General features: G+C 34.9%; 27 protein-coding genes, 1 long non-coding RNA gene, 1 other non-coding gene and 2 pseudogenes across 48 annotated transcripts; 16 read left to right on the forward strand and 15 right to left on the reverse strand.

Moving 5' to 3' along the window:
• Positions 1 to 22,180: 22,180 nt before the first annotated feature.
• Positions 22,181 to 27,749, forward strand: LOC110631929 (uncharacterized). The gene is made up of 2 exons (XM_021779954.2): positions 22,181 to 22,361; positions 24,230 to 27,749. Exon 2 carries the CDS (start codon positions 24,403 to 24,405, stop codon positions 27,379 to 27,381), a length of 2,979 nt encoding a protein of 992 aa, XP_021635646.2. The 5' UTR covers positions 22,181 to 22,361; positions 24,230 to 24,402; the 3' UTR covers positions 27,382 to 27,749.
• A 2,848-nt stretch (positions 27,750 to 30,597) lies between these two features.
• On the forward strand, positions 30,598 to 36,485 carry LOC110631939 (uncharacterized). Of its 3 annotated transcripts, none has more exons than XM_058145013.1 (9): positions 30,598 to 30,933; positions 31,452 to 31,814; positions 32,093 to 32,149; positions 32,489 to 34,938; positions 35,020 to 35,289; positions 35,367 to 35,447; positions 35,751 to 35,862; positions 35,953 to 36,019; positions 36,160 to 36,485. In XM_058145013.1, exons 1-9 carry the CDS (start codon positions 30,813 to 30,815, stop codon positions 36,254 to 36,256), a joined length of 3,618 nt encoding a protein of 1,205 aa, XP_058000996.1. In that variant the 5' UTR covers positions 30,598 to 30,812; the 3' UTR covers positions 36,257 to 36,485. The 3 variants fall into 3 exon arrangements, with proteins under 3 accessions (XP_058000996.1, XP_058000997.1, XP_058000998.1); XM_058145014.1 differs by having other exon boundaries at positions 31,455 to 31,814; XM_058145015.1 differs by having other exon boundaries at positions 31,527 to 31,814.
• A 250-nt stretch (positions 36,486 to 36,735) lies between these two features.
• On the reverse strand, positions 36,736 to 42,604 carry LOC110631940 (uncharacterized). Of its 6 annotated transcripts, none has more exons than XR_002490605.2 (9): positions 42,274 to 42,604; positions 40,155 to 40,574; positions 39,773 to 39,893; positions 38,939 to 39,245; positions 38,644 to 38,716; positions 38,399 to 38,489; positions 38,236 to 38,315; positions 37,447 to 37,606; positions 36,851 to 36,998 (listed from the first exon to the last, which is right to left on the reverse strand). XR_002490605.2 is itself a non-coding variant. In XM_021779984.2 (8 exons), the coding sequence occupies exons 1-8, from the start codon at positions 42,322 to 42,324 to the stop codon at positions 36,864 to 36,866; spliced, it is 1,278 nt and encodes a 425-aa protein (XP_021635676.2). In that variant the 5' UTR covers positions 42,325 to 42,603; the 3' UTR covers positions 36,736 to 36,863. The 6 variants fall into 6 exon arrangements, 4 of the variants coding, with proteins under 4 accessions (XP_021635676.2, XP_058000999.1, XP_021635680.2 ...); XR_002490603.2 differs by having other exon boundaries at positions 37,447 to 37,564; positions 42,274 to 42,603; XM_021779984.2 differs by lacking the exon at positions 37,447 to 37,606 and having other exon boundaries at positions 36,736 to 36,998; positions 42,274 to 42,603.
• A 4,707-nt stretch (positions 42,605 to 47,311) lies between these two features.
• Positions 47,312 to 49,604, reverse strand: LOC110631946 (pentatricopeptide repeat-containing protein At2g36980, mitochondrial-like; annotated as a pseudogene).
• A 1,135-nt stretch (positions 49,605 to 50,739) lies between these two features.
• Positions 50,740 to 51,969, forward strand: LOC131179512 (uncharacterized). Its single transcript, XR_009148422.1, has 2 exons — positions 50,740 to 50,893; positions 51,764 to 51,969. It is a non-coding gene; the product is annotated as an uncharacterized LOC131179512 (long non-coding RNA).
• Positions 51,970 to 60,224: 8,255 nt separating this feature from the next.
• LOC110631951 (uncharacterized) lies at positions 60,225 to 70,080 on the forward strand. The gene is made up of 10 exons (XM_021780002.2): positions 60,225 to 60,770; positions 60,893 to 61,090; positions 61,179 to 61,344; positions 61,436 to 61,783; positions 65,563 to 65,754; positions 68,269 to 68,329; positions 68,583 to 68,820; positions 68,996 to 69,187; positions 69,390 to 69,555; positions 69,674 to 70,080. The coding sequence occupies exons 1-10, from the start codon at positions 60,399 to 60,401 to the stop codon at positions 70,078 to 70,080; spliced, it is 2,340 nt and encodes a 779-aa protein (XP_021635694.2). The 5' UTR covers positions 60,225 to 60,398.
• A 482-nt stretch (positions 70,081 to 70,562) lies between these two features.
• On the forward strand, positions 70,563 to 71,172 carry LOC110631924 (heavy metal-associated isoprenylated plant protein 19). Its single transcript, XM_021779946.2, has 3 exons — positions 70,563 to 70,595; positions 70,693 to 70,774; positions 70,865 to 71,172. Exons 1-3 carry the CDS (start codon positions 70,563 to 70,565, stop codon positions 71,170 to 71,172), a joined length of 423 nt encoding a protein of 140 aa, XP_021635638.2.
• Positions 71,173 to 73,994: 2,822 nt separating this feature from the next.
• Positions 73,995 to 78,475, reverse strand: LOC110631942 (probable 1-deoxy-D-xylulose-5-phosphate synthase, chloroplastic). The gene is made up of 10 exons (XM_021779992.2): positions 78,032 to 78,475; positions 77,605 to 77,739; positions 77,341 to 77,505; positions 77,003 to 77,153; positions 76,176 to 76,447; positions 75,816 to 76,089; positions 75,305 to 75,612; positions 74,892 to 75,173; positions 74,535 to 74,819; positions 73,995 to 74,327 (listed from the first exon to the last, which is right to left on the reverse strand). The coding sequence occupies exons 1-10, from the start codon at positions 78,458 to 78,460 to the stop codon at positions 74,175 to 74,177; spliced, it is 2,454 nt and encodes an 817-aa protein (XP_021635684.2). The 5' UTR covers positions 78,461 to 78,475; the 3' UTR covers positions 73,995 to 74,174.
• A 1,572-nt stretch (positions 78,476 to 80,047) lies between these two features.
• Positions 80,048 to 81,180, reverse strand: LOC110631936 (uncharacterized). Of its 3 annotated transcripts, none has more exons than XM_021779971.2 (3): positions 81,042 to 81,177; positions 80,872 to 80,931; positions 80,048 to 80,439 (listed from the first exon to the last, which is right to left on the reverse strand). In XM_021779971.2, the coding sequence occupies exon 3, from the start codon at positions 80,435 to 80,437 to the stop codon at positions 80,261 to 80,263; it is 177 nt and encodes a 58-aa protein (XP_021635663.1). In that variant the 5' UTR covers positions 80,438 to 80,439; positions 80,872 to 80,931; positions 81,042 to 81,177; the 3' UTR covers positions 80,048 to 80,260. The 3 variants fall into 3 exon arrangements, with proteins under 3 accessions (XP_021635663.1, XP_058001000.1, XP_021635664.1); XM_058145017.1 differs by having other exon boundaries at positions 80,872 to 80,912; positions 81,042 to 81,172; XM_021779972.2 differs by lacking the exon at positions 80,872 to 80,931 and having other exon boundaries at positions 81,042 to 81,180.
• Positions 81,181 to 81,534: 354 nt separating this feature from the next.
• Positions 81,535 to 85,157, forward strand: LOC110631935 (NADH dehydrogenase [ubiquinone] 1 alpha subcomplex subunit 8-B). Its single transcript, XM_021779970.2, has 2 exons — positions 81,535 to 81,722; positions 84,845 to 85,157. Exons 1-2 carry the CDS (start codon positions 81,535 to 81,537, stop codon positions 84,975 to 84,977), a joined length of 321 nt encoding a protein of 106 aa, XP_021635662.1. The 3' UTR covers positions 84,978 to 85,157.
• Positions 85,158 to 87,483: 2,326 nt separating this feature from the next.
• LOC110631931 (serine/arginine-rich SC35-like splicing factor SCL28) lies at positions 87,484 to 94,416 on the reverse strand. Its single transcript, XM_021779962.2, has 7 exons — positions 94,079 to 94,416; positions 93,691 to 93,768; positions 91,492 to 91,656; positions 91,231 to 91,295; positions 91,025 to 91,064; positions 89,493 to 89,717; positions 87,484 to 87,735 (listed from the first exon to the last, which is right to left on the reverse strand). The coding sequence occupies exons 1-7, from the start codon at positions 94,267 to 94,269 to the stop codon at positions 87,726 to 87,728; spliced, it is 774 nt and encodes a 257-aa protein (XP_021635654.2). The 5' UTR covers positions 94,270 to 94,416; the 3' UTR covers positions 87,484 to 87,725.
• Positions 94,417 to 95,762: 1,346 nt separating this feature from the next.
• Positions 95,763 to 105,154, forward strand: LOC110631930 (squamosa promoter-binding-like protein 7). Of its 3 annotated transcripts, none has more exons than XM_058145019.1 (10): positions 95,763 to 97,026; positions 97,126 to 97,298; positions 97,382 to 97,581; positions 97,724 to 97,809; positions 97,912 to 97,999; positions 98,454 to 98,571; positions 99,723 to 99,858; positions 100,141 to 100,297; positions 102,963 to 103,481; positions 104,558 to 105,154. In XM_058145019.1, the coding sequence occupies exons 1-10, from the start codon at positions 96,509 to 96,511 to the stop codon at positions 104,846 to 104,848; spliced, it is 2,286 nt and encodes a 761-aa protein (XP_058001002.1). In that variant the 5' UTR covers positions 95,763 to 96,508; the 3' UTR covers positions 104,849 to 105,154. The 3 variants fall into 3 exon arrangements, with proteins under 3 accessions (XP_058001002.1, XP_058001001.1, XP_021635653.2); XM_058145018.1 differs by having other exon boundaries at positions 95,768 to 97,026; positions 97,714 to 97,788; positions 97,892 to 97,999; XM_021779961.2 differs by having other exon boundaries at positions 95,769 to 97,026; positions 97,382 to 97,426; positions 97,724 to 97,788; positions 97,892 to 97,999.
• Positions 105,155 to 108,492: 3,338 nt separating this feature from the next.
• LOC110631925 (sugar transporter ERD6-like 16) lies at positions 108,493 to 112,360 on the forward strand. 2 transcript variants are annotated; one of them, XM_021779947.2, is made up of 18 exons: positions 108,493 to 108,965; positions 109,189 to 109,251; positions 109,363 to 109,452; positions 109,542 to 109,601; positions 109,710 to 109,775; positions 109,861 to 109,926; positions 110,033 to 110,108; positions 110,213 to 110,277; positions 110,432 to 110,524; positions 110,622 to 110,702; positions 110,796 to 110,880; positions 110,971 to 111,017; positions 111,114 to 111,176; positions 111,275 to 111,334; positions 111,416 to 111,469; positions 111,566 to 111,625; positions 111,734 to 111,848; positions 111,954 to 112,360. In XM_021779947.2, the coding sequence occupies exons 1-18, from the start codon at positions 108,765 to 108,767 to the stop codon at positions 112,067 to 112,069; spliced, it is 1,461 nt and encodes a 486-aa protein (XP_021635639.2). In that variant the 5' UTR covers positions 108,493 to 108,764; the 3' UTR covers positions 112,070 to 112,360. The 2 variants fall into 2 exon arrangements, with proteins under 2 accessions (XP_021635639.2, XP_021635640.2); XM_021779948.2 differs by having other exon boundaries at positions 108,828 to 108,965; positions 109,114 to 109,251.
• A 1,542-nt stretch (positions 112,361 to 113,902) lies between these two features.
• Positions 113,903 to 123,721, forward strand: LOC110631941 (LEC14B homolog). 2 transcript variants are annotated; one of them, XM_058145020.1, is made up of 10 exons: positions 113,903 to 114,276; positions 114,818 to 115,275; positions 115,422 to 115,541; positions 117,388 to 117,465; positions 118,489 to 118,674; positions 118,818 to 118,895; positions 119,198 to 119,382; positions 120,221 to 120,379; positions 122,539 to 122,599; positions 123,302 to 123,721. In XM_058145020.1, exons 2-10 carry the CDS (start codon positions 114,895 to 114,897, stop codon positions 123,473 to 123,475), a joined length of 1,422 nt encoding a protein of 473 aa, XP_058001003.1. In that variant the 5' UTR covers positions 113,903 to 114,276; positions 114,818 to 114,894; the 3' UTR covers positions 123,476 to 123,721. The 2 variants fall into 2 exon arrangements, with proteins under 2 accessions (XP_058001003.1, XP_021635683.2); XM_021779991.2 differs by lacking the exon at positions 113,903 to 114,276 and having other exon boundaries at positions 114,895 to 115,275; positions 119,198 to 119,373.
• Positions 123,722 to 124,528: 807 nt separating this feature from the next.
• LOC110631915 (uncharacterized) lies at positions 124,529 to 126,051 on the forward strand. The gene is made up of 3 exons (XM_021779937.2): positions 124,529 to 124,752; positions 124,841 to 124,954; positions 125,781 to 126,051. Exons 1-2 carry the CDS (start codon positions 124,605 to 124,607, stop codon positions 124,951 to 124,953), a joined length of 261 nt encoding a protein of 86 aa, XP_021635629.1. The 5' UTR covers positions 124,529 to 124,604; the 3' UTR covers position 124,954; positions 125,781 to 126,051.
• Positions 126,052 to 134,884: 8,833 nt separating this feature from the next.
• On the forward strand, positions 134,885 to 140,514 carry LOC131179122 (nucleoside hydrolase 3). 2 transcript variants are annotated; one of them, XM_058145022.1, is made up of 13 exons: positions 134,990 to 135,324; positions 135,557 to 135,789; positions 136,233 to 136,412; positions 136,550 to 136,660; positions 137,053 to 137,388; positions 137,503 to 137,679; positions 137,778 to 138,062; positions 138,217 to 138,339; positions 138,475 to 138,672; positions 138,800 to 139,053; positions 139,144 to 139,348; positions 139,491 to 139,796; positions 139,966 to 140,514. In XM_058145022.1, exons 2-13 carry the CDS (start codon positions 135,610 to 135,612, stop codon positions 140,254 to 140,256), a joined length of 2,646 nt encoding a protein of 881 aa, XP_058001005.1. In that variant the 5' UTR covers positions 134,990 to 135,324; positions 135,557 to 135,609; the 3' UTR covers positions 140,257 to 140,514. The 2 variants fall into 2 exon arrangements, with proteins under 2 accessions (XP_058001004.1, XP_058001005.1); XM_058145021.1 differs by having other exon boundaries at positions 134,885 to 135,789.
• Positions 140,515 to 145,897: 5,383 nt separating this feature from the next.
• On the reverse strand, positions 145,898 to 146,004 carry LOC131179654 (small nucleolar RNA R71). Its single transcript, XR_009148542.1, has one exon. It is a non-coding gene; the product is annotated as a small nucleolar RNA R71 (small nucleolar RNA).
• A 17,099-nt stretch (positions 146,005 to 163,103) lies between these two features.
• Positions 163,104 to 167,974, forward strand: LOC110631955 (nucleoside hydrolase 3). Its single transcript, XM_021780008.2, has 12 exons — positions 163,104 to 163,364; positions 163,809 to 163,988; positions 164,126 to 164,236; positions 164,655 to 164,990; positions 165,105 to 165,281; positions 165,380 to 165,664; positions 165,819 to 165,941; positions 166,051 to 166,248; positions 166,376 to 166,629; positions 166,720 to 166,924; positions 167,067 to 167,372; positions 167,541 to 167,974. Exons 1-12 carry the CDS (start codon positions 163,119 to 163,121, stop codon positions 167,829 to 167,831), a joined length of 2,712 nt encoding a protein of 903 aa, XP_021635700.2. The 5' UTR covers positions 163,104 to 163,118; the 3' UTR covers positions 167,832 to 167,974.
• A 1,819-nt stretch (positions 167,975 to 169,793) lies between these two features.
• Positions 169,794 to 171,810, reverse strand: LOC110631919 (histidine-containing phosphotransfer protein 1). Its single transcript, XM_021779941.2, has 6 exons — positions 171,321 to 171,810; positions 171,032 to 171,162; positions 170,812 to 170,880; positions 170,454 to 170,525; positions 170,167 to 170,239; positions 169,794 to 170,052 (listed from the first exon to the last, which is right to left on the reverse strand). Exons 1-6 carry the CDS (start codon positions 171,378 to 171,380, stop codon positions 169,972 to 169,974), a joined length of 486 nt encoding a protein of 161 aa, XP_021635633.2. The 5' UTR covers positions 171,381 to 171,810; the 3' UTR covers positions 169,794 to 169,971.
• Positions 171,811 to 195,138: 23,328 nt separating this feature from the next.
• LOC110664824 (probable prolyl 4-hydroxylase 4) lies at positions 195,139 to 200,548 on the reverse strand (annotated as a pseudogene).
• On the reverse strand, positions 200,366 to 203,611 carry LOC110664863 (receptor-like cytosolic serine/threonine-protein kinase RBK2; the record flags this gene model as incomplete). The annotated part of the gene is given in 10 exon segments (XM_058145023.1): positions 200,366 to 200,834; positions 200,942 to 201,091; positions 201,215 to 201,350; positions 201,434 to 201,536; positions 201,624 to 201,654; positions 201,656 to 201,783; positions 201,871 to 202,122; positions 202,322 to 202,768; positions 202,858 to 203,002; positions 203,501 to 203,611. Coding segments are annotated over 10 exon segments (1,716 nt in total), but the record flags the coding sequence as incomplete, so codon positions are not given.
• An 11,495-nt stretch (positions 203,612 to 215,106) lies between these two features.
• On the reverse strand, positions 215,107 to 218,917 carry LOC110664825 (uncharacterized protein At4g15545). Its single transcript, XM_021824681.2, has 9 exons — positions 218,515 to 218,917; positions 218,366 to 218,434; positions 218,026 to 218,082; positions 217,568 to 217,607; positions 216,943 to 217,038; positions 216,446 to 216,703; positions 215,840 to 215,882; positions 215,534 to 215,612; positions 215,107 to 215,422 (listed from the first exon to the last, which is right to left on the reverse strand). Exons 1-9 carry the CDS (start codon positions 218,791 to 218,793, stop codon positions 215,336 to 215,338), a joined length of 1,008 nt encoding a protein of 335 aa, XP_021680373.2. The 5' UTR covers positions 218,794 to 218,917; the 3' UTR covers positions 215,107 to 215,335.
• Positions 218,918 to 226,644: 7,727 nt separating this feature from the next.
• Positions 226,645 to 228,208, forward strand: LOC110664826 (uncharacterized). Its single transcript, XM_021824682.2, has one exon. The coding sequence runs from the start codon at positions 227,178 to 227,180 to the stop codon at positions 227,802 to 227,804; it is 627 nt and encodes a 208-aa protein (XP_021680374.2). The 5' UTR covers positions 226,645 to 227,177; the 3' UTR covers positions 227,805 to 228,208.
• Positions 228,209 to 230,963: 2,755 nt separating this feature from the next.
• LOC110664827 (protein DMP2-like) lies at positions 230,964 to 231,966 on the forward strand. The gene has a single exon (XM_021824683.2). It carries the CDS (start codon positions 231,160 to 231,162, stop codon positions 231,718 to 231,720), a length of 561 nt encoding a protein of 186 aa, XP_021680375.2. The 5' UTR covers positions 230,964 to 231,159; the 3' UTR covers positions 231,721 to 231,966.
• A 2,600-nt stretch (positions 231,967 to 234,566) lies between these two features.
• Positions 234,567 to 237,395, reverse strand: LOC110664829 (uncharacterized). Its single transcript, XM_021824688.2, has 4 exons — positions 236,961 to 237,395; positions 236,765 to 236,866; positions 236,292 to 236,418; positions 234,567 to 235,102 (listed from the first exon to the last, which is right to left on the reverse strand). The coding sequence occupies exons 1-4, from the start codon at positions 237,165 to 237,167 to the stop codon at positions 234,891 to 234,893; spliced, it is 648 nt and encodes a 215-aa protein (XP_021680380.2). The 5' UTR covers positions 237,168 to 237,395; the 3' UTR covers positions 234,567 to 234,890.
• A 399-nt stretch (positions 237,396 to 237,794) lies between these two features.
• On the reverse strand, positions 237,795 to 245,427 carry LOC110664828 (pyruvate, phosphate dikinase, chloroplastic). 3 transcript variants are annotated; one of them, XM_058145025.1, is made up of 21 exons: positions 245,253 to 245,427; positions 244,875 to 245,155; positions 243,846 to 243,902; positions 243,321 to 243,554; positions 243,054 to 243,191; positions 242,633 to 242,795; positions 242,302 to 242,537; positions 242,052 to 242,180; positions 241,682 to 241,861; positions 241,450 to 241,587; positions 241,153 to 241,299; positions 240,873 to 241,034; positions 240,651 to 240,777; positions 240,242 to 240,433; positions 239,792 to 239,969; positions 239,377 to 239,506; positions 239,095 to 239,223; positions 238,734 to 238,871; positions 238,515 to 238,592; positions 238,136 to 238,227; positions 237,795 to 238,045 (listed from the first exon to the last, which is right to left on the reverse strand). In XM_058145025.1, the coding sequence occupies exons 2-21, from the start codon at positions 245,121 to 245,123 to the stop codon at positions 238,003 to 238,005; spliced, it is 2,940 nt and encodes a 979-aa protein (XP_058001008.1). In that variant the 5' UTR covers positions 245,124 to 245,155; positions 245,253 to 245,427; the 3' UTR covers positions 237,795 to 238,002. The 3 variants fall into 3 exon arrangements, with proteins under 3 accessions (XP_058001008.1, XP_058001007.1, XP_021680376.1); XM_058145024.1 differs by having other exon boundaries at positions 241,135 to 241,299; positions 245,253 to 245,426; XM_021824684.2 differs by having other exon boundaries at positions 240,242 to 240,380; positions 240,688 to 240,777; positions 241,135 to 241,299; positions 245,253 to 245,424.
• A 1,922-nt stretch (positions 245,428 to 247,349) lies between these two features.
• Positions 247,350 to 252,039, reverse strand: LOC110664830 (putative E3 ubiquitin-protein ligase RF298). Its single transcript, XM_021824689.2, has 4 exons — positions 251,853 to 252,039; positions 251,533 to 251,576; positions 249,146 to 251,297; positions 247,350 to 248,027 (listed from the first exon to the last, which is right to left on the reverse strand). The coding sequence occupies exons 3-4, from the start codon at positions 251,288 to 251,290 to the stop codon at positions 247,482 to 247,484; spliced, it is 2,691 nt and encodes an 896-aa protein (XP_021680381.2). The 5' UTR covers positions 251,291 to 251,297; positions 251,533 to 251,576; positions 251,853 to 252,039; the 3' UTR covers positions 247,350 to 247,481.
• A 6,665-nt stretch (positions 252,040 to 258,704) lies between these two features.
• LOC110664869 (uncharacterized) lies at positions 258,705 to 259,601 on the forward strand. The gene is made up of 3 exons (XM_021824740.2): positions 258,705 to 258,916; positions 259,038 to 259,083; positions 259,330 to 259,601. The coding sequence occupies exons 1-3, from the start codon at positions 258,794 to 258,796 to the stop codon at positions 259,383 to 259,385; spliced, it is 225 nt and encodes a 74-aa protein (XP_021680432.2). The 5' UTR covers positions 258,705 to 258,793; the 3' UTR covers positions 259,386 to 259,601.
• A 1,551-nt stretch (positions 259,602 to 261,152) lies between these two features.
• LOC110664831 (peptide methionine sulfoxide reductase B5) lies at positions 261,153 to 262,996 on the reverse strand. The gene is made up of 3 exons (XM_021824691.2): positions 262,726 to 262,996; positions 261,595 to 261,751; positions 261,153 to 261,506 (listed from the first exon to the last, which is right to left on the reverse strand). Exons 1-3 carry the CDS (start codon positions 262,818 to 262,820, stop codon positions 261,357 to 261,359), a joined length of 402 nt encoding a protein of 133 aa, XP_021680383.2. The 5' UTR covers positions 262,821 to 262,996; the 3' UTR covers positions 261,153 to 261,356.
• A 516-nt stretch (positions 262,997 to 263,512) lies between these two features.
• On the forward strand, positions 263,513 to 275,181 carry LOC110664832 (SAC3 family protein B). Of its 3 annotated transcripts, none has more exons than XM_021824692.2 (16): positions 263,513 to 263,923; positions 264,504 to 264,599; positions 264,743 to 264,835; positions 265,171 to 265,404; positions 267,298 to 267,519; positions 267,924 to 268,154; positions 268,275 to 268,531; positions 268,811 to 268,911; positions 269,029 to 269,244; positions 270,769 to 270,996; positions 271,089 to 271,180; positions 271,266 to 271,359; positions 271,965 to 272,057; positions 272,140 to 272,912; positions 272,989 to 273,103; positions 273,301 to 275,181. In XM_021824692.2, exons 1-16 carry the CDS (start codon positions 263,775 to 263,777, stop codon positions 275,053 to 275,055), a joined length of 4,749 nt encoding a protein of 1,582 aa, XP_021680384.2. In that variant the 5' UTR covers positions 263,513 to 263,774; the 3' UTR covers positions 275,056 to 275,181. The 3 variants fall into 3 exon arrangements, with proteins under 3 accessions (XP_021680384.2, XP_021680385.2, XP_021680386.2); XM_021824693.2 differs by having other exon boundaries at positions 264,746 to 264,835; XM_021824694.2 differs by lacking the exon at positions 264,743 to 264,835.
• A 617-nt stretch (positions 275,182 to 275,798) lies between these two features.
• LOC110664833 (probable protein phosphatase 2C 35) lies at positions 275,799 to 279,701 on the reverse strand. 2 transcript variants are annotated; one of them, XM_058145026.1, is made up of 5 exons: positions 277,979 to 279,701; positions 277,280 to 277,411; positions 276,518 to 276,727; positions 276,425 to 276,439; positions 275,799 to 276,258 (listed from the first exon to the last, which is right to left on the reverse strand). In XM_058145026.1, exons 1-4 carry the CDS (start codon positions 278,888 to 278,890, stop codon positions 276,437 to 276,439), a joined length of 1,257 nt encoding a protein of 418 aa, XP_058001009.1. In that variant the 5' UTR covers positions 278,891 to 279,701; the 3' UTR covers positions 275,799 to 276,258; positions 276,425 to 276,436. The 2 variants fall into 2 exon arrangements, with proteins under 2 accessions (XP_058001009.1, XP_021680387.2); XM_021824695.2 differs by lacking the exon at positions 276,425 to 276,439 and having other exon boundaries at positions 277,979 to 279,700.
• Positions 279,702 to 282,320: the final 2,619 nt, after the last annotated feature.

Genomic DNA, 282,320 nt, shown 5'->3' on the forward strand with positions numbered 1-282,320 from the left:
TTTTGGATTTTGCTATGGCATACGACTTAATACAAGAAAATACTTACTTTATAAAAAGAGAGTCACATTTAGTGACTTTCAAAAGTGGGCAATATAGAAGCCAAATTGACTTCCTCTTAACCAGGAAGACAAATAGAGCTCTATGCAAGGATTGTAAGGTCATTTCGGGAGAGGTTTTAACAAGTCAATATCAGTTAGTGGTATTGGATGTCAAGTTTAGAAACAATTCAAGTGAGGTTAGAATAAATAGTGTAGCTCAAACAAAGTGGTGGGAGTTCAAAGAAGTAAAGTAAGAGAAGTTCAAAAATGAGCTTCTCGAGTCCAAAGCATGGAAGCTAGATATGGAGACCAATGATATGTGGATACAGATGGCACCAACGATTAGAGAAGTAGCTAGAAAAGTACTTGGAGAGTTTAGAGGACATGGACCACCCTCAAAAGAGTGACGGTGGTGGAATGAGGAAGTACAAAAGGAAGTGAAGAGAAAGAGAGAATGGTATAAGAAATTACCTAAGTGTGATAATAATGAGGCATATGAATGGTACAAGATAGCAAAGAAAGAAGCAAAAAATGCAGTTAGTCAAGCAAGAGCGCAGGCCTTTGAAAAGTTATATGAGAAACTTGAAACTAAAGAAGGGGAGAAAGATATTTATAGATTAGTAAGGAGGAGAGAAAAGAAATGTCAAGATCTCAATCAAGTTAGGTGCATTAAGGATAAAGAAAGAAAAATGTTAGTGAAAGATGAGGACATTAAAGAAAGATGAAGAAATTATTTTGATGATCTCTTTAATAATAGTCAAAATGGTAATAGCGTGAATATAAAATATAGAGCAATAGAAAAGAATGTGAATTATACTAGAAGGATTAGATATTTAGAAGTAAAGGAAACACTTAAAAGAATGAAAGTGGGTAAAGCCTGTGGACTCGATAGAATACCAATTGAAGTGTGGAAGTGTTTGGGAGATATGGGAGTGGCATGGTTAACTAAATTGTTTAATAAGATTCTAAATTCAAAGAGAATGCCTGATGAACGGAGGAGGAGTGTTTTAGTACCTATTTTTAAAAATAAGAAAGACACACTCAAATTATAAGAGAATTAAACTCATGAGCCATACTATGAAGTTGTGAGAGAGAGTTGTGTAACATCGACTACGTCATGATACTTCTATCTCTCCTAATCAATTTGGCTTCATGCCTGGTCGTTCAATTATGGAAGTGATCTTTCTCATCAGAAGCTTGATAGAGAAATATAGAGATGCGAGGAAAGATTTACTCATGATTTTTATTGATTTGGAGAAGGCTTATGATAGTGTTCCAAGAGATGTCTTATGGAGAGTGTTAGAAAAAAATGGGGTATCTATTAGGTACATACAAGTATTAAAAGACATGTATAAAGGAGTAACTACTATTGTGTGCACAGTGGGATGGGACACGAGATTTTCCTATCTCAGTTGGATTACACTAAGGTTCAGCTATAAGCCCTTACCTTTTCACATTAGTTTTAGATGAATTAACGAAACATATACAAGAGAGTATCCCTTGGTGCATGATGTTTGTGGATGATATAGTTCTGATAGGTGAGACGCAAGAAGGAGTTAATAGAAAGCTAGAGCTTTGGAGAAGTACTCTAGAGTTAAAGAGCTTTAAGTTAAATAGAACGATGACAGAATATATGCATTGCAAGTTTAATGAAGGCCGAACTGGTGATGAGAAATGAATTAGTTTGGATAGAGTTAGTTTAAATGGAGTGATACTGTCCCAAAATAATCACTTTAAATATCTCGGCTCAGTCCTTTAAGTAGATGGGGCGTGTGAGGAGTATGTTAGTCATAGGATTAAAACCGAATGGTTGAAGTGGAGACGTGCCACAGGAGTTTTATGTGATTGCAAGATTCTTAATAAGTTGAAAGGAAAATTTTACCGTACAGCTATACGATCGACTATATTATATGGTAGTGAGTGTTGGGCACTGAATAAGTCGTATGTGTCTAAGATAAGAGTTAAGGAGATGAGAATGTTAAGGTGGATGAGTGGCCATACTAGACTAGATAAAGTCCATAATGAGAGTATTAAAGAAAACGTAGGAGTGGTACAAATTGAGGATAAGTTGAGAGAATAAAAATTGAGGTGATTTGATCATGTGAAGCGTAAACATACAGAGACTCCAGTTAGATAAATAGAGCATATTAGGGTAGAAGATAGAAAGAAAAGAAGGAGTAGATTTAAACTGACTTGGAGGAGACCTAGAAGTATTTAACCCAAAATCGTTTAGAGTGAAGAAATAGAATCCATATAACCGATCCTAAATTTTTGGGATAAATATTGAGTTGAGTTGAGTTAAATATTATGCAATGTTTTGTGGAAATGAAATATAATTATTCACTCCTTGTTGGTTTGGGAATTCTTTTCCAGCATCTCGAGGCAGCTTGGTCTACAGTTTGGGAACAGTCTGCGATGCAAAAATGTCACTGCAATATTTGTCCTGGGAAGCGATCAATCATTAGGCTTGAGTTAACGACTTATCGTTTTTTTATTGCTTCTTGTATCCCACCTTGTCCACAACTGCAAACACAGACTAGTCATTAGGCGTCAAATGAAGGAGAAAGACGCACATGTGACGTGGCTTTTATATATGGTGAGAGAGAAAGAGATTAATAAAAAAATTTGAATCATCAATTAATAAAAAATCAAATTTCTTAAAAAAATTTTGAAAATATTTGTAGGCAAAGCTACCTCTAGCCCCTATCTCTCAGTTGCCATTATTGGACTGGACTCTCCTCGTCGTCCTGCGAATGCCAGTACTCGCCACGCTCCTTGATGGCCAGTGGGTTGCGAGAATCGAGGCTTTGAAGCTTCAATCACCACCTTTGTTGATCCCCTTTTCTGGCCGCTCCCTCGCGACACTGCCAACACTGGTTGACTCCGCGAGTTACGGTGACCTCCTTATGCACATGAACACAATCGACGAAACTGCAATCATCCATCTCCGTTAATAGTGATTGGATTCTGGTTCCAAAGTATGAAGGCAACACAAATCTCTTCTGCATATGATTAACGAGAAGCAAGGAATCAGATTCTAATATGAAAACTCGGAACCCAGCGTCTCGTGCACGCTGAATACCATGACAAGCAGCCTTTACTTCCACATCTTCAGGCGGAAGAGAAAGATCAAGGCAAAAAGCAGCAGACATGAGAATCTTCTCTGGTTACGTAGCACCATTCTTTATCCACAACAAACTCCTTCAACAATTGTTGCATCCACATTCATTTTCAATGCATCAGTAGCAGGCGCTTTCCATCTAACGGTATGCTGATATTCCTGTAAGAGTGAGCTGAATTTCTTGAATTCCAGCAAGCCCATGCCAGCATACAGAATTGATGAAATTGTTCTCTATTTATCCTTGCCAACTTTAAACTACTAAATAAGATGAAAATGGATGCGGTATAACTGAACTAAAAGGAGAGACCTGCCACATAGCCAAAGCACAAGGACATTCATAAAGAGCATGTGTGATAGTCTCTTCATGAATGTTGCAGCTGGCGCACAATGAGCTGATATCCACGCCTATTCTACGCAACTCAGAAGCAACTGGAAGTTGATTGTTGCAAGCCCTATGGAAAAAATGACGCACTTTTGGAGGAAGGCACAAGTTCCACAAATATTTTCACATAGAGTTGTGCATCACCTAATGAATTAGCTGAAGTAGAATTTGTGCTCTAGCTCCATGGCTAAATAATAGGCACTCTTAACACTAAAGAGACCGGTTTTATTAAAATGCCATATCAAAATATCTCTTTCTCTAGCTGGACAAAGGGGAATGGTACAAATTTGAGAAGCTTCAAAGGGTAAGAATATCGTGTTTATTAAAGAACTATCCCACCGAAATTGGCCCTCCTCCAAAAGCATATCAACAGTTGCATTTTCATCCAGAATTGTTGGGGAGACCATACCTGAAATCCATTTTGAGCTGGGAGCCAAGCATCTTTCCAAATGCGAATATCTCTACCATTACCAACTGGCCATCTTGACACTTTCTCCACTAAACATCAGGCATGCGTCAAACTCCTCCATGTGTAACTTGGTTGAAATCCACAATCCGCTTCTAAGAAAACTTTTCGAGGATGATACTTAGCTTTTAAAATTTAAGCTAAAATGGAAGAAGTATCTGTTGAAAGGCGCCAACACTGTCTTCAGAGCATGGCTAAATTAAAAGCATGCATATCACGGAAACCCAGACCACAATGAGATCTGGATTGGCATAAATGCTTCCATCTTGAAAGACTCAAGCTTATCACAGATATCTTGAGGAATCAGGCAACAACTCACGAAATATACAGGGATTGATTGAGCAACTGCTTTGAAATTCATTTAAAATAAATTTTAACTAGAATTTGTCAGAATTTATTTCAAATGAATTTCATTATTGAGTATGACACAATTCAATTAAAATTCATATTTGGTATAATTTCATATAATTCTGGTATAATTTCAGAATTGAAATTCATTTGTCCTAGTTTCCTAAACTATTCTAAGGCTAAAAATTAAAATATTACAATTTTCTACAAAATTTAAAAAATTATATCACTTTATTACTTTTCTAGCATTAAAGTTACTTTTCTAACTAAAATTAATGTTTGTTGTTCACTGTACTTTGTTACTTTTTTGGTATTGAATTCCTTAATCTAGTATGAAGTTTATCATTTATTAATTATATTAATGATATTAATGTACCATTTATTCTATAAGACATGTATTTTATTTCTTTTTGAGATGTATTTGTATCTTATTATAACTTACGCAGACACATTATTAATATTAAATAGAATTAATATATGGCTAAATAAAAGATAAAGCAATGAGATGAAATTTTCGATAAGGGCATTTTAGTCTATAAACTATTATTATGTAAATTTTATGAAATTTATTTCAAATTCAATCAAATTTGATAGGAATTGATTTTAGTTATAACCAATTTTTAGAATTTTTTTTTTCAATCAAATATACGAAACATGGGATTTAATTAAATTTTACAAAATTTTGCATTTTAAAATTCAACCAAACAAGGTGTAAAGGATTAGTCAATGAAATCGTTGGATTCCTCTACACCAATGTGGCCATTTTTTTTCTCTATTGATTGGATTGAGAAGTTTTCGTAGTTTCGGGTCACTTACAAAAGATTGGTGTTTCTATGGGACAGGAGAGAGAGGCATCAGTTTTTTTTTTTTTTAATAACGAATAATTTTTTTAATTTTTATTAATTTAACAAATTGGATAAAATTATAATTAATTTTAAAAATTAGGGAAATTATCAAAATTTTAAAAAAAATTTACATAAAATTTTAGTTTTTTTAAGTGTTATTAAGCATTGACGCAATTCATAGAATTTTCATGTGAATGTGAACTTGCAAAATAAAAAACAAATGAGTTAAAAATCTATTAGATATCTTTTAAATTAGAGTTGATATGAGAAAATAGATAATAAAATTAATCAAGTATGGTGATTTGATTTCTTCCTGGAGACCATGAATAGAGATTGATTATAAAAAATCAATTATGTAATTATTAGTTAGCATAATCATATTTAAAAGAAAAAAAGCTAACATAATTATTGGGATACATTTATATTTATAGTACATAATTATAAATATTGTTATCTTTGACCATCTCACCAACAGAGAGATTATTATCTTTGATTAAGATTTTTTCTTTTTAAATGGTGAGTCTTACAATGGCTAAACTGACCAAACAAACCTCGTGGCAGAATGAACCCTGGCTAAATGTGGTCGAAGTAACCATGCCCGAATGAACAATGTGGCAAATAAACTATGTGGCCAAACCATGCTGAACCACTGAACTATGTGTTCAAACCATTAAACCATGTGACCGAACTATTAATAAAATTAAGTCCATAAGTTAATCGAAAATTGGAGTTATTGGGTATATATATATATATATATATATATATATATATATATATATATATATATATATATATATATATATATAATTTTTTTGGGACCTAATTCATATCATTAACCGAAGGAGCAAATAGCTATGTACCAAATATTGAAAGCCATTGAAAAGATATATATTGAAAAGACATAAAATCTATTTAAGAACTCTAAGAGACTATAAATCTGTTTGCATTAGCTTGATCCTTGGGTAATTCAATTCAAGATCCACTATTTGCATGTAATTTGGTAACCAAACTCATCTTTAGAGTTTAAACGAACCAAGTTGTTGGAAAGTTATTCGAGATTGAACTCGATAAAAGTTCAGCTCATTTAGAAAATGAATTGAGTTTGAGCTCAATTTTTAAAGTCATTTAATAAATAAGCCAAACTCAAATTTTATAGTATTCGACTGGTTAAAACTCGTGAGACAGCTCATTTACAGGCTCACGAGCCTGGTCATGAACATGCTAATTTATAAAAATATTTATGCTGGTTATTGTATTTCATTATATTATAAATATTTATTATTTTGTTTATAAATGTTCTAAAATGTCGCTATTGAAATTCTGGGCCAGACTGACACTAAGACTTGGGTCATCATAAGACCTCCAAAGCCCGTAGTATACCTAACTATTTCTAACCCAACTCTAAGGACCATAATTATAGTTCAATTTCAAGAAAATAAACAAACAGTGTCCAGTCATAAATTACACTATCCAACAGAGAGTTTTTAACTTACCCGACCTGTAGGCACAATATATCCAAATCATGGGAGCTCAGCTCATCCTCACAATCCTCAAACAAATAAATATAATCCAATAGGAGCTCAGCTCCCCCATACAATTACAATCACATAATAAATTTTACAACACCCAGCTGAATTAGTTGTTGCAATCCCAGAAAAATTTAATACATTACTAATACATGTGGGGTTCTATAATATAAAACAAGGAAATAAAAATACAATGAAACAGCTTTTAGTAACCTTGCGAAAAAGAAAACAGGTTAATCTCAAAGAGCCCTCGTCACCTGGGGAAAAATAGTTGAATAAAAGTGAGCGTTCGACTCATAGAGTGAGATGTTGATTTTAAATATAATTTCTATAACTATCTAGGCCTAATGCATTATTATATATGAAATGCAATATGCACACACATATTTTCAAACAAGTCAAACAATAATTGCACAAAAGATAATTTGGAGTACTCACACACCCGTGTGTCACATCAATTATATATATATAGGAGCTGATCCCCTATACAGCTCTCTTAATTTCAATTTTTACCAGTGAGATAAACTCAAGCCAAATTTTCACTTAATAATCCAAATGTGGGGGTCAGCGAGATTAATTCAAAGTTTTACTTACCCTGACTTATCCACAAAAGATTGGATCCTAGTGAGTCAACCTTCAGCCGTGACTACTCGTCCTACCCATATCCATAAACACACCACACGCACGCCAACACGCACATAGCTCCAAATTACCTTAAGGCGACATCCACAACAACTTAAGGCGACATCCACAACAATATCATCAATTAAATATGCCATACAAGGCATGCCTAATATTTATATATACATATATTTATAAGTGAATGCATGGGTATGTCTTGAATATATAATAATATTAAAATTATAAATAAAATTAATATTTACTCATAGATCAACTAGTAATTACTGTGGTGGCTAGGCAGAGGAAAAATGTTGACTCTGATTGCCTAAACAATTATGTTGATGAATTTATCAGCACTCACACAGAACAAGAATTCAAAAGAGTCAAAAGACACCCTAATTGATACCGAAAATTTGGTAGAATTTTCCTTGTACTTAAGACCTACCCAACCTGTAAAGTAGCTCAAACAATAATTCTATAACCAAAAGCCTCAAGCCCACATCTTAACAACATCACACTGCCTTTCTTGGGCCCACCAAATCAGATAAAACTCAAGCAATCAGATACTTTAGCTATAGTGCTTAAAACTGACATTCAGCAAAAACCATTCAAACTAACTCTAAAAATTCTATAAACATGCTCCGCAGTCCTTAACAATGCTATTGTACTATTGCAAAAAGAATTATAATTTTCTAACTACCCATGAATATTTTATGAATTTTTATTCTAAACCCGATATTAGGTAAATAAGGCAATTTAGAGTTCGGGTTTACCTATACCAATTCTAATATCTGAAATGTGTCCAGGGCTTCTTAAAATGGTGGAAAGGACTGTAATATTGATCCACTTTTGAAATGGATCCTGTAGCTCACCTATCTAGCCCAGAAATGCAATACCGGTCGTTAATTGAATTTCTGTGAAATGAGAACACCTACACGAAGTTCACAATACTAGGAGTTAGAATATAATTTTTATTTATTTAAACAGGTTAGAATATAATTTTTATTTATTTAAACAGGTTAGAATATAATTTTTATTTATTTAAACAGACTCAATGAAGGCCTGAAAAAATACTACAAAGTTTGTGGGACCCACCGAAATTTCGATATCAAAAAAATTTGAAATTTACTTCGTTGCGAAGCTCTTGCCGAGTGAAGCTTGCTGGTGGTCTCAGAATTCCTGTAGGGTTTTCGATTTGGGAGAAATCTAGCCAAAAAATCGAAATATACTAAAACTTCTAGGGCTCGATTCGCACAAACCGCTCAATGAAAATGAGTGTTCTAGATGTCTATAGAAAGCTCTCGAGGAGTACAGTAAAATGAACACAAGATTCAGTCTGATTGATGGTCGGATTGGCCGGAATAGGACCTGGAAGCTCAAACGGTGAGTGCTCAAAGGGGGGACTTTTGGGGCATTTTTCGGTCACTAGGGAAGGCGGTCGGCGATGGGGAAGTAGGCTGGAGGAGCGTTGGTGTGTGGGGAAGGGCTAGGGGTGGTCGGCTGGCTGTGGTGGAGGGAGGAGAGAGAGAAAAAGAAGATGGGCTGATTCAATTCGATCGGTCTAATTCGGTCCGGTTTGATTATATCAGTTCGATTTAAGATACCAGAAATTTAATTTTTACTCTGTCATGAAACCCAAAACGAGGCCTGAAAATTTTTAAAAAATTATAGAAAATTTATAGAGTCCAAATATAGTTTTAAACTTGCCATGTGGTCTTTAAATTAATTTTTAAAAGCAATAAAATTAATTATCTCGAAAAATCAAAACATAATTTTGAAAATCTAGAAAATTTCAATTTAATTTTCATAATATTTAATATAATAAAATATTATAATTTAGGCATAAAATAATTATTTAAAAATTCAGGGTATTATATTATTCTCCCCTTACAGAAAATTCATCCTCAAATTTTACACAAGGTATAGTAATAAATCAAGATTACATATTAAACAGATAAGGGTACTTGCTACACATAGCCCACTCTGACTTTCAAGTGCATCTTCCACTGATTGGCTCCTCCACAGAACTTTAACCATAGAGATCTACTTTGACTAGAATTGTCTCATCTGATGGTCCACTATGGCAACTAATTGCTCTTTGAAGGTCAAGTCCTCATTTAGCTCTATTGTATCTGGTTGTAGCACATAAGAAGGATCAGGAACATACTTCCTAAGCGTGGAAATATGAAATATTGGGTGGACATGAGAAAGGTTTGATAGCAACTTCAATCAGTGGGCAACTACTTCCACTTTGTCCGTTATCTCAAACAGTCATATGTAACGGGGTGCCAACTTGCCTTTCTTCCCAAATCTCATAATTCTTTTCATAGGAGAGACCTTGAAAAATACATAATCACCACTACAAATTCTACATCCTTCTGCCTAAAATCTGCATAACTCTTCTGCCTACTGAAAAGCTGTCTTCAAACATTCCCTGATTAAAGGAATCATATCTGAAGTATACTGCACCAAATCTACATCATGTATTCTTACCTCTCTAACTTCTGTCAAACATAGAGGGGACCTACACTTCCTACCATATAGTGCCTCATAAGGGGCCATTCTAGTACTAGAATGATAGCTGTTATTATAGGCAAACTCAACTAATGGCAACTGATCATCCCATTAACCTCCAAAATCTAGGACACACATATAAAGCATGTCTTCCAATCTCCGAATTATTCTTTCAGATTGCCCATATGTCTGAGGGTGAAAGGCTATACTAAAGTTCAACTGTATGCCAAGGGCCTCTTTAAGTTTTCTCCAAAATTGAAAACTAAACTGGGGCCTTTTATCAAATATTATGGAAGTAAAAACTCCATATAATCTTACTATCTTACAAAGGTACACCCTTGCATATTGGGCAAAAGAATAAATGGTCCGTACTGGTAAGAAGTGAGCTAACTTTGTCAGACGTGTCACACCCTACCCCTCTGTAAGGCATAACATGATCCTGTAGTATACCTAATAAATTACCAACTTTGTCTACTGATAACCCATTAAATACACTACAAGGGATTTTAAAACTTTTCTTACTTCTTTTTACAGTAGTGAGCACTATTTACAGGTGTTAAAAATTTTTTTGAACTTAAGTGAAAGAGCTAATACATTTGAATTATTAGAAATTTCTATAAAAATTTTGGCAGAGTGCCCTCAGTATTTTGAATAAAATAGTTCTTTAAAAAACCTCTAAAAAGCACTTCAAATATATTTCTCAATCTCAATTCTACAATAACTTTTCAATATTTCCAAAGGCTGAAATAAAAGAAATATAGTACAAATTTTACAAGTCAAAATAACTCATAATTTATTTTACGAGTTCAATGTACAATTTTAATTTACAACTGCTCAAAACCAAGAACAATATATACATACAGTGAACATACATTACAGTATAAAATGCAAAATATGGTATATTCAATATACCCGATGATCTCTCAGTGTTGCCCTAGCAGCCTAGTCTGCTGCCCTGTCCGTTTGTCTACCTGCGATAGCAATGAAAAGCTATCGCTGAGACAATGTCTCAGTGGTGCACAACATTAACCAAATACAGCTTTAAATCACAAATCATAAGTCATATAAATAGTGGATACTTAAACCATAGTTAAATTCAAGACAATGAATGTCATAAAGAATTTGAACTCCATTCCACAATATCACAATAAATCTCAATAGTCAAAACATGGTTAAATTCAAAAGACAGTGAATGTCAATAAGAATTTAAACTCCATTTTACAAATTATCAAAGTTCATAATAACACAATTTAGTCAAATAATTTAAGAACACAGTGTTGCCAATTCATACACAACTTAAGCCATGACACAAATTTCTGATCAATGCCACATTGTACACCACGTCAAAGCAATCTACAACCCCACTAATCGAAATCAATGAGGGAGGTGGCTAGCTAGCTAATGAGTACTCATCCGATCTACAACCTCAACTGGTAAACCAGAAAGGGAGAAAAATAAACGATCTCAACCCCATAAATGGAGGAAGAATAATGTGATACTGTCATGCTAAGTGTGAACACAAAATCAATTCCAAACATTTTATTCAAATGATTCATGAAAAATCCAATAAATTTTTAAAGTCATAATTTCATTCACAAGATGGCAACACAATTCATAATTAACTTCAAATTTTCATAAATCACACTAAATCAATTTTTCAATGATAAAAGGCTCAAATAAGGTTTATTGTGCACAAACCTCTGATAACTATCTCCTGGCCTTGACTCAGTGTTTCCTTCCCTTTTCCTGAGTCTTTGCTAACTGAGAAACACAAATTTAAAGTGTTTCAGTACTCATTTAAACTGTCTCTAACAATAATGTTAGATAATTAATTCACTAAATTCTATTATTTGCTTAGTCAACCTAATATGTCGACCTTCAATGCATTCTAGGTAAATTAGGTTTTAATGTTACTAATATGTCACATTTGTAGCCTTTTAGGGTTGGCACATGTTACCCAATTCATTTCCATGTATATTGCGTTTTATTGCAATTTGCTGGATTTCGGGATACTAGTTTGACCTAGCTGGACGACCTAGTTTCCTCGGTTTTCGGGTTTCGATCAAAACTATAAACTTGTAGATCTATGTCTTATTGCACGCGGGACAAAATTTTAGATCATTCTGAGTTTACTAGATCAAGTTATGGTCATTTTACTATTGCTGGTCAAAATGCATGAAAATTGGTCACTTTAGGTCATTTTAGGTTCAGCCAGTTTTTGGACCTGAACTTGTGCAAGCTTTTTGACTTTCTTATGGTTATTTCTGGGCTTTGGTGTCTTCATAAGACTTGTATATATATGTCTTAACTATTCATGGTTAAAATTTCAGGTCAATTGGACTTGTTTTGAGTGAGTTTTGGCCAAAATACTAACTACTGTCCAAATGGTCAATTTTCAGGCCTTAATTGCACTAATCCAGATTTGGTCATTTTTCAAGTTACCTTATAAGCAGAATTTTAGTAAGCTTCCTTCATGAAAGTTGGCACTTTTTGTGCCTAGTTTCACTTCCAATTAGTCTCATACCAATTGGAGCTACACACTTAAGGTTCTAGGCCCATAACATAAACTGCCCTATTACATTTTATTCATTACTCATCAAAGGACACTTTTAACACTTACCAAATGATACATTCATGCCAATTCTGGTTTGTACCATAACCTAAATACATTTCACAACATATTGTTGGTCATTTTGGCAGCTTACAATCACACTCAATATGCACCATATAGTACAGAATTTTTCAAGCTCAAATTACAACAATTCAATCACCTAACCTAGCTCATTTACATGTCCAACTTCACACCATCATACATATACACAAGCTGCCATAACACGCACCACAATTCAACATTAATATTCCATAAACCAAATATGAAATAACATTTTTATGGTTCACCATTTAAGCTGCCGATTCATATATCACACTCCATTAATGTCCAAGCTTCCAAATTCAAGTATATATTCACAATATACTTAGTACACATCACCCATTTTATTCCTACACATATAAACACATAATCAACCCTTTAATCTACCATTTACAAGCAAGAATAAACTGTCCTTAAGGAGTTTCCATGGCTGCCAAAAATACACCTCTCCCTTTAAACATCAAACCTCAAAAATCTCTCCATAATTCAAGTACCCATAACATTCTTACTAACTTTAATGAAGCCATAACCCAAAAACACAAACTTACCACTTTGGAAACTCTTTAAAATCTCTCCAAAAATTGGTCTTCTTGTTGCCTATCTACTGCCCAAGGTGTATGGACAATCTTTAATGAAGGAAAGTGCCAAGAAAGGAGCTTGAATCTCACATGCATGGAGCTCCAAGGTGGACGGCAATGGTGGTTTCCCTTGAGAGCATTTTGGCTGGTTCTTTGGCAAGGTGAGGAATGAAATCTGTCCAAATGGTGAGTTAGTAGTCCACTTTTATGGGTGAGTGGAGCACTAAGCTTAATTTAATATTAGTTTAACCTTAACTTCCCTTATTCCCACATTTAACTCCCCATTTTTGCTATTTACATTAGGTACCACTAATTTAATTTTTCATAACATTTTTCAAGTGTAATATCATGTATTTTTAATGGACATTTAGGTCAAAAGATAACTCGACGTGTCAAATAACCACAATGCCCCTGTTCGGGTTGCATTCCTGATTTTTTGGTAATACCGGGTTTTGTCCGTTTTTCGATTTCTCACTTTTCTTTGTACTAATTAATTAATTTTTCTTTGATAATTCTAATGGTATTTATACTTCAATAGACATTTATTTAAGTCCTAAAAATATTGTCCAAGATTTTCCGAGGTCCAGGGTTAGTCAACGGTCCACGCCGCGACTTCTCGGTGCAGTTACCCATCGCTAGGGTTCTCGGCTTGTTTAACTTGGTTATATTTATTTGCTATTATTTTTCCTTTGTTTTTCTTGTATTTTCTTCTCTTGTATTTCATTATTTTATGTCTCCTCACTCATATCTAAGTGTAGTTCTAGGCATCCTAACTGTTCGGACAACACTGATCACAGGAACAGTAGAACGCACTACCGAACATAGAGGTGTTACAAGACGATTCACAATCACCCATATAGAGTCATACCCATGTATAGTACAAGGTAACACAGTTACAAAGTTCATGGTGATCATTTCCCACTTCCACTCTGGGATGGGAATCTCCTACAACTTCCCTAATGGCCTCTGATATTCAAATTTTACTTTCTAACAAGTTAATCACTTAGATACAAAATCTGCTATGTCTTTCTTTATGCTATTCCACCAGTATCTGTGTTTCACATCATGGTACATCTTTGTGGAGCCTGGGTGAACACTGTAGGGTATATAGTGTGCCTCTTTTATAATCTCATTTTTGAAGTTGTCACATCTGGCACACATACCCTGGAGCCTTGCACAAGTATAGTACAAGGTAACACAGTTACAAAGTCCATGGTGATCATTTCCCACTTCCACTCTGGGATGGGAATCTCCTGCAACTTCCCTGATGGCCTATGACAATTAAATTTTATTTTCTAACAAGTTAAGCACTTAGATACAAAATTTGCTATATCTTTCTTTTTGCCATTCCACCAGTATCTGTGTTTCACATCATGGTACATCTTTGCGAAGCCTGGGTGAACATTGTAGGGTGTATAGTATGCCTCCTGTATAATCTCATTTTTGAAGTTGTCACATCTGGCACACATACGCTTGAGCCTTGCACAAGGGTACCATCTACATCAAACCCACATTCACAATCTTCCCCCTACTGTACTCCTTTCACAATCCGCATTAATTGAGGGTCTCTGTGTTAGGAAACCCTAATCTTGTACCACAGATCCGACCTTACTCTAAAATATGCCAAAAGTGCACCCGAATCTCTTATGTCCAAAATCAAACCTTGATCCATCAACTCATGCAACTCTTGAATCAACGATCTCTTCTCCGCTGATATATGTGCTAAGCTGCTAAAAGATTTCCTGTTCAAGGCATCTGCCACCACATTTGCTTTACTTGGGTGGTACTGGAGGATACAGTCATAATCCTTCAGGAGCTCTATCCATCTCCTCTACCTGAAATTTAAATCTCTCTGTTGGAAGATGTACTTTAAGCTCTTATGGTCGTTGTATATCTCATACACTTCACTATATAAATAGTGCCTCCAAATCTTTAGCGTAAAACTATAACTGCCATCTCCAGATGAGTGGGATAGTTCTGATTGCACCTCTTTAACTGTCTTGAAGCATAAGCCATTACTTTACCATGCTGCATCAAAACACACCCATACCCAACTTTGGAAGCATCAAAGTACACTATATATCCTTCTTCACTCACCGGCAAAGTCAACACAGGGACTGTAGTTAAACATTCCTTAAACTTCTGAAAGCTCTCCTCACACTATTTTGACCAGAAGAATGAGATATTTTTTTGAGTCAACTGTGTTAGAGGAGCTGCTATTCTAAAGAAATTATGCACAAAATGCTTATATTAGCTTGCTAGGCTTAGAAAACTCCATACCATAATGACTGTGGTAGGTCTAAACCAATCAGATACTGCTTTAATTTTCTTAGAATCTACCTGAATACACTCACTAGAGACCACGTATCCCAAGAATGAAATACTTTCCAGTCAGAACTCATATTTTGAAAACTTAGCATATAGTTGATGCTCCCTTGAGCTCTGCAGCACCATTTTTAGATGCCAAGCATGTTCTTCCTCAGTTCGGGAATACACTAAAATGTCATTTACGAACACAATGATAAAGCAATCTAGGAATGGCCTAAACACCATGATCATTAAATTCGTAAAGGCCGCTAGTGCATTAGTGAGTCTAAAAGACATCACCAGGAACTCATAAAGACCATATCTTATCCTGAATGTTGTTTTTAGTACATCCTCAATTCTGATCCTCAAATGGTAATAGCTCGACCATAGGTCTATTTTTGAAAAGTATCTGGCCCCTTATAGCTGATCAAACTGGTCATCAATCCGAGGAAGTAGATATTTATTCTTAACTGTCACTTTATTCAGCTATCTGTAATCAATACATAGCTTCAAAGATCCATCATTCTTCCTCACAAATAGAATGGGAGCACCCCAAGGCAAGGTATTTGGCCTAATGAATCCCTTGTCCAAAAGCTCTTGTAGTTGCTCCTTCAGTTTCTTTAGCTTTATTGATGCCATCCTGTAGGGTGGCATAGAAATGGCATTCATACCCAACATAATATCTATGCAAAACTCTATCTCCCTATTTAGCGGCAATCTTGGAAACTCATTAGGAAATACATTTATAAATTCCTTGACAATAGGTACCTTCTCCATATCAATACCTTTAACAGATGTATCCCTCACTAGTGCCAAACAACCGTAACATCCACACCTTAACATCTTTCTAGCGCTAATGGCTGACACTAAGTTGTACGAAGTCACACTTCTGTCACCATCAAAACTGAATTCTTCTATCCTAGGAATATGAAAGTACACCTTTTTATTTCTGCAATCTAAGGTGGCATAATGAGTTGACAGCGAATCCATACCCAAGATTACATCAAAATCCATCACCCGTAAGGGAATCAAATTTACCAGGAGGATTTTTCCATCAACTACCAATGGACTACTCGAAAAAACCATATCTACATTTATATCGTCACCAAGAGGGGTAGCTACAGACAGGGGATACTCTAAAGTAGTAGGATTTCTACCTAATCTCGAAGCAAACACAGGGGAAATAAACAAGTGCATAGCACCTGGGTCTATTAAAATAAGAGCCTCAAAAGAAGAAACTAAAAGAATACCTACTACCATAGTGTTTGAAGCCTAGGCATCCTAACGTGTCAGGGTGAAAACCCAAGCTTGGCCTCTGCCATGGGACACAAACCCCAGAAATTGGCTTCTACCACCAGATTCACCTCCAAAACTGCGTCCTTCCTGACCACGGCCCTACTGGCCATTAAACTGGTTGCCTACCATACTGAAAGTACCAGGGTGTAACTAGCGGGGTACATTAGTAACAAAACCTTGAGACCCTATTTGATGCTCACTAAACATGGGACATTCTCTGGCAAAGTGACCCGGCTGGCTGCATCTTAAATATCCACCTGAGCTCATCAAACAGGACCCTAAATGTACTCTCCCACATTGTGTACAAAGTTCAAAAGAAGACCCTGAATTAGATCCAAAACTGCTATAGCCCGAACTCTGTCCAATGCTATAACCATATCTCGATCTGAACCCTCTGGATCTATGTTTGAGGCCACCTTTCTTGTTTCCTCTGGTTCTGCCACTGTGGTGACTTTGGTTACCACCACCCATGGCATTCATATAGGGTATACTTGATGACCCTTCAGCTTTATTCTTTTTTTACTCTACCTCTATCATCTCCCATGTAACTAATTTCTATCTATCGGGCCCTATCTACTACCATATCAAATGGCTGGTCCGACAACATAACCAAATTCGTATATCTCCTGTCTAGTCCCTTCAAAAATCTCTTCACCTTCATATTTTCAGTGGCCACGGTGGTTGAGGCATACCTTCTCAATTCCAGAAACTCAAAAGCATATTCATCCACTGATCTCCCATTCCGTTTTAGAGCTTCAAAAGCCCACTGCTTCTAATCCTTGAAGCTTTTTGGTACAAACCTATTTGTAAACAGCTCTACAAATTGTGCCCATGATAGTCCCTCAATCCAAGAGAGCACATAATCAGTTATCTATTGCCTTGGCACTGGTCCTAAAACATGCTATATACACTATATTAATCTTCTGTCTGTTAGTTGTAGCTCCACTTCTGCTTGTTTGTAAGAGTCTAAAAATAGATAGACATCCTCTGTTGTATCATAAATTCTAGGCACCAGCTGCTTATATGATTCAGCTCTCTAAACTGGGCGTTGTTGCTTTGGAGGGTGAACTATATACTAGGCCATTATGTCAATAGTCCTCTGCAGATCTACTAGGATGGCTGCTAGCGGATCCCTATGACCTTGGAACATAAATGACTGTTCTTGAGGTTGTGGCTGCTCTTCCACCTGAAAAGCCCTAGGTCTCCTACCACGCCTTCTTAGGGTGAGTGCCTCATCTTGTGTCGATATCTCATCCTGTACTTTTGGCTCTGGTGCTGTGGCAACTCTCCTACCTCTACGCATTCTTCTTGAAATTCAGCAATATTAGTCCATAAAACAAAAACAATATACTAATCACAATTGCATATCACAAACACACAGGTAAGCAAGGTAAAAACTAGATGCAAGGATAACCAAATCAAGGACAATTATGTACCCTATACTCCACATGTGACCTCCTAACAAGACTTTTTTTAAAACCCTAAACATACACTTTCCCATGAATTTGGAGCCTAAGCTTTGATACCAACTTTGTCATGATCAAAATTCTAGGCTAGACCCGCACTAGGACTTTGGTCAGCATAAGGCTCCCAAAGCTCATAGTAAGCCTAACTATTCCTAGCCCAACTATAAGGCCCATAATTATAGTTCAATTTTGAAAAAATAAACAGATAGAGTCCAGCTATAAATTGGACTATTCAACAAAGAATTTTTAGCTCACCCGACCTGTAGGCACAATATATCTAAATATGGGGAGCTCAACTCACCCTCACAATCCTCAAACAAATAAATATAATCTAATGGGAGCTCAGCTCCCCCATACAATCACAATCACATTATAAAGTTTACAACACCCACCTGAATAAGTTGTTGCAATCTCAAAAAAGTTTAATACACTACTGCTACTTGCAGAGTTCTAGAATATAAAACAAGGAAATAAAAACATAATGAAACTGCTTCTGGTAAACCTATGAGAAAGAAAGCAGGTTAATCTTAAAGAGCCCTCCTATTACTTAGGGAAAAATAATTGAACAGGAGTGAGCATTTGATTCATAGAGTAAAATATTGATTTTAAATATAATTTCAATAACTATCTAGGCCTAATGCATTCCTATGTTTGAAATGCAATACACACACATATATTTCCAAACAAGTCAAACAATAATTGCACAAAAGATAATTTGGAGCACTCACACACCCGTGTCACATCAATCACATCACACACACATACACACACACACACACACACATATATATATGGGAGCTGATCCCCTATACAGCTCTCTTAATTCCAACTTCTGCTAGTGAGATCAACTAGAGTCGGACTTTCTCTTAATAATCCAAGTGAGATCAACTCAAAGCCGTACTCATCTCGACTTATCTACAAAAGGATTGGGTTCCAAAAAGCTCCAGTACCCATATCCATAAACACACCACATGCATGCCGACACACACATACAGCTCCAAATCGCCTTAATGCGACATCCATAACAATATCATCAAGAAAATATGCAATACAAGTTGTACCTAATATTTAGCTATATACATATATTTATAAATAAATGCATGGGCATGCCTTGAATATATAGTAATATTAAAATTATAAATAAAATCAAAATCTACCCTCAGATTAACTAGAAATTATTATGGCAGCTGAGCAGAGAAAGAAGATTGACTCTGAATACCTAAATAATTATGTTAATGAATTTATCAGCATTCACACAAAATAAGAATTTAAAAAGTCAAAAAACACCTTAATTTATGCCGAAAATCCGATAAAATTTTCCCTATACCTAAGACCTAGCTAACCTGCAAAGTAGCTCAAACAATACTTCTATAACTAAAGGCCTCAAGCCCACATCTCAACAATATTACATAGCCCCTCATGGGCCCACCAAAATCAGACAAAACTCAAGCAATAAGATACTTCAGCTATAATACTTAAAACTACTATTCTACAAAAACCATCCAAACTAACTATGAAAATTCTATAAACATGCTCCATAGTTCTCAATAATGCTATTGTGCTATTGTAAAGGAATTATAATTTTCTATCTACCCATAAATATTTTATGAGTTTTTATTCTAAATCTGACATTAGGTAAATAAGGTAATTTAGAGTTCAAGTTTACCTATGCCAATTCTGACATATGAAAGGTGTCTGGGGTGTCTAAAAATGGTGGAAAGGATTGTAATACTGACCCACTTCTGAAGTGGGTTTGGCAGCTAGCCTGTCTAGCCTGAAAATGTAATATCGGTTGCTGATAGAATTTCCATGAAACAAGAATACTTACGCGAAGTACACAGCACCAGGAGTTAGAATATAATTTTTATTTAATTAAATAGACACAATAAAGACCCAAAAAAACACTACAAAGTTTGTGGGACCATCAAAATTTCAGTATTAAAAAATTTTAAAATTTACATCATTGCGAAGCTCTCACCGAGTAGAACATGCCGGTGGTCTCGAAATTCCCGTGGGTTCTCTAGTTTGTGATAAATCTAGCCCAAAAGTCGAAATGGACTAAAACTTCATAGGCTCAATTCATACAAACTGCTCGATGAAAATGAGTGTTCTAGGTATCTATTGAAAGATCTCAAGGAGTAGAGCAAAATGGACATAAGACCCAGTCCAGTTGATGGCCGGATTGGCTGGAATAGGACCTGGAAGTTCAAACGGCGCATACGCAAATGGAGGAATTTTGGGACATTTTTCGGTCATTGGGAAAGGCGAATAGCGGCAAGGAAGCAGGCTGGAGGAGCGCCGGTGTGTGGGGAAGGGCTCGGGGTGGTCGACCGACGGTGGGGGAGGGAGGAGAGAGAGAAAAGAGAAGAAGAATGGGAGAAGGAAGGTGACGCGTGGGAGGGGAGGGAGAAAAAGAAGATGAGCTGATTCGATTCAATCGGTCCAATTCAATCCGATTTGATTTAGTCAATTCGATTCAAGATACCCAAAATTTAATTTTTACTTTGCCCTATAACTCAAAATGAGGCCTAATAATTTTAAAAAAATTACAAAAAATTCAAAACAATTTTTGGAGTCCAAATGTAGTTTTAAACTTGCCACATGGTTTAAATTAATTTTTAAAAATCGATAAATTTAATTGTCTCGAAAAATCGAAACACGATTTTAAAAATTCAGAAAATTTCAATTTAATTTTTAAAATATTTAATACAATAAAATATTATAATTTATACATAAAATAATTATTTAAAAATTCAGGGTATTACATAAAAATAATATATTATTTAAAATTATGATATATAAATATATAACATATATTTATTACATATAGTTATTTGTAATCTTAAATTTAAAACTTTAAGTTTAAAACTCAAAATGAACTGAGCCACTTGCGATCGAGCTGCTCAAGGCTCAGTTCAATAAAAAAAAAAAAATTCAACTTGATTTTGCTTGTTTTCTAATTAAGTTAAACGTAAGCTTATGAATATTCGGCAAAAATTTAACTTGAGCTTTATAAAATTTTAATGAATCAAGTCATTCTCTTCAAAATTCAGTTCGATTCGATTTATTTACCTTTATAAAGAAAATAATATTTGGAAGATCTTTTCGAGAATCAGGCGCCATGAGACAAGGATCTAAATGCTTGTTTCTAATCTCTTTTTGTAAGTGCAAAAATCTCCATGAAAAGGGCACAAGATCCATTAAAATAAAGAATATATATTGTTTAGTTCTTGGCCATATGCTTTTTGTTTACCCTAAAAATAAAAAATTGTGCATTAAATTAAGAGGATGAAGGTGATGTAATAAATTAGTTAGTGAATAAAAATAAGAAAAATAGTGTAGTTTATCATGAGTGGGTAGGAAGTTAAATAGTAAAATAAAATAAAATGTAATGTGAAATACTAATGAATTGGTATCAGTGATAAGGAACTCTATCCTTTAAGCAAGATCGAGTGTTCGATCACTGTAAATAAAGAAAATCTCCTCTGAGAGCGTTTTACCCTATAATAGATATCTCCATCACGAGCAAAATTAAGTTTAATCAAGCAAATTAAGAAATACCTGCAATTTATTACCAAAAAAAAAAAGTGTGCAATAACTGTTATAAACATGAAAATGTGAGAAAGTGGAAATCTATGATTTTTTTAAGAGACCTGCAATTTTAATTTTAACTTTTTTGAATTTAAACGGATCATTTCAATTCATGGTAACCTCTATACATGAGAGATGCAATGGATTAATTCAATTTTGAATCAAATTGAAAAATTAAAAAATAATTTTTTAAGAAATTCAAATCAATTTGATATATAAAAAATAATTAAAATAAATTAAAAAATAATAAAATAGGTTGGGTTTAGTTTTTTGATTAAAATTGAAATTTGCTCAACCCTACTAGTGATGCTTCACTGTAATTTTGCAAAATTTAAAGGCCCTGTTTATGAAAATTAAAAATGATATAGGGATATATTAGCAAATTTTGAAATTAGTATCCTGAAAGAGCCCCTCGAGTTTAGAATAATTACAATGTATTTTGCATCAAACTCGAAAGAGTGGAGAGGCAAATAGAGAAATTTGCTCAAAACGTAGATAGTTATTGCTTCAAATCCGTAAACCCTCATTCATTCTGCGCCTAGTTGCTTTTTCGGCACCTTTCTCTCATTCGTCGTGTGTTTTTTTCCTTTTCTCTTATGATCTCAAAGCAGGTAAGCTTTATTTTCTTTTGATTTTTGCTTAAATTTGCCTTATAATTTGTTTGGGTGCTGTTCTTATTTTTTTTTGGCCCCCAATTTTCATTATTTGAATCGATGGACCAACCTGGTTTAAACTGGACTTGATGTGATGGCTGCATTTTACTGGGTTTGCTCCTTTTGCATGTACTGTAATTTTTTGATTTTGGTTGTTGAGTTCTAAAATTTCATGTTTGAGTTGGGTTTTGCCCTATTTGTATGCAATTATGGCTTTGGGTCATAACTAATTGCAATGAGGGTTCTGTTGGTTATGCTGAAGTTGTGTATAATTAGGGTTTTGGGTCTCAATTTTTTTTTTACTTTATCCCATATCTTTTAAGGTTCTGATTGAAATAGAAAATTCTTATAGAGAGTTGAACTAGAAGTTAGCTTGGTATTTCTTTGAAGGCTTAATAGTGTAGGGCATTGGGTTTCTCACATAGAATTAATAGCATTCTTCTGTTGTTACCTCTACACTTGACGCGTTTATTTAATGTAATGATGAGTTTTTTTTTTCATTGTAATATGCTATTTTTTATTTACTGATGTTGTTTAATTAGATTGCTGCTTTTTGCAGTTAAATTTGGTCAGGCAAAAGGCATACTCATTGATGATTTCTAATATTTTCCTTTCTTTTTTTTTTTTTTGGTTTTTGTGAATGACTTGAGTTTGTGAATCATCATAATTTATTCTTGATTTGATGTTTGCTTTCTGTAGCTACATAGTTGTGTAATTGGCTTAATGATGTAGGAAATCCTAGAAATATTAGGACTATTTATTTCAGGAAAAAAAATAGGAATTAGTTTATTTTATTTAGTAGTTTTATTTGATTTGTAATTCCTAGTTAGGGTTGGAATTCTGGTTTCTAAATCCTAATATAATTAGGGTTACAAAACTCTATAAATAAGTATAGGTTTTCTATTATTTGGTAGATTTGATATTATTTAATGCTGCCGTGGATCTCTGGGTCATTGTACGCTTAAGACTAGGTCTCGGATTGTCTAAAACCAAGAACTAAGTGAGGCCTGCAGCCTTTTGGCAGCCACTTTGATGCTCAAACTAGTGAAGGTGGAGAAATGGCAATGAAAGAATATTCTTGAGAATGTATAAAAATGTACCTGAGTAGGCGCTAGGAGCCTATCTATATGGCAGTAGGAGACATTCTGGCATGATTCCCGAGAATCTGTTAACCAACCCTGAGCTTTCCTCTGGCTGTACATTATGGAATTGTATATTGTTGGGAATCATGTTGATAGTGCAATTCCATAATGTACAGCCAAAGGAAAGCTAATGGAATCCCAAGAATCACGCCAAAATGTCTCATATACTCAGGTATGTTTTTACACATTCCTAAGAATACTGTTTCATTGTCATTTCTCCCAAATACCTTCACTGACTTGATCGTTGGATTGGCTACCAAATGGTCGCTGGCCTCACTTTGTTCTTGGTTTCAGGCAACCCGAGACCCAATTTTAAGCATCCAGTGACCCAGAGATCCATGGCAGCATCATATTGACAATTAAATAAAATTTATTTGATTTTTTTTCTCTCTAATCCTTTTCTTTTCCTGTTCTGCATCACTTGGGCATTGCTGGATTTGTTTTATTTCCATAGTTTATTATTCGTTAATAAGGTTAGATGCATAAGGTTAACATTTTCACAATGTATTGTATTTAGTTTTGGATCACTCGTGCTAGTATTACAGTCTAAGCAAGGTCCACCACATATGTAAATGTAATACAAAGTGATCAAAAGCATATTTGTCATTTTAGCTCCTGCGTACTTTTCTTCTTTTCCTAGTCAATGGAAAGCTCTTATTTATGTTGATTTGTACTAATGTGCAGGGCCTATGTGGATGTGAAAGTTGATAAGTGGAGAATTCTGGCATTCTGTGGAGGCTTAGAATTTTAACTTGGCAGCTTTATATATTGAAGACAGTACCATGCTTTGAAATAGCTTCTTGATTTCTTGCACTTGAAGCAATTTGGAGCCAGTTTCTTTGGGGATTTGTTTAGTTATGGATTGCAATAAAGAAGAGGCAATCAGAGCCAAAGGGATTGCTGAAATTAAGATGCAAAGCAAGGATTTTGATGCTGCCCGTAAAATTGCACTCAAAGCCCAACAGCTTTACAAAGATTTGGATAATATTTTCCATATGCTAATGGTTTGTGATGTGCATTGCGCTGCTGATAAGAAGTTGTTTGGGAATGAGATGGACTGGTATGGCATCCTTCAGATTGAGCAGACAGCTGATGAGGCAACAATCAAGAAGCAATACAAGAAGTTTGCTCTCTTACTTCATCCTGACAAAAATAAGTTCCCTGGTGCAGAGGCTGCTTTCAAGTTGATTGGTGAAGCCCAAAGGGTGCTTTTAGACAAAGGAAAAAGGTCCTTGTATGACATTAAACGAAAAGCTTCCGTAAGTAAACCGGCACCAACATACAGGCCCCAGCAGAGGACAACCTACAGCGCAAATATTGCAACGCAAAACAATTATAGAAGCAACTTTATGGGCTTCAATTCCCAAGAGCAGCAGATGCAGCAGCCAGCAGCTCAACAGGGGTCATCCAATGGCCGCAAAACTTTCTGGACAGCTTGTCCATTTTGTAATGTGAAGTACCAGTATTATGTGGAAGTTATGAACAAGTCTCTTATTTGTCAACATTGTACTAAGCCCTTTATTGCATATGAGAGGAGTGTGCTTGGAGCTCCTACAGCAACTAACTTGAATCAGTCTGCATTTACTGAAAAGAAAGATATGCCAAATCAAAAGAAAGATACGCCAAATCAGGCTTTTAGCAAAGTGGAACTTACTCATCAGGGCAATTCAAGCTCTGGTCAATCTAGAACAGAGTTCTTTCAGAAGAAAGGTTTCAGTTCTGAGTTAGGTTCACAAAAGGTAAATGGCAAGAAACAGAGGAAAAAAGGTTCTGAATCAAGTGAAAGTTTTGACAATGATAGTAGCATTGATACTGAAGAAGATGCGGTAGTTGATGAAGATGGTGATTTTAAGACAGCAGTGAATTCGGGGTGTCATGGAGAGCACCTGAGGAGATCTGATCGACATAAGCGGAAGGTTTCTTATAAGGAAAATTTGAGTGAAGATGAAGATTTTGTGACCCCATCAAAGAAGCCCAAGGGAAGTGAATCATCCTGTGCCAGTGAAGAAGGGTGCAGAAATGGATTGAAGGACAATTTTTTTAAAACGAATAAGCATTCTGGTGAATCTGGTCTAACTTCTGGTGTGAAAGATCAGAATGAGAAACAGAAAGAAGGTCCAGAGAGCTTTCCAAATGAAACTAAGGAAACCAAGAATGTCAAGGGAAAAGAAAAGGCAGAAGAAAGTGGCTGTAAGAAGAGTTCTGAGGCTCATGTTGACTTTGCATCACATTCAAGCACCGAATACACAACAGACCCAGAGCTGTATGAGTATCCTGATCCAGATTTCAATGATTTTAATGAAGTTCGGAATGAAAAGTGTTTTTCGATAGGGCAGATCTGGGCTGTTTATGATACCTTGGATGCCATGCCTAGGTTTTACGTTCGAATTAGGAAAGTTTTGTCTCCTGGGTTCAAACTGCGGATAAGCTGGTTGGAGCCAGACCCAGGTGATGAGGATGAAATTCGATGGGTCAGTGAGGACTTGCCAGCTGCTTGTGGTAAGTTTAGAGGTGGAGGCTCCGAAATTACTGAAGATCGACTTATGTTTTCCCATATGATTAACTGGGAACAATGCCGCCAAAGGGACACTTACAAGATATTTCCAAGAAAAGGGGAAATTTGGGCTGTCTTCAAGAACTGGGATATTAAATGGAAATTTAATGCAGACCCTAGCCAGAAGTTTGAATATGAATTTGTTGAAATATTGTCAGAGTATACGGAGGATGGCGGTGCATGCGTTGCGTATTTAGGCAAGTTGAAGGCCTTTACGAGTCTTTTCTGTCGTACTAGTAAAGAAGGGAATGACACATTTCAAATTCCACCAGGTGAACTATTCCGCTTTTCCCACATGATTCCATCATTTAAATTGACGGGTGAGGAAGGACAAGGTGTGCCAAAGGGATCTTTTGAACTTGATCCAGCTTCTTTGCCTAAAAATATTGAAGAGATTGTCGTCCCTGAATATATGGTAGTTGACGCTGGTAATAGTCATCCCAGGGATCCGTGTTCAAAATCTTCACATAAATTGAAACCTGGAGTGGAGTCTGAATCAAGCACTAAGCACGGGGCTGGTCTGAAGGGTGCTTATCTAGAACCTGAACTTGCCAATGTCTGTGATACTCCTCCAGCTTCAACCCCAGAATGTATGGAAGTTCCAGAAGCAGAATTCTTCAACTTTGAAGCTGAGAAATCCATTGAAAAGTTTCAGGTTGGTCAGATCTGGTCATTGTACAGTGATGAGGATTGCTTGCCAAAGTACTATGGTCAGATCACAAAAGTTGCTTCTGACCAAGGTTTCAGATTGTGGCTTAGGTGGCTTGAACCTTGTGCATTGCGAAATGATGTGATCCAATGGCATGATAAGGATATGATCATTTGTTGTGGAAGATTTAGGACTAACATGCGTAAATCACAATCTTATACATCTGCTGAATCCTTCTCTCACAAAGTAAGTGCAGAACCTGCCGGCAAGAAAAATGAATATACCATTTTGCCTAGAAAAGGTCAGATTTGGGCATTGTATAAGAACTGGTCTGCTGAAATTGAAGCTTGTGAATTGAGAAAATGTGAATATGAGATAGTGGAAGTCCTCGAGGAAAAAGACTTGGGGATCAGAGTTTCATTTTTAGAGCAAGTTGATGGTTTTAACTCGATTTTCAAGGCTCAGTTAAAGGAAGCATCATCTGTTACAATGGAGGTTCTCCATGGTGAGCTGCTTAAATTCTCCCATCAGATTCCTGCCTTTCGACTAACAGAAGAGAGGGGTGGCAGCCTAAGAGGCTTCTGGGAACTTGACCCTTCAGCGCTGCCTGGTCATTATTTTGCTAGGAAGTAACATGACAAGCTTTTATTCTAATGCTATCTATTTGCTGTTGGACTTTATAGTATCACCAGCATGGTCATGTTTTGTGAATGCTGTTTTAGAAATAGATTTTGCCTAGATACATACTGTGTTCTGGAGTTGCCTCTGAGCATTTCTTTTGGTGTCTGGAGAGATCTGTACTGGCTCAAACTCTTTTGATCCCTTCAATTTTGGCATGAAGCTTTGGTTGGTTAAGCCACAAATCAGTGATGGGAATGGCAAATTAGCCAAAGCATGGAAGTTAGATTTCTTCACTTTGTTGCTGCGGTGGACAGTCCTATTTCACTTCACATTTTCCTGTAAACTCTCACATTCCAAGTTATCATATTAGCTTTTCTTTAGTTGGATGTAGAGATGAAATGCTAGCAGCTCATTTACTATTGTTTCATTTAAAAAATAATTCTATTTTGGAAGAATTTTGGTGGGCGAAGTTTAGCTCTATCATTTGCAAAATTGCAAATGCATTGGAAATTAGCTCTTATGAAGTTCCTTGTATTCTCTTGTAATTCTTCTTTTGCTTAGTAAATCTTCAAAGAGCAATGTCCTAGTTAGTCTGAGGGCAAAAGATTAAACTAATTTAGGACATGGTTGCATAAATTCTCCTTCGAAGGGAGAGATCCTGGTATGTATGTGAAGTGAAGAAACTGTAGTCTCTGATCCAACGGTTGATATCTACATATTCTAAAGATGTCAGCGAATATTAGGGCTCTGCACGATTTCTAAGATTTGAACTGGACTGAAAAATCAAACAGAACTGAATTGATGTTGAATTTATTTTATTGTTTAGTTTGATTTTAGTTTCTCATCAAGAACTGAAGTAGAATCGAATTAGTATCGAATTTAAATCAAACTGAATCAGAACTAAATTAAAAAATTAATTTTATATATATGTATTTTTTTATATATTTTAGATATATTAAATAGTTTCAATAAAATTGTATATATTATACGTAATTAAAATTGTTGTATATATAATTTAATTTACTATTAATTATAAGTGTATATATGTAACTTAATATTAATTTTTATTATTTTTAATTATAAATATATTAAATATCATTAATTATCTTATTAAATCACCTTTTAATATATAATTGAAAAATATGTATGAGATAGTAAAATATATTTATTAATATATATATTATGAAGCGATTTAATTTATATATGAAGTAACTTTATAGTAATTAATTATTTTATTAAATAAACTTTTAATAATGTAGTATATTTGCTTGTTAAAAATTATATAATTGAAAATTATATATATGATAGTAGAATATATTTATTAAAATATATGTTATGAAGTGATTTAATTAATGTATATATTGTTTTACAGGATTGAATTATAACCCATTGAAAATATTAGTGATACGATACGAAAAAAATATTTTGCAAGGTATATAACAAAATTTTAACTTTAAAGAGTTGAATGGAAATATAATAAAGAATTACTTTAGCGTAGCAACACAAGCTCCATGGGTTGAAAGGATTTAGGCAGAATATTGGTATTGAGGTATCCCTACTCAGTGCCAACAATTCACTCCCAGCACCTGTCAAGGATTCAAATAAATGATCTCTACTCTGATACCAATTATATGACTGAGTACTTATTATTGTGCCAAACGTTTAAACTTTTAGAAGAGGCACAACTCTAATACTTTATAACGTAATAGTCCAAGCACCATGAGTTGAAAGAATTTGAGTACGATACTGACTCATTGAGATATTTCACTCAGTGTCAATGTTATGGATATTTAGTTATTATCTTATATTTTTATGTGATAATTGTTAGTTTGATTTTAATATTTCTTTTGAATAAGTTATTATATTTATGTTATTCTATTAATATTTTATTTTGATATTGTTATCTTTATTTGAATATTAATACTATTATTTTTATTGATATTTTGATGTTAAAAATATATAATTAGATTTTTTTTAAAAAGATAATAATACTGTAATTTTAAGTGTAGGAATCGAAAATTAAACTGAATTGAAATCAAAATTTAAAAGTGAAAATAGAACCAAAATTAGAATCGAACCTAAATTTAAACACTTAAAATCGAACTGAAATCAGAATTAAAATTTAATTTCTCTTTTAATTTCAAAAAATAAAAAAAACTTAAGTTATATTCTGATTCTGATTCTTATAAAAAATCGAATTGAAACCACAACTACACAGCTCCAGCAATAAAAGTGATTATCCAATTTAATTATAGTTTTTAATTATGAAGAGCAACGAAGAAAATAAATTGAGCCGTATACATTAAAATATGTGTAAGAAAAAAGAGAAATTATATATATATATATATATATTTAATTATATCGTATATTAATTAAATTTTATATTTTCTAACTTTTTTAATTGTACTATCTGATGTAGTTTGATGTAGCATTTAAAGTAGTGTAATATGACATGATGAAGGCAATTGAAAAAGGTTATTTGCTGATGACAAAATATAATTATTAAAATTCTTAATTATATTTTACCGTGGCGACATGTAACGTTGCGTAATGTGATGTTTAATGGGTACGAGGTGACATTTAACGTGATAGGTCTATTAAGTCACCAAGGGACCTGTTGATAGCATAATATATTTAGTAAGAGTCGCAAAGTATAGGATTTAAATGGTAAATATAAAGTTTAATTAATTTAAAAAATTAATATTTTAATTAATATAAAATATAATTAAAAATTTGAAAGTAAATTTTTTTTTTTCCTAAAAAAATATTTTTATGGTGTTTTGCGTTAAAACTTTATACAACTTTATTTTGAGCACTTTATGAAACTTTATTATAAAGTCATTGTTTCTATAGTTTTAGATTGTTTGCAATTATTTTTATTAAAAATACTCAATTTAATAATATTTATTTATTTATTAAAAATATTATTAAATATGATTAATTATTTAATAATAATATTTAAATTGATCGGTTAATAATATAAAAAATTAAAAAGTTCTTATAGTTCGGTTTTAATTTTTTTTTTAATTATATATATATATTTAAAAAGAACGGTTTTTTTTTTCGAAAACTTTTTATTCCAAGTGAAAGGAATTTTTTTAAAATAAAATTAAAGAGTAAAAATTTTTATCACGAATTAAAATTAAAGAATAAAAGTAAAATAATTTTTAAAATTGAGGACTGCTAATAAAAATTTTCCTTATAAAAACCTCTCGGTGAAATCCGTACACCTAACAGTACAGTACAGTACAGTACAGTTTCCCTCCAAAAATCTCCCTATTTTCGCCACTCTCTTAACCCTAACCAACTGTCTCGCTCTTTTGTCAGTTGCTATTTCTGTTCCTTTCACTTCAATTCCGCTCAAGTCTCTGTCTAAAGTTCGCTAATTTTCCAGAGTTTTAATAGCTTGGATTTTGATTTCGTTCTGCCGATGAATTGAGACCATGGGTTCTCTCGCAGACGATGATGCCTATACTAAACCAATGCAAGATAACCTAAATCCCAATTTCTCATATACCGATACTCAGCCCTTTGATTCTCAGATTTTTCCCTCTTCCTTGCCTGGTAAACGACTTTTACTTATTTGATATGTGTTGTACACCTTAAAGCTTTGTTTTTTAGTCGTCATTTTTTGTTTGATTTTGAGATCAGTTTGATTGAGAAGCTAACCGAGTTTATATTTTCTACTTTAGGCATTTTATTTTGTTAATGAAAAATGGTAAAGCATTAATTGAATTGATATAGAGGAGAATACAGTATTTTGATATGATAGCGTGACAATTGTTCCTAATTGGGGAGGATTTGAAGTGTGCGGGTGATTATGTTTTAGTCCTCGCATTGCTCGTATGTTTCTGGATGTCTAGGATGAGCATGTGTTCATTTAATCCTTCCTTTTGAATTGCTAATGTAAATAAGTATATAAAAGTTGACTGTGTATTTGCATTGTTGTTTCTCCTGATTCCTTTTATGTGGTTTTATTGCTGTAGTCTATGCTTGAAAACTTTCATAATTGTGATATGGTTCAGCATCTTCAGTTATGCTTATATCTAATGGAATTTTGGTGTTTTCTTTAAAATTATAAGTAGATGAAAAAGGTGGCAATGCTAACAAGGTACAATTGGTGCAAAATACTGTACCTTTTGATGACTCTGTTCCAGTTGAAGATGCATTCGAGACCCAAATAGTTGATCTTGGAGGTGAAACGCAAGTAATGGATGATCCTGTTTGCCTTGAACACGTGGACACTCAATTGATAGATGATTTTAGCAGTGATGGTGAAGGAACAGATAAAACTGAAGTTTTGGATGATGGTGGTGGGTTCTCTGATGATGAATCTCAAAGAAGAGGCAAGCGTGAATCATTGGATGGGGAGAGGAGTTGGCATACTTCTTTTGAACACAGTGAGGACAGATTGGTGGAGCAACCCAATGAAAACTGTAGTTCCAGTGAGTTGTTATTCTGAACCTTTTGTGATAAATGAAATTCAGTATAAGATTCTGGGAATGATATTTATGATTAGATTTGTCATCAGTTTGAAAGATGGATTATTTTGTAGAATGAAATGCCAATTCTTTAATTAGTTGGTTTTGTATTTCTAATATTTTGCATCGTAATACTTGTGAAATAGTAAGAATTGAACTGAAATGTTTACTTTCAACCTCTGCACGTAATGAACTTTATCAGTCTTGGAAACTAAAATTGTGATATCATCTGTGCATTTCAGGACTTGATGTTTCTCCTGAAACCCCAACCGGTCAAGTCAGCCAAGAACCAATGCCTGGTTTGTGTTCTTTCTTCTTGTTTCTTGTTATTTATCATGCCTTTTCTGATGCGCAACTCCAAGGATCATTTATATTGCATGGAGGAATGCCTAAGATATCCGTTTTTCTCTCTCTGAACTTAACTTTTGAAGTGGGGCAAATTTAAATGCTGCGTGCGAGAACCTTAGGTTCAAATGACTGATATTGACAGTGTGCAATTTATCTTTGTCAATAAAATAAATAATAAGGAAGTTTGGAATTTGTATTTGGTCTTATGCAATTTATATTTCATTTCTGCTAATAACTACCATCTTGATATGGGACTATTTCATTCTGAATTTTTTTTTCCTACCCCTCAGGTTCTATTGCAAGATTTACTTCAGTCCGTGCAGCGTCTTTGCGAGCATCTGGTCTAGCAGCTCGCAGACTTGCTTTGGAGGGAACCAACAGTGAGTCTCATTCTCCCCAGGCTAATAATGGGCATTCAGAAGAACATGCTATGAAAAATAATGGGTCAAATGGAGAAGCTTGGAAGGAAGTTGATCAGGTGTGTGATACAGGAACAGGAAGATACAACAATGAAGTGAAGGGATTGATAAATGTGCATGACTATAAGATTGGCCGTTCTGCAGTGAGAAAACTCTTTGATGAGGATTTCTTTGTTGAAAATGAAGAACTTGCTTCCAATAATGATAATACTGCAGGTGTAAAAGAAATGCATCAGTTGCCCACTTGTGATGATGGTCTGGCTGGGTTGAGCTATATCGACTCCCAAGAACCTGGAGAATCATCACAAGCCAATGCATTTGCCTGTGTGCAAAGGTTGATTGAAGAGAACAAGGCCTTGTTCAATGAATTTGACCTGGGAAAGAATAGTAAGGGAAAACCAAATTTTGTTTCAACCGCAAAAGGGCCACAAAGTTTGGCCAAGAAAACCAATGATAGAGGCATCAATGAGAAAACTGGAATTTTTGACTGGGATGATTTACAAGAAGATGAGGGAGGGGGAGATATATTCTGTAGAAGGAAGGAAGAATTTTTTGGTAGTACAAATCTTGGGAAAAGATCTTTTATAAAAACCCAAAAGGCCAAAGGAAAACAACTAGGTGGATGCAGAGAAAATAAAAGAAAATTGGATGTCCACAATGAAATAGTTGTTCACTCTGATTCTAAAATAGTGCTGCATAATACAAAACTGAATAAGAAGACAACACCAGAAGCTGAAATGAATATTAGAAAGAATCTAGTTAGCAAGTTTGATGAACAGTCTAATATAGCAACTTCAGTAGGGCAATTGGAAGCTGGTCTTGCCAGGAATAATATGCCAGAAGGGCTTGATGTAGGTTTGGACACTCAAATGGCTGCTGAAGCCATGGAAGCCTTGTTGTGTGGGGATGGAATTGCTAACTCTGATGCTAATAATGTGCCAGGAAATTCAGACTCTCAAAAAGGATCTCCAGGAAGAAAAGTTAAGAAGAGTTCACTTTCAAAGCAATGCTATTTTGGTAAAGACTATGATATTGAGGTTGCCCCAGTACAATCTAAGAAAACAAAGAGGATTGGTGCTAAATCAAAAAAACGACCTCCAAGTTCACCACAGAAGCATTCTGCGATTGTCAGAAATGATTCTGATATGGATCTATTAAAGAGTAGGAGGAAGAGGGCTAAATCTGATGTTGAAGTCTCAGTGACCAATAGGATAAAAAGGGCAGCCAAAATGCCATCTAAAATGGCAGAAGGAACTATTGAAAGCAGCCTACATGATGCACGTGATGGACATCATGGAATTGCTTTAACTGGAAGTGGCTCAGTTAAGAAACAGAACTTACCAGAGGAATTTGCTAATTTGACACCCATTGCTCATCGAACTAGGAATTCCTTGGTTGCCACTCAATTGAAAAGAGCTGAGAATGTGTCTAGTGGTTGTGGAGAAGAAGCAAACTGTACAATTGAGATTAGTGCCCTCAGACGAAATGAAGCTGGTGACAGTGTTGATGCTGAAGGGAAATCTTCAGAAGTGTTTTTGGCACAATCTGGGGAGCTTGAAAATTTCAAGTCGAAATTGGCAGCTACAAGTAATGGCATCAGTTTCCCAAGAAGAAGAAGATCTTGTCGACAAAAATCAGGTCAGCTTAATGGACTGGTCAACTTAGATGCTCAGTCCAAGGCATCTAATCAGCCAGGTATTGTTGGAAAGTCTGCAAATATGCATAAAAGGCCACATAGCGATGCTAAAACCACCAGTCTTGCTGATTTAAACACAAAGAGAAAAACTCAATCCTCCATTTCTGTTTGCCCAGACCCATCTTCCTTGTACCAAAATTTCAAAGGAGAACCATCACCGAGAAGTGTAGATAAATCAGGTTCAGGCAATGCTGTTCTCAGTTCTATTTTCATTGAGAATGGGAAGAATAATTCTGTTGATCAAATGGGAGTAAAGGAAAAATTACCTGACAGAAAGAATAATGCACATTCATCACCATCTACTGGACATGAAGTAAAAGTACTTTCAAATCATTTACCAAAGGAGGTAACTGAACCATCTAATTCAATGTGTACGTCCCCAGCTAACTGTATGACCCCTGTGAATACTGCATCACCTGTCTGTATCAGTAGTGAATATGTTAAGCAATCATGCAAGAAGAGGCTCTCTAGATCAAGCCTCATGAGAGAAGTTAGTACCTTGTGTGCTACAGCACGAGAACCTATTTCTGCACCAAAAGATTCAAGGAAGAGAAGAGATTTGGCTAATGTTAGAGTGTTGCTAAGCCACCACTTGGATGAGGATATAATTAAGCAGCAGAGAAAGGTAGTCCTCTGGTTTTCATGAGCTTGTTTGCATAATATTTTATGCTGTTTTAACTAGATATTGGCTGTTCTTATTTCACAGATTGTGGACCGGCTTAAAGTTTCCATAGCATCCTCTATTACAGATGCAACACACTTTATTACTGATAAGTTTGTGCGTACAAGGAATATGTTGGAAGCCATTGCTTCTGGCAAGCCAGTGGTAACACATTTATGGCTTGAGAATGTGGGACGGGCTAATTATTATATTGATGAGCAAAAATACATACTCAGGGACATGAAAAAGGAAAAAGAGCTTGGTTTTAACATGCCAGTTTCATTGGCACATGCACGTCAACGTCCACTTCTGCAGGCAAGTATTTTTTTTTTTCTAATAATGTTGGTTTATCTTATTGCAGTGGCTGAACTAGTTAATAAACATTTCTGCAGGGTCGAAGAGTTTTGATCACTCCCAGCATAAAGCCAAGTAAAGAAATTGTTTCAGGCTTGGTTAAAGCAGTTTGTGGTCAGGTATGTACTGTGATCTGTATAATCTGATTTGAATTCTACAATTGGTAATTGGATTAGTTTCTATTGCATTGTTTTTAATGATGGCCCTCAATAGTTTCATAAAAGATCTGGATTAATATTCTTGCCTGGGATCTCTGTCACTCATCCATGGATGCACCATCTATATCTGCCTCATTTTCTCAATTTTTCCTGTTGTACATTGATCTGCTGGTTGTTTGAAGTTTGGTCACTCCATTTGGCCTTTTACATGCTCTTAAATTTTATGCTGTGTGTCAAGTAATATCTGGTGGTAATGCTTTTCAGGCGGTGGAGAGAGTTGGCAGATCTACTCTTAAGGATGATGTTGTCCTAGAAGATCTGTTGGTTTTATCCTGTGAAGAGGATTATGAAGTTTGTGTACCTTTCCTCGAAAAAGGTTTGGAATATTTACTCTCCTTTATGTCTTGAGATAATTCGTTAAATATAAACTCATGATAATTTTGCATCCCACACTTCATACTTCCAGGGGCAGCTATTTACAGTTCAGAGCTGCTACTAAATGGGATTGTTACTCAGAAGCTGGAATATGAAAGGTAAGCCCCATTTTTATTACTCTCATGATGAGTACTGGAATTGAATGTTTTCCTTTGCTATTAGGACTGTCTTGTATCAGCACATCCATGCATCTCTAATTCTGATGTTTATAATTTGTCTAACTATTCCTTGATGACAGGCATCAGCTCTTTGTAGATCACGTGAAGAGAACTCGTTCTACAATATGGATGAAAAAAGGAGGTGATAGTTTCATTCCTGTCACAAAGCATAAATAGCGCTTTTTTTTTTCCTTGGTAGGAAGGGGGGGTTTTCTTTCTTTTCCTCCCATTTTTTCCTCCATCCACTTGCATTTTGGTGTTGTGTTATATTATGTATATAAAGTGGTCTGTTTTCTTGTATATATAAGTTTCAAGCTGCATAACGTAACACTTGAAATGGAGAGTTTCTTTCTCTTTTCCCATCTCTGTTTTAATGTAATTTAATATCATCCCAAAATTACTAAAATGCTCATGCTCTCTCTCTCTCTCTCTCTCTCTCATGACCACCCTTAAATATAAATTAAGGTTGTTTGAGTTCTAATACAAGTTCAGGTGCAGTCTAAGACATCTTACAGAAGTTAATTTTATTGTTCAGGAGTTGAATGCCCTACCGGCATGTTATAATAAACAATAAAAAAACTAAAATAAAACCTTTCCACTTCTCTGAATTAGATTAAGTTGGACAATGAGAGATTAAGAGATAAACTAAACCAAAGTAAAGATAAATGTGGAATTTCTTCCTCTGATAACACATGGGCCATACATATTTTAATGGCATCATTACATTGTTTCTTTCCAAGTTAATACATAAGATGTACGCCATAACTCCACCTGCAAATGAACATCATACTGGACTAGGGTTCTGGGCAACCCGAACTCGCCAAGCATAATATTGAATATACAATGAGTTGAGGGTCATAGATATACCAAAACCCAAAACTGATGAAACCAATATAGCATAAATGGCCCTCAGATGAATCTGCAGCAAAGTTTCACGAGACTTTAATCAATGACATGAGTTAATGGACATCTAAAGTTCTGAACTCGAGCACATTCCATCTATAACGAATTTAGATTACTTTTCCTGCTTTCAGTGAAATCAAAAAGTTCAGATGTATCCTAAAATAAAAGCTAATATCCTTTACTAATCTAAAGAGCAAGAGAACAGAGATACACTGTCAAATTCGAAACTCTAGCACGCCAAGAAGAATAGTCAGGTGTAAGGAATAATTCCCACTTCCAACAATGTGTAAATAGCCAAATAAAGAAATTGGAAACAGTGAAGCAAATGAAAATAGCCTGAATGTCATACAACTTAAAAATTTACCAAGATTTACTATTGATGTTAGAAAAATTGCACGCTGTTTTCATGAGGAATTGAGCAGTTGGCTGTCTCATTAATGTAGCTGCAATTGGCAATCACTTACTGATTTTGGTCCTCTGATATGGGTGATGGTTTTCCTCAATAGCTTTGCGTTCTGGCATTTCTTATCAACCTCTTGGCTAAGTTGGAATGGGCTTCATCATGTTCTCTTGTCTAATTAACTTTTGATAAGAGCAAATTTTGAGAAGGTTCACAAACCTGACCTTGAGATGCATTTGTATTGGAAGTAATAGAAATTAAAGATTCTAAAAAGAAGAAAACTGTATAAAGATTGACTGCGGGAATGAATCAGAATACAAGAAAAACAAGTTTTCATGTTGTGCTAAGGAAACGTCACTAGCAAAACTTGCCCTTATAGTTCTTGAAAGGTCTAGTTGCATGGCTGCAGATGGATAGAGTGGAACTAAGATGGTATAGAAATCCCAAGTTTCGATGGTACTGGAATATGGCAGCAGAGCTAGTTAGATAACCTATTTAAAAAGCTTAATTCAAAAATGATCCTTAAAGAGCACCTATGGTATTTAAATTGTTTCTGACCCAAATCCTGCAGCTTAAAATACTGAAACTATACGATATCCTAATTACCAGTTTCTCCTTTACCCTCCAACACCAACCATGTACTGAACAATAAGTAATGAAAACCATTGCATCTTCATGGACAAGAAATGACCGTCCTTCTGGATTAACGTTACCACATAAATCCACAAGCCAACACTGCATTGATTCCTCTATTGAAAACAGAACACAGCTACTTCAGAGGGGGATTTTCTTTGTTTTTGTTGTTTTTGTTGTTGGAGAGGAAGAAAGAGTAAAAGCCAGATATGTTACTTACCATACTATAAAATAAGTGGACAAAAACGGCTATGAGTGCAAATTCAAGAGCAGCATATGTCCATATGTACTCTCTGATTGCTGCAAGTCATGCAAGCATACCATAAGACAGAATTCAGTCCAAAAAAGGATACTTTCTGTAGATTTTGAGGGTTAGGTAATACCTAAAATGACGGCGAAGATAGATGCCAAAAGGCCTAAAGTAAATGCAAATGGTGCAGCAATTGTGACCGCTTGAGTCTTCATGTCATGAATCTACAAAATTTTGAAAACAGAGTTAACATTGCACCATTAATACTTCGACAAATGCATTTGAAATCTTAGTTACAGAATGAGATAAGTTACAAGTTTAGCTTTCAGAAAAGATATGTAAGTTAATTTTATGCTTTCTAGCTTCTAGACAACATACCAATAATTGCTCCAGAAAGAAGAAATAGCATATGGTGCTAATTAAGACAAGCACTACAAAGTCCTGCCATGCACTGCAAACGACATCAATAAAACAAAAGATCAAATTAGCAGACAGGAAAAAATACACTTTACAAGCAACAGAATGTCACATGAAATTAACAAGAAATATTCAGCTGAGTTGATGTAAAAAACATAATGAATAAGAATTAAGAAAATAGATTTGGTCGTTCAAATAACTGAATCCAGATGGCATGTTCAACAGTCAGAACATGATTAACCTCATATTGTACTACCTTATAGATTGTGACCTCAAATGGTTACTCTGTTCCTGTCTGTTGTTGCTTTGAGCTGAGGTCGTCACTCGAAGCAAAGTTACAGGTAAGTTCTTAACTTCTTGCCCACATACATCACAGCTCTTATTTCCTTTTGTGCTAAACCACCTAACTGCACATTCTTCATGTACAAGTTGAAGAGCACCTTTGCAACTGCACTCCATCTTGAGTGTATTTCCTTCTTCACATACGTCAAGACAGATCCTACATACAGCTTCCTCTTCAGGAATTTCTTCATCATCAACTTCTACAGGAACAGAAATTTGATCTGTTTTTCCAAGAAGAAAAGTTACATAGGCATGTGGTTTAGTATGCCAGTGCGAAAGTGGCATATATACAGAACTTCATTATACTGTTTCTGTCATTTTCTTTGAAGATCACAGTATTATTGATTGGTCTGCAATTATCTTAATGGCATGCATGAAAAATAGATAAAGTACCTGGTGATAAATTTTTTTCCATCACATCAAGAAAAACTTGTGAGTTTAATCAATTTCCAGAGCCATAAATACTTGGTTAAATGGCTTCAAATTTTAAAAAGTAGGCTGCCAATAAATCATCACCGTGACAAATTAAAGTTGACAATGCACATAAAACTTTTTTTGTGATTCCTCTAGGAAGCAGGCTATCATCCTATGCAAACATCGAAAAAACTAAAACCATCTATAATTTCTAAAGTATGCTAACTTCACCCAATTCCATGTGGATGGTGATTTAAAGAATCCACTTATTCAACAAGTAGAATGAACAATAGAAATAAAGAACTTAAGTAATGGAAGACGTGCTACTTTATACCATTGCTTGGATTTGTCACGTCATTCTCATTGCGAGCAGCAAAAGATGAAGACCGCACAATTACAATATTCTGCCCAGGCACTGAGAGGGACCTAGAAACAACTCCCTGAGCTGCTCCTTTCTGAATAAGGATTACCATAATTATTTTAGATTTTTTTTTTTGTTCTATAAATATTATATGCCATAACCTTGATAATAATAATAATAGTAAGGCATCGAACATTGCTTGAAATAGAAATATAATATGCCAATGTTAAACAACAATTAACTTCTTCCAAATTCAATAATAATTCAGGAAGAGCTCTCTGAGAAAATCAAAATGAATTGAAATTTACACAAAAAAGTCTTTAACAGGCAGCAGAAAAGCAACAATGTAGCTTACACTTGTTTTATGAGATTCACCATGCATTCTTGCAGAAATGGGGGTGGAAACTGAAGGTGACAAGTTTGATGCAGGTTTAACAGGAAGAGATGTGCATCTTTTCCAAGCAGACCTGAGACTGGCCATAACAGGACTATCTGGAGCTGTAGTAGGATCTGAATTGATGAGAAAGCTCCGCTCAGTCTCACCATCAGGTACAACTACAACACCTTTTTTCTTGAAGCTTAAACCACGCAATAAACCTCCAGATGATGAACTGCCTTTACTTGAATTTTGGGAGTGGATTAAACCTTTTCCACTCCTACTAGTGCCAAAACCTATAGGTCTAGGGGGTATCTGAACTGAAAGATCCAAGCGCCTTCCTCCTGGTTCTGGAGTTGAAACTTCTTCGTTGGAGGGTTCCATGTGTTTTAGAACACCCTGCAAGTAACAAGCATTAACCATCAGTCATTTTGGTCAATGAGCTTCCACAAGACTATGCCATGCCAAAATAGAATATATGACCAATGTGACCAAGAGGTATGCCTATCCTGAATCATGCAACCTGGATTGCAAACATCTCATTCTAGTGCTGGGTATTGAGGAAAAATGCTTCATATATGGCCGGACAATTCTACTCCCACAAGGTGCCTTAACTCCTTTGGAGTTAGGCCCAATTTATTTTATCAATATGGTATTAGAGCCAACTCTAATCTTGATGTTAGGCCACCAACAAAATTCCAATCCTACAAACATCACTCTCCAGAGGCTGGGCGTGAGGAGGTCCAATTGTCGAGGTTATGTTAAATTCCACAAAGCCGAGTTAAATCCCACATCAGCTGGGTATAGAGGAAAAATGCTTCATATATATGACTTAGCAATCTTCCTTTCCCAAGGTATCTTTTGGGTGAAGTTAGATCTGGTTCATTTTATCAATAATCTGCAAATGAGACCAAAGGTTTGAAATTTTGTTGCCATTAACCTAAAAAGAAACATCATCTTTCTTAGGAGGGGGGAAATAATTTCTTAAACAAGTTTTATTCTTTTAATCTTAATCAAAGTGTTCTAACTAAAGGTTGGCCTAGTTGGCAAGCATGTGTACTCTACAAATTATTTACTACCAATGTTTTTGCTCGCAAATTCCAAAGGGCCTGCCTGTGTTTGACGTTCAATAAGATCATTCCTAATCATGATCATTTCAAGCCAAGCTGCTACACTTCCATGGAAAAAGAAAAGGATGGCGTTAAAAACTACTGTCTAAATTTAGAAATGCAAAATATAGACCATAAATCTGGCAGTATATTATAACGTAGAAAATATGTACATTCAGTGGGTTTCCTTTATGATTCCAAGGGCAAAATCACCATTTTACTCCCTAGCCCTACCATCAGTAGGATGCTAAGAAGCCAAAAGTAAATCTTTCTCCAATGATTTCCTTTGAGAACGCGTTGCAAGTGCTACATAGTACATGCCGGTTGCCAGATACATAATCTACAAAGTCAGATAGAATATTTTATGCGTCTCATTGATATTTAGTCGCCAACAACCAATCTAATTTCAGTTTCCGCTACCATAACAGAAGTAAATAATTCATTTATGCAGGTCCTGAGAAACCTCAGTGGATAAAGACCTGAGTTCCCAATCACTTGGCTCTAGCCGCAACATAATTCTTCAATATATATATATATATATATATATATATAGTAATTGGATACGTAAACGCAAACTCCTAGCACCCGCCACCAAGAGAATAATAAAAAATATTAAATGAATTATCAATAGCGTTATTTTATATATAGCAGTCTGAATAACAAGAAATCAGCTAAAATTGGAAGAACAGAGGATTAAATCATGAAATCACAAAAAGAATGGCTTATTAATTGTCAACAATCTGAGATGATCAGCCACCACAAGAAAAGAAAGCGAAAAAAAAAGAAGCTAGATTTCCACAAACTCATAAATTATACAGGACTGAGAAAAGATGCTATATGTCTTTTGAACTACTAGATAAAGTTGGAAGCTTTAACCTAAAGCAGGTGAATCTCACTTACACAGAAAAAGCAAGCCAATCTATGAAATGCACAAGTACCAAATAAACATGCAGATGCAGAAAAAGAGATGGAGGGCCTTAAGTACTAACCTGTGAAGGAATCTCTGCAACTCCATTGTTGGCTGCTTGAGTTGCTTGCATAATTGGTGGCAAATCAAAAAGGAATTATTGGAAAATTTCAAGAGACCAAAAAGAAAATATATACAACGAAGAAGAAAAGAAAAGGGTAAATAAACAGAAACCCAGAAAAGATAGAGAAACGATAGAAGCAATAAATAGAAGATAATTGAAAGTTGGAGTTTTGGTAATTATGGGCCTTAAGGCATGAGAGCATTTGGTGTGGTGGCCAAGACAGGTCCGCTTGGAATATGACAACTTGCTTTTCTGGGTTCCTTCGTGTCCACTGGACGACTTGGGCATTTGCTTATGTTGGCCGCATTCACCCTTTCTTTCTAATTATTATTCCTTTTTCACACCATCACACCTCTTTTCATTTTTATTTTTTTAAAAAGTGTTTGCCAACAATACCCCATTAACTCAAAATTATAATTATTTTTTTTCATTTTTTAAAATATAAAAACTCAAAAATTAATTGTCATGACACAAAAGTTTAAAAAAAAAAATTACCCATTATGTTCTATTTTTTCAATTTGGACAAAATTTAGGTTTTATCAAGAAATTAAAATGAAAAAAAAATACAATGTAAGATTGGGAATCAAAATGTAGGTTTTATCTCCATATTAAAATTTTCTAATAAGAGCATAATTATTTTTTTTAAGAAACGCATAATTAATTATTAGAAAAGATAAAAAAATTTGTAATTAGCATCAAATGTCAAAATGATTATATTTTTTTTTCTTACTTGCATCGGCATAAAAGGGTCGCAATAGGCTTATTTTCTTACGGTATGTTGCAATATTTAAACCATTTTTTTTAGTTAAAAAGCTAATACTTTTAAATTAGTTTCAAAGTCAAATTATCATTAATTAATTTAGGGTAAATTAGATAGACATTGTCTCAATTTAAGGGTATGGAATTGATATAGTATGATGATTCAGATGATAAAGGATCCGAATTAGATCTAAACTTTACTAAGCAAGTAGGGTGTTAAGATGAGATACAAAATGTTCGGATGAGACACGAGGTATTCGGTTAGGACATGATATGTTTGAATAAGACATAAGGTGTTCGATCGAGACATAATATATTTTGACAAGATACGAGGTATTGATCAAGACACAATGTGTTTGGATTGGAGACAAGAAGTTCAGATAAAATACAGGGTACTTAGACAAGGTAGGATTTTCGGATATAATTTAAAAGTCAAATGCATGTCAATAGGATATGCCATGTTTCCGCCGAGAATGTAACTGCACTATAGGTGGAGTTTTTGTAATACACGAAAGAAAATAATTGAATAGGAGCTGACAAAATCTCCGATGAGGGCAGAAAAGTCACCTTACTCTGCCCTATAAATATGGCGCATAGCATTAGCTAAGGTACGCAATTTAATTCCCTTATTATTCTTTAGTATTTGCTCATTCTTTTGGCATTTACTAACTTGAGCGTTGAAGTGACCCTGCTTAGGTCACTAACGCATTGTTGGAACCATTCATTGACCTAAGAACCTTAAACTACATCAGTAATAATAAGTATTTAAATTTTAATTTGTAATACAAAATCTCTTATATTCAATAGTCAAATTTTAAGTTATTTTTATTGACACATACTTGTTATATTAAGAATTATATTTTTTTCTAATTAATTTAATATTTATCGAAAAAAATTTAATTTTGTTCTTCATCTATCTATAACCTAGACGATTCAAATTGCACAATAACCTATAATTTGTTTACACAAAACTATCAATATATGAAAATATAATTTTTTAATTTAATAAATATCATGTCAGCATAAATAACTTTTTTTAACAACCTTGGTGTAACACCCCAAAAATTTTTAAATTTATTATTTTATGAGTAATATTGATATTTTAATTTTATTTAAATTTTAAGAAATTATTTGAGATTTTTCGGATTTTAAAAATCGGGTTCGATTTTCCGAAAATATAAACTTTGATGATTTTTAAAAATTAATTTAAAGACCACGTGTCAAAAGTAAAAATATATTTGGAGTCTACGAATTTTTCTGAGTTTTCTGGAATTTTTTCGGAATTTTTGGACCTCGTTTTCGGTTCCAAGGCAGAGTAAAAATTTAAAATTTTGTATTCTGAATTGAACCGGCCGAATCGAACCGGACCGGATCGGACCGGTCAAATCGGACTGGCCTTTCTTCTTCCTTTTTCTTCCTCTCCCGCGCGCGTTTTTCCTCCTCTCTTCCTGTCTCGTTTTCTCTCTCCTCCCTCCTCCCCTTGCCGCGCTGCACCGCCGCCTCCCCAGCTACCCCAGCTCGCTGGCGCCGCCCCACCCTTCCCCACAACCGGCGACGCTCCAGGCGGCCAGAAAACGCGCGTGAACGCCCCCTTGAGCGCGCGTGACTCTTCGTCTTCCTGGCCAAAATCCGGTCGATCCGGCCACCAATTGGACCGGGTCTTATGTCTAAATCCATCTACTTGTCGAGAGCTTTCTATAGACACCAAGAACGCCGAGATCCATCGAGCGGTTTGTCCAATTTTTGCCCGGGAAGTTTTAGCCCATTTTGACTTTTGGGCTAAATTTCTCGCAAACCGTGAACCCCACGAGAAAACCGAGAGTACCAGAGCGCTCCACTCGTCGAGAGCTTCGCGGCGATATAAATTTTAAATTTTTTCGACACCGTTTTTCGGTGAGTCCCACAAAACTTCGCAGTGTTTTTCTGAGCATTTAATGAGCTTAGAAAATTCCGTAAAATTTATGTACTAACTCCCGTGTTGTGGGCTTCGTGTAGGTATCTTCAATTCGCGAAAATTCGACAATTGTCCAGGTCTGTGAATTTCTGGCCAGACAGATCGGCTACCGGAAAAAGTCTCCGAATTGAATCGAGGTTTTGGCTACCCCACCATTGTCAAACGTCCCGAGTGCGTTCCCGGAGTCAGAATCGGCAAAGGTAAACCCGAACCTTGCTTTTTCGTAATTTTCTAGTGCTTAAATAGGATTAAAAATCCATAAAATACTCGTGGTAGCTAAGAAAATTATGATTCTTTTTGCAATACACTAGTAATATTGCTAAGGATTGCGGGGCAAAATTTTAGAATTTTTAGAGCTTATTTGGGCAGTTTTTGCAAAAATGATCAATCATAAGGACTAAATTGAAATTTTACATGTTGTGATGGATGATTGATTTGATGGGCCCAGGAGGGGCTGTGTGAAGTGATTGAGTTGTGGATATATGAATTGTGAATATAGAAGTGTGTTTTGAGCCATTTTGCAGATTGGATAGGTCCTAGGTGTAGGGGAGACTCTGCCGGATTTTCGGCACGACTTAGGACGTATTTGGTCTTTTCTTGATTTGTATTGAGTCAATTGTATTAAATAATTGTAATGTAATTGTCAGGTGAGCCGGGACAGCCTTCTTCCTCCGTCCAGCCACCACAGTGATTGCTGTCAAGTTTGTGAGTAAAATATTAATTTTAATTGTAATTTCGATATTATTATATGTTCAAGCATGCCCATGCATCACTTATATGCATATATTTATGTAGTTAAACTCTAGGCACGATTTATGTTGCATTCATAACTGTTAAAGTACCATGGATGTTGTTGTGGTAATTTGGAGGAGTGTGCGTGCGTTGGCGTGCGTGTGATATGGTGTGGACTATGGATAGGACGGGTAGTCATAGCTTTAGATCTTCGCTGGGGCCCTATCCTTTGGGGGTAGTCACGGCTTGAGTTCTTCGCTGGGACCCCGATTTGGTTTATTAAGCGAAAGTCCGACTTGAGTTCTTCGCTGGCACCAGGTTGGATTTAAGAGAGCTGTATAGGGGATCAGCTCCCATATATTATAATTGATATTACTGGGTGTGTGAGTGCTCCAAATTACCTTTTTGCTGTTATGATGTGAAAATATTGTTGATGTTGCATTTCACTCCACAGGTTGCATTAGTTTTAGATGGTTATAGAGATTATGGTTAAAATTGATATTTTACTCTCTGAGTAGAACACTCACTCCTGTTCAATATTTTTTTAGGTCACAGGAGGACATTTTTGAGGTTAACCTGCTTTTCTCCCTCGCAGGTCATTTATTAATGTCTGTATAAACTTGTTAACTCTAGAATTTCCGCATGTGTTAGAAGTATTTATTGAATTGGGTCCACAATATAAATTTTTACTTTGTACCTGTAAACTTATTATTGTATGCATATTTGATGGACTGGATGAGGGAGCTGAGCTCTCATTTATTTTTATGATGATTTGTGTATGTGGAGGGTGAGCTGAGCTCCCCAATTGATATATATTGTGTTTATAGGTCGGGTGAGTCAAAAACTCCCCGTTGAAATGTCCATTTTATGGCCGGACTCTGTCCGGTTGATTTCTTGAAATTGGGCCCAAATGGGCCTTAGAGTTGGGTTAAGGAATAGTTAGGCTTACTATGGGCCTCGGGAGCTTTAGACTAGCCCAGGTCCTAGTGCCGGTCCGGCCCATAGGTTGGGTCGTGATACTTGGCAATTGCATAATAACCCATAATTTATTTACACAAAACTACCAATCCAAGGAAAATATAATTTTTAAATTTAATAGATGTTATGATAGTATAAATAACATGAAAACTAATTAATAAGAGGGCTTTATATTACTTAAATTAAGATTATAGAGTTTTATGTTATAAATTAAAGTTTAAATATCTTCTTATTATATATTTCTGAATTGAAATACCCTCTGTATAATTTACCCAATTAATTAATGTGAAGTTTAGTTAGTCAATAAACATATATATTTTTTAATACCCAGTCTTAAATTATGCAAAAATATTTTTTTAGGAAAAATACTAATTTAGTAAAATCACATGGAATAAAACTTTCAACTCAATCAATAATAATTAAAACATTTTAATAAATTTTATTTAAATTTAACAATTTGAATTTTTAAATAAATGATGAGTGATAAAAGAAAATAATAATTGAGTGTTGCAACATCCAGATCAAAAGAATACTCAATTAAAAAATTGACAATCCTTGCTGGGTTGATGAGATCAAACTTGACTTGTATTAATAAAATTGACTTAACCTAACTCTGCATTGTCTAGGGTAGGGTTGGCCATGGAGACCAATATCAAAATTAGATTGACTCTAATATCATGTTAACAAAATAATTCTCAAAAATTATCTTATGACAAAAGAATTGTCCAAATTATATATGAAGCATTTGCGCTTAACACTCTTAACAACGTGAAATTCACCTCTGTAATAACTGAAGATCTGACTTGGAACTCAGTCAATTCCTACCATCACTAAAGCATGGACTCCTCATTTCAAACTCCAGGAAGTATAATATCTTACATGACTCTTCCATGTGCGATTGTAAATGGTTCCTGCTGCAAATGATGTCACCTTATTTCTCACTTCAATCCAACCGCAACCAGGCATTTTTTTTTTCAACCCCTCATCTACCATTGCCTTTCTAACCATCACTGCTTCTTTCCATTGCACCCCCGCATAGCACAAATTTGATTGCAGCACATAGCTTAGCTCTTTATAAGGCTCTAAAACCTTCAAAGCCTCCCCAAAACAAGTTCCAATTTCTACTTCACTATGTGCAAAACATGCTCCCAGCAAATCCTCACATGAGTTGGATTCAATATGGCTTGTTTTTGAATGCTTATTAGCCAACTCTTTTGCTTCTCCAATAGCCACCTCGTCCAAGCATAACCAAAACGCATGCCCCATGGTGAGCCTCATAGGTAAAGCCCATGAAGGGACCTCATTGATTAGAAAAGCACATTACCTTCTTCTACAAGCCTTGAGTAACTACAGGTTACTAACATGCCAATGACGGTCATTTTATCTGGTTTTGTTTGTCCCAGATGCCTTCATATATTCATATAACTGTAAAACTTGGCTAGCCTTTTTATGCCACCCAAATGCAAACAACATAGCATTAAAAGAGACTAAATCTTTTTCACAAATATCAGCAAACGCGAGAATTGACCCATCTAAATCTCTGCAATTAGTATACATGTTAACAAAGCCATTGCCAATATATGCATGAATACCTAGTACTGCCAAATTAGAACACGCATGAAGGACAGCTGCAAACATAAAATCATATGGAAGCAAGTGATTCCCACCTTGCCAGCAAGGAAGCTAAGAACTTCTTCTCCGCAACCATCTTTTGCATACCCAGTAATCATAGATGTCCATGAAACGTTGTTATTTTCCGGCACACATACAACGAAAAAAAAACAAGAGCAACGCTTCTTGGATGTTCCCTACTTTCATATGAGCATCAACAATAGCATTCTGAGACACCTGTGTTAGCATTCAATGGCATCATTCAGGGAAACAAATTTAGCACAAAAGCTCAGAATTTCTTTGCCTCCACTGTGGATTTACAATCACTCTTAATAATGACACTATGCAACACATACTCGCATAAAAACTCTGATGATTCAGTGCAAGCACTTGTAACTTGTAAGGGCACTGAAAAGTCCACTGATCAGGCTCACACAAACTTTGTCTCATATCCAAACATATTTCATTTTCACCATATCGGCCAAGGGCAACAATCGTTGTATTCCAAGCAATATTCACCTTTCTAGGCATTAAATTAAACATCTCAATTGCCGCGTTAAAATTGACCAGAATTTTTATACGCAAACAAAAGCGAACACCATGCTACTTCATTAGCATCATCCATTTCTTTTAAAACATCATCAGCACTAAAAGCATTCAAACACTTCCCATAATTATCTATAAAGGAGTTATTGACTGCCAATGAAGATTGGTAACCTGAAACGGTAACTAGAGCATGCATTTTTGTTCCGTTTAAAATGGACCCTGAACCTGCGTATGCACTTACAGTTGCAGTGGAGGTGAAGTGGTCAGTTTGTTGTTGCTGGTTCTCATTTGAAAGAAAAGAGACTGTGTGTGTGTGTGTGTGTGTGTGAGAGAGAGAGAGAGAGAGAGAGAGATGAAGACCCAGTTGAGAATAGCTAGTAAGCATTAAATTCTAAGCAACCGTATCTCTGCAAGGCATTTCATCGAACAGTTTGCGACCGTCTACGACAAACCTGATCTTGACTGAGCAGTAATCTACTAATCTTGAAGTTGATTTGAAACAAATAAGAGTTCATCTCATCCAATTTGAAGCCTCTGGGAATCCTTCATAAGCTGATGATATTGAAAAAATTTGCTAAATTCCTTCATAATTTACTCAGATCGATGAAGTACTTGCGACTTTCGAACCTTGTCAGCCCTTGTGATTCACCAATCCCCTTGGTTCCTGCTAAGCAATTGATACATTGTTCTTTCAAAACGACACGCCGTTAGGATGTCACCCCAAAAATGCATAGGTGTATTATCCGAGGCTGATATGTTGAAAACCCAGGCCCAAATTATTGGGCCTATTAAAATTAGTATGGGCCAGTATGGCCCAAAACCTGTTTCCTGGTCAGTCTCTCCGAATCCGAGATTTCAGAGTGTCGAAGGCGGAGATTGAGCACCATAGCAGAGAGCACAAAGAACAGAAGGAGACGAAGAGTTGCATATGCTCATATAATGAAGTTTCTGGATTGGTATGTGAAAATAGCGATCGGTTCTGCTTTAACTGGAGCTTCCATGGAGCTGTTCATGATCAAGACCGGATTCTGTGTGAGAACCTTCCTCTTCATACGTTTCTTTGCTAATTTTAACCCTTTTTTTTTTCTTTTATCACTTGTTATTTAATTTCTTTGTTTTTGCTGAAATGCTCGAATCGTTTACATCATCTTATTAATTGATCTTTGAGGTTACGTTTGGAATTGCAGTGTTTGATTATCTTCAAAATTTTTGGAATTGAACAATATGTACTCAAGGAAATTGACTTTTCTACACATAAAAGAAAATCTGACGGGAGATTCATTGAATGGATATGGGTTTCTCTTCTAACATGTAGCAGTGTTTTTTTTTTTTTTATTAGTACTATTTTTACAATGCTATTTTATGTTAATGTATTGAATTATCGCTTTGTGATGATTGTATCTCACTGAATGCTCCTTCCTAGTTTGAAATCATGAAAGTTAAATGGTTTGAGTTGTATTAAAAGTTAGATGTCATGCTTTTAAACTGTGAAAGTAAGCATCTTTGACACTATAAACCACTATTCGTGCACTTCAATCTAGAGTGGTTCATTTGTTGAAGTCTGCAACAAAGACAAGGTTGCTTGTGCATGTGCTTTATTGTATCGGCTGATTGATTCGTGTGTTGTATAAGGCTCAATGTTTTGATAAAAAGCTTCTTTTTTTTTTCTCCAGCTATTTTCAGTTGCTTCTGTCTGATTGCCATTGGATGCTTGTTCCTTTTCTTTGATGTTATGTTGTGGAATTGTTCCATGTTACATTATATTAAGAGCAATAAAGCACCTAACTCATTCTATCAATTGATATAAATTTTAATTTACTTGTTATGGTTTTATGCAGATGATAAAGTGACTGTTCTGGAGTCTGAGAAGCAGGCTTGGGAGAGCTCCCCTGAAGCTCTGGCAATCAAAGAAGCACTGAATCCATGGAGAAACCATGACGCAAAAGCAAGAAAAAACTCCTAATTTCTAGCCTTGGGATGAAAATTTTCTTCTGCAAGGTTTGTTTCTTGATGGTTTAATTATATCTTGGGATTTGAAGTTTGTCTCGCATTGAAATACAATTTTGCAATTAGTTTGGCTATTGAATTTTTGTTTTTTCTTGTGTTGTTGATTTCTACTTATTTGTAAGCCAAATTGTCCCATTCATAGCCCTTAATCTTTTTTGGCAATTATGCAATTTGTTTCATGTATTGTAATATTTTATCCTGGTCACAGAACATCAGTAAGTAGTTGTGGGAGAGGGGGACAAAACACTATTGATGTGAGTTTTTTACTTTGTGATGTACTTGCTCTTTTTGGAATATTTAGGCTAGACATGATATATCAAAACTTCGAATGTGTTATACAGGCTAAACTTTTTCTCCCCTCTTGACTCTTTGAATTACTATCTAATACAAAAACAAATAACAAATATGATACATCTAATTAAGCTCGAACTCATATGAGAACAAGCTTCCGAACCATTAGATTAATAATTGTATTGAGATTTATACAAAATTAATTAAAGTATTCATATAAAGTACACAAATTTATATGCAAATATTTAATTTAATGATTAATGAGCTCTTTCTCATATGAGTTCGAGCTCTCTATAGGTGCATCCTAACAAAAAATGTAAACTGCAAGTCAATATATCTGTATTTCTTTTGCATGTGTGTGTAAGGTACTTCTGGTTTGAAGGCTTTCAGATTATGTCCATTGATGCTTTTATTACTGTCATGATGATTTCTTCCCCTAGATTGTAATGGATTATACCTAGGATTAGATAAGTTTGTGTTAATACAGCAAACTGAGGCTGTTGATTAGTGTTCGCATTTACTGTTGTTTCTTCTAAGTCCATGCATGCCTCTAACAAGCCTCTGAAACAGGGAAGATGTTGCTGTGTAGGTAGCTAGCTGGAGTCGTGGAGCCATATATGTTTGAATGTAACTATTTCAATGTTTAACAATCTCTTTCTTTGATCATTTTTGAGCTTCTAAAACATAATTAGTGCTGTAAAAAATAAGGTTCATGACATGTATTTGACAACATTAGCATAATGATGATATGAAGCTTAGTGGCGGTTCACACTTGATATGAAGCATAGTGATTAGAGCTTGTGTCACTAGTAAACATCATTTTACCTTTAGAATGAGTGATGTTATAGCACGCATTGGTAGAACTTACAACCTAGGCTAACCAAGCTTATGAAATATGACGAACCATTTCATTGAAAGAAGATAGTTTAGGAAATGGTAACTTCAGAATTATTTAACACTTCTATCTCAGATTGCGCTGCCACCAAGAAAGTGGCACATCTTTGTTAGGGTTCAACCCTAATTCAGCCTCTGAATGCAAGATTGAAAATAGATATAGAGAATAGAAGTAGATGAGAAGAGAATTTAGACTTAGATGAGAAAAGAAAAGAGTAGTATCAGAGAGAAAAAAGTCTATTATTGATTTATTAATGGAATGAATGAATACATATGAGGATCTTTCCTTTTATACAACAGTTACACAACTATAGCAGTTACACAACTAGTTGTGACCAATTAACAAATTCAGTTCTTCCTTCTAACTTCCTCAATAACATTGTCCTCCAAAACATTCTCTACTTGATTATTCTGCCTAACATTATTATTTCTCTTCTTCCTTCTATAATATGTAACAAAACCAACCCCCCCCCCCCACCCCAAGACAATCTTCTTGTCCCCAAGAAGATTTGAAGTTAGGAAATTGGCTCCGGATAAAAGACTGATCCTCCCATGTAGCTTCCTTCTCCGGCAAATGAAGCCATTTAATGAGGCCTTGAAGGACCTGCTGCTGTTGCCTAGTTACAGCTCTTGTCTTCAACACCCTCTCAGGAGCTACCAGTACCACAATTGTGTCATCTTGAAAAGTGGGAAGATCTTGGACTACAACAGTACCTTCACCTACTTTTCTCTTTAAGAGTGACACGTGAAAAACAGGATGAATGGATGCTGTGGGAGGTAACTTTAATTTATAAGCAACAGAACCCACTTTAGCCTCCACCTGGAATGGACCATAGAACCTGGTTGCTAGCTTGAAATTCTTTTTTAGAGCCACTGATGTTTGTCTGTAGGGCTATAACTTAAGGTAAACCCAGTCCCCCACTTCAAAAGTCCTTTCAGACCTCTTTTTATCTGCATACTGTTTCATCCTATTCTGAGCCATTAGTAGATTCTCCCTAATTAGCTGAGACATGTGCAGCCTATCCTTCAAAAAGTCAACAACAGCACCAACAACAGTATTATCCAAAGGCAAAAATGTTAAGAGAGGTGGTTTGTAACCATAGAGAGCCTCAAATGGAGTCATTTTCAAGGAAGAATGATGGCTAGTATTATACCACCACTCTGCCAATGGTAACCACTTGGCTCAAGAATGTGGTTGTTGATAACAAATACACCTCAAGTACCCTTCCAGACTTTGGTTTAGCCTTTTAGACTGACCATTTGATTGGGGATGGTATGCTAAAGTATAAGCCAATTTGGTCCTCAACAACTTAAATAGTTCTTTCCAGAAAGAATTAGTAAAAATCTTATCTCTATCAGAGATAATAGTAATAGGATAGCCATGTAATTTGAAGACCAAATCCAAGAATAATTTGGCAACATCAGAAGCTAAAAAGGGATGCTGAAGTGGAAAAAAGTGAGCATACTTAGTAAATTTGCAAATGACCACAAGAATGGTGTCTTTGCCTTTGGACTTTGGCAACTGCTCCACAAAGTCCATAGTGATGTGCTACAAAGCATGATGAGGAACAGGCAAGGGCTGTAATAGCCCAGGGGTGGCACAAGTCTCAACCTTACACCTGGGACAAACATAACAACTTCTGACCCACTCCACTACTGCCTTAAGCATCCCAGACCAAAAGGAATGCCTGCTAAGTCTCACTGAAGTAGCATTAATTCTTGAGTGTCCTCGTAAGTGTGAGTTGTGATAGAGAGCCAATAAGTGCTCCCTCAAATGCCCTGTTCTGCCCGCATAAATTCTGTCTTTGTAAAACAATAGTCCATCTTTCAAAGAGTACCCAAGATGTGCATTTCCATCAATAGAGAGGTGAGAAATTAAGTCAGTAGCTTGCTTATCAGTAGCATAGCTATGAATTAATTGTGACATCCAAGTAAGCTGCAGAGAGGAAGAATGCAAGGCCAGTAAAGTAGCTTCCAAAGTGCAGGTCTCCTAGACAAGGCATCTGCCACCTTATTATCCACCCCTCTTTTGTATAGGATTCTGTATTGCAGACCTAGCAATTTAGAAACCCCTTTAAGTTGCAAGTTAGTATGCAGCCTCTGCTCTAACAAGTGTTTGATACTTTCATGATCAGTCTTTATGAAAAAGGGTCCCTGTTCCAAGTAATGTCTCCATTTTGGTACAGCAAATGTTATAGCTAATAATTCCCTTTCATAAACTGATAAAGACTTTGTCCTAGGACCAAATGCCTTAGAAATAAAGGCAAGTGGATTCCCATCCTGCTGCAGCACAACTCGTATACCCATGCCACTAGCATCAGTCTCCACTATGAAAGGTTTTATAAAATTTAGCAAGGCTAACATAGGAGCTTGGGACATAGCAGCCCTAAGTTGCTCAAAGGCCTGTTGTGCTTTCTCATCCCACTGAAATGCATCTTTTTTGAGTAAATCAGTAAGGGGCTTGCTAATTATTCCATAATGAGGAACAAATTTCTTATAGTAGCCAGCTAATTCCAAGAAACTCCTGAGTTCTTTTACTGATTTGGGAGTAGGCCAAGATACCATGGCTTGTATCTTATTAGGATCAGTTGCTACACCTTTGCCAAAAATAATGTGTCCCAAATAATCAATCTCATGCTTCCCAAAAGAATACTTGCTAAGCTTAGCATATAGCTTCTATTGTTGCAGGACTTTAAACACTTCTTCCAGGTGCTGCAAATGCTCTTTCCATGAAGAACTATATATCAAAATATCATCAAAGAATACAAAAACAAACTTCCTCAAAAAAGGTTGAAAAATGTGGTTCATAAGAGCTTGAAATGTAGCTGGAACATTTGTCAACCCAAAAGGCATGACAGTAAACTCATAGTGCCCATGATGTGTTCTAAAGGCTGTCTTATGAACATCTGAGGGATTCATTTTGATTTGATGGTATCCAGCTTTCAAATCAATCTTAGAAAAGATTGAAGCACCATGAAGCTCATCTAGAAGATCATCTATAATAGGAATTGGAAATTTATCTTTAATGGTGAGATCATTCAATCTTCTGTAATCAACACAAAACCTCCATGAGCCATCTTTTTTCTTGACAAGCAACACTGGAGAAGCATAAGGGCTATTACTCGGCTGTATGACTCCACTCCCTAACATTTCTTTCACCAATTTTTCTATTTCAGTCTTTTGGAAGTGTGAATACCTATATGGCTTGATATTAATAGGCTGAGCAGATGGCAGTAAAGGAATTGAGTGATTATGGCTTCTAAAAGGTGGCAACACTTTAGGATCCTCAAACATACAATAGAATTTGTCCAATAATAGTTGCAAATCCATAGGATAAGTAGTAGAGGATGAATTAATTGCCATGGCAGCACTTTCAGTAATAGGCCCCTGCAGTGGAGAAATCTGTAGATAGAATAATGGGGTTTGAAAGTCTCCTCCCTTCTTATGAACTAGCTTACCACAGCTCATACAATTCAAAAGTGTTTGCTGTGGAGTAGCATTTGTGATTCCTTGCAATGTAATCATTGTACTAGCCCTGTGGAAACTGACTGAGGAACTCTCAAAGTCAAATAAAATTAGATTAAAAGTTTTCAGCCAATCAACTCCAAGTATCATATCAAAGCTCCCCATATCCAGCAACCTGAAGTCAAAACAGAAAGAATAATGATGAATTTTCCAGTTAAAATTAGGACTGATACAAGTGCTGGAAATTCTTCTGCCATCACCATCAGCATCGCAAAAGCAGTCACATCTACCACAGGCACCTTCAAATCCCTTGCTACTTTAACATCTAAGAAGCTATGAGTGCTGCCAGAGTCAATTAAAATCAATAACTCCCTGTTCTTATGCTTCCCTAACACCCTTATAGTTTTTATCCCCTATCTACCCTCAATAGCATGTACAGAAAGGGTTATCTCCTTTGCAACTCCACTTCCATCCCCTTCCATAACATCATGCCACACTTCTTCCCCATCTTCCATTTCCTACCCTTGCATTTGAAATGCAGATTCCTCATATTCACAACATTGAATAGCCATCACAGATTTCTGTTGCTTACATTGATGACCAGAAAAGTACTTATCCCCACATTTAAAGCAGGGCCTTGGTTGTCTAATATTGTTGGAATTAGGTGCAGTATTAGTATTTAGTTTAGTAGCAGTTTGGTTGACAGAAGCTTGACTGGTTGCAAGTATTGGTTTTTGGGTGGAGATGGGCTATTTCAGGTTATTATTTTGATCAGAATTGGGTGGTTTGGGTGCATAAGGAAAATTTTGATGAGTTGGGGCAGATTTGTAAGGAAAAGATGATGATGATGGAACAAAGGAAGTTTTGGTACTGTTCTGGTGAAAGAATTAGGTTTCTTACTACAATTAAGTAGTTGTTCTTGAAATTTGGCAATTTCAAAAGCATGGGCAAGGCTAGTAGGTCTTATCATTCTCACCGTGGGCCTAATGTCATCTCTCAATCTTCCAATGAAACCAAAAAGGAAATAGGCTTCTCCCAAACTAGGCATCACCCTTTCCAACCTTATTCTAATATCCTCAAACTTATCCAAGTATTCTTCAATAGATCTCTCGTCTCATCTTCATAAATTCTTCCACAATATCCTCTAGCCCATCCTCTCCAAATCTTCCACACAATTCCCTTTCAAAATCATCCCAAGCATAAGATCCATCCCCCTTAATCCAATTGTGATACCAGGCATCAGCCCTATCTATTAAAAACAGGCTAGCAATTCCTACCATTTGATCTTTAGGTACTCCATACACCTCAAGTATTTGATACATTTTCTAATCCAAGCCCTAGGTTCCTTCCCATCAAATGTCACTAATTTGACTTTAGGCAAGAACTTTGACACACCTTCATTGTTTGCTGTAAATCTAGCACTATTGTCTTCTTTCTATAGCTGATTCCCATTCTCGTTTGGTTTGGGCAGAATTCCCTTCCCTCCAAGATCTTATCTACATTTTGCTTAATTTCTCCCCTCAATTCTTCCTTATCCTTCTTCGATACCTCCTGCATAACCCTAATCTGTTCCTCCAATTCAGCTGTTTTAGCTGAATTAATTGAATATTGAGTAACTACTCCAAATTTGGTCATCATGCGACTGCCATAATCACAATTGCAGATCTGATCCCTTCATAACCTTGCTCTGATACCAAATTGTTAGGGTTCAACCCTAATTCAACCTCTGAATGCAAGATTGAAAACAGATCTAGAGAATAGAAGTAGATGAGAAGAGAATTTAGACTTAGATGAGAAAAGAAAAGAGTAGAATCAGAGAGAGAAAAGTCTGTTATTAATTTATTAATGGAATGAATGAATACAGATGAGGATCTTTCCTTTTATACAACAGTTACACAACTAACTGTGACTAATTAACAAATTCAATTCTTCCTTCTAACTTCCTCAACAACATTTCCCTCCAAAACATTCTCTACTTGATTATTCTGCCTAACATTATTATTTCTCTTCTTCCTTCTATAATATGTAACAATCTTTCATGATTGGTTAGTACTTTAGGGTATCCGATCATTCGATTTCAATAGAATGAATTCAAGAGTTTGTAATCAATTTAAGTTTAATAGTAATATTTGCAAAAGAGTCTAATTTTATGTAAATAATTAATTAAATTATATATATATATTATTAATTAAAATATATAAAATAAAATGAATTCAAATATTATTTGAATAATAATAATTAAATTTATAACGTGTATAAACAATTTAAAATGAATTATAATTACTTCAAACTGAATTGATATTGAAATTACTAATCGAGTCCAAGTTTGAATATGGAGATTTTTCGGATGTTTTGCTAATTGTTATCCTTATGTGCCTTTTTTTTATTAGAAATTTATAAAAGAGGAAATTATTAAAAAAAAATACTTTTATTTTTTTTAATTGTATCATATACTAATTAAATTACTCATTAAATTCTATGTTTTTCAACTTTTCTTATAAGGTTTGTCAATTACCTAGAAGACTTGGTGTGATGGAGAGATTTTTAATTTGGCGGAATTAAAATATAGCGATTAAATCATTAATTTTTAAATTTTTAAAATTGAGACAAAAATGTATTTAGCATAATACTGAAAAAAAGTAATTTGTCTACTTGTTAATTGTGAGATTTGCACGTAAGACTCAACTTATAACTGCACCCTGTTCACCATAAATGCATCAACAGACGGGGGCAAGCAAATATGCAATTAATCAAGTTAGCAATTTCTAATTAAAAATTGAAATGCAAAATTCATAAATGGCTAGCCTTCTAATAAATCATAACATATCTTTCTCTGAACGTGATTAGCGGGATGTGGGTTTAGTAGGATTAAGAATTAATTAATAAATCTAATTTAGTGTATATATATGCCTATGCCTATGCCTATACAAAATAATTAATTAATTGATCAATTAATTGTATATCAAGCATAGAATACGTGTCAATTAAGTTGATGGTAAATATATAATTTCATAATTTGCACAAATCCTGGCCTATATAAGAATAACTCACCTTTTTTTATTTAATTTTAATTAAGATTCAAATTTAAAATTTTATATTTTTAAAGATAATTCTATAATATATAAAATTGATATTTATTTATTTATTTATTTTAGTATGATAGTTTTTAACCATAAATAGCAGTCACGCGGCTTCATGAATATGTATAGCATAATATTATCTGGCGGAGTCTTTTAATATGGAGATTGGTTCAACAACTCCGTGCAATTTTCTTTTCCTTTAATTACATTATTATAAATTTTTTAAAGGTAGCACTCCAATGTAGTTAATTAAAAACCATATGTTGAAAGTCAAACAATTAAGAATCCCAGAAATAGCTTGCTTCTACTTCTTGATTTTTGCCTAAATTAATCATAATGGTCGTTAGTGTGAACCACAGATATTCATATTGTACTACCTCAGCACTTGCCCTAGATTTTTAAAAAAGAGGAGATCAATTATAAGGCTTTTAATATTTTTTTTAATATTTCAAAAATAATTTAACTGAGAAATATGAGAATTAGTTTTTTTAGAACCTTGAAATCTCTTGAATTTAAATTTTAATCAAAATTAATTATAAAAAAATAGTTAAACAATATAAGAATTCATCATTTGAATTCACAAGCTCTTATATATTGAGTTTGTTAAGCAATATTAGCTTTTTTAATAGCAGTTATTTTATTAATTATTGGCTGTTAAATATTAATTGTGGATTAAAAAAAATATTCAGCTAAAATAAATGTTAGATTAGCTGTTAAATGTAAAAATAATAACTTTTTAATCCTTAGTTAAATCACTAAGCACTCATGGCTAACGTTTCATTATCCGTTCTTTCAATATCTAAACACTAATATAAACACTTATTTCATTGAATAATATAAATAAGAGTAAACATTACCTTAAAAGTTATTATCGAACATGATCATTATACAGTAAGATCTTGAGTTTAGACCTATTCTATGTAAATTCATATTTAATTATTTATACAATTCAATTAGATGACACTTACATTAACTAATTAAGTATGATATTTAATCATGTATTCAGATATTAACTAAGAGAGTTAATTAATTAAGAAGATGAAATTTTGACTAGTCTCAAATGATCCAACTCCCATGGTAATTAAGAATCCCTAGCAACGTCAATGAAGCCGGCGGATGCAACTAATCTTATTGCTTCTGACGATTTAAAAAAAAAAAAAGAACAATTTCGATTTGTTTAATTTCCTTTAAAAGAATTTTGTTAGGAATGACTGGCTCCAGCTGTTGATACCAACATTTGCTATTCTAAGTGATTTTCTTAATTTGTTCTAGGCATTCTGTAAACATGATAATAATGGAGCAACTAAAATTAAATGGACTGAACCCATAACTACACTTAGATAGAATGAACTTATAACTTGAATAGCTAGATTATTGGAGCAATATAAAATAATGTATGAGGTCATTAAGGAAATTCTTGTTTAAACTCGGTATATTATAAATTTAAGATACAAAATATATAATGAATCTCATATGTTTGCATGAGCATATGTTAAATAAGTGTCATTCATATGTATTTATTAATGAAATTAATTCATGCAATTTAATAAAAGCTAGATAAATGGAGTGATTACTAGTAGTAATACAAAATAAAATTTATTTTCTTTTAATATAAAAATAATTAAATTTAAAATGAATAAATGTAGAAACTTGAAATCGGGATGTCAATGCTCTTTGCTCATTTAAAAGTAATGGAAAATCAATCATACCCTTGATCTGCTATGTACTTAATTTTTTAAACGATACTGTTCACCAAACCCTAACTAATGCGCACGGTTTACAGGGAAAGACGACCAGGTATAATAAGAAATACAAGTCAAATAAAATCTCTTAACATCAAGCAAGGACTAGCACTATATAAATTGCTGGTACTTACGTTTGCTTTGCAGAAGTGCAGCACAAAGAGATATACTGAGAGAAAGATGATGAAAAGTCGCTTAATTTTCTTGTTGATCTCTATTGCATTAGCTTATGAAGTAGGAGTTTGCCATGGAGGGGAATTGAGGAAAGACTTTTACAAGGATACTTGTCCCCAGGCTGAGGACATTGTGAGGAGCATCATTTGGCAGAATGTCGCAAACAATGCGACATTGCCTGCCAAGTTTCTAAGGATGCATTTCCACGACTGCTTTGTTAGGGTAAATTTTTTCTCCATCATTTATATATTTCTTTTGAATATACTAGAGTTGATTACGACTTGAAGTGCTGAGATACTGTATTAGCTAAACATGCATTTCATTATTTTTTGATATTCTGGCAGGGTTGTGATGCCTCTATATTGCTGGATTCCACGCCAAACAACACAGCAGAAAAGGCAGCAATTCCAAACCTATCTCTTGGAGTTTTAGGATTTGATGTGATAGATGAGGTGAAAGCCCAGCTAGAGAAGACATGTCCTGGAGTGGTTTCTTGTGCAGATATTGTTGCTCTAGCTGCTAGAGATTCTGTTTCCTTCCAAGTAAGTGGGATTATTTAATTGCAGGAATTAGTATTATTAATTGGTTTTATAGGCCTCTTTTTTTTTTTGCTTACTGTGGTCATTGCAGTTCAAATTCCCAATTTGGGAAGTGCTTACTGGCAGAAGAGATGGATTAATTTCTCGAGCGTCAGAGGCTCTCTCTAACATCCCTTCACCTTTCTTCAACTTCACCCTTCTCAAACAATCTTTTGCCAACAAAAGCCTTACAGTTCATGATCTTGTCGTTTTATCAGGTAAATATTCAATTTTTTTTTTTTATAATTTGTATTTGTTCAGAACAGTTTTATTGTACTTCAATTATATATTAAATATATGTTTGGTAAGGTGGACACACCATTGGGGTAGGACACTGCAACTTGTTCAGCAACAGGTTATACAACTTCACGGGAAAAGGTGATGAAGACCCTTCTCTGAACTCAACCTATGCTTCTTTCTTGAAAACCCAATGCAGAAGCCTTGCAGATAACACAACAACAGTTCCAATGGACCCCTTGACCCCCTTATCTTTTGACAACAATTACTTCAAAATCCTCTTGCTTAACGAAGGCCTTTTCCAATCTGATGCTGCGCTTCTCACCGACAAGGATTCTAGCAATATCGTCGATGAATTGCTCGACCCTGACAATTTCTTCAATGAATTTGCTCAATCCATTATGAGGATGGGATCCATTGGAGTGCTCACTGGCAGTGCTGGAGAGATCCGGAAGAATTGTAGGGTGGTGAATTCTTGAGGGCTGTTATTTGTGAAGGAAGCATCATTTCATATTTTATTTGGCTTCTTTCTTTTAATAAGTTGGGTTTGGGTTTGTGGAAATTAATTTTTATTTTCTCGTTTACTATGTCAAAATGATCATTGCTTTTGCAAACCATCACAAATAATTTGTTTAATGTTATTGTTCTTGTTTTAAGAGTTAAATTAAGTCATTTCATTGGATCAAATGATAAAATATTTCATTATTAGAATTAAGTTATTAATCGATTAGCACTTCCTCTCTTTATCTCATTTCAATAATTTTTTAAAGATTTTTATACAAAAATTAATAAAATAATTAAAGAAATAACACTTTTATAAAAAAAAAATCCAATAATTGATTAAAATATTTTTATAATATCATTGAAATATAAGAAAAGATAATGTATTAAAATAATAATAAATAAGAATAAAATTTTAAAAAATTAATATTTACTTAATTTTTAAAATAATAAATAAGATAATTTTTCTAAATTATCTCTTATAGTGAATTATTACCAAAAAGAAATAGTACCATAATTAATGACTAGTTATGGAGAGCATGTTTCATCAAGTATACAGTCAACGCCAGCAATGGTTAATGTCTGTCCTCAGCAATTGAAAAGTCAATGCTATCAGTAATTAATTAGTAATTAAATGTCTATTATAATGAAAAAGATTAGGACTAGTGAGTTTAATTTAATGGTTTTAGAGCCGTGCTGGGTATAAAGTCTTAAATTTAAATTTTAAATAGAAATTAATTATATTCAAAAAATAAATAAAAAATTTTAATTAAAATCAATTATATATATAAAAAAAAATCTTTAGCAGTATTTATTTTTTATAAATAATAAAAAAATTTATTAATAATTTTTCAGTCCATATTTATTTTGAGTTACACATATAATAAGCTAAGTTTTTTGGCTCGCTTTGCTCAGTCAATGCTGAAAATGGGAGAAATTACAGGATATGAAAGGGAGATTGGGCCACGTTGTTAATTGATGTGTACAGCATTAATTAGAAGCCTAATTATAAAAAAAATTTTAATAATTAAAGGAAGATATTTCTTACGCAGTAATTATGTCACACCTTATCCTTCTGTAATACATAACATGATCCCGTAGAATACCTAATGAACTACCAAACTTTACCTATCGATAATTCATTAAGTACACTACAAGAGATTTTAAAACTATTTTCTTGCATTTTGGAAGTGGTGAGCATTTTGATTAGAATTAAAATCATTTATTCAAAACTTATAAACTAGTAAGAATTTTTGTCCATTTTAATTTTACCACAAATTTTATAAAAATTTTAACAGAGTTCTGTCTGTATTTTGAGAAAGCAGTTCTTCAAATACATGTGAAAAACAATTTCAATAATTTTACACAACTTCCAACCACCAAATAATTTCAAGTCAACTCAAAATTTTGAAAACAAACCATTTCAAATAATTCCATCAACATTGTATGCACAAATTAAATTTACATATATAAAATCAAAAAAATAATATTATTACAATTTATTATACAACTGCTCACTTTATATTGATACTTATGACATTACAGTATTTACATCAAAACAATTACAAGGGTATAAAACAATACTCGTACAAAAGGGATCAAGAAGTTCTTGTCAATCCCGCAGCTCACTCTGCTGCTTTCTCCTTGCTCTTATGTGCGACAGTAAATTAAACTATCGCTGAGTATAAAAATACTCAGTGGTGCACAATAAAAATTTAAAATACAATACATAAATCATTCGTTGACAAAACACAATTTAAATATTTCTCAAATTATCAAAACTCATAATAACACAATTTAGTCAAATAATTTAAGAAACACAGTGTTGCCAATTCATACACAACTTAAGCCATGACACAAAATTTCCGATCAATACCGTGTTGTACACCACGACAAAGTAATCTACAACCCCGCTAATCAAAATCAATGAGGGAGGTGGCTAGCTAGCTAATGAGTACTCATCCGATCTACAACCTCAACTGGTAAACCAGAGAGGGAGGAAAGATAACCGATCTCACCCCATAAATGGAGGAGGAATAATAAGATACTGTCATGTCATGTTAAGTATGAATCAAAATCAATTTCAAATATTTTATTCAAACGATTCGTGAGAAATCCAATAAGTTTCCAAAGTCATAATTTCATTCACAATATGGCAACACAATTCATAATTAACTTCAAATTTTCATAAATCACACTAAATCAATTTTTCAATGACAAAAGGCTCAAATAAGGTTTATTGTGCACAAACCTGACGTGGGTCGCCTCTAGGCCTTGAATCAGTCTCTCCGAACTTCCAAGTCTTTTTCAGCTGAAACACACAGTTTCACAGTGTTTCAGTACCATAACTTAGCATAAATCCAAAAATAAATTTAACTTCACTTTTACCTAGCTGTAATGTGCTAAACTCGACGTTCTTGAAATTTTTGTGTTTTGGGTTACTATTCACTACACTATTCAAATCAAATTATTGACTTTCTAAGGCTTAATAGGTATGGAAATTCCAACTTTTATATATATATATATATATATATATATATATATATATATATAATTAGCAAGGACTAGCACTATATAAATTGCTAGTACTTACGTTTGCTTTGCAGAAGTGCAGCACAAAGAGATATACTGAGAGAAAGATGATGAAAAGTCGCTTAATTTTCTTGTTGATCTCTATTGCATTAGCTTATGAAGTAGGAGTTTGCCATGGAGGGGAATTGAGGAAAGACTTTTACAAGGATACTTGTCCCCAGGCTGAGGACATTGTGAGGAGCATCATTTGGCAGAATGTCGCAAACAATGCGACATTGCCTGCCAAGTTTCTAAGGATGCATTTCCACGACTGCTTTGTTAGGGTAAATTTTTTCTCCATCATTTATATATATCTTTTGAATATACTATAGTTGATTACGACTTGAAGTGCTGAGATACTGTATTAGCTAAACATGCATTTCATTATTTTTTGATATTCTGGCAGGGTTGTGATGCCTCTATATTGCTGGATTCCACACCAAACAACACAGCAGAAAAGGCAGCAATTCCAAACCTATCTCGTGAAAGCCCAGCTAGAGAAGACATGTCCTGGAGTGGTTTCTTGTGCAGATATTGTTGCTCTAGCTGCTAGAGATTCTGTTTCCTTCCAAGTAAGTGGGATTATTTAATTGCAGGAATTAGTATTATTAATTGGTTTTATAGGCCTTTTTTTTTTTGCTTACTGTGGTCATTGCAGTTTAAATTCCCAATTTGGGAAGTGCTTAGTGGCAGAAGAGATGGATTAATTTCTCAAGCGTCAGAGGCTCTCTCTAACATCCCTTCACCTTTCTTCAACTTCACCCTTCTCAAACAATCTTTTGCCAACAAAAGCCTTACAGTTCATGATCTTGTCGTTTTATCAGGTAAATATTCAATTTTTTTTTTTATAATTTGTATTTGTTCAGAACAGTTTTATTGTACTTCAATTATATATTAAATATATGTTTGGTAAGGTGGACACACCATTGGGGTAGGACACTGCAACTTCTTCAGCAACAGGTTATACAACTTCATGGGAAAAGGTGATGAAGACCCTTCTCTGAACTCAACCTGTGCTTCTTTCTTGAAAACCCAATGCAGAAGCCTTGCAGATAACACAACAACAGTTCCAATGGACCCCTTGACCCCCTTATCTTTTGACAACAATTACTTCAAAATCCTCGTGCTTAACGAAGGCCTTTTCCAATCTGATGCTGCGCTTCTAACCGACAAGGATTCTAGCAATATCGTCGATGAATTGCTCGACCCTGACAATTTCTTCAATGAATTTGCTCAATCCATTATGAGGATGGGATCCATTGGAGTGCTCACTGGCAGTGCTGGAGAGATCCGGAAGAATTGTAGGGTGGTGAATTCTTGAGGGCTGTTATTTGTGAAGGAAGCATCATTTCATATTTTATTTGGCTTCTTTCTTTTAATAAGTTGGGTTTGGGTTTGTGGAAATTAATTTTTATTTTCTCGTTTACTATGTCAAAATGATCATTGCTTTTGCAAACCATCACAAATAATTTGTTTAATGTTATTGTTCTTGTTTTAAGAGTTAAATTAAGTCATTTCATTGGATCAAATGATAAAATATTTCATTATTAGAATTAAGTTATTAATCGATTGGCACTTCCTCTCTTTATCTCATTTCAATAATTTTTTTAAGATTTTTATACAAAAATTAATAAAATAATTAAAGAAATAACACTTTTATAAAAAAAATCTAATAATTAATTAAAATATTTTTATAATATCATTGAAATATAAGAAAAGATAATGTATTAAAATAATAATAAATAAGAATAAAATTAAAAAAAATTAATATTTACTTAATTTTTAAAATAATAAATAAGATAGTTTTTCTAAATTATCTCTTATAATGAATTATTACCAAAAAGAAATAGTACCATAATTAATGACTAGTTATGGAGAGCATGTTTCATCAAGTATACAGTCAACGCCAGCAATGGTTAATGTCTGTCCTCATCAATTGAAAAGTCAATGCTATCAGTAATTAATTAGTAATTAAATGTCTATTATAATGAAAAAGATTAGGACTAGTGAGTTTAATTTAATGGTTTTAGAGCCGTGTTGGGGTATAAAGTCTTAAATTTAAATTTTAAATAAAAATTAATTATATTCAAAAAATAAATAAAAAATTTTAATTAAAATCAATTATAAAAAAAAATCTCTAGCAGTATTTATTTTTTATAAATAATAAAAAAACTTATTAATAATTTTTCAGTCCATACTTATTTTAAGTTACGCTAAGTTTTTTGACTCGCTCAATGCTGAAAATGGGTTCCATTGGAGAAATTACAGGATATGAAAGGGAGATTGGGCCACGTTGTTAATTGATGTGTACATCATTAATTAGAAGCCTAATTATAAAAAATATTTTAATAATTAAAGGAAGATATTTCTTGCGCATTACTTAGCAAGCAATAGTTAATGTATGAGGAAATTAATTATATTTAATGTAATATTTAAAAAATTTATGTAATTTAAATAACAAGAGGATCTTGCTAATTTATAATAAAACATCAATGTTAGTGGATCTAATCCTTTTTTTAGATTTATTTAGCGATGATGTTTAGGAATTAGATAAGAAATATAGTTTAAAAGAAATCAAAGGAAAATAAATTAGGCTTTATTTATTTAAAGGAAAAATTATTTTTCTTATTTTTCAATGTTTGGGGTGTTGAAGAAATTTAGTCAAGGAAAAATAAGTTATCGGTTAAAGAAAAATAACCTCAAAATAAAGGAAAGTGACATTCCATTTTTAACACTTGAAGTCATTTTTCTAATTTCACTTTCTCAACTTTCACGATACTTTGACTTGATAGTTTTTGTGAATAATGACATAAAATATTAAGCATATAAAAAATATTTTTCATAAAAAATATTTTTCACTTATAAATTAGTTTTTACAAAACAAACGGAACCTAAATATTAAGAAATTTTGAGAAACACCATGTACAAAAACCAAACGCATAAAGCCTATTTAAGTTTGTCTTCTTAGAGATAAAATTAATATCATCGGAACTATAAGGTTTTAAATTTAGTGATTTTTTGACAAAATATTGGAACATCTTAATTTTAAATTAGTGATAATATTTTAGTACAAAATAAAGTAGGTTTATGTTTGATCACATTTTAAATTTAATGAATTTAATGAATATTCGTGTGAAAAATGTAAGAAATACAAAATTATTTTTGAATTTTTTTTTACAAAATAACTAAAAATAATTAAAAATATATATGTTTTTTTTATAAAAATAACTAAAAATATGTTTTTTAAACCATATTTCAACCTCGATATTAAACACACTTAAAAGCTAGGATATGAAGGGAGGAAAACAATTATATCCATGCAATGCAATAAGAGAAATCAAATCCTTATTCAAACAAATTCAAAGTCAAATAGATAATGTAACCCAAAAAAAAAAAAGGTCAAATAGACAAATTGCATATTTGATCTAACCAAAATTAATTACCTTGAAGTGAAGGTACCGCGTGCCAACCTTGTTAGAGTTGAGATGCTTATTATAAAACCTACCAATTATATAATTACTATTACTTTAAAGTCTTTGGCCCCTCCAAAAAAAATCAAATTACTAACTCAAATTTGAGGTCTACAATTAATTAAAGTTTTGTTGACCCAATCCCATATTCCAAATGGCACTATAGTAATCAAATCAAAGAAAAGTTCTAGGAAGCCTGCCCTGTTACTTGGATATCAAGTGACTATTTGATACTAATATTGAAGAATGTTATATGATTAATTAATTATAAGCAAGTTATGTGATTAATTAGTAAAACACTCTATCATACGGTGTAATGCACTTTCTTTTGAAAATGAACTATACTTCTTGATGGCGTTTTAGCTAATACTGTCCATGTTATACTGGATAAGCACCCGCATATAGCTTCATGCTTAATCCTTCGGTGGTTATAATGATTAATTAACAACTAGCCGGTGTTTGACGAAACCCACAAGCTGAAATCGATTTTATGGACAAGTTTAGGGGATTTTTCTATTCTTTTATTTTCGAACAAGTCTTGGAATTACTTCCCAATAAAACGGAACCCTTGTGGGGTTCCTTAGATCATATATAGCTTTGTCTTTCTTGTTCATTCTCATTCCAGTGCAAAACTGCGAGTATTTCCATTTCTTCTGTTTGACTTGTTCTTGAACTAGAAAAATGATGGGCAGAGATGCCATATTGATCATACTATCACTTCTTGTTTTTGGAGCTGTTACGGTTTGTAGTGCTGATGGGTTGAGAGCAACGAGTGGGTTGAGGCAGAATTTCTACCGCACAAGTTGCCCACAAGCTGAGCTGCTTGCGAGCAGAATCACAAGAAATAGGGCTCAAAGTAACTCAGCTTTGAGTGCTAAGCTCTTAAGGATGCACTTTCATGACTGTTTTGTTAGGGTATGCCTTATTATCTCCTCATGCATGAAACTAGTTATATGTTAATCCAAAAAATAGAAAAAAAAAATTCAAGCATATATTCTTTTCATGCCTTTATTGTTTTTATTTTTTAGCTGGTTAATCCTGCATTTTGAAACAGACACTCCATTAATTATTAACTTTTTTTTCGTATTAGGGATGTGATGCATCAATACTGTTAGATTCTGTTGGAGATACTCAAGCTGAGAAAGATACAATTCCAAATCAATCTTTGTCCGGTTACGATGTCATTGATGAAATTAAGACAGAACTAGAGAAAGTTTGCCCTGGAGTAGTTTCATGTGCAGACATTCTTGCCTTGGCTGCTCGTGATGCTGTTTCCTTTCAGGTAAGACTCTAGCTAGCCAAAAATATTTTCAAGAATTAGAACTGATCTGCTGAAATTTTTCATATTATTAGTTAATAAGCAACTGCACCCATTTAATGTTTTTCTCTTGATACAAGTCTCTGCATGCATTTAATAAAAATATTTACTCTTGATACAAGTCTCTGCATGCATTTAATAAAAATATTTACTCATTGATTGGCAGTTTAATAGGCCCTTGTGGGTAGTCCTAACAGGAAGAAGAGATGGCAATGTTTCTCTTGCATCTGATATTGATGCAAACATTCCCTCTCCCTTCTCAGACTTCAACACTCTCTTGCAACTATTTTCCAACAAGGGTCTTGATGTTCATGATCTTGTAGTTCTATCAGGTATAAACTCGAAACCTCCCTAATTCTTGCAAGATAGAGAGAATAAATACTATAATTATCTAAAAATTGAAATTTTGAGTTTCAATAATTACATTTAATTAAATTTACATTGGTGCAGGAGGACACACAATAGGAGTTGCTCACTGTGCAACATTCTCAAAAAGGCTCTACAATTTCAATGGCACTGATGGAAGTGATCCTTCCCTAGATCCAAAATATGCAGAATTCTTGAAAACCCAATGCCCTAATCCATTTGATCCAGCAACTACTGTGGAGATGGATCCTCAAAGCTCACTAAAATTTGATACCAGTTACTTCAATATCCTTCTCCAAAACAAAGGCCTTTTCCAATCTGATGCTGCACTGCTCCAAAATGAACAATCTGCCAGGATAGTAAGACAGCTGACTATACCCAATGCCTTTTTCGCCAAGTTTGCTATTGCAATGAAGAAAATGGGAGCCATTGAAGTGCTCACTGGAGATGCTGGACAGATTAGGAAGAATTGCCATGTGGTAAATCCTTAAGGATAACAAAAAAAAATTAATTACATTTAATTGTAATATAAAAAATATTAATAATAAATAATTGTTATGAATTGTATATTATAAGTAATAATTATTTACTATTTATTTATTATTTATTTCTGGTATTATCTTATATAAAAAAAGTAATAAATTTTTAGGTTATAATTAGGGTCTAGGGCTCTTAATTAAGCTGAAAGAGATTTACCCTTAAATTATGGAGCTTGATGTTCAATAAAATTGTCAGACAGTTATTTTGTTAACTGAAATTATATCTCCCTCCCTCAATTATATACCTACCTTAGCCAAGTAATCCTATTTTTCTGAATTAAAAACTAATGGTTCTGTAATTCTCAAAAAAAAAAAAAAAAAATCCCGTCTTCAAATGATCTTAATTAGTGTCCAGAATTTCTGCAAAAACCCTAATTCATTAAAGCCATTTTGTGCTGCTCTCTCTTCTTCTTCTTCTCTTTCTTTATTTTTCAATGGCAAATGAAGAGAAAAATGACCAACGCGAAGTAAGGTTTTCTCCATTTTATAATTAAAAATCTTCGCATTTGGCATTTTCTTTTTCTTTAATTTGTTCTTTAGCTGCACTAATTAATTAATTAATAGGTAAAAATGGTGGAATTCAAAGTCTCCATGTATTGTAATGCATGTGAAAGAACCGTAGCCAAAACAATTTCAAAGTTCAAAGGTAATTAATTAACTAATTCAATATAAACCATGATTAATTCATTATGGAATACATATTATCAATTTACTTTATTAATTGTGGATCTTCAAGGGGTGGAGACATTTGCAACAGATATGAACAAACACAAAGTAGTGGTAACAGGCTGTATGGATCCACAAAAACTTTTGGAGAAACTAAAGAAGAAAACAAGGAAGAAAGTAGAAATTATAGAGAAGGAAAAGGAAGAAGCAGAAGAAGAAAAAAAAGAAGAGAAGGCTCCAAAAGAAAATCTATCAGATAATCAAGAAAATGAAGAACCAAAAGGAGTTGAAGGGCCACCATATTTCTTGGATTATTGTAAAGAGGAAGTGTTCATGACGTTTAGTGATGAAAATCCAAATGCATGTTCTGTCATGTAAAGAGAGATTTTTTTTTTAATATATATATACATTATTTTTTCTATACATTAATTAATTAATTATATTGGATTATTTGATTTTGAATTGTTTAATTTTCTTTTTCTCCATACACTTAGTATTTTGACGGATTAAGTTGATTAATAATAATGAGCTAGAAATTAAACTCAATAGATTAGTTTAATGGATAAGAATAGAAGCTCTTTTTCATTTTTACTCGAAAAAATTTTACATATATTAATGTGTGAGTGTGCTTTAACAATCATTTGAAAGAAATTTAATTGTAAGCTAAAATGAAAATATTATAAATTATAAAAATTAAAAAAATTAAATTTAAAGAAATAAATATATATTATTTTCCTGAAATACTACTCAATTACTTTTTTTTTCCTAGTAAGTGCATTTAATTTATATCATATCCGTTCCTCTATATTCATCCCTGTAGTCTTGTTCAAACAAAGCAAAATTTCCTAGCTTTTTTTCTTTAAATTAATTATTGTCAGAATTATATGTTCCACATTAAAAATTAGAAAAATCAAAGGTTGAATATAAGTGAATGTGTCACAATATTAATTTAGCTAATTATTTTTATGTATAAAATAATTTAATCACTTATATAAACTCAAATTAAAATAAATTAATATGTAATTTTATGAGCGCTCTTTCCAACCTTTTTCATTTTTCTTTTATCACCACTTCACCTTCTCTTTTTCTCTTGCTATTTTGAAGGGGAAGGGGTCAAATTGAATCTTCTGTGCTCACTCTTAAAGAATTTCAACTTTATTGCACTTAAATTGGAACGAAAGTATATATATATATATATATATATATATATATATATATATATATATATATATATATATATATATATATATATATATTTTTTTTTTTTTTTTTTTTCTAAATAAGTTCACCTAAAGGTGACAAATAAGACTCTATTAATTTTTTTTTTCATTTGTTAATTTTACTATTATTTTATTATTATCCTTATTTAGTATATAACCTTTTAGTTTCTTAATATTTTTTTATTTATTTTTATTATTGATAATAATTAATATTTATGCGTTAAATAAAATTTATTAGTCTTAATATTAGTACTAATTAATATGTTACTTTTTAATTTTTAATATTTAATGTAAAAATTTAAATAAAATTAATATATATCTATATTTATTAAATATATTTGGAAAAAATACATTTTATCATTAATAATAATAATAATAATAAATATGTATATTTTTATATTAATTATAATTAATATGTATTTATTGAATAAAATTTATTAATTTTATTATTGCCAATAATTAATATGTGATTTAAGATAAAAAAATTAAATAAAAATTATATATATATATATATATATATATAAATTTAATGCTTTTTATTTTTATTTGTTTTAGCTATATTAACAATTAATATGTATATATTAAATAAAATTTATTGGTCTCACTAAATCTGTGGCATATTATTATCACTAATCACTTATTAATGCAACTTTTTGATTTCTTCCTAATTATTATCATAACATCTATAATAAGGCTAGAACATAAAACTAAGTTATGATTGGAAGATAAATAGACTAATGACAGGTAAAATAAAAGATAATTAATAAATATAATAATAGCATATAAAAAGTCATAATCATAAGTATATATATATTCATGAATGAGCACCATCTAAAATTACTATTAGAAATATAATTCTATTAAATTTTAAAAACAGAAAAAAAACAAGTTAAATTTAAAATCATTATGAATATTATCTTGAAAGTTATAGTATATATATATATATGATAAATAAGAGTTTCTATAAATATTTATACGATAGGTTCTTAAAGTTTATAATACTTTTTCTAAATTTAAATATTATATATTTTTATTTTTTTATTAATAATTTTAAAATATGAAATATATCCACGCAACACGTTTAGTTACAATTAATAGTAAGAGATTTACTATTGATTGTCCTTGTCCATATCCATCCTTGGCTGTGACTAGTGACTTGTGAAAGGGAAAGAAGCAACACAAATTGGCTCTCATCTGGACTTCATATTTTGAGGAAAAGGATATGAACCCATCTCCAAAGACCTAACCAATTGACATCTTTGCACAATAAAACCCAATATCATTGGATTTCAAAGTAGACTTGCTTTGTTTTGGATATATAATATCAAAGCAGATCCTTACGATTGGAAATATCCTTTAGGGTTGGCACTAAGACATTAGCCCACATAGGGCCAGAAAGATACATTTTTGGACCACCGCCCTACCTTTATTTATGTGGATAGAAAGATTCATATGGAAAGATAAACAAAACTTGCATTTGCATAAATCTACAGCTAAAGTTGATATGACTTCTCCCTGTATGAGCAATAAGCACTACCTTTTTAGCACCAAGAAACACTGTTTGGCCTCAGACTAGACCTTCTATATTGTCTTTTTCCATGATGAAGCCAAACATATTATAGTGGCAATTTGGAGCAATCCAACAACTTTGCATGATAAGCAGATACCCTCCACTTAATACCTAACATAGCTATTAAGCAATAAGCATCTTACAAATGCAAATTGCCACTCCTATCAGAGTTACAACAGCATAATTTAAGTTCTGAGAATGGTAATAAAGTTTCTTTTTTCTTTTTGAAGTATGTAGTAAAGGAAATTTGACCTTTTGAGTGTTATTCTTTCCCCAACTGAATTTGTTTAACTGGAGAAATGTGAATGGAATACAAGTGTGGAGAGCATACCCACCTTTGTTGATACTTATATTATATTAAAAGCTCCAAGAAACTTTTGGGTTAGCAACCAAATGCCAATGCTTCAGGATTAAACCAAAAAAAAAAAGTTGAAACTTTTATTAATTCTATCCAAAGTTGGTGCTGTTACATGATTCTGTAGTGATTCTAAAATTACATTTCATACACAAATGGATGATGACATAATAAATCTTGCAAGTATTCTATTTTACATTGTTGAAAGTGCAAAACCGTTATGTTTCCACTTTCTCTATGATGACATTATCTGCAGAGCTTCTCTTTTATTTCCAAGTATGTTGAGTACTGTTGCTGCAACGTGAGATGGCGTTAGACCAGCCTCTATCAACTGGACAGACGGGGATCCATGGTCAATATACCTATCTGGAAGAACGAGTGGCCGCCACTGCCATTGTTTTTTTTTTAATCAGAAAGTATGAAGACATATTAAGTGTTTTTGCAAATTGAAAACAAATAAATATAGAGAAAATCATCATAAGAAAATATTAACTCTGCATATTCCTAAGAAGAATGGTTACTGTTGAACTTGAAAAAAATCATGATAATAACCAATTGCTTAAGTGGTAAATGGAAAATTCATTTAGATCAGTACCTTCAGTTTGCCATCAAGAAGACCATCAAGGGCCAGAAAATGTGCAACATGAGATCCAAAGCCCCCAATTGATCCTTCTTCAACCGTTATCAAAACTTCATGTGATTTTGCTAGGCTTCGAATGAGGGTGTGATCCAAAGGTTTACAGAATCTAGCATCTGCTACTGTTATAAGCAAGCCATGGGGTTCCACTAAAGAGGCAGCAGCCAAACAGCTCTGAACTGCTGTCCCATAACCCAAGAGTGCCACTCTTTCCCCTTCAATCAATATCCTGCCTTTTCCAACCTATGAGAAATACATTAAAGTTAAATTGTTAATTGGTTTTGCAATTTCTTTGCTAAAGCGGTTGGACCTTACCTCAAGAGGAATGCCTTTGTTTCCTGGTGGCAGCTGAACACCAACACCGTTACCTCTTGGATATCGGAAGCAGCTAGGACGATCATCTATGGCGGCAGCGGTGGCAACCATGTGAAAAAGTTCTGCCTCATCAGAAGGAGCCATCACAACCATGTTAGGGAGACATGCCATAAAAGTGACATCAAAAGCTCCACAATGTGTGGGACCATCTGCTCCAACCAGTCCAGCTCTGTCCATTGCAAATCTTACTGGCAGCTTCTGCAAATCCACATCATGGACTACCTGTGGTATTCATGCAGAAAATGCTATTAATAGAACTTAAGTAGATGGTTAACCAAATATGCTAATTTAATACCAATCCAACTAAGAAGAGTATTGAAGCAAATGAACAAAAAGAATGTGTCCTGGCTTGCCTGGTCATAAGCCCTCTGCATGAAAGATGAGTAGATTGCACAAAATGGTTTAAGGCCTTCACAGGCTAATCCTGCAGCAAATGTAACTGCATGCTGTTCCGCTATTCCAACATCAAAGCATCTTGTTGGGAAACGGCGAAGGAAGAGATTTAAGCCTGTTCCACCTCCCATTGCAGCATGAATTGCAACAATATCCTTGTCCACTTCTGCTTCTGCAATCAAAGCCTCTGCAAAGTATGTAGTGTAAGACTGTGTAATAGCACTGCCCTTGAATTGTTTTCCAGTTGCAGGATCAAACTTGGTAACTCCTGAAAAATAAAAACCAAGCAGTTACTTCTTTCTAATAATGCAAGTTTAGATGCAATTAAATAGATCCATGAAAGAATTTTCTATACCAAGGCACTAGTGGTTAGTCAATATTAGTTTTTCTTAATAAACATAATCACAGAATAGCCACTCTAAATTTTGCTTGCATTTTTGTCCCTAAACAAAATTTGTCAATTCCAGTTACCATGGTACTTGTCTGCAGCTTTCTCAGCATATGGATACCCCCGACCTTTCTCAGTGACAACATGTATCAAGACTGGACCAGTTGTTTTAGTACCCTTCACCTCTTTGAGAATAGCTATAAGATCATCTATGTTGTGGCCATCAACAGGACCAATATAATATAATCCAAGCTCTTCGAAGAGGGTTGATCCAGAACCACTGATCATCCCACGAGCATATTCATCAACCTTTGCTGCCAGTTCATGCATGGGTCCACCAATCCGCTTTGTGACACCCTGCAATAATTTCAGTTACAACAAGAACAGTTTCCAGATTTAAGTAGTTTATCAAGTGGCACCCTCTCTCTCCCTTGTATATTTACCTTAGCAACCTCTCTTAGTTCCCTGAGAGGCCTGTTTGATTGCAACCTACTAAGAGCACTGCTCAAAGCTCCTACTGGTGGAATGGGTCCATCAAGAGTAGCAGTTGGTAAAGAAACTTGTTTGTTGTCATTGAGAATAACAATCATATCAGAGTCCAGGTACCCTGCATTGTTCATAGCTTCATAAGCTTGTCCTGCTGTCATGGCACCATCACCTATAACAGCAACTACGTTGTTTTTTCTTCCTTTCAAATCTCTCCCCACTGCCATCCCTGTCCACCAAAAGCACCAAAAATTTATACCCTAAAAGACATATCAGACCTATAAAGGGAAAGAAAAGTTCTCGACCACTCAACTACTAGCCAAATAGCATGCAAGGATGATCCTTTCATTTCAGTTGAAAAAAAAATTATAATAATTTATGGTTATCAATTACAATAAGTTTAAATCCAGACCCCTACCATAGGTAGCTGTCCTAGTCTGCCAACATAGGAAGTCAACACAAGCAAACCAATGAGAAATTCAGAAGGCAGTATCCAACAGATCAGGAAATCTAATAAATTTAGCTCTGTTTTAAGGTCTTTTTGAGTACTACCATCACAAAAACAATCCGTACAAAGAATTCTCAAAATATGTAGTTTTCTACAACTGACCAACTACTTTGGTTAGTTCAAGTGTAGGGGCATTCCAAAGCCACCACTGGAGAATGCAATGCAAAAGTTTGGCTAGGAAAAGCTATGAGCTCTGATAATAGCCCAATAGTGATCTATTTATAGAGGTGAACATAGTTAGAATTTCATAACGTTTGAAAAGGAGAAAAGTAATACCCAAGCCTGCAGAAATAGTGGTAGAGCTATGGCCAGTCCCAAAGCAATCATATTCACTCTCCGACCGCTTCGTGAAACCAGAAAGTCCATTTGTCTGTCTGATTGTGTGCATCTTGTCTCTTCTCCCAGTCAGGATTTTGTGTGGGTAGGACTGCATACCAACAGTGGAAGAATCAAATTCTGAACAATTTATCATAACAATATGACAAAAGAATATTTTCATTTCAGTAATCCAGACAAATTTCCGTTCATTTCATTTCAGTAGTCTAAAAAAATTTCCATTCATTATCTATGGCAAAAAAGGAGAGGTTAAACCAAATAAGATTTAGAGCAGAAACCTGATGACCAACGTCCCACAGAATCTTGTCTTGAGGAGCATTGAAAACATAGTGAAGAGCCACAGTGAGCTCAACAACACCAAGACTTGATCCTAAGTGACCCCCAGTTCCAGAAACATTGAAGATAACATCTGACCGCAGCTCATCTGCCAGTTGTTTTAGTTCCTGTATTGAAAATTACCATAAAGATTCATATATATATATATTCTATATGATGATACTAAGTCTTTTTCTTTGTTCATGAACATGGTCTTTGTTATATACCTTGATTGATAGATTTTTCATATGAATTGGATAGTTTATGGTGTCCAAGAGAGGTGTTGGTGGTCTCTGTGAGTGATATTCTTCTCTCTCTGACAGCGATGCACAAACCCGTTCTGGCCTTCTCTTGCTCTTTGCCTAGACAGAACAAAACAGCCGTTTCTTTCAATGTTTTTTTTTTTTTTTTTTTCCTTTTTCTTTTGGCTTGAAATGACTGAAATTCCATACAAAAAGCAAGGGGAAAAAAACAAAGAAGAAGAAAAATATAAAAAGAATTAAAATAAAATCTTGAAGGGCACTTTCTCACCCATTAAACATGATTAAAAGAGTCGAAAATTTGACAAAATGGGCAACAGCCAGCAGTCTTTAACTCAATTCTGCAACATGGGTATTATTCCATACACGTAAAAAGCATTTAAACATAACAAACCTGATTAAGTCTGTGTAGAGATTGGGCCAACGGATTTTTTCTCGATAAGAAATGAGAAGAAACATAGCTGTACTTTTGAAGATCTGAGATTGTGTTCCTGTTTACATGGGCAGGAAATGAACATGCAGAGAGAGCCATTGCAAATAGAGAACCAACGGGAGCAAGCAAGCAATAAATGAGCTTAAAAACAATTCCAACTCGTGAATAGAGAAAAAAAGAGGAGGAAGAGGAAGAAGAAGAAGAACCCAGAAACAAAAACACAGTGGAGATTGTGAATATGGATCCAAATGCTCCACTACTGAGGTGATGATACAATAATAAAATGAGCTTGTGGCTAACAATGAAGATGCAGGGAGGGTTGTAGGAGCGGGACCAAGCACCAAGATTGAACTTTTTAATTATGGCTCCCATACTTATAGTCTTAGCCATGTCAAGAAGGAGGATACAGTGTTTCAGGACAGGGTCAGAGGGGCTGGTTTACTTCCATTGGACCACGTCATCAGAAATCACAAATGGATAGATAGATAGATAAGTAATAAAAACATATCTTACATACCAACGGACATTGTTGGGGTCAATTATTCAATTAATGGGCTTTTAAATAAGTTCCGCCTTGGTGCTCATTTTTGTTTTCGGTTGGGTAATGGGTAGTTTGGCAAATGTCATTGTGCTTCATTTTTCCTATTTATGGTTTAGTATATCTTCAAGAATGAAGAGAATAGCTGGGTTCTTCCTAATAGTAGTTAGTTTGCATCTTGTCATCTTCATTGGCTAGTCATTAATTAGTGTAAGAAGACTGTTGACAGTTAGCAAGTATAAGAGGGATAGGCAAAATTATATATACAATAGTTATACTTAGTGTGATTTTTTTTTAATGACTTATTTATTAAATTTATATTAACTTGTCATTTCATGCAACTTTGATGATATATTAGAGAGAAATAATGAATATCCCCAATAAGTGAATTACTAATTTGTATTGGTAGTTATTTCTTTTTATTTTCATTTGGTTAATAGCGGTAAGAATGATATCTATATAGAAAATTTTGGAGTTAGATTCATCCATTAATAAGAGAAAATAGTTTTCTAATTCAAAAAATTTTTAAAAATCATATTTCATGATAAAAAAATAAATTAGTATAAAATAATTGAAAAACTTATTTTGCATTCAAAATTTTTAATAAATATTATTCATTTATTTTATAATAATAATATATATTTTTATCATTATAAAAAATATTTTTTAAATAATTATTTAATTTTAATTATGAAAAAGTTATATAATTTTAATTATAACAAAGTCTATCATTATTCATTTAGAAACTGTAGGAAAACACAACTTTATTATAAAGAAAAACAATAAAAAAAAAGAAAAACAATAAAAAAAAGAAAAAATAAGTTGAAGCTGTTTTTAATTTTTTTTTAAAAAAATTGATACATGTAAACAAAACTGTTTTTTAATTAAAAAAAAATTTAAGCAAAGTATTTAAATTTATTGTCACCATAATTGGAGTGCAGTGGCCCTTGTGGCTCTGAAAGTGAGGAAAATAGAAATCGCAACGTACATTTATTTTAAGTACATAATTGCTCAACTAGTGATCATATGTCCTTTCTAGCGTGTAAAATGCGGCTCACAGCTCAGTCTTGAAAATTATCACATTACCCATCAACCAGAAATTATCTATCATGATGCAGAAATCGAAAACTACTACATAAGGACAAACAGCATGAAAAATGCATCATTTTAGAGACTAAACAAGCATTCAAAGAACTTTCACACCATTCTTGATGGTGTTCCAATATATAAAAACTTAAACCTTTTTTTCCTCATTTGGGGGTCAGCCCTTTCAAAGGGAATAGAGCAGGAATTTGAACAAGAGCACCAGAAAGCTGGATACATGGATCCATAACTGTAACACATGGGATCCTCCAAGTGATAAAATGCAAATATACATGCTCATTATCAAATGCACAATAAAATCCCATTCACAAGAATCATTCAATGAGTATAACAAGTGAAACAAAGGTGAATTTGTAAACTAGATTAGGCCATCTATTGAGACACGCATGACTCAAAAACTAGGAGGGGGATGAGGGGAAGACAAATAACACAAACACATGAACAAATACTTATTCAGCTCTACTTAATTTGAAACTTGTCCACAGCAGCAGTATATTGAGCCAAAATAAAGTAGATAACAACGATGATCCATCACATATGCTTTCCCCTTATTTCATTTTTGCCTCTGTGAACAGAACATGGCGATTCACCCGAGGATCATACTTCCGAAACTCAAGTTTCTCAGTAATTTTCTTAGAACTCTTTCTTTTAACATAGAAGAATCCAGTCCCAGCAGCTGAAACAAGCCGGATGAACATGAACGTCTTCTTCTTCTTGTCACCCATTCCTAATTGCATACACAAGATAAAGCCACCAAGACAGTGTAAACACGTGCTTTAAAGAAAGAACATATATTTTTCGTATTACAATTAGAAACAATAGATATCACTGATAAGTGTATGCGTAAGTGTGCATCTGGAATCCAAATCCATCGTAGACAATATATAACATGCTTCTCATCTCTAACCTAAAATTTGCCTACCGGGCACAGACGGTCTTGAATCTAGATATGATATCAAAATAGTTAAGACAATAAATTTGAGGGATTAGACAGAATCTCAATTCCAAACACCATATAAAAGACGTCCACAAAAAATGAATCTCAATTGGTCATTTTATCGAGCATCTATTGAGCAAGTCTCAGAGGCGACCCAGAATCAATTTCGCACGTCAAAACTCCTCGCTCCATATTGGCATAATTATCACAACAAATGGGTACCTAGAAATAAAGAATTGCTACTCCTGCGAGTCAGCAACAATCTGAAAATAAAACCCAATGCTGTGTTGGCAGCGAGAGAAAAACTTTAACCAGTGGAAACAAAAACAGAGAATTCGAGAAAATTTCCATCAATGAATCAATTCAAAAAGAAAAGTTGAATTTGAACTCACTAGCCAATCTTCTTACAACGAGTGAACAAAAGGGCACCCGATAAACCAAGGAAATGCAAGAGATAGAACAGCTCAGCAACAAAAACCCAAAACCCTAGAAGAAGCGGAGCGAGTAAAGTGGCAATCTTTTCTATCCTATAAAATGACACAAATGTCCTCGTTCACTGAGATGTTTTCCTTCGAGTAGGTGTCATGTTATCCTATCCTCCACCTAACGGCGCACATTAGCATTACCCAGTCTTTCTCACTGATTTCTCAGCACCTAAACGATCTCGTTTCCTTTCCCTTCTCTATCACTCGCAAAGCTGTTTCTCTGTTTCTCAGTAGCAACGAGGAGGTACAATTATTCTAGAAAAAGGGAAAAAAGAAAAAGTTTTGGTCAATTTGTTTTTCAACCCTTCACTTTTCTGTTTGATTAGTGAGAAAATGAGGAAATGTTGAGAAAACAACTAAATTTTTTTTTTCTTCTTAGTATTTATAGAATCGATTAGAGATGGCGAGTGCGGTGGACGCTACGGGGAATCCGATCCCCACATCTGCGGTGTTGACGGCATCATCAAAGCACATATCGGCGAGATGCTTACAGGAGAATGTGGCGTTCCTCAAGTGCAAGAAGAAGGATCCGAACCCGGAGAAATGCCTCGATAAGGGCCAGGAAGTCACTCGCTGCGTCCTTGGCCTGTAAGCAATCTTATGTTTTTGTGCTTTTTTTTTCACTTTTTTTTTTTATTTTAGATTATGCAGCTGATTTTGGATTATTAGTTGTTGCATATTTTAATAATGTCATGTCTAAAGTAAATTTCAGTATTTCGACTATTGAACCATTACTTTTTCACTGTTTTATAGATTTTGTTTGTGTATTTCTGTTTGGTTGGGCTGAAGAATTGTTGGACTGAAAGTTCAAATGAAAATCCTTTTTTGTTAGATTGTGAAGGATTTCCTTTTCTTCATGTTTTGGGTTCTATTCAGATGATGAAACTGTGGTGGGATTGGTACCATCAAGTAAAAACCAGTTCTTTGATTCATCCATGTGAGATATTTTCTGCTTTCGGGTTCATCTTATTTTCTTTTCTTGGTTTTCATTTTCCAATTTTCCAATGCTGACTTCAATGTCTTATCCATGATTCTGAGTTTGATTTATATATCGGAAAAGAGATATCAGCTTTTCAAGGTTGCTTTTTCTTGCAGTGAGGTCACATAATGATCATTTAATTTAGCATTTGGCTAGCTGATTGTTGTTTCTGGAGCTAAAGTTGTTGCCATAGTTATTAAGGCGCGCATGAGGCTCCAGGCTCACTAGGCTCCAGTCCTAGCGCCTCTACAGGAGAAAGGCGGACAACATTAATCAGGCCCTCGCCTTACGAGCCTAGGCATGCGCCTTGTTACAGGCGCAAGGCTAGAAATATGCACCTTTTTTATTTCTACATTCGGCGAGTGCTTCCATTGACAAAAAGTAACATCACCCAACTCGAAATTTGTTGACATAGAAGTTTTCAAAATTAGCATCGTTTGTGATAACTAGTCACCAAAATCTCATCAAACTAACATATTCAAGATTACAAACCTCTCATATTTTCATTATAAACACTACCACTCATTATCTTTTTCAAAAAAAAAAGTTAATACTCCTTTAGTTCTTAAATGTGAGAGAAATGATGGAGATATTGATTTCGAAGATGAATATTAAGAGGATGAAGATGTGGAAAAAGATGAAGAAGATATAGTTACTTTATAATTTCTTAACTTTAGTTATGAAAGATTAAAAGACTATTAAAGTTTTAATAATTTAGTACTTGAATGCTTATTGGTTATTATTATTTTTAGTTTTATCTTATTTGAAGTTTGATGGAATATCCATATTTATTTTACTTTTATTTTTTTTTTTTGCTCCTCATCTCGCTCAGGCGTGCGCTTTCGCCTTGCGCCTTGCGCATAGGCTCCAGGACCCCTTAGCGCCTTAGTGTGCCTTGAGCCTTTAATAACTATGGTTGTTGCTATTTAATTGTTTCTTATAAAATAGGGTTTATTTTTTGTTGTTTTTTTTTTTGTATGTCAATATTCACACATAATAATATCTATTGATACATTGAATTGCATGTCTGAATTGCTGTAGGGCAAACACATTGTTATTAAATTCTAAATTTGACTTATAGAATCCATGAGTATCAACCAGTTGGTAACTTAAAGATTCCCAGTTTTGCAAAATTATACTCGACCCTCATTAGGATCATCAAATCGTTAAACTTGCACTTTCCATTTTTACTTGAAACAGTTTTGAGTACAATGAATGCCTTTTCTTCTTAAGTCGTGTATATAAGTCTTTGCCTTGCAGTCTCTGGGAAAAATGCTGGCATGATGAATTTGACAGCCATTAAGTTCATCACATATATTAGTTCCAACAAGTAGTAGGACTAAACAACATGCTCTCATAATCTAGGCTATTACAGGACTGCAATTGGATAATATATTATGTAATGGTAAGGTTCATCTGCCACCTCACATTCACATCCTTGAACCGCGATTGCTATTTCACCAGAGGGCTAAGGGCTACTCTAAGTGCTATCAGTTTTTAGTGTATGGATTAATAAGCTTTTTGGGTTGCTGATATTGGGATCCTCTATGAGTAAAGCTTCAAAATAGTGATTTGTCATCCTCTTTAAGGATTTAGAAACCTTAACATTCTGGTAATTGAATAAAAACTTAAAGTAAGCTTTATAAAATTTATGTTTGATAAGTTATAACAACTAGAGTTTTAAGTTGTAGCTTTTTAAAGTCCATGTATCATAAGTTATAAGGACTAGGGTTTTGAGTTGTAGCTTTTTAAAGTCCATGCATGACACTGTTTTAAGCAATATATCCGACTAAAAATTCTTATATTTGGAGGCAGCTTTAACCAGTCCACTGCATTTTTCCTTCTTAAATTACTTCCGAGCATCAACTAGTATGTTAAAGTACTTGCAATTGTATTTTCTCGCCCATCTCCACGGCATCTTTTCTTCATAAATTACTTCCAAGTATCAACTAATTAGTTGCAGTACTTGCAATTGTATTTTCTCCCCTATCTCCACTGCATTTTTTCTTCGTAAATTACTTCCAAGCATCAACAAATAAGTACAAGTACGTGCAATTTTATTTTCTCCCCTATCTCTTATAAAAGAAGCGGGAAATTCTCTCATTCCTAGTTTTTTTCCTCCTTGTTTAGTAGATTATTAATCTTGAATGCCTCAGCAATTTATCTTGGCCAATCTGCAGCAAAGCAGATGCTACATACAGGATGCTTCTTTGTGTATGTGTTGTTGAACGATATTTCTGCAGCATACTAGATACCACCCTCCTCCCCAACCGCACCCCCCTCCCCTCCCTCCCTCCCTCCCCCACTCTCCCCACCCCCCCATCCCCTCCCTGCCCCCCGCCCTGCCCAATCCGTGTCATTCAGTTGCTCTATATGAAGTTTTTGAGCAATTCATACTGCAAACTCTCCATTTTCTGATTGTGTTTTACGTTTCCTTCTTAGTCGACTATTAAATTTACATGATTTGTGGTTGTATTATGTGCCAACTCCAACCAGTTGAAGATTGAAATTCGATTGCATTAGGTCGAACTAAGTTACAATTCTTATTGCATATGCTAATAAACAATTTATCTACTAACCCAAAAAAAAAAATCTATATAATATTCTATCAGATTAAGCTCGCACAGGAACTCCAAGAACTTGTTTCATCACACAAGGTCACAACCACGCATGACATGCACAAAAGAATAATTGGTTGCATATCTGAATTCTTCAATGTTTGGCACTGCAGGCTGAAAGATCTTCACCAGAGGTGCACAAAGGAGATGGATGCGTATGTTGGTTGCATGTATTATCATACAAATGAATTTGATTTGTGTCGCAAAGAGCAGCAAGCATTTGAGAAAGCATGCCCTTTGGAATGATTGGCAAACTGAACTTATTATAATGCCTTGGTTACAATAATTAGGACAGTTTGCAATGAGCAAATACTGTTGTTGTTTCTGGTTTCCTGACACAAATCATCGTCATTTTGTATGGTTCAAAATGTTCTTTAGGAATTGCTTCAAATAAAAAAAGATGGGACCTTGCCTCCTTTTTAAGCATTGAAGTTGTTGATCATTATTTGCTTTTACAGTAAACAGATGGTTTGAATTTTGGTTTCAAATAGGTTTTACTTTAATATGTTCATTCAGCAGCTAGTTCATAGATTTTTTTTTTCTTAATAAAGAGCTAAGGACCAACGCTAAACTTCCAAGGCCAGAGAATAGCAGAATGATTCCATCACAGCTACCAAATTGCTGTCTTTTGCAGGATAAATGAAGTTCATTTGAGCGAATATTATTGGAGTTGCAATTGGGGGCGGAACTGCTTTGTGTTTTGGGGGGCTTTAGCCTCTCAAAAATTTTTAAGATTAAAATTTCATTCATAAATTTTAATTTTTTTCTTAAAAAAAAATTACTGTGCCTCTAAAATTTTTAAAATTTAAATTTTACTTATAAATTTTAACATATATTTTTAAAAAATATATTATTTTCTCCATCAATATTTTTATTTTTATTTTGATCTTTACATTTTATCAAAATTTTAGTAATATTTTCATAATATTTTTATCAAAAATTTAGTAATATTTTATATTTTTATCAAAATTTTACTTTTTTTTTTATTATTATTATTTACTAATGAGTGAATTTCTAGTTCCGTCTGAGAGCTGATGATATAAGGATTAAAATTGTTACATGTGAAACGGCACTTTGGGCTTAACTTCAGTTGGGCAATGGCTAGCTGATTCGCTTCTGGGATGGTACTCGGCCTTCAGAGGCTGCAGTAATTTACTTCTATACAGCATAGCCTATTCATCTATCTATATTTATTTATATATATATTTGTAAATTGATAAAAAAAAAAAATACTCCTTAACTTTTTTATTACTTTTAATATTACAAATTTTACTACCAATAATTCTATCCTTAGTGAATAATATATAAACACTACCTATTTAAGAATTGTAATAAATATATTCAACCCAAACCAAATATCTTGATGGTTAAGTTCAATTTATTAATATTTACTTCAAATTAAAACTTAAAATAAGCTCAAGTTGTGTACTCAAGCTATTAATTTTTCATACATACGGCATCCATGTATGCGATGCAGCAGACGAATTGGACATTCTAGAAAAACCTTTATCTACACCATCAACGCATGATTCTCTGCAGTCATCCCTCCTCCTCAAGTTCGCCCTACTCGAGAGATTATTGGTTTGGCTTAACGCACTTTGAGGAATTCTCTGCAGTCATCCCTCCTGCTACCAACTCCTTGAGTGTTAACCACCTAGAGGCTCCTTGGTCAGCCCCCGCTATTGGTCTGGTCAATCTAAATTTCGACGCTGCAACTAATGCCTCCCAAGGTTCAGGCAGCGCTAGTTAGGGACCACTTGGAACAACATCCTGGTTGCTCTTGCAGAAAGTTCCCTGTTATTTGAGAACCGCTTACTCATGAAATTAGCTTTTCTAGAGGCCTGCCTAATTGCAAAATCCAAAGGTCTGTCAAATATTATTGTGGAGAGAGACTCTCAAACGCTCGTTACAGTTCTTCAAGGGAATCCAGCATAGGGATAAGCAATCGGTTCAAATCGAATCGAACCGAATTAAATTATAAAAATCGAACAGTCAATTTTAAAAATCGAATCGAACCGAAATTGATGAAAAATCAAATCAAACCAAACCGCTTTATTTCAATTCGATTCGATTTAAACCGATCGGTTTGATTTTTAATTACTTTTTTAATTTAGACTTAATTTTCAAGTTATTTGATCTAATTTTGACTTTGATTTGAACCTAATAATCATTAATCAATGAAATTAAACAATTAATATATATATAATTAAATATAATTCATAAATTTTTCATAAAAATAAATTAATTCAAAAATCAATTCGATTAGATTTAACTATATAAATCACTATTCGATTCGATTCAATCAATTTTTTTCTCTTCAAAATCGAACCGAACCGAACTGAAATAATCAAAATTTTTATAAATTAAAACCGAACCGAACCGAACCGATTAAACCGAATTAACTCGATTCAATTCGATTTTTCAGTTTGAATCGAATTCTGCTCAGCCCTAATCCAGCACCTCTAGAAATTCAATCAATCGTAAATGATATTTCTTATCTCGTCCTCCAGCTTCAACCATGTTCAGTTCTCCTTTGTTAGAAGATGTTCTAATAAGGCAGCCCATTCTCTAGCCTCCAACGCCTTCGAAGACTCTTCTAGCTTGTTTAATCCCTGGGGACAAGTCTTATTTGTAACTTCTACTATGGCTTCTTAGGCTTTCAATTCATTCTACCTTTAAAAAAAAACGCATGATACTCAACATCCAACTGGCAAGTAAAACTTGATAAAAATGAAAAATAAAAATAAAAAACTGGCAAGCACAAAGCAATTGAACCATAGATATTGCAAATTCCCGCATCACCAATCCAACGACAGAGTCAGCAACACAGAAGCAGCTAAGATCATGACATATGACTGATAAAGAGAGACAACAAAACAAAATAGGGCAATCCACGAGTGAGGTCCAAATCGACAATACATCTAGCTCAATTTTACATTTTCTGATGCAAACCCCAAGAGCAGCGCAAGATAGCCACATCACTTGCAACAGCCATCAGCGAGAACTGCAATTAAAAATTTCAAAAACATGATCACCATTTACACGATAAAATGATCACAAAGAATGGATAAGGTTCATCAGCATACATTCCACTTACAGCACCATTTAAGATTAACCAAGGCAAAAATACACACTAATCCAATAACCCTTTCTTCAGTATGGTTTTCCTATATGATAGTTTTGGGAGGCAGTAAGCAGAACTCCTTATCCTCCCATAGCAAACATTTCAAATTGTGAACATATTCCCCTTGTTTGAAATGTAGAATTTTACTAGAATTCAATTCAATTAATTTCTTTTTGGTTAATTCTCATGTTTGGAGAAATATAGAGATGTGAAGAAAGATCTACACATGGTTTTTATTGATTTGGAGAAGGCTTATGATAGTGTTCCAAGAGAGGTCTTATGGAATGTGTTAGAACAAAAGAGGGTATCTATTAGGTACATACAAGTATTGAAAGATATGTATGAAGGAGCAACTACTATTGTGCGCACAGTGGGAGGGGACACAAGAGATTTTCCAATCTCAATTGGATTACACCAAGGATTAGCCATAAGCCCTTACCTTTTTACATTAGTTTTAGATGAACTGACGAAACATATACAAGAGAGTATTCCTTGGTGCATGATGTTTGCGGATGATATTGTTCTGATAGATGAGACACGAGAAGGAGTCAATAGAAAGCTAAAAATTTGGAGAAGTACTTTAGAGTCAAAGGGTTTTAAGTTAAGTAGAACGAACACATAATACATGCATTGCAGGTTTAGTGAAGACCAAACTGGTGATAGGGAAGGAGTTAGTTTGAATGGAGTGATAATGCACCAAAGTAATCACTTTAAATATCTAGGCTCAGTCCTTCAAGTAGATGGAGGATGTGAGGAGGATGTTAGTCATAGGATTAAAGCCGGATGGTTAAAGTGGAGACGTGCCACGGGAGTTTTATGTGATCGTAAGATTCCCAATAAATTGAAAGGAAAATTTTATCGTACAGCCATACGACCGGCTATGTTATATGGTAGTGAGTGTTGGGCACTGAAAGAGTCGTATGCATCTAAGATAAGAGTTGCAGAGATGAAAATGTTAAGGTGTATGAGTGGTCATACTAGACTAGATAAAGTCCGTAACGAGAGTATTAGAGAAAAGGTAGGAGTTGTGCCAATTGAAGATAAGTTGAGAGAAGGGAGATTGAGGTAGTTTAGTCATGTAAAGCGTAGACATACGGAGGCTCCAGTTAGACAAGTAGACCACATTAGGTTAGAGGATAGAAAGAAAAAAGGGGTAGACCTAAATTGACTTGGAGGAAAGTAGTACAACATGACCTAGAAGCATTACACATTTCTGAGGATTTAACCCAAAATCGTTCAGAGTGGAGAAAGCGAATCCATATAGCCGATCCCAAATTTTTGGGATAAAGGCTTAGTTGAGTTGAGTTGAGTTGAGTTGAGTTTAATTCTCATGTTTGGAATGAAAAAATTCAAATTCTTTTTTAACTTAAAAAATTGTTCATTTTAAACAAATAGAAATCAACCATGACTTTGAGAGAATTCTATTGAATTCCTTTCTTGCAAATGATTTATTCCAAAGGAAGCCATTCAAATAAGAACTTTGAGAATTAAGGATTCAGACTAAACAGTATGTCGAAGGATATTCCGATATTGGAACCATTAACTCCAAAACATGCTGCCATAAGAAGCATAATCACCCCACATTAGCTAGACACTGCATCTCACAACCACAACAGAGATTAAATGAGATACTTTACCCATTCGACCGCAAAGGTGACCTCGATTGACTGCGACTATTACCCCTTGGACTCCTTGACCTGGCAGATGCATAGTCTCCTTCATCACGAGGGCTCCGAACATTCTGCCTTGGGCTTGAAAACCTCTGGTTCAACCTATAGTCCATCTCATCTCGTGGAGAACGAGAATGTGAAATTGACCTGGATCTCCCTGGAGAGAGATTATAGTTCCTTGCACCAAGATCCCTGCATCAGTTTAGCATAAAAGACAGATGCAAAAGAGACAAATAAAAAATCTAATCAACAATAAACCTAGCTGAATGTAACACAAAAACAAGAAGCATCGTCTATTCCACCATAAACTGAAACCTTTCTCTATTTGCGACAACCATAAAAACAACATTTTCATCACAAACTCATCATTTGATGACAGATAAATGGTGTATTCATAAAGAATTTAAATTTTCTAATTACATCTTCAGTAAGTTAAAAAAATAATACTTACATCTTCAGCGAAAATCTAATTAATCAAAATATGACCTTTACCTGCACCTTTTTCATGGTTTCTGAACAAAATTATGATACTTGAATCCAAACACTTTTGAGAGTTGGGCTCTACAAGGTATACTGGTTGATCAGCATCTGATAACTTCAAAGCTCTCTTTGCCCCAACTTTATAAAATCTCAAATTATCATTTTCTTGGGCAATGCCATCATATCTCTACCAGTAAAACTTTGAATAGCTTTCCTTCTTTGAGGATGATTTCTTTCTTTGCCCAACTATAAGCTTTATATTCTTTAACTGGATAGTATATGCAAAACAAGATATCAAACTTAAAAAACTTCCTTACTAAAAAGTTATTGAAGAGAATAAATAAAGTACCCCTGTGATCCAATTATCTCTCAGACCAAGTTTAGCTAATTAGCAAACCTCACAAACCAAAAGTCAAAGAATAGGAAAGCCACCGCAAAATGTAGATGATAGCTGGTGAAGGTGACATTATGGGTAACACTTAAGAAGAGTCTTTCAGTGAAAAATAGTCATGTGGTCCATCACTTTGACTTTTGACTTTTGTCGTTAATCTTTATTAACCCAAAAGTCGTTAAAGTCTCCCATTTCACTTTACTATCTGCATCAACAAAGCCACCAGCAGATAACATTCATATTCATGGGAAGACATACCATACATTCTGCGCCACACACAAAGTTCAAATCATCAAAGCAAAGCAGGTCATCAAGGCAAAAACACCAGGTATTACTTTAACCTTTTTATTGCAGTGCATTAGAGCTGTGGGATTTTCTCAATTTTTTGCACAAATGAAAACCAACCACAACTCAGAGGTTGCATTTCATGTGAGTTACTAGATAATATGGGATAAGACCAGACCAAGACAGATAGTGCCCTATCTTGTGTTTGGTGCAAGAAGACAACAAATTAACGATAAAGCTATAACATTTAGAAGGAATAACATGGAAAGATAGGAAATGTCAATAATAAGCACTAACAGAAGTGCAAAGAATGTAAAGACTCTTCTAGCATATAAAATCAAACCTTGAGTCATGCCTTGCTGGAGAAGGTGAATGTGAGTAAGCTGCCAACCAAGAAACAACGTTTCACTATTCAGCAAAAATTTTAAAGATAAAAGTTCTCGCTTCCATATTATTGCATGCAACTTTAGATAAAAGTAGAAAAACATAAAAATTTGAATATCTTATCAGAAACTTCAGTTAAATGACAAAGTGAAAATTTGAACTGACAATGATGCCGGCGTCTTGGAGACCTTGGTGGTGTTCTCCCTCTATAGCTACCTCCATATCGACCACTGAATATAAACACAGAAATATTTAGCTAGAGAATGGACAAGAGAGTTCAGCCAATTGCTGAGGTAAAAGTTCAATAGAGAATGCAAGAGAGAAGTCAGGCAATTGCCAAAGTAAAAGTTTAATTAGAATCAGAAAGAGGATAGAAAATAGAAACATGGTGAAGAATCAAGGAGGCAAAGAGAACAATTGTAACACCTAATACGGGCACTTGTACGCATTTCTTGAGGAGTTTTCCTGTTCTCCTCAGCAAAAACAATTCTTATCTCACGTCCACCAATAATTTTATGATTCATACGTTGCTTTGCTTCTGCTGCATCTTCAGCATAACGGTACTTCACAAATCCAAAGCCCCGTGGCTCCCTACCAGTTCAGATTACAACAACAAAAGATTATAACACAAAAAGTATTAAAGGCATTCAAAACCAGATAGGAAAACACAAAGCAGGAGAGATCAGCAACATAAAGAATTTTTGCATTGGCTAAAAGAAAATGTTCAATCCACTTATAAATGTTAGCCAGGGTTCATAACAAAACTTGTGGCATTAACAGAATATGAAATCTAGCTTGCAGTTCACTTCTTATATATCCAGTTTTAGGGGGCACATATAAGAAATGCATCACTAGAAACAACTAAAAAGAAAGAGTGAGTGCAAACAGATTGGACCAATAGCTGTCAAGATAGATCCATAGCTTAAGCAATTTGAAGGAGTGAATCAGTGCAAGATGAACCTTCAAATTGTAATTATCCAATAGAAATCAGTTTTCCAAATACAGCTTCAAAAGGTTTCCCATCGAAACATACAATGAAGATGCATGAGTATGTGAAAACACTTCATATATTTTTCAAATTTCACATGGTATACTTCCACTGCTCTTTGCATTTGCAGTCAATAAAGTGAACACTTAATGTGCCTACAAGAGGATCAAGAATTTTCATCAATTTTAAAACCTTTCATTTTCATCACAACCATATAAGGTGGAAAGAATATGAGAAAACAACTAATACCCATATAAATTTAACAACTAATTAATAAAACAAGAAAAGAAAGTAAAACTAATCAAACCAACAACTAATTAACAAGATTAACAAGTAAAAAGTAAATTAATTACCAACAAATTAACAATGCCTATATAAATTAAACAATTAATTAACAAAAAAAAAAGTAAAATAATCAAATTAACAATAAATTAATAATTCCTATATAAAATAAACAACTAATTAACAAGACAAAAGCAAAATTAATTAAATTAACAAGAATAACAATTAAAATGTAAACTAATTACAAACAAATTAACAATACTCATATTAATTAAACAATTAATTAACAAGAACAAAAATAAAATAATCAAATTAACAATTAATTAACAATTCCTATATAAAATAAATAACTAATTAACAAGACAAAAAGCAAAACTAATAAATTAACAAGAATAACAATTAAAAAGTAAACTAATTACAAATAAATTAACAATACTCATATTAATTAATTAATAAGAACATAAAGTAAAATTATCAAATTAACAAAAAAATAATATTTACTATATAAAAAAAACAACTAATGAGAACTAATGTCTAATTAACAAGATAAAAAGCAAAACTAATCAAATTAACAATAATAATAGGTAAATGATAAATTCATTACCATTAAATTAACAATACCCATATTAAATAATCAACCAATCAATAAGTAAAATAATTGATTTATTTTTCTGCTTCGGTTGAAAAAGGCGACACCTCTCGCCTACCTGGTGCCTCGCCTCGCCAGCCAGAGGCGTCGACTCTAGTAATGCCAAGAAAGGCGACCCAGTCGAGGCGGCAGAGGGGCGCCTCGCGGCTCCTCGCCTCGCCTGGGCGCCTCTCACACCTTTAATAACACTACTTAGCACTATGCTTCTAAATTTCAATTCTTATCGATCTAGTTTGATTGTGACAAATTAATTGACTTATCACAAGGATCATTATGCGTCTACCTTTAAAGATTGGATTCATTGTGACATTCTAAACTTATTAAAAAATATCTCTCCTACTTATCATTTTATCTTTCTTGTTTTGTTCTTAATTTGCATCAAAACTCCAAATGCTTTTTTACTTTGTTGCAAGTTAAATCAAAAAATACCAAAAGAGTTACCACCTGACTATATTCAATTCTTGTGTTTTGAGTGTTCTCACTTATTTTTACTTATTTCCTATTTATTTAATATTAGTTTTCTCCTTTCTTTTTCTTAATTCAAATTTCTTGTTTATTTAATTCAATTGAGTTATTACTTTCCTCGCCAAGGTACATCAACACCGGAACAAAATTAGATGGAGTACATAAACGGGAACCAATATCAACATGTACTGAAAAAAAAAAAAATTAGAACAAACAGATTCATATGAACAAACAAGCATACCCAGTGTAGTAATTCTTTGGTAGATATACATCCTTCACAGGTCCATATTTCTCAAAAGGAACCCTAAGGTCTTCAGGCCTGCACAACATAATCAGCAAGTCTTACAGTCCAAGAAAACTAAACACAAGTGTGCACAAAAAATTCAACTCTTAGCTAGCAAATTTGTAAAATAATCAATTAAACTTTATTTCTCCTTTTCTATCAGCATGAAACTAATTAAGAAGGATTAGGTATATCAACCAAAAGCCAGTAAATTCCCCTTCCTTTATAAATAAAAATAAAAATAAAAATAAATAAAAAATCAGCAGATATACAAATTCAAGAACAAACTTAAACACATGCACTTATGTCCATAAGGATGAATACATTAAGAGAGAGGGGAGGGGACCTGGCGTCAAGAGGTAGATTGCGAACAAGCAAGCCAGATGGAGCAGGGGAGCGGCGTTCGCGGTAAGAACGGCTGTCGCGGTAGCGATCACGGGGATCTTCATCTTCATAGTAGTGCTTCCGGCCACGTGGTGGGGTTCTGCTGCTACGACGGGGACTGTAGCTCCTACTTCGGCTCCTGTACCTCGGCATTGTAACAGAATTCAGAAAAACCCTAACCTAGAGAGGGTTTCTTAGTAGGTTTCGATAATTAGAGAGAGAGAGAGAGAAAATAAGAAAGAGTGTACCATGAGCGAGGTAAATATCGGAATTACTTGTTAGTCCTTGTTTGGATGATTATGGGCTTTTGACTATTGATTGAAGTCTACGGCCCAAAAGAAAATGATCCAACCTTAGTCTAAAAATATCCTATCCCGTGGCAATAGAGAAATTATTAGTGTAACCAATGCATATGCACCGACTACAATCATATAAATTTTATTTTTTATATTATAAAAATAATTTATTTTTTATGAAAAAAATATTATTTTTTAATATTTTTAATTCATCTAATAATTATTCTGTGGCTATGGGTGTTCCTAATTTTTTTTCTTAAAAAAAATAATTTAATTCAAAATTCACTGGATAATAATCGACTGCGGAAACATTGTTAATTTAATTTAATTTTAATTAAGTTTAATAATTGGATTTCAAAAAAAATTATTTAAAACATTGATTTTTGCTTAAAATATAGTTGAATTGAGCAGATGAGTTAAAATTTAGTAATAAAATTTATTATTATTTTTTTTTATTAGACTATGTAAAAAATAAAATAATTATACTACTATTTTATTATGGTATTTATGTTTTGAATATAATATTAATTAAATAATAAAGTTAACTCACGAAACTAAGTTATTTTGCAATTAATAAAAACAAGCGAAGTGTTGAATGGAATGAACCTGGACCATTTATCCGACCCGGTTCGTCCCCACTCGGCCCCCTGCATTTTCTTTGGCCAACCCGTTTCTTTTCTTCTCATTTTCCATCCAACACTTTTCCCACCTCTCTGGCCAAGACCCAGCGGCTGCTGAAGCTTCCCACCATCTCTACGAGCACTGGCGACGGGAATGAGAAGAACAACGGTGAGTTTAGGCGGCGGCAGTGAGACAATGACTGCTTCACACAGAGAGAGAGAAACACCGCAACTTCTAGCGTGATTCCAGCGGTTATCGATGTCGAACGGACGTGATTTCGATGGCGATGGATCCCTCTTGACGCTAGCTCCATTTCCCGATCAACCTCATCTCGAATGCATGGCCGAAGGAGAAAGTTTAGTACAAATTATATTTAACGCGTACTATATGGTTATTTGGCTTTATTATAAGTAGAATTATTTTATAACAGAAAATAAAATAGTTTAATAAAATTTTACGGTTTATATTATGAGATTTTTGTAAATTATTATTTTTTTAATAATAGTTAATTAGAAAAAATTTATCAAATTAATAAAAAATATAAAATTTCATTACATAAAAATATATGTATAATATTTTTTAAAAATTATAGGAATGGGTTTAAGATATTATCTATTATTAAATATTTAAAATAAAATATATAATTTTTTAAAAATACATAAATTAAATCATAGAATTTCACCAAATTTAAGAAAATTTATAATTCGGTTCTTTTAGAGTTATTATAACTTAGTAATCATGTTAACTTTCAAACACAGTTTTATTTTTTAAATCTGTTCGGACCGCGAACAGGCGGTGGCCACTCGCAGCAGTCATACGCAACAGAGAACACAACGGAGAACGGGTACCTCTACTGAATGCAACTTTTCCAAAGACCGAAAGGCCGACACCATATGTCGTCATTACTTTGCTTCAGTTCTTCTTGACAAGGATGCTTCATCTGTCCTCCCCCACTCGCCACCGCTACACGCAACCTCCACCAACTGTCCGTTATTCCACGCCGCCCCCACCGTTGAAGCATCAATCGGATCAGCGTTAAGATTACTCCATTAACTGTCCACCGAAAAAAAAAAGATTATTCCACTTACTAATATTATAAACAAATCATTTTCAGTCCTAAACTTAATTAAATAAAATTAAATTATTTGGATAAAATTAAATTATTTTTTTATTAATACGAAGTTGCTTTAAGATTTTCCATACAACAGGTCAAGTCCTCAGTTTGATTATAGCTATATTTGGCAGCGGCCCGTCTCAAGAAAGCGCGTGGAATTGCTATTCTAAGGACAACAATCGAGTAATATTCCATGTCGCCACAATAACCTCATTTTGTTTTCCTCCGACGACGACTCCCTAGCCCTCCAAGCCAAACTGAACTTTACCCATCGCTTAACAACCGGGCCAATTTCTATCTGTTACTTCTCCTAAACGCCACCTTACCTATCCTAAAATATCTAGGGATTTTCTCCGCCGTTATGGGACCTTCTCCTCCACCTTCACCCGGAGCTCTTCGGCCTAAGTTTCACGATATGGAAATTCACCCGCCTGTGTCGGAAGACCCTTCGTCTTCAGCTCTCTGGGACTGGGGAGATCTGTTGGACTTCACGGTGGACGATCAATTCCCAATATCGTTCGATTCCGTCGGTACTTCAACTACTATTGAAGTCAATCAAATTGAGACAGCTCCAGTTCCGGATCGCGTCAGGAAGCGCGACCCGAGGTTGACCTGCTCCAATTTTCTTGCGGGAAGGGTCCCCTGCGCGTGCCCAGAGCTTGACGAGAAGTTAGAAGAGGAGGCTGTACCTGGGAAGAAGCGGGTCAGAACGACCCGGTCCAGCGTGGGTGTTGCTAGGTGTCAAGTGCCTGAGTGCGAGGCAGATATTGGCGAGCTTAAAGGATATCATAAGAGGCACAGGGTTTGTTTACGCTGCGCTAATGCTAGTGCTGTTGTACTTGATGGGGAGAACAAGAGATACTGTCAGCAGTGTGGGAAGTTAGTTCTTACCCAAATTTTCTTCAAGGTTCGTTGAATTTTGTTTCTGAATTAAATGGGTTGTGTTTTGTTCATTTGGGCCCTCTGTTATTTGGGTAGGTTTCACTTGCTGTCAGATTTTGACGAAGGCAAACGGAGTTGTAGAAGAAAATTAGAGCGTCACAACAATAGACGGCGAAGAAAGTCCCATGATTCTAAAGGAGCTGTTGATAAGGAACCTCAAGGGGATTTACTTAGAGAAGATACTGCTTGTGATGGTGAAGCTGGAAAAGGTTTTATGAGTTTAAACTAAATAAATTTGTTTTGATAAATATGCTTTTTGGCTGGTGGCCTTAGGTGATCTTCTATGATGTAGATTGTCAGATAGTTGAGAAAGAAGCATTAATTGAATCTGAAGATGGTAATGTTTCTAGCCTTCACTCTGGTCCCAATTCCCAAAATCTCAATAGCGATAGTGGTTTATCTGTTGGAACCCCAAAGGTTGGAGTGAAAGACGATTCCAAATTTTCGCATTCTCCTTTCAATTGTGACAATAAGAGTTTTTACTCGTCTGTGGTGGGTCTCCATTGATTCACTCCGTTCTCTACATCTTGCATTGCTCGTTTGTATTTTTGCTTAGTTCTGTAGGTTTGTTGCAAATATAAGAACCAGCACCACATCTAAAATTGACATGAAGTTTTGTTGTAGTGCCCAACAGGCCGGATATCGTTCAAGCTTTATGATTGGAATCCTGCAGAATTCCCTAGAAGGCTTCGACACCAAGTATTTTAAAGAATTTTTGCAGTTTAGTATTTGAAGGGTAATTAATTTTTGGATGGTCAAGGATGTTATGAATTGGTTGATATATGGTTAATTGTATTTACAGATTTTTGAATGGTTGGCCAGTATGCCAGTTGAATTGGAGGGATATATTCGCCCTGGTTGTACAATCTTGACTGCATTTCTTTCAATGCCAACGGTTATGTGGGCAAAGGTAATAATTTGACTAGATTCCTTTTATGTTATATCTTCTATGATTAAAAAAATTCATTGCCGTTTATTAACTTTGCATCTGTCTCATGATACTTCTGCACCTGAGATTTTGCAATGTTCATTTCATTTGTGGATCCTACTCTGAAAATACTACATTACTTAGTGAATCAACTTATCGTAGACTTCACTACTTAGTGAATCAACAAAACTACTACTACAGCTAGTCCTTATTATTTGATTTTCTGCACATACACAAGTGTAAAAACAAATGTATTTTAAATACACAAATGCAAAGACAACTGTAGATGTCAGATTTGTATCATGAATTAATCTGTTATTCAAAAATAGTAGGTTGTCACAAGTCTTATTCCTGTTGCCAATTTCTATTTAGTACTTTTATCAATTCTTAGCAGAATCTACATAATTTAACTTCAATCTTTTGTCACATCAAGTAGTTATTGGAAGACCCTGTATCATACGTGCACGATTTTGTTATCACTCCTGGAAAAATGCTGTCCAAGAGGAGCCCAATGCTAGTTTATCTGAACAACATGATCTTCCATGTTATGAAAGGTAAGATATCATTGGATGTTTAACATCATCTTTTTCTATCTCACAGTGCTATCTATCTTTAATTCAAGTAGCTCGTTAACTACTGATTGTTGTCATTCTAATTCTCTGAACTGAGTAGCTTTCCTTTGGCACTGTCTTTACATATTGCTGTTATGGGAATTCTGCTTTTTGAAGGATTACTTCATGCAACCTTGTATATGAAGTGGGGAACTAAAGAGATTTACAGAATTATTTTTTGGAAGGGTTTTGGAATTATGTTTACCATGAGCATCTTCATTTTCCTGTGTTATTTGATGTGTATGGCATCAGTTTTAGTAATTGTGATGCTTGTACTGTTCTTTTTTCCCTGTCCTCTTCTTCCTCATTCCTTTTTCTTTAGTTTTACTAATGGCTTTAAGCTGGCAGAATTCGACAAGAGTAAAGCCATACATGTCTTTTGTGGTCATTTAGATACTATTAAAATAGTGTTTTATGTGCTTCTGTTTTTATGGTCCATAGGAGGTTCACTGGATCTGGGTCATGTTACAAAATGAAGGTAGCTTTCCCTCATTTCAAAACCATTACATCTTCCCCCATTTCCATTTGAATGAGTGTTGAACCTAATTTTTCCAATTAGGAACTCCCTAGCTCAAACTGTGGATTGTCTCCTTGGAGGCATTGACAATGACATCCTATATTAAAGAAAACTACTGAAATCAATCGTATCCCAATTATATCAACAGTGAAAAGGTCTTACTGCAATCATCTTATCTTGTCTGAGTGTATAGTTGACTTTCTAACTTTGATTGTTTCTGATCTGCTTTGTTTTGTGTTGTTGATCTCAATTGGTTTGTATGTATTTCCTTTGAATTTATGGATGTTCATACATTTTCTAAGCATTTTGATTTAAGGTTGAACTTGTTTCTTTTCATTTATTTTGTTTTTGATTAGCACATAAACTTACTTGGACAATGGCTCAATCAAGTCCATTGAAATTTATGCATGTGTATTTCAAATTGCACCGTAAGTGGGAAATTTAATTCTTAGGTATGCTAGGTCAAGTTACTGGTAAGATGGTTAACCTGAAGACCTCCTAATTGATTTAGCTCAATAATCTTTTTAATTATTTGGTCAATCTTTTTCTTTAATGTTTTAATTTTTCATGGAAATAGATGGAAATTCAGTGATGAAAGTAAACTTGGAAGGGCAAGCCCCAAGGCTTCACTATGTTCATCCTACATGCTTTGAGGCTGGGAAGCCCATAGAGTTTGTTGCTTGTGGAAGTAATCTTTTGCAACCCAAATTTAGGTAAGGAATAATGCCTTCAAACTTACTAAGCCCAAATCATATTCTATGCCTGTTTTATTTGACTTTTTTTTTTAGCTTTGTATTAGTATCTTGTTTGCTTATAGTGTTTGTCGTTGGCAGTTCCTTATGTTTTTCCACCCTTCAATTTTTCTAGAAAATGTATAGATTTTGCTTGGTTGAATTTCAGTTCAAGGGAAAATGTCATTAATAAGTAGGGAGTTTCTAGCGCATTATATGCAACACATAAAACATGAAGTATAATAAAGACCTTTGTGATGGCAGGCTTCTGGTGTCGTTTGCTGGGAAATATCTTGCATATGATTATTGTGTTGCGTTACCACATGGTCCTACTGAAGGATGTTCTGGCCTTGACCATCAGCTGTGCAAGATATTTATTCCTAATGTTGAGCCAAATGTATTTGGTCCTGCATTTATTGAGGTACGAGTCTTGAGCTTCCCTTTTGATGTTTCGTTTTCGGTACTGTCATTGTTGCACAATGAGTGCATTTGGCAATGACTGCAGTTTTGCAGGACCTTTTGATCTACATGTCTCTTTAGATAGTTTTTATGTGCAGTGAAATATTGTTTAATGAAAAAAGAAAATCTGATTCTCTAGGGTGTTGTTAGTGCAGATGTTTTTTTATTTTAACTTCTCGTGAGATGTAAAATTATATCTTGTCAGTGGCGAAGCCACGCCTAGCAGAATTCCCCCCTCCTTTTCCTTTTCTTTTTTTTTTCTTAAAAAAAAAAAAAGAATACTTATGAAAATGTTAAATTTGAAATTTTCTCCCCTTAAAATTTAATATTTGACCCCACTAAATTTTGACTTAAATAAAAAGACAAATATTTTAGTTTTTGCCATTTTTGTAATATAAAAAAACAACTTAAAAGTTATATTTTCGTTTGTATTTTGGAATCACAACTCATAGAAAAGAGAAACAAAGTTAGAAAATTTTGAACAAAGTCAAATAAAAACAAAGTGAAGGATAAAAAATTAAATTCAATTGTGGGATCTGAGAATAAGATGAGTAATTTTGTATTTAGTTTTCTCTCAAACTTCTCAAATAAAAATTTTTTTTGTAGTTTTATGTATTTTTGTAAGTACCCAAATCTATTTTATAAATTTGTTTTCTATACACTCAATTTTAATTTTTGTTGTAAATATAATAAAATATAAAAAATATTAATCATTTGTATCATAATTTTAAAGTTTTATTAATTTTAATGATTAGATAATTTATTGTAATGGTTATTGGTCTTTGAAATTGCTAAAAGCCATATTATTAAATCATGTTATTGTGATATATATATATATATATATATATATAAGGGAGATTGAGGTGGTTTGGTCATGTGAAGGGTAGACATACGGAGGCTCCAGTTAGATAAGTAGAGCACATTAGGTTAGGGGATAAAAAGAAAAGAAGGGGTAGACCTAAACTGACTTGGAGGAGAGTAGTACAAACATGACCTAGAAGTATTACACATTTCCGAGGATTTAACCCAAAATCGTTTAGAATGGAGAAAGAAAATCCATATGGCCGACTCAAAATTCTTGGAATAAAGGCTTAGTTGAGTTGAATTGTATATATATATATATATATATATATATATATATATATATATATATTCAAATTTTACTTTTATAATAATTGGGTATATATGCATTGCAAGTTCAGTAAATGCCAAACTGGTGATAGGGAATGAATTAGTTTGGATGGAGTGATACTGTCCCAATGTAATCACTTTAAATATCTCGGCTCAGTCCTTCAAGTAGATGGGGGATGTGAGGAGGATGTTAATTATAGGATTAAAGTCGGATGGTTGAAGTGGAGGCATGCCACGGGAGTTTTATGTGATCGCAAGATTCCCAATAAGTTGAAAGAAAAATTTTACTGTACAGCTATACAACCGGTCATGTTATATGATGGTGAATGTTGGGCACTGAAGGAGCCTTATGCGTCTAAGATAAGAGTTGTAGAGATGAGACTGTTAAGGTGGATGAGTGACCATGCTAGACTAGATAAAATCCATAATGAGAGTATTAGAGAAAAGGTAGGAGTAGTGCCAATTGAGGATAAGTTGAGAGAAGGAAGATTGAGGCGGTTTGGTCATGTGAAACGTAGACATACAGAGACTCCAGTTAGGCAAATAGAGCACAGGTTAGAGGATAGAAAGAAAAAAAAGGGGTAGATCTAAATTGACTTGGAAGAGAATAGTACAACATGACCTAAAAGTATTACGCATTTCTGATGACTTAACCCAAAATCGTTTAGAGTGGAGAAAGTGAATCCATATAGCCGATCCCAAATTTTTGGGACAAAGGCTTAGTTGAGTTGAGTTGAGTATAATAATTGGGTATATCAATTATTATATTTAGTTCTTCAAATTATCAAAAATCATGATATTATAATTCTTACATGTTAGTATTTTTTTTTTAGTTAGATTTTCTTTTATTATGCTAACAAGAAACACTAGTTATAATTTCATTTTATCACTCTTAATATCATTTTTGGAGTGGATAAAACTTATTTTTAGTTTGACAGTCTAATAATTTCATAAATATATTGTTGTCTCAAACCTTTGAGTTTAACAATTAAACAATTTAACAAAAGAAATTGGTTTTTACTATTTAAGATATTTTAGAGAAGTAAGAATAAATGAATTTTAACTATGAAATTATAGCAAACGTAAGTTATCTAGAATTGAAATGAATTTTATATTTTAGTAATGAATTATTGATTTCAATTGCACTGATGCCACAAAGTGAATCAAATATCCATTTCTTATTGAGCCAAATTAGAAAAAAAAAAAAAAAAAAACATTCAGTCTAATTTTGGTTTCGAAATTTAAACCGAGCAGACCCTTATACAAATTTTTTTCCATGAAAGTTTACCCCTCTTAACGTCAAATGCTGGCTTCACTCCTGTTCTAGTTAGATATGTTTTGGCTGTTGCTGATAACATTAGTCTATATTCTGAATCTGTGGAAACTGGAACCTGTAATTAGATGCTGCTAATTTTGTACAAGCAAAAGAATTATAGTTATCCATGTAAGTTTTGACACGCTAGAAATGATTTATCACCTGTAAATGTGTTTTGCAGATTGAAAACGAGAGTGGCTTATCAAACTTCATTCCTGTGCTTATTGGGAATGAAGAAATTTGTTCTGAAATGGAAATAATTCAGCATAGGTTAGATTCATCTCAACTGTCGAGTGGTTCACAGTGTGAGGTTTCTGCACGTAGACAGATGGCTTTTTCAGAATTAGTTGTGGATATAGCATGGTTACTAAAGAAGCCTTCAACAGAAAGTTTACAACAAATTATGAGCTCTTCACAGATTCAAAGACTCAATTCCTTATTGAATTTTTTGCTACACCATGAATCAACTGCCATTTTGGCTAAAATTTTGCAGAATCTGAAAATCATAGTGGATGAAATGGAGAAAACAAGGGTAATGTATGGCATTAGTGATTTTGAGATGAGCCTATTACAGAAATATATGGATGGTGCCAGTGATATTCTTCATCAAAAGGTTAAGCAAAGTGATAATGTGGATGAAAGGGATTTTAGAAGATGTTCTGAAACTGACATGCCATCAGTTGCTCCATTCACCAATGAGGTGAGTGTTTGTACATCCGGGTTATTTTCTTGTCTATAGCTGTTGCTTTGAGAAAAGCTTACCAATTGCTCGTGAATTTGATCCTTTTTTTTTTCAATTTGCTTACTGAATTGTTGATTGTGAGGTGGTTGATGCTGATATCTTTTTGAAATAAAATGGAAACATTATCTAACAAAGCAAGGGTCAAAAGGAACTCTGGTTAAAGTACAAAAAATATCTTGTGGTTTAATGCTTTTTCAAGTGGAGGTGTGGGTTTTTTTTTCTTTTCCTTGGGGTGAGAAGTCAGTGTCTTGCTTCATTGGCAATTCGCAACCAAATGCATTAACATTGTTAAAATTGCTGAGGTGGCAGGGGGAATTGATAAAAAAATATACGTTTTTTATTTTTATGAAAAATTGTTAATTTTTTTTTCAAAACATCTAAATAATCAAATATGACTTCTCAAGAAATTAAAATATTTTTTTATTATTTTGCCTTTGCCTCATTAGCAATTTTAATAGCGATAGTGCATTTGGCTGCTAGTTGTTTAATGGAACAAAACACAAGCTTCTGACTTGTCACGAAGCAAACCCATATTTAAAAAAGTGGTAAATCACATGGGGTTTTTTCTTTTTTTGGTACTTTACTCTGATTTTTAAGCTTCCAGCCTTTAAGACATTGCTTTAAAGTTCAGCCCCTGAACATTTATCAGTGATTTTGTGATTTCTTTGGGTGGTGAATTTTTCTTATTATTTCTTTGGAATTTGGAATTAGGTTCAGTTTTTTGAGATCTAGAAGTTGTTTCACATGGCTTGGCTTCTTTTTATAAAGGTTTTCCTTTTCATTCTCCTTTTTTCCCCTATTCTTCTTCTACCTAAATTAGCAATCCTGCTGCTTTTTATTCCTGTCAAAATAAAAATCCTATTTTGGATCAGTCAAAAATTTTCTCAAGTAGTATTTGTGCTTAGGAGATTTTTATTTGGTAGTCTGCTTTCAAATTATCTGAAAATTTGTCTCCTTTCCATATTATTTCAACAGCTGGTACTTTTATTCTTCATTCCCTTGAGGGTTCATAGAAAATCATTGTTCTTTTTCAGGACTTGGAGAAAAACTCAAATGAGAAGTTGAGAGTGATGGCAAACTCATCTGCTAGTGACAGGACTCCACTTTTGAGTAAAGAGGTTGTTGTGAATGTGAACCTTGGCAAGGAAAGGCCAAACAGGTCATGTAGTCTCGTTTTTTCTAACAGAGTCATGAAGTTTCGCCCTGCAGTATTTTTAATCGCCACATTTGCTGTTTGTTTGGGAGTCTGTGCCATCCTCCTCCACCCTAACCAGGTTAACAAATTTGCAGTGTCTATCCGCAGATGTTTGACAGACAGACTTTAGATGCTAAAATGAGCCTTTGCATCCAAAATGTCTCCTGTGGATAGCTTGCTATGTACATTCTTTTTGTATTAGATCGAGCTGAGCTGCCTCAAGCTTTAGCAGAGGGGGCTACATTTCTGACAGACCCTAAGCATCAAGAAAACTGATGGCATTTCCAAGTGACAGAAAAAGAGGTTATTTGTTTAGTTTCAAAATTCTTTATAAGTTATGTTTGTGCCTTGCTTCAAATCCTTCTGACCTTAAGCTCATGTATTATCTGTTTTGTTGTTGTGTGATAATGGGGAATAATTAGGAAGGGTTTTGTTATTTGCCACTTTTAATTAAGGTCTAATCACATTGAAATAAACACAGTTTTTTCAAAAATTGGAACAGTATGGACAATATTTATAGTTCAAACTGCACCATTTCTTTGGGTAAGGGTTGTTTTAATTTCATGCCTTTTACGTAAATCGATATTAGGTCCTGAGGTTCATTTGTGAAAGCTATTATGCGCCAGTTTGCCTTTTAAGATTTACGGGTTAAAAAAAAAAAAAAGTGCTTTTCAAAAAAATATCATTTTAAATGTTATTTTAAAAAAATTAGTTTATTATTTAAATTTAATTTTAAATTAATTTTTACTATTTTTAATTAATATATTTAAAAAATATTTTTTTTAATTGGCAATGCTAAACAATCTTATGTCCCTGTATTTTTCAAGAGAAGATAAATGAAATAAATTTAAGAACAATAGGATGTGGATATCTGTGTTTGTTTGGGAGAAGCGTCGTCTCTGCACCGTATCTGAACAATAATATTTTAAATTTAATTAAATTAGTTTATAATTACATGATTCATAAATATTAAAATAAAAAGATGATTTCTCAATTTTTTTAATTTATAAATTAAAAAAATTATTATAAATAAATAACAACTTATTCTTAAAGTTTATAATTAATTTATAAATTAGAATAAATATACTATTAATAAGTAAATAAAATAAATTATTTATTTAATAGTTATAAATTAAATTTAATATATATTAATTATAAAAATTTTAAAATAATTAAATAAATTTTAAAAATTACCTTAGCGTCGAACAAGCCTTACACTGCAGGGATCACTGCTGATTCCATGTGCATGACGCAATTCCTATATTATCAAACAGTTAAGCTTAGTAAATGCAAGTTGTTGAAAAATCAAGAGTCTCAGATTTTGACGCCTTTCATCGCTTTCCATCCACATCTCTTTTCCTATATCTCCCATTAATGTTACTGTAGATAAGTCTCAAGACTTCTTTCCAAAATTTTAAAAATTATAATAAAAATACCATTAATTTAACAATTAACATAAAACTTCAAGAACTTCAAAATTTTTTACAATAAATTTCTTTTAATTCTAAATAATCGATTTATAAGTAACATGATAATATAGATAATATAGAGTGACAGTCATATAAATAATTATTGATATTTTTTAAAGATAAAATCACTATAATTAATTATTATATATCTAATATTTTATTATCTCATACCATTAAAATTCTTTCATTATTGATTTATAAATAAAATTATAGTCGATTTTATCATTGTCACATAATTACCTACTTGACTCCACTTTAAATTGTATAAATCAACTATTAAAAATTAAAAATATTTTACTTTATATTATATTTTTAAACTTGGAGATAATTTCATTATGACTCTTAAATTCAAGGATAATTATTGAATTTATCATGAATTTTTCACTCTAATTAATAAATTTTAATTTAAAAATATTTGAGTATTTTTCAAAATTTTGAGGTTTTAAATTTAAAATCAATTATATATATATATATATATATATATATATATATATATATATATATATATATATATATATATATATATATCTTCTCAATCTTCTCACTTGCGTACAACTTGTGGAATAGTTTCCAAAATTGATCAATGAATAATTATAATAAAGAAAATGACACCATGAAAACATTAACAAGACAAGTAATTGCCTGCATACAACTTGTGGAATAGTTTCCAAAAGTGATCAATTTTTGAAATACTAAATCGTTAAATTAATTTAAATTCTAAAAAAAATAAAGAAAAACTTTATAAAATATATAATCAAATAGATTTTGTTTATATTTCGTGTAAGTACTTTCATGGGCGATATCTATCATTTTCAAAATAATATTACGATCTCAATTATTTTTGTGGAGATAAATAAAAATAAAAGAAAATATCAAGCATTTGAGGTATTGAATTATTAATTATATATTAAATAATTAAGAGTACATCACTTATCTTATAGATCCATATTCAGAGTTCTTCTGAGCTATATTAGGGCCACCCTCATCAAATGTAGATATATGGGTGCGTTGGTTCTGACGCAGATTGATATGAGATATGTCCCAGTCAACATTGTACCAGATGTTACATTACATTTCTACACTGGCAAGAAGCCAATTTGTGCAGGGAAGGGAAAGGTGTGGGGGAGAATAATTAACTATAATATGCTACAAAACATTGGTGGCTGAGTCAGGTACAACTCTCATAATATCTTTCTGATGGGAGATTTTTCATTTTGTGGTTTTAAGTTGTTTGGATGGATTTTCTTCTTCTTTCAAATGAAGCTAATATAAGAAAGTGCAGGAAAATAGAAACAAACTTGACCCTAGTGATCATGATGGCTGATTTATTACTTATTGGGTTTGAGTAATCACTTTAGGAATTTCAAATTTTCATGAAGTATTAAAATTTTTATTATTTAACTGACAATTTTAATTTTTAAAAAATATTAAAGTTCTCATTTTCTTAACCATTTAGAAAGTAACTATCCATATAAAATCATTGATTTATAATATATTTTTTTTAATTTATAATAATGTTTTCATTAATAAATTAATTTCATTACAATTACTAATTTAAATTATAAAATGTCGAATTTTAACCTTTTTAAATTTGAATAAATATAAAGAAAAAATTTACCAGTTTAGAAATTTCTGCGGAAATATTTGATATATTTTTTTAAAAGTTGGTCAAAATTTTTTTTATTTATGATGCTAAACAAGATATGATAGCATAAACTTCTAATTTAAAATGGGAAATATTCATATTTATTTTCATTATAATTTTTTGTTAAAATGCTAAAATTTATGATCAAGTCAAAACAATGTCGTTTTATAATTCATCTTTGGCCACTGCAGAATCCCACCGGTTAGAAATATCTTCCCTTGTTTATCAAAAATTTTATTAAAATATTTATAAATTTTAAATATTAATACGAATTTAATATTTAATAGAGTCTAATGACAAAAAAATTCATTTAAAATTAAAATTTAATTATTGTTATTGTTATTTTTTTAGGCATTAATATGAAGTTGCCATTGATATTTCTGTAACCCGATACAGTTTTCCTCAACACATGCTCACGTGGATACAGTTTGTCAACTGTCGCCACCAAAACTTCAACTCTTTCTGGGCTTCAACTGGCTGCATGGTAAATCACCCATCTCATCATTCATTAATTGAAGATGATTTCGATGTGATTGAATTAAAATTTATTTTTAAAAATAATATAATATTAATTTAATGATATCTGCATAATTAACATAAAATTTTAATGTTATAACTAAAGTCAAATGAGTAAAAAAATTATTGAGATGCAAAATCAATAATTAATCTTAAATTATTACTGGCATCAGCAGAAATTTTTGGTTTGTATATGAACAATGAGCTGATAGGGCCTCACATGGATTTTTCAATCTTGCAGCAGTCTTTTATTAGTGGTTATGGTATCTCCCAATCATGGAGATTTAAGATAGAATTCAATAAAAATCTTACTCTTGCATGCATATAAATATACCCCACCCTGCAACCTTCTTTTCTCACACAATCAAAAAGTCCTTATTTGCAACTTTCTTTTCTTTCATTGTTTAGCTCAATTTATGGCAACTGAACAGAACAAAGATGTTGAACAAGGCGAAATTAATAGCCTTGAAGACCTGGAAAGGTCATTGATCCAAGAAGAGAAGATTGTTGCTTATAAAACTCATGATGGGACTACTGATCATGAGACTGGATCCATTGCAATGGTTCTGCTTAGCACATTTGTTGTTGTCTGTGGTTCTTTTGCATTTGGTTCTTGTGTAAGTTCTTTAAGCTTATTTTCTGTTCCTAGTATCAGCTTTTTTCCTTTTTTTAAGTCACCTTGGAGGATGGAAAGAAGCTGGAGTTTATGTTCATGGTTTACTAAGTGGCTTTCTTCTTTTTTGTTTCGTTTTTTTCCCCATTTAGGAACAGAATACAAAACACAATACAGATATGTCAAAAAAGGGTTTGGTTTTTTAGCTCAAGTTATTGTTTTGGCAGGTGGGCTACTCAGCACCCACTCAATCTGCAATCATGGAGGATCTTAATCTCACAACAGCCCAGGTTAGCCTATTTTCTCTCTCTCTCTTTTTTATTTCTGTTTTTTCTTTGCCAATATAAGCATCACATTATCTAAATTGCAACTAGTTAATTGAATTTCTGTTCATTTTGCAGTACTCCTTGTTTGGTTCTATATTAACAATTGGTGGAATGGTTGGTGCTGTTACAAGTGGCCGGATTGCAGACTACATTGGTAGAAAAGGGGTATGTAAATAAATTAATTTCCAAGTTCAGGCCATTTAAGAATTGGTTAATCTCCAATTTACTAAACATGATTTGTTTTATATAAACAGGCAATGAGAATTTCAGCTGGATTCTGCATTACAGGATGGCTTGCTGTGTTTTTCTCTGGAGTATGTACAGTTTTTGCCTTCTGGTTCCTTGAAAAATTCATTATTCTTTGAACCTCAAGTTATACCTAACTATTGCTACTTTGTTTCTTGGTAATGGGTTTGCTTCAGGGATATTTGTCGCTTGACATGGGAAGATTTTTCACAGGTTATGGCATTGGAGTTTTCTCGTTTGTGGTAATTACCTGATAAGCATTGCCCTTATTAGCTTTAAATATTTTTCTGCCTTGTAAATTCTAATGTCCATGTGAAAATAAAACAGGTCCCTATATTTATAGCAGAAATATCCCCTAAGAATCTTCGCGGAGGGCTTACCACATTGAATCAGGTAGGAGATCATGAAACTCTATGCATAAAAATTCTCCACACTGATTGACGTTCAATACTTACTAAACTTTTTGATCCCTTCGGTTGTATGCCTTTCTAATTTGCAGCTCTTGATCGTTACTGGTTCATCCATTGCTTTCTTGCTAGGAAGTGTAATAACATGGAGAGCACTGGCTCTGACTGGTAAAAATTCTAATTAATTCTGTTATAATATAATACTATTTCTCTATTGTTGGTAAGTTTTATTGAACTTGCAATTAGCACTGATGGTTGATTTTAATTTGAAGGCCTTATTCCCTGCATTTTCCTGCTTGTTGGTCTGTTCTTCGTTCCGGAATCCCCTAGATGGCTGGTAAGAATATAAATAAGCACTGAGGTTCTTTTAGTTTCTTTGGCTCCAACTAGCAGAGACTCGGACTCAAGACGTTAAAGTCTTGGAGAAGACTCTAGCGCTACTGAGCTAAACAACTTTTGTTTTGGAAAATGAGACTAATTTAGTTGTTCAGGCAAAAGTTGGCAAAGAAAAAGAATTCCAAGAGACACTGCAGAAACTTCGTGGCAAAGATACTGATGTTACACGCGAAGCAGCTGAAATCCAAGTAGTTTTCTTGAACTAACTTAAAAAGAATCTAATCAAAATTCAAATATAACTCATGCATCTTTGGGACTAAATATTTCTGTTCTTTTTCTTGACAGGCTTATATTCAAACTCTTCAGTCTCTTCCTAAAGCTAGAACTTTCGATTTATTTCAAAGACAATACACTCGTTGTGTACTTGTAAGTATAAATCGCTTATATGTTGAGAAATTCAATGTTAGTTTATATTGTGGTTATCTTTCATGTTTTCTGATTTCTTGCAATCTTGTTCAGATTGGAATTGCAATCATGGTATTCCAGCAATTTGTAGGAATTAATGGAATTGGATTTTATGCTAGTCAAATCTTTGTATCAGCTGGTAATTAAACCAATTATTATGTTTAATATCAGTTGTTATTAGTTCTTTGACTTTCCCTTTGATTCTTAAATTCTTTAATGAAAACTGCAGGATTTTCTTCTGGTACGATTGGAACCATAGCTTATGCTTGTGTTCAGGTATTTGACATTGGCTACTGTCCCAATAAATTCATTGATTATTTTTTTTCTCTGTTGAAACCTGAAAGCTGATCCATCTGAAATGAATCAATTCAGATTCCAATAACAATAGTGGGAGCACTGTTAATGGACAAATCAGGAAGAAAAGTACTGATAATGGTACATTTTTCCTCAACAACTTCTTAGTTTTTGAAGATTATATTTTGACAGCTAGGTTTGCATATGTTTATCACTAATGTGCTTTTGCTTATGTGAAGGTTTCTGCAGCTGGGACATTCCTAGGCTGCTTCCTCGCTGGAGTTTCTTTCTTTCTCAAGGTAAGTCGACGAATCGGTATTCTATGAATTGTGTAGTCTGTCATGTATTTTCTGCTCTTCAATTTATTGATTTTGGTTCAGGCACATGGTTTGTTGCTCAGATGGGTACCGACAATGGTTCTTGCAGGAGTGCTGGTAAATTTACCTACAATGTAACTGCAATTTCATTTAATTACTCAGATAACTCCAGAAATTAATATAAGTGATCTTTTTTTTCCCACTTGAAATTAGATATTTATATCATCATTCTCAATTGGAATGGGAGCAGTTCCATGGTTGATCATGTCTGAGGTAACTATATGTGTTTACTTGTTTGTGCTACGATTCTAGTACAGTTGATAATGCAGCCAGCATTGAAAAGTTTGTGTGCCATCTAAAACTTCTGTGGTATCTTGGCAGATCTTTCCAATAAATATAAAGGGAGTTGGTGGGAGCTTGGTGGTGCTGGTGAACTGGTTAGGTGCCTGGCTAGTTTCTTACACTTTCAACTTTCTCATGAGCTGGAGTTCTTCAGGTAAATGAAACTTCTTTATCTATGCAAGGCACAGAAAGTGTATTTTATCAGCTTGAAATGTTATACCCAACTGAGTTTTTTTTTGGAATGTTTGATTGTTCTTAGGTACATTTTTTCTGTACTCTGGAGTCTCATTGACAGCTATTCTATTCGTGGCCAAGTTTGTGCCAGAAACCAAAGGAAAAACACTAGAAGAAATTCAAGAATCTATCAATTCATAGAAATGGAGAAAGATCCAGTCTATTGGTAATTAGATTGGAAATTCTTTTGAAGGCCTTAAAAATTTTGATGATGCATAGCAGCAAAAGGTCCAGTCTCAAACCCAGCAAGAAGTTGCAGTTGCAGTTGCACACTCTGCATATTGCAACAAGACCATCAAAATTTTCCTTTTTCATGTTAGAAAGAGGCCATAGGGCCAGGGTCTGAAATTTTAACCTGTAACTACCGTATATAGTTGCCTGTGCTTGTGCTTTGCATTTGAGAAATAATGGAAGTAGCCTGACTTCACAACATAGGTCCTTCCTCAAAAAGAAAAAGATAGAGGAAGAAGGGACAAAAAAATTTAATCTGCAGTGTCCTAGCTTGAATGTTAGATAGCAGAGAGATAAAAAATTTTCATAAATTTAAAATACAAAGGGAAGAAGTAGATAGAAAATAAAATATATAGAATTGTATATATTTAAATAAATATATATTATTCCATGGTAGCACTCGGCATATATGCATATGAAATAAAAATAATTATTTAAATTACAATTAGATGTATTTGTTAGCAAATAAATGTGTCTATTATAAATAGACATATCTATTACATGCAAATAGTTATAAAAGATGTCATGATTTTTTATTATCTATAAAAATGGATTATTTGTTCAAATTCATATAATACATTTATTATTCTTCTTCTCTTCTAATATTTTTAAATTCTATTCGTACAAAAAATTCTTAAAAATAATTTTTATAAGTTACTATCTTGCAGCAATCTAGTGAAAGTAATTAATACCTTAAATATAATGATTTATCACGCCTCAAAATCTAGTCTATCCTACTGTCATAACAACCCACAAGGATAACTATTGTATTGTTAAAATAATAAGAGTCATACAATTATAAATAAAAATATAATTTCTTAAATTTAACATAAAATATAAATAAAAATTTATATATAAATTATTCTCATTAAAGAAAATTTTGACATAAAAGATAAAGGCTAAAACTATAATTTAATATATATTTAATGTTTTTTTAAGGGAAACTATCTATTTAAAGTTAAAATTTTATTATATGACCAATACAGTAATTTCAAAAAAAAAAAAAAGAATACAATAATGAACTTTTCTTACGCATCATAATAATTTAATTTGACAAATGCTTATAAATTTTTCTCTTTCAATAAATAAAGAATAATTTTTTTTTTCACAATAAAAAATAATTCTCAATAGACAAACCATTAACATAAAATATAATTCATAATATTTATATTTTAATCTTATATCAAATTAAATTAAAAAAAATTAATTTAATTTAATTTTTTTTAAAAATATCATTGTATTCTATTTGATTAAGTTTAAAGGAAAATTTTCAATAAAATTGAATCAAACCGAGCTGAAATTTTAAAATTACTACGGTCACTTCCCCTCTCTCCTTGATAAATATGATGCTTAGTGGTCACCAATATCCCTCAAAGTCCCAAACCCTTCATTGCATTTTTCAATTATTCTCCATTGAAAATCAAAAACTCTTAGCTCTATTCTTCTTCAATCTCTGCTCAGCCCCAAAACTTCTTTCCTCATTGAGACTTTTTTTTTCACATTTTCACTTAATTTAGAAAAAAATATTTAGAGAGAATCAAAAGAACTTAAAAAATTAAATTTATAAAAATATATATTTATGAATGGTGCAACACTAAAGGGTAAGTTTTATTATTATTTTAATTATATATTTAATTAATATTTTATATAAATTTTATAATAAAGTATGTAATTTAAAATTATACTTATTTCCTTTAAAATTAAAATTTTTTAAATAAAAAAAATTAAAATTTTAATTTTAAATATGAAATTTTTAAAAGAAAAAATAAATTCCAAATCAGGGGATATAGAGCCGCAATCTCTTCGGTTTCACCAATAAGGAAATTTTTCCGTGCGGTGTATCAAATTCGTCCGACAAGGCACCCTGACCAAGTGCGGAGAAATTTTCTGTTTCTGACTACCAGACTCAATGGAACGCGCGTGATTCAACGCCACCTACTCACCTCACTGCTCCGTATATAAAGCACGTGTCCCTCCCTCTTCCAATGGAACAGAGCACCGGCTTCCAACTCTGCACGATCTTTAGCCCAAGAAATCATCCATACTAAGACAAATCCCTCACGAAAACTACAAATCATAGCTTCGAGCACAATCACTCTCACTAATTCTGCTCAAAGGTGAGCTTTGATTTTGCCTTTTTCGTTTACATTTTTTATTGGTTTCCTAGAAAATGAAACTCGGATTCTTGTTTTTGGTTTATTATCCTTTTGTTTACATGCTAGTGGAAATTTTCAACGAAATCGTGCTCAATCTAGGATTGTTTACGAATTCAATATCTGAGCTTTTGCTCTCGTTCCCTGGTGTTTAATCATAGTGCTATATCAATATATTTAACTGTTTCTGGTTGTTGTATTGTTGGAATTACCTGTGTAAGCAAGGAATAGTCAGGTATTTGGATTAAAACAAGGCAAGCATGAGTTTTAGTGTTTTTGTTGAGGTAGAATCGTGCATTTCTTCTAGTAGCTTGATAGTTTCGTTGACTTTGGGGTTTTATTCATGACTATTGGGACGATATGTGCACTTCTCACACGTCCGCTTGTGTGTGATTTTGAGTTATTTTATCAATGATCTTGGCTTAAAAGTCATGGTGTTCATTATGCAATGCAGGATTGACCAGGTTTATTTTGATTTGTTGTTGTGGTGGGGGAGGTTCTGTAGGTTTTATACTCGCCCATGTATGCCTGTGGTTCTAAATTGAAAGTTTGTGTCCACTGGAACTCAATTAAGGGATAAACATGAGTGGTGTACACAAGAATACTAGCATCTGTGATGATGAGAGTGCTCACTATAGATCATTTGCAAGGCAAGGACCAAATGGGAATTCTGATTTTCTTGATCACGAAATTGCTCAGCTCACAAAACTAAGATCAGCACCCAGTGAATTTTTAAGTAAGAATGTACCTGGCAAGTTCAGGCTACCAGTCTCAACTGTGAAAATGTTGGTTGGTCGAGAGTGTAATTATTCTGGGAGGGGAAGATTCTCAACTGCAGATGGTTGTCATGTTTTAAGCCAATATTTGCCTGTCAATGGTCCTTGTAGGGTGGACCGGATGAAAAGCCGTGCTTATGTTTCTCAGTTTTCTGATGATGGTACTCTTTTCATTGCAGGATTTCAGGTATGTTTCTATAACTTTGTATAGAGCTGATACATTGATAAGATAATTGGAAAGCTTTATTTCTCATCCAAGTTCTGGGATACTTAAAATATGAAGTTTGTTTGTTACATTTTTTCAAGTGTTTTTATTTGTTTCATTTGATACAGGGAAGCCACATTAGGATATATAATGTGGATAAGGACTGGAAAGTTCAGAAAGACATTTTAGCCAAAAGTTTGAGATGGACAATTACTGATACTTGTCTTTCACCGGATCAGCGCCATCTTGTAAGTCTGTGGTAATTGTTAGACAAAGAGGCATGTTAGATATACGATCAAGATGGGAAATCAGAATCATTACCTGATGCATTAATGCAGGTTCTTTGATTTTAATCAAGAGCTGCTTTTTATTTGGTGGACCACTTCTGTTACAACTTAGAACTTCTTAGCAAATTAAATATCAGTCAGAAATTTCTTCAGTATCTATCTGTTTGTTTCCTGGTTCATTGTGTTGTAATTTTTCATTTTTAGGAAATGCTCATGTTATTGGATCATCTTTTTACCCAATTATTTGTTCATTGACCTTTTCTTGCACTGTACATGCATGTGTAGTTGTGTACACATCTGTGCCTGCATGCATTTGCACATTTTGTTACTTGCATGCCCATTTACATGCATGTGCACATGACTAGTGCTTTAGACAATTATTTATTTGTTGCCTCCCTTTCCACCTCCTTATTGTGGTGTTTTGCATGTATGTTGGGGGTAGGGAGAGGGGGAAGGCTAGGGTGCTCTTTTGTAATAGTGTTTTCTTCTTTGCTTGAAAAGCCTGGAAGAAGGGATCTATTGGCCACATTGGCAGATGCAGTAGCAAAAATGAGGGGTTAATTTACCTCTCTTTCTTGTTAAATTACTCTTATGTATATATGTACTCATCTACATTGACTCCTCATAAATTTAATTGTTAAATCCTCTTTTTTAATAACAAATGTATTTCTACAAATGGGAGTCAATTGACACTCTTTTTATTAAAAAAGAAAAGAGGGTGTTTAGCTTGGCTACTTACTTTTAACTTTTTGACTTAAAAAATATTTTTTAATTTATAAGTTAATTTTTTAAAAATAAGTAGTCAATTGTTTGGTAAAATTATTTAAATTTAAATTTAAATAGTTTAGGTATTTGGTTAAAAATGTTTAAAAAGAACTTAATTTGTCAAAATTTATGAAAAAGATATATCATTTAGTGTTGCAATTGTTAAAATGAGGATAGTATTGATATTTTAAAAAAATTATTAGGATAATATAGTCATTTACTTGGTCAATGAGTAGTTTTAAATTAGTAGATAAGTCATGAGTGAGGTACATTTACTTATGACTTCTGATTTATTTTAAGTAGTTTTTTTAACTTATAAGTCTAATCAAACACTAGTTTACTTATGACCTTCTACTTATTAGTAGGTTTGACTGACTTGTAAGCCAAACTAAACACCCTCAAATCTTGATTACAAAAATGCTTTTTATATGTTGACTCTAAATTTTTTTTTTCTGGCCTTCTTTTTAAGTGATAGATACATTTTTGTAAATGAGAAGTCATTTGGCACTCTCTTTATTAAAAAAAAAAAAATAACCACAGAAAAATTTTTTATATGTTGACCCCATAAATTTTTTTGGTCTTTTCTAAATTCGCCATGGCCATCTTAAGTCTTTTAATTTTTTGGTCCTCTATGATAAGGAAATATACGTGATCTCATACAGCAGCTTAGATCATCACTAGAACTTGGCTCTATTCTGGCACCCTGAATATAATTAATTTTCCACGGCATGTCTTTATTCTCTCCTCTAATCGCATTTGCTGCTCTTTTTGGTATAGATAGCAATATTACCAATTCTTGGATACTTCAAATATTCAATAATAAAAGTTGCAAATCTGACATGGCATATTCTTTTGAGCCTTATAGATTCCATTTTATTTGTAGGTTACATTTTCTGTAACTGATTTTTTTTTTTCCTATGCTTGTCATTGTTGGATAACCGAGTTTCATCATAAATTGATAACTTTGAAATATTTAATTCCCTTATGTCAAGCCAATGCATTTCAGTGTTGATATGATTTTAGTTGAATGTAAATGGTGCAGGTGTATGCTAGCATGTCACCAGTTGTCCATATTGTAAATATTGGATCTTCTGCAACAGAGTCACTTGCCAACGTAACGGTATGTGCTGCAAGTTGTCCATGCTTACAGTGATCCTTTTCTGCATGCATTATTCTGTGCCAAATGAAGGCTAAACTTTTTGCTAGTTTTAAAATTCCATTCATTTAATGGATTGCCTTTATCCAATATCTTTGAATTATAGATTCTATTGGTTCTATAGACAGTCATATGTGGAAATTTTCTTTTCATTTTGTTGCCCATGATATGTACATGAAGATCTAATTTGGTTATAGGATGCATTTGCTAGGTAAACTTCACTCAATAGATCTTCATTTGTGATCCATGATATGTACATTAGAATCTAGTTTGGGTTATAGGATGCCATTGTTTGGTAAATTTCACTCGGTGCATCTTCTAATGAAGCAGTTGATTAGATGATATTTGCCGCCGTAAATCTCTTTCTTCTGGAGGAGTGCCTATGTTACTGTGATTATTGAAGTCAGGTTACCATAAATGGTTCTGAAGTCATCTCTGCAGGTGACCAACAGTACTCTATATTGCACTGTTGTGTGCTCAACTTAGTTACCTTGGTATTTTCATCCATGACTTGATAAGATATCCTCACTTGTAGACAACAATTTTCTCTTTCGTGAGAACTTTACCAATTATGATTTGGTTCTAGCACCTGTTTATTTTTCCATTTTTGCTGTCCAGATCTCCTGTGGGAATGATTTGGAAGATCCCAAAAAAAAAAAAAAGTGGTATTTTCTAGCAACAACTGGCAGTCGATCAATGAGGATTGATCCTTAATCTTATTCAAATCCAATATAGTACCTATGGGTACATAAAAAATGTATTGACTCAACTCTTTTTAATGAATAGATCTGGTTGCAACTTCAAATATGAAATTCAAAGGGATCAAATAGGAAATGATACTATGAATCATATAACTATAATGGAATATATGATCAACCAATATTTATTGAATTTCAAAAAAGACAGAAGAAATCGTTCAGTTCTCTTTCTCAAATGCATAATATTATTAAGAATCTGGCTATTGGGTACTGAAGCCTTTACATGCAGGAAATTCATGATGGTTTGGATTTTTCTTGGAATGAAGAAGATGATGATGATGAGTATGAGTTTGGGATCTTCTCTGTGAAATTTTCAACAGATGGGCGAGAACTTGTAGCTGGAAGTAGTGATAATGCAATATATGTTTATGATCTTGAGGCAAATAAGAATAGCCTCCGAATCCATGCCCATCAGGTATTTCTGATTGATAATTACCAGGAACATTTTTATGTGTCAAAGGATGCCTTAATCTTAATATTTGTGGCTAGCTTTTGAGCAGGGTTTAGAATGTTTAGAGTTTAGACACATTGTAATCTGATTTTTGTTTTTTCTTGCAGTCTGATGTTAACACAGTATGTTTTGCGGATGAAACTGGCCATATCATATATTCTGGAAGTGATGATAACATCTGTAAGGTAAAATATTGATCTTTATGTTATATTTTTCTCGAGTATGAGCCAAGGTTGTTTCCAATTCATTCCCTTTGCAACAGAAGCGTTTGTGTAGGCTGAACAAACATTTTGCAAGGCACTTAGAGTATCCGGGAAACCAATTTATTCTACTGTTCAAGTGACATAATGCTGTTGAAAAAATAAACAGTTTTCAACAAATAATCATGCTTTTTTCAGGCTGCTGATGTTCAATGTGAAGCTAGCTCGGCCATCTGCATATGAACTTGTTTGATTGAGGGATTTTTACTTGGTTTGTAACTCTGCAGGTGTGGGATAGGCGCTGCTTTACCGGCAGAGGAAAAGCGGCAGGGATCTTGATTGGACATCTAAAAGGCATTACGTTCTTAGACAGTCGTGGTGATGGGCGTTATTTAATTTCAAATGGAAAAGATCAAACTACCAAACTATGGGATATACGAAAGATGTCCTCTAATGCCACATGGTGCAAAATGTTATTTCCTACCTTTCTGATCTTATCCAACACATGCACACTCATTTCCAGATCTTTGTGCTTGACTTTTAATACTTGTAATTCTTTCCTAAGAATATATTCATATGGTTTGTGTATGATCCATGCTTTTTAGGACGCAATCATTCTTTCGTTAGTATATACTCATATGGTTTGTGTTTGAGCCATTCTTGTTAGTAGGCAGTCATCTAAAATGCTTGCAGGTTGTGAAATATACATAATTAATATTATCTGCTGATGGATGAGGCTTGGCTGGAGCCAAGTTGAGGTCCAAAAAGGTTGATTTTAATAATTTTAGAGTTGCATGTCTGTTTCAGTTTATGGTATTTGAAAGAAGTTGCATTTCTGTCTTGGCTTATGCCGCCTACTGAAAGTCTTGGAAGATACTAAACGTTGTTTTTGGGGTTGCACAAATGTTAAAGGTTTTTTGTTTTTCTAATTTTTTTTTCCTTGGCAATATGAGATAAAGATCTTTCCAGGAGTTTATAATCATGGATAAAGACAATAGGCTTGAGTAAGAAAATTGTGGCTTGACTTTCTGTGGTGGGCTAACATTATGAAATAACTGTAAAGAGGGTCAGAAAGGAAGGAAAGTCGAGGGCTTGAGGGGTTTCTAGTTATTGTAGTCCATACAGAAACTTCTTTTACTGAAGTGTTAGATGAACATTACCAGAATGGAACTTTTAAAAGGACAGACTGGGAGATAAGGAATTGTAGTTATCATATGATCTTGTTTGTTGTACTTGAATCAGTTATGCTTTACTTAAGTCAAGCATGTGTTTTCAATTTATGTTGCTAATTAACATTTCTCTTTAACCAGCGCTCCAATTCTAGGAGATACTGGCTGGGACTACAGATGGATGGAGTACACACCCCATGCAAGAACCTTGAAACATCCTCATGATCAGTCATTGGCCACATACAGAGGTCATTCAGTCTTGCGCACTCTGATTCGCTGTTACTTCTCTCCAGAATATAGGTACTCATCAATCAAATATCACATCATGGATAATTGAACTTGCTAAATCACCTCTGTGCAGGTCCCTGTGTAAATCTTCAACCTCTAAATGCATATTTTGTGAATCTTGGGTTTTTCCTAAATTTTTGAAGTTAGGCTTAATACTCCACTCAACTCAACTAAACATTTATCCCAAGAATTTGGGATCGGCTATATGGATTCTCTTTCTCTATTCTAAATGATTTTAGATTAAATCCTCGAAAATGTGTAATACTTATAGGTCATGTTGTACTACTCTCCTCCAAGTCAGTTTAGGTCTACCCCTTCTTTTCTTTCTATCCTCAAACCTAATGTGCTCTACTTGTCTAACTGGAGTTTCCGTATGTCTACGCTTCACATGACCAAACCACCTCAATCTTCATTGTCTCAACTTATCCTCAATTGGCACTACTCCTACCTTTTCCCTAAGACTTTCATTACGAACTTTATCTAATCTAGTGTAACCACTCATCCACCTTAACATTCTCATCTCTGCAACTCTTATCTTAGATGCATACGACTCTTTCAGTGTCCAGTACTCACTACCATATAACATGGCCGATCGTATGGCTGTACGGTAAAATTTTTCCTTTCAACTTATTGAGAATTTTGCTATCACATAAAACTCCCGTGGTACTTTTTCACTTCAACCATTTGACTTTAATCCTATGACTAACATCCTCCTCACATCCCTTATCTACTTGAAGGATTGAGTCGAGATATTTAAAGTGATTACTTTGGGGCAGTACCACTCTATCAAAGCTAACTCATTCCCTATCACCAGTTCAGCCTTCACTGAACTTGCAATGCATATATTCTGTCTTCGTTCTACTTAACTTAAAACCCTTTGACTCTAGAGTACTTCTCCAAAGCTCTAGCTTGACTTCTTATCGCGTCTCATCTATCAGAACTATATCATTTGCAAACATCATGCACCAAGGGATACTCTCTTGTATATGTTTCGTCAATTCATCTAAAACTAATATAAAAAGGTAAAGGCTTACAGCTGAACCTTGGTGTAATCTAATTGAGATAAGAGATTCCCTTGTGTCTCCTCCCACTGTGCGCACAATAGTAGTTGCTTCTTCATAAATATCTTTCAACACTTGTATGTACCTAATAGATACTCTCTTTTGTTCTAACACTCTCCATAAGACATCTCTTGGAACACTATCATAAACCTTCTCCAAATCGATAAAAACCATGTGTAGATCCTTTTTCACATCTCTATATTTCTCCATCAAGATTCTAATGAGAAAAATCGCTTCTATGGTTGAACGACCGGGCATGAAGCTAAATTGATTGGGAGAGATAGAAGTGTCATGACGTAGTCGATGTTCTACAAGTCTCTCCCACAACTTCATAGTATGGCTCATGAGTTTAATTCCTCTATAGTTTGAGCAACTCTGTATGTCTCCCTTATTTTTAAAAATAGATACTAAAATACTCCTCCTCCATTCCTCTAGCATTTTCTTTGAGTTTAGAATCTTATTAAACAATTTAGTTAACCATACCACTCCTATATCTCCCAAGCACTTTCAGACTTCAATTGGTATTTTATCGGGTCCACAGGATTTACCTACTTTCATTCTCTTAAGTGCCTCCTTTTCTTCTAAAGATCTAATCCTTCTAGTATAATTTACATTCTTTTCTATTGCTTTGTAATCTATATTCACGCTATTACCACTTTGACTATTGTTAAAGAGATCATCAAAATAATTTCTCCATCTTTCTTTAATGTCCTCATCTTTTACCAACACTTTTCCTTCTTTATCCTTAATGCACCTAACTTGATTGAGATCTTGACATTTTTTTTCTCTCCTCCTTGCTAATCTATAAGCCAAGCCACTCATGAAGACAAGTATCAAACCAAACAATTTAGAAAAAGTAGCACCTTCTAATCATACTGCATAACACTGTTAAAGATTTTTGTTGTTGACAATTTAGATATTGTGGTTATGCTACTGTAAATTTAGCTGGGCCAAAACCTGAATTAACTTGTCATCAAATTTGGGTTGTGTCTGATCATTTGACTGGTCTTAGGGCAATTTCTTTTTTGCAAGATGTTATTTTGTTTTGGTGGCATTGACAATTGTAAAGAATTTTGGTTCATTACTAATTTGGTGATTCGCTTGTTGCAGCACTGGTCAAAAGTACATTTACAGTGGATCTAGCGATTGTTCTGTTTATATTTATGATCTGGTACGTGCTGATTTAGTACTTCCATCAGAATTAAGATTATGTTGCTCAAGCTTCGTTTCTTTTGCAGAAATTAGCTTGTTTGTGCATTGTCTGAGAAAACTGATCTATTTTCTAGTTTCTACTGTAAAATCAATTAGAAATTGTTTTTTGACGTTTGAAATATGTTGTTAAAAATTAATTTTCCTTCAATAAATGAGACTGAAAATGTTAGGACCTGCAAGGACTTCATATCTTTCCTTTTATATTTTTAAAGCAAATGTTTGTGACCTAAATCTGGAGACATGTTAAATTTAACCAAGGAATCAGCTCTTTGCTAATGACTAATCTGGAGTGAGACACTCTGAATTTCACCAAGGAATCTGCTCTTTGCTAATGACTAATCTGGGTAGCAATCATTCTGCTTGTTTCATATGCAAATTTTCTTGTCAAATTAGTTTGGTCCTGCAGTTTCTGCTTCTATGCAGAAACTCCAGCACAAACAATACATTCTTATTGAACAAGCTGCTCTCTCCGTGCTTTTTGAGTTTTGAGATGAGCACTGTTTTTATTTTGGGAGTCTCTGCATAGAAGCACAAACAAACATGGGCAAAAAAAGCCTATGGTAGTTTCCCCAACTTAAGAGTTGTCCGCATAGTAGTGATGGAACTCGATGAGAGATTTCATCTTTTTAATTTGTTGGTAAACTGGATTCTTTTAATATAGGTGAGTGGGGCTCAAGTTGCAAGACTTGATTATCATGAAGGTGCTGTAAGAGACTGTAGTTGGCATCCTGTCTACCCTATGATGGTTAGCTCTTCCTGGGATGGTGTCATTGCCAAATGGGAACCAGTTCCACCAAGACGGAGGTCAAGTAGGAGGCGGGCTTATGGCATATAGTTGTACAAATGCAATTTTTGGCCTTCTTTTTGGAAGCTACGTTTAGTGAAAGCCCGAAGCTTTGTTGATGCATTTCCATAATAGGCATATAGAAAATTTTTGTACATGGAACTGTCATGTATAGCTATACTTTGCTGTCACTTCTTCGGAAATATGAGCAGTTAGTATAGCATTGGTAAAAACTACAGGTTCCTTTTTGTGTTTGACATTGATACGGCAATATGTAAAAACTTTCATTTTATCTCATTATTGCCATTATATATATATATATATATATATATATATATATATATATATATATATATATCATGCAAATAGAGTAATTTATATAAGCTTCAGAAGAATTCAGTCAATTATTCTTTATTTTTTAAAAAAAAATTAAGTCAAAAAATTAAAAAATATTAAATTAATAAAAAAAATAAATCAATTCGCTTGAATTCCTAATGTTTGGCCGCAAACCGAAAAGATTTTATCTATTGAATTTAATCAATATCAAATAGGAATCAAAATTAAAATTGTTGAATAGATTTCTGCTTAATTTTAGTTTGAAAATTTTTCTCTGGTATTTTGATCACAGTAATAAAACAATTTTAACAGAAAATAAATTCATTAAAATATATAAAATATTACCTCTTTTTTATATGATTGGGTAATTTTATTTTTATAAAAATATATTAATAATTAATTAAATTATTTTTTATATCAATTAATTATTTTAGTATAAATATTTATTTTATTTAATAAATATAAAAAATAAAAATAATTAATATTTGTTCATTTTTTAAATATGATAAATTAATTAAAAGAAATGAAGGATTATATGATTATAATTACCCTTATTACATGGATATTTAAAACATCTTTTATTACATGGACAACATCTCCCAAATTTCTTATCAGGTATTTTTTATGATTATTTTAAATTATTTTAATTTTTTTTATAATTATTAATAAAATAATATATAAAAACCCTTTAATCCCAATCATTCTACTGAAATTGAAAAAAAGAAAAGAAAAAAAAAAAGAGAACTGTAAACGTGGCAGGACGCATTGCATAAGAACAAGATAGTCGTAGTCTTCATTCCTCACATCGGTTCTCGTCCCAAAATCCACACGCTAAGAAGTAAGAATGGCATCTCCAGCAACGAGGATCACATTTCGACTAGTGGTGGCGGTTCTCGTCATTATGATCCTCTTCTACGTTGGTCGTCCTCTCTATTGGAAAATCTCCGCCACCATTCAAGAGATCCGCGAGAATAAACGCACCGTCCAACAAGGTTCTCTCTCTTCTCTACCTACGTACATACGCCTTTGCATCTTCATTTTTCTGAATCTATATCTGTTTGTTGGCGTGTTCTCGCACAGGCATTTCACAGATTGTTTACGAAGCGCAGAAATCGGTCGGTTGGTTCCACGACGAGTCCGATTCTGGAGTTCGTGAAGATCGGAAAGCGATAAATCGGAGGCTACTCTTTTAAGGTTCTTACTATTAATTAGTTGAAGCTTTTTTTTGTTAAAGAAAATTTTTATTTACTTTTAGTGTTTGCTATTCATATAGGATGATTACAGGAGAAATCTATGTGTAGATCTGGTTCTGGTGCTTGTTTGTAGTAATAATTAGAGTATTTTATTGTTCTGGTATTGAAATTTCTTAGTTTAAGAATTTCTATGTTCTGTTTCATTGTTGATTTTTGGTGAAATTGAATGAATTATGGTACAGTCGCTTATACTTATAGCACTGCACTCGTTTTCTGTAAAATTTTCTTTTTTTCTTTTTTTTAGAAGAATTTTGGTTCTTGATTAGATTAAGTCCTATGAGGGATTGGTCATCAAAATTGTAGGTGCTAATGACAAATTGTATGGTGCTACATATAACGTTTTAGCATAGAAACATACTAAATCACTGAAAGGGCGCTGCAATTAATTCTTTACCAAATTTATTTTTCTGTCAAGCCAACTTGCCTTTAAGTTGGTAAATGGTACCAACAAGGGCAGAGAGAGTTGGCTTTAGCTTTCGTTTGAGCATCATACATGACTTTGATTGTTGGTGGATGGAAATCAGATCTAAAACCTGTTTGCTTAGAAGACTTTGATATTTAGTTGTTTTTTTTTTTTTTTTTGTGGCAACCATGAGGTTATTGCATAACTTCATCCTTTTGGTGTTTGAACTTAGAATTTTGTCACCAATGTTGTTGTCTTAACCTTTCCTTTACGCTTTGCTATGTTTTACTATCTTGATGATATTGAGTTGTTCATCATATTAACGGATTCTATATTCTGTTTGGTGTTCTATGAATTTCTGCAGATTAGATGTTATTTGGAATTTCTGAGCCATGGTATATAAGCCAACCATTTTCTAGGAAGAAATTTCTTCGCTGTTACAAAAGATCTACACTCGGTAGCCAAAGATTAGTCATGATCATAGTTCCATATTCTTATGGGTTCTGAACTGATTAAGTTATCCCAGAAAAAATGCCAGGGTGATGGGGTGGTATCATGAGATAGTTAAGACTTGCACACGTTGGTTTTCTTTTACTAATCATGTTGCTGATTAGTGCAATTGCTGTTATTTTCTATTGCCCTTTACACCAAAGTGGATTATGGAATCCGGAGTGTGTTGTGCTTGTTGAGGTTCATCAGGTAGCTGTTAAATAAAAGCTAACCAATATTTTGAATTGTAGTTAGTAAAAATCACTTTCAAATATTTCAAGTAGATTGGCATATTGCATGCCATGGTTTTTTCTTAAGAAAATGAGCTGGGTATAACTTACTATCAAAAGTTAGCTCAAGAGGAGAAGGTGTCAAAGGCTTTATAAGAGACACATCATCCTTTTACAAATCAATGTGGGATATTAACATTTTTGCTATTTGGTTCAAGTTTTCAGCAGGTAGAATCATGGAGTAGTTACTTCAGAAATGTCCTCTTCTCTTTTCTGTTATATCCTTGAAGAAGCAGGATATTTTGCCTCCAAAGCCACTGGTTTAAAGAACATGGGAAGTGATGGATAATCCAATTAATCAAAGCCTAGTAATACTTCTGTAGTTAGATATAGTGGATTTACGAGGTTTAATTTAGGATAAATTACTATCTAGTCTATGAGTTCTGCTAATATTAACAAATCATTCATCTATTCTGAAAACCTAATTAGTTCATATATTCTTCCCTCCGTTCTAAAGTGTATCTTTTTCTATTAACCAAGGTGGTCAAAGGTGTAAAATACCATAAATGCTCTCTATTAAAAAATATAATTACAAAATTACCTAAAACCTCAACCCCATGGCCCCACGCAGTTTGTCACGGAGGCGAAAAAAATTAGACTTCTACAGGAGACTGTTTGTGGGGTTACAGGTTTCATGCTTCTCTACCCACCGCTGTTGCTCCTTTCTTAGCCTCTGTAGACCCACTCAAATCTCCCTTGCTTGCTTCGGTTGCAGCCCACCTCGGATCGCCGCTCCATCGTCATCATCCCCTATCTATTGCTCTATTGTGGCCCCCCATTTTGGCTCATCTACCTCGCCAGTGCTATGTAGTTTGCTTTGCATTTAGGTTCTCTACTTTCACGGCATTTTCTGATTAATTGCTCTATTGTGGCCCTCCTTATTGCTCTATTGTGGCGCGTCTCCTCTGTAGTGCTCGGGTATTGCCTTTGCATTCAAGTTTTCTACCTTCACAGCATTCTCGATTTAATGAGAAACAATTAAGACAATGAGAGCAACTCTCAAGCTTGACTGTTGAGGGGAACATGGTACTAGTTGGGGGAGGGGGGGTGTAGAATGGTATTTTCCTTTGACTTTAATTATAAAATATTGAATTTTTGGTTGGTGTGTGTTTATTAAGGGAATCAAATTAAAAATGTAAAATTCAAGAACTAATAGTAATTTACACTTAAATCTAAGGTACATAAACACCAGTTCTTCGGAGATGTAGAAGTCCGATTTAGCAAGATATTGCTCACTCCGAGCATGGATAAATTGATTTTGCAAACAACTTGACGGAAGACGACTAGGCAAACATTGCAAAAACAAATATTTCAATTTCCATTAAAATTGAAAGGGCTTAAAAATTTCTTCCTCAAATTTAATTTATTTAGGCATTGTTTTAAGAAGGCCAAGTAACTTATCCACAATAGCTTTGGGAATTTTCAGACTCTCTGAATGGTTGGCCGTGCACAGGTTTGGGGGCCAATTCCTTTTTTTTTTTTTTTTAATTATCAGATTTAGCATGTTCATACAAGTGTTACACTTGGTTAATAAATAATTATCATGTCTTTCAGTTATTATATATTCATCTATATTTATTTCCTATATATTAGCCTGGAGTTAGTGTGATATTTCAAGTTTTAGGCAAGAATTTTCCTTTTTATCATCCCTATCAAGGCGTTCAATAGTGTCGTTGCAGCAATTGATCCTTGACAATGTATCCAATCCCTTTATAAATTCAGTTAGTAGTGGCCCAACCCAATCCAGGTTAGAGAGCCATTTTCTTTAAACGGCCGAATAATATCTACTTGCCGCATGTCCAAGCGAACTTTAGTCGGACTATCCTCTAAAGCGCCTTCTTTTGGTATGCATGGTAATAATTTTACAACTGTTTATGCGTAAAATTCTTACTTCTATATTAAGAAAATAATTGTATAGCTTTATTTTTCTAAAATATATATTAATAATTGATTAAATTATTTTTTATTTTATTTAATTATTTTTTATATAAATATTTATTTTATTTAATAAAAATAAAAGGTAAAATTAAAAAAAAAAATAGTTAATTCTCTTTGATTTTTTTAAATATGATAAATAATTTTTTCTAAAAAATAAATAAAAATAAATGAAATGAGTAAATATGAGTAAATGCATTATATTTCAAGTATATGCAAGTGTACGGCAATTATTTATTAATTAAGTGCACCTATATCGCTCATTGGCATTCTCAAAGTCCTGAAACTTGCATGGTAGCTCAAAATTTTTTCCCCTTAAAAAATGTTTAATCTAGAATGCAGTGCACAATTATAAGCCTCAAATTATATGGGAATCCTACTTCCCACTAACCAAGGCAACTAACTAGTTTAATTTACAAAACTTGCGCAAGTTGATCACGTATAAAATCCTCCTCTACAATACATGCGTGGTCAAATATGTGGATGTCATGCTCAAATTTCAATCTTTTGGCCCTTGTTTTTGCCTGAGTCTAATCAATTCATTTCAGACTTCAATTGCTTGACGTTGGCTAGTCAACTAAGGCATGCTTTGAACTTGGATTTTTTTTTTTTTCCTACAGCGCCTTCGACGTTACTGTTGAGAAAGATACTAATTTAAATAAGCTAGTTCTAAGGTATTAAAAAGGTCTAAAAAAAAAAAAGTGTAACTATTATAAACTTGATTTTATATGGGAATAAATGATATAATTATTAAATTAAATATTTATATTTAAATTTATATATTTATTATATAAATTTTAATTAATTTTATATAAATTTATATTTAAATATTTAATTAATAATTATAAAATTTATTTAATATCATATTAAGTTTATATTAGATGCATCCATAAAAAATAATTTAAAATTAAATAATATATCTTAATCATAAAAAAAAAACTTCAAAACCACCATAATTTTTTGAAAATCATTTTTTCAACATTTAAAATAATATTTTAGAAAGAATAGCAGTTTAATCTTCCAATCACAATCCAAATACAAGCTATATGAATTTGGTTTTGGTAATGCCATTTTGAGGCTTGACTTTTCGAGTTTGGTATGGATCACAATCCCAAAAATTCTACGAAGTCTTATCATACACACGTTCTTCTTACGCTTATTTCCACACTATTGCTATTATTTTAGTTTACATTGTTACGCCTTTTATTTTTTTAGTAAGAGAAGATTCTTACATTTATTTCCACGCTATTGTTATTGCTTTGGTTTACACTATAGCGTCTTTTATTTATTTATTTATTTATTTTTTAAATAAGAGGATTAAGGGAGTGAAATTTAAATTTGATTCTGCCACCTACTCCTTTGGGAAGGCTTTAGAAATTAGACTTCAACAACTAATATAATCTCCTCCTCATACGGGTAAATATTATTGTCACAACCCGATCTCATGAGCTGGACCGGCATTAAGACTTAGGCCAGTATAAAGCTCCCGAGACCCATAGTAAGCCTTATTGTTCCTAAATCCATACCCAAAGCCCAAAAACTTAGGGCCAACATGTAAATAAAATTAAATAAAATAAAATATTTTTATTCGGGTCAATTCAACCCGATAAACATAAAAAAAAACTTACAAATTGTTTAAATATCATACAAATTTTTATTTATTAACCTCAGGAATTTAAATTAACACGATTCCTAACAATGTCCATATTACTGTTAACACATGCAGAGTTTTAGATTTCAAATTTAGAAAAAAAATAATAAAATAATTAAATAACTGACGTTAAACCTGCAAGGAAGAAAATATATTGCTCTATAAAAGAACTCTTCCTGGAACCTGAAAAAATAGGTGAATAGAAGTGAGCGTTCGACTCATGGAGTAAAATACCGATTTTAACTACAATTTCTATAGCTATCTAAAGCTAATGCATCATAAAGAGTGGAATGCAACATCATCATAATTTTCATACAAAATCACATCATAATAGCAAAAGGCAACTTGGAGCACTCACACACCTAATAATGTTCAAAGAGTATATATACGGGAGCTGATCCCCTATACAACTCTCTTTATCTAACCTCTGCTAGCAAGTGTCTCTCAAGCCGGACTTTCGCTTGATAAACCAAATGCAGGGGCCAGCGAGATCATCTTAAGCCGTGCCTACCCTGACTTATTCATAAAGAACCGAGTCCCAGCGAGTGCCTCTCAAGCCGCGTTTACCCATCCTATCCATATCCAATACCAAAAACCACACGTACGGCAACACACGCATACTGCTCCAAATTATCATAAATAACATCTATGGCACTTCATCAATTAAGAATACAATATAAAATGTGCCTAGTGTTTAACTACATTGATACATATTTATAAGTGATGCATGGGCATGCCTGAACATATAATAATATTGAATTATAATTAAAATTAATATTTTACTCACAGTACAACAGAAACGACTGTAGAGGTTGGGTGAAGGAATATGGTTGACCATAATCACCTACATAATTTTTATTATGAATTTAGTAGTGCTAATTCAAATAAAAATAAATTTAAAGAGGCAAATACATCTTAATTTATGCCAAAAATTTAGCAGAGTTTTCCCTATACCTAGAACCTATCTAACCTGCAAAAAGATTAAAATAATACTTTTAAATTTCAATTTCCACCATCACATCTCATCACGTCATATGGCCCCTCCTGAGCCCTCCAAAACAGTCAATACTTGCAATCTTGCAAATTACATTTTAATCCCTAAAATTAACCATTTTTGCAAAAACTACTAAAATGAGCTCCAAAAATTCTAAAATTTTGTCATGTAGTCCTTAACAATATTACAGGGCTATTGCAAAAGGAATCGTAATTTTTTGATCATCCATGAATATTTTATAAATTTTATTCTAACCTGGTATAAGGCAAAAATTAAGCAATATAGAGTTTGGGTTTACCTATGCCAAATCTGATACCTGAAACGCGTTCAAAATGTTTAAAAATGCTTGGATTGACTATAATATTGACTACATTCTGAGACGGGCCGTCGGATAGTCAGATCTGACTGAAAATGCAATCTCGGCGCCGATGAGCTATCCTCGATCCGATTGCACCTAAATTAAGTCAAAATTTTGTTAATACTTATCATAAAATTAATTTTAAATTTTGAGAATTGAAAAAGTTTAAAAATCTCACTAAGCAATTTGGACCGTCCGATTATCATCTTTTTCAAACAGTGTCCAATCGGAGCGGGACCAATCCTCTCTTAAAGATTTCGCTGTCCTGAGTCCATTGATGGTCTCGGATTTTTGATCCGACGGTCGGATCGCCGGAAAAATGACCGGAAAGTCTACTGCCTCAACTTTCTCTCTCCTCTTTCTTTCTCTTCCAAACTCTCCTTTAACCTCTATGGAACAGAACACCGCCGGCCGGGATGTTAAGCCTGTAGTCCCAGGAGTCGAGCGCCACCCTTTCCTCGTGGAACGGTTGCCTAAACTGGCCGAAAATGGCCTTAGAAGTCCTCGCCATCGCTCTCTCTCTCTCTCTCTTCAATTCTTGTCGTCACCGCCTTCATCTGTCGCTGTTTCCTGTCCACTGGTGGTCACCCGGTCAAGCTGAAGCCACTGGGGTGGTCACCGGCAGGGGATCTCTCGCAGGCAAGAAGAAAAACTAGAGGGAGGAGGAGAGAGAGTTGGGGAGAAAGGAGAGTGAGGGGAGGGGGGGGGGGTTGTGCACTACGTTTTGGGTCTCTCTTTTTTTTTTAACTTTTAATTTTATTGAAATCCCTAAACTTTTCTTGTTTGTTCACATAGGTCCCTAATCTTTCTTTAATACTTTTAAATTGATAATAATAACAATGTTAATAATAATTAAATTAATGATCACTAAATCAATTGTTAATAATATAACATAATATTTTATTAAACATTTAATATGGACATTTAAAATTAATCATATAAATAATAATAATAATAATAATAATAATAATAATAATAATGATAAAAATAATAATACATGTAAAAATAATACCCACTTAACAAAAATTATCATTGTAAAAATATTAATTTAAATTCATAAATAAAATATTAATAAATTATTAGCTCAATAAAAAAAGATAACAAAAAAATATATATTTATTAAAAAAAATTGGGTTGTTACAATTGTAGTCAAAATAAAAATAATGATGAGGTACAATAAGTGAACTTGACAAGGCATGCTTGATTGAAGCTTTAATTTAGGGCAGGTAGGATACATTGGTGGGGTGCCTCGCTAATTAGCGAAGAGCTTGAATTATGTCCTTGCTCCACATACCCGTTAGCCATTATAAGCCTCTACTCGTAAAATACCCATTTGATTTGATTCCATGTTATTCTCTAGCTAGGTGTTAGCCTAACCACAAGTGAATTAAATAATGGTGTTGTTTGAGTAATCATTGTTCCATCTTTTAGATGTTATATATGTGTTTCCTCTTTCAACCTCCACTAAATGGAAAAAGCATTTGTATTCCTTTGATTTAATATACTAATTAAGCCCATGATTGATATTGCTGAGGACCAAATACCAACTTAATCCAATATTTGACCATAAATCAATATTAATAAAAAAAAAACCCATCAATTTCTAACTATTAATTAACGTTCATGGATCATGTAGTATCATTTTCAATTATTAATTAACTCAAAATCATTTATATTTAAAAAATAATAATTTTTAAAATAGAATAATTTAACGTGGAACTGAATAGATGAAGTCACAGTTGTAATGATAGAGTTTGAATGAAAAATTGACACGTATTTTGACTGTTATTTGCATGACGTGTCAAAAAGCATACCGAAATAAACGAGATTTGACCGAAATAAGCAAGTTGTATTAGTGGTAGAAAGGAAAGCGCCTTTTAGGCCACAACAAAGCAAAGATATAATATATAAAAATAAAAATAAAATCTTTTTAATCGGCCTTTTTTGCTTTATTTGCCTTTGAAATGATCCCTCTTTAAACATTCTACTTATCCAATACACCTCCACCTTAATTATATAAAAATTAACTAAAAATCAAAGCTATTAATTGTATATAATCATTCAAATTAAATTTATTTGTCACATCACCTGATTTAAAATTTTTAATTTATTTTTCAAATAAATTATTTAATTAATTATTAATCCTTATCAAAATATTTCAATAAATAATTATAATTTCAGAGCCATAATTAATAATTAGGGAAATTTCATAATGCAAATTATCCTTATCTTTGGAACAAATGCAAGTCTCGCAAAGCAGTCAAAAGATGCCGGGATTCCAACGGCCAAAACTGAAAAAAATTAAAAAAAGAAGCACAATCCACGTGGGAAACACATTACAAAACGACAGACGTTTGAAAAGCACAGAGTAATTATTTATTTATTGTTTCAAGTGAAATTAATAATAAAAAAAATAATATAATACTATAAAGTAAAGAAGAAAAAAAAGAAAAGAAAAGAGAGAGAAAGAAGCGATTAAGTTAGGTGGCCAATCACTGTCTTACAATCTTACAGTGGGATCCACAAACAAAGAAACCTTTCTTTTTTCAAATCGAAATTTAATACGTGTCATGCCATGACACGTGGTAATGTTTGACTCTTTAAAGCCCACTTTTCCTCCGATTTGGATCTTCTTAAAAGTGGTTTATTACCCACTTGCCCTTTTGTCGGTCTACTCCTTTATTCCTTACATTTTGCCAATTTTACATAGATGATAAATGAATTAAATAAATAGAATGTAGTTAAAAAAATAATTTATAATCTATTAATAAATACGCACAAGAATTTTACAAGCGATTGGATTAAAACCCAGATGAAGGCAGCAGTGGCTAGGTGGATTAGGATATAGACATGGTGAACAAATAAATTTGTCCTTTTATCTTTTGGGTGTGTTATCTTTGGTCTGGTATTTCCGGATCAAGAAGATCTCTAAGTGGGTTCCACTGCTACTGTGGGATTTGTTTTGTCCAATCACAAGATCACAAATTTTTGAATTGGAGCTGCGCAGATACATGTTCCCATAAAGTGTAAAAATGGTCAAGTCCAATCTTTTAATCCAACATGTCCACATGCCAACCCCTTGCAGCACATTACCCACCAGTCAGCACCAGGAAATTGCTCACATCAAAAACAATATTAACTTGTTGGGCGCTTGTTATAAGCTGGAACTTATATTAAATGTATCATAAATTATTTATAATTATTTAATTAAAGTTTTTTAAATGCATTGATTAGTATACTCTATTTTATAATTAATGAAAGATTAAAGTATCATAGGAGAAATATTTTTTTAAAGAAAATAAGATTTTTGAAGATTTTAAAATCTCTGAAATTCGCACTTTTTCAAATATTAAATTGATATATTGAAAAATTTTACTACCTTATCTTATATTACCTTATAAAATCTTTCCTTGCTCCATCAATTTAAAATTTTTAAAATAAAAAAAAAGAGAAATTTAGTAATATAAAGTAAGAAAAAGAACCTAATAATATAAAGAAAAAGTCTATTTTTATTACTAAATTCAGTGTACGTGTGTTTCACTTGTTCGAAAGAAAAAAAAGTAAAAGAAAAAGTGATCTTTTAAAAATATGGCATTGTTGTTTCTGATGATGGACTAACCTACAGTTTTTTTTTTTTTTTTTTTAATAAGTTGATGAGGTCCTCTCTTCCATTAGCTTTCCCACAATTGTTTTTTCTCAATAAAACCATGGTGGAAACAATGATTTCTATTGATCTCAGTTAACATAATCGGTACACTTCAAATTAATTTTAGATCAAATTTTAATTTTATTATTGTTAATTCAATGATTAGGGGAACAATTATTCTCTTCTATTGATCAATTCTTTTTCAATTTAAACGCAAGTCATTCATACCTGAAATCCGCACTTACAGCATATCCGCTTATTTGCTTGAATTTGCAGCCATTGATTTGTGGAAAACTCAGATTCTACATTACATTTCTGCCCAATCCTGATTTGGAAATTAATAACAAAAAAGAGCAAAGTAGGAATAGAATCAATTACCAGTAGCCTCAGATGGTGTACCAAGAGTAATATAACTAAAAATTGACCAGGCCAGCCCCATGAAAATTCATCACTTTTTCAAATTAAATCATTTTTCTTGTTATAAGATAATAATACCCTTATCTTCTTCTTGGGATTTCGTATTCCAAGAATCTATTCCAGTACTGGTAATGAACATATAATTGCTTCTCCTTTGTCTCTTCTCTTTGATTGCTGCCATGCCATATTTATTGTAATCCTTCACATGTGAACCATTTTATATCTTAAATATTTTCAACTCCAGCTACCTAGTCTTAGTCTTCTCTTGTATCCTTCTGAGCTGTTTCTTATTTCCCTTCCTTTTACTCTATGCTTTTTTTGCTCTTCTTTTTTTCTTCAAGACTCATATGGATGAAACAGTTTGCAGGTTTGCAGCGAATATATTCTTGAAGTTTGTGATTGGAATACAGAAAATGTTATTGCAGAGGACTTTCTGGGTGGTTTTTGTATTGATCACTGGACTTGCTGCTGCTAATTTGCATACTGTGGAGGGTAGGCCACATCGGATTCTCCTGGATACAGATGTAGATACCGATGATTTCTTTGCTCTTTTGTACATCTTGAAGCTTAACAGATCAGAATTTGACTTGGAGGTGAGAGTCTTTACGTTCTGATGATTTTACAATTTTACAGATCAGATTCTCTTCAGCTTTTGCTCATTTAATGAAACATGTGTAGGAATTTTACAATTTTGAATCATGATTGAATTGTTGCAATGGTTAAATTACTCCTGAAATCATCATTCAAAATTTGGTTGCAGCAAGTTGTTGCTTGTACTACTATTAGCTTTTACTTTGTGAGGATTAACTCCGATAGTTTTATCTAATCGAATCAGCTCATCGTTCTGTCAAAAGTGTTATGTGCTTATCGGATATGCAGAATGTTAAAATGCACCTTTCAAGTCCTTTTTTCCCTCCTCTTTTATGGATTTCAGCTACTTAACTTATCCTAGTTTGAAAGAAAATCTATCTGTACAAAGGCAGCTTTCTGGCATTACCAGAAAGATTTAGTGACTCTAGTTATCATCCTGGCACAGGCAATTACTATCAATGCAAATGCATGGACTGATGCAGGGCATGCTGTGAACCAAATCTACGACATTCTTTACATGATGGACCGCGACGATATACCGGTTGGAGTGGGAGGTGAGGGTGGAATACTAGAAGATGGTACTATACTTCCAAATGTTGGTGGATATCTTCCTATAATTGAACAGGTGAATTCAAGCTAGCACCCTTTTTCAATCTAAGAAGAAGAAGAAGAAGAAAGTTGCATGCTTGATTAGTAAATGTCACATTATTCTCAATTTCTTGTACACTGGTTAAGTTATTTATATCTATGGATATTAAATAGGGAAATTCAACAGCAGGAGGTTGTAGATACAGACAAGCTATTCCTTTAGGTCTTGGAGGAAGGCTAGATATTGATACCAATTATGGCCTAAGGAAAGCTTTCCTACCACAGGTATGCAATTGGATTCTTTTATTTTTTTTTTAAGTTCGTAGTCCATATCAGAATTTCCCGTGGAACTAAGCTCCAACAGCTAAAATCAATTCAAGTTCTAGATTTTAAGAGATGTCCTTTTAAGTACCCAAATCAGTCTGGCTTAAACAAAGGTTTGCTTCAACGACGCTAGACAGATTCGGATACTCATCTTTTCCCCCCTATAAATAGCTGAATCTCTTATTGAACTGATTTGAATATTCATTGTTTTTTCCCCCGAAAATAGTTGAATCTCTCATTCAATTGATTCGGATATTCATCATGTCCTTTACTTCATGTTATAATATTCATCATGTACTTTACTTCATGTTATAATATTTGTAAGGAGCTCATAGATTCTGTTCATAAACCAGGGTAGAAGGAAATATTCTCCTCTTCGACAACCTACTGCCCAGCAAGTGCTGATGGACAAAATATCTGCAGGCCCTATTACTGTGTTCATAATAGGAGCTCATACAAATTTTGCCATTTTCCTTATGAACAATCCACAACTAAAGAAGAATGTTAAGCATATATATATAATGGGAGGTGGTGTGAGGTCTCGAAACCCAACTGGTTGTTGCGCAAAAAATTCCAGTTCATCTTGCCAGCCAAGACAGTGCGGTGACCGCGGAAATCTGTTCACAGACTACACTAGCAATCCTTATGCTGAGTTTAATATCTTTGGAGATCCTTTTGCTGCATACCAGGCAAGCAACACATAGAAACTGTTTAGGAAACTATGATCCTTGGCAAGTTTTTCCAATTATGAACACTAAAGATTGCCTGCAAAAGGCAGTGACACACTGATGCTTTTATTTCAGGTGATCCATTCTGGAATACCAGTCACCCTGGTGCCCCTGGATGCAACAAATACAATTCCTATAAATGAAGATTTCTTTGAGACATTTGAGAACAGCCAGCATACATACGAGGCACAATATTGCTTCCAGTCCTTGAAAATGGCTCGTGACACTTGGTTTGATGACCAATTTTATACGGTATTTTCTTTAAGATGTTTCTTTATTCAATGTCTTATGCAAGTTCCATTCTCAAAAACATTTCCTATGAGGCCAATAATGTAGTGAACTTCTTGCAGAGCTATTTCATGTGGGATTCATTTACATCTGGTGTAGCAGTTTCTATCATGAGTAATTTGCATAACCAAAATGGAGAAAATGAGTTTGCTGAAATGGAATATATGAACATAACCGTAGTTACTTCAAATGAACCTTATGGGATATATGATGGTTCAAATCCATTCTTCGATGGCCGTAAAGTTCCAGTGTTTAATCTAAAGAAAGGTGGAGTTCACAGTGGTCATGTTCAGACAGGCCTCCGAGATCCATTCTGCGTTGTGCAGAATGGGAAGGGAAGATGCCAGGTAACTATATAAAACATACACCTCTAAATGCTTGATTTCTTGTTCAGCTTGTTAAGGTAATTAAAGTAATTTATAGCATGAAGAGTTACCTGATGTTTTCCCTTCTTCAAATTTTTCATAATCTTGGACCTTTTGTTTCACTTACTGGGGACAGGATGGCTATACAAAGGAGGTAACAGGTTCGCAGGGGGTACGCGTTCTCGTTGCTACGAGAGCAAAACGCAACCCAGACACTAGTAGTAAACTTGACAGAGCATATTTCAAGAGTTTCTTGGATGTAAGTTCATTTAATTACTAATTTTAATTACCAATTTTAATTACTAATTTTTCTTCTAAAATTCTTGTTGTTTATTGCTTTCAATTATCGGATGCTTGATATGCAGAGAAATCGCTTCTTTTTTTTTTGGTGAAGGTTCTAAATCACCCTCAAAAAACTGGGAGGTTCAATTTTACAACACAATTTCCTTTTTACAAAGAAGTTCATTACAAACCAGATTTTAGAAGCAAGAAACTGGGAAAACCAGTTGTCTTCGACATGGATATGAGTGCTGGAGATTTTCTTGCTCTATTCTACCTTCTTAAATTACCTGTAGAAGTGATCAACCTCAAGGCAAGTGATGTTTCTCATTTTCTATCTAAAATTAGATGCATGGTAAACTTGGAAACTAAGCTATTCTGCTTCATTCACAAGGCAAAACATTAAATTGAATTTGCCACCTGTTGCTGTTTTCCTCCAGGCTATTATTGTGAGTCCAACCGGCTGGGCGAATGCTGCAACTATCGATGTAGTTTATGATTTACTGCATATGATGGGTCGTGATGATATTCCAGTTGGTCTTGGAGATGTATTTGCAATCAACCAATCTGATTCAATTTTCTCTGCTGTTGGAGACTGCAAGTATGTTAAGGCCATCCCACATGGAAGTGGTGGATTTTTGGATTCAGACACCCTATATGGGCTTGCTCGAAATCTGCCACGAAGCCCCAGAAGGTACAATTTTGTTGGTGGTGGATATTGTTCGTGATATTCTGTTTGCTGCTTGAATAGTGTAGTACTCAAAATTTGTTTTTTATTGTCAAGGTATACTGCAGAAAACTCTGCAAAATTTGGAGCTCCTCGCGACACAGATCACCCTGAACTTAGACAGCCTCTAGCACTCGAAATTTGGGATTCCGTAGTGCAAAAATTGGAACCAGGATCTAAGATTAGCATATTAACCAATGGACCATTGACTAATTTAGCAAAGATTATCCTGTCAAGGAAAAATTCAAGCTCTGTGATTCAGGTCAGTGGACTTGTCAGTTCAGGAACAAAACATTCTGTTAAGACTTCCTGGTGAAGATATCATCTGCAAATTGTGCACACATAGCTACATTGCAGTGAAGTTTAGATATAACACATTAAAGTGGTTTCAATTTTCATTGCAGGATGTGTCTGTTGTTGGAGGACACATTAGCCATAGCAATTTGGACGAGGGAAATGTCTTGACAATCCATTCTAATGAATATACAGAAATGAACATTTATCTTGACCCCTTGGCAGCAAAGATAGTTTTTGAGTCATCCCTGGACATTACACTCATTCCACTCGACGCCCAACGCAAAACAAGTTCATTCTCCAAGATCCTACAAAAGCTGCGAAAGACGAACAGGACCCCTGAGGCATTGTTTGCCCTCCGTTTGCTGTCAAGGCTTTACCGGTTGCAACAAACTCACCACAGATACCATCACATGGTAAAAAAAAAAATCTGATAACTAGCCTGATGTTCTTTCAGTACTATACCATGAAATAGTATAATTCCAAAAGAAAAATCTCAACTGCTTTATCATTAATTACTATCTTGGTTCTTGGCTTTCCTGCTTGCTGTTTTTGCTGATATTACTGAACGATGTTATTCTGCAGGATACATTCTTGGGGGAAATTCTTGGTGCAGTGGTCTTGGCTGGGGATCCTTTGCTGAATCCTATCTTGCAAATCAAGCCCATTAAGGTCCTAGCTGAAGGTGTTGAATCCAAAGATGGACAAATTGTGGTGGATGAAAAACAAGGAAAATTGGTGAAAATATTGGAAAGTGTAGACCCTGTAGTATATTATGATGTTTTTACAATGCAATTGGGAGTTAAGAACCAATCCGCTGTCGTAGGAAGCTTCGAGGAGCAAAGGAGAATGTGGAGTTCACAACCAAATTCTTGAAATCATAGTAATGGATTGGACTAATTATTCTTATAGCAGAAAGTTACTCGATTTCCTGGTAAGATACAGAAGTTTCATTCTTATCACTAGAAAAAGAAATAGCTTAGGAAACATGAAGACATACCATTGAAAAGTTACTTCTTTGATTCTCTTGTTGGAATTAAATTGTCTGCAATCCCACAGTTCAAGTTAGAAATGTACGACCTGTAAACACTACAAAAATATGAAGATGTTCATGACTGGCTTTGATTTTTATTATCACTAAGTCACTAAACTTTATGATTATTTCATTAAAGTCATTCAACTTCAATTTGAGCATCATTAAAGTTATTATGACCGGAGACTTATGCCAGTCCCAAACTAGCAAGATGGTTCAAAATCAAGCTTGCCAAACTCTCAACATGATTAATAAAAGCAAAAATGATGACATCTTCAGAAATGTGGGTCAGCACCAGGAAATTGCTCACATCAAAAACAATATTAACTTGTTGGGTGCGTGTTATAAGCTGGAACTTATATTAAATGTATCATAAAATTTTTTATAATTATTTAATTAAAGTTTTTTAAATGCATTGATTAGTATACTCTATTTTATAATTAATGAAAGACTAAAGTATCATCCTTATTTGAGAGAAAAGCTTTTTTAAATAAAATAAGATTTTTGAAGATTTTAAAATCTCTCATATCATCACTTTTTTAAATACTAAATTAGTGAATTGAAAAATTTTACTACCTTATCTTATATTACCTTATAAAACCTTCTCTTACTCCATTCAAACAAATTGTTAAATTGAGATTTTTCTCATGCTGTCATATCTATAGAGTGTAGTGTATGTTCACACTACACTAGACCTACATGGGTAATATTTAACTGAATTTAACAACACTCATTCAATTTAAAATTTTAAAATAAAAAAAAAGGAAATTTAGTAATATAAAGTAAGAAAAAGCACCTAATAATATAAAGAAAAAGTCTATTCCTGTTACTAAATTTAGTGTGCGTGTGTTTTATCTGTTCGAAAGAAAAAAAAAAGTAAAAAAAAAAAGGTGATCTTTTAAAAATATGGCAATGTTGTTTCTGATGAGGGACTAACCCACAGTTTTTTTTTTTTTTTTCTAATAAGTTGATGAGATTCTCTCTTCCATTAGCTTTCCCACAATTGTTTTTTCTCAATAAAACCATGGTGGAAACAATGATTTCTATTGATCTCAGTTAACATAATTGGTACACTTCAAATTAATTTTTGATCAATTTTTAATTTTATTATTGTTAATTCAATGATTAGGAGAACAATTATTCTCTTCTATTGATCAATTCTTTTTCAATTTAAACGCATGTCACGACCCAACCAATGGGCCGGACCGACACTAGGACCTGGGCCAACCTAAAGCCCCCGAGGCCCGTAGTAAGCCTAACTATTCATTAATTCAACTCTAAAGCCCATTTGGGCCCAATTTCAAGAAATCAACCGGACAGAGTCCGACCATAAAGTGAACCTTTCAACGGGGAGTTTTTGAATCACCCGACCTGTAAACAAAATAAATCATCAATTGGGGAGCTCAGCTTACCCTCCACATACTCACATCAACATAAAGATAAATGGGAGCTCAGCTCTCTCATCCAGTCCATCAAACATGCATATAATAATTTTACAGGTCCACATAACAATTTATATTACAAACCCGAATCATTTAAATACTTCTAACACATGCGGAAATTCTAGGAGTAAATAAAATTACACAATTATTGATAAACAACCTGCGAAGGAGAAAAGCAGGTTAACCACAATAAAATCCTCCTGTAGCCTGAAAAAAATTATTGAATAGGAGTGAGCGTTCGACTCAGAGAGTAAAATATCAATTTTAACCATAATCTCTATAACTATCTAAAACTAATGCACCATGTAGAGTGAAATGCAACATCAGCAATAACTTCACATCATAACAGCAAAAAGGTAATTTGGAGCACTCACACACCCAGTAATACCAATCATAATATATGGGAGCTGATCCCCTATACAGCTCTCTTAAATCCAACCTGGTGCCAGCGAAGAACTCAAGCTGGACTTTCGCTCAATATACCAAATCGGGGCTCCCAGCGAAGAACTCAAGCCGTGACTACCCCGAAGGATCGGGTCTCAGTGAAGATCTCAAGCCGTGACTACCCGTCCTATCCATAGTCCACACCACATCACACGCACGCCAACGCACGCACACTGCTTCAAATTACCACAACAACATTCATGGCACTTTCACAGTTATTAATGCAACATAAATCGTGCCTAGAGTTTATCTACATAGATATATGCATATAAGTGATGCATGGGCATGCTTGAACATATAATAATATCGAAATTACAATTAAAATTAATATTTTACTCACAGACTTGATAACGGTCACTCTGGCAGCTGGGCGGAGGAAGAAGGCTGTCCCTGCTTACCTGACAATTACATTACAATTATTTAATACAATTGACTCAATACAAATCATGAAAAGACCAAATACGTCCTAAGCTGTGCCTAAAATCCGGCAGAGTCTTCCCTATACCTAGGACCTACCCAACCTATAAAAGGACTCAAAACACACTTCTATATTCACAATCCATATATCTACAACTCAATCACATCACACAGCCCCTCCTGGGCCCATCAAATCAGTCACCCATCACAATATGTAAAATTTTAATTTAGTCCTTATAATTGATCATTTTTGTAAAAACTGCCCAAATAAGCTCTAAAAATTCTAAAACTTTACCCTACCGTCCTTAGCAATATTACTAGGCTATTGCAAAAAGAATCATAATTTTCTGAGCTACCACGAATATTTTATGAATTTTTTTAATCCTATTTAAGAACTAGAAAATTACGAAAAAATTAGGTTCGGGTTTACCTTTGCCGATTCCGACTTCGGGGACGCGCTCGGGACGTCTGACAATGGGGGGGGGGGGTAGCCAAAACCTCGATCCAATTCGGAGACTTTTTCGAATGGCAGTTCGGCCAAAATTCACTGCACTGACAATCGCCGAATTTCCGCGAATTGAGGATACCTATACGAAGCCCACAATACGGGGGTTTGTATAAAATTTTTACGAAATTTTCTAAGCTCATTTAATGCTCGGAAAAACACTGTGAAGTTCCGTGGGACCCACCGAAAAACAGTGTCGGAAAATTTTGAACTTTATATCCCCGCGAAGCTCTCGACGAGTGGAGCGCTCTGGTACTCTCGGTTTCCTCGTGGGGCTTACGGTTTGTGAGAAATCTAGCCCAAAAGTCAAAATGGGCTAAAACTTCCTGGGCAAAAATTGGATAAACCGCTGATGCATGCATTTTATATCATCATTTAGGAGTAATTTTTGCACATAATTTACCCTTATTCATAGCTATTATTTTAGATATTAATATATATTTAGTCAATTTTACAATTTTCACATCTCTTAGTTTAATTTTTGGAATTTATTTGTTTTGTAGGTTAAATCTGGAGAAATTTGATGTATTTTGATCAGAGTAGCCATTTGAAGGAGATTAAAATCGAATTGCAAAAATTTTTAAGTTGAGAAAAAAAAAAAAAAAATTGGCCGAAAGCGACCCAACCCGCGACACAACTTACTTATGTCGTTTTCTTGGAAAATAATTGACGTGGCATTTCCGTTACTCTACTTTTACCTCACTTTCTCTAGATCCTTCCCCCTTTTACCCATTCTAGAACAATCCCTTAGCCTATATAAAGACCCATTTTATCACTTTCTTGGGATATAGAGAGCATAGAGAGCAAGGGAGGCATTTTTAGAAAGATAGAAAGAGAGCAAGGGAGGCATTTTTAGAAAGATAGAAAGAGGGAAAGGGAGGAGCATCTTCTGCATCTTCTTCCAGCAGCAGCAAGGATCAAGTTTACGCACTTTTCTGCAGAGATCCTGCTGCAAATTTCTTGGGTTTTTCTACCCTTTTAGCTTACATTTCCATTATTTCTTCATTTCTTCATTTGGGTTTGTCTTTAAACAATGATTTGTGAGTAGTTGATTGAGATTCTAGAGATGGGTTTGTAAATATTGATTTGTTTTGTGGTTTTGAACTGATTTAGCCATTTAAATGAAGATTGTTATATTTTGATTTATTGCTTGTGTGCTTATTTCCTTGCTTGATGAATGGGCCCTCATTAAGTTAAGTTTTAATCCTTAATAGATGGACTGAAAAGTGAATATTGGGGATGGATAATCTTGCAATAAACTTTATTTTCTTGGTGTTAGAAATAAGCTAAGAAGATTAAGGGGAACTTTCCAAAAATCAATTAGAGCATTAATTGGGTTTTGTTAGATTTGAAATACCGTGAAAATGTGGTTTGATTTAATGAAAACCAATTTTGAGATGCTTGAAAAAGGTTTCAAAAATTTAAGAATTGATTTCCCTCAAAATTGCAATTCTCATGTGTTTGGCTAAATTAGGGAAAAACCACATGCAAACAATATTGAAAATCCAATCTCTAGAATCAATTTATTTTTCATTGAAATTAGATATAAATCCTCCAAACCTCATAAATAGCAATTTAAATTTAAATCCAATTTAAATCCAATTTCTATAATCACTTTATTTTTATTTAGATTTAATTTAGATTTAATTTCTCTCAATTTCATAAATAGATATTTCAAATTAATTTTTGGGTAATCTAGTTTAATTAATTTTAGTTAATTGATTGATCTAGTTTTAATTCCTCAAATACCAATTTTAATTCCAAATTTCATTTTACATCTTTAATTTTTGTCTTAATTTTAATTTTTAGATTTTATTTTTAATATCTTTTAATTTTTGTCATTCTAATTTGCTTATACTTTTATTTCCAATTTAAGCACAATTCCCTGTGGGATCGATATCAATTTTTAAAACTATACTCATGACCGTGCACTTGCGGACACCGTATCAAGTTTTTGGCGCCGTTGCCGGGGAATTGTTTGTTTTTAAGTTGGATTTTAATTGTTTTAAGCTAATTAGAATTTTTATTTTCTTTTATTTTCACTATTGTTCCTTGTGTTTTTCAGGTACTTTTCTTGTTTATGAGACGATCGAAAAGCACAAGTGATCTCAATTGTTGTTCAACCGAGAATTGAAAAATTCACGAGCCAACAAAAAGGAGTACAAGAGAAGAAAAGAAGCAGAAAAAGAAGAACAACAAATATTTGAGCAAGAGGAGACAATAGAAAATATGGACAAACAAAATAGAGCTATTGGAGGAAACAATGGAGCAAATGAGCAAAACGCCCAAAAATCTGTGGATAATCAAAATGATCCTCAAAGAAGATCCAAGATAGACTATGCTTTTCCTAGATGTACTGATGTGAGAGATAATGCACCTATTATTGGAGCTAATCAATTTGAATTAAAATCGGTCTTATTCAAATGGTTCAGAATTCACAATTTGGAGGTAGCCCACTTGAAAATCCTCATTCTCATTTGAAGAAATTTTTGATGATATGTGGTACACAAAGACAACCCGAGTTTCGATGAAGTTATTCGGCTCACATTATTTCCATTTTCTCTTCGGGATTCAGCATTGGAGTGGTATGACTCACTCCCACAAGCTATTATAGCTACTTGGGAGCAGCTATCTCAAGCTTTTCTATCTCAATTTTTCCCACCTGGGAAAACTACTCATTTGAGGAATTTGATGGTAGCTTTTAAACCAAGAGATGATGAAACTTTGTATGAATCTTGGATGAGATTTAAGGAGCTTGAAAGGCAATGTCCTCATCATGAAATACCCAAATGGATGATTGTTGAATTTCTACACTGAGTTACTCCACCATAAGAAACACAATTGATTCACAAGCAGGAGGAGATTTCATGAGAATGACAAGTGAAGAATGCTATGATCTATTAGAGAAGATTGCTCATAATACCCATTTATGGGGAAATCCTAGAGCACTTGAGCCAAAGAAAGCTGGGATATATGAACTTGACTCAGTTAACTACATGAATGCAAAATTTGATCAGTTGACTCAGCTTCTTAGTGATTTTTGCACAAAGGCAACAACCTCAACTCCTACAACTATGCAACAAGTTGCCTTCACAAATGGAACTCAAAGTTGTGGAGTTGATTACTCTTCTTATGGTGATGATTATTTGCAAGAGCAAGCTGCTTATGCAGGAGGTTATCAACAAAAACCTATGGGAAATTCTTATTCTAATATGAACAACTCAACATGGAGACCACAAGCAACTTTTGCTCAACAAGGCCAAAGCTCAAATTATGCTCATAACCAGCAGTTTATGCAGCAGAACAAGCCTCAATTTCAGCCTCAATTTCAGCCCACAAGGCAACCACCACCTGGATATCAAGCAAGAGCACAACAATCCCTTCCACCTCATGAACCAAAGCCAACCTTGGAGAGCATGATGGAGAAATTTTTTGCTGAACAAAGCAAGATGAATAACAAATTGGAGGAAGAAATGCAACACATGAGACAAACCATGGATCAATTACAAGTCCACAACCGCATGTTGGAGACTCAATTGGCGCAACAAGCAAGCTCATCAGGAAGCAATTCCTATGGGAAACTACCTAGCCAACCACAAAACCCTCATGAACAATGTAAGTTGGTGACCTTGAGAAGTGGTAAAAAAGTTGGTCAAGAGAGTGAAAACAAGAGAGAAGAAAAAGAGAGCACAAAAGAAGAAAACTCAGTTGAGAGCAAGAAAAATGAAAAAGAAGAAGAAAGCAAAAGTGAGCAAGATGAGGGAGAGAAACCATACATCCCACCTGAACCTTACAAGCCCACCCTTCCCTACCCTCAAAGATTCATTAAGCACAAGCTAGACAAACAATTTGGCAAATTCCTTGAAGTGCTAAAGAAGTTGTATATCAATGTGCCATTCACTGAGGCACTATCTCAAATGCCAAGTTATGCCAAATTTTTAAAGGAGATTCTTTCCAACAAGAGAAGGCTAGAAGATTATGACACCATCAACTTGGGAGAGCAATGCAGTGCTATAATTCAGAAGAAGTTACCTCCCAAACTCAAAGATCCGGGTGTGTTTTCCATTCCTTGTCATATTGGTGATAATTGTGTGGCAAATGCCTTATGTGACCTTGGAGCTAGTGTCAGCCTAATGCCACTTTCAATATATGAGAAGTTGAATATGGGAGAGTTGAAGCCCACAAACATGTATCTTTCGACTGCTCAATTAAATATCCGGAAGGCATTCTTGAAAATGTGCCTATCAAGGTTGGGAAATTCTACATTCGGTGGACTTTGTCATTTTAGATATGGAAGAAGACACAAAAGTTCCTATCTTATTGGGAAGACCCTTTTTGGCAACAGCTGGTGCATTAATTGATGTGAAGGGTGAGCAATTGACACTTAGAGTGGGAGATGATCAAATGATATTCAACATCAATCCAGCCATGAAAAGGAAACATGAAGAAGTTGAGTCTTGTTTGCGTAGACATTATTGATGAGATTGTTCAAGAGCATTTCAGAAAAAGCTATCCACAAGACCCACTTGAAAATTGCTTAGTCCATGGTGGGAGCATTGATGATGATAATCACAACATGGCTACTTTTGCACAACACTTAGACAGCTCTCCACCACATCCTGACGCCACAATTTTTCAACTTGAAGGAGTGCAAAATTTGGAGATCAAACCACCATCATTAAAGGTAGAGGATGCTCCAAAGGTAGATCTTAAACCTCTTCCTTCCAACCTCAGGTATGCTTTTCTTGGACCCAATGAAACATATCCTGTTATAATTAATGCATCTTTGACTAATATTGAGAATGACAAATTGTTGAGAGTATTGAGAGAATATAGAAGAGTTTTGGGTTATGCAATTGATGATATAAAAGGAATAAGTCCAACAGTCTGTATGCATAGGATTTTCCTTGAGCCAAATAGTAAACCTTCCATTGAACATCAAAGAAGATTAAATCCTACAATGAAGGATGTTGTGAAAAAGGAAATCCTAAAATTACTAGCTGCTGGAATTATTTACCCTATTTCTGACAGTGAGTGGGTTAGTCCTGTGCATGTTGTACCAAAAAAAGGTGGGGTGAGTTGTTAAAAATGAAAATAATGAATTGATACCCACTAGAATCATACAGGTTGGAGAATGTGCATAGACTATAGGAAGTTGAACAATGCCACAAGAAAAGACCATTTTCCCCTTCCTTTTATGGATCAAATGTTAGAGAGATTAGCCAAGCATTCATTCTTTTGTTACTTAGATGGATATTCTGGTTTCTTTCAAATTCCAATCCATCCTGATGACCAAGAAAAAACTACCTTTACATGTCCCTATGGCACTTTTGCATATCGAAGGATGCCATTCGGATTGTGTAATGCACCTGGCACATTTCAAAGGTGCATGATGGCTATTTTTTCTGATTTTATTGAAGAAATTATGGAGGTCTTCATGGATGACTTTTCAGTATATGGAACTAATTTTGATTCATGCTTGACTAATTTGTCTAAGATTTTGCAGAGATGTGCTGATAATGATCTGGTGTTGAATTGGGAGAAATGCCACTTTATGGTCCAAGAGGGGATCGTTCTAGGGCATTTAATCTCAAATAGGGGAATTGAAGTGGATAGAGCTAAAATAGAAATTATTGAAAAAATGCCACCTCCAACCACTGTCAAAGGAGTGCGGAGTTTCCTTGGACATGCTGGGTTTTACCGGCGATTTATTCAGGATTTTTCTAAACTTGCTAAACCCTTAACAAATCTTTTGAATCATGATGTTAAATTTGATTTTAATCAAGATTGTATGGTTGCTTTTTGCAGGTTAAAGACGGCCTTAACAACAGCTCCTATTATGCAACCCCCGGATTGGACTTTGCCATTCGAAATTATGTGTGATGCAAGCGAGTTTGCTGTTGGAGCTGTCCTTGGCCAGCGAAAAGATAGAAAACCTTATGCCATTTACTATGCAAGCCGAACCCTTGATGAAGCTCAAGTCAATTACGCCACAACTGAAAAGGAGTTCCTTGCGGTAGTATTTGCACTCAATAAGTTTCGTTCTTTTTTTGTCAACTCAAATGTAATTGTTTTCACTGATATTGCAGAAATAAGGTATTTTATGAGCAAGAAAGAAGCTTAATATTGGTTGATTAGATTGATTTTATTACTTCAAGAATTTGATTTGGAAATAAAAGATAAAAAGGGTGTTGAGAATGTGGTGGTGATCACCTTTCTAGGATAAAACGAAAATAAAGATGATGAAATTGTGCCAATTGATGAGTTTTTCATGAATGAGCATTGTATGTGTTGAATTCTGCACTTCCATGGTTTGTCTTGATATTGTGAATTTCTTGTCTTGTGGTGTCTTGCCACCTGATTTATCTTGGCAGCAAAAGAAAAGATTCTTGCATGATGTTAAATTTTATTCTTGGGAAGAACCTCTTTTGTTTAGGAGATGCAATGATGGAATAATTAGGAGATGTATACCAGAGGAAGAAATGCATGATGTTATTTACCATTGTCATTCCTCTGAATATGGTGGTCATTTTAGTGTCTCAAAAGCTGTTGAAAAGTCTTGACATCAGGTTTCTATTGGCTTAAAATGTTTAAACATGTGAGAGACTTTGTAAGTGTGTGATAGGTGTCAAAGGGTAGGCAACATTTCCAAAAGAGATGAGATGCCCCAATACCATATTAGAAGTTGAATTATTTGATGTGTGGGAATTGATTTCATGGGGCCATTTCCATCTTCTTATGGGAATAAATATATCTTGGTAGGGGTGGACTATGTATCTAAATGGGTAGAAGCTATTGCTACACCTACCAATGATGCAAAAGTTGTGGTGAAATTTCAAAAAATTTGTTTTGACTGTTTGGTGCCCCACGTGCCATAATCAGTGATGGTGGTAGCCATTTTTGCAACCACCAATTTGAAAATTGATGAGAAAATATGGGGTAAAGCATAGGATTGCCACACCATATCACCCTCAAACAAATGGCCAAGTAGAAATCACAAATAGAGAAATCAAGCAAATCTTGGAGAAAACTCACAATAAGTCCAGAAAAGATTGGTCCCTTAAATTAGATGACACTCTTTGGGCATATAGAACAGCATTTAAAACCCCCATAGGAACTACACCTTATAGGTTAGTTTTTGGGAAATCATGCCATTTGCCCGTAGAGTTAGAACATAAAGCTTATTGGGCCATTAGAGCAATCAATTTTGATTTGTAAGTCTTTGGACATAAAAGACTTTTGCAACTTGATGAATTAGAAGAATTGAGACTTGATGCTTATGAAAATGCTAGGATCTATAAAGAAAGAACTAAAAAATGGCATGATAAGCATATCAAGAAAAAGGACTTAAAAGAAGGAGATTTGGTTCTCTTATTCAATTCAAGGTTAAAATTTTTTCCAGGAAAATTAAAATCAAGGTGGTCAGGTCCATTCAAAATTGTGAAAGTTTTACCTCATGGTGCTGTGGAAATTTTTGGTGAAAAATCTGGTAATTTCAAGGTAAATGGACAAAGGTTGAGGCATTATTTAGTCAGGAGCCAATTGAGAAAATAGCAACTTGCTATCTTTCTCATTCTCCATGAAATTTTGAGTAAGTATGGTCAAGCTAAAGACCTAAACTTAGCATTTTTGTGCATAACTCCCAATTTTTCTTTCATTTGTTTTAAGTTTTTTTTATATACTCCTTATTCAGAATTTAACATTGTTCTAATTTCCTTGTGCAGATGGGATGCAATGCATTGCAAGCAAATGAGCAATAAAAATTTTATTTAGCTTTAAATTTTAGCTTTCTATGCACATATAGCCAAATTATCCCATTCCTTGCACATTTTTAACATTGAGGACAATGTTCATTCTGAGTATGGGGGAGAGGGTAAATTTTTTGCAAAAATTATTTTTCCTTGCAAAAATTATTTTTCTTTTTCATTTGCATATAGCGACACACTCATTACTTCATACTTGTACATATTCACGTATATACACTGCATATAGCTTCATATACTTAGTTATGCATACTTAGTTGCATATAGGTTGACTAGACATTTACACTCATGCATTTCATTCACTCATTTAAAATTTTTGAATTTTTAAACCAGTCTTTGAACTCCATAAGCCACTTATTCAAGCAATCCAACTTGCCTTTAGATGGTTAGTGGAATGAAAGTTCCAGCTGGGTACAAAGTCTTAAGCATTATTCTTTCTCTTACTTAATAGCTGAAAATTAATATATCAATCTAGGTATGCAGATTCTGATTAGTTATTTTGAGTTTTGAGTGTCTGGATAAGCCTTTAAGGAAGAAAATGGTCATTGTCGTCTCACCATTCCTAGAACAAGCATCTTAGATCTTTCAAAGCGAAATTTTTAACTTGCATCTGATAAGAATATGATTTAGGCATTCCTTCATATTTTAAACCTCACATTTAGCCTTAACCTACCCCAATTTCATTTTAACCCTTGCAAACCCCCTTGAACCTTAAATCCCTAATTTCTTTGGAACCCAAATCATTTACCGAGCCATTAAACCTAAACACTACCACCTATCTATGAGAATAGTATTTTAGCAATTAAGTGCATAAAAAAATGATAATGATTTAAAAAAAAAAAAAAAAAAAAAAAAAAAAAAGGCTCAGAGGATTGAAACATCTTGAAAAGTGCTAGAGTAATTGTGAAAAGTTGAAAAGGTCACCAAAATATCCCAAAGGTAATTTTCGGTGTGACATGAAATAGGGACCAATACAAAATCAAAATAAAATAAAATAAGCATAAAAAAATAGTCCTTTTGTATAAACATTGTGATAGCACTTGAGCTTCATTGAGAATTTCTTTCCTCTTGATAAAAAAAAAAAAAAATAAATAAATAAAAAATAAAAAATAAAAAATAAAAAAAAATAAAAATAAAAATGGATGCACTTTGAGTTTCATATTATTCTCATATTTTGTTTACCTTATTCCCTTTCTTTGTTAACCACAATTCTACCTTATTAGACCCCATTACAACCCTTAAAAAGACCTAATGATTCTTTGAAAAATGCTTGTTACATTAGTAGAGTTAGATCTTTTATGCTTGCATATGGGTTTGGCAATATAACCTTCCATACATTACTCACCATCTATTTGAGACACATTGGCTATCTATTTCATTTAGGTTTGTTTTGGCACAATTGACTCTTGTAGTTGGTTGGTATTTGTTTGGGTTGATTGGTTAATTCTTAGCTATTCTGTAAAAGTTGAGAGTGCTTGCTTCATTCTTTGTGCTTTTGCTGGTGGGAATTTGGAATGTTGGTGGCTAGAGGTAAGTTGGTAGTTTGGATTAGTGAATTTTTGAGTTTTCAAAGACTGATTCTATTCCCTTCCAAATGAGTTTTAATGAAATTTTGCTTGAGGACAAGCAAGAGTTTGAGTATGGGGGAATTTGATGCATGCATTTTATATCATCATTTAGGAGTAATTTTTGCACATAATTTACCCTTATTCATAGCTATTATTTTAGATATTAATATATATTTAGTCAATTTTCACATCTCTTAGTTTAATTTTTGGAATTTATTTGTTTTGTAGGTTAAATCTGGAGAAATTTGATGTATTTTGATCAGAGTAGCCATTTGAAGGAGATTAAAATCGAATTGCAAAAATTTTGAAGTTGAAAAAAAAAAAAAAAAAAAAAAAAAAAAAATGGCCGAGAGCGACACAACCCGCGACACAACAGACTCGGCTTATGTCGCTTTCTTGGAAAATAATTGACGTGGCATTTCCGTTACTCGACTTTTACCTCACTTTCTCTAGATCCTTCCCCCTTTTACCCATTCTAGAACAATCCCTTAGCCTATATAAAGACCCATTTTATCACTTTCTTGGGATATAGAGAGCATAGAGAGCAAGGGAGGCATTTTTAGAAAGATAGAAAGAGAGCAAGGGAGGCATTTTTAGAAAGATAGAAAGAGGGAAAGGGAGGAGCATCTTCTGCATCTTCTTCCAAAGAAGGATCAAGTTTCTGCACTTTTCGCAGAGATCTGCTGCAAATTTGCTAGGTTTTTCTACCCCTTTAGCTTACATTTCCATTATTTCTTCATTTCTTCATTTGGGTTTGTCTTTAAACAATGATTTGTGAGTAGTTGATTGAGATTCTAGAGATGGGTTTGTAAATATTGATTTGTTTTGTGGTTTTGAACCGATTTAGCCATTTAAATGAAGATTGTTATATTTTGATTTATTGCTTGTGTGCTTATTTCCTTGCTTGATGAATGGGCCTCATTAAGTTAAGTTTTAATCCTTAATAGATGGACTGAAAAGTGAATATTGGGGATGGATAATCTTGCAATAAACTTTATTTTCTTGGTGTTAGAAATAAGCTAAGAAGATTAAGGGGAACTTTCCAAAAATCAATTAGAGCATTAATTGGGTTTTTGTTAGATTTGAAATACCGTGAAAACAGGGTTTGATTTAATGAAAACCAATTTTGAGATGCTTGAAAAGGTTTCAAAATTTAAGAATTGATTTCCCTCAAAATTGCAATTCTCATGTGTTTGGCTAAATTAGGGAAAAACCACATGCAAACAATATTGAAAATCCAATCTCTAGAATCAATTTATTTTTCATTGAAATTAGATATAAATCCTCCAAACCTCATAAATAGCAATTTAAATTTAAATCCAATTTAAATCCAATTTCTATAATCACTTTATTTTTATTTAGATTTAATTTAGATTTAATTTCTCTCAATTTCATAAATAGATATTTCAAATTAATTTTTGGGTAATCTAGTTTAATTAATTTTAGTTAATTGATTGATCTAGTTTTAATTCCTCAAATACCAATTTTAATTCCAAATTTCATTTTACATCTTTAATTTTTGTCTTAATTTTAATTTTTAGATTTTATTTTTAATATCTTTTAATTTTTGTCATTCTAATTTGCTTATACTTTTATTTCCAATTTAAGCACAATTCCCTGTGGGATCGATATCAATTTTTAAAACTATACTACTGTGACCCGTGCACTTGCGGACACCGTATCAACCGCTCGATGGATTTCGGTGTTCTTGGTGTCTATGGAAAGCTCTCGACGAGTAGATGAGTTTAGACACAAGACCCGATCCGATTGGTGGCCGGATCGACCGAATTTTGGCCGGGAAGACGAACGGTCTCGCGCGCGCGTCGCTCCACTTCGGGAACCGTTTTCCGGCGTTCCAGGCGGCGGCCGGTGGACTGGGATGGCTGGGGGTGGGCGCCGGCGAGCTGGGGTGGCAGGGGAGGCAGCGGCGCGGCAAGGAGAGGAGGGAGGAGAGAGAAAAAGGGAGAGAAGGGGAGAGGGGTCGGGACGCGCGGGGAGGAAGAAGGAAGAAAAAGAAAAGGCCGGTCCGATTCGACCGGTCCGATCCAGTCCGGTTCGATTCGGCCGGTTCAATTTAGGATACAAAATTTTGAATTTTTACTCTGCCTTGGGATAGAAAACGAGGTTCAAAAATTCCAAAAAAAATTCCAGAAAACTCAGAAAAATTCGTAGACTCCAAATATATTTTTAGTTTTGCCACGTGGTCTTTAAATTAATTTTTAAAAATCATCAAAGTTTATATTTTCAGAAAATCGAACCCGATTTTTAAAATCCGAAAAATCTCAAATAATTTCTTAAAATTTAAATAAAATTAAAATATCAATAATACTCATAAAATAATAAAATTTAGAATTTTTGGGTGTTACATTCTTCCCCCCTTATAGAAAATTTGTCATCGAATTTTACACAAGGCAGAATAAAGTACATGATTACACATTGAATAGATAAGGGTACTTGCTACGCATGTCCCGTTCTGACTCCCAGGTGCACTCTTCCACTGACTGGCTCCTCCACAAAAACTTAACCATAGGGATCTGTTTTGATCTCAGCTGTCTCATTTGGTAGTCCACTATGGCTACAGGTTGCTCCTCAAATGTCAAATTCTCTTTTAGCTCTATTACATCCGGTTGTAGTACATGAGAAGGGTCTGAAATGTATTTCCTGAGCATGGAGATGTGAAACACAGGATGAACGTGAGAAAGGTTGGGTGGTAGCTCCAACCGGTAGGCAACTGCTCCAACTCTATCAATAATCTCAAAAGGTCCAATATGCCGAGGTGCCAACTTGCCCTTCTTTCCAAATCTCATGACTCCCTTCATTGGAGAAACCTTCAGGAATACATAGTCGCCTACTGCAAACTCCACATCCCTCCGTCTGGGGTCTGCATAACTCTTACGCCATCGAAAGTCAAGTTTCAATCGTTCCCTGATTAAAGGAACTATCTCTGAAGTGTATTGCATTAAGTCTACATCATGCACCTTCGCTTCTCCCATTTCCGTCCAACACAGAGGAGACCTACACTTTCTTCCATATAGTGCCTCATAGGGTGCAATCCCTATGCTAGAGTGATAACTGTTGTTGTAGGCAAACTCCACCAAAGCTAGCTGATCATCCCATTGACCTCCAAAATCCAAAACACTCATGCGAAGCATGTCTTCCAGTGTTTGGATTGTCCTTTTCGACTGTCCATCTGTCTGAGGGTGGAAAGCCGCATCAAGTTCAATCAGGTGCCAAGTGCCTCCTGCAACTTTCTCCAAAACTGAGAAGTGAACTGGGGCCCTCTGTCAGATATTATGGAAGCCGAAATTCCATGCAATCTGACTATTTCTCGAATGTAAAGTCGAGCATACTGTGCCACATAGTATGTAGTCTTCACAGGCAAGAAGTGAGCTGATTTAGTTAGGCGGTCTACAATTACCCATATCGAATCATATCCTCGCGTGGTACGAGGCAACCCAGTCACAAAATCCATAGTAATCATTTCCCACTTCCATTCTGGGATAGGGAGCTCTTGCAGCTTCCCTGACGGTCTCTGGTGTTCAAACTTCACCTTCTGACAAGTTAAGCACTTGGACACAAAGTCTGCTATGTCTCTCTTCATGCCATTCCACCAATAGCTATCTTTCATATCATGGTACATCTTGGTGGAGCCTAGGTGGACATTGTACAGTGTATAGTGTGCCTCTCGCATGATTTCATTTCTGAGATTGTCCACATTGGGCACACATATCCTGGAACCTTGCATAAGGGTGCCATCATTGGCGAATCCAAACTCACCACCTTCACCTTGCTGTACTCTTTCTATGATCTTCATCAATTGTTAGTCTCTGTGATGGGAAACTCTAACTCTGTCTCGCAAGTCTAGCCTCACTGAAAAGTGTGCCAACAATACCCCCTCATCCGAAAGATCTAGGATTAAACCTTGATCCATCAACTCATGTACTTCCTGAATCAACGGTCTCTTCTCTGCTGAAATGTACGCCAAACTGCTAGAAGATTTTCTGCTTAAAGCATCTGCTACTACATTGGCCTTCCCAGGGTGGTACTGGATGGTGCAATCATAGTCTTTCAGAAGCTCCATCCATCTCCTCTGTCTCAAGTTTAAATCCCTCTATTAGAAGATGTACTTCAAACTCTTATGGTCGGTGTATATCTCGCATCACCATACAGGTAGTGTCTTCAGATTTTTAGTGCAAAGACTATAGCTGCCATTTCTAAATCATGGGTGGGATAGTTCTGCTCATGCCTCTTCAGCTGCCTTGAAGCATAAGCCACTACTTTTCCATTCTGCATCAAAACACACCCTAGGCCAACTCTGGAGGCGTCACAGTACACGGTGTATCCTTCACCGCTCATAGGTAGTGTTAACACAGGGGCAGTGGTTAGACACTCCTTAAGCTTCTGGAAACTCTCCTCACAGTCATCTGTCCAAATGAATGGAACATTCTTCCGGGTTAACTTAGTTAGGGGAGCCACCATCCTGGAAAAATCTTGCACAAAACGCCTATAGTAGCCAGCTAAACCCAGAAAACTTCGCACCTCAGTGACTGTTGTAGGCCTAAGCCAATCGATTCTGACTTCAATTTTCTTGGGATCCACTTGAATGCCGTCACTAGAAACCACGTGTCCCAAGAACGAGATGCTTTCTAGCCAAAATTCACATTTTGAAAATTTGGCATACAGCTGGTGCTCCCTCAAAGTCTGCAACACCATCCTCAAGTGTCACACGTGTTCTTCCTCGGTCCGAGAGTATACCAAAATGTCATCTATGAATACGATGACAAAACGGTGCAAAAATGGCTTGAACACCCTGTTCATCAAGTCCATAAAGGCTGCTGGTGCATTAGTGAGTCTAAAAGACATCACCAAGAACTCATAATGACCATATCTTGTCCTGAAAGCTATTTTGGACACATCCTCATTCCTGATTCTCAACTGATGGTAGCCTGATCGCAGGTCTATCTTGGAAAAGAATCTAGCCCCTTGGAGCTGATCAAACAGATCATCGATCCAAGGAAGTGGATACTTGTTCTTTACAGTCACCTTATTCAGCTGTCTATAGTCAATACACAACCTCAATGACCCATCCTTCTTTCTCACAAATAGAACAGGAGCACCCCAGGGTGAAGTGCTCGGACGTATAAAACCCTTGTTCAAAAGCTCCTGTAGTTGCTCCTTTAGCTCTTTCAATTCTGCTGGCGCTATCCTGTAAGGTGGCATTGATATGGGGTTTGTACCCGGAACAATATCAATGTAGAACTCTATTTCCCTTCCTGGTGGCAACCCTGGAAGCTCCTCTGGGAAGACATCTATAAATTCTCTGACAACAGAAACATTTTCCATTCTGACACCTTCTACAGATGTATCTCTCATCAATGCCAAATATCCTTGGCATTCACGCCTCAACATTTTTCTAGCATTAATTGCCGACACCAAATTATATGGAGCCACGCTCCTATCACCATCAAAGCTAAACTCTTCTACACCAGGTATATGGAAATACACCTTTTTGTTCCTGCAGTCTAAAGTGGCATAATGAGTTGCCAACAATCCATTCCCAAAATCACATCGAAATCCATTACTGGTAGAGGAACCAAGTCTGCTGGGAGGATCTTTCCATCCACTACTACTGGGATATCCGGAAAAACCATGTCTACATCTATGTTGTCACTAAGTGGGGTAGCTACAGACAAAGGGCATTCTAAAGTTGCAGGGTTTCTACCCAATCTCATGGCAAACACAGGGGAGACAAATGAGTGCGTAGCACCCGAATCTATCAAAACACGATCCTCATAGGAACAGACCAGAAGAATACCTGCCACAACTGCATTTGAAGCCTGAGCATCCTGATGGGTCAGGGTGAAAACCCAAGCTTAACCCCTACCCTGAGTGGCAAAACCTTGATACTGACTTCTACCTCCTGATCTGCCTCCAAATCCACGTCCCCCTTGACCTCGGCCCACATCGAATCGATCGCCGCCATGCCGAAGCACCAGGATACAACTGACGAGGAACATTTGCAACAGAACCCTGTGACCCCATCTGTGACTCACTGAACACGGGGCATTCCCTTGCAAAGTGACCTAGTTGGACACACCTGAAGCATACTTATGAACCCATCATACAAGGTCCTGAATGTCCTCTTCCACACTGTGTACAAGGTACCAAGGAGGATCTGAACTGCACTGTAACTATCAGACTCGAACGTGACCACCGCCGATCCGCACTCGGTCTGAACCCTCAAGGTTTGTGTCTAAAACCACTCTTCTTGTTCCTACTTTTTCCTCTGTAATTACTTTGGCCACCACTGTCTGGAGCACCCATATGGGGAACACCTAAAGAACCCTCTGCCCTGTTTTTCTTTGCTCTTCCGCTGTCATCCACAGCATAACTAATCTCTATCTGTCTGGCTTGATCAACTATCACATCAAAAGACTGATCAGACATCATGGCCAGGTTTGCATACCTCCTATCAAGCCCCTTTAGGAACCTCTTCACCTTCATAGTTTCTGTAGATACTGCTGTAGGGGCATACCTGCTCAATTCCAGAAATTCTGTAGCATACTCATCTACAGACCTGCCATTCTGTCTTAAGGCCTCAAGGCCCACTGCTTTTGATCCCTGAAGCTTTTTGGCACAAACCGATTGATGAACAGTTCCACAAACTGAGCTCACGACAAACCCTCCATCCGAGGTAATATGTAATCATTCATCCATTGTCTAGGCATAGGCCCCATGACATGCTGCATACACTCTATAAGTCTTCTATCAGTCAATTGCAATTCTGTTCCTGCCTGTCTGCAGGAATCCAAAAACCGATATGCATCATCTGACACATCATAAGTTCCAGGCACCAACTTCTTGAAATTAATTATCTGTTTGTAAGGTTCCCCTCTTGGTGCGGTGGACTGCTGCTGCTATGGAGGGTGGACCATATACTGTGCCATCATATCGATGGTTCTCTGCAACCCAGCTAGAGGCTAGAGTAGCTGCCATTGGGTCCATGGGACCCTGTGCCATAAAAGACTGATCCTGAACTGACGGCAGCTGCTCTTCTACTTGAGCAACTCTAGGCCTCTTACCCCGCCTCCTTGGGGCAGGCGCCTCATCTCATCGACACCTCATCCCGTGGCCGACACCTCGTCAGCACATCCGGTTCAGTGCGTGCAGCTCTCCTGCTTCTACGCATTTTCCTGAAATTCAGCAGCATTAGCCCACAAAATTCAAAACTACACATTACACAGCTCTATAAACTCATATTTATACACAATAAATGAAGCAGAAATTAGAAGCAAAGATGACAATGCAAGACGAATGTGGACCCTATTTTCGGCATGTGACTCCTAGTAGACTCTTCCCAACACTTTAGATGAACATTCCCTAAGAATCTGGAGCGTAAGCTCTGATACCACATTTGTCACGACCCAACCTATGGGCCGGACCAGCACGAGGACCTAGGCCAGCCTAAAGCCCCTGAGGCCCGTAGTAAGCCTAACTATTCATTAATTCAACTCTAAGGCCCATTTGGGCCCAATTTCAAGAAATCAACCGGACAGAGTCTGGCTATAAAGTGAACCTTTCAACGGGGAGTTTTTGACTCACCCGACCTGTAAACAAAATATATCATCAATTGGGGAGCTCAGCTCACCCTCCACATACTCACATCAACATAAAGATAAATGGGAGCTCAGCTCCCTCATCCAGCCCATCAAACATGAATATAATAATTTTACAGGTCCACATAACAATTTATATTACAGACCCGAATCATTTAAATACTTCTAACACATGCGAAAATTCTAGGAGTAAATAAAATTACACAATTATTGATAAACAACCTGCGAAGGAGAAAAGCAGGTTAACCACAATAAAATCCTCCTGTAGCTTGAAAAAAATTATTGAACAGGAGTGAGCGTTCGACTCAGAGAGTAAAATATCAATTTTAACCATAATCTCTATAACTATCTAAAACTAATGCACCCTGTAGAGTGAAATGCAACATCAGCAATAACTTCACATCATAACAGCAAAAAGGTAATTTGGAGCACTCACACACCCAGTAATATCAATCATAATATACGGGAGCTGATCCCCTATACAGCTCTCTTAAATCCAACCTGGTGCCAGCGAAGAACTCAAGCCGGACTTTCGCTTAATATACCAAATCGGGGCTCCCAGTGAAGAACTCAAGCCATGACTACCCCGAAGGATCAGGTCCCAGCGAAGATCTCAAGCCGTGACTACCCGTCCTATCCATAGTCCACACCACATCACAAGCACGCCAACGCACGCACACTGCTCCAAATTACCACAACAACATCCATGGCACTTTTACAGTTATTAATGCAACATAAATCGTGCCTAGAGTTTATCTACATAGATATATGCATATAAGTGATATATGGGCATGCTTGAACATATAATAATATCGAAATTACAATTAAAATTAATATTTTACTCACAGACTTGACAATGGTCACTGTGGCGGCTGGGCGAAGGAAGAAGGCTGTCCTGGCTCACATGACAATTACATTACAATTATTTAATACAATTGACTCAATACAAATCATGAAAAGACCAAATACGTCCTAAGCCGTGCCGAAAATCCGGCAGAGTCTCCCCTATACCTAGGACCTACCCAACCTGCAAAAGGACTCAAAAGACACTTCTATATTCACAATCCATATATCTACAACTCAATCACATCACACAGCCGCTCCTGGGCCCATCAAATCAGTCACCCATCACAATATGTAAAATTTCAATTTAGTCTTTATAATTAATCATTTTTGCAAAAACTGCTCAAATAAGCTCTAAAAATTCTAAAACTTTGCCCCGCGGTCCTTAGCAATATTACTAGGCTATTGCAAAAAGAATCATAATTTTCTGAGCTACCACGAATATTTTATGAATTTTTTTAATCCTATTTAAGCACTAGAAAATTACGAAAAAATTAGGTTCGGGTTTACCTTTGCTGATTCCGACTTAGGGAACGCGCTCGGGACGTCTGACAATGGGGGGGGGGGGGTAGCCAAAACCTCGATCCAATTCGGAGACTTTTCCGGTAGTGGGTCTGTCTGGCCAAAAATTCACAGACCCGGACAACTATCGAATTTTCGTGAATTGAGGATACCTACACGAAGCCCACAATACGGGGGTTAGTATAAAATTTTTACGGAATTTTCTAAGCTCATTTAATGCTCAGAAAAATACTGCGAAATTCCGTGGGACCCATCGAAAAACGGTGTCGGAAAATTTTGAACTTTATATCCCCGCGAAGCTCTCGACGAGTGGAGCGCTCTGGTACTCTTGGTTTCCTCGTGGGGTTTACGGTTTGTAAACTTCCCGAGCAAAAATTGGACAAACCGCTCGATGGATTTCGGTGTTCTTAGTGTCTATGGAAAGCTCTCGACGAGTAGATGAGTTTAGACACAAGACCCGATCCGATTGGTGGCCAGATCAGCCGGCTTTTGGCCGGGAAGACGAACGGTCGCGCGCGTGCGTCGCTCCACTTCGGCCGCCGTTTTCCGGCGTTCCAGGCGGCGGCCGGTGGACTGAGACGGCTGGGGTGGCAGGGGAGGCGGCGGCGCGGCAAGGGGAGGAGGGAGGAGAGAGAAAAAGGGAGAGAAGGGGAGAGGGGTTGGGACGCGCGGGGAGGAAGAAGGAAGAAAAAGAAAAGGCCGGTCCGATTCGAACGGTCCGATCCGGTCCGGTTCGATTTGGCCGGTTCGATTTAGGATACAAAATTTTAAATTTTTACTCTGCTTTGGGACAAAAAAAGAGGTTCAAAAATTCCGAAAAAAATTTCAGAAAACTCAGAAAAATTCGTAGACTCCAAATATATTTTTAGTTTACCACATGGTCTTTAAATTAATTTTTAAAAATCATCAAAGTTTATATTTTCGGAAAATCGAACCCGATTTTTAAAATCCGAAAAATCTCAAATAATTTCTTAAAATTTAAATAAAATTAAAATATCAATAATACTTATAAAATAATAAAATTTAGAATTTTGGAGTGTTACAACGCAAGTCATTCATACCTGAAATCCGCACTTACAGCATATCCGCTTATTTGCTTGATTTTGCAGCCATTGATTTGTGGAAAACTCAGATTCTACATTACATTTCTGCCCAATCCTGATTTGGAAATTAATAACAAAAAAGAGCAAACTAGGAATAGAATCAATTACCAGTAGCCTCAGATGGTATGCCAAGAGTAATACAACTAAAAATTGACCAGGCCAGCCCCATGAACATTCATCACCTTTTCAAATTAAATCATTTTTCTTGTTATAAGATAATGATACCCTTTTCTTCTTCTTGGGATTTCGTATTCCAATAATCTATTCCAGTACTGGTAATGAACATATAATTGCTTCTCCTTTGTCTCTTCTCTTTGATTGCTGCCATGCCATATTTATTGTAATCCTTCACATGTGAACCATTTTATATCTTAAATATTTTCAACTCCAGCTACCTAGTCTTAGTCTTCTCTTGTATCCTTCTGAGCAGTTTCTTATTACTCTATGCTTTTTTTGCTCTTCTTTTTTTCTTCAAGACTCATATGGATGAAACAGTTTGCAGGTTTGCAGTGAATATATTCTTGAAGTTTGTGATTGGAATACAGAAAATGTTATTGCAGAGGACTTTCTGGGTGGTTTTTGTATTGATCACTGGACTTGCTGCTGCTAATTTGCATACTGTGGAGGGTAGGCCACATCGGATTCTTCTGGATACAGATGTAGATACCGATGATTTCTTTGCTCTTTTGTACATCTTGAAGCTTAACAGATCAGAATTTGACTTGGAGGTGAGAGTCTTTACGTTCTGATGATTTTACAATTTTACAGATCAGATTCTCTTCAGCTTTTGCTCATTTAATGAAACATGTGTAGGAATTTTACAATTTTGAATCATGATTGAATTGTTGCAATGGTTAAATTACTCCTGAAATCATCATTTAAAATTTGGTTGCAGCAACTTGTTGCTTGTACTACTATTAGCTTTTACTCTGTGAGGATTAACTCAGATAGTTTTATCTAATCGAATCAGCTCATCGTTCTGTCAAAAGTGTTATGTGCTTATTGGATATGCAGAATGTTAAAATGCACCTTTCAAGTCCTTTTTTCCCTCCTCTTTTATGGATTTCAGCTACTTAACTTATCCTAGTTTGAAAGAAAATCTATCTGTACAAAGGCAGCTTTTCTGGCATTACCAGAAAGATTTAGTGACTCTAGTTATCATCCTGGCACAGGCAATTACTATCAATGCAAATGCATGGACTGATGCAGGGCATGCTGTGAACCAAATCTATGACATTCTTTACATGATGGACCGCGACGATATACCGGTTGGAGTGGGAGGTGAGGGTGGAATACTAGAAGATGGTACTATACTTCCAAATGTTGGTGGATATCTTCCTATAATTGAACAGGTGAATTCAAGCTAGCACCCTTTTTCAATCTAAGAAGAAGAAGAAGAAGAAAGTTGCATGCTTGATTAGTAAATGTCACATTATTCTCAATTTCTTGTACACTGGTTAAGTTATTTATATCTATGGATATTAAATAGGGAAATTCAACAGCAGGAGGCTGTAGATACAGACAAGCTATTCCTTTAGGTCTTGGAGGAAGGCTAGATATTGATACCAATTATGGAGTAAGGAAAGCTTTCCTACCACAGGTATGCAATTGGATTTTTTTTTTTTTTAAGTTCGTAGTCCATATCAGAATTTCCCGTGGAACTAAGCTCCAACAGCTAAAATCAATTCAAGTTCTAGATTTTAAGAGATGTCCTTTTAAGTACCCAAATCAGTCTGGCTTAAACAAAAGTTTGCTTCAACGACGCTAGACAGATTCGGATACTTATCTTTTTCCCCCTATAAATAGCTGAATCTCTTATTGAACTGATTTGAATATTCATTGTTTTTCCCCCGAAAATAGTTGAATCTCTCATTCAATTGATTCGGATATTCATCATGTCCTTTACTTCATGTTATAATATTCATCATGTCCTTTACTTCATGTTATAATATTCATCATGTCCTTTACTTCATGTTATAATATTTGTAAGGAGCTCACAGATTCTGTTCATAAACCAGGGTAGAAGGAAATATTCTCCTCTTCGACAACCTACTGCCCAGCAAGTGCTGATGGACAAAATATCTGCAGGTCCTATTACTGTGTTCATAATAGGAGCTCATACAAATTTTGCCATTTTCCTTATGAACAATCCACACCTAAAGAAGAATGTTAAGCATATATATATAATGGGAGGTGGTGTGAGGTGTCGAAACCCAACGGGTTGTTGCGCAAAAAATTCCAGTTCATCTTGCCAGCCAAGACAGTGCTGTGACCTCGGAAATCTGTTCACAGACTACACTAGCAATCCTTATGCTGAGTTTAATATCTTTGGAGATCCTTTTGCTGCATACCAGGCAAGCAACACATAGAAACTGTTTAGGAAACTATGATCCTCGGCAAGTTTTTCCAATTATGAACACTAAAGATTGCCTGCAAAAGGCAGTGACACACTAATGCTTTTATTTCAGGTGATCCATTCTGGAATACCAGTCACCCTGGTGCCCCTGGATGCAACAAATACAATTCCTATAAATGAAGATTTCTTTGAGACATTTGAGAACAGCCAGCATACATACGAGGCACAATATTGCTTCCAGTCCTTGAAAATGGCTCGTGACACTTGGCTTGATGACCAATTTTATACGGTATTTTCTTTAAGATGTTTCTTTATTCAACGTCTTATGCAAGTTCCATTCTCAAAAACATTTCCTATGAGGCCAATAATGTAGTGAACTTCTTGCAGAGCTATTTCATGTGGGATTCATTTACATCTGGTGTAGCAGTTTCTATCATGCGTAATTTGCATAACCAAAATGGAGAAAATGAGTTTGCTGAAATGGAATATATGAACATAACCGTAGTTACTTCAAATGAACCTTATGGGATATATGATGGTTCAAATCCATTCTTTGATGGCCGTAAAGTTCCAGTGTTTAATCTAAAGAAAGGTGGAGTTCACAGTGGTCATGTTCAGACAGACCTCCGAGATCCATTCTGCGTTGTGCAGAATGGGAAGGGAAGATGCCAGGTAACTATATAAAACATACACCTCTAAATGCTTGATATCTCGTTCAGCTTGTTAAGGTAATTAAAGTAATTTATAGCATGAAGAGTTGCCTGATGTTTTCCCTTCTTCAAATTTTTCATAATCTTGGACCTTTTTTTTCACTTACTGGGGACAGGATGGCTATACAAAGGAGGTAACAGGTTCGCAGGGGGTACGTGTTCTCGTTGCTACGAGAGCAAAACGCAACCCAGACACTAGTAGTAAACTTGACAGAGCATATTTCAAGAGTTTCTTGGATGTAAGTTCATTTAATTACTAATTTTTCTTCTAAAATTCTTGTTGTTTATTGCTTTCAATTATTGGATGCTTGATATGCAGAGAAATCGCTTTTTTTTTTTTTGGTGAAGGTTCTAAATCACCCTCAAAAAACTGGGAGGTTCAATTTTACAACACAATTTCCTTTTTACAAAGAAGTTCATTACAAACCAGATTTTAGAAGCAAGAAACTGGGAAAACCAGTTGTCTTCGACATGGATATGAGTGCTGGAGATTTTCTTGCTCTATTCTACCTTCTTAAATTACCTGTAGAAGTGATCAACCTCAAGGCAAGTGATGTTTCTCATTTTCTATCTAAAATTAGATGCATGTTAAACTTGGAAACTAAGCTATTCTGCTTCATTCACAAGGCAAAACATTAAATTGAATTTGCCACCTGTTGCTGTTTTCCTCCAGGCTATTATTGTGAGTCCAACCGGCTGGGCGAATGCTGCAACTATCGATGTAGTTTATGATTTACTGCATATGATGGGTCGTGATGATATTCCAGTTGGTCTTGGAGATGTATTTGCATTCAACCAATCTGAACCAATTTTCTCTGCTGCTGGAGACTGCAAGTATGTTAAGGCCATCCCACATGGAAGTGGTGGATTTTTGGATTCAGACACCCTATATGGGCTTGCGCGAAATCTGCCACGAAGCCCCAGAAGGTACAATTTTGTTGGTGGTGGATATTGTTCGTGATATTCTGTTTTCTGCTTGAATAGTGTAGTACTCAAAATTTGTTTTTTATTGTCAAGGTATACTGCAGAAAACTCTGCAAAATTTGGAGCTCCTCGCGACACAGATCACCCTGAACTTAGACAGCCTCTAGCACTCGAAATTTGGGAGTCCGTAGTGCAAAAATTGGAACCAGGATCTAAGATTAGCATATTAACCAATGGACCATTGACTAATTTAGCAAAGATTATCCTGTCAAGGAAAAATTCAAGCTCTGTGATTCAGGTCAGTGGACTTGTCAGTTCAGGAACAAAACATTCTGTTAAGACTGCCTGGTGAAGATATCATCTGCAAATTGTGCACACATAGCTACGTTGCAGTGAAGTTTAGATATAACACATTAAAGTGGTTTCAATTTTCATTGCAGGATGTGTCTGTTGTTGGAGGACACATTAGCCATGGCAATTTGGACAAGGGAAATGTCTTGACAATCCATTCTAATGAATATACAGAAATGAACATTTATCTTGACCCCTTGGCAGCAAAGATAGTTTTTGAGTCATCCCTGGACATTACACTCATTCCACTCGACGCCCAACGCAAAACAAGTTCATTCTCCAAGATCCTACAAAAGCTGCGAAAGACGAACAGGACCCCTGAGGCATTGTTTGCCCTCCGTTTGCTGTCAAGGCTTTACCGGTTGCAACAAACTCACCACAGATACCATCACATGGTAAAAAAAAAATCTGATAACTAGCCTGATGTTCTTTCAGTACTATACCATGAAATAGTATAATTCCAAAAGAAAAATCTCAACTGCTTTATCATTAATTACTATCTTGGTTCTTGGCTTTCCTGCTTGCTGTTTTTGCTGATATTACTGAACGATGTTATTCTGCAGGATACATTCTTGGGGGAAATTCTTGGTGCAGTGGTCTTGGCCGGGGATCCTTTGCTGAATCCTATCTTGCAAATCAAGCCCATTAAGGTCCTAGCTGAAGGTGTTGAATCCAAAGATGGACAAATTGTGGTGGATGAAAAACAAGGAAAATTGGTGAAAATATTGGAAAGTGTAGACCCTGTAGTATATTATGATGTTTTTGCAATGCAATTGGGAGTTAAGAACCAATCCGCTGTCGTAGGAAGCTTCGAGGAGCAGAGGAGAATGTGGAGTTCACAACCAAATTCTTGAAATCATAGTAATGGATTGGACTAATTATTCTTATAGCAGAAAGTTGCTCGATTTCCTGGTAAGATACAAAAGTTTCATTCTTATCACTAGAAAAAGAAATAGCTTAGGAAACATGAAGACATACCATTGAAAAGTTACTTCTTTGATTCTCTTGTCGGAATAAAATTGTCTGCAATCCCATAGTTCAAGTTAGAAATGTTCGACCTGTAAACACTAGAAAAATATGAAGATGTTCATGCATGGCTTTGATTTTTATTATCACTAAGTCACCAAACTTTATGGTTATTTCATTAAAGTCATTCAACTTCAATTTGAGTATCATTAAAGTTATTGTGACCGGAGACTTATGCCAGTCCCGAACTAGCAAGATGGTTCAAAATCAAGCTTGCCAAACTCTCAACATGATTAATAAAAGTAAAAATGATGACATCCTTTGAAGGAGACTATTCAATATTTGATTTGTACTCATTCAAGCAGGCCATCTCAATAAAGCAAAGGTTAAAAACATGGAACTGTAGATTTCTAAATCAAACATCATTGTTAATTTGCTAAAGTTTTCTCAGTCAAAGATGCTTCTTAAGATTTGTTTAGATTGACCTTATCACTAATTAACACTTAATAGACTTTTCTTTTACTCATAATCTTCTCACTTTGTGTATTTCTACATGGATTTACATTATTGTTGGTTGAGCTGTCAAGAAAACCTCACTCCCTCTTCCCAACAAGAGGTGGCCGGTTCGAAATCAATCCCATTTACAATCAAAATCGAATCTAAATTAATCAAAATTAAATTGATTAAAATTAAGTTTGATTCAAATTAGAGCTGATCTATTTGATTTTGGGTTAAAACCCATTTTTTCCCTTTTAAAGAAACTTGACCATTCAATTTGATTAAAACCCGAGCGACAATTCAATTTTATACTGATTTTGATCCGAAACTAAAACCAAACTGTGGCCGGGTCAGCTGCCAAACACAATTGGCATTCATTTTGAAACGACTAAAAACATTAGGCTTAAAGTTCAATTAAGCCCATTTTAAATTTTTCATTCAATTTAATTCAAAAGTAAAAAATTTTTTAGATTAAATTTCTTGATTTAATATAAAAAATTTCTTAATTTCTTTTATTTTTGGAAAAAAAATTAAGAAGTTTAAATTAAAATTTTTATACTAAATTGGACAAAAGATTAAAAAATGAATTTAATTAAACTTACCTAAGAAGGCTAAATTGAATATTTTGCCAAAAAAATATTTGGTGATTTGGTACTGGTAATTGACTTATCATAATGTTGGAAATTTATAATGAGAAGCAATAGCAAAGAAAGATATGGAGAATCTCACATCACCACTTCCACGTCTGTGCAGCAGCAGACAAAAACAGACAGCCTCAACAGATTCCTACTGACCTTGGGAATCAAATCTTTGTCATTGATTTGAGTATTCCAGGACCCTACATTTATAAAAAGCATTGGCTGCTTGAGCGTCTTCTTCTTCTTTTTCTGATTTTTGTGTCCATAGACAACTGCTATAACTGTGGCCTGTGGGATGCACCCTCATATGCATATAAAGTTGGTTAGACTTCCCAAGACAAGGAACAGTAATAGGGAGATCAATTCCCCACTTCCCATTATACCCACCAAATTAATCATCACATCCATGATTACAAAAAAGATGGTGATCAAGAATTCAAATTTGCAGATGAAGCTGATTACAAGGAACTCAAAATTTAGCTGAATTTAAGAATTGTGGCATTCCAACTAACAGGATCCTAGGAATGCATCAGGTGAATGCATGTCAAAATTAACTCATGAACCACATCAATGGTGCAGATTGAATCAGCAAAGTTAAAAATCCACTTCCATATTCTACTATCAGCTGACAGAATATTTCTCCACTAAAGTCATATTTATAGATAATATAAAGAATAAAAGATTAGAAAACAAGTAATAAATATAAGAGAAGCATAAACAGGAAAGGTTCTCTTGAAGATCATAATGAGAAGTGGCAATAGATGAGAATCTTTATCTTCACATAACTCATACAAAGCACAAACCCCATTAATTAAACAGAACCTTACGGTGAAAGACAAGTGAGACACAAAACCAAAAAAAAAAAAAAAAAAGAGTTTCTCTACAGTGATCCTCACAATTTCACTTTATAACCTTGAAAACTCAATTCTTCAATTGGAATTGACCCACCAGCTGCCACAATTTGTTGCTCCAGCTGCAATAAACCATATTCAACATTTTAAGAAACAAAAATGAATATAGACTTGACGAGTAGATTTCTTTAGACAAAATAACTTGTAGTTTAAACAAAGCATCATTCTCTACTCACCCTGATTAGAGTTTCAAGCTTGTTTTTCACAAGACAATACTCTTGCCTTACTTGTTGCAGGCATTTCAAGCACCTGAAATTCATGCATCCAACAACTTGGTAATTAATATATGTAATAATGCAAAGATTTCATGGCCCAAAATTCATATCCTCAGACACAAAAGAGAGACTTAAAAAAAAAAAAAGACACAATAAGAGAGAAAAAAATATATATACATGTTGGAAGGAGGGGGATTTTAAAAAAAGAAACTAGGTGAAGGTGAATGAGGGAGAGTAGAATAGCTTACGCTTCAGAGTTCTGCTCCTCACAGAAGTTGCGGAAAGCAATGCAGGCATTTTTAACCCTCTGTGCACCTATGCTGTTCAACAGAAAGAAGCCCAGTTTCTTTTCTCATCAAACAAGAAATGAGCTAAACAGGAAACATGTAACTCTATATCTTACTTTCTACTCTGGGTCCGATCTGAAATGTATACATTTTTTTTTTTTTTTTTGAGATTCACTGGACTTTCTTGGTCATAAAATGTGGCTCAAGACTTCAATCTCGGACACAAGATGGATAAAAGTTCAAACAGTGCTAAAAGTGTAGTGTAGGTAGAAGCCAATGGCTCAACAAGACAGCAAAGAAAGTGCAAAGCAACATATACCTGGAGCTGCTACCCTTCAACTGGTGCACATGGGCATCAACCCTTTTGAAGTCTACAATTTGCTGATCTCTACAAAAGAAGTCAAGAAAAACCCAAAGAAAAAACCAGCAGTCAGCTAGAATTAACCATCACAAACAGTGAAGCCTAAATAAAACAAAGCAGTCTCGGATGAGAAAGTTCGGACGGGGAGGGGGAATTGGAAGGAGGGAAAAATCCTTACAAAGCTCTAGTGAGATCATTAAGAAGCCTCTCAGAATCTTCAAAGAAGAGAGACACCACTTCAACAACAAAATCTGGGTTGCTCTCATCTTGCAGTAGCTGAAGCTGTGTAAACTGACCGTCCAGAAAACCCTTCATCCACCCGAAGAAGGGGGAAAAAAAAGAACAAAAAAAGGATACCCAACACGAATTAAACAAAAGAACCAAAAAGAAGGGGAAAAAACACACAAGAGATCAAGTACAAGAAGAAATATAAGAACAAAAACTGATTTACATTTCCAGTGCTTTACCTCCCTAAACAAGGACTTTGTATATTCAACCCATGTTCTCTGCATCTGACCCACCTCCATGCCTTGCCCCGATTGCTCTCTCTCTCTCTCTCTCTCTCTCTCTCTCTCTCTGCGTAACACACACAGATTGGTTCTTGAAGCTGTGACTCAAGAAAGCTTGGTGGCTTAAATTTGCAGATCTTGGGAAATTATTGCAAAATCAAAGTGGAAATAAAAGCGCTAGAAGCACCTTGAGAAAGGGAATTGATGAATTTAATGGCAAAAGCCAAAAAAGATCCGAAATTTCGCTTGCTTTTGGAGTATGTCTGGTACCCCAGTACAGCATACAGCATTAATGGACTCTATCCATCTTTTTTTCTTCACCCTTTCCTCTGGATTTGTGCTGTTTTTCTTTTCTTGAAAGCTTTACTTTTTAGCTCACAGAATCACAGACCCCCCACCATTTCCTCCTCTTCATACATCATTTTAAGCGCCTGAAAGAGCCCATATTCCATCATCTTGTAATATTCCCTTTTTTTCAAAAAAAATATATATTTTTTTATTATTATTTTCCTCTTTTCTCGTTTCAATGTGCTCATGAAACTATTGGTCGGCTTCTGATTGAAAGCTACACATGGGTTTGGCGTAGAAGTGACTTCAGGCCATCAAGCTTTTTTCGCTTTCAAAAGATTTGGAAAGATTGTTATTTATCCTCTTACAAATTATAAACACTTGATTATTAATCATACCCAGAAACATTTTATTCCTCGATCTGCATTTCTATTTTATTTTATTCATAATTTCATCTAATTGATAAATCCTATTTTTTTATTATTTATTATAAATCATTTCCAATTAAAATGGTGAGGTGAGCTATGAATTGAACGGCACACACCATGGGGCTGATGAACTTAAGCAAATTAGTTAGGACTAGTGGATCCATAGAAAAATTGCCACGTGTGTTCCTAGCACCAACGTGTAAATACGATTGTTGGCTTTATATATCCACCGTCCAAAATCTTTTTTTTTTTTACAACATGGATTAATTTTATATATATATATATATATATATATATTTAAAATAAGGTATTAGGTCCTTTTATTAATTAATTTTATCATGTCCTGCGCCTCCCAAGCGATAAAAAAGGAATATTGCGGTTTGCCTTTCCACTACCACCATAAACCCCAAGAGAATCCTTATCATTATGATTATGTTTTTTTCTATTAGGGCAAATGAGGGTATTATTCTCTCTTTTCATCATTCGAATGTATCCTGAAAAGATTGCATTTGGGAGTGGAGAAGATATTCTTTTTCAATGACACGATGAGCATCTTCAAACTCGCAATGGGGAAGATCTAATCTCAGTCTGAATTACTTATTTTTTTTATTTATTGACATGATGCGAATCTAAATGTGTGGCTCTCCTCTTATCGCCTATATTTTCATTTTTTGTACATAAAATAATGAAGGTCGCCAAAGGCAATCTCCTTTTCCTCAACCAGCTACTAGTGCCTGACAAAATACCACCGTCCATCTCTCTCTCTCTCTCTCTCCTCGCTCCTTGTGGTGCATGATTCAATACACGAACTCATGCAAGGACACCCTTCAAATTGTAAGCATAAAAAGACTAGCTTTCCTTTTTTTTTTTTTTTTTTTTTTTCTGAAACTCCTTCCTGAATATGAAGATGGACATGAACAGGTAAGAGGAAACACTTAAGGTTCTGTGTTTATTATCATATGATGCCTATGTTCTGCGTTCTCTTCCAATTAGCAAATGAACAACAATTGAAAATTATAACCCAGGACGTGGGATTAAGTATTACAACACCCGGGTGTGCTAGAACTGGGCTTCTACAGAATATCATAAAAAATATGCACATACAAGTATGGTATTTCTATCATGATTTGCAGTCTGAGAAGCCTGTTAGATTAGTTCTTTGCATTTGGTTCGGCTAAGATGAGGGATTATTGTGACTTAAAAACCATTAAAAAGGATTTATTACAACTGGGTTAAAATGCAAGATACAAAATACATAATTCAGAAGTGTTTGAGAGATTCTCATTTTTTTTTTAAATATAATTTAATAAATACAATCTCCGATTGATGTAGCCCAACCGCAAGTATATGGATCGTACAAGTAATATAGAAAAGATATCGTTTTCACGAGTAGTTATATTAGTGATTAAATTTTTGATATAAAAATTAACTAATTTAAACTATTTTTTAAAATTAAAGCATTATATTGATATGTATTGAAGGAAGTATGAAATTTATATATGCAAAATTAATAATCTAATTAATAATATAAAGATTCAACAAAATTTGCTGTAAATTAAAATAAGCAAATTGAAATATGGCAAGCAATTAAATTTGATTAAAAATTAACAGTGATAAAAGAGGCGATTCCGGAGTTTGAGAGTTCATATTCAAGCTATTTTGAGATTTTTAAATTGATTATCTAATCTTATAGAAATTATGGATTTTAAGGAGATTAATTCTTAAATACTTTGAATACTCTTTCGAGTGAGACAAAGAGTGTCTTAATCAATCTAATCCTACTTTCGTAAAGTTAAAATTAATAAAGACCCATTAGATTCCTTAACTAATCTTTAAATCCTCTTAATCTTTAGTCTATTTCTAGATCTAAGTTAATTAAGTCCAATTGCTTGATTATCTATCACAAGGTTTTCTACTTTCGGTGCTTCAACCATGGATTAAAAAATAATACTTAATGGGATCCTACACTAAGCATGTCATTGAGCATACAAGAAATGGATAAAACTTCATTAAATCACAAAATATGGATTATCCAATCAAAATTCACAAAATATCTCAAATATTATATCCCAATTCCAGAATCTATTGAAAAACTACTCACTATTCATAATAATGACAAGAAATTTTGAGTAAATATAGAAATAAAACTTGAAACTATGCTAAGAACTAAGAAACCCAATATAAGAAAGGTAGAAAATGGTGAAGAAAAGAAGAAGAAGTAAAATCTGATCTAGAAAAGGGAAGTGGCGCCCCCTTGCTCTGTTTTCTGACGTTTTCTCTGCCTCTCTCCACTTTCTTCTTCTTTTTTCTCCCTTTCTGAAATGAGATAAGGATTTATTTATATCTTTTTGACAAGTAGCCCTAAATGGTGTGTTTGAGGTGAAGTTCACATAAGGGAATCTTCTGTTAGCTCATTATGAAGAGTTGCACAGGTTGTGCAAGTTTTTTATGCAGATTCCATGCAAAATTGATGGTTCCAGGTGCTTCCCATGATGTTGCATAAGTTATGCAAGTTGGTTGTGCAGTTTTTTCAAGCTTTGGAGTCTTCTATGAAACTGCATAAGTAGACTGTATAAGTTATGCAAGGCCTTGTGCAGTTTTTGGCATGTTTAGGGCTCTCTGCATGAAGCTGCATAAGCAAAGAATGGATCTGCATAAGTTATGCAATAGCTTATGCAGATTTTGGCTATTTTGATTGTCTCTTCCGTGAAACTACATAAGCAAAGTGTGAGACTGCATAAGTTATACAGTTTTTTGTGAAGCTGCATAAGCAATGAGTAAGTATGCATAAGTCATGCAGTAACTTATGCAGGTTTCAGCAGGTTTTGAAAATTGCTTCTTCTTCCTATTTAGAACTGTACAACTTATGCGGCAAGTTATGCACATTTTGGCCACTTTGCATTCTTTAACTTTTAAGCTTTGTTTTTGACATCTTTAGCTATAAGAATCACTCTTCTCTGACATAATTTCATTTTAGTCCCTCAAAAACACTATTTTACCTACAAAATAAAGTAAAAATTATAATTTAATTCAAAAATTGACAATCTTGAAAAACTATCTAAATAACTAATAAAATTAGTTAAAAGTTACTAACAAATAAATAAAATGACTATGAAATTAAACTTAAATAACTATGCAAAATGCATGTATTAAATAACCCCAAACTCAAATTGTTGTTTGTCCTCAAGAAAACTTTAAAATATAATACAATTTTTTAGGGGTGTCTTGTCCAAAGAGCTATGAAAATCACCTATTAAAGTAACTTAACATACCTTTAGCCATACCAACAATCCATATACCCATCATTCAATATGCAAAGAATCTATTGCTTATTCAAGCTTTCACCGCTTAGCCATCAAGTTAATTATCATCCAAAATTCTCAAACCAACTAATCAAAAGAGAAAGTTATGCTCAAAAAGAATTCTAGATCAATCAATAGCCAAAGTGTCTCTATATAGAATGATAGAATTTAATGAATGAATTTTCAATCCCATAGGCAAACTCCCTACTCCTATCTCCACTAATGTAGCAAGTATTATCAAGAGATCAAATGTCTTTTTAGGGATGTAATGGGGCTATGGGGTTCAACATGAGGCTAAGAAGAAAAAGGGTAAAAAGGATTCATAGTATGATAATATTTTCAATCTTGAAAACATAAGGTACACCTCTTATTACCTTTTTTTTTCATCTCTTTTTTTCTTTTTCTCTTTTTTTTATAATTTTTCTTTTTCTTTCTTTTTTTTTCTCTTTCCTTTTTTTATATAAAAAGAGGAGAGAAATACACAATGAGAATTTTTAATTGCTAGCATATTTTACAAAATACATAAAATGGAGAGACACTTTGATACTTTAAGTTTGTATCTTGTATCTTCTCTTGATTATTGTCCCTAAAAATACCACCCCCAAACTCATTTCCTTTAATTACTTTGGGTAGATTTCTTTTAATTTAAATGACAATAATGAAAAGTACATACATACTAGCATTTTTACATCATGATAAGCATTTCTTCTTCCTTTTATTATTTTTTTTTTCTTTCTCCTTTTTTTATTATTTTTTTCTTTTTTTTTATAGTGTACCTAATATTATAAATAATTATTCTCATGAAAAGGGTTAGAGTGTTTGGTTCATTGGCTAGGTAACAATAAGGGTTTCAAGAAAAATTAGAAATATAAAGGCTCAAAGGGGTTTGCAAGGGTTAATTTTAATTAGGAAAAATGCCAAAGATTTAAAATGAGAAGGTTTAAATAAAAGAATGCCTAATTATCTCTCTTTTCAAGTACAAGTTGGTATTTTGCCTCGAAAGGTTTAGAAAATTTATTATAGGATTGGCGAGACATCACTTGACTACCTTTTATCCTATAGCTCTCTCTAAACACTTTCATCTCCAAATGACTAGTTGGGTGGCTTTTTGGCTAAGAAGATGTAGGCAAAGGATAAACACTTCAAAATTTTGCACCTCTTAAGAAACTTTCAATCCACAAATCTAACCAAAGGTGAGTTAAATCGCTCTTATAAGCAACTTCTCATAACTCAAAGGACTTGGCAAAAATTTTATTTTATGAATGCATGTGTACGGTTCCTAAAAATGAATGCATTAACTAAACATAAGAAATTTATATGCAAATTTTCCATATGGTTCCTATATGAAGTATGGTATGTATGTATGTGTGTATAAAATATTTACAATATGAATGTATGATGTATGTATTGTATGAAATGAAATACACTTAGACTAAAATGCTAAAAAAAAAATTTTAAAGCAAAAATAAGTAAAAATCTTATATACACCCCCAAGCTCAAAGTGGACATTGTCCTCAATGTCAAAATAAATGCAAAGATGGGATGGGATGCAAAAAGTTGGTGCATAAAAGTGCAATAAATTAATAAATCACAAGTAAGGACTAAAATAAGTAAGTGCATAAAATAGATATGAAATATCCCACAGTGTTAAAATAAAAATAAAATTTACTTGTGATAGCAATGATGTATATCTTGTTACAAAAAGTGACAAAATTTACCTTGAATAAAAATTAGTAATTGGAAACAATTAAGGTTGAAAAGTGCCTCAATAATGCTATTAAGGTGGATGGATTTCTTAGAAATGAGTTGCTGCATAAGTTAGTGCATGGGCTGTGCAAAAACTATCATAAATAGTAAATTCTGCAGAAATTCTGTAGAAATGTGCATTGTGAACAGTGTTTTCTGCACAATCGGTAAGTAGCAGTAAAACTGCATAAGCTGTGCACCAAACTGTGCAGTTTTTAGCAGAGTAAATAAAAGAGTATGAACAGTGCTGCAACTTAAAAATACATTTCAAAAATAGTTGTTGGTTTCTAAAACTTAATTGAAATGAAAAATATCAACTGCATAAACTTCATTAACCCCAAAATTAAGACCAACATGAACAAATACATTATTTTTACAAAATGAAAGCACTAAATTCTACTATAAACAGTAATTTCTGCACAAATATGCATGTGAACAGTATCAATTTCTATAAAATTGCTCTGTGAACAGTAAAATCTACAGAATTTGCCTTATGAACAGTAAATTCTACAAAAATCTCAATTTCTACACTTAATAGGTGGTGCGTCCCTACCGCAAGTGCACGGGTCGTACAAGTAGTATAGAAAAGATATCGTTCCCACGAGGAGTTGTGTTAATGATTGAATTTTTGATATAAAAAGTTGAGTAAATTGAAATATTTTTGAAATTAAAGTAATGAATTAATGGGTATTGAAAATGTGAAATCTATGTATGCAAAATTAATAATCTATTCAACAATGTATTAATTAAACTAAAATTGCATCAAATTGAAATAAGCAAGTTCAAATATGGCAATATTCAAAATGGCAAGTAATTAAATTCGATTAGAAATTAACAATGGTAAAAAGGCGATTCCAGAGTTCGGGATTTCATATTCGAGCTATTTTGGGATTTTAAATTGGTTATCCAATCTTATGAAACTTATGGGTTTTAAGGAGATTAATTCTTAAATCCTTTGAATTCCTTTTCGAGTGAGACAAAGAGTGCCTTAATCAAACTAATCCTACTTTCGTGGAGTTAGAATTAATTAAGACCCATTAAGTTCTTTAATTAATCTGTGAATCCTCTTAATCCTTTGCCTATTTCTAGGTCTAAGTTAATTAAGTCCAATTTCTTGATTATCTATCACAAGGCCTTCTCCTTCTTTCAACCATGGATTAAGAACATCACTTAATGGGATCCTACACTAAGCATGTCATTAAGCACACAAGAAATGAATAAAACTCATTAAGACCACAAAATATGGATTACCCAATCAAAATCCACAAAATATCTCAAATATTACAACCCTTACTCCAGAATCAAAATAAAACTACTCACTATCCATAATGCTTACAAGATATATTGAGTTTAAATGGAAATAAAGCTTTAATCTAAGCTAAGGAATAAGAAATTAAACACTAGAAATGTAGAAAAATGTAAGGAAAGAAAGAAATCTGCAAATCTTGGTTAAAAATGATGTGGAAGGTGAAAGTGACTCCTCAAATTCTGCCTCTCTTCTCTTCTTTCCTTTTCTGCTCCTTCTCCCCCTCTCTAAAATGGGAAAATGAGACTATTTATAGCATTTTTCTGACATGGAGCCCTAAAATGGTATGTTCTAGGACGAATTATCTGAGAGAATCTTACACGACTCATTAATGAACTCTTTATGGACCTGCATAAGTTATGCGATCCCTTATGCGATTTCAGTGATTTTGGTTCACTTATGCGAAATCGCATGACTTGGTGCATAGGCTATGCACAATTCCGTGAAGGTGCATAAGGAGGCGAGAATGTGCATAAGCTATGCGATCCTTATGCACATTTCGGCAGTATTGGAACGATGATTTTCTCCTTATGCAGATCTGCATAGCTTATGCGGCAAGTTATGCACAATTTGGTCAATGCATATTTCATCTTGAAAACTTGTTTTTGACATCTTTGGCTGTAGAAGTCACTCCTCAATGGCAAAATTTCTCTTCAGTCCTTCAAAAACACCATTTTTCCTACAAAACAAAGTAAAAGATACAAATTAATCCAAAATTGACAATTATGAAAAACTAACTAAATAACTAATGAAATTAGCTAAAAGTGACTAATAATCAAATAAAATGGCTATGAAATTAAACCTAAATGATTATGCAAAATGTATGCATCAAATACCCCCAAATTCAAGCTTTTGCTTGTCCTCAAGCAAACTTTAAAATGTAATGCAAAATTTTTAGGGGTGCCTTATCCAAAGAGCTATGAAAATTACCTATTAAAGTAACTAAACACACCTTTAGCCATACCAACAATCCATATACCCATCCTTCAAAATGCAAAGAATCTAATGCTTATCCAAGCTTTCACCGCTTAGCCATCAAGTCAATTATCATTCAAAATCCCCAAACCAACCAATCAAAAGAGAGAGAGAGTCATGCTCAAAAGGAATTCTAGAACAATCAATAGTCATAGTGTCTCTATATAGAATGATGGAATTAAATGAATGAATGGATAATTTTCCAATCCCATAGGCAAATTCCCTATTCCTATCTCCACTTATGTAGCAAATACTATCAAGAGATCAAAGGTCTTTTTAGGGATGTAATGGGGCCATGGGGTTCAAAAATGAGGCTAAGAAGAAAAATGGGTAAAAAGGATTCAAAGCATGAGAATATTTTCAATCTTGACAACAAAAGGTACATTTCTTATTTTATTATACTTTTTTTCCTTTTCTTTATATATATATATATATATGGAGGAGAGAAATACATAATGAGAATTGTCAAGTGCAAGCATAGTTTACAAAACACATAAAAATGGAGGGACATTTGATTCTTTAAACTTGTATTTTGTATTTTCTTTTGATGATTGTCCCTAAAATTTGCTACCCCCAAACTCATTTCTTTTAATACTTTGGGTGGATTTCTTTCATTTTGAATGACAATGGTGAAAAGCACATATACTAGCACTTTTACAAGGTGACAAGCATTTCTTCTCCCTTTTATTGCATTTTTTCTTTTTTTTTTTTATTTTTTTTTTAGAAAGTGTACCTAATATTCAATATTATTCTCATGAAAAGGGTTGGAGTGTTTGGTTCATTGGCTAGGTAGCAATAAGGATTTCAAGAAAAATTAGGGATAAAAAGGCTCAAAGGGGTTTTCAAAGGTCAATTTTAATTAGGAAAAAGGGCCAAAGGTTTAAAATGAGAAGGTTTAAATCAAAGAATGCCTAATCATCTCTCTTTTCAAGTACAAGCTGGTATTTCGCCTTGAAAGGTTTAGAAAATTTGTTCTAGGATTGGTGAGACATCATTTGACTACCTTATATCCAATAACTCCCTCTAAGCATTCCAATCTCCAAAGGACTAGTTGGGTGGCTTTTTGGCTAAGAAGATATAGGCAAGGGATAGACACTTCAAAATCTTGCACCTTTTAGGAAACTTTCAATCCACAAACCCAACTAAAAGGTGAGTCAAATCACTCTCATAGGCACATTTTCAATACTCAAGGGATTTGGCAAAAGAATTTAATGCATGATGCATGATTCCTAAAAATGAGTAATGCATTAACTAAATGGAAGAAGTCTATTTGTATGCAATGTGTACAATTTCTAAGTGATGTATAATATGTGTGTAAATGTGTTATGTATATGTATGTATGGATGTGTATGTAAATATTTACAATATATGTAAATAGAATGGGATGAGATGCTCCTATACTCAAAATGTGAAAAATAAAGCCAAAAAATCAGAATGTGCACCCCCAAACTCAAAATTGGACATTGTCCTCAATGTCTCAATTAGTAGATAACCAAAACTCAAAGCAAATAATATTGACCAGGAATTGTAAAGATTAAGAGCAAAAAGAAAGAGTTACCTGGTATGGGGCAGAGGAGAATTCAAGATATAAAGGGATGCATAAGAAGTCGCATGAGTTATGCGAGTTAAGTCTTTATCAGAACATGTGCATAAGTAGGGTGCATAAGCCGTGCGGTTCTGCATGAGTGGCAATATGGGTTGCATAGGCTATACAGGACATTTACATAAGGGGAATGCAGCCTGTGCAGTTATGCATAAGTAGCAGAAAGGGTTGCACAGGCTGTGCAAAATATCTGCATAAGGAAATTCATAGCCTGTGCAGTGTATACAAAAGCTGCTGCATGAGGATTGGCAAGGGGGAAATGTACAACCAGCAGTAGAAGCATTGAAATATATACAGAGTATGGGCAAATATGTACAAAAGGGCAATAAGTGCAATGAAAATCAAAGAAAACTAATGTAATAGCTATCCAATGAAACTTCAAGAAAAACAGAATTTAAAACAAACTAATTCAAAACAAACAAACATAATTCAAAACAAACTATAAATGATTGAACATATTTACAAAGGAAAAGTCCTACAAGTTGGAACAAAAGTAAAACAAAAACTAATCTAGTTCTATTGTTTTGCCCTTGTCCAAGGATGTTGCTAAGGGGCTGGTGGCTGCTGCCTGCTGTCTAAATGATGGTGCTGGAGGAGGTGATGGAGGTGGAGGTGGCATTCCCAGAAAGATCATGAGTTGCTTCACCATCTCCTTCAATTCTTTCTGCTTGTCCCTGGTTTCCATGACAAGGTCAAATAGTTGATCATGACGATCCTTGAGTGTATCAAGACCAGTGTCAAGCTTCCTATCCACAAAGTATATGTCATCACTAAGCCTTTCAAGATAGGTGAATAAGGCCTTAGTATTGAATGCAGGAGGGGCTGTGGATGAGGAAGGTTCAGCTGTAGGAGGTATGGGCTGAGCAGAGGCTGCTGGGGGCTCTTGTGCAGACTGAGGGGGCGGGATAGGTTCAGTGGAGTGCTGTGGGGGTGATGGAAAAGGTTGGGCTTCTAGTTGTGCAATGGGCTCAGTTTTTGCTGCAGGTTGTGCAATGTCAGAATGTGGCAAACTGAACCCTGTTTTAGATAGGTGTGCAGCATCAAAATATAAAGTGTCCACAAGTGCTGGTATTGGGTGCTCTTCAGGGTTAAAACCAAAATGTTTGGCTATAACTGTTATAAGCCCAGCCAGGACAATGTCACCTATGGATTTAGTGGCAATATGCAACACATGCTCACAAAAGAAATAACCAGGAGAAACCTTGACCTTGTGAAATGCACACCATAACATAAATAATTCAGATTTCCCCACAGCACCAGAACTAGTCCCTCTACCTAATATGGTGCTAGCAATCAGCCTATGAATAAGCCTAAGTGCAGGGTCAAGTATTTGGGAGGTTTTTGATCTTCCAGCAGAGAAAGTTTGGGGTTGGTTTGTGATAATTCTCCAAAATTGGGCAGCATTCCAAATACCCTTGTTGGCTACCTCTACTCCAGTATGTGGCACCCGAAATAACCCATCAATTGCAAAACCAAAAATTCTATGAAATTGGTCCAATGATGACTCTATTTTGCCCCAAACATCTAAATTTCATAATTGGCTTATGGTCTACATCATGCAATTTGAGGGTAGCAGAGAATGAAGAAATAAACTCCAAAACTAGAGTTGGATAAACTATCTCCAGCTTATGCACAAATTCCATCCAACCCATACCATCAAGATATGCAACTACATTGTCAAATAAACCAAGAGATTGTAGAGAATCGGCAGAAATATACCTAGTGGGTTGTACCCTCCTATCCTTGAGTCTCTTAAAAGCTGCCTTTTGAATTGTATCAGGAAGAGGCCAAGGTAGCTTTGATAGCTGTGAGGCTACTGAAATTGGCTTTTTGCTGGAAGAGGGTGTGGAGGCTGGAGCTTTTGGCTTTTTGGGTGGTGGTTCCGACAATGGGGTGGGTGGTTCTTTGCGTTTGGATAGAGGAGGGGCAGAGGACATGGGTCGCACAGATTTCGATCGGATTTTTCATTTGTACGTGGTTGTGGGAGGTGGTGGGGGTGTTTCTTATGGAGGGGAATTAGGGTTTGGGGGTATTGTTGACAATGGTGAAACCTGGAGAGGGGAAGTTGGACGGGAATGGGGAGGCGACTCCATTGCCGATGGAGAGGATGGAGAGATAAGGGCGGAAATGAAAATGCAGGGGGAAGTTTAGGGTTTATGTGGTGAAAATGCTAGTGGAGAAGAAGGGAGAGAGACAATGCCGGAAGGAATGGAGGTTGAAGGACGGTCGTGGATAGAAGAGTCGGGAAGTGGAGGTGGGAATTTTGGTTACCGAAAAGGAATTTGATTTGAATCAGGTTTGTGTAGAGACTGCATAAGCGAAAAGTGATTTATGCATAACCTGTGCACTCTTTTATACATGTTTCAGATTGATTTGAACTTCAGAGAAATAGCTCATGCACAAGTGCATAAGTCATGCACTGTCCTTATGCACTGTTCGGCAGGTATTGAAATCTTGGGTTGGTGGTCATGCAGTTGTGCATAAGTCATGCACCTTCCTTATGCACCTCTTGGTGGGTTTTGGTGTTTGGAAAATGTGGTTATGCAGTTGTGCATAAGCTATGCACTTTGCTTATGCATGTTTCGGTGACTTTCGAAATTTTGAGGAGTGAAGTCATGTGGGAGTGCATAAGTTATGCACTCCCCTTATGCACCTCTCGGCGGATTTGGCTTTTCAGAGAATCGGGTCATGCAGAAGTGCATAGGTCATGCACTCTGCTTATGCACTCTTCGGCAACTTTTGGAATTTGGGTTGGTGGTCATGCAGATGTGCATAAGTTATGCACTCTGCTTATACACTCTTCGGTGGGTTTTGAAATTCAGAGTGTGAGGTCATGCAGAAGTGCATAAGCTATGCACTCTGCTTATGCACCCCTCGGCAAGTGTGGAATTTTCGGATTTCTGGTCATGCAGAAGTGCATAGGTCATGCACTCTGCTTATGCATCCCTCGGCAGGTTTGGAGATTCAGAATTTCTGGTCATGCAGAAGTGCATAAGTTATGCACTCTGCTTATGCAGACTTCGGCAGAGAGAGAAAATGAAGAATTTGAAGTTATGCAAATGTGCATAAGTTATGCAAATGTGCATAATTCATGCACTCTGCTTATGCAGGTTTCAAAAGATATGAAATTTGACAAAATTAAGCTATGCAGAGTTGCATAAGCTATGCACTCTCCTTATGCACTTGCAATAAAGGTAAAAAATGGCAAGAATTGTGGTTATACAGGATTGCATAAGCTATGCAGTTGCTTATGCACAATTCAATAAGATTAAGATTGCAATGGAACATGAATTGCAAGGGTGAAAAATACCCTAGAATGAAGAAATATAATTCCATGAAGTATAAACCATGAGAAATTTTCATCAAAAACACATCAATACATACAAAATCCATCAAAATTTCATCACACAAGCATGTAAAAGTAAATCCTGCATAAAAGGCATTTGTGACCCATGCCATTTTGACTCGAATTCTGCAAATCAACATTTAGCACATTAAAAACTCAATAAAATCTGCATAAAGTTGCATCTATTCACAAATGATGACCTCCCTAAGTCATGCCAAGAAAATGCAATATTGTCCACCTTGAATCCACAACCCAAGTAAGCTCAAAACTGCAAAAATGGCTCACTTACCACCATATTAACATTAAAAGCACATATACTTAAAAGTCACACACCCCACCTCACCAAAAACACAAGCCATTTGCTGCAGACACCCTTTTTGCTGCAGATTTCATTTTTCCTCTTTGCATAAACCAGGTAGCAGACCCTGCACTGGTTATGCAGCAAAAATCAATCAATTTGTAGGAGATTTAAAGAACATAATTTCAGGTTAAGGGTCACTCCCCAGCAGTTCACCAACCTTCCTCCATTGAAATATATCTACAAGGGACAAAATTTCAACAATGAGGGTCACTCCCCAGCAGTTCACCAACCTTCCTCCATTGAAATATATCTACAAGGGACAAAATTTCAACAATGTCAAAAATTGAATTTGGGGAGATTCAAGATAAAAACAAAAGCAATGAGAATAAAGGTAAATTAGCAAAAGCAAAATAAAAGGACTTGGGATGCCTCCCAAGAGGGCTAATTTATAGTCCTTAGCTGGACTCTTCATGAATTTCACTGAAAAGAGGTGAGGGATTGGAGAGCTTGTAACAGCTTGCTCCCTTTATTGGGTCTCCAGATATGTAATGTTTCAATCTATGCCCATTGACCTTAAAATTCCCAGATTTTTCACTCCAAATTTCAATTGCTCCATAAGGGAAAACTTTATAAACTCTATATGGACCAGTCCACCTTAACTTAAGTTTTCCAGGGAACAATTTCAATCTTGAATTGAACAACAAAACTGAATCACCTTCTTTGAATTCCTTTTTCCTAAGATGCTTATCATGCCAAACTTTAGTTCTTTCTTTGTAAATACGGGCACTTTCATAAGCATCCATCCTCAATTCTTCAAGCTCATTAAGTTGCAATAGTCTCTTTTCACCAGCTTGCTTAAGATCAAAATTCAAGGTCTGAATGGCCCAATATGCTTTATGTTCTAGCTCCACAGGTAAATGACAAGACTTACCATACACCAACCTAAAGGGAGTAGTTCCTATAGGGGTTTTGTAGGCAGTCCTATATGCCCATAAAGCATCATCTAGTTTGATAGACCAATCTTTCCGAGAATTGTTCACTGTTTTCTCCAAAATATGCTTGAGCTCTCTGCTAGAAATTTCAACTTGTCCTGAAGTTTGAGGGTGGTATGGGGTAGCTATCTTGTGCACTACACCATACTTCCTCATTAAGCTCTCAAATTGCTTATTGCAAAAATGGGAACCCCCATCACTAATTACAGCCCTAGGAGCTCCAAATCTGCCCAAGACAAATTTCTTCAAGAATTTCACTACCACTCTAGCATCATTAGTTGGAGTTGCAATAGCTTCCACCCACTTTGACACATAGTCAACTCCAACTAGGATGTATCTATTACCAAATGAAGGAGGAAATGGCCCCATAAAATCTATTCCCCAAACATCGAATAATTCCACTTCAAGAATATTATTTAGGGGCATTTGATCTCTTTTTGACAAATTTCCACTCCTTTGGCATTTATCACATTCCAACACAAATTTCCTCACATCCTTAAAAAGATTTGGCCAAAAAAAACCAGCTTGTAGAATTTTACTAGCTGTTTTAGAGATTCCAAAATGTCCTCCATAATCAGAAGCATGACAATGATGCATAATACTCTGTATCTCCTCTTCAGGAATACATCTCCTTATTAAACCATCACAGCATCTCCTAAAGAGTAAAGGGTCATCCCATCTATAAAATTTCACCTCATGTAAAAACTTTTTCTTTTGATGCCATGTCATACCTAGGGGTAAAACTCCACAAGATAGATAATTCACAAAGTCTGCATACCAAGGTAGTTTAGCAACAAGAAAGAAAAGTTGTTCATCCAATAAAAACTCATCAATAGGGATTTCATCCAATTCTTCATCATCCAATTTCAGCCTACTAAGATTATCAGCAACTACATTTTCAACTCCCTTCTTATCTCTAATCTCCAAATCAAACTCTTGTAACATCAGAATCCACCTAATGAGCCTAGGTTTAGCCTCCTTTTTACGGAGCAAATACTTGATGGCTGCATGATCTGAAAATATAACCACCTTTGAGTCAATAATGTAAGGTCTGAATTTTTCCAATGCAAAGACAATTGCTAAAAATTCCTTTTCAGTTGTTGCATAATTTGTTTGAGCCTCATCTAGTGTTATACTAACATAATAAATAGCATAAGCCTTTTTGTCATTTCTTTGACCAAGAACAGCCCCAATTGCATAGTTGCTAGCATCACACATAATTTCAAAAGGTAGGCTCCAATCAGGTGGTTGTATGATTGGTGCAGTGATAAGAGCTTGCTTCAACCTGCAAAAGGCATCCAAACACTCTTGGTCAAATACAAATGGTGTGTCATTACTTAACAAATTAGACAAAGGTTTGGCTATTTTAGAAAAATCCTTGATAAAGCGTCTGTAGAACCCAGCATGTCCTAGGAAACTTCGAATTCCTTTGACATTAGTAGGAGGAGCCATCTTCTCTATCACTTCAACTTTGGCTTTATCAACCTCTATTCCTCTGTTAGACACCAAATGTCCAAGCACTATCCCTTCCTGAACCATGAAATGACACTTTTCCCAATTTAACACAAGGTCAGTATCTGCACATCGCTGCAAAATTTTAGAAAGGTTAGCCAAGCATATGTCAAATGAAGATCCATAAATAGAAAAATCATCCATAAAAACCTCCATTATGTCTTCAATGAAATCTGAGAAGATTGCCATCATGCACCTTTGAAAAGTGGCTAGTGCATTACACAACCCAAATGGCATCCTCCTATAAGCAAAGGTTCCATATGGACAAGTAAAAGTGGTTTTCTCTTGATCATTTGGATGGATAGGGATTTGAAAAAAACCTAAATATCCATCTAAATAGCAAAAGTAAGAATGCCTAGCCAGTCTTTCTAACATCTGATCAATGAAGGGAAGTGGAAAATGATCTTTTCTAGTGGCAACATTTAGTTTTCTGTAATCTATGCACATTCGCCAACTAGTCACCGTTCTAGTGGGAATTAATTCATTATTTTCATTTTTGACAACTGTCATTCCACCCTTTTTTGGGACAACATGTACTGGGCTCACCCAAGTACTATCTGAGATAGGGTATATGATCCCTGCATCGAGCAACTTCAAAATTTCCTTTTTAACAACTTCTTTCATATTTGGGTTCAACCTCCTTTGATGTTCAATAGATGGCTTACAATTCTCTTCCAAAATGATTCTATGCATGCAAAAGTGTGGGCTTATTCCCTTAATGTCATCTATGGTGTATCCTAAGACTTTTCTGAATTGCCTCAACACTCTTAACAACTTATCAGCCTCTAAAGTACTCAAATTTGCATTTACAATTACTGGATAAGTGTTATTGGTGCCAAGAAATTCATACCTGAGCTGAGAAGGAAGTTGCTTAAGTTCTACCTTAGGTGCATCTTCTTCCTTGAATGATGGTTGCTTAAATTCAACTTTTTCCTCTTGTGTGAGTTGAAAAACTAGAGCAGAAATAAATGGTGGACTACCCTCTAGATGTTGAGCATATGCAGCCACATGAGGGTTGTCATAGTCTATGCCTTCTCCATGAACCAAACAATTTTCAAGTGGATCTTCTGGATATTTCTTTCTGAAGTGTTCTTCAACCAGCTCATCAATAATATCAACTCTCAAGCAAGTATCAGCTTCAGAATGATGTTTCTTCATAGTGTTATTAATATTGAAAACCAATTGCTCTTCACCAACTCTAAGAGTCAATTTTTCTCCCTTCACGTCAATCAAAGCACCAGCTGTAGCCAGGAAAGGCCTTCCCAAGATAATTGGAATATTAAAATCTTCCTCCATGTCCAAGATGACAAAGTCAATAGGTATATAGAACTTTCCAATCCTCAGAGGCACATTCTCCAAAATCCCTTCAGGATACTTGATTGATCTGTCAGATAACTGAAGAGAAATATGGGTTGGCTTTAGATCTCCCATATTGAGCTTCTCATAAATTGAGAGGGGCATGAGGCTAACACTAGCCCCTAAATCACATAAGGCTTTTGTAGAACATGATTCCCCAATGTGGCATGGAATTGAAAAACTCCCTGGATCCTTGAGCTTTGGAGGAAGTTTTCTTTAGAGGATAGCACTGCATTCCTCAGTTAAGGCTACAGTCTCATGGTCTTCAAGTTTCCTCTTGTTTGAGAGAATTTCTTTCAAGAATTTTGCATAAGAGGGTATTTGTGAAAGAGCATCAACAAACAGCACATTTATGTAAAGCTTCTTCAAAACCTCTAAGAACTTCCCAAATTGCTTATCAAGCTTGGCTTTTTGAAATCTTTGTGGAAAGGGAAGTTGTGGCTTGTAGGGCTCAGGAGGTATATACTTCTCTTCCTTCTCTTCAATTTTCTCTTTACATTTTTCTGCACTCTCTTGTTTTTCACTCTCATCAGTTTCTTTTTCATTTTCTCTCTTCTCACTGTTTTCACTCTTCTCATCATTTATAACTTTCCCACTTCTTAAAGTAATAGCTTGACACTGCTCTCTTGGGTTTTCTGGTTGACTTGGTAGTTTTCCAAAAGACTTGGCACTTGAGGAATATGCTTGTTGTGCAATCTGATTTTCCAAAGATTCATTATGTGTTTGCATCTCTTCTAGCCTTGCTTTCATCTCTCTCAACACCACAACATGCTTATTTTGGTTGGCAAGAATCTGTGGAAATAAAGCTTGATGGTGGAATTTTGTTCTTGCTGTTTTGGTGGAGGATTCATATTTTTCTGCTGAAAATTAGGCAATGGTTGCCTATTTTGCTGATATGGAACTCCTTGCTGCTGTTGTGGTTGAAAATTCTGATTTGGAACTTGACTTTGATTGATTTCCCCATGAAAAGTTGGGATGATTCCTCCAATTTGGATTATAAGTTTGAGAATAAGAATTCCCCATATGTTTGTTTCCATAATTACCAACATATGCTGCTTGTTCTCCATAATCTACTCCACAGCTGGTAGTTTCCTCTGCATAAGCCACTTGTTGTGAACTTCCAGATGATGATGATGAACTAACCAACATACTCAAATCTTCCATCTTCTTAGCCAAAACATTAGTAAGTGCATCAAATTTTGCATTAATCATGTTGAATGGATCAAGATCATAAATTCCAGCAGCTTGCCTTTTTTGAGTTGGAGCTGGTCCTCTTGGACTACTCCAAAGATGAGTATTCTTTGCAATTTTCTCCAATAGCTCATAAGCTTCATCTTCATGCTTCATAATAAATTCTCCTCCTGTTTGAGCATCAATAATTCCTCTGATTGCAGGAGTGACATTTGTGTAAAAATTCTGGTTTATCATCCATTTCGGAATGGCATGATGTGGGCATAATCTCTCTAACTCTTTCCATCTCATCCATGACTCATATAGAGTTTCATCCTCTCTTGGTCTGAAAGCTGTCATTTGATTCCTTAGTTCTTGAGTTTTTCCTGGTGGAAAATATTGTGCAAGAAATGCATCAGTGAGTTGCTCCCAATTTGTAATGGAGTTATGAGGTAAAGAATCAAGCCAATCCAATGCTCTATCTTTCAAAGAGAATGGGAATAGCTTCAGTCTTGCTGCATCATCAGATACTCCAGGTTGTTTTTGCATGTCACAGATCATAGCAAACTTCTTCAGATGTGTGTGTGGATTTTCAGAAGGATGACCTCCAAATTGAGAATTCTGAATCATTTGAAGAACTCCAAAATCCATCTTGTAGCTATTTGCATCAATTCTTGGTCTTGCTATGCTCTCTCTCAAGTCATCAAAACGTGGAAAAGCATGATCCATCATACTTCCCCTAGGCACGTTTGCATTAACAACTTCTTCACCATGGGCTGCATCTTCATTGTTTTGACCATTTCCAGCATTACCAACACCAATTCTAATTCTTTCATCAGCCATGTCTGCTTCAATTTCAGTTTCTCTCAAAGCTTTTTTTCTTTTTCTGGTTTCTTTCTTGTTTGCTTTACAAAATTTCTCAATTTCAGGATTGAACAATAAGGATGTATCACTTGTGCTTCTAGCTCTTCTCATAAAAGATTAAAAGTACCTGAAAAAGAACAAACAAACACAAAATGAAAAGATAACAGAAATAAAACTAAAAACAACTAAAATAATCAAGAATTCAATATTAAACAAACAACTCCCCGGCAACGGCGCCAAAAACTTGGTGCGTCCCTACCGCAAGTGCACGGGTCGTACAAGTAGTATAGAAAAGATATCGTTCCCACGAGGAGTTGTGTTAATGATTGAATTTTTGATATAAAAAGTTGAGTAAATTGAAATATTTTTGAAATTAAAGTAATGAATTAATGGGTATTGAGAATGTGAAATCTATGTATGCAAAATTAATAATCTATTCAACAATGTATTAATTAAACTAAAATTGCATCAAATTGAAATAAGCAAGTTCAAATATGGCAATATTCAAAATGGCAAGTAATTAAATTCGATTAGAAATTAACAATGGTAAAAAGGCGATTCCGGAGTTCGGGATTTCATATTCGAGCTATTTTGGGATTTTAAATTGGTTATCCAATCTTATGAAACTTATGGGTTTTAAGGAGATTAATTCTTAAATCCTTTGAATTCCCTTTCGAGTGAGACAAAGAGTGCCTTAATCAAACTAATCCTACTTTCGTGGAGTTAGAATTAATTAAGACCCATTAAGTTCTTTAATTAATCTGTGAATCCTCTTAATCCTTGGCCTATTTCTAGGTCTAAGTTAATTAAGTCCAATTTCTTGATTATCTATCACAAGGCCTTCTCCTTTCGGTGCTTCAACCATGGATTAAGAACATCACTTAATGGGATCCTACACTAAGCATGTCATTAAGCACACAAGAAATGAATAAAACTCATTAAGACCACAAAATATGGATTACCCAATCAAAATCCATAAAATATCTCAAATATTACAACCCTTACTCCAGAATCAAAATAAAACTACTCACTATCCATAATGTTTACAAGATATATTGAGTTTAAATGGAAATAAAGCTTTAATCTAAGCTAAGGAATAAGAAATTAAACACTAGAAATGTAGAAAAATGTAAGGAAAGAAAGAAATCTGCAAATCTTGGTTGAAAATGATGTGAAAGGTGAAAGTGACTCCTCAAATTCTGCCTCTCTTCTCTTCTTTCCTTTTCTGCTCCTTCTCCCCCTCTCTAAAATGGGAAAATGAGACTATTTATAGCATTTTTCTGACATGGAGCCCTAAAATGGTATGTTCTAGGACGAATTATCTGAGGGAATATTCTGCCAGCTCATTAATGAACTCTTTATGGGACTGCATAAGTTATGCAATCCCTTATGCAGTTTTCGGCTGATTCTGGTTCACTTATGCGAAACTGCATGACTTGGTGCATAGGCTATGCACAATTCTGTGAAGGTGCATAAGGGAGGCGAGAATGTGCATAAGCTATGCAGTCTCCTTATGCAAATTTCGGCAGGTATTGGAACAGTGATTTTTCTCCTTATGCAGATCTGCATAGCTTATGCGGCAAGTTATGCACAATTTGGTCAATGCATATTTCAGCTTGAAAACTTGTTTTTGACATCTTTGGCTGTAGAAGTCACTCCTCAATGGCAAAATTTCTCTTCAGTCCTTCAAAAACACCATTTTTCCTACAAAACAAAGTAAAAGATACAAATTAATCCAAAATTGACAATTATGAAAAACTAACTAAATAACTAATGAAATTAGCTAAAAGTGACTAATAATCAAATAAAATGGCTATGAAATTAAACCTAAATGATTATGCAAAATGTATGCATCAATAGGCAACATTAAAACACTAAAGACCATATCAAATGATGCCAACTCATTCTCATTCAAATAATACACATTCTAAAGCCCAAAATTTAACCAAATTGGTATTTGTAACAAGAAATATCTATCTCAAAAATCTAGATTCAAACCCAACACATTAAAATCAAATATACACACCAACTCAATTCTCAATTCCACAAATAAATGAATCATTCAACACACCCTCTCACATCAACCATCAACATCAAGAAAATAAATTAGTTACATCACCTCAACCACTTATCAGAATAAAAAGAAAGAGATGAACTCCTTTAAATGATGCCTTTTGCACAATTCAAGCTTTTGACAGTAATTCTCATTCTTGCCAATTTGACAAAATATGCTGCATAATAAGCACAAATCAAATTTAGAGCCAAATCAATTATGCAACCTCATAAGCACATATTAAAAGAATAGAAAACTCCCTCAATCTGCATTTTCTCATCTTCCATCTAGTAAGCATTTGTATAAAGCAAAATTGGACAATTGTCAAAAATTAAATCTAAGGGTGATTGAAAACTAAGAAAAACAAAACAAATAAAATAAAATTAACCAAAACAAAATTAAAAAAAAAAGAACTTGGGGTGCCTCCCAAGAGCACTAAATTATGGTCATTAGCTTGACCCTTGTCATATATGCTAATCAAAAAGCGGCTTCCTTCCATAATAATTGTCATATAACATGACATATGGATCTTGATATAAATTGCCCTCAAGATTGGCAAAATTTGAAGCAAATTTGCATGTAGCACGAACAATACTTGGAGTGCAATCACATGCTTAGGTTGAAGAAAGCTTTAGCTAATGGAGGATATAAAATTGTGAAGGAGGTATCTATGAGAGAAAAGGGTCTTCCAATGGTGTATGTGTAAGCACCATCATTGAGCTCAAGTTGATGGTTTTATCAATTTCCTTAATTACCAACTTCATTTCTGACTCATTTACATATAAACCCTCTTCCAATGACCCTCAAATGATAAAAGAGTTGTTTTCTTCAACTTTAAATTACATTTCTTCTTCAAGTAACTTCTTTTCTTATAGGAACTCTATTGGTAACTCATCTTCAAGGGATTTTTCTTTTTCTGATTGAGGCTCCGCTTCCTCTGTAGATTCAAATTCCCATGAAACTTTGTCATAGCTAAACTCGTTGTTCCCATGTTGATTTTTTAGTTCCTTCTCATATGGTCCATTCATCATCTTGATTGATAGCTCACTTTTCTTCATTGATGTTTCAAGATCATCCAATTCAACTACCATTTCTTTAAGTTTCATTTGTTGATCTTCTTGAATCTTCAATAATTGGTTGAAGAAACTTTCAAATTTATCTTCTTTCTCTTCAAGTCCCACTCCCTTTTCTTCTTCAAACTCAAATGGTTGGTGTGAAATATTAGATTGGTAGTGGTATGGAGGATATTGGTGACTCAAACTCTGCAGTGAAGGGTCCCAATGCCAATAGTAATCAAAATCTGGTATGTCATTCAATAAGTGAATGACATCATCATGACCTCTTTGAAAAACATAATCACCAGTTGTCCAAGCACCATAATCTACCCAATTTCTTGTTGCTTCATCCAAACCATTGTAGAAACAAAGAATTAGAGACTAATTTGAAATGTTGTGGTTAGAAAATCTCTCTACCATATCATTGAATCTTCCCTAAGCAGCATAAAAGGGCTCCAAGTGCAGTTGAGCAAAACTTGTGAAGACTTGTACATGAAACATTTTAATTAATCTCACAAGATAAGTAAACGAAAACAAAATTAGAAATATAAAAGAAAAATTCAAAAAGAAAAACACAAAGTAAAGTAGTAATAAAGAGACTTAAAAAGAAAATGTTCAAATTATCTAAACAACCAAATCATCTAATATCAAACAACAAAAAACACAAAGTGAAAAGATAATATATAAAAATAAAAATCTAAAATAACTAAAATAATAAAAAATTCAATCTTAAACAAACAACTCCCCGGCAACAGCGCAAAAAACTTGATGTAGCCCAACCGCAAGTGCACGGGTCGTACAAGTAATATAGAAAAAATATCGTTCTCACCAGGAGTTGTGTTAATGATTGAATTTTTGATATAAAAATTGACTAATTGGAACTATTTTTTTGAAATTAAAGCATTATATTAATAGATATTGAAGAATGAAATTTATATATGTAAAATTAATAATCTAATCAACAATGTAAAGATTCAACTAAATTTATGGCAAATTAAAATAAACAAATTGAAATATGGCAAGATTTGAAATGGCAAGAAATTAAATTTGATTAAAAATTAACAATGATAAAATGAGCGATTTCGGAATTTGGGAGTTCATATTCAAGCTATTTTGGGATTTTTAAATTGATTATCTAATCTTATGGAAATTATGGGTTTTAAGGAGATTAATTCTTAAATTCTTTGAATACTCTCTCGAGTGAGACAAAGAGTGCCTTAATCAATCTAATCATACTTTCGTAGAGTTAAAATTAATCAAGACTCATTAGGTTCCTTAACTAATCTTTAAATCCTCTTAATCCTTAGTCTATTTATAGATCTAAGTTAATTAAATCCAATTTCTTGATTATCTATCACAAGGTTTTCTCCTATCGGTACTTCAATCATGGATTAAAAAATAATACTTAATGGGATCCTACACTAAGCATATCATTGAGCATACAAGAAATGGATAAAACTTATTAAAACCACAAAATATGGATTACCCAATCAAAATCCACAAAATATCTCAAATATTATATCCCAACTCCAGAATCTATTGAAAAACTACTCACTATCCATAATAATGGCAAGAAATTCTGAGTAAATATGGAAATAAAACTTGAAACTATGCTAAGAACTAAGAAACTCAATACAAGAAAGGTAGAAAATTGTAAAGAAAAGAAGAAGAAGCTAAATCTGATCCAGAAAAGGGAAGTGGCACTCTCTTGCTCTGTTTTCTGACTTTTTCTCTGCCTCTCTCCACTTTCTTCTTCTTTTTCCTCCCTTTCTAAAATGGAATAAGGACCTATTTATATCTTTCTAACAAGTAGCCCTAAAATGGTATGTTTGAGGTGAAGTTCATGTGAGGGAATCTTCTGCAAGCTCATTATAAAGAGTTGCACAGGTTGTGCAAGTTTCTTATGCAGATTCCATGCAAAATTGGTGGTTCCAGGTGCTTCCCGTGATGTTGCATAAGCTATGCAGGTTGGTTGTGCAGTTTTTTCAAGCTTTGGAGTCTTCTATGAAACTGCGTAAGTTATGCAAGCCCTTATGCAGTTTTCGGCATGTTTAGGGCTCTCTACGTGAAGCTGCATAAGCAAAGAATGGATCTGCATAAGTTATGCAATAGCTTATGCAGATTTCGGCTATTTTGATTGTCTACTCCATGAAACTGCATAAGCAGAGTGTGAGACTGCATAAGTTATGCAGTTTTCCATGAAGCTGCGTAAGCAAGGACTAAGTCTGCATAAGTTATGCAGTGACTCATGCAGGTTTCGGCAGGTTTGGAAAATTGCTTCTTCTCGCTATGCAGAACTGCACAACTTATGCGGCAAGTTATGCACATTTCGGCCACTTTGCATTCTTCAACTTTCAAGCTTTGTTTTTGACATCTTTGACTATAGGAATCACTCATCATTGGCATAATTTCTTTTTAGTCCCTCAAAATACCATTTTACCTACAAAACAAAGCAAAAAATTATAATTTAATCCAAAAATTGACAATCATGAAAAACTATCTAAATAATTAATAAAATTAGCTAAAAGTGACTAACAAATAAATAAAATGGCCATGAAATTAAACCTAAATGACTATGCAAAATGCATGTATCACTGATCTGAGTGGAAAGCATAGTCTAACATGCCTTGCAACTCCTCCTCCAATACCCAGGAAGGTCATGAGATCCTATCATGTACTCTGGATTTTTGGTGCATTCCCCAAGGGCAGCCCATCTCTCATAACTCTCATCCTGTCCAAGCATTTCCCATCACCTTCCAATTCTTGTTAAATGAATCCACTTTGTGGCAGACCATTTCTCACTTTCAGCCACTAAGCATCCAGCATGAAGACTGCTTGTGTCTGGAATGGCATTAGGATGGAGACTTAAGAAAAGAAAGGCATCACCTCTTCGCTATTTCACTTGGTGTTTCCAAAGAAAGGATAAGAAGCACCAAAAACACATCAAATTTTGGCATTTTGCAACCAAGGAAATGCAATTTAATAAAAGACATTGGTAACTGTCAAGTGGCTCACCTGCAATTCCTTTCTTTGCACATTCAGAGAGATCTTTATCACTTTCAGTACCTTTGCGTCGTGGAGGTTCTTGTTGCATTTTATTTGTTATATGAAAATATGTCCCCTCTGTATAACTACAGGAAACAACCAAGTATTTGATAACTCCTCCTCCTTCTAACCAATCTACGTTTTATCATCAAGTGGCTCTTTCAAAGTCTAGCCAAATATTCACACTCAAATGATCATGTTCTGAGTTGACATATTTTTATAAATGGCACAAGGAAGAGGAAACATAATAAATGTTGCAGCTTGCAGATAAAATAGATCTATCAATGCATGTGATATGTAGAATGATGAATCCAATAAGCCTCTTGAGAGAATACCGAATCAAGAAACTAAACCAAATTGCTCACTCACTATGAAAATACTGACAATTCTAGGAAAAGGTGAGGGTGCAACTACATATGAATCAATGCAATTGTTTACTGATTAAAAAAAAAAAAACGAACTTGCAAAAACCTCTGCAGAGGGAAACACAGTTTCTCCGTCTTTTGCAACATCAGTAAGATACATAAGAACAGTTGCCAAGCGGTGTCCACCACGAGCAGTATTAACCTAGTCAACAAAGTAATCATAGTGTGGATCATATTTTTCCTCATGCTTATATCTTAAAACTTGAATGTCTTCCCCATTTTCCGCAAAGAGGGATTAAAAAAAGATAATTGACGTGCATTTTACTTCCAAGCATCATTCTGTCTTTGCCACACTTGAAACTAAACCAACCAAACATCTACAATTCCAGCAATCAATCAAATGGTATTACGAACACGTCTTACTCCTGCTACAAATATTATTATTTTGGAGGGCAGTGGGGGATGTTGGGTAAAAGGGGTAATAGACTATGTTTCCCTGAAGTATTGTTAAGCATGTAATGTCTTGACTTTTGTTCAGCTCTTTTTTTTTTGCGCCTCCCCCATTCCCCCTCCTTCCCCCCTCTCCCCGGCCGACAACACCCCCTGGTTCTATCCCATTGATGGCAAATAAATACAAAAGTATGCTTGAGGGTCTAGATTTTAAGGTCCATTTATCATATGATAGTGTCTAGATGGTTGAAGGTCCTTATTACCCCAGGACTTGATCATAAATCCATATCAAACTAAAAATTTTAAACTATCTTACATCATTTGTAGCTAGAGTGTATGCTAGCATGAGTGCCAAGCATCTCCATGTTTCAAGCATTGGTTTGATTTTAGAATGCATGAATCCTAAATGCCAAATAAGGCTATTACATTAAATCAATAGGCAAAATCATGAAACAATTTTAAAAATAAGGAGGCACAACTAGATTTTTATATAGAAGTTTGAAAGTTTTGTTTCATATGCTTTGTATCTTACAACGTACAGCTTTATTATTATTATACCATTAAAGTGAGTAGACCACCTAACAAAAGTTTTATAGAGGCGCTGATGTAATAAAAGGGCTATATTTGAATTTTGTACCAGCACTAAGAGCAGAAGTTTATTTTGTGATACCCATGGTCTTATGCATGCGAAGCATGGCCCTGACCTCACATAGCCAAGTCAAAGCTCCGGCAATGGCAGGCTTTACTTGATCATTTTCAAAACTTTATGCTGCTAAATATGGAACAAAACTATGATCACGTTCATTTCCCTGATGACTGATGAGAAGAACTATAGTAATGAATATATAACCAAAAGTGTTGAATTTTGCCTTCAAAACTAACCACTCAGTGTTAAAACAAGTAATCTTCAATTGTAGAGCACCTTTTGGCGAAAAGGTCCATGATGCAATTTGGTCTTATAACCTGCAATGATTGGATCCCACAAAAGGGATACATATATATATATATATATATATATATATATATATATATATATATATATATATATATATATATAGCATCATATGGAAATATCCATTGATCAAAGAAAGAAGTAATGAGTAGTGGCAGTATTATTGTCATGTTGCCTATGATTTTATAAGCCTGAACACTTACAAACATCATTATTGATAATCCATCAGAAAACCAAGACAGGATGTAGCACAATTGGTTAAGCTCCAATTTCTTTATTATTGATGAATAGTCAAGACAAGAAAGAAATCAATTATAATGATCCGAGTCCCAATGATTGAACAAGATGCATTCCTAGACTCTTTAATTAATCACACGAAAAACTAAATCATCAACGAGACACCACAAAAATAGAGAACTTAAATTTCTATAAAAAAAAAAAAAAGAATGGTTATTTACATTTGGAATAACTCAAGAATTGAACTAGAAACATTGTTAAGGTTTCTAACTTAGCATCTCCCAACGGGGCTCTGCCAACTTCCAAGTCAACAAGGCATTTTATGCACTACCAAATTAATCATTCTGCTCATACTCGCACATTACCCTACCACAAACTCAATGGATAAGTTGTTGAATGGAACTGTGAGTATCATAGAGCAATATTACTCCCAATTTTAGTTGCATACACCTACATGATACTTCTTTGTTAACCCCTCAAAACTAATGAGACCAAAAAGCACAGAAATATGATAATGTCCGAGGGTGAGGTATGGATAAGTAATGAAAATATAAAAAAGAATGAGGAAGAAAAATGATAAGGAGAGTTATAATAAAAAAAAAATATGAAAAGGAATAAATTAATGAAAAATTAAGAAGAGATAATATATATTTTTATATTTAAAAAAAATAAATAAAAATAAATTTAAATAATATAGAAATAAAAATATTAGGTATAAAAATAAAAATATTTATAATTATCTTATTTCTCTCAATTTAAAATATAAAAAAATTAATATTTGATAAATAAGAAAGATAACTTTATTTATTTCTATTTACCTTTATCTTCTGTTAATTCACTTTTTTAATTTTTAAACAAAAATAAAATAATTACTTATTCCTGTTATCTTTATTTACACCTCCATGCGCTCATTTTGGAGGTAAACATCACAGAACTGGTTCAGACTCCGCTGAGCTTACTCTTCCCGCTAACATTATCCGCCACTGCTGATCTCTTGAGCTCCGATTTCACCTAATTTATCGAGGAAGATCAATTCAATAACATCGAAAGGAGAAATAAATATAATTGATAAGAATGATTAATGCGCACTCACCAGAGAGATCAGGTGATCGCATTTCAAGTCCGTAAGAAAAACCTTCGTACACAAATGCCCTGCAAAATCATCAAGATGCAATTTTCCTTAGTTTTCCAAAATTTTCTCAGCAATCAAACAGAGGAGAAATGGTTGAAAAGAAGGAGGGAGAGAGAGAGAGAGAGACCTGGGCTTCCATGAAACCTGTTTGACTATAGCAGGATCAATGATGGAACTAGAAGAACCTAGGAAAGAGCTAGATTTATGGAGAATCAAAGAGAACGAAAGCAAAAAGTGGATGATTCCAGAAAATTTGATATTTTTCCCAGGAAAATCAAAGAATGTTGCAAGTTGCTGCTTGTCTTCCAACTGTCATTTTCCCAACTGTCAGAGAAGTAATAAACGGCGGCCTGTAGTCTTTTTTATTTAACTTTTGTAATTTTTTTTATGAATATTTTATTTTTCATTTATTATATTTTTATTTTATTTTATTCGCCCATTAAATAAATTTCCCATTAAATTAACTTAATTCTGAAATTTATGAGAACCATTGAGGAAAAGATCTTTCCTGGTTTTCTTCACACAAATGGAAATTGGAAATTTTCTATTACAAAATTATACATTTATATTCAACTTCATAGCAAAACAAATAAATCTTACACTATCCACTTGCTGATACACCAATTGGTATGCACTGCAGTGCATTGCTCTTTCCGCTCCTTTTGTCTCTTCAAAACTGTTGTAGTAGTCCTGTGGTTTTAACTCCATATTTCGCTTGTGGGACGATCAGGAGCCCAGATTCATGGAATAAACAAACTGGTTAAAAAATTTTACATGGTTTCTAAGTTTTCAGTTTGTCTTTACACTTCTTCTGCAATCTTGGAGATATCACATTAACAATCTCCATTTGTCGATTTATATCTTTTAGATACTTTGTTGAGTTGTATTCGTCTGCATCAAAGAGCTCCTCAGAGTATGTCCTTTGGTGTATAGAGTTCTGGAGGTCTTTTACCTCTTCCAAAATGTCTTTATTTCCTTTTAAAATCTCTACAATCTGCTTTCAAATGCAAACCAAAGCAAAAAATTTAATCCAGTGCATAAACAGACCACAGCGACCAGAGAGAGCTCTGTTGCTGGCATTTCTAAGATTAAAAGGCATGCCTGGTTCATGTGAGGTCGTTGCATTGAAGATTGATATATACAGAAAGAAGCTGTAAGGGCCAAAATTTCCATTTGTTCCTCATCATATGCATCTGCAAGGGTTGGATCCACGAGCTCCTTGATCCTGTCCTTCACAAGCAAAGGTTTAGCCTGCAACCAATTAGTTCAATTAAGTCCTTGGCAGTAAGAAACCTCAGTGGTAGTTGAGTCGTCTCTTGGCAATAAGTAATACTAGACTTGAATTGGGGTTGAGCAGAAAGAGGCAATGCATACCCACATCACAAGGCTTTGCTGAGAACAGTCAATTGCTTGCTTTCCAGTAATGAGCTCTAATAGTAATACCCCATAAGCATAAACATCTATTTTTTCGTCTACTATGCCATGCATGAAGAACTCGGGAGGAAGGTAACTGTCATGATGATAGGAAGTGAGATCAAATTTTAGGGTAGAAGATGATGATTCAGAGACTAGGTAGAGTTTTGGATTACAAACCCAAATGTCCCTTCAACTTTTGATACAGTGTGATGAGTCCAGTGCTCAGGTAACCATTTTGCAAGCCCAAAATCAGAAATCTGCACAAATATGGAGTTCCAAGCTGAGCAATGAAAGCTTCAGTCTTCAGATGATAAACAAAGATTTCAGCGTTGCAATCGATTAAAGAAAGTTTCAAGTTTGAAAAAACTTAACTGAGGCTCGAAATCCTCAGTGAGCAAATATATTAGAAGCCTTGACATCCTTGTGAATAATTCTTCTTTGGCAGCCCTCGTGCAGATATTGAAGACCATCAGCAGTTCCTGCAGCAATTTTGTGTCTGATTGGCCAGTCCAGTTTTTCCTTTGGGCCTGTAAACATGTGGAAAGAAGTGAAATGAGAAACATCTTTAGCAGCAAACTTGCAAGGATGTGAAATCTTGTGTGTAATGATCAAACCGTAAAGTATAGATGCAAGGCTTCCATGAGCAGACAATTGAAGCACAAGATGCATTCCCCCTTCAACTCCATAGCCAATCACTTTAGCAATGTTGGGATGATCAACATGAACCATAATGCCAAGCTCCGATAAGAAATCAACAGTCATCTCTTCTGGGGAACCTCTGGTTAGCCTTTTTATTGCAACAAGCTGCCCCTCTTGTAATTGCCCCTTGTAAACTTCAGCATAGCCTCCTTCTCCAATCAAATTCTATGCAAGAAATTAAAACATATAAGCCACAACTACATTAAAAAAACACCGTAATCCTCCTTTTTTTGGGATTCATTTTGCAGCTGGAATTCGAGAGCTCACAGTCCCGGAGAGACGACTTTATATCACTAAGCTAAACACCATAAGCTAACCATCAAGAGCTGCTGAATTTTAGATTTAGATTCTGCAAGAGGTACAAACCATGACTACAATTATTGGTTGCAGTTTTGATTTCTGAGAGTGAAAAGTTCTGCCAGGACGATTTAAGACAGTAGAGATCAGCATCCAATGGAGAACTTATAACTGGAATCAATTCCTCTCTAATTCTTTTGGTCTTACTTCTGGTGAGCTTGGGGCCATGTTTTTTAGGAGGAGATAAGGCTTGAATGCGTCTTGCAGCTCCCTTCTTAAGTCCCCGAAAGAAGTCACGCCAGTGAGTAGCAACTAATGGGTTCAGTTGGCCTTCAGAGCCTGAAGTGCTGGCCCTGGAAGCTGTTTCAGATTCTAAACTATTTGAATTGTTGTCCTAGGAAAGTGTTTCAGATTCTAAGCTAATTGAACAGTCTTCTAAAACTCCTCTCGGTAAGGATTCTTCATCACCCTCTTTTTGGCCCTCCTCCTCCTGCTCTGCATTCAAAGATCTCAATTCTGATACAATGTCTTGCATCAGATAATAAGAAATTAAAGCCTCAACGTTTGGATTTTGGAGAGGAATATAAAGATGGAAAGTACCATACCATTGGATGAAAGAGTATCAGAGAACCCTTGTCGTTTTATTCTGCCAACAACAGGAATAGTTGTATTTTCTTGTTCAACAGGAATAGTTGTATTTTCTTCTTCAACAGGAATAGTTGTATTTTCTTGTTCTTCTCTGGCAATGTCCTGGGAACCATTGCTGCCAATTTAAAAACTTTGCAACAAGTATCAATTAAAAGAAAACAGAAAATTGCATATATGAAATATCACAAGAAAATTGCAAGAGATCACAAGAGAACCATTGTTAAAGAGGATAGGTTGTAAGGATTTGAACCATTGACCTTCTGCACTGTAAGGCAGGCACCTCATAACAGAACCATTAAATTAAACATAATCTGTTACACACCAGAAAATGGAAAGCACAGAAATGAAAGAGAAAAGTGCCGAATGAATCTTCTGTTCTATTACTGCATAGGATTAAGCATTTAAAACCAACAATAGAAAGAGGAGAGGGATTAAAAATCAGCATTGTATGGACATCAATGCATACACAGGAAAACAATAAAAAGAGAAACACAATGCGGCCAAATAAAAACCGTTAACAATGCATTAATCAACAAGGTTTCACCGTTCATTTCGAAACCCATAATATAAAAAAGCTGAGAAGCAGAGGGGGAAAAGTACCAGGAAGAAACTGAAGGTTCTGGTCCATTTTCCATGGAATCTAAGGATTGGTGACCAAACCAAAGAAGCAGGCCAAGGGAACGTCTCAAGGAGAAAAGAAGAGAGAGAGAGAGAGAGTGTCACGACCCTATGGGCCGGACCGGCACTAGGACCTGGGCGAGGCCCGTAGTAAGCCTAACTGTTCATTTACCCAATGCTGAGGCCCATTTGGGCCCAATTTCAAGAAAACAAACGGACAGAGTCCGGCCATAAAATGGACTTACCAACGGGGAGTTTTTGACTCACCCGACCTGTAAACACAATAAACAATCCATTGGGGAGCTCAGCTCACCCTCCACATACTCATCAACATAATAATAAATGGGAGCTCAGCTCCCTCATCCAATCCATCAAACAGACTTAAAATATTAAGTTTACAGGTCCAACATGATAATAATATTACAGACCAAATTCAAATAATTACTGCTAACACATGCGGAAATTCTAGGAGTAAATAAAATTACACAAATATCGATAAACAACCTGCGAAGTATAAAAGCGAGTTAACCTGAATAAAATATCCTCCTGCACTGTAAAATTTTTGAACAGAGTGAGCGTTCGACTCAGAGAGTAAAATATCAATTTTAACCATAATCTCTATAACTATCTCAGTAACTAATGCACTCAGAGAGTGAAATGCAACATCAACATCATATTCACATCATAGCATCAAAAAGGTAATTTGGAGCACTCACACACCCTGTAGCATCAATCATAATATATTGGGAGCTGATCCCCTATACAGCTCTCTTAAATCCAACCTGGTGCCAGCGAAGAACTCAAGCCGGACTTTCGCTTAATAAACTAAATCGAGGGTCCCAGCGAAGAATTCAAGCCGTGACTACCCCTCGAAGGAACGGGTCCCAGCGAAGAACTCAAGCCGTGACTACCCCGTCCTATCCATAGTCCACACCACATCACACGCACGCCAACGCACGCACACTGCTCCAAATTACCACAACAACACTCATGGCACATTAACAATTATGAATGCAACATAATTCGTGCCTAGAGTTTAACTACATAAATATATGCATATAAGTGATGCATGGGCATGCTGAACATATAATAATATCGAAATTACAATTAAAATTAATATTTTACTCACAAACTTGACGACAAATTACTGTGGCGGCTGGGCGGAGGAAGAAGGCTGTCCCGGCTCACCTGACAATTACATTACATCTATTTAATAAATTTGACTCAATACAAACAAAGAAAAATATCAAGTACGTCCTAAGTCGTGCCGAAAATCCGGCAGAGTCTCCCCTATACCTAGGACCTACCCAACCTGCAAAAGGGCTAAAAACGCACTTCTATATTCACAATCCATATATCAACAGTTCAATCATATCACACAGCCCCTCCTGGGCCCATCAAATCAATCATCCATCACAATACGCAAAATTTCAATTTAGTCCTTATTATTGATCATTTTTGCAAAAACTGCCCAAACAAGCTCTAAAAATTATAAAACTTTGCCCCGCGGTCCTTAGCAATATTACTAAGCTATTGCAAAAAGAATCGTAATTTTCTAAGCTACCACGAATATTTTATGGATTTTTAATCCTATTTAAGCACTAGAAAATTACGTAAAAACTAGGTTCGGGTTTACCTTTGCCGATTCCGACTTCGGGGACGCGCTCGGGACGTCTGACAATGGGGGGCTAGCCAAAACCTCGGCCCAATTCGGAGACTTTTCCGGTAACGGGTCTGTCTGGCCGGAATTTTGCAGACCCGATCAACTGTCGAATTTCCGCGAATCGAGGATACCTACACGAAGCCCATAACACGGGGGTTAGTACATAAATTTTTCAGAATTTTCTAAGCTCATTTAATGCTCGAAAATACACTGCGAAGTTCTGTGGGACCCACCGAAAGCGGTGTCGGAAAAATTAAAATTTATGTCGTTGCGAAGCTCTCGACGAATGGAGCGTGCTGGTGGCCTCGGTTTCCTCGTGGGATTCACGGTTTTCGAGAAATCTAGCCCAAAAGTCGAAATGGGCTAAAATCTTCCCGAGCAAAAATCGGACAATCCGCTCGATGGATTTCGGCGTTCTTGGTGTCTATGGAAAGCTCTCGCCGAGTAGATGATTTTGGACACAAGACCCGGTCCAATCGGTGGCCGGATCGGCCGGATTTGGCCGGAAGTCAGCGAGGCGCGCAGGCGCGTGCAAGCGCGATTTTCCGCGTCTGCTGGCGGCCATTGGCTGGCTGGCGCGCTGGCTGGTCGGTGACTGGCGGCGTTAGCGAGAGGAGAGAGAAACGAGAGAGAAAAGAGAGAGGGACGACGCGCGCGGGAGAAGAAAAAGGAAGAAGGAAAAGGGCCGGTCCGATTCGACCGGTCCGATCCGGTCCGGTTCGATTCGGCCGGTTCGATTCAGGATACAAAATTTTGAATTTTTACTCTGCCTCGGGACCGAAAACGAGGTCCAAAAATTCCGAAAAAAATTCCATAAAACTCAGAAAAATACGTAAACTCCAAATATATTTTTAGTTTTGCCACGTGGTCTTTAAATTAATTTTTAAAAATCATCAAAGTTTATATTTTCGGAAAATCGAACCCGATTTTTAAAATCCGAAAAATCTCAAAAAATTCCTAAAATTTAAATAAAATTAAAATACCAAAAATACTCATAAATAATAAAATTTTGGGGTGTTACAGAGAGAGAGAGAGAGAGAGAGAGAGAGAGAGAGAGAGGAAGAAATGTAAATAGAGGTTGGCTTGATTTCTCTTTAGGCTTCTCCAATGTTTGTCAGTTTTCTTGAACAATTCACCAGATTTTGATGCACAAAAAAGGGCCTTATTTCCTCCTAATCATTTTCAGGAAAATACAAAATGCTAGTAGCATATATTAATGAAGAGCTCATCATCCTAAAATGATCTTTAAAAAAGAAATAAATCCAAAAAATTAGTACATTGAATGCAAGCAAGCAAGCAAGCACGCACGTAAAATGGAGGTCTTGATGGGTTTTTGCCACGTGTAATTAACGATTTCTTAACGCGGGAAAGTAACAGAAGAAAAAAGGAATCAATAACGGTTTTGTAAGGAGAGAACAAGTCCAACGTTAGCACTAATTGCCTATAGGACTTGGCATGTAATGTTAAACACTCAATATTAATTTCTTGAGAAGAAAACAAATATAAATGAATAAAATAATAAATTAAAGATAATTCATTAAACATTTAAATAGGTGCAGTTAGGAAATACTTATGATTTATTAAAAAAAATGGGTATAATTAAGATAATTCAATTAGGATAATTATTGATTAATCATTTGTTTATTTGTATCGACTAGCGAAGCTGGAATTTTGCAAAACCCTAATTTGTCACCCATATTTGTAGTAACTCCACCTTAAATTATGTCGCAGCCCAAGAAAAATGTCTATCTGCTATAACCTATAGTTAAATCTATAATTTTTCATTAAATTTCAAACGAAATTATTAGCATTTATTCTATAATAAAAAATGGTCAGAAAAAATATAAGAGTTAAAAGGATGAGAGCAGTTGCTAACCTTAGACAACGGTTTTAATTTATTTTCTACTGTTATAAAAAAAAAAAAAAAAGAGAGCAATCATCAGTTCTAGCATAAAAAAAATGCGCTATATAATCTAGGAAGCTTCCAAGATTAATTCAACAAAAAAGGAGAAAATTTGATTGAAGTAATTGCAGAACTTGAAGAAAAATCCCTACAATAGCCTTTTTATTATCTCATGTTATCTTTTTTTTTTATTCCTTTTCTCTATTTTTAATTTTTTTTTTGTTTGAAATGTAGAATTTTATAAAATTTTAATTGAAAGATTTTTTTTCATTAATTTCAGAATAAAAATTTTTTTATTTAAAAAAATAAAAATCAAACATATTTTATAAAAATTTAATTTAATTTTTCCTATAAATATTTTATTCTAAAGGGAGAAATCTTCAAACTCTTGTATTTCTCTTAATTTCTGTATCACTGTTTTCTGCCATCTTCTCTTACCTTGGTATATCGGCTGGAAACCAGTAACTGCTTAACTCCTTCTTAGAAGGTAGAGCGATCTCTGGCCACAACGCCACGTACCAAATATGGCTTGTCAAACACCTAACCCTGTTTCTGAAACTCATCTCCAAACCCCTTCTCCCTCAGAGATTGTTAACCTCACTTCTTCTCTTTCTTTTTCTTCACCACTTCGGAGAACACTATCCTCCAGAATTGATAATCTCGTAGAAATATCCACTTTACCTGAAGATGCTCAGGTTGGAGAATCCCTCCTCCCTCTTCTCAGTCCATACAACATCTATAGACGATCTGGATCTTTAACCAGATCTATCAGATCTCTCATTTCATCTCGAAGATCTTTGTCAAAAGAATATGTTCAGGCCTCCAGAATGGACCAATGCTCTCTCCAGAGTTCATCTGCTGAACAATATGTGACTTTAGAAATCCCTCCTCAGCTCATCCCCAGATGGAGACAAGAAGGGTTTTCTCATCTTCACTTTGGAGCTGTACGACTTATCCTCAGTCTACATGGGAGACGAGGTCTTCGATTCTGACTAGAGTGTCTCTCCTTGATACACGATTCTTGCAGTATGAACATGCGGTTATAGGAACCTGCCTCACCACTTTGCATGCTGGGAGCGTGGTGTTGACATTCTTCCCAAACTATAATCTCTCTCTAAGAGATCCACATCTTAGCACTGCCCTTAAAGTTCAGGTTCAACTCACTGGCGCTGCTCAGGTGACCTCTTCGATGATGGCCACCTTACACCATCAAATTATCTACAGATTGCAAGATCATGCTGTAGATCTTTCACAGCCATCTGTCTCCAATGATGCTCTGCTTGTATTGGCTGATACTGAAACCACCCCAACAATTGTTCAGATACCTAGGCAATTGCCTAGAAATGAGCTTGAACAGCTCATTCCAAAGGATTGGTTAACCAATTATGAAAGGCTTCATTCAACCTCTCAGCCAATCCAGATTACTGAGTCTTCTTTCAGGAGAAACCCTGATGGAACGGTGCAGACCACGTTTCAACCTCCTCGGCATTCTACAGGCTCTTTGCCTGTATTTCAGACCATGATGGTCCAGCCATTAGAAAAGGAGCAAGACTACTATCCCATTGGAGCAGTAACACCAGACAATCATTACATCTATCCTCAGAAAATAGATGGTCACTGCCCCTGGGATCTCCCAGGTTCTGGAGAATGCGATGAAGATTGTGATTGTCAAGACAATTACTGGGAAAATGAATATGACCATCCTCTGTCTGATAAAAATTGGAGGAAGCTCACCAAACAAACAAGAAGAGCCTCTTGCAAGCCACAATAAGTTCTCAGCAGAGACTATCCAGATAGTAGCCCATGGATTGGTATCCATGAGGAAACCAAACAGAAGAAGCCTCTTCCTATCTATGAGCTTGCCCTTGAGATCATCAGAAAGGAAGGAAAGAAACTACCCCCTCTTAAACCAGTTTCTTCTCCTCCTCCTGCACTTCCCCTAGTACAACCTTGTATGATGTTCTCACCCGCCTCCTATGAAGCAGATTTTCCTCCATTAGCACAACAGACCGACCAACAGACCAAGATCTCCACCAGACCTTTCATTCACTCAACTAAGGTTGATAGTGAAGGTCAGACAACCCCAATCACTCAAGCTGAAGAAGTTTTAAACTGGCAAACCAAGAATGCTGCTGTCCAGAATAAAACACTACAGCGTATTGATTCCAAGATTGACCAGGTCCTCACCAGGACTCAGCATGTTGATCAAAAGATTGACTCCTTCACTGCTTTTGCCCAAAACATGTACAAGGACTTACAAAGCAGAATTACCCAGCTTGATAGAGATCTAAAGGCTTTAATCCAACAACGAAGATTTGGGATGGAATTCAACCAAAAGGAACAGGAGATAAGAAGGCTGAAAAAACAGTTGGCCCAAGTTGAGGCAGACTTGCATAAGCCCACAGAAGCTCCAGTCTCTTTCAGCCCATTCAGCCCTTTCTCTACTCAAACAACTCCTAACCCTTTCCTTCCTACATCTGAACCTGCTTACTCTCCTTTTGGACCTTTTAACTATTCATATGAACCACCTCCAACATATCACCCATCTCCTTTGTTCAAACCTACTCCAACACCTGCCAGGTATGAGCAAAAGAGTCCATCTTCCTCAGAAGAATCCCATCCTCCAAAAAGGAAGATTGATAAAGGGAAGGACAAAATGTATCCTGATCCTCCTCCACAGCATATGGTGTCTATACCCTCTGAGCCAGAACCAGAAGAAGATTCTTCTGAAGACTCGTCTGATGATAGTGAGGACGGACGAATGGATATCACGACACTGCTCATGGCTGATCCTCAGCCAACAGCCTCCCAAACAGGTCCTTCACCAACCACAGATTCTACCAGTGGCACTACAGGCCCTACAGGGCCTCCTCAAGACCCCCATGTTGAAATTCCTGATGATGAACCAATTCTAGACTTTGGGCTACCAGGCGCTCCACAACAGGCCAGGCCCAGTTCAGGCCCATGGTTCACCTTGGATGATGTTCCCCCATCAAGATGGAGAGACCGTCTTGCAGAATTTAAAGCTTGGCTTGATGTCCAAATGCTCCGGGAAGGTGCTGACTCCCATGCTATACTCAGAGAATTCATCTCTCGAACAGTTGGCACACTACAAGACTGGTTTTCCTCCATTGGAGAATATCAGAAAGCTCAATTTTGCCACCTGACTCCCTTACAAGCAATCAACGCTCTCTTTGCTGAGTTTCTGGGAGATGCATCCTTATACAGCAAGCAGTTAAGACAAGAGTTCTTTGATATGCGCTGCTGTTCTTTGAAAAGATCAGACATTGAGAAACACTACCAGCGCATGACTCAACGTTATTATCTGCTTAATGGTTACAATGATGTCAACCTCCGGCATACCTATATTGCCTCCCTGCCAGAAGCATTGCAACCAGAACTCCATAGGAGTATTGCTGCTACCAGAAGAGCGATGAATGTTATCACCATAGGAGAAATCCATCAAATGACTCTGGCTTGTCTGGATAAAATGTGCGAACAACAGAAGCTGTTCAAAGATATCATTGACAACAGTAAAGCTTTGAAGAATGTATGCCAGAAGTCTCACCTTGCCATTAAATGCAAGGAAAAGAATTGTGAATGCAAGACAAAGAAGAAAGTACATTACAAGAAGCATCCTTCTGGGTCCAAACCCCCTTTCAAGCAAAAGAAAGGAAGAAGGTCAGTCAGATACTTTCGAAAGAAAAGAACGGGTACAAAGAAGTCTGAAAGGTGTTATATCTGTGGCAATCGAGGTCATTATGCCAAGAACTGCCCAAAAAACCCTAATAAGGCGATTAAGTCATTTACAACACATACAGCAGGCTTCTCACATCTCCCTGGAACATGATGATGTTGAATCCCTGTTCTCTGAACAGGATGAGCCCGATGAGGATACAGTCTTTGCCCTTGGAGTAGACACTGGATCAGAAGAAGATTACTCATTCACTTCAGAAGAATCCAGTTCAGACACTGAAGCCCATTACCCGTCTTACCTGGCCCAACATATCCAATCCTCCCAATCCACCTATGGCCCAGACACTATTCCAATTCCTTTAGTCCCGATCCATATTCTTCCCGATGAAGTATGAACGGCCCATTAGTGTCATTGGCTTCACGGATCTGGGGCTCATAAGAGCATGATGAACCCACCATCTTACCTCGAAATCGGGTCCTCATGAAGAATACTTTAAGGCTGCAAATGGAAATGTTTTCAAGACTAGCCTCATCACTAAGCACCCAATTGGAATCCAATTCTTCCCCACTTGTATCCTCTGGACTAGGGTCATCGGGTCGGATCTTCCTGACAAGGATCTATTGATAGGCTTTGACTTGTATCAACAGGCGAAGCATTTGAAGATCCTCCCCACAGGATTGAAGTATAAGAGGAACTTTCAGCCATTTACTTCTGTCCCAAGGTTATATTCTCTGGCTGATGCCTCAGCTGAGTTCCAAGAACACAAGGAGCTGCTCTTGCGGTCCTGTGCTGATTCCCATGCACATTTTCATCATCACCACCCCCTGTGGCAGAATCCGGATTTCTTTGTCAATCTTCCGTTCAAACTTAATGAAGATATCAATCCGACAAAGGCATCACACCCGGGGATGAACCCTACAGACTTGGCTCTAGCCCAAGAAGAGTGCAAACAGCTCCTCCAGCAAGGTCTCATAGAACCCACTTCTTCCCAGTGGGCCTGCCAGGCCTTTTATGTCGAAAAAAGATCTGAGCGATTAAGAGGAAAGAAGCGGCTTGTCATTGACTACAAGCCCCTCAACCACTTCCTTCAGGATGACAAATTCCCGTTACCAAAACCTGAAGCCTTGTTCACTCAACTGCACGAAGCCCATATCTTCTCAAAGTTTGATCTCAAAGCTGGTTTTTGGCAACTGGGTATTAACCCCTCTGATAGGCCCAAGACTGCCTTCTGCATTCCCACGGCCCAATACCAATGGACAGTCCTTCCATTCGGCCTTAAGACGGCCCCATCAGTTTTCCAAAAGGCCATGACAAGGATATTCGAGCCCATACTGCATAGTGCTCTTATTTATATAGACGATATCCTTCTCTTCTCAAAGGATGTTACGGCCCATAGGACACTCCTATCCACATTTCAACAATTGGTGGATTCCTATGGAATTATGCTATCAGAAAAGAAGAGCTCACTGGCCCAAACTGACATCGACTTCCTTGGAATGAAATTCAAGGATGGAAAATACCAACCGGGACCTCACATTGCAGAAGAATTACTGAAGTTCCCTGATAAGGACTTGTCAGTGAAACAAATACAACAGTTCCTTGGTATTATCAATTACATCAGAAAGTTTATCCCACATGTGGCCACCCACACTTGCCAGCTGTCAAAGATGCTTAAAAGGGATTCCCCACCATGGAGGGAAGAACAGACATGTGCAGTCAAAAAATTAAAAGAAGTGGCCTTAAACCCGCCACCACTGAAGATTCCCAGCATTGGACACCGCATCCTTCAGACTGATGCTAGTGACATCCACTGGGGTGCGGTCCTCATCGAAGAAATTCAAGGAGAAAAGCATATCTGCGGACATGCTAGTGGAGAGTTCCCAGAACCTCAAAAACATTATCATTCAGTCTATAAAGAGATATTGGCTGTCAAAAATGGGATAAAGAGATTCGAATTTCATCTGATTGGCCACCACTTCACTGTGGTCATGGACAGCTCATCCTTCCCAAAGGTTCTAGACTTCAAAAATAAGTCTCTTCCTGAACCACACCATCGAGGCTTAAGGACTGGTTCGCCAAGTATAAATTCACAGTCCAGCATATCAAAGGGAAGCACAACTTGGTTCCTGACCTCCTATCCAGGCCAAAAATCCTTCACCTCATCCAAGCTTCCTCTTCACTCCCCTTAATCCTTATGGCATCATCCTCATCCTCTCCACATACGCCTTCTCCAATGCACAATTTCCTGGTCCCCACTCCAGACAGTTTTCCCCCTGGATGTTCACCAAACCAGCCTATCTCAAAAATGGCTAAGTTCGCAAGGGATCATCTGTTCCACTACCTGAGTGCAAGAAACACCCTAAGGGGATTACTCCCCTCCTCCACTGTCTTTATCCCTGATAATCCTTTTCTCACCTGTTTCAGTATCCAACCTGGCAGAGAACTCATCCTAGAAGAACTATGGCTCCTATGGTGCATGGTTACACTCTATTCCACAGGACTGGAATTCCCCCTCATGGCCCTGTATCAGTATGTTATGAACAATACTAACAGGACTCTCCTGTCCAGATTTCTAGAATGGTTCAAGCCCATTTCAGCATGGCGCTACAGCCTGAAGCGCATCATAGACACCCATGGAATAGAAGACAGGCCCATCGCTACTCATTCAACATCGGGACTTTGTTCATTTTTCACATGCCTTGCTCTAGAAGGCCCGATGGACTCCTCTGGACCCAGAATACTGAATATGAATGGAGGACCTACGAAGGATCAATTATTGACAAAGATGCCATGGGACCCTTGAGAAGACAACTAGCTGAGTACCTTTGTGAAATCAATAGTTATTTTTGTCTGGTGCCTCCCCATGTGAATTGTACATCACTCGGTCCCATCCGGTCCCTCACTGATGAGCCTATTGACTGGACCCATCCCATGTGGCAAGATTCTCAAGATCCAATGGACACAGAGTCACGAGATGCCATTCAAAGTGCGGACCCACCATCTCCTGTTCACCAACAGTGGCCAAAGGACTTTTTTGGAATCGACTCTGATGATTCTGACTTTGACACCCTCAATCTGTCCACCACTCCATGATAAAAGCAAAAGTTTGTCAGTCAATAATGTAATAATTTGTATCTGTCTTTATTTATGTTACTTTAAGAGTGTTTCAGAGCGCTTTAACCTAGCAGGTTACTGTAATGTCAAGAGCCTCCTCGCCTATATAAGGAGTTGCTCTCTTCAGTTGTAACCAGACTTAGTTTCCTTTTAATAATATCCTCTGAAGTTCTCTTCTATGGCTTTCTAAACTCTTCTCATTCTCTCCGAAAACCTTTGAATGTGTATCATACTCTTATAATCAGAGATACGTATGCTCTACACTTGCCTCTTTAAGAGGATCCTGTGTATCAGAAATATCTTTGTTTTGACATTAAGGTGCGACGGTCCCGTTATCACATGTATAATGGACAAAAGGGCACAGCCAGAGAGTACCTATGGAGAACTTGAGAGTGATCTTTGATTTGATTTGATCTCATAGGAATATCAGACAAGATTAGACGTGTTAAGCCCAACTCGTTGAACAAAGGCAATAAAGGTTCAGGCCGGACCAAAATTAATTAAAATAAAATAAAATTTTAAAAATATATTTATATATAAATTATTTTTTTATATTAAAAAAAATAAAATTTAAGCCAATTCAGATATCACCCAAGCATTAAATGATTCATATTTGCAATTGAAAAAAAAAATCATATTTCGATTTTAATTAAAAAATCAAATTAAATCAATTTAATTCGATTTTTCCATTTAATTATTCGATAAATCAGATTCGTTTGTATGAGCATAGCCCATTTTCCATACCCAAGGGCTGCATACCTCATTCTTTACCATTGGCTTATGGTCTCTATTGATATTGCCAATTTTCATCTGTTTTGTGCTGTCCGCTAACAACTTTCTGCAATTCTCTTCGTTGAGCCATAACATGTCAAAATTGAGCTCCTCTCTCGTCTTTGTTGTTGTTGTGGTCCCTCTCTTCGTTGAGAGATGGAGTGGCGACATCCATGTTGAAGAGTGGACTCAAGATGTTGTCACAAAGCAGCTGACAGTTTATCAACTTTATCGTTGCGGGGATTCAGATTTCTTATGTAATCCCTTGCAGCAGATTATCTTTGGCCCAAAAAATAAAAACTCAATTTCTTAATTACTTTGCTTCAATTTATATAACATTCTATTTTGATTACTTGATTATTGCGGTTCAATTGATTCGAAACCGAAATGACCAGTCGTACAGCCCCGGGCTAAGCTTCGGTCTAAATGGATCACGCCAGTTTCGTCGAAAGCAACATTCCTGATGACATTCTCCTTGTCCACTTCAAAAATTCTTGACAAGTCACAAGTTCTTTCAGTGACCATTGTTAAATGTTAACAAATGACGAAAGTATCACGGAAGTGTCATTACACTTGATATTAATTTACAACCAAAAAAAAATTGCAAAGTGATAATATCAAGAAGTACAAACATTTGATCCAGTGACACATAAGCAGCTTCAGTGAACATTACTTACGAATAATCAATCCCTCAAATATTGCGTAAAGGTCCTTATTATCAGGGCCAAAAATTTCATCAGCCTTCCTCAGAGTCTCCTGTGCATTGCAGAAATTCAGACAAATGCTAATGGGGTTCTGAATTCAACTTGTTAACAATAAATTAAGGACCAGTTAAAAAATAATAAATCAAAAGCCAAAGAAATGTACTTCTTTTGTTTGCTTGTGGGAATTCAATTCCTTAACATTTGCCAGAAAGGCACCAAACTGTTCGTAAGACAACCGGACCCTAATTAAACAAAAGAAGATAATAGATTAGAAACTATAAGGCTATATCAAGCTATGAATTCAGCTGTATGCATGGTAAGCAGGAGAAGAAATATTTAGTGCAAAGTATGTATGTATATTAGTTTCATTTGCACACGCTTTGAGATTGACATAATCCAATGGTGAAGATTTTCCAATTGTTTTTCACCATTCAAAGTTTCAGACTTTTCAACCATTATGAATTTTTACCTGACTTGGCGGAAGAATTCTTTCCCATCCACACGAGTTCGTCCTGAAACATTAAAAAGAAAAAGAAAAAGAAAAAGAAGAGTAATGACATGAAGCTTCGAATGCAGAAAACATCTTAAATCTATTAGTTGAGTTGTTACCAATTTACATTACCTAAAACACAAAATAGCAAGATGCTCATTGCCAAAAGGCTGAAAGGCTTTCTAGTGGAAGGAAAGAAACTAAAAGATGTATACAATTATCAATTTTGCAATCAACTATTTAATTGTGACATAAACTACCATGAAATATTATATTGTTCATCGGAAAAATCACCCATGCATGATGTGCCATCAAATGTAAAAACTATTTACCTAATTTGAAAGAGCAATGTTATCTAGTGTTGGTTGAATATTGATATGTTCAGCACTGCTTCCTTTATTTCAAGGAGAAAATTACCAGTATCAAAACATTAACGTCAAAGACCTTCGCAACGAAAATGTGGCCTCAAACCAATGAGTGGTTGTTTAGACCATTCAACATTGCTTCTATGTTTCATGACATACAGAATCTAAAACAATTAAATACTAGATGAAATTATTTCTATGATAAAGTATTAGAGCTAACCTGTCTGTGACCCTGTGTCAGAGCTTGACGCTGAACCATGTTGGCCTGATGGCTGAGAAGAAAATATCGAAGACCTATCATCAGGCATCCCCCTTGAGGTAGAAAATGACATTGAATGCCGTCTTGGGGACACTGGTTTAGAAGTTCTTGTTGGAGACACTGAAGCTGAAAAACTAGGAGGAGAACCTGGAGGAGTAAATCGGGGAGTGCTTGTTTGGGATGCTAGCAGAATACTGTGTGATATGCCAGTTCTTGACACTGCCATAATAGCAGCATATAGTAAGAACAAAGATTTTTCTTTTTAATTTTTAAGAGAGATAAAAAGGAAGAATTTTATATGTCCACTAGCATCTACATACTTCTTTGACATTGACAAAGGTACTGCATATGCCAGCAAATATCAAGGAAGCTAAGCACAACAGCAAAGTTTATAAAATTGCTTACAGAAAATTTCCATGTTAAGAAAAGTGTTAAAAACGAAAATAATTGTGGTGTACCATCTGTTCCACGATCCTCTGCAAATGAGTTTCCCATTTCAGTGTAATGGCTCCGCATAGAAGATGATCTTGAAGGTGGCAAGGTGGCATCATCTTCTGAAACAAATAAGGACAATTTTTCTCTGAGTTGAAAATTGAATCATGAAAAAAAAATGAACATGATAACTCAAAAGGTCTAATTGGTTAAAAATGCAAAAGACCATGAGGAAATTAATGAATATAAACTTATGTGGCATTCCATTTGTATTCTGTAAGGCTGGCATTTCAAGCCACTATAAAACCTACCCATGTTGAAGCATAGGAAGTGATCAATTAAGCAGATATTTTCACCTACTTTATTGAATTTCTCCCAGAACGTTGGTTAGACACATCCAAATTTCATTTCAGACACAGCAGACTTTACAGTTTTGATAAACCAATTATTTCAAATCGACTGGATCTGCATAAGAAATTAAGGCCCAATGGTAGGCAATACTTAATCCCTAGCATACTATCACTATCACACCATCACAAAGCCTTAGAAATGAGGTGCTAAGTTTTGTCGACTCTACAATACTAAATGGTAAAAGAATCCTTATAACCAACTTGAAGAACGTACAATTACATGAGGAAGATAAACACATACCGTTTGGTGTTGGCTTGGCAATGATATGCAAAGCTCCTGACTGTCAAAAAACAAGAGTAATAAAGTCCAAATCCTTCATAAATTGTCTTAAATTACACTCCCTCCTTCCCATAAAGATAGGCTTGGGGCTTACTATCCCAAATAATTCCTTTTTAAAATAATAATTTATTTATTAACTTACTAATATGCCCATATGCACTGAAAAAGTAAAATTTATTAGTTTCAAAAATAAATTTAGCAACATGAATTATTTAGCTTTTAATAAAGAGTGAATGGTATATTAGGAAAATACTAAACAAAATTTATTATTTTAGAAAAAGACTAAACAAAATTTATTATTTTAACTATATCAACTACATTTTCTTAATCCAAACGGAAATAAAGGAAAGCCTACTTTGTGGGATGGATGGAGTAATAATTTTCTTTGAGCACAACCACAAGCAGCGTAGATCACTTACAGAATTTTCTTCATCCTCTTGAAGTGATTGCATGAGTGTCTTCCTGAACACCTCCAACTACAAAACATTTTTTATAGTATAAGAACACAGGAATTTTCAACACCTTAAAACTACGTCAAAGGCACTCAATTCCTATGAAATTTACATAAAAAAAAAAAAAATAATAATAATAATAATAATAATAATAATAATAATAATTCTCAGTTAAACAAAAAAAAAAAAAAGAGAGAGAAAAAAGTGAGACAAATCCAATTTCAAAGGATTTTTAATCAGTGGGGGAAAAAGACCATCACTGACATCTAATTATAGTCAATAAGCGAGAGCATTTGTAACTAAGTACCTTGGAAACATCTCTCTGCAGCTTCTTCACAGTGTTGGATAATGAAGCGTTCTCCTTCAACAAATTCTCCTGAAAAACAGAAACCAGAGCTCATTAAGCTTGTAAAAAAAAAGTTGCGGAGCAAAGAAAGGGGAGAAGCAGGTGGGGACCTTTTCGAGACCAGAGAGGGCGAGTTTATCAGCGGCATCGGAAAGGGAGATATCAAAGGACCGAATCTGAGATTGGAGGTCGGCGATGAGGTCATCTTTCTCGGCGAGCTGAGCGCGTAGAGCGGAAGACTCAGATTCAAGGGAGGAGACACGTGTGGCGATAGCGATGGAAGTGATTTTGCGGGCCACATCGAGCTGTTCAAAAGGATCGGACGGTAGAACTCGCAATACCTCCTCGGGAAGATCGAACGCCGAACCACTCGATTCCTTCGTTAGCATCCTTTTCTACTCTCCTTCTGTCTTTGCCTTTTGCCCTTTTTTTTTTATTTTAATTTTGTTTTAAAAAATTATTTGTCACTAGTGTACAGTGAAGCAGAGATAGTAAAGCAGTAGTCGCATGTGGCTTGTAATGGATAGGACCTGATAAGAGAAAAACACGACTAGTGGCCTGCATAAATTTTATTTTCATTTTTCAATTTGAATTCGATTCCAGCTAGAGATGTAAATCCAGCCCAGCCAAATTAAATCAACACAGTATTAAACTTAATTCAATTTGAAATTTAAGTAAAGACCAAATTTGAGAGCAACGAGACTAAAATCGAGAGCATAAAGACCAGAGAAATTTGAGAGCAAATTTCACTCTCTAGAAACCTAGAGAGAAATGAAGTCTTGTAGGCCCGGGTTCTTGTTCTTAAAAATCCAGAGATTTGTAGGAATGTTTGATATGAGGCCCATGTCAAATAAGATAATTTTTTGAGGGCTTTCAATAACTTGTGGACAATGGGCAGTGTATCAGTGAAGGCCTAGAGCTTCAGCCCAAAAAATGAACTCCAAAACTGTGATAGGTGGCTTGTCTGGTTGGACTTAACACTTGGAAATTTATGAAATATATAGAACTAATCTATATATGTATATATATATATATACACAGCAGACAGCTTCCAACCATTTTCCTTTGGTTCAAACATGTTCCCAACTTAATCATCTCATAGATAATACTAACCCGTAAAATAAAACAGGAGAGAATATCTTCACTTCCTTGCACTTTACTTCTTAAAATTAAAATAAAATTATAAAATTGAAAATATCAATGGCGACGATCAATCCGAATTGATTTTGTTCAAGATATAGAAATATGAGAATTAAATGATACTTTCAAATGAACCATGTGCATTTGCATCGCGGGACCCCAACATTGTAGTTGGCTGCTGCATGATGCGAAACATGGCTGTTTATTCATTTTAAAATTATGACTCAAAATCCAAATGAAATTTGAAAAGATATCGTTTACTAATTTGAGTGGGAGAAATATTTTTCAATATGATGAAGGAATATTTTCTATAATGAGTATAACTCTTATTTTAGTGTTATTCTTAAATTGAGTAAGACTCCTAATCAGATAAAAATTGAGGGAATTAACACTATAAATAGTAGAATGATGAAAAATATTATTTGGTTTTTGCCAATTGAAAAGAATGACTTTCAACTCATGGAGTGAGGCTATCGCCCATTATAGAGAGGAGCCTTGCCAATTGCTGCGGATTTGGCTCTGTCCATTGATGAGAGGCTTTTGCCCATTGCAGTGGAGAGAGGCTTCGGCTTAAGGTAGAGAAAGTACATAGAATTCAAGAGGAATGGATTATTTTCCATTGATGAGAGGGTTTTTGCCCATATAATTAAAGACACTCTTTGTTGTGTAATGTTGTACTAGTAAATATATCAGGTTATGTCTAGAGGAGACTGAGAGAGACTAACTAATATATTTATTATAAGCAGTTTGATGTAGTAAGGGTTCTCTTGGGTGTAATTAGGTTTATGGGTAGTATAATTTTGAGCTTATAATGATGATTTATTACTATTGATAGTGGAAGATGGCATGCCCGTGGATGTAGCCCTATGTTGAGAGGGTGAACCACATAAATATTGGTGTTTTGTGTGTTTGCTTTATTTCTTTGCAGTTTACACACTTCCGCGGTGCACAACAAATTGGTATCAGAGCATAGAGATGATCTTGGTGAGTTTGGTTAAAGGTGGAGCTATTGCGACATGTAGAAAATCGCACATGCAATAATGGTGATAGTGGATAGTTGAATTTAAGGTGGTGCTCTTGATGCAAAATCAAGATGGTTGATAACGTGAAGATTTTTTTAAGAATAAAGCAAGTTACAACCAAGATGAAGATTAAATAATTGATGATTTGAAGGGTTCAAGCTCAAGCATGAAGATTTTATGATTTGATGACACCCAAGAATTTGAGGTATGCAATGGTTGATGGATTTTTGAGTCAAGATGGAGATCGTTAGAATTATAAATCCTAATGGGATTTGGAGAAAAATCTTTTCCTAATTTGAGTGGGAGAAATATTCTCAATAGGATGGATGAATATTTCCTATAATGAGTAAAACTCTTATTTTAGTGTTATTTTTAAATTGAGTAGGACTCCTAATCAGATAAGGATTGAGGGAATTAACACTATAAATAGGAGAATAATGGAAAAGTTTATTTGGCTTTTGCCTATTGGAGAGAATGGTTTTTAACTCATGGAGTGAGGCTGTCGCCCATTGTAGTGAGGAGCTTTGCCAATTGCTGCAGATTTGGCTCTGCCCATTGATGAGAGGCTTTTGCCCATTGCAGTGGAGAGAGGATTCGGCCTAAAGTGGAGAAAGGACATAGAATTCAAGAGAAATGGATTTTTATCCATTGATAAGAGGGCTCTTTGTTGTGTAATGTTGTAATAGTAAATATATTATGTTATGTGTCATGACCCAACCTATGGGCCATACCGGCACTAGGACCTGGGCCAGCCTAAAGCCCCTGAGGCCCGTAGTAAGCCTAATTATTCCTCAACCCAACTATAAGGCCCATTTGGGCCCAATTTCAAGAATTCAACCGGACAGAGTCCGACCATAAAATGAACCTTTTAACGGGGAGTTTTTGACTCACCCGACCTGTAAACACAATATATAATCAATTGGGGAGCTCAGCTCACCCTTCACATACTCATAATAACATAAAGTCAAATGGGAGCTCAGCTCCCTCATCCAGTCTAACATACATGCATATAATAAGTTTACAGGTCCAATATGGCAAATTATATTACAGACCCAAATTAAATAAATATTTCTAATACATGCGCAAATTCTAGGAGTTAACAGAATTATACAAATATTACAGACATTAATAGACGACCTGCGAAGAAGAAAAGTAGGTTAACCACAGCAATAATCCTCCTGTAGCCTGGAAAAATAATGAACAAGAGTGAGTGTTCGACTCAGAGAGTAAAATATCAATTTTAACCATAATCTCTATAGCTATCTAAAGCTAATGCACCCTGTGGAGTGAAAATGCAACATCGTCATAAATTTCATACAAATCATATCAAAAAGGCAATTTGGAGTACTCACACACCCAACACTGTCAAACAATACATATATAGGAGCTGATCCCCTATACAGCCCTCTTAATCCAACCTCTGTCAGCGAAGATCTCAAGCCGAAATTTCACTTAATAAATCAAATACGGGGTCCCAGTGAAGAACTCAAGCTGTGTCTACCCCGAAAGACGGGGTCCCAGCGAAGATCTCAAGCCGTGTCTACCCGTCCTGTCCATATCCAACACTATACCACACGCACGCCAACGCACGCACACTGCTCCAAATTACCACAACAATATCCATGGCACTTCAACATTTATGAATGCAATGTAAAACATGCCTATTGTTTAACTACATAGATACATACATATAAGTGATGCATGGACATACTTGAACATATAATAATATCGAAATTACAATTAAAATTAATATTTTACTCACAGATTCAACCGAAGTCACTGTGGCGGCTGGGCGGAGGAGGAAGGCTGTCCCGGCTCACCTGACAATTTTTATTATAATTATTTAGTATATTTAACTCAATACAAGCTAAGAAAAAGACCAAAGATGTCCTAAGTCGTACCGAAAATCCGGTAGAGTCTCCCCTATACCTAGGACCTATCCAACCTGCAAAAGAGCTTAAAACGCACTTTTATATCCACAAACTATACACCCACAACTCAATCACATCACACAGCCCCTCCTGGGCCCATCCAAACAGTCATCAATCAAAATATGTAAAATTACAGTTTAGTCCTCATAATTTAATCCTTTTGCAAAAACTACCAAAATGAGTTCTAAAAATACTAAAACTTTGCCCCGTGGTCCTTAGCATCATTACCAAGCTAATGCAAAAGGAATTATAATTTTCTGAGCTACCACAAATATTTTATGAATTTTTAATCCAATTCAAGCACTAGAAAATTAAGAAAAAGTAAGGTTCGGGTTTACCTATGCCGATTCCGACTCTGAGGACGCTCTCGGGACGTCTGACAATGATGGGGTAGCCAAAATCTCGATCTAATTCTAAGACTTTTTCAGTAGCCTGTCTGTTTGGCTGGAAATTTGCAGACCCGGGCAACCGTCGAATTTTTTACTAATTGAAGATACCTACATGAAGCCCACAACACGGGGGTTAGTATAAAATTATTACGGAATTTTCTAAGCTCATTTAGTACTTAGAAAAATACTACGAAGTTTCATGAGACCCACCGAAAAACGGTGTTGAAAAATTTTGAAATTTATATTGCCACAAAGCTCTCGACTAGTAGAGCGCTCTGATACTCTCGATTTTCTCATGGGGTTCACGGTTTGCGAGAAATTTAACCCAAAAATATAAATGGGCTAAAACTTTCCAGACAAAAATTGGGCAAACCGCTCGATAGATTTTGGTGTTCTTGGTGTCTATGGAAAGCTCTCGAGGTGTAGATGAATTTACACACAAGACCCGGCTCAAATGGTGGCCGGATCGGCCGGATTTTGACCGGGAAGCCAAAATGGCGGGCGCGAGCAAGTGGGTTTTCGCGCGCGTTTTCCGGCCGCCTGGGACATCGGCTGGCCATGGGGAGGCACTGGGGCGGCACGCCGGCGAGGTGGGGAAGGCTGGGAGGAGAGAGAAAGGGCTACGGGAACACGCGAGGGAGAAGAAAAAGGAGAAGAAGGCCCGTCCGATTTGACCAGTCCGATTCAATCGGTCCGATCCGGTCTGATTCGATTTGGCCGATCCAATTCAAGATACAAAATTTTTTTATTTTTACTCTGCATTGAGACCGAAAATGAGACCCAAAAATTTCAAAAAAATTTTAGAAAACTCAGAAAAATTCATAGAATCCAAATATATTTTTAGTTTTGCCACGTGGTCTTTAAATTAATTTTTTAAAATCATCAAAGTTTTATATTTTCGAAAAATCGAACCCGATTTCTAAAATCCGAAAAAATTTCAAATAATTTCCTAAAATTTAAATAAAATAAAATATTAATATTACTCACAAAATAATAAATTTAAAAATTAGGAGTGTTACATTATGTCTAGAGGAGACTGAGAGGGACTAACTAATATATTTACTATGAGCAGTTTGATGTAGTAAGGGTTCTCTTGGGTATAATTGGGTTTATGGGTAGTATAATTTTAAGTTTATAATAAAGATTTATTACTATTGATGGTGGAAGATGGTATGCCCGTGGATGTAACCCTATGTTGAGAGGGTAAACCACTTAAATATTGATATTTTATGTATTTACTTTATTTCTTTGCAGTTTACACGCCTCCGCAGTGTACAACAAATTGGTATCAGAGCATAGAGACGATCTTGGTGAGTTTGGTTAAAGGTTTGCTGTTGCGACATATAGAAAATCGCACATGCAATAATGGTGATAGTGGAGAGTATTTAAGGTGGAGCTCTTGATGCAAAATCAAGATGGTTGATGACGTAAAGATTTTTTGAAGAATAAAGTAAGTTACACCCAAGATAAAGATTAAAGAATTGATGATTTGAAGGGTTCAAGCTCAAGCATGGAGATTGGATGATTTGATGACACCTAAGAATTTGAGGTATGTAATGGTTGATGGATTTTGAGTCAATGTGGAGATTGTTAAAATTATGACTCAAAATCCTAATGAGATTTTGAGAGAGATCATTTCCTAATTTGAGTGGGAGAAATATTCCTCAATAGAATGGAGGAATATTTTCTATAATGAGTAGACTCTTATTTTAGTGTTATTCATAAATTGAATATGACTCCTAATCAAATAAGGATTAAGGGAATTAACACTATAAATAAGAGAATGATAGAAAAGGTTATTTGGCTTTTGCCCATTGGAGAGAATGGCTTTCAGCTCTTGGAGTGAGGTTGTCGCCCATTGTAGAGAGGGGCCTTGCCAATTGCTGCGGATTTGGCTCTGCCCATTGATGAAGGGCTTTTGCCCATTGCAGTGAAGAGAGGCTTCGCCTTAAGGTGGAGAAAGGACATAAAATTCAATAGGAAGGGATTCTTGTCCATTGATGAGAGGACTCTGGCCTGTATAGTTGAAAACACTCTCTGTTGTATAATGTTATAATAGTAAATATATTGGGTTATATCTAGAGAAGACTGAACGAAAGTAACTAATATATTTACTATGAGCAGTTTGATGTAGTAGAAGTTCTCTTAGGTGTAATTGAGTTTATGAGTAGTATAATTTTGAGTTTGTAATGATGATTTATTACTATTAATAGTGAAAGATGGCATGCCCGTAGATGTAGCCATATGTTGAGAAGGTGAATCACATAAATATTAGTGTTTTATGTATTTGCTTTATATTTTTGTAGTTTACACGCTTCTGCGGTACACAACAAATTGGTGTCAGTGCATAGAGATGATCTTGGTGAGTTTGGTTAAAGGTGAAGCTGTTGCAACATGTAGAAAATCGCACATGCAATAATGGTGATAGTGGAGAGTTAAATTTAAGGTGGAGCTCTAAATGCAAAATCAAGATGGTTGATAACGTGAAGATTTTTTGAAGAATAAAGCAAGTTACACCTAAGATGAATATTAAAAAATTGATGATTTAAAGGGTTCAAGCTCAAGCATGGAGATTTGATGATTTGATGACTCCCAAGAATTTGAGGTATGCAATGATTGATGGATTTTGAGTCAAGATGGAGATTGTTAGAATTACGACTCAAAATCCTAATGGGATTTAGAGAAAGATATTTTTCTAATTTGAATAGGAGAAATATTCCTCAATAGGATGGAGGAATATTTCGTATAATGAGTAGAACTCTTATTTTAGTGTTATTCATAAATTGAGTAGAATTCTTAATCAGATAAGGATTGAGAGAATTAACACTATAAATAGGAGAATGATGGAAAATGTTATTTGGCTTTTGCTCATTGGAGATAATGGCTTTCAGCTCATGAAGTGAGGTTGTCGCCCATTGTAGAGAAGAGCTTACCAATTGCTGCGGATTTGGCTCTGCCCATTGTTGAGGGGCTTTTGCCTATTTAAGCGGAGAGAAGCTTTAGCCTAAGATGGAAAAAGAATATAGAATTAAAGAGGAAGAGATTTTTATCCATTGATGAGAGCGCTCTTACCCGTATAATTGAAGAAACTCTTTATTATGTGATGTTGTAATAATAGATATATTAATTTATATCTAGAGAAAACTGAAAGAAACTAATTAATATATTTACTATGAGTAATTTAATATGATAAGAGTTATCTTGAGTATAGTTAAATTTATAAATAATACAATTTTAAATTTATAATAATAATTTGTTATTATTAATATTTTATTTTTTTATTTTATTTATTTATAATTTACAAGCTCCTGCGGTGGGCAAAGCTGAATACTTCCTCTTGCCTCATCATTCAAAAACAACCAAAGCTGGATACTTCCTCTTGCCTCATCATTCAAAAACTATAAAGAAAATAACTCCAAAATTATACTGAAAACTTCGATAAACAATGAATTATTAACATGTTATACGCAACGTGGCAAGACTCTGCATTAACAAATTCATATATTCTTACAATTTAAGGGTCGGTTAGCCTGGTGGCCCAGAGATGGCATGTACAGAGAAAAGTTAACAAAACCCTCCTAGCCCAGTTAAAAATGAAGCAAAGATATCATAGCCAATAGAAAAGTGGAACTCAAAGGGTGCTCTCTGAAATGATGTCATACCCAAAATAATTTTATATGGAAAAAGATCGAAAGCCGACAACTAACCCCCTCGACACCGCCGTTAACAATCCTAAACAAAACGCCATCGAGGTTATCTAACTCCGTTACTAATAATAGTGATGGATTGGACCCAGTCAGGTCAGCACCAGAACAAAGACTCGTCGAAAACATTTTTCCTCTTTCCTCTATTATTTTTTGTCCTATTTTTATTTCTCTTTCTACATTTTTTTCCCTGGACGAGACTAAAAATTCTATGAACTTTGCGCGTAACAGGGGAAGGTTGGTGGGAACGCTCTTACCCAACCCCACCTTTTTCTGAAATGGCTATCATATTTAGCTCCATCATCCCTCATTTCTAGCCACACCACAGCTCTTGTATCATCACAGCAAACCTTACAGGCCTTGAAAACACCACACCAACTTTTCTCTTCATCATCTTCTTCTTCTTCTTCTTCTTCTTCTTCATCCTTTCCTCTTCCCTCCTTTCCTCACATGGGTGAGGAAGAAAGAGGCCAGAGGAAATTCTAATTATTTTTTTGTTTTATTTTATTTTATTTTTTTCATTTCTTAATTTGTTTTCTATTTTCTGTCTCTCTTAAGTTAAATCAAAAGAAGAAGAAGAAGAAGATATGGGTACTGAGATTTTGAGGCCTCAGGATTGTTTATTTGAACGGATCAGAGTTTCTCCTTGTCGCCGGCGGAATTTTAACGGCAACTCTTATACTAATCCTAAGTATTATGACTCTTACTCTAGATTTAACAGAAAACCAGCCGTCCGGTCTGAAAGGACCGACCAGAGAAAGCGCCAGCCCGAGCCTCCCTCGATCTCTAAGAGGTCGAATTCTGTTGATGATTTGAAGATCTCGAGAAACCAATACCATGGCTACAAGGCCAACAACAGCAATCTTCTTACGAACAAGGTTACGATTTTGCGACGAGGAGAGTCGTTCGATTCTAAGATCCAGAACAGTGAAACGGCGGCGGCGTCGAAGAAGGATCAGTATCAGGCCGGTTATATGGTGGTCACCGGTATGGATCGGTTGGGCCCCGACCCAAAAATGGTAGCAAAGCAGATCCGAAACGTTGACCTCGGGTCTCCGGTGACCAGGAAGTGCGATGTGTACGCTGGCTCAGCTTTTGCAGTATCTCCAGCACCGAGCTCGCTCCCATTGCCTTCTTTCTCAAAGAAAAAGCAAGTCTCTTTTGATGACTCAGCTACCAGAGACCTTCGGCGGTTACTTCGACTCGACGTATGAGATCCGACTATAAAACGTATTCGGATCCGGATGGATAAGCTATCAAATATCAATCTCTCCACCTCGTGTCAATTTCGTCTCTGCTCTGGTTTTCGAAGATCGTATCCTCCTGTGAATTTTTTTGTTAAACGGGAGGTAGATCTTAAAACCGGGAAAAAGTATAGGGATGAATTAGTAAAAAAAGTATTATGGGGTTGTTGTGTATTGGATTACATGGGTAATTTAGATAGTAATCTGGGGCAAAAAAGAAAAAGATGGGGTTGGTTGTAGAGTATGGTCCTGTAAATTGTGAATGAATGAAGATGATGAATATGTAGAGAATGTGATGAATTGTGAAACTGTGGGGACGTTTATTGTTGTGTATTATATGAAGTAAGATGAAAATTAGTGGAGATTTAATCATATATCTCTTGTAGTTTTCCCACTTCAATGTCATGCTTTTTCTTGCTTTGATCTTTGTTAATTAATATAAATAATAGATTCTGATACAGCTTAGGATTAATTTGAAGTCTCCATGTTTTTGTTTTTATATCATATCATAATTAATATTAAAATTTTTATATTTTAAAAATAATAAAAATAGAGACACAAATGTTAATTTATTATTTTTTTTATTCATTTAATTATAATTATAATTTAAATTTGAGATTTTATATTTAAAAAATATTTTAACATCGCTATATTATATTTTATTATAGCCAGTTGTGAATTGTGATGCAATTATTTTGATTATCATTTACAAATGATGAGATGAATAAAATGGAGGCCAATTTTTACCTAATAACTTATCTCTCTATAAAATTTTTTTCTGTCTTCTATATAGATTTTTGATCTTCAAGTTCTAGGCCATCGATCTTCTTCCCTTCCTTCCCATATCTTTTCTTTTTATGTAGTCCTTTTATTTTGATTTTTCCTTTTTTTTTTTTTTTTGTTTTATAAGTCTCCCTTTGTAGAGTTTTAAGTTTCCCTTAATGGATGGAATTTTAGTTGGATTTGTTTGTGTCTATTGCTTGTTGGATTAAAGATCATCATGATGTGTAAGATGCTTCCCTTGTGATGTTAAGAGTTTTCCTTGTTTAGCTAACTTTTATGCTTCATCGTCATGCTATTTCTTGGTGTCATCGGGCCAAGGTCTCAGCCTATGCGATTTTTATGGCTTTGATGTATGTTTCCCATGTTTCTAGTGGAGCTGTTTCTTTTGGTCTAGGGAAATGAAGTCACGGGAGAGAGTTGCTTCCTCTTTGTTGTTGTTAGGTCTCCCTTTTATCCATCTTCTCATGGAAGGATGTAAAGTCCCCTTCGTTTGTTTGTCCTCCGCCGGTAGATGATTCTTCTTTCCTTGTTGCTGAAAGATCTTGTAACATGATTTCATCTAATGAATATCCTCTTTCTTATTAAAAAAAAAAAATGAATAAAATGGAGGCCAGGGATTTGTAGTTTAGAGAGTATGAAATTTTTAGGTTTCAAAATAATTGTTTGGATACATAAGTATAGGTTTATCTGTCCAAAAATTGCAACCGCAATCCAGTTTATAGCTAAATTTTTTTTATTCAAATCAAAATTGTGTAGTTTTAATTTACTGAAAATTCTCTTTCAGAAAACCTCAAATTTTTAGAAATTATTATTAATTTAATTGGTTGGTCATCCTTATCTCGATGCTTTTTCAGCTCTAAAATTAAAAAAGTTATATAATAAAGCAGTAATATAATATCAGCATCTTATATGAAATGGTAAAATAATAAGAGATGAATAAATATATAAATTCAATTATTAAATTTTTTTTTAAATAATCATCTAATAGTTATAATTTTTTTAGACTCATTTTATGAATTAAATTAGAAATTAAAATAATTTTTTTAAACATGATTAAAATGGTTATTAGTTACAGACTTAGGGGTTCAAATTAATAGGCTAAATCCCAATATAAAGAAACCATAGAGGTATCTTATTGTTGGTTTTGAGAGTTAGGTAAAGACAATGATATTTTATTAACAATTTCTTAATTTCTATTTTGGACTTGTAGTTTTTTTTATTAGTATTGGTAATTAATCTCCTCAGGGAAATTTTATTTTTCACTCTTTATAAATATATTCTAGCCTATCGGCTGTCGAATCAGCTTTAAATTATCGGTTCATGGTTTTATAAAAAAATGTAAACTTCAACCAGTCCAAGGCCTCTCAAGGTTTTGATTTTAATTTGGTTCTGATTCAATTGGGTCTGGTCCGACTTAAATCTAATAGTTCAAAATTTTTCTCAATTTTTTAAATAAAAGATCTGATTTAGCTCGAAATCAAACTATAATTAAAATTATGCTAAACAAACCTTGAACCATTAATAGGTTCAAAGTTGTCTCCGCAGTCTACAACTACAACTCTAGAGCACAAGACTAGTAGTTAAACATCTTTTCTTAATTTCTCTATCTCTCCAACACGCATTTAAACTTTTACGTCAGAGTTACTTAATTGAAATCAAAGTTTTGAATTTTGGACTCTTGATTAAAAAAACAAGTGTATCAGGACAATAACAGGCGATTTCTTTGATTATCAGGATCAAATCTTTCTGTTTCTGGGAAATTATATTACATTTTTGTGAATTTTCTGTCTTTATCAGAAAATTAGATAATTAAACACGCATTAAATCTTTGAAGAAATCCTTTTTACGGTTTTGAAAATTTACCATGAGATTCAGAATGCTGTTTAACTTTCAAATTTGCCAAAAAGGGATTGACAAGAATTGGCAAGAAATCAAGTTTATTACCATGACAAAAATTCAAGGCTGCGTGACCCTTTTATCCTGTAATTGAAATGTTGAATATTATATTGTCACTTGTCCATTCCCAATTGGTTGATGCTCTTGAAACTGTTTTAGAACAACTTCATTGATTTTCCTTGGCCATTTTCTTGGAGCACTTGGTGGTTGTAGCAAATTTAGTGATTCAAAATCAATTCAATTGCTAAAGATGAAAGTTTTCTATTAATCAAAGTTTCATTTAGAAATTCTGAATTTGTTAAATCCATGTGTGAGAGTGAGAATATGTTATTAAGATTAGTTAAGGAGTGAATTTACTTTTAGTTCTCGTAAGCTAGCCCAACCTATGCTTGAAAGATTCAATTATAAGGGAAGGCCACCCCTTCCTAAGAGTGGAAGCAAACCCATTTCAGTTGCACACCATTTTACGTATAAGCAACTATCTCTCCCTTTCAACTCTTTCATCTTGAGTCCATTTATGTCTATATATACCTGCAAAATCTGTTTCAAGAACCATCAAACCAAAAACTCAAGAAAACATTTTGCATAGCTCTCTCTCTCTCTCTCTTCAATTAGTCCGTTAGTGTTACTAAAATTATATACTCCGATGGCCAAAGACAGCTCCAAGAAATCAATCCAAGACAAGACATTTACAGGATTTGGCAACCTCATCAAGCTCCTTCCTACAGGAACAGTTTTCCTGTTCCAGTTCCTTAATCCTGTCTTGACCAACTATGGTCACTGCAGCACTATCAACAAATACCTTAGTGGGATCCTCATAGGGCTCTGTGGGTTTTCTTGTGCATTCTCTTCTTTCACTGATAGTTATGTTGGCAGTGATGGAATTACTCACTATGGGATTGTAACTGTGAAGGGACTATGGCCATCTACAAATTCTGGATCAGTGGACTTGTCAAGATATAAGCTTCAATTTAGTGACTTTGTTCATGCTTTCTTTTCAGTCATTGTGTTTGCTGTTTTGTGTCTTCTGGATTCTAATACAGTGGATTGTTTTTACCATTCTTTTGAGACCAATCAGAAGACTCTGCTCATGGTTTTGCCTCCAGCTATTGGTGCAATCTCAGGCAGTGTGTTTATGCTCTTCCCTAACAAGCGCCATGGAATTGGGTACCCTTCAAGTTCAAGTGGCTCTTCACAGGAATCCTAGTGTGTGTGCTGCTTATAAAGTTTGAAAAGTTTGTTTTTCTTTTCTTTTCTTGATCATTAAACAGTGTTTGTATGAACGTTTGCTTTGTTCCTAGTTGTCGGATTGGTTCAAAAAGTAAAGGGAAGATTTGGACATCATTCCCCTGATTAAAAATGTAATAAGTTTGTATTAGCCCATGATTTGTTAATTAAGAGATGATGATTGTTAAAAAAAAAAGAACCACTCAACCTCCAGAGATTAATTTTATATCTCAATTACACTCTGCACAAGTGATTTCTTGATAATAATGTTGTTAGTATAATTTAATCTTATCTGGTCATTGACTAGAAACTCTATTTTCATAATCTTAAGTGCTTCGTTTGAAAAAATTATTTGCAATAAAAGAATTTAACTTAATTTTTACATAATAATATTACTTTTAGCGTAATTTTTATTTTTATTTTTTTAAAATTAAAAAAAATTAAAATTTTTTTTCATTTATTAAGTTTCCAAACATGGGAATTAATAAAAAAATAATTAAATTAAATTCTTGTAAAATTTTTATTTCGAGATGAAGTAGGTTTTGATTAAATTGATACTTTTAATGCGAATTATATTTGCAAATTTGCAGCCAAAAGACCAAAGTGCAATTCCAGGTAAGCATGAAGCAATGGTTGCGCTATTAAGGATTAAAATGTTGTCATAAGAAAACTAAAACCAGACCTAACAAAAACAGAACTCATTTTGCTTGATTGTTGAGGATTTTGTGGTCGAAGTAAAAATGCCAATGCAAGCATAAGCAAAGCTACTGCCTACCAAAATAAGAAATGGGGCAAAAAAGCTCTATCAATGAGGTAAGTTCTGTTAGTGTGTGATGTTGAAGAGCCCATCGTTAAGTAAAAACCAATTTAAAACCATTTTTGTGCATTTCAGGATATGGCAAAAGCACCTTTTCCTCGAAACAACAACATGTTACTTAAAATTTTAGATATATTTTTTTAAAGATTTGAATTGTAATTTGAGTCGAAAAGTTTCTCATTTTATTTTGTATAAAAATTTTTATTATAAAATTTTTACATATTTCATTCACTTTCTGTATTTGGTTTGTTCAATTTTTGCAATTATATTTTGTTAATTTTACTTTATGTAATCACATTTTTAATAAATCATTTATTTTATGTATTCGTTCATTCATTTTCTGTAACCAGCGCGGCAGTATTAACATGATAGGGTACAAGGCAAAGAAGCTGGACAAGGCTGGTTGCTTACATTGGCCTTTGGCATTGATTACTACCGGTCCTTTGCATCTATGTACTCTTTTCCTTAAGAAATTTAGTTACTTCAGTTTCAGCCTTGGCTTTCCAAGGTCCTCATTGTACTGCAACATTAGTATATCAGCTCATCAGAAGATAAGAAGGGTATCTAAGAAAATTTATCAAGGTAAAGTTGCTAAAGATTTTTACCTTGACAATGTCCATCCATCCCTCTGGAGAGTAATCTGATCCAGTGAGAGAGTTGTGAGCTCCTGCTAATATGTTGGAAGAGTTGCTTAAAAAAATTTTAGATTAAAAAAAAAAAAGCTAAGATTTTAGTAGTTAAAATTTGAAAACATTTAAATAAAAATTTATATTTAACATGATAAATTAAGTTTTTTATATAAAAAATAAAAATAAAAAATCACTATCACGAGTTGATTTTTAAACATTGTGTATATATATATAAACGCACCATAAAAGAAAGGAGTAGATCTGTGTAAGAGTTGCTATGGCTGAATCAGAAAATCGGTAGCCTTTCATGTTTGGGAATGAAATTTGGTTGGGATTAAAAAAGCTGTTAATGGTAGGTTTTTGTATCGTCCAGCGTCCTCTTTTGACACTAGATCTGTTGTCCTCGACGAGTGGCTCAGCAAGGGAAGTTCAGATTTTTGAAGGGCTCATTATCTTCTCAGGCGGCAGAGGAGATAATGATTTGGGTGTCTTTGTGTTGATATTCTTTCTTTCGAATTTGGCTGGGTTCTGATTTTGCGATATAGTACGATATGTAGATATGGAATTTGCATATGGGTAAACTTTCAATCTTCTGATAGTGCCATGCAACAAAGCTATAGTGAAGAGTTCTGTTTCATCTTGTTCAGCATATTCTCGAGATTTCCTCTCTGGTTCTCTTTACTTTATAATGAGCTGAGTTGAAACTTTTGGGTTGATGAATTTTGAGTTATTTTTTTCTAGTTTGGGCTTAATCCTTAACCCCCTTGTGTTTCCTTTCAAAATGAAATTCTGATTTTATGTTAAAAAAAAAAAGCACCAAAATTAATCAACGGATAACATTTAGATGACTGTGACAGCTCTTCTGTGTTCACCGCATGACAGACTTGACTCGTCCAAGAAGCAAAAGATCATTACTTATCTTTCAATCCAGCGACGCGCCAGCTCAATTGAGCAATTTTTCGTCTTGAAGGGGCGAATGAACATCTATGAGATGAAACAAAATTATAAAATTTCTGATTTGAGAATCAGTCAAAGCTAAATGACACAGTAGATAATGGGTTCCTCAAACAATACAACTATACAAATTAGGCCAGTGCTCAGTGGAGCCATACTTCCGTCTTGAAGGGGGTAAATGCCCATCAATGAGTTCAAACAAAATTACAAGGTCCTGAGTTCAAATTCTATTCAGACTTAAATAAAAAGAAAAATCGTGGATAATGGGTTACACAAACTATACAAAATAAGAGACAAAAACAGTTTGTTAGACAAGGGTGTTTGATTCGCTCGTTTTATTGGCAACGGACACAGAACAAGTTAATAATCAAAGTTCACCAAATGATACTTCTAAATATTCTTTCACACCACACTTTTTCAGAACCCTTTAACAATGCTGCTCAAGCAAATATTCTGTATTTGAACATTCATGCTCATAGTCAAATCAATTTCAACATTTCATTACAGCTAATGTTCATCCTCCTGAGTTTAACCTGCAAATGTTCTAACACTATCATTGAAGTTCCTTTTAAATAGGTTTACTCACAAACCTTGACTGATGATAGGCTCTTTTCTGCACTGAACGGTATAAGCTGCTTGCTGCTCCTTTACAACACTTAGGAACAAAGACCCGTGACCTCTCACCTCATGAATTGCATGACGTCAATTTGTTTTATAGGGTTGAGAAAATGACATATACAAGTTCAATTACTACTCACTAAACAAAGCATCCAGAAGGTTAGAAGTTGAATCTCCATTTCTCGTCTCATCAAAGAATCCATTAGAGGCATATTCTTTTCTAGATTTTCGCTCTTCAATGATAGAGTCTTCAGTTTCTGTGCAGTATTTCACCTGTTTCATAGGTCTCTCTGCCACAATAAACTTATTTCCCTCACGGATTCTCTCAGAAAAGCCTGCCCAAACTGAAGAAAACCACGAGTGAGAATTTTGACAAATTTACATACAAAATTCACATCTTGCTGATTTTATTTCTTTTGTTCTTTTTTTTTTTTTGGGCTGGGGGGGAATTTCTATTTTAATTTAGAATCTTGCTTATTGGCGAAGATAAAAACAAACATAACGTAAGCAACCGAAAAGAGAATAAACAAAAAGCAACAAATGCAAATATGAACATAGTCACAAACTTGTCCTGGAGACTTAGAAAGAAATTGCTAGAATAAACATCTAGAATAGATGCATTAAATTATAAAGTTGCTCATACAGCAATTTTATAGGCTCATTGAATATCCTCTTGGGTGTGCCACACCATGAAAGCAACTAGCAGATGCTTAAGCATTGGTAAGCATTGGCAGTCGAAGAAACTATTAATCACAAATTTGTATAACTTTTTCAACAAGAGCTTTGTAAGATTTACTCATCAAAAGTTCTTTTTTTCCATCCTCAATAACTAAAGTTGAAGGTTGAGGCCTTAAGCATAACCAAGTTACTGGAACTGGAGTGAAGGCAATCAAAGGTAGCCATAGGTTGACTTGGGGCAAAACATTTATAAAAAAATTATAAAAAAAAAAGAGATTTTGTAGCATTAGGCCTTTCTGAAAAGGTAACATAAATCAAGTAAACTTGAGGAAAATAATCCATATAGCTGGCCCCGACTAAATCGGGAATAAGTTAATGAAAAATGTTCATCCAATTACTCAAAGATTTGGCCCACTTTTGAAAATTTAGTGCTCTGTATACGCACGTCCTATACTAACAACTTCCTAGTCCAAAGAAAGCAATAAGTGAACTCCTGAATGCAGAATTGCAGAAGGCAAATAACTGAGACTATTCAGCTAGTTAAAGAACACAGTAATCCATTGGGGATTGAGCAGTAAAGAAAAAGAATATAGATGCAACATTTACTTTTATACCAAGAAAACTGAACACAAAGACCGTAATAAAACAATCAAAGCAAGGAATTGAAGTTGACCAAAAGAAACAAAATCTAAGAAATGGACTGATGATTCTTTCAGAATAGATTTATAAAGCAGTCTTAAATTTATACCACTAGCAGCAAAAGAATCAAAATTTAAGCATTAACTTTCATGCTGACTGCAGAAGTAACCATCACATCAAAGTCCTATATGTAAGCTATAAGTCAGACTATATTACCTCCAAAATGGTGCAAAACAATGGAAGCTGCTACAGTAACATTTAATGAGGCTGTGCCACACCCATATTGTGGGATATAAACAAAAAAGTCGCACATCTCACATTCTTTGGCAGATAGTCCTGTTCCCTGCACATGTATGAAATGATACAAAATGTAGCTGAAACATGCAAACAGCTTGAATGGCAGCGAACTAAAAGCAACTTCTCCACAACAATAAAATATAGCATACAAATAAAATTTTGTCCTCGCTCACACCTTCATATGAAAATACCATCCATGAATTCAAATGGGCAACTGCCGTTTCCACTAAATTAGCGCGAGTAGCAAAGTGCATTGTGGAAAATTACAGACAAGTAATCAAATAGGTCAATTAACTACCGGCAGTTTATTATTAATCAATCGAGAAAGTATCAAGCTTTCAGATTTTGCAAGCAAATATTCTGTAGTATCATGAGAAACCAAAATGGATCACCTCGTTGCCGAGAAGGAAAGCCGTGCTCTTCTTGAAAGGATGCTCATTTACGGGCAAAGCACCATCAGCAATCTCCACACCACAAATATCACAATCCTTCTCCTGCAAATAACATAATATCCAATCAGAATCGTCAAAATAAAACCCTAGAAACAGAAAAGAACACGTTTATTGACAGAGAGAAAATTGAAAAAACCTTGAGGAAATTGCGGGCGTCCAGGAGAGAGTGGAAATGGCGGAATCGGAGGTGAGAGGTGGAGCCATGGCTACCAAAAGCGTTGAAGTCCCTGCGGCCAACGAGTATGAGCTCCGTCACACCAAATGCGGTGGCACTTCGTGCCAGAGTGCCCACGTTGTGCCTCTTCGCAATGTTGTGCACAACCACGTAACTTTCTATCACCATTTTTTTTCTATTCTTTTCGATTTTATTCTTCAGTTTTACTCACACACAAACATACACAGAGCAAGAGATTCGCAGAGGTTTTGGGTTATTCTCCACCCTAGGGTTTTATTGTCAAACGGGAGGGAGAGGACACGAGCAATTAAACAGAAACTCGATACAGCATCGTTTTTACACAAACGACGAAGCACAACGTGACATTGTTTCATGGTGCCTTCCACGCCCACGACTTTTTATCAATGATATAAAACCTTGTGATAAGCCGTTTTATTAGCTGGTGCTCTGATACTCGTCTAACGACTTGTCGTTCATCTATGACTCCTTTGATCGCTTAACACACCGTCATCCAGCAACTAAACTCATTTGGATTATGTCTATTATATATGAATCAAACCAATAGATTTTTGAAGTTTATTCTAAACAAGCTTTTTGATAGAATTAATCCAATGAAAAACTGAAATTCTTTAAAAATGTTAACCGCAAAACCAGAAAATAGTTGAAATACCGAATTAAAATAGTTCAATTTCTTGGTTATCACCGAAGTTTGCTTATCTCATTATTTACTGAATATATATATATATATATATATATATATATATATATAAGAAAAACTGCTAAGAGCATTCTCTATTATCCAAAGCCCTGATCTTTCTTTTCCCTTCTATAAGGAGTCAAACCCTTATTTACGCCTCTATAATGTTCATTGCAACTTTTGCTTATGCCATTCTTATATTGCTATGGTCGAAGTTATTGTAGGCATTTGCTACTAGGTAAGTTATTTACAACTGCACAAATTGAGAGTAACAAGGTGATGGAGCTGCTCCTCCTGAATTCTTTTTCAGACAACAACTTGTGCTGCTGCTAACCTTGCAATAGGAACCCTGTCAAACAAAATTGAAACCAGGAATTTGATCCAATGATCCTTTCAGTACTACTTGAATATCTTTTAGTCGAACAAGAACACCGCCTACCTGAATGGAGAACATGAAACATAATCTAGTCCAGCCTCTGCAAAGAATGCAACTGATGAAGGCTCCCCACCATGCTCTCCACATATTCCAACCTGTTGTTCACCATCATCCATAAATATGTCATGGAAAATAAACCAAATGAATGCTGTAAGACACAATATAATCATTGTTGATTAGTTGAGGCCTAGTTAAAAAGAAAATATAATGAAATTTCATCAATTTCCGTTCAAGATGTAATCATACATTCTTACTGTATTCTCAAAATTAAAAGATGTAAAATTCAATATTCTATAACTTCCTTGAAGATGGCATGCTTTCATCAGTACCAGCACCATGCCTTTTATACCCTTTATGCAAACTCATACTAAGCATCACTAACCTTTAAGCTAGGCCTAGCTGCACGGCCCTTTTCTGTTGCCATCTTGATTAGTTGGCCTACGCCTTTCTGATCAAGTACCTACAAGCAAACCATCTTAATGATTATTGTCAAGTTAACAGCATTAATTATTCTCCTTTCATTTGGATTAATTTTGTTAATCATGTGAACTAATATGATCTCTTCAATAATAATTACAAACTTGCAAATGATGCAACTAACCTCAAATGGATCACTTTGCAAAATGCCTTTGGATAGGTATATGGGGAGAAACTTGCCAACATCATCTCGACTATACCCAAATGTCATTTGTGTGAGATCATTTGTTCCAAAGGAAAAGAATTCTGCTATCTTTGCAATCTATCATTACCAAATAGAACAAATAAGAGGATATAGTTGACACAAATTATCTTCTTCCCAGTAGCAAGTTATTTCTTAGGAAAACAAGGACGATTAACATTGGAAGTTCATTCCTGACAAAAAGCTAGAAGCATAAGAATATCAGCTTTCATGCATTGACCATGCCTGTTGTTCCAGCCAGTTCAAATTAACAGTAATGGTGGAAGGCTTTGTCTTAGCGTACCTCATCTGCAACCAGAGCAGCTCTAGGAATCTCAATCATAGTCCCCACCTTATAGCTTAATGTGACACCCATCTCAGAGAACACTTTGTTTGCAATACTGCGTATTAAAGTCACTTGATGTCCTAATTCCTGCTAATGGCAAATGCCAGATGTTAAGGAAGTTCACAGAACACAAACTGGAGATGCAATTTTTTTTCACACGAAATTCAGTTCTCTAGTTTCAAGATATATATATATATATATATATCTTGAAGAAGGGAAGAAGAAATAATAGTCTCATGCCTGAGATGTTCCAATAAGGGGAACCATTATCTCAGGAAGAACTGTAACACCCTGGTTGCTCATTAAGACTGCAGCCTGAAAGATTGCTCGTGCTTGCATTTCAGTGAGTTCTGGGTATGATAACCCTAGCCTGTGTACATGTTAAAAAAATTCCACTTGTCAACAATCAAATAACCTGAGTAATTTTTCAGTTTATTACTTGATAAACTTGTATTTTCATGACTACTATCTTTTTTTATGGATGACACAGCCTTTGGTGCTGCATTAGTCAAGACATGGGCCAGAAAATTTGAGGATCAATCTATACTCTGAAGCAGGGATGGATCTAATGTGGACTAGGAGGGGGTACGTTTAGTTTATGAAATATATTTCAGAAAACATTAGATTAAAATGCTCATAGGAAAAGCCACCTAACCTGCAGCCTCGGAAACCAAGCATAGGATTTACTTCCGATAATTTCTCGATTCTTGAGAGAACTTCATCTTCAGTCATGCCAGTCTCAATAGTTAGTTCACGTACAATTTGTTCCAGGTCACCTTCTGGAAGAAATTCATGAAGTGGAGGGTCCAAGAGTCGGATTGTTACTGGAAGGCCTGAATGCCAGAAAATAATCTTAAATATGAATATGTAACCATTGAAGAAAGCCAAAAAAATGAGCAAGTCCTTCACATTTTTTTGGTGGCACCCAAACCTAACCTCTACCCACCCATTTGCAGTTTGCACCTTGAGCTGCATCTCAGAAGGTGAAAATTATAATGAAATGAACAGTTATTATGAACCTGTCATCATCCTATACCAACTTATTGGTCTGAAAAGAAAATGATTATATCTGGTTATAGAAGGAAACTACAATAACAGAAATTACCATCCATTGCACGAAAAATTCCCTCAAAGTCTGATCTTTGATAAGGTAGTAAAATGTCTAGTGCTGCCTTCCTCTGCTCTGGAGTAACTGCCATTATCATCTTTCTCACAGCCTTTATTCTCTCATCAGAAGCAAAGAACTGGAATATCCCACCATAGATCATTGAAAAAACAAATAAATTTAAACCTGAATCTACCAGAAAAAACATGACCTGGTAAGAAAACTACAGAATATTGAAGCTTTGTATTGTTTCAGTCAAGGGAAGATGCACAAGACTCATTTAAAATTCAGCTTAGAACACAATGAACAATTGAATTCCGTGGGATTTTTATCAATCAAACCCTGCAATAAATTGCTATGTAAACAATCTTCCTTTTATATATATGGCCATGATGTTTAGTATTTTTACTTGTTTTGCTCGGCCTGATGATGAGTGAAATAATTACCATATGCTCTGTCCTACAAAGTCCTATTCCTTGTGCACCATTATTTCTTGCTGTTAGCGCATCTTCAGGAGTATCAGCATTCGCCATAACCTATTACAGCATTGTACAGCTAAATCAGAAGAGAGAATTCCTGTTAACAAATGGTAATACAATATAAAATTGTAGATATTGAGGGAATATAACACCTTGATCCGTCTTATTTCATCAGCCCAACACATAAATGTCTCTAAGTCACCGCTTAGAGCTGGAGGAGATAATGGTTGTTTTCCCAATATCACTTCACCTGTAGACCCATTGAGTGAGATCCATTCTCCTTCATTAATCACCATATCCCCAACTACAACAACCTGCATTATCAAGTCGACAAAGTTACAGGTTTATAAAATAGCAGTTTAGTGAAATTAATTTTGTATTTGTATGTGGGTTGAACAAAAAAAAAAAAAAAACCTTCTCAGAATCATTTACACGAATATCAGAGCAGCCAGAAACACAACATTTTCCCCAACCCCGCGCTACAACAGCAGCATGAGATGTCATACCACCTCTAGCTGTCAATATTCCTGTAGCCGCATGCATGCCGCCAACATCCTCTGGGCTTGTTTCCATCCTTACCTTCAATCATGTAAAATCATAATTTTCCTCAGCACTTCATAATAATATATGCATAAATAAGCAACCAAAATGGTTTGCCTTGCACTGTAGGGAATGCATTTGTTCTCAGCTTGAACCATATTAGTAATCTGAAGAGATTGAACAACATACCAAAATGACACTTTTTCCCTGCGCATGCCATGCTTCGGCATCATCAGCACTAAACACAATCTGCCCCACTGCTGCCCCTGGAGAAGCAGGCAAGCCTGTTGCAATTACTTTGTCCTTGTACGCAGATGGATCCTCAAACTAGCCATACAATGTTCTAATCATTAGAGTTGAACTCAAACTTGCTAATATCATCAGAAAAAAAAAAAAAAAGATATCACATATTTATGTGCACCTGAGGATGAAGAAGTTGATCCAGATGCTGCGGCTCCACCATCTTAATTGCAGAGTGACTATCAACAAGCCCTTCATTAACCATTTCCACTGCTATCTTTACTGCACCTTTACCAGTGCGCTTTCCAGATCGGCATTGCAACATCCACAACCTATTTTCTTGAACTGTGAACTCAATATCCTGTATGCACCAGAGATGATTAAAAGGGCTTCATTACATGCAAAATTAAATAAACATACCCCCATAAACATGGGAAGAAAATGTTCAACTTGATTTTCTAAATAGTCTTAAATGTTTATATATTAATTAAGAGAAGATTGAATGATCTCAGGATCATCTTCTGATGGCCAATGAGAATGAGAATTTTTACCATCATATCTTTGTAATGGCGCTCTAGAATTTCACAATTCTCCACAAGTTCCTTGTAAGCTTCAGGCATGCAATTTTTCATGGTACACAAGTCTTCTGGTGTTCTAATTCCAGCAACTACATCCTCTCCCTATCAAGAGCCATACATCAGCTAAACTTATCAGAAAACTATAAAACATTCTCTATGCTAACAGCTAGATCACATGTATAGAACTTGGTAGCATATATTTTGATAAAGAAATATGAATGACCTGAGCATTAATTAGAAACTCCCCATATAGCTTCTTTTCACCAGTGCTTGGATTTCTAGTGAACAGAACACCTGTTCCTGAAGTATTCCCCATATTACCGAATACCATGCATTGAATGTTTACTGCAGTTCCTTTTAAGCCAGTAATTTGATTGATGCTACGATACTTAATGGCCCTAGGGCTGTCCCAAGAATCAAAAACTGCTTCAACGGCTAACTGCAGTTGCTTCTTTGGATCTGCAAATAGTGCAGGTTGATCAGCATGAGATTATATATTTGCTCCATCTGTTGTAAAACAAACATGGGAACATTATTCATGCTGTCCTAAGTACCTGAAGGAAACTCTTCACCAGTAGCTTCAAGGTAGACATTCTTGTATTGCTCCACTAGCTCTTTGAGATCATGGGCTGTTAGATCAGTATCAAGTTTGACTCCCTTTGCATCCCTCATCTTTTCTAACTTCTCCTCAAATGATGAGTGTGGGATTCCCATTACCTTCAATTAAGGAGAAGAATGCTTCTACCCATTCAGAAACAGTAATGAAGGTGACAGAACTACTTCATATCAAGAATACATAATGTATTTCAGTTCAGAATCAAGAAAATATCAATAGATTACGCATAGGATTTTTTTTTTGTCTTATTGTAATTTGGAGTCCCTGAAGTAATTATATGGAAGTGGAGCACATTTTTTGAGAAAAGCTAAAGGTTGAGATACACCTATCTATGAACTCCATCAAGAGGAACCACTTACAACATCTCCAAACATATCTAGAAAACGTCTGTAGGAGTCATAAGCAAAACGCTCTCCACTTTTCGAACTCAAAGCAGCAGCCACTTCATCATTTAATCCAAGATTAAGGACAGTGTCCATCATGCCAGGCATAGAGATCTAGACAAACAGATGAAATCTTAATTTGTATGTGCGATGGTCTAAACACTATATTAAATACGTATGGAGACCACTAGTCAATTATGGTTTCAGGAACCATTGCCCTTGATAATCTTTCCAAACTCTTACCGCTGCACCAGAGCGAACAGAGAGGAGCAGAGGCTTAGAAGGGTCACCAAGGCTAGCTCCCATGTCTTCTTCAACACTCTGCAAACCTTCCAATATCTCCTCCCACAAACCTTCTGGCAATTTTTTCCCTTTCTGCTGATATTCTTGGCATGCTTCTGTTGATATGGTAAGTCCAGGTGGCACTGATAACCCAATGCTTGCCATCTCTGCTAGGTTTGCTCCCTTCCCTCCCAACTATAATGAGCAAACATGCATAACTTCATATAAGCAAAATAATTTGGTGTCTGGATTTGTGTATGTATATATATAAGCAAAAAATAAATCATCGCAATCAAATGAATTAGACAGTACAACAAAATATTTGTTTATTCCAACAATATTTTATTATGTATAGAGATGATGTGTGGACAATGTATTTTCCTTGACACTACATTTGCAATGGCGGAATGAAATAAAGTAAAGCGTATATGTCAACACTTGAAATGCAGTATTACTTAGTTCATGGTAAATACAATGATTACTTACCAAGGACTTCATGCTCTTGTTGCCTTCGCTCCTTCCTTTGCCAAAAGTAAATACTCGCTGAAAATGAGAGAAAAGAGTTTCAGCCTCGAAACTCTAGGAACTATTTCGCAGGCATCAATCTCTACAGATTTATCAGCTGGATAAAAACTATTATCTATCAATTCCATCGTTGCTATAAGTTGAGGCTATCCAGCTACAAAATTGGCAAATTCAAAATTTCAAATAATTGGGCTTAAACATTTAAATTTTAGTACTAGAGCTGGTAGCCTCAATTAGAACGAACATGAATTTCTTTTAAAACTTACAACATCAGCACTAGACCCGTAGTCAAGTTTCAATTTTTAGGCTTTAGAACCGGTTACCAGAAGAACAGGAAATTAATGAAATTGCCTAAGACGTTCTCATTGCTTCCATTTCACTGACTGTACAAAAAACTTTGGACAATAGAACAATGTGTTCATTTCCATTTCCAAGGTTCAACAACAAAACATTGGTTAAATGGACATGCCCAGGCCGGCCTAACCGAATGGCAATGCGAAACATCATTGCCCTGCTCCCATGCATTATACGTATATATGCATTTTTGACCAAGTGATACTCACCATATCAACTATGAGAATAAAACAGTCGTAACTACAGCGGGATAATTTTCCGGTCCCATGGGGGTGATTGTCCGAGTGAGTACATATCACTCAAAATTGTGGGCTCCCGCCGTAGTTGGCACATCAGCCCTGCTGTGCATCCCCCCAACTCAACAAACTCGTATCCCAACAAAATTGAGGGCGGGGGGAAGCTAAAATGGCAAATAATCCCAGAATGTCGTATATGACCTTAATGCCAATCACTAGAACTAATGATAAGTTGGGGGGAAAAAATTAAGTTGAATCCTAACAGTATAGAAGTTATTCTAAATATAAGCTAGAAATTTTAGCTTAAATCAATTATGAAGACAAGATAATACAATAATCGCATTAAACTTGTCCTTACTAATATTTGCATGTTGAAATACTTGTTTAAACTTGGGCGTACCTTTTTGGTCGTCGGTGCTGTCGGGTCCGATACCGGAGTGAGAACTTGTGCTCGGATTCTACCTTGTAAAGGTTGGTCGAAGAATCTGTTGCTCTTGGAATTTGCGAACTCATTAGAAAAGCGCAAAATCGAACGGTTTGCTCGAAAAAGAAGATCACTCTGATCCACATAATTCTTCTTCAATAAGCTCTGATTATTACCAAAATCCCGCGCCGTCCTGATAAATATTCCTCTCATCGCCGACGACATTTCCAGTAATCTTCCGGCGATCCTCTATGCCCCTGCTTTGGGAACCAAAAAAAAAAGTAAAAAAAAATTAGAAAAAAAAGGAAAAAAAAGAAAAAACTGAGTCATCTTGTTCGATCAAAAGCTTCGAACCTGAATATACAGAGAAGGCAAGACGAAATATAGTCTGGCTCAGAAAGAGCAAGCGAGCGAGCTAGCTAGCTAGGCCAGAGTCCAGAGCTGCTTAAAAACCGAAATGGCGGTTGAAGATTTTTGGTATTTTGTATAATAATATTTTGAAAATTTCTGATGAGCGACGTGAGTGGACAATAGATTACGGTTATAGAGCTAACCATATTTTGACTCCCTACCAGAACGTGGGAAGATAAAGTCAAAAGATATATGTGAATTACCTGAAATGCCCCCCCATTTCTAATATCTGACTTCAGGGTGCACCAGTGAATGCATTGCACCACGCTGCGTGGCACTCTCTGAAACGTACGCGTCATCATTTAATGAAAATCGCTGACTAAGTCTAGCAATTCCTCGTGCATAGGATAAATCGCGGGAGTTACTTCGTGGCACGCAAATTAATAATACATAAGACAAAATTCGGTAATAAATAATTTTCTTTTTTTGAAGGACGGTAATAAATATTTTTTATTAAAAAAGGAAAATTTTTAAATATTAATTTTGTAAATTATAATTCAAGCATTAACATTGAAATACTTTTGAAGCTTCTAGCTACCCATTTTGTATAATAAAATATTATTAACTTAATAAGCTTAAAATTTTAACTAAAATGGCTATTTTTACTAAATATATTAAATAAAGGATAAAAGTAAATTTTATATTAAAGCTTATTTTAAAATTTTTATTAAAAATATCTTTTAAAACATATTTTAAAAAAAATAAAATAGTTAAATAATTAATATTTTTATAAAGACAGTCAATGAATTAATATTTTTTTTACGATTACTATTATAGTATTAAATTAATAGATTAATATATATTAAATATAGATTTTTCTTAAGAATAAGTATTTATCAAATTATAATAAAGATAATGCGGTAATTAATTATTTGTATATATTATAAACAAATGTGAAGAATTAAAAGGAAAAAAAATGCCACTGTGGTGGGGCCAGTATACTTGGGATGGAATATCCTTTGAATCCATGAAGTGGTGCCACGTGGCTCAGCCGTAAGCATATAATTGAGATGCCGTCGTGCTCTTTCCCTTCTTGCGGGTCTTATCTCTCTGTTGTCACAGTATCATTCTCATCTCTCTTTAGTATAAATTTTAATTATAATAAATTTATATATAATATTTGTTTTTTATATTTTATATTTATTATCAATTTAAATTTTTTTAATTTTTTATTTTATAAATCAAATATTAAAAATTAAATAATCTTTTTAAATTCAAAATTTTTAAATAAAAAATCTTATTTATTTAATATTTTTTATTATATTAATTAAAATATAAAATTAAATCTTTATTTTATTATAATTTTTAAGATAATATTTAATATTATTATCCCAATTTATAAGCGGAGATGATAGTGTTTAGAAATTAAAGTAGTCTCTTTTCATCTTTTATAAGTTGAAAAAATATTTTAATTATAATTAATAAAATGATATAAATATTTTTATATTTAATAGTTAATTTAATAATTATTTTTACTCAATACTTTTATTTTAAATTAATAATAATATTTAATAATTAATAATTATTAAAATAATTAATATTATTAAATAAGCTTATATCTGCATAAGTTTATATTATTAATAATTTATTTTATCTTTTATATATAAAATAATTATATTAATAAAGATATTTTATTTCTTTATATATTATTTTATAACAAAGATAATAAAATTCTAACTTATTAAAACACATCTGTTATTTTATTTCTTTTATAACAAAGATAATTATATTAATATAATAATAAACTCTTTAATATTACTTTCCCCGCCATGTTAAGGCGTTCGATGTTTTCCTTTAGATATAATCAAATCATTTTAATTTATATTCTTTTATTTCACTCTGATCATTCATTATCTTATCCATTGTAATGCAATTAAATATTTATTTTAATTTCTACCTTGCTAATCTTAGTTATTAAAAATATAAAGTTTGATGACCGAAAAAAAAATCTTAAAGAAGAAAGAAAAACTAATGAAAGTGTATCATTATCATTTTGAATCACAGGTGCGTTGATCATAAAGATAAATAACAAGAAGAAGGTAAGAAGAGCACCCATGCATAGAGCTTGCTTAATAGTGTATTGTTTCATAACAGATGCAACACATATGTATTATTCAACTCAAAATGAGTTCCACGATCATTATTTAGAGAGCACTCAACTCCATACGTAAATTAAGAGCGAGCATAACATACAGGAACACGCCTCTGGATGGGGGTTCTACATGAAGGGCAATCCTTCATTCCTTGTTTCTCATGGAGCTCATTACATGTTGTGCAAACCACTTGATGGGCACATGGGAGGAAAACCACTGACATCTCTTCTGAAAGGCACATCACACATTCTCTCTCCCGTTTCACACTTCCTATGACAGAGTATTCATGAAAATCTGCTGCTTCCATTACTGAGTAATAAGGAGTTGCGAACTCCTTTTGTGCAGTGCTATTCTTAGCATCTGTGAGTCTGCTAGCATAGCTTTCACTGATACCCCTTCGAAGGGCTGCAATTTTTGATGCGTCCGTCTTCAATCTCAATTGGTAGATCTCTTTTTCAAGCCCCTGAATATCATCCTTGTATTTCTGCAAATTAGTTTCAGCTTTCAATTTCATCACATCCTCTTTAGATTTAGCTGAAGTCTCAATTTGTTCTCTTTCTTTTCTTATTGAACTAGCCTGCAAAACTAGTTCTTCCTTCAACTTCTCTTCTTGTTGCCATCTAGCCTGTATTTTTTTTTTTTTTAAGGTTATTCACTGCAAATGAAACCAATGATAAAAGCTGCAACTACTAACTACTGGCATGCAATTATTGAAGGATTATATTGGGCACTAGGAACTGTGTATCAATGAAATCAAAGTGCCATATGCTTTGAAAATTTTTCTTATTGCATTTCAGAACAACATAATTAGACATTCATCCTCTTGATATTTACCACCACAACTATCACACCATTTGAGGAACAAATCAAAGTTTTGCTTCTGGGTTGAGGCAATCTGGCCAAAATAGAAAACAACACCTAAAACAGTTATGATAAAGGAAACAAAAAAGAAGGAAGAAGAAGAAAAAGAAAAGAAATGGTGCAAAACGATCAGAATAAGGTATACACACACGCACAGATATACATATATATAAACCAATTTGAAGGTAAAGACTGAAGGACAAGGTGAATCTGACCAGCCTTTTTAATTTTATTTTAACAAAGCCCCCAGAAAAATTTGAAGTAACAAATAAAGTGTGCAATACAACTCAAGAAAATCTCTGATGAAAAAATTTTTTATTAAGAAAAAAGCAACGTTTCCTGCCAAAGAAAAACATATAAATATCTTATCAAAGATGATCCAACAAAATCTACACACTGGCAATGAGATGTGTAACTGTCTTTTAGCAGCAGATGCACATATACTATGTCATAAGCATGCACAATTACCTCCACATGTGTGCTTACCATATATTGTATGCATGCGCCCAGTAACAGCATGCGCCCAATACGGGGCACATGGGAAATGATAATGAAGTTTAATTTGATCTCAAAAAACTCCTACATCAGGAGTCAAGGTCAACCTAAGTGGATGATATCTGTCATTATATCCAAATTTTTGTGTTTTAAAGCAGTGCCATGACCTGTATTAACCAGCTAAAATATGCAACACAGAAACAATGCACGGCTAGTTCAATAGTAATCGTAAACCTCATAATACCCACCGTATATAATGATTGGCCTAATTCACTTATGTTTATACCATGCTTAGGAATCAAGTGACAGGTTCAAAAACATCCTGCATGTAACCTCTGAAGAAATATGGAGCATAAGGAAATTGGAATTGAATGTTCAGAAGCATACCTCATGTTGTTTCTGTAGTTTTTTAGCCTGTTCTAGATCCTGTAGTTGCTGTGCAACCTTGCGTTTTTCAGCTGCAAGTTCTTCTTGTAGAAGGGTTTTCTGCTTCTCCCATGACTGAAACTTCATCAGAGTCATCTTCTCCCTCTTTGATACTTCTTGACAGCTTGCAGCTGACTCTGCTGCACGCAATTTTGCAGCCTCCATCTCTTGCCTCAGTGCAGCATTCTCTACCTCAAGCCTCCGAACAGCAGAATTAGCTCTCTCCACCTGCCCACTAGCCTTGCCCAAAGCATTTTCCATCTCCGTGAGCTTCTTCATGGTGTTCTCTTCCAGAGTTTGTTTCTCTTTCTTGAGTCGTTCAACTTCTTCCCTCTCCAGCCTGAGTGACTTAAGTTCAGCCTTATCCTTGCTCAATCTTCGAGCAGCCTGCATAACTTTCTGGTTTGCCCACTCTGTCCATTCTTGGAGCTGATTTTGCAATTCTCGAACTGCAGGAACCAGCTTCATAATCATCTCATCCTTCTTGTCCCTTGGAACCCACTGTGCTAGCGACTTATCATATTGTATACCAGCAAAACTGCAATTAGGTTCCTCGGTGTTACAGTCAATAGAGGCTGAAGTGGAGTGAATTTTTGCAGGCAATGAAAGTGAGAGCTCTGTATCAGTAGCGGCCAATACAGGAGAAGCGTTGAGTGCAGGCAATGTGGATGGGATGTTGACTGAGGCTAGTGTAGATGGGACATTGGTCTTGGGCAAAGAACAAGTTGTACTTGAACTTTCTAAATTAGAAGATGCTGGGGGAGAGGATCCAGGATTGATTGAAAGACTCTGGCTTCCATTATCTTGAGGCATGTCAATTCCCATTACCTTACTCAATCTTAGAGAAGCATTATTTATTTTTAGAGCAGAATCTGAAACAGATTTTAGTTTCTTATCCAAAATCAAACTACTCAACTTTCCAGTTCTTGATCCTTTAGGCCCATATGTTCGGAAGCCCTTCTCCAAATGAAGTGACTTCTGTCGAAGTATGTATTCTCTCTTGGTGCTATTGGAATGAACCTTTCTATTGACAATAAACTTTTCTTCCAACACAGAAGGTTGAGAAGTTGCTGCAATGTTGAAAGATTTATCAGCAGGATCACATTTAGAATTCAATCCATCTTTATCTGAGGCTAATCCACTAAGAACACTGGGGTTCTTTGGGTTGGTTACGTTGGGAACTCCTGTCTTGTTGTTGGGTGCCTCAAATTGAGAACTATGAGAACAAGGAACAGAAGGTTCCAATTTACAAGGATTTGGAAGAATTAACTCAGAACATTTGGCTTCTGCTTTCATCTGGGGTTGGGAAGAAATAGAGGAAGTCCCATTTGAAGCCCCATCAGCAGCAAAACTACTCAAGGGATCACCATCCATTGCACAAGCATGAGAGACATTCATGTCAGAAATCAACAAGCACCACATTGCATCACCAGTGCTGAAGAAAGGCCTAACTTCTCGAAGTACACAAACCATTTCTGCCAATATATACTTTTCCAGCTGCTGTAAATCCTCAAAACAGTATTCCCTCGATGGATCAATCACCCGACCATTTCTAAGAAATGCTAAAGTATTATCCACAATATTTGACACAGTGTCTTTACACCCATAACAAAGACCAGACCTCAAAACAGCCTTTGTAGCAACATCTTCAGTATAACCACAAGCAACAATCTTTTTAATGGCACTCTTGAAGATTGCATCCAAATTGCTTAACACAAGTTCTTCTAGCTGGGATTCTGTAAGGTCACTCCAATCAGCTTCATGGGATTCTTCTGATTCCAATTCCTCTCTAGACTGGCTTGTTCCAACTTCTGATGATCCTATGCCACTTGACAATCCAAGGTCTAGTATCAACCCATCAGAATTGTCTTGGTTAATGCCACACAGGTCACACCCATGAATTGGAGTAGCTTCAAATTTCTCAGCAGAGAATTCATAACCAGAGCATTCATTCTGAGGTGAAGTCATAACCTTGCTGGGGTCACCCAAAGGTGGATCAGCCCGGAATTTTCTCTTATTTCTGCTTCCTTTTTCTTGGACTGGATGCAATGGTGACACCTGACTGCTACAGCAACTACTACTGGATTTAGCAACCATTGATGCCATTTTTAAGCTGCAAAAGATTAATAACTTTTCAATTCAATTGTCAAACTCATTGATCATCGATATGTCAATCCTCAATGTAACACTAATTTAATGCATCAAAATGAAATAAATGAACATAAACTTTAAAAATTCAACATCAAGCCCAGTTATTAGATCATCTTCTCATAACGAATATAATTCAAATCATCAAAACACACAGAAATCTATATCTACATTAAATGAAGACAAGAAAAGGATTTTACCTTTTTTTCTCCGTATCAAACTTAACGTATCAAAAATCAAATTTCTGCATCAAAAAACGCAAATCAATAAAAAAAAAAAAAACAAGTGCCCGGATACAAAAAAACTAATAATAAATGCATTACAAACATACCCAGTTCAAAAAAACGACATTTGTACGTCTCCTATATCAATTTCTAAAATAGGAATCATCTCATAGATCAAAACAGGTCAAAAAACAAAATCCCAGAAATGAGAGAATACACCAATTATAATATCGAAGATCCACAAAACAAATACGACAATTTCAGATTTGTTATCGTAATCGACGATCGAAACGTACCGGATTTCTCAGCTTATTGTTCGAGCAAAATCAAAGGTATGCCAGAGCAATATCGGAACATTGAAATAAAAAAAAAAAAAAAAAAAAGAAAAATATGTAAATATATAACTTTTTTTTTAATTTCCTTTTTTTTATTTGCCCTTTTCCAATAGAAGCTGGAGAGTAGTGAACGCACTCAGTTAACCTCAGTATAAATAAAAATGGCACAGATGAGATTTCTTTATAATTTGTTGTTTTCATGGCATGTTAACCAAACTAAGTAACCATGGTTAGATATATTTTCTATTCCAAGCTAACCATGGTCGTCTCCTTTTTTTTTTATTGTTTTTCCTTTTTTAAAAAATAATTATATAAATTAGATTTTCACATAGGCTTTGCCAATAGTTAATTTGAAATTGAGACTAAATTAAAATTAATTTGATTTAAATTAAAATTAAAAGTTAATTTATTAAAATTAAAATTAAATTGAATTAAAATTTATCAATTTAAATTTAAGTCAAGTTTTTTTAAAAAATAAATAATAAAATTTATTAAAAAAATGAATAATTTTAAAAGATATAAATGAGGAGGCTCAAATTTTAGATTTTTTTTTGTTCTCTACACTTTTAAAATGTAGAAAAATCAATTAAGATATCTCTGATTGACAATATAAATATACTTAATGCATATAATATGTAAAATTAAAATAATATAACAACATAGTCAAACCATTGTTGCATATTTGAAAAATTGCAAGAAAAACAAAAGGTGATGAGTGATTTTTCTTTCTTTATCTTTTTTATAGTCAAAACTTAAAAGCTTTGGTGTGGATTAAGTGGTTGTGCCAAGAATAAACATACAAGCCACATCGCTATAAGTGATAAATATAACATCCTTCCACATTGGATTCTGCCTTAACTGTTAGTGTTCACAAAACTCCAAAATCAACAATCCTATTCAATTTTCACCATTAACTTCTGTCTTTAATTTTCAATTTGTATGTATCAATTGTATATTTGTATTATAAATACATGAGACCATTACTATATTAATGTACCATGTTTAAAAAATATATATCTATAAAAATAAAATAATTTTAAATTTTATTTCTATTTATTTTTATCCTCTTTATGAAATAAATTTAATTATTCAATTTTCAATATCAATATAAATATTATATTTATATTTTTCATAATAAACTAATGTGATTATAAAAGAAGTTTTTTTTTTAATTATTTCGAATTCTCAGCTTCCGTCTTGATAGGCAATGCTCTGACCAATTGAACCATGTATGAGTTACTGGGAATGCTAGTTTGATGTAGCCCATTTGATATTTGTATATCCAAGAATCAATAAATTCAACTCTACATTGTTCACAAAATTTTTGGTCTCGTAGTGATATGATGTGGAATGTTGAGAATGAATAAAGGAAACAGGGCGTTGTAGGGTCGCGTGTGAAGAAGAGCGTGGGATGAATTAGCAATTACAAGGTGTCATTGGAGCTGTTATGAAGTTGTTACGCAAGCGTGTATCTAGGAAGAATTAGTTGTTTGTTAAGCCTCTTGTACAAGGGTGGTTATTGTACTATAATAGCTGCAATTCTTCTATTGTAAATCATCTTGATTCTGATGTGAATGAATACAATCCCTCTCTGATTCTTCTTCTATGGCTTCTTCCCTTTCTTTCTAAATTTCTCTCTTGCATTCTTCTTCTCATTCTTCCTGGACTTCTCCAATTCTTCTTTAGATCATATTAATTGGTATCAGAGCATCGAATCCTAGTTATGGCAGAAGGAACTTGATCACAGGATTTGAGGAAGGAGATATCTGCTTTAGTGTTGGAATCAAAGCACCGTCAGGAGGCTTAATTGCAAGATGTGGTTAATGAGCTGAAATCTTTAATTGCTGGATTGAGTATTCAGCATGCAGAAGTGATGAGTAACAGGGACAGAGCAAGTAATTCACAGGAGCAAGATTCTGGCCTTAATGTGAATTTTAATGCGAATACTTGGGGAAGTAATACTAAGCTAGAATTCCCACGCTTTAGTGGTGAAGGGTTGGAAAGTTGGTTACTAAGGAGTGAATATTTCTTCAAAGTGGGAAGAATTGCTCCAGAAAATAGGGTAAAGGTTGCCGCCTTGCATTTGGAGGGGAAGGCTATCAAATGGCATCAGGGATTTGTTAAGGTGCGTGGTAATGATGCGTACGTGAGTTGGGAAGTCAGGGCTTTGGGTGTAAGATTTGGTAGTCATGCGTTTGATGATCCACTGGCAGAATTGAGGAATCTGAGGTAAACAGAGTCATTGCAAGAATATCTTGACTCCTTTGACGAATTGTACCCAAAGACAGGTATAACAGAAGAGCAAGCTTTATCTTTTTTCCTTTCGGGAATGTGTGATGAATTGCAGATGCCCATACATATGTTTAAGCCCAAAACACTTTCGGAAGCCTATTCTTTAGCTAGGTTACAAGAAATTATTGTTGCTGCTATATAATAAAAGCCTAAAATTGTAACCGAATTACCTACAACCACTACTAATTCTGCAAATTTCAATTTTCATAAGCCAACATTCTCTGCCACAATACAAAATTCTAGCTCTAATAAAACTAGTACAAGTCACAAAGACCAATTTGGTTTACTGCCTACACCCAACATACCCTGACTACCCATGACTCCAAGATTCCCTAGTACTTTAACTAGCAAAGATATAGAGGAAAAGAGGGCTAAGAACCTTTGTTATTGGTGTGATGAGAAATATACACTTGGACATAAATGTAAAAAAAGGCAAGTTTATGTGTTGCAAGTGAAAGAAGTAATTGATGAGGAGGAATTGAAGGCAACATTAGATGGAAATGAAGGTGTGGAAGATACGGTACAGGAAGGGCAGCTTTCTTTAAATGCAATATGGGGTTCTATTGGAAATCAAACAATGATGTTGAAAGGGAATCATAGTAGGAAGAGGTTACACATATTGATAGATGTAGGAAGTACCCATAATTTCCTTAGGGAGAGTTTGGTGAAGCAATTACGGTGTGTTGTTACTAAAGTTTTTGGTATTTGGGTGGAGATAGCAAGTGGAAATGAGTTGAAATGTGAAACAGTGTGTAAGGATTTCCAGTGGACTATGCAGAACCAAAAGTTTGCAGCTGATGTTTATATATTACCATTGGAAAGTTATGATCTTATTTGGGAATTCAATGGTTAAGGACACTTGGTGATATCAAGTGGAATTTTTCTGAACTCACTATGAATTTTAAATTGCAGGGATCAAACCATTCCTTGAAAAGAGAGCATTTTCTTATGTCTAATGAAAGTCTTAATGTTTTTCATGTGCATCACTTAATTGGCCTCTCTTGCAACAGAAGGAAAAGAGACCGTGTTTTTCTCAATTGTATAATGTTCAGGTTCAGCAATACAAGTGGAAAAAGTTATCAGACTTGTTGCAGCAATATTCTGATATTTTTCAGGAACCCCAGGGCCTTCCACCACAAAGGTCACATGATCACAGGATATTACTTAAGCCAGGATCACAACTAGTCAACAGTAAACCTTATTGATATGCTTTTGAATAGAAATCTACTATAGAAGAGATGATTTGGGATATGTTGAAGTCTGGGGTCATTCGGAACAGTAATAGCCCTTATGCAAGTCCTATAGTGTTGGTAAAAAAGGACAATAGTTGGAGAATGTGTATTGATTATAGAAGCTTAAATAATATTACAATTAAAGATAAGTTCCCAATACCCTTGATAGAAGAGTTGTTGGAGGAGTCGGGGCATGCTGTTATCTTTTAAAAAATTGACTTAAGGTCAGGGTACTAGCAAGTGAGGATGCACTTAGATGATGTTCATAAGACTGCCTTTAGAACTCATGAGGGGCATTATGAGTTCTTAGTAATGCCATTTCGTTTGATTAATGCTCCAGCAACTTTTCAGTCTTTAATGAACTCAATTTTTAAGCCATTTCTCAGAAAATTTGTTTTAGTTTTCTTTGATGACATATTGATATATTGTAAGTCAGTTGAAAAACATTTACAACACTTGCAACTTGTCTTACAAACCATGAGAGATCATCAATTGTATGCCAAACTTAGTAAATGTCAGTTTGCTGAGGATCATGTGGAGTACTTGGGCCATGTTATAACAGTTGATGGGGTTTATACAGATCCCAGGAAAGTTCAAGCAATAAGGGATTGGCCTGTACCTCAAACTATTAAACAACTCAGGAGTTTCCTAGGTCTTACAGGCTATTACCGAAGGTTTGTAGTAGGGTGTGGAAGAGTAGCCAAGCCGTTTACTGACTTACTTAAGAAAAATGCTTTTCAATGGAACAAAATGGCTCAGGAAGCATTTCTTCAGTTGAAGTATGTGATGTGTAATGCTCCTGTTTTATCATTGCCAGATTTTTCCAAGCAATTTGTGGTGGAGACAGATGCTTCTGGTGAAGGCATTGGAGTTGTTTTAATACAGGATGGGCACCCTTTGGCTTACATAAGTAAGGCTTTATCTCTTAAAAACCAAGCTTTTTCTACTTATGAAAAAGAGTTACTAGCAATCTTATTTGCCATTAAACACTGGTCACATTATTTGGCTTATAGGCATTTTGTGATTAAAACTGATCACAAAAGCTTGAAATTTCTACTTGAGCAAAAGCTTAACACATCTGCTTAGCATGTATGGCTCACTAAATTATAGCCTTTTGATTATGAGATTCAATATAAAGAAGGCCAAGATAATAATGTGGCTTATGCATTATCCAGAGTTCCATTCATGGGGCTATTTGCTATTTATAGCATATGTTATACCAGATCAATTAATGGCAGCAATACAAAAGACTTGGCAAACTGATTCCATTATGCAGCAACTTATTGCAGAGTTACAAGCTGACAATAAGTCTCACGCTAAGTATACATGGGCTAATAATCAGTTGAGAAGAGAAGGAAAGTTAGTAGTGGGCAATAGTGATGCTTTGAAAACTAAATTACTAAAACTTTACCATAACTCGGCTTTAGGTGGGCATTCTAGTGTCTCTGTTACTAGTAGAAGATTGGCTTATGTTGTTTATTGGAGAGGTCTATGGAGAGATGTGAGGAATTAAGTTAGAAATTGTGTAGTTTGTTAGCAAAATAAGTATAAAACTATTGCTGTTCCAGGTTCCTTGCAGCCTTTACCTCTTCCATAGGGTCTTTTTATAGATATTACTATGGATTTCATTGAGGCACTTCCTAAGTCTCAAGGAAGAACTGTTATTATGGTGGTGGTTGATAGGCTCACTAAGTATGGCCATTTCATTGGTCTCGTTCATCCATTTACTGCAAAAATTGTGGCACAAGCTTTTTTGGACTATGTGTTTAAATTACATGGATTGCCCAATTCAATTGTTTCTAACAGGGACAATGTTTTCACTGGCCTATTTTGGTAAGAGTTCTTTAAGTTACAAGGAGTTGCATTGCATATATCTACGACATATCATCCTCAAATAGATGGCCAATCTGAGGTTGTGAACAGGTGCCTCAAGACTTATCTTCGATGTATGACAGGTCATCTCCCTCATACTTGGTACCAGTGGCTTTCTCTAGCTGAGTTCTGGTATAATTCCTCTTACCATTCCACTATTCAACAATCACCATTTCAAGCACTTTATGGTGTACTTTCACCTATTCACCTTCCTTATTTACTTGGTGAGTCAAATGTGGAGGCTGTGGATATATTCATGAGGGATAGAGAGTCTACAATTGCCTTGCTTAAGTATCATTTGGATAGGGTTGCTACTCGAATGAAGCACTATGCTGAAAGGCATCGTACAGAGAAATAGTACCAAATTGGTGACATGGTGTATCTTAAACTCAAGCCTTTTCTACAATTATCCATGTCTAGATCTCATTCCAAGCTTCATGCTAGATATTATGGCCCTTACAAAATAATTGACCGCATTGGTCTAGTAGCCTATAAACTGCAACTGCCACCTGATGCTCGAATTCATGATGTTTTCCATGTTTCTCTTCTGAAACCATCTTATGCAGATGTGGTGGTTTTCGCTACTTCACCTCCTGGTTCCTCTTTAGCTAGTCCTTACCCATAAGCCATCTTGGATAGAAGGACAGTTAAAAGAGGGAATGTAGCTGCCACTTAGTGGTTGATTCACTGGGTCAATTCTTCACCAGTAGATGCCATTTGGGAATATGCAGATGGTATCCAACTTCGTTTTCCTAATTTTTGTCCTCGAGGACAAGGACATTTTGAAGGGAAGGGTATTGATATGATGTGGAATATTGAGAATAAATAAAGGAAACGGGGCGTTGCAGGGTCGCGTGTGAAGAAAAGCGTGGGATGAATTAGCAATTACAAGGTGTTATTGGAGCTGTTATGAAGTTGTAACGCAAGCGTGTATCTAGGAAGAATTAGTTTTTTGTTAAGCCACTTGTACACGAGTGGTTATTGTACTATAATAGCTGTAATTCTTTTGTTGTAAATCATCTTGATTCTGATGTGAATGAATACAATCCCTTTTCTGATTCTTCTTCTATAGCTTCTTCCCTTTCTTTCTAAATTTCTCTTTTGCATTCTTCTTCTCATTCTTCTTGGACTTCTCTAATTCTTCTCTAGATCATATTACGTAATTATAAATTTGGACTTGAAAAGTGTTGAATATTGTTAGTATGATTCGATCATTGAGTTTAGATTATCTCCACCAAAATGATTTAAATCAATTAGGTTTCTGTTACTTATCTTTTAACTTTTTAATATGAGACTCTAATTAATTATATTAATTTTTTAAAAAAAATAATTTTAATAATATTTAATTAAAATTTTATTTTTTATTATATCAAATATAAACAATAAAAACGAAAACCCTAATATCGCGCAGATTTAAACTATTAATAGAATGGTGGCATATTAGAATCCAAATTCAAGAATACTTTTTCCCTCCCGCTTCTACCACTGTTGGGTTCTTCATCTTCCATGGCCCAATCAGTTCCATTTCCATCGCAGCAGCAGCCAGTGCTTCACCAGAGCGACGCAGATGATGATGACGAGAACGTTAAGCAGCTCAGAGAATGCTCCTCTCTCTATCTTTCCCTACAGGTGTTTCACTAAACAATTACTTTAATAATGAAAATTGAAGAAACTCCAAAACCCAACTCCTAGAAATGGCGTTTCATATTAGTTGCTAATTTGAACTAACCCTCCTTTTTGGGTCTTGTAGGATTGTCTTATTGACAATAATAGGAACTGGAAATCTTGCCAGAGAGGTATGCTATTTTGCTCTTCCATTTTATCCGTTTTGGGGTTGGCCTGATCTGCCTTTGCATTGGCTATATTTCAGATGACCTTTTTTTTTTTTTTTTTTTCCTCTGGGGGGGGTTGTTTTGGGGGCGGGGGTGGGGTGTCTTATGCTATTTTTTTTTCTTTTAATTATTTGGTGTTGAATAATTCTATAGTTTATGATGTTGCTTTGCAAGTTGTTGATGCGTGATGTTTGTTAAAATGCTTAACAGAAGTTCAAGCCTTGAAGGCATGCAATGAGAGGATGAAGAACGATAAAGTGAAGTGAAGATTTTGCGATTAAGAAGCTTCCTAGTTCCTAAAGAAATTACCTCACAATTCCTTTGACTTCAATGATAATTTGTGTGAACATTTAAAATCTGAACTTTAATGTCTTTGTTTCACTGGAAAAGCAGTGTGTGAGTGAGAGCATACTGGTTCTAATTCAATAATAGGATGAATATTTAAGAAATAATAATGTAATAATAAGGTTTATCTCTTCAAATAGTTTAGTCTTGGTTCATATGATCACTTCAATGAGGTGATTACGAGAATGAAATTTAACTATAAATCATATGTTCAAGTCATAGAGAAATACTTTCACCATTACTAGAAATTGAAACAGAAAGGGAAATCAATGTCAAAGTCACATTGGTCCTTACAGCAACATAATCTCCCTATTAAATAATAACTAATGACAACCTTAATTAAATGAAGACTCAAAAAATAAACTTGGTCATCACTATTGACATAAACTGATACGGTGGGAGCTTCTTTTTCTCCAATATTCTGGGCTTCCACTTGCAGCAAGCACTTCAAATTTCCTATGTCCTGCATATAATCAGATAGCAAGCACATTATCAGCCTGAAACTCCAAAACTCAACTACAACTTAGCTGGGAGAAACACCACATGACTTATCAACTGGTTGCAATACTTTACAGATCAACCCTGCTCTCATTGACTTGTATTCTGTGTCTATATCATATAGAAAGAACAACATGAATCGATATTAAGCAGAAATTTTGTTAGTTTAATTGCTTTATTAGAGTAGGCTATGAGAAGCATGCGAGTTTCCAAAGAGTTTGAAATTATGATTTCAGCAAGTGAAATTATACAAGACGTCAGGTGCAGTCCAATTTCTTGGTACGTCTGGTGCAGGCCATGAGTTCAAAACGAAAACATAGATGTGTAAGGATTATTACTTGATATCCACTTCAATTTCTTTTGCAATATTCTTCAAGTGAAACAAAGCTTGGAATGTGAAAATTATATGAAATTGTCCATTAGTCTGATATATCTCTGCAACACGAAATCTCTTTCTTTTTTCATCATATCAAACTAGAACAGCATTATCACACAACATTAAGAAATTCCCACTGTCCGCTGCAATAATGGGCTCGCAGAACTTGTAATGGTGCTTCCTTGAACATAAGTTTTCAATGATAAACATTGATTAGTTACTTCCATCTAACTAATATTTTGCCATGTAGTAATTACTTTTTTTGAACCACTTGATATTTCACAATCATAAAAAAGACTCTAGTACCAATGATCGTTAACTTGTTGCACTATGGCAATTACTATAATATTAGCAAACACCGTAACATTTCGTTAGCAAAGTAGGCGTTCCAAACTGAACTGGTGGTTCCGACCTCAGGACTGAGGATTAAAGACTAGACCAAAAAGTTATCGGATTGACTTCAATTTCAGTTGGTTCAATCCAGTTCATCAAATTCATTATGGTTTGATTATGTTTGATACTCTTTTTTTTAATCTGTTAAAAGTCAAAACAAAAAAGTGTTTTTCCAGAAACAGTACCGAACCAGTTAAAATCAATCAATCAATCTGATTCCAGTCCAATCAGATTCAAGAAAATTCTAGTTAAATCCAAATTTAACCGATTTGGATGTCTAAGTTTGTACGAGCTATATGCGCCGGCAGTACTCCACATTGCACGGCTGTACGGATTTTATAATCTATAATGTTTTAGAATATAATTATATACAATGAAAACAGCTTCTGCAACTATTCAGTACAAGAATGAGCTTGGACAATATTACAAATACGAATTTACAATGGAAGAAGAAACATAGACATGTATCAGCATTTCAATCAGAATTATTTTATTAGGGATTATTCATCACTTTTTACTTGATAGGCTACTGCTCATAGCAGGTGGCAGCTACTCTTTAAATAAACCAGTAGGAACAGAATTTGTCCTTGCATAAGGACAACCTTTAATATCTTCATGTAGAGAATTAATTTGCAGGAATAAACTTGATTGAGATGCTGTTGACACAGTGACGTTCATCTGTAGGAGTCTTGAACCCTTCACCTTTGAAAACATGACCCAAGTGCCCCCCACAAGCTGCACATGTAATCTCAGTTCTCCTCCCATCTGGGTCTGGCTGAAATATATCCATTGTTTCCATTTTCATTAAACCCAACCAAGGGCATTCAAGTTTCAACTAAATGAAAGAACAAAGAGCAACTCACGGTACCATTTATAGCTCCAGGAAGACCTTCATAGACATTAGGCCAACCACAACCAGAGTCAAATTTGGCAGCTGATTTGTAGAGTGGTGTCCCACAACCAGCACAATTGCACACTCCTTCACCAAAGAACTTATCGTATTCTCCTGTGAATTTCAATCTGTATCAACACAGCCACAGTAAGTGATACAAAGATCTGATTAACCTACATTTCCAAAAGGTCTGAGACAGGCTGCCATGAGAATGTGAGCATAATATGTCATAATTATGAATTAATCATTTAAATCTACAGATTCATTACTAGCATTCAAGAGGAATAATCAAAACAAATAAATCAAACTATGGTAAGAGCCAATGATGACAGTAGCAATATAGAAGCAAATTGTTAAATCCCTTCAAATTGGTGTTCTAGTGAACACCTATGCATGATACATACAGTTGTAACAGTTCCTAGAATATTCCAAGTATTTATTTTGGGGGGTTCAATGGGCTCCAGATGAGATTCGAGCTCAAGATTGAAGACAACTCGAGTAACATTGAAACACAACTCATCAATGAACATCTATATTATTGTTCAGAATTCAGAAATTAATTCAGTTCATCATTTAAGCAAACAAAGGGAGATATTTGGTAGTCTAGACAGATTCCAAACACAAGCATACAGAGGTGTCATGTGGGCATGTTTCAAACTCTCATAAAGGCGAAAACATGAAGTGTGATTTAGATTTACAAACAGAATCAAATTTCCTGACAAGAAAAAAAAAATTGAATCAAATAAAACAGTTGTAAGATCTGCAAGAGAAATGAAACAATTCATCAAAACTTCCATCATTTCCATTGTTGTACAAAAAAAAAAGTTCAATTTTCACATGCAAATTGAATTGAAGCAGCCAAGCCATATCACAAGAATCCCACCAACCAAGAAGCCAAAAATCAACAATCTCTACGTCTAGCAAAAAAGCAAGCAATAACTAGTTTTGACTACATTGACGAACTCAAAATCATGGGTCAAATAATCCAAATGTCAGTAATTCGACTGAAATTTCAAAGTTGAAAATAGTCAAACATCAATAGACTAATTGTTTTAGCAACTAATGATCAAATAATTGAAGATAGGAAAAAATTGGGATTTACTCAGTTCCTTTCTCCCGGAGAATAGGAAATTGCTCGGGAGAGAGAATAGCCCGCCACTCTTCCTCAGTCTTTTGAATCGAAGCTGGTGCAGCCATCGTCACGTATCTACCTTTCTCTTCCCTTCCAAGAGACTGGACTCGATCACTCGACCGGAACCCAAATGCTACTGGGGTGATTTTCCTTCTTTATTTTCTTTAGTACAGGAGCTAGCAATGGTGTGCATTGTTGGGTTACAGTGGAATATACGAGTTTGAATCGATTAAATTTGATTATTTTGATAAAAGGTAAGTTTACTGGTTTGATTATTTGCAATTGGTTTCAGTAAATTCAAATTCATTGAAACCAAAATTAATATTAGATTGGCCTCAATTATTTTGAATTAAGCTAAAATTAATTGTAATAAATAAAAAAATTTTAATTATTAAATTTAATTAAAATTATTTAATTTAAAAATAAATTAAAATCAAAAGACCTTTCAATTGTATTCATAATAATACAAATTTTATTTTTAATATTTTAAAAAAATTATTTTTTAAAATAAAATTGTACATATATTGAATATATTTTATAATTTACATAATTTTTTATCTGCAAATAAAATAAATTTTTTTTCCTCTTTTTCATAATTTTTTTAAATAAATAAATAAACTTAATTTATTTACTACTTTCTTAGTAATTCGATATTCTAATAAAAGTTAATTTATAATATAATTTCTCATGGTATACCACTAATTACCACGTGTCGCGAAATTTTTGCAGGCAATGTTGTTATGGTTCATACGACATAAAATACAGAATACTATTGCACTTCAGCCGCTATTGCCTTACTATGGCGGACGGTAGCCGACGCCGAGGGATTAAAGCGATGTCGTATAGATTCTGAAATCATTCGCTTACAGCTTACTGTTGCTACTAGGATCTGGCTTCGATTCAATTCAAACGACGGAGTTTCAGAAAAGCGTCACCCGCTGCCCTTTCTGTATTCGCGCAGAGAGAACCAAATATTTATCGATCGATTTATAGAAGAAGCAGCAGAAGCAGGAGGAGCAATGTCGGGGTTCGGAAAGCAGTCAGGACCACAAGGACCGACGTCATCACAAACATCGCGTTTTGGGAACTTTGCTCGCCTTCCTTCCCCTTCTCCTCTTCCTCCTCAATCAACTCCCTTTCCCCATTCTAGCCCCGTGCGAGCTTCTAGGTACTCTCTTTTGCTTTCTTTTCGAATGTATCCTCAAAACGTAGCTGTGCAGATTTTGTTTTCCTATTCGCATTGTTTTATTAGTTTTTGAAAAGAAAAGTTATTTGCTTTACTCCCCTTTATCGTATCAGTTTGTGCTTAAATAACGCAACTTCTTGATTGAAAGATTTAAAAATGAGTATTGGGATTCATACATGGGTTTTGCTTTACTTCAATGTTCAAGAAACTGGCTTTTTGCCGTTTTGTGTGAATTTAGTGGGCTAATTGCACTTCTACGGTCGGTTTCATTCTCTCGATTGTCGTTTCTTCTGGCCACGAATCTGATTTCGCGATCGATATCGAGATTCTTGTTCCAGTTGGATCTTAAAGTTGATTTTGAGTGATGGTGTTGTAGTTGTATGTCAATTGCTATTTTTTGAACTGAGTTTACGTCTTGATTTTGGTGGATTTGCCATTTCAACAATCAATGATCATATTCTTCACTAATTGGTGTATAATTTCAGGCATTGATACATGTTTATTGTGATTTTCTGGTAGTTTGTGTGAGTTTATGCAATTGGTTCTGAATTTTTGATCCCAGGGGTCCTGTAGCTACAGAGAGAGTGCTGTCACCGCCATTGTCTTATGAAACCTCCAGTCTTGCAGCTAGTGCTTCCCAGTCTGCTGGAATTCCTAGGTAATGACACATTAAAATCTATTATCTTTATCCTTATTTCCCTTGTTTTTCCAAAAATCCTGTTTGGTCATACAATAGCAGGTGAGCTTACTATTTTGTCATAGTTAATGCCTTAATGGAACTGGAGGATTTTCTTTTGGTAGTAGGAGACCTGAAGGTCTTGAAAGAGTGCGCTCACCTCCTTTGTCCTTTGAAAGCACCCATCCTGTTGCATATCCATATTTTGGAGCCCGCAGGTGAAAACCATGTTCCATAGCTTGTGTTTAAGTTTAATCGTTTCTCTAACAGCATGATACAGTGCAAGCTGGTTTGTTTCTATTAAAAATTTAAAATGCATGTTGGTATAATGTTATTTGGTAGTGACACATGTTATTGTTGCTGGGAACCAAACACACGTACAGCTAAGAATATTCTTGGCCTGTGAGAGATCTTGTATCTCAGACATGACTAAACAAATTCTTATGTTTTTTCATTTAAAAATTGTGAACTATAGTCACCGTGTTTGTGAAATAAGTCTTACAATGTGAGGTATCTTGGAAAGCCTACTGATCACTTTTTACTCTCTTCTCAGGCCAGCTTTGTTGCCTTCTCAATGGGTTAATGATCAGAGTTCTTTTTCCAAGGATGATGACCAGACAAATCTGCGGCCTTCTGCAGTCACTTCATTTGTTGCTTCACGGAATTCTGGAACTAGTGTCACAGCTAAGATTTCTAGATTTCCTGAGTTAAAGAGGACCAGATCACCTCCTTCACAAGCTTCTGATGAAGATATTTCTAGAAATTCCAGACAAACTTTCTTTCAAAGGTAAAGTCATTTTCACAGTCTATAAGCATTTATATACTTTCATCAATGTATGTGGTGCATTGAAATTTAATTCTTTTAGTTGCAATTTGCAACAGATTTTACTTGGAAACTGTTGCCTTTTTGTCTAATTAGACTAATTTTGAGAACCATGTTTTGGATAAATTTATCAGTTGATCCTTAAACTTAGATTGTTGTAACGGTACAGTCCTTAAACTTCAATTTATAACATGAAACCCCTTCAACTTTAATGTTTTGCACAACAAAACCCTTTTGACCTAAGATAACCAGTTCTTGGGTATTCAACTCAGTTTACAGAAAAAGAAAAAGGAAATGACTTAGATGTCTTCATCATCTTCCTCTAGAGCTTCTCATTTAGCCCACTCTTTCACTCTGCCTCTGCTCCAAAGTCTATTGATCATTTTCTAGTTAAACTGAACCTTTCATTTTGTCAATTAAAAATCTTCCATGGGATTTAAGAATTAAAGAAGATACAAATGAAAGAAAATTGCAAATTGCAGAATTATAAATCAATAGGAAAGGAACATTTGTCTTTGTCTTTATATTCAGTTCGTCTCTCTCTTCTTCTTCTATCTCTCTATCTCTCCATAGTCGAAGTTGGAATTGATGTCGACAGTAACTATTTCATGGGGCGAAGATGCAGGTGAGGACATAATATTTCCATTAGCATAAACCACACAATGTGAAATTGAGTCTCCAATGAACTGATTTGCACATTCTTGGCATGTAATGGAATGTGAAGGAACCATGAAATCCACCAAACAACACAAACATGGTATATCAATCATAACAATCACCACTAAAAGACGTTTATAGTGGTTAAATTACACATAATCATCTAGACATAGCAATTACAAATCTTAACATCAGTCATACACACAGAAAGAGCAGAAATTAAAAACCCTAATAATTCAAGGGAAATAATCTAAAAAAATAATAATAAGCATCCTTTCTATTTCTTAGAGATTGGATCATTAGGATCCTCTTTAACTTTTGCTTCAGCTCCATCATCAATCACCTTCTCCCTCTCCTTTTTCATCTCTTAAGCACTACCAATTCATTTTTGAAAGCACTGAAGTCTTTGCTGATGGAAGAATCAACAGCTTCAGTGGAAACATCGGCAGGAGAGAAACTGATGCAAATACTCCCAATCAGCGCTTATGTCCCTTAGATTTTGAAAGCATCTGGCACACCTCCGTTGGAGAAGTCAGGAGTCGACGAAGAACCGTTGGGATGCAAAGAGAGCAGCGAAATCAGGGATGAGTTGGTGTCAAAATCTGATTTGATGGGGTTAGTAGGTGATTGGAATAGATAGGCATGTTTTCGTTGTAAGGTTAGGGGATTTGGGGATGCTGCTGTGGTAGGTAAGCATTTTAGGAAGTTCTTCCACAAGATGGTGAACATGTTTAAGAGTCAAAGGGAGAGAGAGAGAGAGAGAGAGAGAGAGAGAGGTAGTGAGCATGATGAGGGAGGGGCAAAAAAGTCATTTTGATTTTTTTTTTAAATTTTAAATTTATGTTATCAGCCATTTTACTGAAAAACTGGCTATTCTAGGGAAGGAGGATCTTTGTGTTAATTGAATTAAAGTTGAGGGAGTTTTATATTACAAATTAAAGTTTAGGACTCTGTTGTTACAGCACCTTAAGTTCAAGGACAATAGATAAATTTATCCACCATGTTTTTGGTTTGAGGCTTTATGATTAATGGTGAACCATTATCTTTGTACTGTTGAGCCTTGATATCATTTGTTTAAATGCCATTCATGAATGCGCCTTTTTATCTGGTGCTGATCACATAACATCAAATATACATATTCTACTCCTGCTAACTTTACCCAGAGTTTTTCTTTAAGGTGTGCTTTTATTTGTAATGCAGGCCTGCTTTATCTCCATCTGCATGGGATAATCAGCACAAGTTGGTGAATAATTATCCCAATCTATTGGCTCATCAAGACCAATCCCTAGTCTCTCCATTTGTAGGCTCTCATGGTTCTGCAAGAAGTTTTATGAATGATGTTGTAGATGTCCATGTGCCAAAGCAAACTAGGTCACCACCTATATCACCTGCAAATGGAGTTTTCCAGAAGGAATCTAGAAGGTAATTTACAAATATGCACGATTAAAATTCTTATTTATTTATTTTGTTTAATTTCCTTTGATGAGATGTCTGCTATCAATATGTTAAAGCTGCATGGTGATGAGTTTCTAAATTAGCCTCTTGAAGACAAGAACACAGGGGGCATTCATATTCTGGCTCCAATAATATATGAAAATTCTGTCCAACAGATAGCAAAATAACTCTTTGGACAACCCTGTGAATTCAGAAAGAGTAGAAGAGAATTAAGAAACCTTGAAGGAGGTATCTGTAAAAACTTTATGGTGTATTAAAAAGAGAATATTGTTACGCGAAATTTGGACATTCCACAAGTCTTTGGTTGTTTTTTATGGGAAACTAGTGCTTCTATATATCTGAATGAGCCCATTACATCTTTACTTTGCCAGGTCCTCCACATCTCCTCCTAGTTTGGGTGCTAGGTCAAATGTTCTTTCCAGTACATCTGATTCTCAAATTCCTCAAAGAACCTCTCCAACTGCAAACATTGTTGCTGTTGATGCTGCTCCCACCAGGACCACCAACTACTCTGTTGCAAAAAGAACAAGGTCACCTCCATTGCCTGCTCCTGATAAAGCATTTCAGGGAAACTCTTATTCCTATCAAGATGGTGCTGAACGGTAACAATTTTTGGTGCTTGGATTCCAGTAATTTTATGACTATTTAATCCATTGCCAGTTCAGTTGTTAAGTTCAGTTTAAAAAATTGAGTTTATTAAGTTTTTGACATGCAAAATGTAGAGAGATTCAAGCCAAGGCAAAGCGATTAGCTCGCTTTAAGGAAGAATTAAGTGAAAGTTTTGAAAATAGACCAGATATTGCTGAAAAAAAGGTTTCCGCAAGTGGACGTGAGCAGTCTATAGTGGAAAGGCAAAAATTAGTTGGAAGTCACTCCATGGAATCAGCAGGGGATTTCTCCAATGGCATTATTTCTTCTGATTGTGATGGCTTAGAAAGCTCCACTGTTATTATTGGGTTGTGTCCAGATATGTGCCCTGGTATGGCTCTCAATTGCTCAGTCTAGAAGGAGTCTCATAATAGAATGACGTCCAATTGCATCATTTGAGTTTATACGAATTTTGATTAAGATGAGATTTCCTTGTCATTTGGCTGTGAGAAGAAACTGTTATTCTGAAAGCTGAAGGAATTTGAATGTGCCTTATCCTGGGCATTTAATTTACTAGAATCATGAACAAACCAGTTGGCATCTGTTTTATGAGTCTGTCTGAAACTGCTGTAATTTTTGATGTGGTATATAATCTGCATCTATGTTTCAGAGTCAGAAAGGGGTGAACGAGAAAGGAAAGGGGATCTTGACCAGTATGAACGCTTGGATGGCGATAGAAATCAAACAAACAAATTTATTGCTGTTAAGAAGGTGCCTTTTTTGTCACCTCTCATTTCTCTGATTAATATGGTTTTTGTGTTCATCATACTACATTTGATTGTTTATTTGAGTCAATATGATAAATGACTCTTTGTTGTTTTTCTGCAGTATAATAGAACAGCAGAAAGGGAAGCAAGTCTTATACGTCCGATGCCTGTCCTGCAGAAGACTATTGATTATCTGCTCAATTTGCTAGATCAGCCTTACGATGATAGGTTTCTAGGCATATATAATTTCTTGTGGGATAGGATGAGAGCAATCCGAATGGATCTGCGGATGCAGCACATTTTCAACCAGGAGGCAATAACCATGTTGGAGCAAATGGTTTGTCTTCATCACGCTGGTCTTTACTTAGTATCTAAACTTTAGCATCACTTGTGAACAATGCCTGCAACCATATAGACGGAAATGAGTGCTTGTTACTAATTATGGTGTGGATGTGCTTTGAAACCCCTTGAATGGCCTTTTTATCTGAATGATAATTCCTTTGAGGTGATTCATTGTGTTGCTCTGGCATAAGGAGTGTTACTCCCTGGGTTTTAAATGACAAAATGTGCAGTGATTGGATTGTTGTGGATTTTCTTACAAAGTTTGCAAAATGGTTGATGTCAACATTAAACCAAGAATTTAACTAAAACAAATATTAAAAGATTCTAGGGTTAAGAGTGGAAGAAAAGTGGGAGCTGAGTTTTTGGGTGAGGGTTCCATAGCTTGTTGGCAAGAAAAGAAACGAGTAAAACAAAAATCATCTGGACAGCTTTTCTTGGGGTAAAGGCTGCTATGGATCTGTGAAATGCTTTGTATGGCCATTATGGCTGTTACAGGGCAATATTGGCGCATTTTGGTGTGATTAAAAATCACAAACTGAAAATGCTGAATATTGTAATGGCTTCCTGAACTCTTATTACATTATGGCTAATGTTCAAAACCTTGGTTACTCATGTAGTTAATTGCTGAAATCGTCTTGGTACAGCAGCATATATCTTCTTTATAGTGATTGTAAAATTTGCTCTTCATGCTATTGTTTTCAATGTGCTGTGCGCTTGCAAGCAAACTGACTACATATTTCAATGGAACTCTTTTTCCATTGGCTAGGTGGCTCCATGGCTATAAACATCAGCTAAAGTTGGTTAGTTTACAATGTTTTGCAAGGCGCCAACAGGGGAAGTGCTTTTAGTCCTTTGGGCCTTGGAAATGTGCATTCACTTAAGTGCACTTGAGGTGCCTCTTGTCTGAACAAATGGATTTGGTGATACTTCTGGGGTTTTCAAAAAATAATGATAATTTTGGCATGGTAGAGTATGCCCAAGTGGTTCATTGCATTGTTATGAAGCTGAAATCTCTAGAAATGTTATGATGGTAATAAAATGGCTAATTTATATTAGTGCCTCATACTTTAAATATTACAATGATTTGTCCATAAGAAAATGTTACCCTGGCAATAAGGCAACTATTGTATTGTGATGCAATGAATGAATACTGCAAGAACATAAAATGTTGTGCTTCAATTTTATATGGTTTGATAATTATTTGCTTAATTGCATTGATTGCTATTTTTTTGTTAGATTGGAGTTTTAAGAAACTTAAATAGCCTGGTGGCGTGTGCTTATATCCTATATGTGATAGCTAACAGGCCAAATAAACTAGTATTCTGATATATTTGAGCTATTCTAATAGGCCAACTAACTAATGCATCTTGTTACACTTGTTTCTATTGATTTATCTTTGTTTCAGCATTGAAATCTGTTGAGCCATTTTTATTATTGGACAATGTGCATTATTTATGCATGGAGCATGATCTTATTATTCTGTTGACTAAATGCTGCTGTTGATCAACTCTGATGTCAGATACGGCTTCATATAATTGCTATGCACGAGTTGTGTGAATACACGAAAGGAGAGGGTTTTTCTGAGGGATTTGATGCACACCTAAATATTGAACAGATGAACAAGACTTCAGTCGAACTGTTTCAAATGTATGATGACCACAGGAAGAAAGGAATTAATGTTCCAACAGAACAAGAATTTCGTGGTTATTATGCGCTTCTGAAACTAGACAAGCATCCTGGATATAAAGTAAGTCATATGCAGTAGCAAGTAGCAACTAGGTTTTACAGGTTACATTTAGCATTGTAGCATTGGTTGTAAAAGTAAACACTTCCTACTAGGTTGAACCTGCAGAGCTGTCTCTGGATCTTGCAAAGATGTCTCCAGAGATAAGGCAAACCCCGGAAGTGCTATTTGCTCGTGATGTAGCAAGGTAGTTACGTCTCCCCAAAGTATTATGGTGCTAACGTGTTACAGTATAAACTTGATCTCATAATTGATGTGGTTGGCTGCTCCAGGGCCTGTAGAACTGGTAATTTTGTTGCCTTCTTTCGACTTGCAAGAAAGGCAAGATACCTTCAATCATGCTTAATGCATGCCCACTTTGCAAAGGTATGAATAACTATTATTATCAAAGTACTGAGTTGGTATGCCATTAATATTGATTTTCTTGATAAAATAAATATCAGCTAATCTGCTACTCATCAATGCTCCTTAAGTCTCATATTCAGTTGTTAATAAATGGAGAACATAACAGACATCCAATTGTGTTAACTTGCTAATTTGGACAGAAGGAAATCTGAGGCAGATTATGAGCAATAGAAGCAATCACTTGTGCATTTGGCTCATATTGTTAACTTTGCTTGCATGTGTAAGCACATGACATGTATCAAAAATAACATTTTTTTAGAGTGGTATGATACTCTCATTTCATGTTATTTATCAGATATCATTTTGTCTATGTATTCTGAAAACATAACCTGCCAATCATTTCATTAAGTTAACTGCTGTTATTTATTGATTGCCAAACCATCATAAAATGCTGAAGTAAGGGGATCCTACTTCCAGGAGACCATATTAACATGTCTTCTATGTTTTAGCTTTCACCTTTGTGCTGCTTTGTTTTTGGATTCATTTACGTGACCATGCAATTGTAAACACAGACAGATATTTAGTAATGTTGTCTCATGCCCCATGCATTTTGTTATTTTGATCAGTTACGAACTCAGGCACTTGCTTCTTTGCACTGTGGTCTACAAAATAATCAGGGTCTCCCTGTTGCCCAGGTTGCCAATTGGCTTGCAATGGAGGTAGCTTTTTATTTTGCATGAGTTTTCATTTTTATTTACTTCGCAAGTAAGTTCATACTCTTTTTCTTTGATGTTGAAATAGGAAGAAGACATTGAAAGCCTTTTAGAACATCATGGGTTTCTTATAAAGGAATTTGAAGAGCCATATATGGTAAAGGAAGGCCCATATCTCAATGGTGACCAGGACTACCCTACCAAGCGTTCAAAGCTAGTTCATCTGAAAATTTCTAGAAGGATGGTTGATGATGTGTCACCTATTTCTCAAGTGGTATCCTTAACTGCCCAAGCATCCAAAGAAATTCAGCTGCCAACAGTCCACAAGCATGACAAGAAAGCTGTTGCTTCTACTTTTGTGGAGAGGAAGAGTTTAATCCATGAAGTTGATGAAGAAATGCCTGATTCTGAAGTTGTTTCATCTCCAAAAGTTGGTACACTATTGGAGCCAATAATTGATAAGTCAAAAGTTGGTCAACAAAGTCAAGAAGATCGGGTGGAAGGTGCCTACTTCTCTAAATGGGGCTTCTCTTCGGTCCATAATCCCCCTGTATCTCTGCCAGCTAAATTTAATGAGGTAGAGAAACCCAATGGTGATATCCTTTCCAGCGTCTCTGCTGAGAAGAATATGCTATCAGGCATGGAAGGTGTGCCACTGCAAGTTGTGTCAAGAACCTCTTTGCAGGAGAGATCCCCAAGTGCTAAATATGGTTATGCTGTGGAAGATAAGGTCCCTGTGTTTTCTAATGACACAAAGGATGAAGAACCTCCTGATATATATGAAGAAAAGGAAAATGATGAAGCTATGGAAAATTACAATGATGAAGAAGTTGCTCAGGCAAAGCTCAAGCTGATCATCAGGTTTGTCACTTCAACTACTTAGCTCTGAGTTGTGGTTGTCTATATATTAATTTTTTCACATTTTGTTTACTGTCAGATTATGGAGGCGGCGTGCTTCAAAACAAAGGGAATTGCGTGAGCAAAAGCAGATAGTAGCAAATGCTGCACTGAGTTCATTGTCATTGGGACCACCAATTCGAAAGGCTAAAGATGTAAGCATTTTAATTTTTGTGGTTTCAAGTTTACATGCTACCATTTCTTATTCATTTCTTTACATTTGTGAATTGGTCTTTATCTGCAAAATTATTTTATTCAAGTACTTCTCCGTTACATCATTTCCTATGCAAGCGAATCTCTTTTCAGTGATTTACCTTTACCTTTTTTTTTTTTGGGTTCCTTTCCAACATAGCAACTGAGCACTGCTGGTGAGTTTGATATTGAGCATGTTATGAGGAAGAGATATGAAAAACATAAACAATCATGGTCAAGCCTCAATGTTTCTGATGTCGTTGCGGATACACTTGGCAAAAGAAATCCTGCTGTTAGATGCCTATGCTGGAAAATTGTTTTGTATTCTCAGATAAACAATCAAGCAGAAAAAGTGGTGGCAGTGGGCCCATGGTTGCTTTCAAAGATCATGCCTTCTAAAAATGATGATGATGATGATCTGCTAATTTCATCTTCTGGCATGTCAATATGGAAAAAATGGGTTCCCAGCCTATCTGTTAGTGACCTGACCTGTTGCTTATCAGTTGTTAGGGATGCTAAATTTGGTAATTTGAATGAGACAATAGATGGTGCAAGTGCGATTTTGTACGTTGTATCTGAGAGCATCCCATGGAACGTGCAGAAAGCCCAGTTTCAGAACCTGCTCATGTCAATACCTTCTGATTCCGGCTTGCCCCTCCTGGTCTTATGTGGCTCTTATAATAAAGAGGTTCAAGATCCTTCCTCCACTATAGTCAGTGAATTAGGTCTCCATGACATTGAAAAATCACGGATAAGTAGCTTTCTGGTTGTTTTTCTTGCTGGAGATAAAGAGAAGGAATACTCCGATGGTTTTTTCAGTGATGAAAAATTAAGGGAAGGACTACAGTGGCTGGCTAGTGAATCACCCATACAACCTGATATTCACTGCATAAAGACTCGTGAACTGATTCTAACCCGCTTGAATCCCTCGCTGGGTGTCCTTGAAAGGAGGAGTGATCATGAATTAGATCCAAATCACTGTATTTCAGCCTTCAATGAATCCTTGGATTGGTCTCTGGGGGAAATTTCTGCTGCTGCCAAATCAAACCCCATCAGTTGGCCTTGTCCTGAGATTTCTTTGCTACAGGATTCCTGTGATGAGCATATAGTGGTGAAGTGGTACTTGCCAAGCATAGGGTGGAGCTCAGCAGCAAGAATTGAACCACTTATGTCCGCGCTAAGGGAATGTAAACTCCCTGCTTTTCCCGACGATATATCCTGGTCTGGTGTAGGTGCTAAATCAGTTGAAGAGATTGAGAACCTGAGATCACAACTTGAGAATTGCTTGATCCGATACATGACTCAATCAAGTGGAATGATGACATTTAACTTAGCAATAAAAGAGGCACAGGTAATGCTGCAAAAAAGTGCTCGACTTGAGCTCCATGACTCGTGCTACTATATTATTCCAAAGTGGATCTCAGTTTTCAGACGGATCTTTAATTGGCGGTTGACAAGTTTATCCAATGGTGCAGTCTCTTCCGCCTATATTTTAAGGCATCATCATGTTGATCCGACTCCACTTATTATTGATGAGTTTGTGCCAGAAGGAAATGTAGCTATGCCTTACATAAATCAACCCTCTTTAGATGAAATAATTGTTGGCTGTACTCCATTTCTACCAATAAGGGGTCAGCCACAGCTGGAAGCTTTTCAACCTCTGCAAGGGACAGTCTCAAACGGTGGGGTTTGGGGGGCTGTTAGAACAAATGACTTGACGGAGAATGAAAGGACTTCTGCACAGTTTTTTGTCACAGATAATATTGATCATGTAACCAGGGGACTAAACACTGCCGGTGCTGAAGCGACGGGTGCTGGCAAAACTGCTAAAGAAGCTGACAAATTAAGTAAGTTGTTGGAACAGTGTAACATATTGCAAAATTCCATAGAGGAGAAACTTTACATTTATTTCTGAGAATGTAGGAACGAGTTTGTTCTTTGTATATATCCTCAATTCGAGAGGAGAGGTGGCCAACTCTACTATTGTAGTGATGTACTCTCATAAAAGGAAATAGTAAGAGCTCCATTTTGTTTTAGCAAACGAGAAGCAGAACCTCTCCCTCCATCTCCCTTGTTGGCAATTAAACTACCCTAAAAGGAAATAAGATAAATTTATGAATGCACACAAGCGCAAATTAATTCTTCTTTTCCTTCCATGATACTACGACTCATTGAGCTTGTACAGCTTATGCACACACACGCACAAAGCATGCCAACCATTGGATTGGATAGGACACAATTTCGTTGAATTATCATTTCACCTCATAAATCATCAGCTAACCAAAAAGGAGGGAGGGGGGAGGGGGTGTGGTGCCTACATCACAGCAGAAACATGTTAACGTGTCATGAGCAGTGACTCGAGCTCTTGGAATGGCATGCCGACGGGAATGGAATTCATCATGCTCCAAAAGACGAGGCATGTAGAGATCACTTGGGAATTCAAAGTTTTTGTCACTTAAATGTCGCGAAACAAAACACACGAGCATGAGAAAGCCACATGCCATTGCATCAACAACTTATACAATACTCAAATCTCCAATGACTACCAAAGCAAACGAAGTATGAGCAATACTTCAGAGAACACAATTTCTCTTAATTGGTTCATCACATTTGAGCGAACCCTATACAAATCAAATTAAAAGAATATAGAAACTACCATGAAGGAAATGCAGATTCTATTATAACAATATCATACTACCGTTAATAGAGATATAGGAGTGATGTGCGATAGTAAATTGAATTAAGAAATTCAAAATTGCAAATGGTTGAGCTGGTATCAAAGCATGCAACTTTATGGCATTTCTTCTTCCTGAATACAGTGTGAACGAGAGAGTATATATATCTTAATGAAATTTATAACTATCATTTCCCGCCTCCAGCAATCTCTCCAACTTTGGTACACAAGTCCTTGCGTTTGGATTTAGCACCTGCTTGGTTACAGCATAATGGAAAGCATTCTTTTCTCCTGAAGCAATTGTGTGGTCACCGGTTAGTGGCAGTGTTTCAGCAACAGTAGTAGGAAAAAAAAATGTCCTGCCTGGAGATCCTTGGGGCAAGTACATCTTGTACAAGGAACAAATTGTCTTCAGTTTCACAAGCAGGATCACTAACCCCCATCCTGATACAAGCCAAAAGCAAGTCAAATCATGAATCAATAACTCACAAGAATACGATCTATAAATCACATTTGCGATGCAATGAGGAAATAAGTATCAAAAAGAAGGAATCCACTGGGCAAAACTACATAAATATGAAACAAAGGATGTAAGGCAGCTTGTCAATACCATATGGTAAGATTACTGCAGTAAACAAAGGGAAAGAATTTGCTCAGTCAGTAAAATAGAGGAAGCAAAGTTAAGGCAGCTGAGGAAACCCACCAATTCCAAGGACCTCTGATGTGATGGAGATGGAACAACAATAGCTGCACTTCGATTCACTGAAAGTTGCTGGTCTGAGAATTCACTCCTCATTGAACGGTAAATTTCAGACCCAGAGCCAATGGAGAAGCCAGAACTTTCTTTTCGTGTCCTTGAACTCACTGGATTCCTATTGACTTCGGTGGTTCCATCCGTGGCACCAGCACCTGGCTATTAATCATTAATCAAAATTAAAATTAGATAATCACAAGCAACAAATGGACCCTCCAAAAAATGCGGCCAGAGCAGAATGCAAGTAATATTTACTAAATTGTCAGTGTCCCATTAATTCTCTTCATTTTTCTTCCAAGTTATGCATTTAACGTCAATAAATGCCAAACAAATATTTAATGTAACACGACACCGCCCAACCCCCCCTCCCCCTCCCCCAAAACAAAAAAAAAACCCCAATTCAACCCCTTTCCAAAAAACAAAAACTACAGGTAATAGGAGAAACAAATATTAACTGCAATTTTGATTGGTATTGCATGTTTAGACAGAGCATATCAGTTTTGGACAAGTAAACTCCGCAACTTGTTGTCGACATCATATGCCTCCAAAATATATGTTGGCCTTATTTGAGGATTCTTATGACATACTACACTTAAAATGCTACCAATGGAAATTACTACACCATGAAAATAGACATGAAACTTAATCTAAAGCATTGAAAAAGGTAATTAAAAAGCAATAAAGGCAGGGAATAGCCTACGTAGAACTTACACTAGATGAGTTTTTGATGTGCACAATAATAATTGTAATATCATCTGTCCGAGTTTCATGCTCCAACCATAGTTTATATGACTCTCCTGCAATGGCTGCACATGCATCTCGGGGATCGGTATATTGTGCCACCTATAGAGAGAGGCATTTGTAATGTGAGGAAATAGCAGGGATAAGAGTGGGAAACAGGGGAAAGAAAATGATATGACATCAAGAACGTTCTTGTCATCCTTAGAATTCAATCCATCAGTCAATTTTTACTCCTTTTTTTAACCTGGGAATATAAACAGATTTTCACTTTACTTTGGTAAATGGAAATCCAAAAGATTATTGACAATTGAGATTTAAAAATAAGCCACTAATTGTGGTGTCCGGAAAAATTGATGAAGAATTGATTTGGACCTATACTTCATTCTCCCTGTGCTCAGATCATAAAGTATAGGTGCAAATCAAACTTGATTATTTAAAGAAACTTTACAGACACAAACACAGGCACATTCACGTTGAATGTATACTGAGAAAGAAGTCAATTTCTGAGTCCAGTTCTAAAATAGCTAGCAATCATGAACTTCCATTAGTTAGCTTAGAAATACTAGAAAAATATAATGATTTGTTATATCAGAACATTTGAAAATCAATGGGTGTGTCATAGAAATAACATACAGACAAAAGAAAGACACAATGGTCAGAAAGGCATACCATATCAACAACGGCTTGGCTTGAGAGGAACTCAAAAACTCCATCACTTGCAACCACAAAGAACAAATGATTGGGCGTGAGCTGAACAATGGAAACCTCTGGATCAGCAATAACCCCGATTGTCTCAGCTGTACTATCCCCTACACTTCTTGTAAATGCGGTCCCAGGATACATCCCATTCTGCACCCACAACCTTGGAGGATCACCCCCTTGACTTTCCTCATTGTCCCACGTCTGTATATCAGGATCCGCATAACCTTCCACTTGATCAACACTCAGAACTCTAGCCCCACATAACTTCACCCTCTCATACTCATCTTTCCTAAATGGGGTTTGATCATTGGACAAATTCTCAGCTATAATTCTATTCCCATTTTTAACGGCAATTACTGCTCTGGAATCACCCACATTGGCAACATAAATCTTATCTCCAATAACAAGAACCGTTATTGCAGTGGTACCACTCATCGTATCATCAATTTTACTACTATGTAACTCAGAGTTCGTCCTTGAAAATGCAGAACTATAAGCTTTAGCAGGGTCATTCAACAACGTGGGATCATTTGATAATATCTCAACTAACCTATCCTTCACGAAATTTGAACATTCAGCACCATATTGACCATGCCCATCAAATACACCAAAGAAATGGATATTTGGATTACCGTGAATTTGAGTTTTAATGCAGAAACTGTCTTGATTTTCCTTATCTGGCGAGTCTGGGTAGTAACCTCGCTGAGTCAGAACAGAGTACTGCAATTTTAAGTTATGGGAAGGGACAGGAATAGTCTCCAGCGATCTCTGAGTGAGCAAGTGTTTATTAGCAACACGAACCGCTTCAGGGTGGTTCCTCGAATCACCGTCTGATGATGACGGGTAACGACTACAACACTTGCCGTGGACACAACCCATGTTTACGATAGGCAATCTAGGGGTAAAAAGGAGAAAACTTCGAACTGCAGACTTGCTTGCAAAATGTCCTAAAAGAAACCGGAAACTATTCAGGTTTGGGTGTAAAAGTAGCTGAGATGAAGTTATTGAAGAAAGTAGTCAATTGGGCATCTTCTGATTTCGACAATGAAAGTCCTAAAAGAGTGATTTTGTGGAGAATTCATGTTAGAGAAAGGGAACGAAGAAAAGAAAGAAAGATGGAACAAACAAACCCTAAAAGCAAAATAACTCCCAAAACTCAGTTTTTAAAGAGCAATTTTGCTTCTCAAATGATGATGGTCCACATCTGGGTTACACCCAAGAAGACGTTTTCCACGAGAATCGTTCTAGATTAGAATAACCTGTACAGAAGAAACGAATATTTCCTTGAGAAGAAAATAATAAATCCAAAGCTATTAAGAAGCAAAAGTTAGAAACATTTTAAGTCCCAGACACAGGGTGGGGATCTTTTCAGATGGGGTTTCCAAAGAACAACAAATGTGGGTATTTTGGGGCACCAGATCAGGGCTCAACAAGAAGAAGGAAGAAAGAAAGCACCAATATTAAAGATTGAAGAAAAAGAAAAACACAAGAAAGTAAAGAAGATGACAATGAAGAATTTGATGATGACTCAAATGGAGGGTTTTCTGTCAACAAGAAAAAGAGAGAGAGATTCGATGTGCGCATGGGTGGATTTTGTTTTGTACAGAGACAAGAAACCCGACTTTCAAGAAAACAACACAACAGGGAGCGAGAGAGAAACGAATGCCAAGAAACTTTTAAAATGGTTTACCAAAGACTATTATGCATTAATCTCTATCCTAATATTTTGCCTTTTGTCCTTTTGTTTGTATTCGTACCTAACGAGACCAGACGCCAGGCACTCATTCTTCATTTTTCTTGCTAGGGGTTAGCAACGTTCAATTTAAATCAAATAAATCAAATTAAATTGATTTAATTAAATAATTTAATTTAAATTTTAATATAATTTAATTTAAATTTTAAAATAATTTAATTTAATTATTTTATTTTATTTTATTATTTTTAAATTAATTTATTTTTATAAAAAATTTATAAATATATATAATTTTATATATATAAATTATTTAATTTCATTAATTAATATTTATTAAGATCAAATTAATATTAAAATTATATTAAATAATTTAAAAATTAAGTATAAATTAAAAAATCTATATAAATTTAAAAATAAATTAATTTAAATCGAATCAAATTAAAATAAAATAATTTAATTTAATTTAATTTTTTTATTTATTTCAATTTAATTCGATTTTTAAAATATAATAATTCGATTGGATTCGGTTCGATTTGAATTGAATACTCAATTTTATTTCTGATTTGACTGTAAAAAATTCGAGTAAATAACTCATTAATTATTAAATTTTTTTTATATATACTTAAAATTTTTTTTGTTTTTTACATAATTTTATTTAAAATTCTCTCTCTTATCAATGCTCCTCTTAAACTAAGTGTTTCATTCTTATCAACCGTTATGAACAATTTGTAAACCACATTATCATTTCTCAAAAGGCCTGACAGCCACCTTCACCTAAACTTTTGTTTAAAAAAAAAAAAAATCTTCCTCTTCTTTTGATAATAATATATAATGAAACCTTAGTTTAACAAAATAAAATTATTTTAAAAAATAGATATTTATAAGTATTATTATGATGCAAGTCATTTCCTGCCCTTATTTCTTTGTTTTGAATTAAAGCATCCCATTTTAATTTAATTTATGCATAGATTTTCTTGAGAAATTGTTAAGAAGCAAGTAGGTAAAGTGGGTCATGGTCTGATTTAGGTTTCATAATCAAAGAATTTAAAATCAAATTGAACAGTCTTTCTTCCTAATTTTCATTTTAATTTTAGTTATGTGCTTATCATAACAATGACAAAAAGCAACCATGAAAGATGGTTAAATCCTATTGGTACAAATTCTACAAAAAGAGGTTACAAAAGAAAGTTAGTTATATCATTTGACTTTTCTTTCCTTATTTTTTTTAGTGAATTGATAGAAATATTAGGAAAATTGAATTTTGTTGGTATTTTCATTTAAATTTTTGATTTATTGGATAATTATTATCCTAATTTTATATTTTAAATTTATTCTATATATCGAGCAGACTCATTTGCAAAGTGGGTTGGTCCTTCAGATTATGGAGTGTAACACCTTCAGATTATAGAGTGTAACACCTTCAGATTAAGTAGTTCTTACATTCTATTATTTTGATAATTAGTGTTTGTCCGGACAGTTAGAATGTCTGAGACTATGTTTAACTTATATAGGAGAGACATAAATAAAATTGATAAAGATAAAATGAGATTTGATTAAAAAAAGAAAAAGAAACAAAGCACAAATTGGTTAAATGGGCCGAATGTCCCAGCGATGGGTGAATGACTCAAAAAGCGACTGCGAACTCAGTTGCTGCCCTAAATTCGTATGGGAACCCATAACATCCTTAGTTAAGAGATAATTACAAAACTATTGGGAACTAGAAAATTATGGAAATAAAAAAGGAATAAGCACAAATAAGAGAATCAGAACTTAAGGACTCATCCGGTAATATTAAAAAGATAGACTATAACCCGATGTAAGGTATTTTGGTCAAGTCACTTCTAGATGTGACTTTTGACCTCAATGTCCATAAAATTGTATGGATGTGACTTTTGACCTAAATGTCCATTAAATTGTATGAGATTAAAATATTGAAAAAGAATTAAAAATACAGAACAGTATATGGAAAGAAAAGAAAATGGATTAAAAATCTAAATTTTAATTGATTTATGACATCATCATGACTTTAGCATGATATAATATAAATTACAATTTAAATTAATTCATTTTTGGATAATTATCTTATAAAAAGACAAAGAAATAATTGAATTAAAAACTCATCTCCTTCAACCTTGTGGCCAGCTCCCTTGGTTCCCCGTCCTTCCACCATTTTCATCCATCTAAGCTTCCAAAACCTTACTCTTCCTTACAAATTCCCATATAAAATTTGTAGAAAACCTCCAATCAAGCCTCAAAGTGAAGATTTAGAAAAAGAAAAAATAAGAAAATTGAAGGGAATAGAAGATTGAAATTCATCAATTGAGGTAAGTGCACTTTAAGTTATTATACACAATTAACCCTTGAATTTAAGTTCAAATATATAGTAATAACTTAAGAAAATATGAGAATCATGTTTGAAACTTGAAGAGGGAATTTCGGCCAACTTAGGGACTTTAGGGTTTTGATGAGTTTGATGCAATTAAACTTTAAATCTAGCTTAGTTATGATGATTGGCATGATTGGTAAGTTGAATTGTATGTGTTACATGAATTGTGAATTTGAAAGCTAGGGTTTTGGGGGAAAATTTAGGGGTTTAGTGCTGTAATGTTAAATTGA

This window comes from Hevea brasiliensis, chromosome 4 (genome assembly GCF_030052815.1).
Source record: "Hevea brasiliensis isolate MT/VB/25A 57/8 chromosome 4, ASM3005281v1, whole genome shotgun sequence".
NCBI classification, from domain to species: Eukaryota; Viridiplantae; Streptophyta; class Magnoliopsida; order Malpighiales; family Euphorbiaceae; genus Hevea; species Hevea brasiliensis.

What these genes read in the sequence shown, in the direction of transcription:
- LOC110664869 (XM_021824740.2), top strand. Translation starts at nt 258,794, where the DNA reads ATGGCCCAATCAGTTCCATTTCCATCGCAGCAGCAGCCAGTGCTTCAC. An exon ending in CTCTCTATCTTTCCCTACAG is followed by an intron (nt 258,917 to 259,037) that starts GTGTTTCACTAA and finishes TGGGTCTTGTAG; the next exon opens with GATTGTCTTATTGACAATAA. An exon ending in CTGGAAATCTTGCCAGAGAG is followed by an intron (nt 259,084 to 259,329) that starts GTATGCTATTTT and finishes AATGCTTAACAG; the next exon opens with AAGTTCAAGCCTTGAAGGCA.
- LOC110664830 (XM_021824689.2), bottom strand. Translation starts at nt 251,290, where the DNA reads ATGGCATCAATGGTTGCTAAATCCAGTAGTAGTTGCTGTAGCAGTCAG. An exon ending in AACTACAGAAACAACATGAG is followed by an intron (nt 248,028 to 249,145) that starts GTATGCTTCTGA and finishes AAAAAAATACAG; the next exon opens with GCTAGATGGCAACAAGAAGA.
- LOC110631935 (XM_021779970.2), top strand. Translation starts at nt 81,535, where the DNA reads ATGGCGAGTGCGGTGGACGCTACGGGGAATCCGATCCCCACATCTGCG. An exon ending in ACTCGCTGCGTCCTTGGCCT is followed by an intron (nt 81,723 to 84,844) that starts GTAAGCAATCTT and finishes TTGGCACTGCAG; the next exon opens with GCTGAAAGATCTTCACCAGA.
- LOC110631924 (XM_021779946.2), top strand. Translation starts at nt 70,563, where the DNA reads ATGGCAAATGAAGAGAAAAATGACCAACGCGAA. An exon ending in AGAAAAATGACCAACGCGAA is followed by an intron (nt 70,596 to 70,692) that starts GTAAGGTTTTCT and finishes ATTAATTAATAG; the next exon opens with GTAAAAATGGTGGAATTCAA. An exon ending in AACAATTTCAAAGTTCAAAG is followed by an intron (nt 70,775 to 70,864) that starts GTAATTAATTAA and finishes TGGATCTTCAAG; the next exon opens with GGGTGGAGACATTTGCAACA.
- LOC110664829 (XM_021824688.2), bottom strand. Translation starts at nt 237,167, where the DNA reads ATGGTGATAGAAAGTTACGTGGTTGTGCACAACATTGCGAAGAGGCAC. An exon ending in CTTTCCTTCTCGGCAACGAG is followed by an intron (nt 236,419 to 236,764) that starts GTGATCCATTTT and finishes ATACATGTGCAG; the next exon opens with GGAACAGGACTATCTGCCAA. An exon ending in TGTTTTGCACCATTTTGGAG is followed by an intron (nt 235,103 to 236,291) that starts GTAATATAGTCT and finishes GGTTTTCTTCAG; the next exon opens with TTTGGGCAGGCTTTTCTGAG.
- LOC110631929 (XM_021779954.2), top strand. Translation starts at nt 24,403, where the DNA reads ATGGATTGCAATAAAGAAGAGGCAATCAGAGCCAAAGGGATTGCTGAA.
- LOC110631930 (XM_058145018.1), top strand. Translation starts at nt 96,509, where the DNA reads ATGGGACCTTCTCCTCCACCTTCACCCGGAGCTCTTCGGCCTAAGTTT. An exon ending in TACTGTCAGCAGTGTGGGAA is followed by an intron (nt 97,027 to 97,125) that starts GTTAGTTCTTAC and finishes TTATTTGGGTAG; the next exon opens with GTTTCACTTGCTGTCAGATT. An exon ending in CTTTTGCAACCCAAATTTAG is followed by an intron (nt 99,859 to 100,140) that starts GTAAGGAATAAT and finishes TTGTGATGGCAG; the next exon opens with GCTTCTGGTGTCGTTTGCTG.
- LOC110631940 (XM_021779984.2), bottom strand. Translation starts at nt 42,324, where the DNA reads ATGCAAGCAACTCAAGCAGCCAACAATGGAGTTGCAGAGATTCCTTCA. An exon ending in GTGAATCTCATAAAACAAGT is followed by an intron (nt 39,894 to 40,154) that starts GTAAGCTACATT and finishes ATCCTTATTCAG; the next exon opens with AAAGGAGCAGCTCAGGGAGT. An exon ending in TCTTTCTGGAGCAATTATTG is followed by an intron (nt 38,490 to 38,643) that starts GTATGTTGTCTA and finishes AAAATTTTGTAG; the next exon opens with ATTCATGACATGAAGACTCA.
- LOC110664833 (XM_021824695.2), bottom strand. Translation starts at nt 278,890, where the DNA reads ATGGGTTGTGTCCACGGCAAGTGTTGTAGTCGTTACCCGTCATCATCA. An exon ending in GCCAAGCCGTTGTTGATATG is followed by an intron (nt 277,412 to 277,978) that starts GTATGCCTTTCT and finishes CTCTCTCTATAG; the next exon opens with GTGGCACAATATACCGATCC. An exon ending in ACATCAAAAACTCATCTAGT is followed by an intron (nt 276,728 to 277,279) that starts GTAAGTTCTACG and finishes AATGATTAATAG; the next exon opens with CCAGGTGCTGGTGCCACGGA.
- LOC110664827 (XM_021824683.2), top strand. Translation starts at nt 231,160, where the DNA reads ATGGCCAAAGACAGCTCCAAGAAATCAATCCAAGACAAGACATTTACA.
- LOC110631919 (XM_021779941.2), bottom strand. Translation starts at nt 171,380, where the DNA reads ATGGAGGTGGGTCAGATGCAGAGAACATGGGTTGAATATACAAAGTCC. An exon ending in CAAAGTCCTTGTTTAGGGAG is followed by an intron (nt 171,163 to 171,320) that starts GTAAAGCACTGG and finishes GGGTGGATGAAG; the next exon opens with GGTTTTCTGGACGGTCAGTT. An exon ending in AATGATCTCACTAGAGCTTT is followed by an intron (nt 170,881 to 171,031) that starts GTAAGGATTTTT and finishes CTTCTTTTGTAG; the next exon opens with AGATCAGCAAATTGTAGACT.
- LOC110631915 (XM_021779937.2), top strand. Translation starts at nt 124,605, where the DNA reads ATGGCATCTCCAGCAACGAGGATCACATTTCGACTAGTGGTGGCGGTT. An exon ending in TAAACGCACCGTCCAACAAG is followed by an intron (nt 124,753 to 124,840) that starts GTTCTCTCTCTT and finishes GTTCTCGCACAG; the next exon opens with GCATTTCACAGATTGTTTAC.
- LOC110631955 (XM_021780008.2), top strand. Translation starts at nt 163,119, where the DNA reads ATGGATGAAACAGTTTGCAGGTTTGCAGTGAATATATTCTTGAAGTTT. An exon ending in TAGAAGTGATCAACCTCAAG is followed by an intron (nt 166,249 to 166,375) that starts GCAAGTGATGTT and finishes GTTTTCCTCCAG; the next exon opens with GCTATTATTGTGAGTCCAAC. An exon ending in CTGCCACGAAGCCCCAGAAG is followed by an intron (nt 166,630 to 166,719) that starts GTACAATTTTGT and finishes TTTATTGTCAAG; the next exon opens with GTATACTGCAGAAAACTCTG.
- LOC110664832 (XM_021824692.2), top strand. Translation starts at nt 263,775, where the DNA reads ATGTCGGGGTTCGGAAAGCAGTCAGGACCACAAGGACCGACGTCATCA. An exon ending in TTCCAGAAGGAATCTAGAAG is followed by an intron (nt 267,520 to 267,923) that starts GTAATTTACAAA and finishes TTACTTTGCCAG; the next exon opens with GTCCTCCACATCTCCTCCTA. An exon ending in GTGTCCAGATATGTGCCCTG is followed by an intron (nt 268,532 to 268,810) that starts GTATGGCTCTCA and finishes TCTATGTTTCAG; the next exon opens with AGTCAGAAAGGGGTGAACGA.
- LOC110631925 (XM_021779947.2), top strand. Translation starts at nt 108,765, where the DNA reads ATGGCAACTGAACAGAACAAAGATGTTGAACAAGGCGAAATTAATAGC. An exon ending in GAGTTTCTTTCTTTCTCAAG is followed by an intron (nt 111,335 to 111,415) that starts GTAAGTCGACGA and finishes ATTTTGGTTCAG; the next exon opens with GCACATGGTTTGTTGCTCAG. An exon ending in TGGTTCTTGCAGGAGTGCTG is followed by an intron (nt 111,470 to 111,565) that starts GTAAATTTACCT and finishes ACTTGAAATTAG; the next exon opens with ATATTTATATCATCATTCTC.
- LOC131179122 (XM_058145021.1), top strand. Translation starts at nt 135,544, where the DNA reads ATGGATGAAACAGTTTGCAGGTTTGCAGCGAATATATTCTTGAAGTTT. An exon ending in ATGGGAAGGGAAGATGCCAG is followed by an intron (nt 138,063 to 138,216) that starts GTAACTATATAA and finishes TACTGGGGACAG; the next exon opens with GATGGCTATACAAAGGAGGT. An exon ending in CTGCCACGAAGCCCCAGAAG is followed by an intron (nt 139,054 to 139,143) that starts GTACAATTTTGT and finishes TTTATTGTCAAG; the next exon opens with GTATACTGCAGAAAACTCTG.
- LOC110664826 (XM_021824682.2), top strand. Translation starts at nt 227,178, where the DNA reads ATGGGTACTGAGATTTTGAGGCCTCAGGATTGTTTATTTGAACGGATC.
- LOC110631931 (XM_021779962.2), bottom strand. Translation starts at nt 94,269, where the DNA reads ATGCCGAGGTACAGGAGCCGAAGTAGGAGCTACAGTCCCCGTCGTAGC. An exon ending in CCAAAGAATTACTACACTGG is followed by an intron (nt 91,657 to 93,690) that starts GTATGCTTGTTT and finishes CTGAACTGGTAG; the next exon opens with GGAGCCACGGGGCTTTGGAT. An exon ending in CCAGCAAGGCATGACTCAAG is followed by an intron (nt 89,718 to 91,024) that starts GTTTGATTTTAT and finishes AAACTGATGCAG; the next exon opens with GGATCTTGGTGCAAGGAACT.
- LOC110664831 (XM_021824691.2), bottom strand. Translation starts at nt 262,820, where the DNA reads ATGGCTGCACCAGCTTCGATTCAAAAGACTGAGGAAGAGTGGCGGGCT. An exon ending in CTCCGGGAGAAAGGAACTGA is followed by an intron (nt 261,752 to 262,725) that starts GTAAATCCCAAT and finishes GTGTTGATACAG; the next exon opens with ATTGAAATTCACAGGAGAAT. An exon ending in CTGGAGCTATAAATGGTACC is followed by an intron (nt 261,507 to 261,594) that starts GTGAGTTGCTCT and finishes GATATATTTCAG; the next exon opens with CCAGACCCAGATGGGAGGAG.
- LOC110631939 (XM_058145013.1), top strand. Translation starts at nt 30,813, where the DNA reads ATGGGTTCTCTCGCAGACGATGATGCCTATACTAAACCAATGCAAGAT. An exon ending in GTCAACGTCCACTTCTGCAG is followed by an intron (nt 35,290 to 35,366) that starts GCAAGTATTTTT and finishes ACATTTCTGCAG; the next exon opens with GGTCGAAGAGTTTTGATCAC. An exon ending in TTAAAGCAGTTTGTGGTCAG is followed by an intron (nt 35,448 to 35,750) that starts GTATGTACTGTG and finishes AATGCTTTTCAG; the next exon opens with GCGGTGGAGAGAGTTGGCAG.
- LOC110631942 (XM_021779992.2), bottom strand. Translation starts at nt 78,460, where the DNA reads ATGGCTAAGACTATAAGTATGGGAGCCATAATTAAAAAGTTCAATCTT. An exon ending in AACTAAGAGAGGTTGCTAAG is followed by an intron (nt 76,090 to 76,175) that starts GTAAATATACAA and finishes AAATTATTGCAG; the next exon opens with GGTGTCACAAAGCGGATTGG. An exon ending in ACAAAGGCATTCCTCTTGAG is followed by an intron (nt 74,820 to 74,891) that starts GTAAGGTCCAAC and finishes TATTTCTCATAG; the next exon opens with GTTGGAAAAGGCAGGATATT.
- LOC110631936 (XM_021779972.2), bottom strand. Translation starts at nt 80,437, where the DNA reads ATGGGTGACAAGAAGAAGAAGACGTTCATGTTCATCCGGCTTGTTTCA.
- LOC110631951 (XM_021780002.2), top strand. Translation starts at nt 60,399, where the DNA reads ATGCGCACGGTTTACAGGGAAAGACGACCAGGTATAATAAGAAATACA. An exon ending in TCCACGACTGCTTTGTTAGG is followed by an intron (nt 60,771 to 60,892) that starts GTAAATTTTTTC and finishes ATATTCTGGCAG; the next exon opens with GGTTGTGATGCCTCTATATT. An exon ending in TGATCTTGTAGTTCTATCAG is followed by an intron (nt 69,556 to 69,673) that starts GTATAAACTCGA and finishes ACATTGGTGCAG; the next exon opens with GAGGACACACAATAGGAGTT.
- LOC110631941 (XM_058145020.1), top strand. Translation starts at nt 114,895, where the DNA reads ATGAGTGGTGTACACAAGAATACTAGCATCTGTGATGATGAGAGTGCT. An exon ending in CACCGGATCAGCGCCATCTT is followed by an intron (nt 115,542 to 117,387) that starts GTAAGTCTGTGG and finishes TAAATGGTGCAG; the next exon opens with GTGTATGCTAGCATGTCACC. An exon ending in TACTTCTCTCCAGAATATAG is followed by an intron (nt 120,380 to 122,538) that starts GTACTCATCAAT and finishes CGCTTGTTGCAG; the next exon opens with CACTGGTCAAAAGTACATTT.
- LOC110664828 (XM_058145024.1), bottom strand. Translation starts at nt 245,123, where the DNA reads ATGTCGTCGGCGATGAGAGGAATATTTATCAGGACGGCGCGGGATTTT. An exon ending in TAGATATGTTTGGAGATGTT is followed by an intron (nt 242,796 to 243,053) that starts GTAAGTGGTTCC and finishes CCTTAATTGAAG; the next exon opens with GTAATGGGAATCCCACACTC. An exon ending in CATCAGGCCGAGCAAAACAA is followed by an intron (nt 240,434 to 240,650) that starts GTAAAAATACTA and finishes TTTTTCTGGTAG; the next exon opens with ATTCAGGTTTAAATTTATTT.
- LOC110664825 (XM_021824681.2), bottom strand. Translation starts at nt 218,793, where the DNA reads ATGCTAACGAAGGAATCGAGTGGTTCGGCGTTCGATCTTCCCGAGGAG. An exon ending in GAATTCTTCCGCCAAGTCAG is followed by an intron (nt 215,613 to 215,839) that starts GTAAAAATTCAT and finishes TTGTTTAATTAG; the next exon opens with GGTCCGGTTGTCTTACGAAC. An exon ending in CCCACAAGCAAACAAAAGAA is followed by an intron (nt 215,423 to 215,533) that starts GTACATTTCTTT and finishes TGCAATGCACAG; the next exon opens with GAGACTCTGAGGAAGGCTGA.